The 274,731-nt window shown below is 40.6% G+C and overlaps 2 protein-coding genes across 2 annotated transcripts; one reads left to right on the top strand and one right to left on the bottom strand.

Moving 5' to 3' along the window:
• Positions 1-146,526: 146,526 nt before the first annotated feature.
• LOC126278981 (uncharacterized) lies at positions 146,527-174,728 on the bottom strand. Its single transcript, XM_049979284.1, has 2 exons — positions 174,592-174,728; positions 146,527-148,962 (listed from the first exon to the last, which is right to left on the bottom strand). Exons 1-2 carry the CDS (start codon positions 174,701-174,703, stop codon positions 148,607-148,609), a joined length of 468 nt encoding a protein of 155 aa, XP_049835241.1. The 5' UTR covers positions 174,704-174,728; the 3' UTR covers positions 146,527-148,606.
• A 210-nt stretch (positions 174,729-174,938) lies between these two features.
• On the top strand, positions 174,939-271,987 carry LOC126278980 (protein Njmu-R1-like). The gene is made up of 8 exons (XM_049979283.1): positions 174,939-175,021; positions 210,098-210,199; positions 220,097-220,222; positions 222,936-223,122; positions 242,191-242,307; positions 248,254-248,550; positions 262,348-262,418; positions 269,631-271,987. The coding sequence occupies exons 1-8, from the start codon at positions 174,945-174,947 to the stop codon at positions 269,782-269,784; spliced, it is 1,131 nt and encodes a 376-aa protein (XP_049835240.1). The 5' UTR covers positions 174,939-174,944; the 3' UTR covers positions 269,785-271,987.
• The last annotated feature ends 2,744 nt before the right edge of the window (positions 271,988-274,731 follow it).

The raw sequence follows: 274,731 nt of genomic DNA, 5'->3' as shown, positions 1-274,731 counted from the left end.
AAATTCTATTTTCTTAGCCTCTTCCCAACTTTTAGGCATGGCCTTATCAAATTGTTTTAGGGAATGTATGGGTTGTACTTCCCCATCTGGTTTAAACCTAGGGAACTGTCGGGAAAAGCCTGAATTTGATCCCCGTTGCAAATCGTTAATTATTTCTTTATTTAGAACAAGATTTTGAGACACTGTCCTCTTTTCAAGTTTCTCCTGAATAATTTTGAATTCCTTTCTTAGGTTATCTAAGTCTTTTTTAGTTTGATCTAATTTGGAGGTCATTATAGGCAAAGGAATGCCAACGCTTAATTTTTCTTCAACTTTTTGTTCTATTAGCTCATCCACCTGTTCCTCTATACCGGTTAGATTGATCAACCTAGTAGTAGTTAACTTTTCTTTGAGATTTTGTTCTACAGCTTCTAAATGTGAGCTAACTCCTAAAATTTACGCCTGAACTAATGGGAGCAATTTATCCTGTTTAGGTACATTTGTTTTAATGTTACTTAATTCCTGTTTAACCACATCAAATGTGACCTTACAGACATCTTTCAAGTATTCAAAATTTTTGTTGACTCTGGTTTCTAGGCAACTACATTTACAGTCGACACCATACTCTAATTTCTGGGCTATTTCCCGTAAATTTTTCTCCTGTCTCTCCTCTAAGCCTTTAAACAAAATATTTACTCTTTCACTTAGAGAGTCAGACAATTCTTTCTTCAAGTCTAACTTGAGGTGTTGCATTTGAGTGTTCTGCAAATCTAATTTAGACTTTAATTCTGAGTTCTATAAATCTAGTTTTGAATTTAATTCTGCCTTCAGTTCGTCTTGTCTTGTGTTCTGTGACTCAATCTGAGTTTTGATAAACTTCATTAATTCGCCCAAATCCTCCATAGCCCCAACATGCTCTTCTGATTGTTGATTATCTCCTTCCATCTTATTCTTCTAAGCCTTAAGTCAAGTCAACATTCACGGTACCCCCTAGACTGCTCAAATAACGCTCTGCGGCTTTGTGTATCTGTTTATGCTACAATCCACTACAAAATAGCATGTGTTTGAAGTGGCTGGAACACAAGTGACTCCAGACATTGGTAAAATTCTGGGTGCACTACAATACTACAAGGACAAGTTGCAAGTTTGGTGATATCCATGATCCACAGTGCACGGGAATCTCATGAAGAATGCCGCTTTATGGACATTCTGGATCGTCAAACTGCTACAGCAGTTACAACTGATGTTGGTACCACATGAAGTGAAAGCACTTGATTCTTGCTGATAGGCTGATCACGCTATTAAAGCACAGATATTGTATCAGCCAGCAAGCCACATCACAAATCGACAGGCTGCCCCACACACAGGACAGCTCTGAGTGCAGCTGAATTCCACCAAAGTTGTCCAGCACCGGACAATATAACAAAGGTTGCAACAGTCGATTCAGTGTTAGTAGCCTGCTGATACCACAACCAGTTCAGCAACACTGTTTGCAAATGGCATACCCCATGAAGTTTCCCAAAGTGCAAGTGTGAGCCATTGTAGACGTGCTGACTTGCACAACTACATCGTCACCACCAACGGTGGTGCACGGGTGCACGGGAATCTCATGAAGAATGCCGCTTTATGGACATTCTGGATCGTCAAACTGCTACAGCAGTTACAACTGATGTTGGTACCACATGAAGTGAAAGCACTTGATTCTTGCTGATAGGCTGATCACGCTATTAAAGCACAGATATTGTATCAGCCAGCAAGCCACATCACAAATCGACAGGCTGCCCCACACACAGGACAGCTCTGAGTGCAGCTGAATTCCACCAAAGTTGTCCAGCACCGGACAATATAACAAAGGTTGCAACAGTCGATTCAGTGTTAGTAGCCTGCTGATACCACAACCAGTTCAGCAACACTGTTTGCAAATGGCATACCCCATGAAGTTTCCCAAAGTGCTAGTGTGAGCCATTGTAGACGTACTGACTTGCACAACTACATCGTCACCACCAACCGCCACATGTGTCACAAATATGCTCTTCCTCACATCATCATCAAGCAGACAGGTTACACATCCTCGATCTCAACCCTGGTGAATACTTCCTCATCAACACCAGTATGGATATCAGTTCCATGCCATGAAATGACTGCTGACTGCACACAGTCACTCCAACTGCATGCAGCTGACAACTCCATGATCTGAATATTTGGATCCATGACATTTAATTTACACATCACAAGTCAACACAAACTCTCATGGACAGTCTACATCAGTGATGTTACCAGATGTATTGTGCATTAATTTTCTTTACCGTTTCCAATTCTCGCCTGACATCCAACCACCTTTACTCATACAGGGTGATACCAGATAACACATCCCAGGGCTTCTAGCACTGACTGCATCTCAACCCCTTGATTCAGCATGCATCCATACCTGGCAAATTGAAAACGATTCTGTGCACACTGACATACTCTGCAACTGTGTCACACTGGCACAGGAACTTCTCGAAAGTCGTCAGGGTTACAAGAACTTCCACACAGATAAAGTTGTGCTCTGCACACAAAATGTTTCTCTACTCCAATGCATCAATGACACTTCTGACTGCCCTCGCATTAGTGCATGAAAAGCTGCCATGTATTTTGCTCAAGCACAGCATCACATATTGTGCAGATGAATCCAGGCACATATCCACACCATCCAACTGCATTTCACTGGCGCCACCATTTAGTGCAAAGGTTAGTGCTGGATTGTCTGCTACACCTTGTGCCACCTTGCACTTTGTCTCTACTTCATTCCCCAGACCCCACATAATTTAGGCATGCATAATCTGTTTGTATGGCATAAAACACACCACCACCACCTAATTTGCATGCTACTGAAAAAGCAACTGACGAAATGCTCCCAGCTGACATTGTTCATCTGCGCGATAGCCCATGAATGTTGGCTATCAAAATAGTATCAGAGAAAGATGACAATCTTTGCCTCTGTTGCAATAACAGAGCCCTCAATAATTGTACAGTGTATGACAATTACCCAGTACCAAATATACAAGAGTTTACTCATGTAATGACAGGCACATCCACTTTTATTGTACTTGGCTGCTAAAAATCATATTTACAAATCCCTGTGCACACTGGAGATATCATGAAAATGGCAATTATCACCATCTTTGGCATGTGCGAAAACTTTTTCATGCCTTACAGGTTGCAAAATGCACAGATTTGGCAAAAATTTATTGACAATAACCTCTTCCATCTCAATCACTGTTATACATATTTTGATGACATCCTTGTTTTTTTCATCATACCTGAAGAATATGAGACACATCTCAAGCAAGATCTCAGAACCTTACAAGAGAGTGATGTGTTAGTCAAGCATGACAGAATCTCAATTATATCAAAAAGAAACCACTTTCTTTGGATACTTAGTCAGTGTCACAGGCATAAAACCAACACCAGGCAGGGCTGACACCATATGACAGTTCCCATTACCACTAACTTACAATGAACTTTGACATTTCCTCAAAAGTTTAGATTTCTGTTAATGCCATCTGCCACAGGCTGCTGCATTACAAGCACCATTCTCACGCACATTATAAATCACAATGAAAACAAAAAAAGTAGGATCGAGTAGATCTAAGACTATTAAATACTTTTGATCACACAAAAGAATGTCTCCCTAATCCAATCCCATCCTGGATGCTCAACTGACTGTTACTACTAATGCCATAGGCATGGTTCTACAACAATTGGTGAGCAGTGAAGCCCGAACTCTCTGGTTTTCCTCTCACAAACTAACAGTTTCCCAATCCAAATGGTCGGCATTTGACAGGGAACTCCTTGTCCTTTATGAGGCAGTTAATTACTTCTGTAAAGACATTGAAGAGCAGAACATCACTGAAGTCATAGACCACAAACCACTTGTTGATGCTATAAAATACCTGCAAAGGAAGTCATTTCAAGACATTTTCAACACCTGGATTTCACTTCACAGTACTCAACAGATGTATGGCTCTTATACAATGCAGACAACATCATTGCCAATTACCTAGTGAAGGTTAATACCAGCTACCTCTGACTCAAATACGACAAATAGCTGTCACCCACAAATTGACATTAGCATTGCTGATCTACAACACAGCAATGACAACAACACCAAAACTAAAAGACACACAATCCCTGGAAATGGATCATAGATACTTTCTGATGTCTCTCTCAATGAAATTTGACCAATTGTACTACCAACAATGCGACGTGAAATCTTTAACCCATAGTGCGGCCTTTCACATCTTGGCATTCATTCCAAGTCCACCTCAACACTGACCATTTCATGTGGCCTAGCAGTAAGAGGGACTGCTGCATCTGGACACAGATGTGTGAATCTTGTCAACATAGCAAAGTAGGGTGAAATACCAAACCACCACTCAGGCAATTCAAGATACACATGCTCACTTGCACCATCTTCACATTGATCTCGTGGCCCCCTTCCCTAGGTCAGAAGGTTACAATTTACTCCTTTTCATGATAGATAGAGCTTCACATTAGGTGGAAACAACACTCATTAAAGACATTACAACTGAAATAACAGCACATGCTTTTGTTGACACATGGATATCATGCTTTGTCACACCAGAAACCATCACAACAGACCAGGGCTGCCAACTTCAGTCAGCACTCTTAAACATACCCACTCCACAGACAACACCACCTGCAGAGCAACAGCCTGGTCAAGAGATGGCACAGGTCTCTTAAGGCTGCTATCATGTGTCATGGCAGATACCAGACAGAGGCTGTACTATGTGTCCTTCTTGGAGTGTGTTCAGCCTACAAAGAAGACCTACAACCATTGTTGATGGAAACCTTCTTACGGCGAATCTGTGGTCCTGCCGGCAGACTTCATACTACCAACACAAAACAACAGATATCCAACCCCACAGCACTTACAAAATGTGTCAAAGACCACATCCGATGTTCTCATGTACTGCCCCCCAACCCTCAATCTACATCTTGAGTGTTTGTACGCAAAGCCCTTTCAGACTGCAAACATGTAATTTTTTGCTGTTATAATTGCGGCCTGCATTCCAACCTCCTTATTGAGGACCATAAAAAGTCATTAGACGAAACACACACACTTTTGACATCGCTGTCAATAATAAAGTCAGTATTGCCATCATCAGTCAACTGAAACCAGTGTAGGTACTTCACGAGTACTGCTCCCCAGATAATTCCAATAGCCCTGGGTGTCACCTATCTCTAACTATGATGCAGAGGGCTACATTCAAAGCAACACTGTCTCTCATCACCCATCTCAATGTCACTGTCGTTGACCCTAATGTTGTTTTCACCAAACTCTTGGACAACAGTATAACAATAATTGCCCTAACAGTGACTCACCTCCAAATGATGCTGCACATATCTGATGACTGGAACAAGCCTGAAGATATGAATTATGTTCCCTTCTATACACCTAAGGGGTGCACAAACCTACGCGACATGCTACTTAAGAAAACAGCAATACATGAAGGGGCTTGCTGGAAGAGCCACATGAGCTGGCTCTAACATACAAATCCAAAAGCTAACAACTACAGAAGCATTCAAAATGGGAGGGTCAGGACATAGTGGGCCCTGGGTGACTTGCAACCTTTGTTCAGCAGCATCCAGTGGCATGGGAAAAACCTCTTCAGTGGTGCACTTTGTGGTAAAGAAGCGCCAAACAGCTGGGGATAGGATAGTAGTAAATTGGACTGGTAGTCTTGGTGAGCACTGCACTTCACTGCACTATTTGCACCACACTACACACAATACTCCAATTGCTTATAACAGGGTGATGAACCAGGCATCCGGCACAGGCTTTGTACTCCAGTAGCCAGCTGATTAAAAAAATAGGAGCATGGATAAGTTACTACAAACAGCATAGTGAACACATTATTGTAGCCAAGGTAGACACTAAGCCCATGCCTACCACAATAGTACAAGTATATATGCAATCTAGCTCCACAGATGATGAAGAGATTGAAGAAAAGTACGATGATATAAAAGAAATTATTCAGGTAGTGAAAGGAGACGAAAATCTTATAGTCATGACGGAAGGGAATTCGATAGTAGGAAAAGGAAGAGAAGGAAAAGCAGTAGGTGAATATGGAATGGGGGTAAGGAATAAAAGAGGAAGCCGTCTGGTAGAATTCTGCACAGAGCATAACTTAATCATAGCTAACACTTGGTTTCAGAATCATGAAAGAAGGTTGTATACGTGGAAGATGCCTGGAGACACTGGAAGGTTTCAGATAGATTATACACTCCTGGAAATGGAAAAAAGAACATATTGACACCGGTGTGTCAGACCCACCATACTTGCTCCAGACACTGCGAGAGGGCTGTACAAGCAATGATCACACGCACGGCACAGCGGACACACCAGGAACCGCGGTGTTGGCCGTCGAATGGCGCTAGCTGCGCAGCATTTGTGCACCGCCGCCGTCAGTGTCAGCCAGTTTGCCGTGGCATAGGGAGCTCCATCGCAGTCTTTAACACTGGTAGCATGCCACGACAGCATGGACGTGAACTGTATGTGCAGTTGACGGACTTTGAGCGAGGGCATATAGTGGGCATGCGGGAGGCCGGGTGGACGTACCGCCGAATTGCTCAACACGTGGGGCGTGAGGTCTCCACAGTACATTGATGTTGTCGCCAGTGGTCGGCGGAAGGTGCACGTGCCTGTCAACCTGGGACTGGACCGCAACAACGCACGGATGCACACCAAGACCATAGGATCCTACACAGTGCCGTAGGGGACCGCACCGCCACTTCCCAGCAAATTAGGGACACTGTTGCTCCTGGGGTATCGGCGAGGACCATTCGCAACCGTCTCCCTGAATCTGGGCTACGGTCCTGCACACCGTTAGGCCATCTTCCGCTCACGCCCCAACATCGTGCAGCCCGCCTCCAGTGGTGTCGCGACAGGCGTGAATGGAGGGACGAATGGACACGTGTCGTCTTCAGCGATGAGAGTCGCTTCTGCCTTGGTGCCAACGATGGTCGTATGCGTGTTTGGCGCCGTGCAGGTGAGCGCCACAATCAGGACTGCATACGACCGAGGCACACAGGGCCAACACCCGGCATCATGGTGTGGGGAGCGATCTCCTACACTGGCCGTACACCTCTGGTGATCGTCGAGGGGACACTGAATAGTGCACGGTACATCCAAACCGTCATCGAACCCATCGTTCTAACATTCCTAGACCGGCAAGGGAACTTGCTGTTCCAACAGGACAATGCAGGTCCGCATGTATCCCGTGCCACCCAACGTGCTATAGAAGGTGTAAGTCAACTACCCTGGCCAGCAAGATCTCCGGATCTGTCCCCCATTGAGCATGTTTGGGACTGGATGAAGCGTTGTCTCACGCGGTCTGCACGTCCAGCAAGAAACGCTGGTCCAACTGAGGCGCCAGGTGGAAATGGCATGGCAAGCCGTTCCACAGGACTACATCCAGCATCTCTACGGTCGTCTCCATGGGAGAATAGCAGCCTGCATTGCTGCGAAAGGTGGATATACACTGTACTAGTGCCGACATTGTGCATGCTCTGTTGCCTGTGTCTATGCGCCTGTGGTTCCGTCAGTGTGATCATGTGATGTATCTGACCCCAGGAATGTGTCAATAAAATTTCCCCTTCCTGGGACAATGAATTCACGGTGTTCTTATTTCAATTTCCAGGAGTGTATAATGGTAAGACAGAGATTTAGGAACCAGGTTTTACATTATAAGACATTTCCAGGGGCTGATGTGGACTCTGACCACAATCTATTGGCTATGAATTGCAGATTAAAACAGAAGAAACAGCAAAATGGTGGGAATTTAAAGAGATTGGGACTGGATAAAGTGAAAGAGCCACCAGTTGTAGATTATGTATTTAGCATGTGGCTAATACAGACAAATCATAAAATTAAACTACACATACATATGTACATATCGACACACTATAAACTTAAGTTCGTCTTTTCAATTGAATATCCAGTCCTTCAATCCAACGCACTGTATCTGGAGTTGCTAGAAGCAAGTCCTCTTTAGCACAATGATAGGCTCGAATCCTGCATTCACTGACAATGTGGTGAACAGTCTGGTATGGATCCCCACAGTCACAGGCTGGATTAGGTAGCTTCTTCCACTTAACGAGAGCATCCCTTCATTGGCCATGACTCTTATGGATTCTGTTGAGAGTAGTCCAGATCTTAAGTGTTAGGTCGAATCCACTTGGAAGTTTAGCACCTGAGAAGATGTTATGCAGGCACTCATCTATCACTGCTTCCCACTGACCTTTCCATTCTTCAACCAGTTTGAAATCCTTAGCAAGCATGTCAGCAGCATCGCACAGGGTTGGATGGTGTGATTTCAGCTTCTTATGATTTAAAAGTGGCAGATCGCTATGTACGGGTAGGTTAGAATTCCTGGAGACCTTGTGGAATTCTCTCACAAGGTTGTAGAGAGTTCCAGACAGAGCACTAGGGAACAACTGACAAGAACAGGGGCAAGAAATACCATAGAAGAAGAATGGGTAGCTTTGAGAGATAGTGAAGGCAAGAGAGGATCAAATGGGTAAAAAGATGAGGGCTAGCAGAAATCCTTGCATAACAGAAGATATACTGAATTTAACTGATGAAAGGAGAAAATATAAAAATGCAGTAAATGAAGCCACAAAAAGGAATATAGGTGTCTCAAAAATGGGATCAACAGGAAGTGCAAAATGGCTAAGCAGGGATGGCTAGATGACAAATGTAAGGATGTAAGGGCATATCTCACTAGGGATAAGATAGATACTGCCTACAGGAAAATTAAAAAGACCTTTGGAGAAAAGAGAACAACTTGTATGAATATCAAGAGCTCAGACAGAAAACCAGTTCTAAGCAGAGAAGGGAAAGCTGAAAGATTGAAGGAGTATATAGAGGGTCTATACAAGGGTGATGTACTTGAGAGCAATATTACGGAAATGGAAGAAGCCGTAGATGAAGATGAAATGGGAGATATGATATTGCGTGAAGAATTTGACAGAGCACTGAAAGATCTGAGTTGAAACAAGGCCCCAGTAGTAGACAACATTCCATTAGAACTACTAATAGCCTTGGGAGAGCCAGCCTTGGGCAAACTCTACCATATAGTAAGCAAGACGTGTGAGACAGGCGAAATACCCTCAGACTTCAAGAAGAATATAATAATTCCAACCCCAAAGAAAGCAGGTGCCGATAGGTGTGAAAATTACGCAACTATCAGTTTAATAAGTCATGGTTGCAAAAAGTAACATGAATCATTTACAGACAAATGGAAAAACTGGTGTTAGCTGACCTTGGGAAGATCAGTTTGGATTCTGTATAAATGTTGGAACATGTGAGGCAATACTGATCCTGTGACTTATCTTATAAGACAGGTTAAGGAAAGGCAAACCTACATTTCTAGACTTAGAGAGAAAGCTTTTGATAATGTTGACTGGAATACCATCTTTCAAATTCTGAAGGTTGCAGGGTTCAAATACAGGGAGCAAAAGGCTATTTACAATTTGTACAGAAACCAGATGGCAGTTATAAGAGTCAAGGGGCTTGAGAGGGAAGCAATTGTTGGGAAGGGAGTGAGACAGGGTTGTAGCCTGTCCCTGATGTTATTCAATCTGTATATTTAGTAAAGGAAACAAAAGAAATATTTGGAGTAGGAATTGAAATCCATGGAGAAGAAATAAAAACTTTGAGGTTTGCCAATGACATTGTAATTCTATCAGAGACGGCAAAGGACTGGAAGAGCAGCTGGATGGAATGGACAGTGTCTTGAAAGGAGGATATAAGATGAACATCAGCAAAAGTAAAATGAGGATAATGGAATGTAGCCAAAGTAAAGCAGGTGATGCTGAGGGAATTAGATTAGGAAATGAGACACTTAAAGTAGTAGATGAGTTTTGTTATCTTGGGAAGCAAAATAACTGATGATGGTCAAAGTAGAGAGGATATAAAATGTAGACTAGAAATGGCAAGGAAAGCGTTTCTGAAGAAGAGAAATTTGTTAACATTGAGCATAGATTTAAGTGTCAGGAAGTCTTTTCTGAAAGTATATGTATGGAGTGTAGCTTTTATGGAAGTGAAACATGGATGATAAATAGTTTAGACAAGAAGAGAATAGAAGCTTTTGAAATGTGGTGCTACAGATGATTGCTGAAGATTAGATGGATATTCTAACTAATAAGGAAGTACTGAAAAGAATTGGGGTGAGGACAATTTGTGGCACAACTTGACTAGAAGAGGGGATTGGTTGGTAGGACATGTTCTGAAGCATCAAGGGATCACCAATTTAGTATTGGAAGGCAGCATGGAGGGTAAAGATCATAAAGGAAGACCAAGAAATGTATACACTAAGTGGTTTCAGAAAGATGTAGGTTACAGTAGTTAGTTGGAGATGAAGAAGCTTGCACAGGATAGAGTAGCTAGCTCATCATACCAGTCTTTGGACTGAAGACTACAACAACATCATCAACATGAACTTTCTGATGAAGAAGTGTTACATCTCTTAGAGAATTCCAAAATTCAGTCGGAAATTGACGTCACTGATGAAGATAATTATGTATCTGACACAAATGAAGATGACATTGTGAACAAGGGGAGATTAGTGGAAGAGGATTCAGATGCTGATATACGCCAGTCATCACCTCTTTCACCACAGCAGGTACAGTTTGATATATCTACAAAGATGATTACGAGGGATGGAACCGTGTGGGGGATTGGAAATTATTCATCTTGTGGAAGGTGGTCAGCTATGAATTGTCTGAATGAGAGAGGAGATCCCACTGCTTATGCTTGCCAATGAGTTGACAGCTCTGTCATCAGTGCCTTCCATCTTATTTCTGATGAAGCAATGCTACATCTCATGAAGAAATACACAGAACCAAATGCTCAAAAAGTACTAAAAAACAATGACTGGTCTGTGTCACTCGAGGAACTGGAGAAACTGATAGCCATCATGTATTTTGCATAAAAGGTATGACTGTGGATGATCTCTGGTTACACTGTTGGGGGCGTACTTTTATCAAGGACATTATGCCAAGGGACAGATTTCAGGAGCTTCTTAGATTTCTCTGTTTTGATGAAAAATCAACCTGGACTGAATGCCTGGCAGCCAACAAATTCACTCTTGTATCTGAAATTTCTGCTAAAGTTCATTTAAAACAGTATTCGCACTTACCATTCTGGAGAAAATATAACCATTGATGAGCAACTGTTACCAAGCAATGCAATTTACATGCTCAATTACTCAATTTACATGCAACAAACCAGACAAATATGGTCTCAAATTCTGGTTGGCTGTTGATGTAATGACAAAAAATATATGTAATGCTTGCCCATACCTCAGCAAAGAGGACTTTCATAGAGAGAAACAACCACTTGGAGAGTACATCATTCTTCATCTCGTGGAGCAGTTTGTAAATCAAGGGAGAAATGTGACCACAAAAAACTTCTTTACATCTCTTCAATATGCTAAAAAACTCAAAGAAAAGAGGACTTCATTAGTTGGTACAATGAACAAGATCCACCATGAAATCCCTGATACACACATGTGCAGATGGATATGTGTGTGTGTGTGTGTGTGTGTGTGTGTGTGTGTGTGTGTGTGTGTGTGTGTACACCTGTCCTTTTTTTCCCCCTAAGGGAAGTCTTTCCGCTCCCGGGATTGGAATGACTCCTTACCCTCTCCCTTAAAACCCACATCCTTTCGTCTTTCCCTCTCTTTCCTGAAGAAGCAACCATCGGTTGCGAAAGCTAGTAATTCTGTGTGTGTGTTTGTGTGTTTTCTTCATTGTGCCTGTCTGCCGGCACTTTCCCGCTTGGTAAGTCTTGGAATCAGAATGAAACCTCCACATGGGAAGAACATACTAAAAACAAAGATACCAAGACCCACTAAGCAGGAAAGTGCCAGTAGACAGGCACAACAAATAAAACACACAAACACACACACAGAACCTCGAGCCCTCGCAACCGGCAGCCGCCCCGCCAGGAAAGATGAAAGGATGCGGGCTTCAAGGGAGAGGGCAAGGAGCCACCCCAGTCCCGAGAGCGGAAAGACCCACCCTAGGGGGAAAAAAGGACAGGTATACACTCGCGCGCGCGCGCGCCCACACACACACACACACACACACACACACACACACACACACACACACACACACATCCACCCATCTGTGTATGTATGGGTGGATGTGTGTGTGTGTGTGTGTGTGTGTGTGTGTGTGTGTGTGTGTGTGTGTGTGTATGTGTGCGAGTGTATACCTGTCCTTTTTATATACTCGTGCACACACACACACACACACACATATATCCATACATACATACACAAACACAAGCAGACATATTTAAAGGCAAAGAGTATGGGCAGAGATGTAAGTGGAGGTGGAAGTGTGGGGGCAAAGATGATGTTGAATGACAGGTGAGTTATGAGTGGCGGCAACTTGAAATTAGTGGAGATTCAGGGCTGGTGGATAACGAGAAGAGAGGATATATTGAAGGGAAAGTTCCCATCCCTGGAGTTCGGATAGGTTGGTGTTGGTGGGAAGTATCCAGATAACTCGGACAGTGTAACACTGTGCCAATAGGTGCTGGCCGTGCACCAAGGCATGTTTAGCCACAGGGTGATCCTCATTACCAACAAACACTGTCTGCCTGTGTCCATTCATGCAAATGGACAGTTTGTTGCTGGTCATTCCCACATAGAAAGCATCACAGTGTAGGCAGGTCAGTTGGTAAATCATGTGGGTGCTTTCACACGTTGCTCTGCCTTTGATCGTGTACACCTTCCGGGTTACAGGACTGGAGTAGGTGGTGGTGGGAGGGTGCATAGGACAGGTTTTACACCGGGGGCAGTTGCAAGGGTAGGAGCCAGAGGGTAGGGAAGGTGGTTTGGGGATTTCATAGGGATGAACTATGAGGTTACGAAGGTTAGGTGGACGGCGGAAAGACACTCTTGGTGGAGTGGGGAGGATTTCATGGAGGATGGATCTCATTTCGGGGCAGGATTTTAGGAAGTCGTATCCCTGCTGGAGAGCCACATTCAGAGTCTGATCCAGTCCCGGGAAGTATCCTGTCACAAGTGGGGCACTTTTGGGGTTCTTCTGTGAGAGGTTCTGGGTTTGATGGGATGAGGAAGTGGCTCTGGTTATCTGCTTCTGTACGAGGTCGGGAGGGTAGTTGCGGGATGCGAAAGCTGTTTTCAGGTTGTTGGTGTAATGGTCCAGGGATTCAGGACTGGAGCAGATTCGTTTGCCATGAAGGCCTAGGCTGTAGGGAAGGGAACGTCTGATACGGAATGGGTAGCAGCTGTCATAATGGAGGTACTGTTGCTTGTTGGTGGGTTTGATGTGGACGGATGTGTGAAGCTGGCCATTGGACAGATGGAGGTCAACATCAAGGAAAGTGGCATGGGATTTGGAGTAGGACCAGGTGAATCTGATGGAACCAAAGGAGTTGAGGTTGGAGAGGAAATTCTGGAGTTGTTCTTCACTGTGAGTCCAGATCATGAAGATGTCATCAATAAATCTGTACCAAACTTTGGGTTGGCAGGCTTGGGTGACCAAGAAGGCTTCCTCTAAGCGACCCATAAATAGGTTGGCATACGAGGGGGCCATCCTGGTACCCATGGCTGTTCCCTTTAATTGTTGGTATGTCTGGCCTTCAAAAGTGAAGAAATTGTGGGTCAGGATGAAGCTGGCTAAGGTGACGAGGAAAGAGGTTTTGGGTAGGGTGGCAGGTGATCGGCGTGAAAGGAAGTGCTCCATTGCAGCGAGGCGCTGGATGTAAGGGATATTTGTGTATAGTGAAGTGGCATCAATGGTTACAAGGATGGTTTCCGGGGGTAACAGACTGGGTAAGGATTCCAGGCGTTCGAGAAAGTGGTTGGTGTCTTTGATGAAGGATGGGAGACTGCATGTAATGGGTTGAAGGTGTTGATCTACGTACGCAGAGATACGTTCTGTGGGGGCTTGGTAACCAGCTACAATGGGGGGCCAGGATGTTTGGATTTGTGAATTTTAGGAAGTAGGTAGAAGGTAGGAGTGCGAGGTGTTGGTGGGGTCAGGAGTTTGATGGAGTAAGGTGAAAGGTTTTGTAGGGGGCCTAAGGTTCTGAGGATTCCTTGATGCTCTGCCTGGACATCAGGAATGGAATTACCTTGGCAAACTTTGTATATAGAGTTGTCTGAAAGCTGACGCAGTCCCTCAGCCACATACTCCCGGGTTCCACGACCATGGTACTTGATCGTCGGATGACTTGATTTGGTGACAGCCAAAGGAAATTGAATTGTTGCATGGAATTGAATAAAAGGAAATAGTTGACCATAGTAACCAGGTCAGAAGCAAGACATATTCATGTCCTTAAATGAAAACTTCTGTCACTTGAGTCAAGAAGCAGTACACCAATGATACAGAAGAATTCTGAGTGTTGATTTCAAGGCTACAACTGCAGCAGCAATCTCAAAGAGACTCACTGCGGCAACCGACTAACACAATGGCAGCACTATTTCACTTCGCAGCATGACGGCTGGTAAGCTGACTAAATAATTATTGTAAATAGTCCACACATGATACATTGGCAGCACAGAATAGCTTCCACCCCTTCAGGTGAGTTATAAAAAGCAACAAGTTGAGTTTTTTGTGATTTGTTGTGGGAAATTGTGAATATATATTTTTCTAGAGTTGTGCAGTGGTGTCGAAGCTGTGTAATGATATGTCAGTGCTATTTAGCATATATACTGTTGTTATTATTGTATACTCATAATCACCCACAAAATGGACGAGTTATTAGCTCTTGTGAAGGCTCAAGCAGAAAAGCTAAAGCAACTGGACTAATGGTCTAACAGCATTCAAGCTGCTAAACAAGAGTTATTTGATAGTATGAAAGCTAATAAAGAAGAATTAGCTACAAAAGTAGACTTTTCAAACATCAAAATTTCTAAAATAGAAGAAACCTTAGCAGAAGTACCTCAGAAGTTGTAGTCTGAATAAATAAGTGGGTCTGAGGGTACAAGTTTTCCCAGATGTTTCGTGGCCAAAGTTTTTGCAAATAAATCATTTCGTTTACTTAGGGAAAGCTCAAGCTGATTTTGAATATCAGTGAACAAGCATTGTTACCAGAAGATCTGTTCATTTGTTCATCTAGAAAAATTGTTCAGAGGTTAAAAGTTTAATTATTTTGTGGGAAGATTTGGTGTGAACAGCCACAGCAAAGAATCTTCTGCATGAAACATGACATCACAGAATACCAAAAGATTAATAATCTACATGTTGTTGTGTATACCCCAGTTTTTTTAAAGCATGGTGTTGGTCATGGTAGACTGTACCTAACTGATTAAGTTCAGATCATGTTTGTAATAAAAGGCATAACAAAAGCCTTCATACAAATCAGAGTTGTTGAGTTCTGATTTTGGATATAAATAGAATTCTGAAACAGACATAAGAAAAGTTTATCGATGAGTTGGAGGTTCACGGACTGTTCAAAGCTAAAGACCAGTAATGAGGTAATTCAAAACTAACTGAACTCTTGCATGATGTCACCCATTAATAAATCAAATGAATGAAAAGTTTACAGAGGTACATGATGAACCTAAGATGTTATACACGCAAAACTTGGATACAAGGAATGGATTGAGCTATTAAAGCCAAACAGAGATTTTAGTGAAATAGTTAATGATCCAAATACTTCAACTAGTTTGGAGGAACACCTGTAGAAAGCAGTAGAACCAAAAGTACAAAAGACTGTCAATTCTACTGCCACTAGCACGAACTCTTTCAGAGATATTGTAGTATACCAGAAGGAATTTATAAAGTTTAAATATGATGGTTCTGTACACCCAATGAAGCAATTTAAAGAAGTGTTGCTGAAGGGTTAGCCAGATACTACCAAAATCAACTTTATTGTTAAGCATTTACAACAGGAAGCAGTAGACTCGAGTTCCAAATACAGAATTAAGTTTAAGATATTAAATCTATTTGAAGTAGCATTTAAGAGAGAATTTGTTTTGTCCTAATGAGAATACTCTAGTGAGGTATGTTTCTAAGCCTGATCCTCAAAAGTATATAAAAAATAATGAATATTTAGAGGAAGAATTACACATTGAATGCTGTGTGCTGAGTACTAGTGTTGATAAGCTTATTTAAATGAGTATATGAACATAAAGATATATTTGAGCAAAGTATTAAACTATGAATGCACTTTGTGTAATGTATTAAGTCAAGTATCATCAGTTGAAAGTTTATTAGCAGTGAGCCATGTGCGAGTTCAGGGATTCTGCATCATGTACATGCACAGCATTCTTTTTTTTTTTTATAGGAGAAGTGAACTAATTAACATAAAGATGAAGCATTCTCCTCACCTTATGGGCTACCATATATCATTTGGAGGGTACTTAAAGATTATTATGGATGCAGTGTGCCTCATATTGCTAGTAACATAGCCAGGAAAAAAAATTTATTTATTTCAAAAAGTTATACTATGATAGCTACTTTAATTCCTTACCTGAGGAGAAGTTAGCCTAAATTTATTTGTTTCTTAAATTGGTTTGTAAATGATTGGAATTAGAGTGAAAAGTTTACAAACTTACATAACATTATGACTGTATTGTGTATTCATTTGTTATCATATGCTAGAACTGAAAGTCTGTTATATATAATCTGTGGATCAACAGCAGAGCATAAGCTTAATTTTGAACAAATTTCTTACATGTGTTAATGTGTTGCTGTGTATTAACTCTAACAATGGAAAATCAAGGATTGAATGTAACAATATTGTGAAAAGGAAAGTTACTATTCATCATATACCAGAGATCTTGATCGCAGATAGGCACAACAAAAACAAAACGGCCTCTGTCAAAAACAGATTACCCCCCCCCCCCCCCCACACACACACACACACATAGTAGTGCCTATCTGTGGTGACTAAGCATCTCTGGTATGTGTATTAACCCTTTCACTGCTCCAGACGTAAATATATGCTAATTGTTTCAGTGCTCCAGATGTATATATACTATTTGCTATAAAAAATATTTCCAGTGATTCTCTGCTACAGTTGTATAGTTACATATAACACCGACAATCTGACCAGCGAGTCAGAGGTAATTGTTGCGCAAGTATGCAGTTTAATAGTTGGAATACTAGGAAATACCTGAATGACTATTGAATGCTGAATTCTCTTTCTGCTGAGTTCATTCGTATCGCTATATTACCTAGTTTGTGGTCAGCCGTTTCCACATTACCGAATAAAATGACGTGACATTACCATCCGTTTACAGACGATGAGCTGCTGAGTATTCTAAACCAAAGTGACGATGACGACATCACCATGCCCAATCCACGTGAGGTGATTATGGGTGGACAGATAATGACGACGACGAGCTGGCAGATAAATCTGTCACCACAAATATAAAAAATATTTGTGAACCAACAAACGTTGAGCCAATGAATACAGATCCAGATTTTGATGTTATCGTTGATTCTTTCTCCGATTCTGAAGAAGAGCTTGAGCGTATGCCTGAAAAATCTCCTAAGACATAAAACAGTTGATTTTAGATGGAAAGACTCTGATTTGGACCCTAAAGTGTATAATTTCGATAACAGTGGTTCTGGTTGCAAAATCGTCTATTTAGATGATTTATGTACTGTATACGACTGCTTCCAAGTTTTTAGCCAAGAAATTGTGAGCTACATAGCTGAGCAATGTAATTTATATTATGAACACATTTGCAATGATGCCAGTGAAAAATCACGACTCTGACGTTGGAAAAACACAAACAGTGACGAAGTTTACCATTTCCTTGCTGTGAATTTTCTGATGGCTCAAGTGAGAAAAAATGAAATAAACAGTTATTGGACCAATGATCAGTTACTGTCTACTCCAATGTTTGCACAAATCACGCTGAGAGATAGATATCTTCTGTTACTTAGAATGTTACATTTTGCTCATAACAGTAAGGACCCTGGAGATGACAAAATCTGGAAATTACTTCGAATTGTCGATCACTTCTAGATGTGCATCTACATCCATACTCCCCAAGTCACCTGACGGTGTGTGGCGGAGGGTACCTTGAGTACCCCTATTGATTCTCCCTTCTATTCCAGTCTCGAATTGTTCGTGGAAAGAAGGATTGTCGGTATGCCTCTGTGTGGGCTGTAATTTCTCTGATTTTATCCTCATGGTCTCTTCGCGAGATATATGTAGGAGGGAGCAATATACTGCTTGACTCCTCAGTGAAGGTAGATTCTCGAAACTTCAACAAAAGCCTGTACTGAGCTACTGAGCGTCTCTCCTGCAAAGTCTTAAGAAAAGTATTTCCAGGTGCTTTCTATCCTTTTAAAAATTTGTGCATTGACTGTGGTGTCACCGCCAGACACCACACTTGCTAGGTGGTAGCCTTTAAATCGGCCGTGGTCCGGTAATATACGTCGGATCCGCGTGTTGCCACCATCAGTGATTGCAGACCGAGCGCCGCCACACGGCAGGTCTAGAGAGACTTCCTAGCACTCGCCCAATTGTACAGCTGACTTTGCTAGCGATGGTTCACTAACTTCTATGCTCTCATTTGCCGAGACAATAGTTAGCATAGCCTTCAGCTACGTTATTTGCTATGTCCTACCAAGGCGCCAGTATCCGTACTATTGATATTGTGAATCATGTACCATAAAGAGCAACATTCTCCATTAATGGATTAAACTTAAGTATTCCACCAGCTACGTCCGTTTTTCTCAATTCTAATTCCCTTTTCATGTTCCAGACCTCATGCCAGCCTGCGTGAGTTAATACGCGTGCATTTCGGCCTCCTTTACTAACACGGTTGGCTCTCCTGCCAACCACAACATTGGCGACAAGGCAAAGCCGCGTTATTATCGATATTGCCCTGATTTACTTGTGTAATGGCTTCGCCACAATCTCCAGATGTACTGTCCAAATTTTATCGCTTACAGAATCAGCAGACGCAGGGCTTACTGGATGCCCTTGGACAGCTCGTCCAGGGTCAACGTGCGAGCGATGCAAAATGATGCGGCAGCAGCCGCTTCACCGCTAACGCAGCCACAACACGTTGTTGAACCCACTTTTCGACCTTTTGATGCTGCACTGGAAAGATGGACGGAGTGGTCACGCCTATTTGGATTCCATCTCGCCGCCTACGGAATTCAAGGTAACGAGCGGCAGCCTTTTCTCCTTGCTTCCGTAGGTGTGACCACGTACCATGTGATAGTCAAATTATTTCACCGACGCGACGTTGCAACTCTGTCATACGAAGAAATTTTGTCTGTATTAGATGCATATTTCAAAGAATCAGTCAATGTAGTTGCCAAACAGTATACCTTCTTTCATACAAAACGTATGGCAGGTCAGACTAATTGGGAGTGGGTTGCAACCTTGCAAGGCCTTACTAGAGATTGTGCTTTTGAGTGTCAATGTGGACTCCCTTATTCAGATACTATGGTACGTGATGCAATTGCACAGAACGTTTCTGATGTTCGTATAAGGGAACAGATTTTGAAACTATTCAATCTCTCCCTTCAACAAGTGATGGACATATTGGATCAGCAGGACACACTTGATTTTGCTCAGGAATCATTTGAAACTTCGCCAGCAGTGTGTCAGGTTAACCGGCCCACCGGGCGAGCTGCACGGAACAGTAAACAGTCCTCGCGCCTGGCCGCGCCACCGCCGCCAGACTCTCAGCCTCGTGTGCCGCGCAGGAAGGCTAATGCAGTGATCAAATCATGCCCACGGTGTGCTACTAAACATTTGCATGAGAATTGCCCATCACGCCAAACTATTTGCTTTTATTGTAATAAAAAAGGACATGTTCAGAGTGTTTGCCAGATAAAGCTCAGATCGGAAGTTCAAAACCGTTCCAGGCCCTTTGCTTCGCGCCGGAATCGAACCAAGGATACTCAGGCTCGCAAAACTTTGCCCATGGAAATTCATGTAGTTCATTCCACTCCATGCAGTGTCACTCTCTCTAACAGTGACTGTGTTCGTCCTAAAAGTAGGGTGCGTCGACATCACCGGAACTCCCGTCGAGTCGCAAGTGATTGTGTACCAGTGTCAGTTCACGTTGCACGAGACAGTCGCTCTTGTTGTCAGCAGGACAATAAACTTTTTGTAGACTTGGACATTAACGGCAAAGTGATACCATTCCAGCTCGATACAGGAGCTGCAGTTTTCCTGATCAATCAAGACACTTACAAACTGCTGGGCACACCTCCGTTGCGTGCCGCAAATGTTAACTAGCTATTCCGGTAACAGTATCCCTGTGTTAGGACAGTGCAGCCTTCTTGTAACATACAAAGGACAAACAAAACTTGTGTCATTTTACGTCCTTCATTCTTCTTCTGCAGTGAACTTGTTTGGTTTCGATTTATTTCAGTTTAATTTGTCTATAGTAAATCAGGTCCTATCAGTGAACCAGACAGTGCCTTCAGACAGTGTTTCTCGTCTATGTGAAGAATTTGCAGACATTTTTGCACCGGGCCTTGGTTGCGCTAAGAACTATAAAGCACATTTGGAACTGAAAGTGTACGCGCAACCGAAATTATTCAGAGCATGCAATGTTCCCCATGCATTGCGTGATGAGGTCGCAAAAACATTACACGATTTGGAATCACAAGGTGTAATTGAACGTGTGCAGGATTCTCTCTGGGCATCACCCTTAGTAATTTTGCCAAAACCTTCCGGATTTGCCATACTTGGGACATGTACTCAATGCCCAAGCGATACATCTAGTCCCACGCACCTTCGTGCTATACAAGACTTGCCTTAGCCGCAGAATTTGAAGCAGCTACAGAGTGTGCTGGGAAAAATTACGTATTATAACACATACACTCCTGGAAATGGAAAAAAGAACACATTGACACCGGTGTATCAGACCCACCATACTTGCTCCGGACATTGCGAGAGGGCTGTACAAGCAATGATCACACGCATGGCACAGAGGACACACCAGGAACCGCGGTGTTGGCCGTCGAATGGCGCTAGCTGCGCAGCATTTGTGCACCGGCGCCGTCAGTGTCAGCCAGTTTGCCGTGGCATACGGAGCTCCATCGCAGTCTTTAACATTGGTAGCATACCGCGACAGCGTGGACGTGAACCGTATGTGCAGTTGACGGACATTGAGCGAGGGTGTATAGTGGGCATGCGGGAGGCCGGGTGGACGTACCGCCGAATTGCTCAACACGTGGGGCGTGAGGTCTCCACAGTACATCGATGTTGTCGCCAGTGGTCGGCGGAAGGTGCACGTGTCCGTCGACCTGGGACCGGGCCGCAGCGACGCACGGATGCACGCCAAGACCGTAGGATCCTACGCAGTGCCGTAGGGGACCGCACCGCCACTTCCCAGCAAATTAGGGACACTGTTGCTCCTGGGGTATCGGCGAGGACCATTCGCAACCGTCTCCATGAAGCTGGGCTACGGTCCCGCACACCGTTAGGCCGTCTTCCGCTCACGCGCCAACATCGTGCAGCCCGCCTCCAGTGGTGTCGCGACAGGAGTGAATGGAGGGACGAATGGAGACGTGTCGTCTTCAGCGATGAGAGTCGCTTCAGCCTTGGTGCCAATGATGGTCGTATGCGTGTTTGGCGCCGTGCAGGTGAGCGCCACAATCAGGACTGCATACGACCGAGGCACACAGGGCCAACACCCGGCATCATGGTGTATGGAGCGATCTCCTACACTGGCCGTACAACTCTGGTGATCGTCGAGGGGACACTGAATAGTGCACGGTACTTCCAAACCGTCATCGAACCCATCATTCTACCATTCCTAGACCGGCAAGGGAACTTGCTGTTCCAACAGGACAATGCACGTCCGCATGTATCCCGTGCCACCCAACGTGCTCTAGAAAGTGTAAGTCAACTACCCTTGCCAGCAAGATCTCCGGATCTGTCCCCCATTGAGCATGTTTGGGTCTGGATGAAGCGTCGTCTCACGCGGTCTGCACGTCCAGCACGAACGCTGGTCCAACTGAGGCGCCAGGTGGAAATGGCATGGCAAGCCGTTCCACAGGACTACATCCAGCATCTCTACGATCGTCTCCATGGGAGAATAGCAGCCTGCATTGCTGCGAAACGTGGATATACACTGTACTAGTGCCGACATTGTGCATGCTCTGTTGCCTGTATCTATGTGCCTGTGGTTCTGTCAGTGTGATCATGTGATGTATCTGACCCCAGGAATAGGTCAATAAAGTTTCCCCTTCCTGGGACAATGAATTCACGGTGTTCTTATTTCAATTTCCAGGAGTGTATATTCCACATGCCTCTTCCATTTCAGCTCCACTTCATCGCTTACGCCGTAAAGGTGTTCCGTTTGTCTGGACTATGGAATGCGAACACGCCTTTCACCAGTTGAAATCGGCATTGCTTTCCCATACTTGCCTTACGCCATTCGATCCCCAGAAGCCCCTTTTGTTGATGGTGGATGCATCGGATTTCGGGATCGGTGTTGTGCTTGCACACAAAGATGGATCGCACAGTCGCCCTATTGCCTTTGCGTCCAAATTGCTCTTGTCTGCGCAAAGAAATTATTCACAGATCAAGAAAGAAGCATTGGCTCTTGTATTTGGTGTTACAAAGTTTCATGATTTCTTGTATGGTCGTCACTTTACCATAATCACAGACCACAAACCTTTGACATTGCTTTTTCATCCTACCAAGCCTGTACCTCCACCTACAGCGCAGAAATTCATTCGCTGGTCTATTTTCCTCTCACAGTACCGCTACGATATCTTGTATTGGTCCACTGCTAATCACGGAAACGCCAATGCGTTGTCCCGCTTGCCTGTTGCTGACGATAGGGCATTCGATTCCTCTGAACTTGCTTGCATGTTCATTGATTCGGAAACCGATAATGTGGTCGAATCGTTTCTGATTGATTTTCGTCGTGTAGCTACAGCCATGACTTCCGACCCTGTCCTTGCTGCTGTTCTGCATTTTGTTGCTACGCAATGGCCCTTCTCAAAGTCACGGATGAGGGACCCGCTGGTTCGCCGATTTTTTGCTCACAAGGAGAGACTTTTTGTACGACGTGGTGTTTTGCTGTTGCGTTCTGATAATGATCAGTCCAGGGTCGTGGCACCATGTTCGTTACAGTCCTCTGTTTTACAGTTTCTCCACTAAGGACATTGAGGTATAGTGAGAACGAAACAACTTGCTCGTCAGCACTGTACTTGGTTCGGAATCGATGCCGCGATTACGAATATGTGCTCTTCTTGAATGGTGTGTGCCGAACAACAAGCAGCACCACCACGGAAATTCTTTCCATGGCCAAAAGCCACTTCCTCTTGGCAACACTTACACATCAATTTTGCTGGTCCCTTCTGGAATGCTCGATGGTTGGTTGTGATAGATTCATTCAGTAATTTTCCTTTTGTTGTCCGGATGTCTTCCACGACGTCATCTGCCATCATCCAAGCGTCATCCGCTATCTTTTGCATTGAAGGTCTTCCACAGACTATTGTTTCTGACAATGGCCCACAATTCAAGTCCGCAGAATTTGTCATTCTGCAAGGTGAATGGTATTAAACATCTGACTTCTGCGCCGTTTTCGGCACAGTCGAACGGTGCCGCTGAACGATTGGTCAGGACTTTCAAGTCACAGATGTTGAAGTTGAAAGAGTTGTATTCTCGGGATGATGCGTTATTGCTCTTTTTGTCCTCGTATCGCTCTGAGCCCCGAGATGGTCGCTTGCCGGCTGAGTTGCTCCACGGTCGCCCTCATCGAACCTTGAAGTCTTTGCTACATCCGCCGCTTCAGGTTCCTGTCCAGTGGCAGACACCTGCTTTTGCTCCAGGCGACGTTGTCTACTATCGCCACTTCCAAGGTTCACGGCGTTGGCTCGAAGGGCGCATTCTTCGCTGCCTCGGACACGCTATGTATCTGGTTTTGGGGGCCTCTGGTGAGATGCGTCGGCATCTCAATCAGCTGCGCCTCTGTCTTCACACGGGATCTGCCACTCGCCGTCTGCTTTCAGCGACGGTGCCGTCCGGTCAGTGCACCGGGGATCCATCTACTGGCTCGCCTCAGCCCCAGGTGTTACCGAAGCTGCCTTCCATTCTGCCCCATGGCGACGCTCCGCCGCCACCGCCACAGCCGCCTGTTCTCCAACCGGCGACGCCCGCAGTGGACGTGTCGCTGCAACCGCCTGGCGCCTCCCTGAGTCACGCACCGCTGATCACTTCCCGTGACCAGTTGTCCTCCGACGTGGAACTCTTGCCCGCTCTGGACCATATGTCGTCTTCGCCCATCAGGTGCCCCAGCCCGATGGAGGTCGACCCTTCGGCCCCTCCTGTCTCTCTACGGGCGCATACACCGTATGTTGGCGTGCACCCTGGAGCAGGTTTTCAGGCGTTTCCTAGCTCCCCGCGGTCCAAATGTCAGGGTGTGGGTGGCACAGCCTCACCTGTTGTTAGGCTCCCCACCTCGTTGTCCTCAATGTGGGGTCCTCCTCGCGGCGGGCGGAAGCCTTATCCCACAACCATACACTGATTTGCGGGGGAGGAATATGGTGTCACCGCCAGACACCACACTTGCTAGGTGGTAGCCTTTAAATCGGCCGCGGTCCGGTAATATAAGTTGGACCCGCGTGTCCCCACTATCACTGATTGCAGACCAAGCGCCGCCACACGGCAGGTCTAGAGAGACTTCCTAGCACTCGCCCAGTTGTACAGCTGACTTTGCTAGCGATGGTTCACTGACTTCTACGCTCTCATTAGCCGAGACGATAGTTGGCATAGCCTTCAGCTACGTTATTTGCTACGACCTAGCAAGGTGCCAGTATCCGTACTATTGATATTGTGAATCATGTACCATAAAGAGCGACGTTCTCCATTAATGGATTAAAGTTAAGTATTCTACCAGCTACGTCAATTTTTCTCAATTCTAATTCCCTTGTCATGTTCCCGACCTCACGCCAGCCTGCGTGAGCTAATACGCGTGCATTTTGGCCTCCTTTACTAACACGGTTGGCTCTCCTGCCAACCACAACATTGACGAAAGTTTAGTTCTCTTCAAAGGTTGTCTTCTTCAAGCAGTACATTCCTTCCAAACGCCACAGATTTGGTGCAAAATTTTTTGTATTATGTGATTGTGAAACTGGTTATATTCTTGACTTTATTATTTATGTGGGTGTAGCAACAGACATAAAACAAGAAACTGACTTTGGGTAAATATTGGAATACCTGGAAGCATTGGTCTCACTTTACTCGAACGTTACCTTGGTAAAGGTCACATATTATGTGTTGACAATTGGTACACTAGCCCAACGTTATTTTCTAATTTGCATGACAAAGTGACTAATGCCTGTGGAACTGTGAGAACAAACCACAAAGGCATGCCTGCTTTATCAAAAAAACTTAGAAAAGAGGAAATCGAGTTTATGTCAACAGATAAACTTCTTGCTCTGAAGTGGCAGGACAAGTGGGAAGTGAGGATGCTTTCAACTCTTCATACAAGCGAAATTACAGCTACTGACAAAATTGACAGAACCATGGATGAACCAAAACCAAAAACCAGCTTGCATTGTAAGCTACACTAAAAATATGGGTGCCGTCGACAGGATCGATATGATGCTAAGTTCAGTTGAATGTGTACGAAAAACTGGAAAATGGTGTAAAAAAAAGTATTTTTTATTTGGTGGATCTGTCTCTGCTCAGTGTGCATGCATTATATAAAACTCAAACGGGACGAAATATTTCAGTATTTGATTTTCAACAGAAACTTATCAAGGAGATCCTAGAGATTCACCACCAACTGCAAACAGAGGGACGTCGTGGAAGGAGATCGGCTGATGGTGACAATCCTTTACGCCTAACTGAGTGCCACTTTATCTTGCTAATCGCAGGAACTTCAAAGAAGGAGGCCACCCAGAGAAGGCATATTGTATGTGCAAAACATAACGAAGTGACACAAGATACATTTGTGTAAAATGTAATGTGCCTTTATGTTTGAATTTGTGTTTTGAGAGATATCACACTTTGAAGTATTACTAATGTAATACATTATGTATTTTTTTCTCCTAATAAAATACGTTTTTTTTAACAAAATAAGACATTCTGAACAAAGATTTTAAAAAAGGAAACGATTTCCACTGATAATACTGGATTTTTATCTCAATAATAACGGTATACTGCTACAGTCATATATATTCGCATCGGGTGAAAACAACACACATAGGGCGTGAGCCGCTGAGAGTAAATGCACAGTGAAAGGGTTAAATATGATATTCACCTTATTGGACTGAAATATTACATTAATGATATAAGAGTTGCAGTAGTTTGATAAGAAAGGTATTTTACTCTAAACTGAAAGATATAAATCAAGAAGAAACATTGTATAATACTGATATAATAAAGAAATTTAAATCCCATAAGAATTTGCACCCTTCTGCAAGTTTGGCTGAGTGCTGTCCATTGGCAGTCTGAGTTGATTGTTTCATTATTTCATATTTACTTTTACATGAAGCAATTCCTACCCCTTCAGTTTTCCTGTTGTCTGTAATCCATCATTTACTGTCCTCTCCTAAAGCATGAAAGTATCAGGGAAAGAATGTTATTTGAGCATAAAGAACCTTTTGTGATGGCTCCCAAGCCCAAGGTCTTTGGCAGTACTTTTGGGGCAGCCACCACAAATTCCATAAAGCGTGGGTAGTGACCAGGATGTAGCTATGTCTGTTGCCTGAAAAATAATTAATGACAAGAGTTGCGCCAGCTAGAATGAAGAGATAACTTATCTTTTTACAAGTCCAAGTAATATCCAAGAGTAATCCGTGTACTGAGCCTAGTCGAATACAATAGCAAATATCAGACTGCAATGGCTCCACTATAAACTCCACAAAAGGCTAGCAATAGATAATCGACAATAGACTGTCCGTCTTGGGGCCAGCACTCCTCCTTACACGCAAAAGGCAGAGGGCGCTGCGGACCCGAGCTCAGCCATGGCGCGACCTCTGCCGTCGGCGGTAATTCCCTGAGACACTGACGGCCATGACAGAACTGTGGCCAGCAATGTCACAGTCAGGGCGCGTGTGCGTGAGTTAGTTGGTTGGTTGGGTCCATGGATACAACAGAACCCACATTAGTGAATAATGATTATAAGCTTTATTTGAGTAAAACAAACATGGTTTTGTATGTATGATTTCATGCCTGTTCTTTACACTTATTAATAATGGTTGGACTTCATATATCTTCTATAGGTGACCTTAGGCAATATAAGATGTTAAGTATGTACTGTAACACATTAAGTCAGAGGTATTTTCAAATACATATGTTCACAGTCCTGAAATACTGTGAGTGACCATTGACATACAGATTGATGACTGAAAGTTTAATTACTGCTGATGGCTACACATAGGGGTGTAGTTAGGATCAATTTTCAGTGCCTGTACAGAACTGTCTGATCTGTAGGGTATAACAGCCACAATTCATCCTATAGTGTCTCAGCAAAAAACTCATGAGGAAGGTATCTTTGCACCCATGCCTTGGGGAAAAGGGGGTCCAAGGTTTTCGTCCCCTGCCCACCCACCCCCCCCCCCCCCCCCCTCCCGCAAATCCCATGGAAAAAAACGCATATTGCAGTCAGGTTTTTTTTTTCTTTCAAGAGAAAGATTGAAAAGATTGTATTCTTCAGATTTTTATCAGTCATGACTAGAACTTTTTTATGGCTACTTACAAGTTGCCATTCATCTTCCAATATATTAAAAGTACTCAAGTGCCCCCCCCCCCCCCTGTCTAACTATCATATGGGTGGGATCAGAATCTTTCTTCTTTATTTATTTTGTACTAATGCACTTATTGTTTCTATTCCTGAAACCCTTTTTTATCCATGCTTCTTCTTTCCTTTGTGTGTACTAATCCAGATGATCATTTGTATTTTGATCTGAAATACATGCTGTCAGTGCCAATTAAATGGGGATGAGGGGAGGGGTGATGGATAAAGAAAGGGAACTAATACTTTTTCCTAAAGGACATAGTGACATGCTTGCATATAAGTGAAACTAAAACAGTCTGACAAGCAAACTGTTTCGCCATTACCACAGTAGATGGAATTAGTGGATAAATTATAAGAATACAAAAGGGAGAATGAATGTGGAATGAGTAACATGAGAGAAAGAGCTTCAACACGTAATTCAATAGAGGAGTCGATAGGCTATGCAGAAATTTTGTCATTGGAAGCTATAAAGGTAAGGCTCAGTAGCTATGCATACGATTAAGATTTTTAAGATGGGGTGGACCTGATTTATGTCGGTAAGGGAGAGAGGAAGGATAGCAGCCACATGAAACAGATGGCCTAATACAGAAATTCTATCTTCTTCAAGAATTAATGGTGCTATTTAGTTTCTCAGTTTCAGTTATTGGTCACCTGAGTAGGTTACTTCAGTATCATCATGAAACTTTCTAAAACAGTATAATTATGCATTAAGAATTAGCTACAGAACAATACAAAATTTTAAAAAATACATTCTAATGTGATTAAGATCTGGTCATATCTTTTCTAGCTTCTTATTCAGTTAAATGTATGAGCAATTCAACACTCTCGTGCAGCATATAGGGCAAAATTTTGTTTGGTTTACCAATATGAATTAAGTGGAAAGGTTGTATCTTTTTCTCTGATGGAAAGGAGTTTTCAGTTACTCATTAGTTAGTTTAAAACACTTGAGACTTCAAAGTTTGAAGATAATGCTGTTCTATATCACAGGTCATCATTTTCATAAGGCAGTTGTCCTTGTCTCAGAGTTGTAAGTTTTACATGTTTTTTAATAGGCTTGTAGTGAAATGAAGACAGCCAAAAGGTTCCCATGAAAGGCACAGGCCACAATATTTTATTTGTTACAACTTCAAAAAAGACAATGAATGACAAATACATTCCAGAACCAAAACAGTTTCACAGGAGGGTCGAAACTACATGTTGCTTAAACTTAGGGTCAGTTTTACACCTCTCTCCTTGCAGCGTGGCTCAAACTCTTGCTGAAGATCATCAATTATGGATGTGAGCTTCTCGTCATGTGGAAGAGATTCCTGAATGGCGATGCTCATGCGACTCAGACCTGAAAGTTGAAAAGAATAATAATAATAAAAAAAATATTGTGTGAAGTTCAGTATTACTAGTTTACATTGTGCTACTATTATAGACACAAATTCTTGAAGTTCTCTCAGATATATTTCTCCAAACAAATAAGGTACCAATTGCTTGTTGAGAATTTCTTGCTTCTTAACCCAAGAGAGAGTGGGAAATGGCAGACTCTGCCCAGCACAGTTGACTGGAATGAGTAGAGTTGTGATGTTCAAAACCATAATTATCACCACCATACTTCGCATAATTTTGCTATTGTTTGATCTGTAATGTTGGCAATGACTGAACATGATAACATACCATTCCAGAGTCTTCCAAATTCTGCTGATTCAGAAGTATGGAAAATACCAAAGGAGAACACCCAAAGCATGAACAGAATGATTTTGGCAAGAGAAAATCCTATGACTTCGTGTTATAATACTGTTTATCAGCTGTTGCCTGTAATTCTGCTGGAACTGTGTGCTACAGAGTAATGAATAGGTTTCTGAGAAATTGATAAATAACTCCTCCCATTGCACAATTTTTTTTTTCTGCCTTGTGTCTGCTCACTCTTCATTTCTTCATTCATTCATCATGTTGTGTAGATCCCATAAATGAGGAAAACCTTCAGGCGAATGAGCTGTGATACACATTAACAGAAAGAAATCATTTATTTTAAACTTAGTCAGCAAGCTTTATTGACAATAAACTATTACTATAGAGCTTATGCTGCCTAAACATGACCTAGTAATTAGTAGAAAAGGCACTACATTGAAAAAGCTGCTTCCACAGTTACATGAAATATTTGTTGTTTATGTTCTATTGGTAACTAAATACTAACTTGAATAAATAACATGTGGCTTGGGGGCTTGATGGTAAAGCACCAGATCATAAATCCAAAGGTCTTGGCTTTGATTCCTGATCAATTGTAGGATTTTTTGTGTGTCACTTATCACTTCTTTTAGAGCCCTCAATGCTTGCTGATGTGAAGAATGTCAATTTGCACTATGGTTCAGAATCTATATAAAAATATAGGTCTCCCTATTAGTTACTGAGTAATTCAGTTCAAATGTTGGAGGGAAGCGACAGTAAACCACTTTCAACAGTACCATGCATAGTAAAACACTATGGTGTTCTGAATAATCTTCAGATTGATGACTGCTTTTACTGTTACATCTAAGATGCTTGTTTACTGTACATTGTTACTTACAAAGCTTTAATAAGAACGCTCTTGTCATGTAACTAACATAAATTGGAAGCTTTTGAATCCGGATAACCAGATAATTTGTTGAAGAATGGGATAATGAAGTATGAAGTATGTTTTAATTTTCTTTTCAGTTGGTAGGAACAGCCCATTACATGCCTTATGTTAAGCCTAGTGTGTGGCAAGACATGCCCCTACCAAGGACACAGGTGCAGAGGGTGGGGTTAGAGGGGGGCGGGAGAGGAAGAGGTGATTCAATAACTAAAAGTAAGAGATACATGAGTTCTCTTATTCCTTGTGTTCATGATGTCTGCCTGAGAAGAAGCCTTTGCCTTGGTCCATGAGTATAAATATATGCTGTTGTCTTACAGTCATTTCATTCAAGTAATAACAAAGAAACTGCCAAACAGATGATGCCTATCACTAACTTGCACTTAGTTTACATAGTTGACACCTACAAAGCTTCCTCATACCCAGAAAAGGAGTCCTTGCTGCTACTTCTCTATAATACTGTAGGATCTCAAAGATCAGCAAGTGGGTCCTCAAGCAAATATGCTATATGCCTGAAGGCTTCCAGATTTTTCTGATTTCTGCTGACTGAGGACTGGAACAAGATGTTATGATGGAAGCCAGCAAAAAAAGATGTAAGGTATAAAGTAGCAGAATGGGATGACTATTAACGAAAACTGTAATTCTGATTATATCAAAGTATCCAAAACTACATCGTGATGATTATGCGAAGTAGTATAAACACATGAGCACACTCTGTTAACACTATGAATCCAATATATTGATGTGATTAGATCACCTAGAATGTAATTCTGGTGAAATATAACAAAAATGTGACAAAATATAACTACTGTCTGAAAATATGTAAAGCAAATGTTAAAACCTGTACTTACAAAGTTCATATACAGAAATCTGACTGTAATTATTATTTAGCTAAGTGTAAAGATGTAGGACTCTTGTTAGTATCAAAATCAAACCCATATTTAAAAAGTTATTAAGATTTCTAAATCAGGTGTTAATGTAGAAAGGTATTTCAAGTACTTTGTCAGTGATCATTGTACTATTTCAGTATGTTAATTATTCTGGAAAAATAGTAACAAATTGTAGATATAAATTATGTTACTTGTTTTAGAAAACCAGTCAACTTTCAATTGCAAACTTCCAAATTACTGTTTGAAATGATGAATGCTCTCATACAAGAAAAGTATTTGCACTTGTGAATATGGACAACCATCAGCTGTATAATGGAATGATGACAATGAAAATTTGTGGGACCGGGACTTGAACCTGGATTTCCTGCTTATCGCAAGCAGTTGCCTCACCATTTGGCTGTCTGAGACAATTCATGGACAGACTCAAATTCCATATATCATCAACCATGTGTCTACAGCCTATACTCATACATCCATTATGTATATTCAGATACAGGGGAGACATTTTACTTGAAAGTCACTTGCTCAGTGTTGGCACAAATTTTCACTGTCAACATTCCCTTATATAGCTGATAGTTGTTCATATTGCCAACTGTGAATACATTTCTTGTAGTTCATAACGACTGTAGTCACCACAGTGTGTTCCTTCAACATGCATTTGTATCTGAAGGAATTTTGCACATAATAACAACAGTACTGCAGTATTGAATGCTTTTATATTTGATTGTTAAAACATATATCAGGACCAGCGGCAAGAGCTGTGGGATGACTAGTACTGTCTCAGATTTTGTAGGACCAATGTCACATCATCCTTGTGGTGCAAAAAAACAATTTTATTTAAAGCAAGTAACAATTAAGACGAGACAGTCCTGACATACGAAGGGCCCAGACTTTCATTTAGGGTTGAGGTAATTCGTAGTGAAGAGAGCCACACCTCAACTTACGAACTTCAAGAAACATTAAGCTGAATATCCAGTTCTAGTAGCCATAAGAGGTGGTTACATTTTAAGGGGAAATGAAATTTACTTGCCCCTCCAGCCATTACTTTCGCTGTTCTCAAATGTGAGTTGGTATGATCTGCAGTATAAATAAAATGAATTCAAGGATAGGCCTTCTGTGGGTGAACAACAATACTATTGGATCCCTTGTGTCTGTATACAACTAGCCTGTGTTCATCTAAGTTGAACCCTTATGTAAACAAATGTATGCTTTGTCCTGCCATTCATTGTCATCTGCATTTCCCAAGCGTGCGGTGTCATAAGACCACTGGAAGGGGTCTTTATTCATGTGCCAGGTATTTCACTCTTATTTTAGTGCAAATTCAACACTGGCACACGCTAAAACATCAACAGTTGTAAATTTCATTGCCGATCACTGGCTAAAACTTGAAGGCAAGCAATTCTTGTATCAAATATCCATTTTTAGATGGTTTTGCTATACGTGAAAGTCATACCCATGTGGATGTGTTATTCATGTGGATGAGTGGATTGTGGTAAGTTTGGTAGAGCTGCTGCAGGTTAAATGTTTTGATGATTCGTGGATTTGTTTTAGAGATTGATGGAAAACATAATTTCAGGTAACTGAGGAATCTGTTCCCAAGAATCAAAAGGAATCAATAATTCATCTGAGAAGTAGAGCATCCAGATTTTCATTTATTTATTCTTTCAACAATTCACTCACATAATTACAATGCAATTACAGTAGCTCTAAGAAAAGAATAACACACATAGAAATGGTAGATCCAGCATACCCCAAAGAGGGTGAAATGAAGGAAGAAGAAGAAAAACATTACCTGCACATTCACTTTCATTGGTCTTGAGAATTCAGGAGGATGTAAGATTAAAATCCAATGATCAGCACATACACCAAGAATATTCTTCAAATGTCTAGTGCTTCAAATTGACAATAAATTAAATTGGTCTTATGATATTCTGAATTCAACAAAAAGACTTACTTCAGCAACTTATGCACTACATACAAGGTGAGTCAAATGAAAACCTCAAATATTATTTATTGTGCAGAAGTGGTACAGAGCTGTATAACTTTTCAACATTATCTTCCCCATGCTCAATGTAAGTCCTCCAGTGCTTACAAAGTGCATAAATTCCTTTAGCAGAAAATTCTTTTGGTAGTCTGCGCAACCACTCATTCATCGTGTGGCGTACCTCTTCATCAGAACGGAACTTCTTTTCTCCCATTGCGGCTTTGAGTGGTCCAAACATATGGAAATCACTTGGGGCAAGGTCTGGTGAGTATGGTGGATGAGGAAGACACTCAAAATGCAGGTCTGTGATTGTTGCAACTGTTGCACGGGCAGTGTGGGGCCATGCATTGTCATTTTGCAGAAGGACACCTGCTGACAGCAATCCATGTAGTTTTGATTTGATTGCAGGCCGCAGATGATTTTTTAGGAGATCTGTGTATGATGCACAAGTGACAGTGGTCCCTCTAGGCATGTAATGCTCCAAAATGATGCCTATTTCATCCGAAAAGAGAGTCAGCATAACCTTCCCTGCTGATGGTTCTGTTCGAAACTGCTTTGGTTTTGGTGATGAGGAATGGCGCCATTCCTTGCTCACTCTCTTCATTTCTGGTTGGTGGAACTGTACCCAGGTTCATCCCCAGTAATTATTCTTGCAAGGAAGCTATCACCTTCTCGTTCAAAGCGCCAAAGCATCAACACGTCATTCTCTCATTTCACAAGTCAGCTGCCATGGGACCCATCTTGCAGACACTTTGTGAAACTGGAGCACATTATGCACAATATGGTGTGCTGACCCATGACTAATCTGTAAACATGCTACAATGTCATTCAGTGTCACTCGGCATCCTTCACTATGGCTTCAACTGGTGCAATATTCTGTGGAGTCACAACTCATTGTGCCTGACCTGGAGGAGGAGCATCTTCCACTGCAGTCACACCATTTGTGAACTTCCTACTCCATTTGTACTGAATCTTCATTCTTCGATGAATTTCAATAGGTTTCACACCTTCACTATGCAAAAACCGAATAACAGAACGTTGTTCTTCACTGGTGTAAGTCGCAAGTGGGGCGGCCATCTTTATACTGATACTGCAATGGTATGTGTGCATCTGCATGATGCTGCCACCTACAGGCCATTCTGCATGCTGTTTGTAGCATGCTTACCAACATACAGGATAACGGTGTGAAATTTCGATTTGTTATTACATATTTAAGGTTTTCATTTGACTCACCGTCGTATTATAGCACCAACTGTAGAAACAGATGCTGTTAAGGCTACTTATTTTGGTTATTTTCATTTATTGTTGCCCTTTGGCAATATATTTTGGGGTAACCAACCAAAGGCAAAAAAGTATTTGTTGCTCAGAAAGGAGAAATCCAGATTAGAAGCAGAGTTAGGAATCATTCGTGCAGAAATCTTTAAAAAAACATATAATATTCTTAATGACCTCACAGTATATCCTATACCTTATGTGCTTTGTAATTAAGAACCATTCCACATTCAAAACCAATAGTGCCTAATGTGATCAAACTACAAGATCAAAACACGACTTGGCTTTTGACAGTGAAAGCTTCATTCTTCTGCAAAAGGGGTTACATTAGTCAAGCACAAAGGTATTCAACACACTCTTAACTGCCGTAAAATGTCTTGCCAATGTAATGCCAGAATTTAAAATTAAATTAAAGGAATATTTACAGTAAAATTATTTTTACACTTTTGATGAATTTTTTAACATAAGGAACTCTCCACTGTAGTTTAGGGATGATACATTGTACATGTAATATTCTTTATTATCACTTTGTAAATGAATACTTAGCCTACTTCATCACTGAAATTTTTTATGCTAAGTTTGTACTTAATTTTAGCAACTTTGTAACTTAATGTGTGGAAGAACTGTACTGTATGATTTTATTGTTTTACACTTCAGTTTCAGTACAGTAAATGCTCACATTTGCAATTATTGACTCATTTTGTTCCTGTACACATGTTATGTTACTGTTTCTAATTATTAGCTTATTTAATCCACACGTATGGTTACAATATCTCAATTTTTAATTTTTTTATTTTGTTAATTACTGCATGTTCCATATACATTCAGTTCTTTTGTTCACTAGATCAACAAAACAGGAATAAATAATTACTTGTACCCATTTCTGCAGTTAAATGAATGATGTATACCTTCAAGATGTGGTGTTTTGCATGGCCCACTATACTGCCACCATCAAAATTGTGAAGCGCATTGTCAATTATATACAGTAAACTGCAGCTAATTTTCTGTTCAAAAAATTAAAGATAATATATGCAGTATTCTTAGACAAGTTAAAGATTGTATCCAAGGAATTTGGGTGGAAGTAGTTTCTAGTTAATAAATGTTATATTCACTTATGTTTCATAGGAAGACGAATTTTGTTTGGGAACATGATGGGATGAAACAAGTCTGCCATTTCAGTTCCTTATCAAAAATTATAGAGTGTTTTGTTCATTTGAAAATATTTTCAGAATATTCTATTCAACTAAATTAAGGCGTGTTATCAATCAGCTAAGAGGTCCTAAAACATGAATATTTGACACTAATATCAGCCATTTTTTAAATATGCACGTACTGCCCCCACCACTCTCCTCCACCTCCAAATAAGTGTTCTAGGACAGTCTTATCCTCATAGTGCTTCTGTTCAGAGAGTAAGTAGTCTGGCTAATATTGCTTCAAGCCTTCCAGAGGTACACAGAAGTATACATCCACAAATTCATTTTAATGAAATAACATATTACATGCTATGTGTTCTTTCTATAAGCCTCCTTTACCCAGAATGGATGGAAATGAACACAAGCGAACAAGGACTCACTGATACATTGTCAATGCTCACTGTTGACTATCATTTGCTTGACTCGACATTAAACTCTGTGCTTTCTGTGGCCACAGTTCACAACATCAGGCTATCAAGTACCTAGTGCTGCCAATAGATGTCTCTCTTAGTAAGTGATTTTTAGAGAGCCTACATATGTACCGAGCGAGGTGGCGCAGTGGTTAGCACACTGGACTCGCATTCGGGAGGACGACGGTTCAATCCCATCTCCAGCTATCCTGATTTAGGTTTTCCGTGATTTCCCTAAATCGTTTCAGGCAAATGCTGGGATGGTTCCTTTGAAAGGGCACAGCCGATTTACTTCCCCATCCTTCCCTAACCTGAGCATGCACTCCGTCTCTAATGACCTCGTTGTCGACAGGACGTTAAACACTAACCTCCTCCTCCTACATATGTAGGGAGATTGGCCAATTCTGCTGTGGCGGCAGTATTCTTGTATCCTTTGTAGTCCAATTTCTTGTCTGTGTTAATGTAGATGGGCCATGTGGAATTGTGTCTTGAATGTACTGCCTCTTCAAATACACTGTTTGATACTTCCTATGACTCTGCACACAATGTTGTTGGTTATAGGAAGCATACCCCTAGACAACAGACACCTGCTCAGTTGACACATGATGTCTCCTGGACAGAAAGCAAATCAACCACCATGACATTTCCCAGTGGCTTCCACCCATATTTCCTGGCTGCCCACAGAGATTGATGCCACTTCCTATTTCATTAGTTATTAAACATCTTCATTATTTTCATCACAACTGTTTGATTTACATTTTACCTACTCCCATTTTCACAATGAGCTTTGAAAGTTAATGGAACATTTCATACCATAGTTATACGTATCTGTTCTTGGAAATGTATCATATTTTACAGACTCTAAGATGCTATGGGCTATAAAATGCACCTTAATTTTTATGCATTTTTAAAAATAACATTTGTACCATTTTTATTACCAGACTGCAAAGCCAGAGTAAAATAAGTTCTTAGTTCATAAAACTGAACTGACCTTTAAAATCCATGAAAATCATCATCTGAACTTTCTTCTTCTTTATCTTCTTGTTCTTACTCATTGTCATCATCACTGTCCTCTCCATATATAAAATGGTCTTGACTGCCATCAAGAGAATTACTTATGCTGCACTTTTTAAAAGATTTAACAATAATGTCTTCTTTCACTCTAGCCCATGATTGTTTTATCCACTGACACACCTGTTTGATTGTAGATCATTTTGAAACTCCCTTCGGTGTAACTTGATGTTGGGTTTCATCCATCATCCATTTGTTCCATTACTCTCTTTTATATACTTACTGGATGGGATCAGAAGGAAAGACTCTTTCCTTCTCATCTCAGCTGGTAAGTCTCCCCTGACTTGGGTTTCTGCTGTTTTATGGCCATAGCTTCACAGTTATGCATTTACAACTCAAGGTTCTGGAAACATACCCCAGGCTTTGGATCAGCCAAATCTCTGTCATGTCCTTTCTTCCAGCACTGCTAGTCCCGCAAGTCACCCAAAGTGACTTGCACACCCTCCCTATCAAAAAATCCTTAATCCAGTCACATATTTTGCTTGATATACCATATGATCCTACTTCTGATAATAAGTGTAAGTGTGGTACTGAGTCAAATGATGACCGTGGATTCTGGGGGACTTTTCCAAACTCTACCTCTTTCCCTAAACCTATCCAGTCATTTTCCTTCAGCCCACTTTCTTCTCCTTCAGTCCTTCTGCTGATAGTGGAGGCACTGGTTTCAAAAGCCTGCATACGTAAAACCTTTTTTTATATATGTGTTCTCCTGCTGTCGCTTAGTAAGTAGATTTTTAATCTATCCAATTATGTAAGTTGTTTAAAGGCAGAAATGAGTAAGGATGGTAGTGACATTAAAATGAGTTTAAGAATGACATTAGTAGTCTGGGTTCAAAACTAGACCAGACTAACCAAGAAGCTGGTGTAATTAATGTTGACCTTAAAATGTGGACAGAAAGGTAGACTCAGTGAAAACATGTTTAGAAAATAATTTATAAGAAATGTAAAAAAAGTAGCATCAAAATTAAACATTTTTGGTACTGACAAGCTATTGACCAAATACATAATTGAAAACCAGTGTAATAAGATGATGGAAGTTGATGTTCTCAGTTTTTGTTGTGATGATGTAACAGAAGTAGTGAAAAAATGTTCTGTCTATGACAGTAATGAAATAATTTACAATGCAAAGCAAATTACTACTGTTAATATTGAGAAAGTGCGGGTAATTAAAGAGCATGTGAGTAATGCCTTTGCAGATACTGAAACTGAATGTTTGGAAATAAAGAATATATTATGAACAAAATTGATGATAATGTTGAAGAAAAGAATAAGAATGATGTACTTAGTAATAACATCTGGGGTGGGAAAAGAGATTTTCCAATGATGAGGATGTTCACACAGCCGTTTGCAAATGTCTCCATGACCAGAGGATGATTATTGTTATTGAGGTAGTGAATGACTGATATAAACCATTGTTTGCAAAGACTTCATGACTATGATGAAAAAGATTATCATGTATGTACGACACTTTGAAATGTAATGCAGCATTCAATGATTGTGTCTGTGCCTACCATAATAATGTGTAAGTTATGTTTTTAAGACTCCTCTTATACTGGACAGAATCAATTCCAGTGTACTGTTGCAATAAAAACCAACACATCCTGTTTCTCACTAGCTTGTCAGCACCAAAACTGTTTCATTTTGATGCTACTTCTTTTATATTCCTTTTAAATTATTTTCTAAACATGTTTTCACTGAGTCTACCTTTCTGTCCACATTTTAAGGTTAAAATTAATTACACCAGCTTCTTGGTTAGTATGGCCTAGTTTTGGACCCAGACTACTAATGTCATTCTTAAACTCCTTTTTAATGTCACTACCATCCTTACTCATTTCTGCCTTTAAACAACTTATGTAATTGAATAGATTAAAAATCTACTTACTAAGCGACAGCAGGAAAACACACACACACACACACACACACACACACACACACACACACACACACACATATATATATATATATATATATATATATATATATATAAAATAGAAAGAAACTTCCACATGGGAAAAATATATTAAAAACAAAGATTCCAAGACTTACCAAGCGGGAAAGTGCCGGCAGACAGGCACATGAACAAAACACACAAACACACACACAGAATTACGAGCTTTCGCAACTGGCAGTTGCTTCGTCAGGAAAGAGGGAAGGAGAGGGAAAACTGAAAGGATGTGAGTTTTAAGGGAGAGGGTAAGGAGTCATTCCAATCCCGGGAGTGGAAAGACTTCCCTTAGGGGAAAAAAAGGACAGGTGTACACTCGCACACGCACACACACACACACACACACACACACACACACATATCCATCCGCACATACACAGACAAAAGCAGACATATTTAAAGGCAAAGAGTAAGGGCAGAGATGTCAGTCGAGGCGGAAGTACAGAGGCAAAGAAGTTGTTGAAAGACAGGTGAGGTATGAGCGGCGGCAACTTGAAATTAGCGGAGGTTGAGGCCTGGCGGATATTGAGAAGAGAGGATATACTGAAGGGCGAGTTCCCATCTCCGGAGTTCGGATAGGTTGGTGTTGGTGGGAAGTATCCAGATAACTCGGACAGTGTAACACTGTGCCAAGATGTGCTGGCCGTGCATCAAGGCATGTTTAGCCACAGGGTGATCCTCATTACCAACAAACACTGTCTGCCTGTGTCCATTCATGCGAATGGACAGTTTGTTGCTGGTCATTCCCACATAGAAAGTGTCACAGTGCAGGCAGGTCAGTTGGTAAATCACATGGGTGCTTTCACACGTGGCTCTCCCTTTGATCGTGTATACCTTCCGGGTTACAGGACTGGAGTAGGTGGTGGTGGGAGGGTGCATAGGACAGGTTTTACACCGGGGGCGGTTGCAAGGGTAGGAGCCAGAGGGTAGGGAAGGTGGTTTGGGGATTTCATAGGGATGAACCAAGAGGTTACGAAGGTTAGGTGGACGGCGGAAAGACACTCTTGGTGGAGTGGGGAGGATTTCATGAAGGATGGATCTCATTTCGGGGCAGGATTTTAGGAAGTCGTATCCCTGCTGGAGAGCCACATTCAAGGTCTGATCCAGTCCCGGGAAGTATTCTGTCACAAGTGGGGCACTTTTGGGGTTCTTCTGTGAGAGGTTCTGGGTTTGAGGGGATGAGGAAGTGGCTCTGGTTATCTGCTTCTGTACCAGGTTGGGAGGGTAGTTGCGGGATGCGAAAGCTGTTTTCAGGTTGTTGGTGTAATGGTCGAGGGATTCAGGACTGGAGCAGACTCGTTTGCCACGAAGGCCTAGGCTGTAGGGAAGGGACCGTTTGATATGGAATGGGTGGCAGCTGTCATAATGGAGGTACTGTTGCTTGTTGGTGGGTTTGATGTGGACGGATGTGTGCAGCTGGCCATTGGACAGATGGAGGTCAATGTCTAGGAAAGTGGCATGGGATTTGGAGTAGGACCAGGTGAATCTGATGGAACCAAAGGAGTTGAGGTTGGAGAGGAAATTCTGGAGTTGTTCTTCACTGTGAGTCCAGATCATGAAGATGTCATCAATAAATCTGTACCAAACTTTGGGTTGGCAGGCTTGGGTAACCAAGAAGGCTTCGTCTAAGCGACCCATAAATAGGTTGGCATACGAGGGGGCCATCCTGGTACCCATGGCTGTTCCCTTTAATTGTTGGTATGTCTGGCCTTCAAAAGTGAAGAAATTGTGGGTCAGGATGAAGCTGGCTAAGGTGACGAGGAAAGAGGTTTTAGGTAGGGTGGCAGGTGATCGGCGTGAAAGGAAGTGCTCCATTGCAGCGAGGCCCTGGACGTGCAGGATATTCGTGTATAGGGAAGTGGCATCAACGGTTACAAGGATGGTTTCCGGGGGTAACAGACTGCGTACAGATTCCAGGCGTTCGAGAAAGTGGTTGGTGTCTTTGATAAAGGATGGGAGACTGCATGTAATGGATTGAAGGTGTTGATCTACGTACGCAGAGATACGTTCTGTGGGGGCTTGGTAACCAGCTACAATGGGGCGGCCAGGATGTTTGGGTTTGTGAATTTTAGGAAGTAGGTAGAAGGTAGGAGTGCGAGGTGTTGGTGGGGTGAGGAGTTTGATGGAGTCAGGTGAAAGGTTTTGTAGGGGGCCTAAGGTTCTGAGGATTCCTTGAAGCTCCGCCTGGACATCAGGAATGGGATTACCTTGGCAAACTTTGTATGTAGAGTTGTCTGAAAGCTGACGCAGTCCCTCAGCCACATACTCCCGACGATCAAGTACCACGGTCGGAGCTTTCCCGCTTGGTAAGTCTTGGAATCTTTGTTTTTAATATATATATATATATATATATATATGTATATATATATATAAGTCTTGGAATCTTTGTTTTTAATATATATATATATATATATATATATATATATATATATATATATATATATGGGCAGACTTACTGGATGGGATCAGAAGGAAAGACTCTTTGCTTCTCATCCCGGCTGGTAAGTCTCCCCTGACTTGGGTTTCTGCTGTTTTATGGCCACAGCTTCACAGTTATACATTTACAACTCAAGGTTCTGGAAACATACCCAAGGCTTTGGATCAGCCAAATCTCTGTCATGTCCTTTCTTCCAGCACTGCTAGTCCCGCAAGTCACCCAAAGTGACTTGCACACCCTCCCTATCAAAAAATCCTTAAGCCAGTCACATATTTTGCTTGATATCCCATATGATCCTACTTTTGATAATAGGTGTAAGTGTGGTACTGAGTCAAATGCTTTTCAGAAATCAAGAAATAGTACATATATCTAGCTACCTTGATCCAAGGCTTTTAATACATCATATGAGAAAAGTACGAGTTGTGTTTCACATGATTGATGTTTTCAGAATCCACGATGGTAGGCTCAAGGAAATATATTCAAAGGTTCTACAACAAATGGGTTTCAAGCATACTGCATGGTAGTTTGTGGGTCACTTCTGCAATCCTTCTTGTAGGTGGGTGGGCGGCTTCCTTCCAACTACTGGGCATGGCTTTTTGTTTGAGGAATAAATAGGTATAGTTAAAACAGGAGCTAACTCAGCCACAAATTCTGTATAGCATCTGGCAGAGATTCGATTGGGCTCTGGAGCTTTGTTCAAGTTTAATGATTTCAGCTGTTTCACAATGCCACTGACAATAATATCTATGACAATAATACTGACAATAATATCTGGTATCAGAATTAAATTGGGACAAGACTCCTTAGTTTTCCTTTGTAAAGGAACATTTAAAAACAAGAGTCAAGCATTTCAGCTTTTACTTTGTTACCCTCTATTTCAGTTCTTGTCTCATCCTCAAATGACTGGATGTTTACTTTACTCCCAGTAACAGCCTTTACAGTTGACCAGAATTACTTTGGGTTATGTGAAAGATTGTTTGACAGCATTCTGCTATGGTAGTCATTGAAGGTTTCACTCATTGCTCTCCTAAGAGTTAAACAGGTTTCATTTAGAATATCTCTTGTCTCTGTTTCTTTAGAAGTTTTTGTACAGTGGCTGTATACAATGGAGGATTCCTCCATCATGAACTGTCCTACTGGGTATATATCTATCCAGTTAATGGTCAACTATTCTTTTAAATTTGAACCCCTGACTTGGGTTTCTGCTGTTTTATGGCCACAGCTTCACAGTTATACATTTACAACTCAAGGTTCTGGAAACATACCCAAGGCTTTGGATCAGCCAAATCTCTGTCATGTCCTTTCTTCCAGCACTGCTAGTCCCGCAAGTCACCCAAAGTGACTTGCACACCCTCCCTATCAAAAAATCCTTAAGCCAGTCACATATTTTGCTTGATATCCCATATGATCCTACTTTTGATAATAGGTGTAAGTGTGGTACTGAGTCAAATGCTTTTCAGAAATCAAGAAATAGTACATATATCTAGCTACCTTGATCCAAGGCTTTTAATACATCATATGAGAAAAGTACGAGTTGTGTTTCACATGATTGATGTTTTCAGAATCCACGATGGTAGGCTCAAGGAAATATATTCAAAGGTTCTACAACAAATGGGTTTCAAGCATACTGCATGGTAGTTTGTGGGTCACTTCTGCAATCCTTCTTGTAGGTGGGTGGGCGGCTTCCTTCCAACTACTGGGCATGGCTTTTTGTTTGAGGAATAAATAGGTATAGTTAAAACAGGAGCTAACTCAGCCACAAATTCTGTATAGCATCTGGCAGAGATTCGATTGGGCTCTGGAGCTTTGTTCAAGTTTAATGATTTCAGCTGTTTCACAATGCCACTGACAATAATATCTATGACAATAATACTGACAATAATATCTGGTATCAGAATTAAATTGGGACAAGACTCCTTAGTTTTCCTTTGTAAAGGAACATTTAAAAACAAGAGTCAAGCATTTCAGCTTTTACTTTGTTACCCTCTATTTCAGTTCTTGTCTCATCCTCAAATGACTGGATGTTTACTTTACTCCCAGTAACAGCCTTTACAGTTGACCAGAATTACTTTGGGTTATGTGAAAGATTGTTTGACAGCATTCTGCTATGGTAGTCATTGAAGGTTTCACTCATTGCTCTCCTAAGAGTTAAACAGGTTTCATTTAGAATATCTCTTGTCTCTGTTTCTTTAGAAGTTTTTGTACAGTGGCTGTATACAATGGAGGATTCCTCCATCATGAACTGTCCTACTGGGTATATATCTATCCAGTTAATGGTCAACTATTCTTTTAAATTTGAACCACAATTCCTCTACATGCTTCTATCCTGCGCTTAAAGTTCCTATTTCCTCATTGAGATATGAATCTACTGATTTTATTTAGTTTACTGAATATATAAATCTTTCTACTTGCTTTAGTTGTCTTTGTACCTTGATAGTCATTGTTATATACAACTGCCTCATGGTCACTGATACCAATTTTAGTGTGGACATTCTCAAAAAGGTTAGGTCTGTTTGTTGCCATCAGGTCGAATATATTTCCATCATAAGTGGGGTTCTGAACTATCTGTTCCAGGTAGATTTCATAGCATTTAGTACTGTTTTATTGGATTTCTTGTCATGCTCACATCTAACAAAACTGTAATTTCTCCAATTTATTGTTGAATGACTGAAGTCTCCTCTGATGATTACAGGACAATTGGAAAACTTACATAGTAGTGAACTGACATTTTCTCTAACATTTTCAGCCATATGAAGAAGTGAGTCTGGTAGTTGATGGAAGGACCGAATTACAATTTTATGCCTATCCCTGACACTGAGTTTCTTCCAAAGAATCTTGCATGTAGCATCAATTTGTATCCCTGTGGATTTTAATTCCTTGTCTATTGTGTCAATTACACCACCTTCACTTTGCATCAGCATACTATTTTGATATACACTTAAATTTTCCCAAAAAATCTCACTCATATTTACTTCAGATATTTAAACAAGCTTTCTGTACCTAATTCAATGTGAGCTTCACTGCTTTCCGAAAACACTTCAAACTCTGGCAGTATGTTGTGAATTCTTCAGCTGTTAACTGCTACGATTTTTTATGCTGTCACCTGGGGGGAGGGGGCATTACTTTGAATCTTACTTTAATGCTTTTGGGTCTCCTACAGCAATCATTATCTGAGCTGGACAGAGAGCTGCCTAGTCTAAAAAACCTTTATGTGCATTCCACACACAGTCAGCTACCTGGTATCAGCCTGTGATGTGTAGTGCACACCTGACCCATTTACGGGGACCCTACAGTTCTCAAACCCATGGCACAAGTCTAGGAAGTTACAGCCTAGTTTGTGACAGAACTGTCAAAGTCTCTGGTTCAGTCCTTCTGCTTGAATCAGAACCAGGGGGCCATGATCAGTTTTGGGGTCAATGAAGCAAATTGTGAGCCTTGTTGAAACTCCACATGCAAGGCCACTCTTCTCGATCTGCTTGCAGTCAGTAGAATGATCCAACTATTGCGTTAAATAATGATATTGATTTGTTGCAGTGGACTGTCATTTAATAGAGTTGTTTTTTGCTTATGAAAGAAAGCAAGGATATTCCTGATTAATGATTGTATGATGATGTGGTAATGAAGCAATGGTAATGATGTAATGAACCAATGAGTATTCTATGTGAAGCAATAAAATGTAATGGAATATTTGAAGTAATTATGAGAAATATGAGAGGTATTGTGTGAAGTAGCAAGAGTTAGGGACCTTGTCTTTAAAGCAGTTTAATTTGCAAATGCACTTCTTCAGTTAAAGAAAGTATTTAATGAAGATACAGACATAAGTGAACAATAAATCTGACTATGTGAAGATAAAGATGGTTTTCATGTGGTAAGACATCTGTGTGAGCTAAAGCTATGTGTGAGCAGCACTGGCAGTTTATAGCACTCTAAAGAAGAAACTGAATGAAATATTAAAGTTCTGACCAATTGCTAACCATTTACTTCTGCGTATTTTATTTTTCATGATTCTAAAAATTTTCTATTTCTGTCTTTGGTGTTAACGATTTCAAGTAGCAATGCACTAAGAAAAGTAAGCTGCTAATTATCCACAGTCAATAAACAAACTGAATATGTGGCATTCTGACAGGATTAAAGCCTAGTAAAACTGTCATTTCAGAGACTTTCAGTAAAGTTTGGCAAATCCAGTAATTCTAATTTTTGTGCGTAGTGAAGTTGTGTATGGTATAAATGAGATAAGGCATGGTACAGTAGACTTACATTTTATTGAGTGAATATATACACAAATAAAAGATACACAAATGTTCACCATGGATACTAAGAATGAACTAAAGCCTCTGATCAAGTCATAGATATTACACTCACAACATGTCAGTGATGTTTATCACAGTGGATGTCCTCACAAAGTATAGGTTTGAAAAACACCTTCCATGCGCTTCAGACTGATTTATGCATGATAATTTAAAAACTTAAGCAAATATTTGGAATCTATATTTCATACATAGAAAGATTGGAGCCATTTTATTCCAGAGAAGTAAGTATTATTGGTTTACTTAGAGTGTGTTTCATGTATTTTTCCATATGTGTGAATACCTAGAGCTAGTGAACCAAGGTGTCTGGGATATGGATCCACAGTCTGGACCTTTAAAAGGAATAGGCAGGTCACAACAAAGCATTTGTTATGTTTTTTAAACAAAACTGTGAGTTACATAATCAAATTTTCAGAAAACGTGTAAGACAAAAAAAGAAAACTATTGCGTAAAGAACCATTTTTATTAATTTTTTTCAATGAGTGAATGTGTGCAGTTACCTATAAAATTCTACAGCATGTCTGTAATTTTTATATAATGATGATGACCACATGACGTTATCATAGGTGCAATGTCTGTAATGTTTTGGATGTCAGATGATTTAAGTTGTAATTGTTTTTATGATTGTGGAGAAATGTTTAATAATCACTCATATACCACTGAATTATCAAGTCAGCTACTTCGTAATATCTGTCTGTACAACTCTTTTTTTCTGGAGTGTAGAGGGAGGATGGGGTGGGGTGTTATGTATTTCCCAATTACTCTCATTGCACCGCTAATAATAATTAATTTTTTAATTTTACTAGTTTTTGACTTTTGAACATTTTCTAAGTAACATTCATGTGACAGGTACCTAAATATTGCAAAATCTTAAATTCGTCATTAAAGGCATTATTTTTAATGTACTGATTCCAATCCTACATGTAGGTTTACTGAAAATTCCATTAATCAAAAGTTATGACTAAGTGAACTTTTTACTACAGTTCCATTCATCTTCAAAATTTTCATATGAGCTGGTATTTATTCATGGACTTGGTGACAAAACTTATTAGAAATACTGGCATTCCAACTTTTCAGAAACATATTTCTATAAAACTAATTGAAGTTCAGGAGTAGCTTCATTTTCCATTACAGATTTTGTGTCTGTGCATTTTAGATTCTGACCTTCATTACCCTGTTTTTGCTGAACTAATTTTTATACAATGGATGGCATACTTTACCACTTGACTAAGTCATCAGTTAATATTTTTGCATAATTTACCATAATTCTCCATATGGACCTTGTATTCATAAACAGGATATTCCCAATGTAGATGTATAAAATGGTTTTATAACCTTTTCTAATTTCCTAGACCACGACATATTTCACAAACAAAATCACTGCTGACAGTCCATTCTGAGTGGCAAGATCTAACTTAGCCATTTTTGAAATGATTATGTAATTTTAGAGATCATAACATGTTCTGTCCAGTCTTTAAACATGAGGGGCATTCAACAACCACTGCAACACATTTTTTCTCAACCAGTTTCAGTTGCAAAAATTAAGAAACTTTTGTGGGACATCGTGGAGTATTCTCAATTCAGCCCCTGTAGTTTCGTGAAGTTCTGACAAGTGATGGTGCTATATGTAGCCTTCAAAATTGCATCTATAAGGAGGTCATTCCTAGCAAAGAGCAGTCATTGAGTATCGTTTGGTGGAAAACCATATCTACACATATATTCATAAGCACCTGCAGAATGTCTATGGAGACCTGGCAGTGAACAAAAGCATGGTGGGACGTAGGGCGAGGCACCAACAAGGTCGCTCAAAACTGCCCAGTCTCCCGTATGTCAGCTGGTCGCACACAGCTAAGAAATCAAAGAAATGTCTTCAGCGTGTCCATTACTACACAAATGCAAAAGATCTTCTCCTTCTCCATGCCTAAATAAGACCCCACACAAGTCTTTGCTCTCATGAGGAGCTCACAAAACTTCACTGGACTGTTCTTCCAAATGAAGGATGCACTCTGAAGGAAGTAATACATGGATGATGGGGAAGTTATTGCTGCTCCGATGTCAACAAGCAGAGTGGTACCATGCGGGCATACAGGGCTTTCTGGTAAGGCAGAATAAGGCCGTTGAATTTCATGGAGATTATGTTGAAAAATAGGATTTTGTAGCCAAAGGAGTGGGGGAATTATATTGTGTAGTAGGATCCTGAATAAAACCAACCAGCTTTCAGAAAAAAACCTGTTGTTTTACTTACTGAGCACCTCTCATAGTTAAATGCCAACCAAAATTGTGTCTGGCCTTGGACATAGCATCAGTAATATCTAAGTGCAACTAGTCTGTAAAGAGTCTGTAGCTGGGAAGTAAACTCATAACAACTGTGTGTAAATTTATTGTGGCTGTTAGAATATATGTAAGACTCATGTATCAAAATTGTAAATATCATGTCACCTCATATATTATATTTTTGGAAAGCTCTCAATTAAATTTCAATTAATGCCTAAACATTGACAGGGAAATACTTCAAAGCTATTATCTGTTTGTGATGCGTAGATGTTTCCATGTCTACAAATAATCTCTGTGTTTTACTACCTGCCATCATGCAACTTAAGATGTCAATCAACAAGTAAAAGTATACTGTTATTGTATTTGCCACTGAGGTACTGTGTTATGGAAAGTGTAGATATCTGCTTCACAAAAACATTTTATGTGAAAATGAATATGGTCACAATAGTGTTTTTGGTGGTAAAAAATGTGGGAAAATACGCCATATCATTTGGAAACCAGTATAGTGTATTTCATTTGCACAATTCCTAGAAATAAATTTACAGCTGTTTCACCAGGCTCTGATGGATTAATGGACAATGCAGATAGGCACTGTCACAACCATTAGCCCATTTAACAAGTAAACATACAACAATCATTTTTACCCATTACTGAAAAAGTGTTATACCACTCAATAACAATACCTACTCACAAACAAAAGGATATTAAATCTATTTTAAAAACTGATCAGAACTAGTAATGAGATCATGTTTACCAGCAATCATGTTACAAAGCAAAATTTTGTCAGTACTTTGTAGAAATTTACCAGACTTGTTGTCAGTTCACCCTTACTGGCGAAATGAACTTATTTCAAGAAGACCTAACATAGAGCAGATTACTCAGAATCGGCAGTGTGGTTTGAGGTGCCACGTTACTGGACTGCATGGCTCCTCCCGCCAGAGGTTCGAGTCCTCCCTCGGGCATGGGTGTGTGTGTTGTTCTTAGCATATATTAGTTTAAGTAGTGTGTAAGTCTAGGGATTAATGACCTCAGCAGTTTGTTCCCTAGAAATTCACACACATTTGAACACTTGAACTCACAATCGCATCGGACACTGCAGGCAAGCCGGCAGAGAAGTCGCAGGTACCGCCTCGGTGCCTGCCTCAGGCAACCATTGAACTCGAGGCAGGCCAGTCGAGGGAAAGAAGCCATGGCCTCTGCCAGCACACCACCCATTGCTTCTCGGTTCCGGAAGAGGTGCAGCGTCAGGCCCTCTGCACACAAAAACACATCATCTGGGATCATATCTGCTTTTCCATTACAACTTTGTAATACATCAGTGTAAGAGTATGCTTTTCCATTACAGCTTTGTAATATGTCAATGTAAGAGTATGATATCAAGTAGTATTCAATAGACGTAAAAGGTTAACGGGTGGCAGAGAAGTTATAAGAGGCGACTGAAGTCAATTTTGTAATGTACGACAGAGTAGCAGATGATATCAAAGCAACTACTGTTCATGCAGCAGCTTCTTTTAAGTGCACTTGAATGTTTTGCTGCTCTTTAATGTGAAATGTGGGCAGGGAACATTGTGACATGAGACACAGTGGTATAGTGTTCCAGCACCTCTGGCAACTTCAGGCGGGATGATTCCAATAGCCCAGTCAGAGATGAACACTGATCTTAAAATGGATATCAGTACCATGCAGACAATCATTCCAGCCAGGGCTGTGTGGTACTCACCAACATCTCTGAATGATAGGTGAAACACCAAATCGCATGGGCAGATAATATGATCCTGAGCTGCTTGAACCCTACCACCAACTCAGCTGCCTCACTGAGTGATTTCATTTCAAATCATACAGGTCATGTCAACTTGTGGTCATGAATTTCTCTGAAGAAATATATATTAGACCTCTATAACATAAGTTTTAAAAAATATAGTATTTTCATTTTATCTTAAGTTTTGTAAATGGTACGGCCCATTGAAAAATGTATATTTTGTAAATAACTCTTAGAGCAGCGGAGAACAAAAAATATAGCTAGTAAACTAAAAGTACTGGAGACCTAGCAGATGTTTTGCATTAAAGCTCCTTGTTACTATGTTGAAATTTAGTAATGGGCTTCTTTTAACTTACAAATTTAAGACAAAAATACGAGATTTAAGTCAATTGTTCCACTTTTTTTTCTAATTTGGAAAGTCACACAATGCTATCTTTTCTGTCATGTTGGCAGATACTATGATGTAACTATAAACAGTATCTCCTCTGCTCCAGCTATCTGTATCATGTAAATATTTATTACTAAAAATGTAAAAAAATTACTTTCTTATGAGTTTTATTTACTCAAAAACCCCATCTGAAAATTTTTGGGAATCACACAAAATATAGTTTGGTTAGTATGTTAGTAGTAGTGCAAACACAGTGAGCAATATTTTTCTGTGTAAAGTGTTAAAAATTTTTCAACACTTCACATATTTCACATCACTGAATTTCTAGAGTAAAATATGCATATTGGCAACACTGTTTCAGTGCTCTTCTGTTTTTAACAAACGAATGAGAACTTGTACAGAAACTATTCTGCTTCAATTTTTGTGTTTGGTTTGAAATTTTTGTTAGATTCAATGTCAGTGAGGAAATTCAATAGTGAAAGAGTAAGGTCTGTGGACTATGAAAAAAAGGCACAAGAAGGTGGTGTTCAAGAAAAGTGAAAAACAATTCATAGTTGTTGGAAATCTGTCAAGGGTATTGCACAAATATCAGTTGTTGGAAATCTGTCAAGGGTATTGCACAAATATCTTGGTCCTCAAGTAATGGTATTAGCATCACATCCATTGTGCCGGAATTGCTGCAAGAAGAAATTTAGTGACAACCTACCTGAATGATTACCATCACCTAAATGTGAAACTGCAGAAGCCAGTGCAGATATTTATATTCCTGAGTGTGCTGTAGCTCCTAATATGTCCTCCTTTAAATGTCCAGGAAAGGTAAGAAGCACAAGAAGAAAACAGTATGTAAAAATAAAAGTAGAAGAAATTGAAACAAGTTTTACACAAGCAACATCTTCATAACTTTGTGAAGTGTATAATGTAGATGCACTTGGTGCAGGACCTGAAGATAGTGATATGGGCACAAAATGTGATGTACGGTTTCAACACCTAAACACTGCTATCTCAGCAGCCACCTATACTGACACAGTTACTGACACTGATATGAGGTAGCTACTCTAAGCAGCAGATACAGACATACATACCCCACTTCCTCATATTATTTGATTTTAAAGGCTCATAAAACAAAGAGTGAGAAAGGTATTTGGACTTGCACATGTTCTTACTGTGGACATCTGTTGCAAGATGATATGTTTAATGCTGCACTGGAATATTACCTAAGTGATGACAAAAGATTGCAGCAGCAAAATCCTAACCGGGCTGGTGTTATCTGTGGTAGTGAAACTAGTGAAAAAGGTAAAAAGATATATGACAAGATCAATAAGAGAAGCATATCTCCTAATGAAAAAGGAGAACTCAAATTTAAAAATTGGTCTCATAAAATTCTACTCCTTATGATCAAAATGGGTAAAATTCCAGCCAGTGAAAGAAATAAGCACATGTATTTACTGCACTAATTTGAAACTTGTTTGTTTCACCATAAGCAGTATCACAGGAAAGAAGTAAACAGAGATAGACCCAATGCTTTTGTGTATATGTCAAGAGCTGCAAGATAAATTTTGGTTGCAGGAGTGTGCAATGTGTCCTGGTGCTAAAGTGATGACTGTTGAAGCATTAAACCCTCAGGATACTGACAGTGACATAACCTATGCATTGTGGGAGGGAGAAGAGTTGGTGAAGACAGTAGAGCCACAGAAGTTTGTTACAGAGGTTAGGCATTTGGTCATGAAAGGAATAGCTCTCCATCATATCTGGAGGGTTCAAAGATAGGCCATAGCAGAAGTAAAATCAGCCACATCGCAGAAGACTGAGGTATTAGTTCTTCATTTTCCGACTTTCCTGAGAACTGTCTGTTGCTTTGCAGAATGAAATTTGAAGTTATCACTGGCACACATCACAGGATCAATATTCACAGGTGTTGCTCACTTCCTTGAAACATCACACTGTTTTGTCAGTGATGATCTCATTCACGACAGTGCACATGCATGCTACACTGTCAGCATGATAACTGATCACATAGCATCTAGAGGCCATGCATTTCCTAAACATGTGTATGTGATAGACGAGCATCTGATTTCGAAAACTGCTATCTGCTTTATGAGCTTGGTCAACCCCGTAGTACGGGAATTAAAAAAAAAAAATGGATATTTTCAGAAACTGGTGGTAATTTCCAAGAATGATTGCCTATCAAAGTTGTGGGTTGCATATCAAATGTGCAATCGTAAATCGATCATGCGACTCTGGTGGCGGGCATTATGACTATGTTTAGGGTGGTCACTATGGCAATGACAAAAGAAGAGCATTACAAAAATACTTGTAATTACAAAGGAAACGACTTACCTTACTCATCGCTGGTGTTGTCATCATGTGAAAGTCCATGTGATGTGTATGCTACAGGGACAATTTCCTTTTTTCCATAGCCTGAGTAAATTCTGCCAATATCATGCAAGAATATGGGTGGTGTGTCATATGCGTTAACTTTTCCCTGAAAATGCAAGCTGTGGAAACAGAGGTACTGAAACAAGTATAGTTCATCTCTTTGTCCTGGACACCTTCCCTTTTAATGCTAGACTTCACAGATTTCCATAGCCACTCAGTGTTCTGTGTGTGCACACTGGGGTCATCCGAAGACATGATCCGTAGAGAGTTGTTGAAAAACTCGTGGTCGAATCCTTCTGCTCTGAGTGTCTTCTACGAATGAAACCCATCTGTAATGACTTTACTACAAGGCAGTATGAAGTGCTTTATCAGATGCACTAAAGTGACCTCGTCTCTGGACAATACTCTGACAATGAAACACCTCTGGGACTCTTGTTCTCTTTCACCGAATACCCAAATATGATCGATTTCACTCTTTGAAGGTCATGATCTCTGGTTCTTCCTTCTTGCTATGTGAGAATTGTACACTTCAACAAATTTACTTGGTCCACCAATCAGTGCACTGTCATTTGTCACTACCACATAACACACTTCTCTGCAAAACCTGAAATAGTCGCACATAGTATTAGCAGATAAGTCAGTTTCCGATGCTGTTGCTTGCAAGGTGAAGTCTCAAATCCAGCAAGATAGAAGAATTATGCTGGTCTGGATGGATAATTTGGAAGAGTCAAACCATGTATTCTCCCTGATACTAATTCATTTTCCGCACTGTGCGCAATGAAACAGCAACAGTATTTCAGCATCGAAACTCTTCTTAAGAAGTTTTACACACTTTGAACCATCACAGTCTACACTGTCCCTACTTTCCTCATCTGGTAGGACTCTATATTTGTGACAAAAAGTCAAACAAATTTCTACACTGGATAAGCATGGAATTAGATTTGTCCATGTGAGAGAATCTGCTGAAGAAATGTCAAGAACACCAGACATCCCACTCACTACTGGCATAAATCGTCTGGGTTTCCAAAGCAGCTCACAAATAATATGTTGTGGAATGTAATTTAGAGCAACTAAGGGAATGATGGAAAACATATAAAAATGATGATCGCAAATAATTGATCACAATGCCCACTACCAGATGATCAGTTTACGATCGCACGTTTGCAACCTGCGACATCGATAGGCAATCATTCTTGGAAATTGCCCAACTGGTTGTGGAAAAAGTGCCTTTTATGGGGTAGGAGGTCTCTGTAAACACTTCACAACAAGATTTAATCTCCAGCATGAAGCTGTTGATACTATAAGAGATGCTACTGGGTCTGTACATACCATATCAACATTAGTAACAATCATGAACCTTTAAATCTAAATGAAGGGAATTCCACTTAAAAAAGAGAGAAGAGTCATCTGCTATGAAGCCTGTGGTAGAAATTTAATCAAGTCACTACTCAGTTGCATCCCAAAGTGGCACACACATTGCAAGAATGGTTCACCATGAAATGCAGCCTGTTACTGTGTATGAAATGCAGAGACCACAGAACACATTAAAAGACTTTATAGTGAACCATTTCATTTCTTATGTGTATGACAATCAGTGGTGGGTGAGACAGTTAAAGGTGTCTCTCATGAGCTACAAGATATAACTGTCTCCTTTTGTCACCTCATGGTCCTGCTAATGCTTTCAAATGACCATCATCAGATCAGTGTGCAGTTCCGATTTCCCAAGTACTGCTCTTGTTGGATCATTCTTGTCTGTGTGCAAATTCAGCTCAGCTATACTAGTTCAATGAGAAACAGTTGGAAAAACAAAATGAACTCTTTTCAACAGTCCAGCATTGAGTGTTACATTGTAGGCAATTTTAATTCATGGGAAGTCATGAAGAAGTAAAATCTTGACAGAAGACAATAATAATTTGTGAATAATATCATAAAAAGAAAAATGGGTATAAATATTCCATTTTATTTATAATATGCTTTTGAACAAAATTAGGAATTGTTTTCCCACTCACTTATAATGTTGTAAAGTAATTATTTTGATTCAGAATACCAGTTCTGCATGACATTTACTTAAAATCAGTGATCAATTTAAATATTAAGAGCCCACACTTTTTTAATGTTGAGAGTAAAGCTAGGTCTAACTAAAAAATTTCTTGCATTTTGTACAGACAATTATTGCCCACTCTGATTGTACATTCCCTAAGTACAGTGACCAACTAACATACCATGAAATTTTTAGAACGTTATGATGGAGGTTTTAGAGAAAATAATTTATAAATAACCAAGAAATTTCAGATTCTTTCATCTTTATGCACAAATATTGTGACAATTTAAGAATTTCATGCATTAATGTCATAGCTGACAGTTAGCAGTCCTTCCACTTTATCATTTATCAAGACAGTTAATATCCTGTGACTATTCATATTTTCAAAACATAGTTTTGAAATTTGTAAAGTTACACATTTTCATAGTTTATTTAAAAACGAAAAAGAAAGAAAGAGAGAGAGAGAAAGCTCAGAAGTGTATATGCATTAAATCATGTTTCATAGTATTGGGAACAAAACATTTACTGAAAAAAATTCAGATCACCATCATTTACTTTTGGTTCCTTTACTACAGTTTTCCATTTTTCACAAACACTCTCATTTAGAGAGGTCTGTAGCGTTATAACAAATAATCAGAAAATCAAAATATTGTAGTTTTAGAGATGTCATGTGGAACTTCAACACATATCAGAATACCTTGAAATAGTGACTTGACACATTAACTCCTGATCAGTATGATTTGACATGAAATCACCAACTGGAATTTGAAGTCTCTACCAGAAATCCCTTGGACTATTCTAAATATTGTAACTGCACAAATCTCTGTCAGACCATAGACTCTCATTGTATGCCTCATGACAACTTGGCCAATCCACGGATCTGATTGTGAAATTGTGCAGTGACTGTATTTGTTGTACTGTGTAAATGAAGGAGTGTCTAACAGGATACAGCAATAACTTCACATGGCAACTGAAATCCCTAGGATTTAATGCTGTATTTGATCCACAATTTTAATAGGTATTTAAATCCCTGCATATTTCATGACCTGAAACTTGTCTTTTTGGGAGTATGGCATATGCATATGTCACATATGTTGTACACATATTATGTCTGATTCTGTGCTGTTTTACACCATATGACTGCAGGAAGGGTGTTAGATTTATCTACAGTGTTCAGCCATGTGGCACATTCTTAGGTTCTGAAACATGTTGTCAAAGTTACTGGCTTTCTACAGAGCTTATTCTCACAACCTGACTGACACAGTGAACAGCAGAAATAAAGACAAATTGCACTTTATACATTCAAAGTATTCCAAGGTGGAAGAAATTGCTCAAGTGTAAACCCCCCCTCCCCCATATATATGCAAAAACAGGCACAAAGAGGCATATTTAGGCCCAGGCAACTGCCTATGGTGGTGGGAATGCAAATCTAGCAATGAAATGGATATAAATAACATGGACAACAATCATCTCAAATTTCATGAATGTTCTGGTAAGGCAGTGGAAAAAGGACAGGTTTGTTTTAATACTGACATAACAGAATGGCAATGTGTCCAGTATTCACTTTATTCAGTGTCGTGTCTTATCATGTGGTATGTATTAGAAAGGCAAATCTCTTTGCTTGCAGTTAAGCTTTTTGATGGGAGATGCACTAACACTATCAGAGCAGTAACCAGTGTCAACACTCAACAATGCCCATTCAAATTCAAATAAAATAGTGCCAGTCATTCTAGCAGCCAGCGAATTGGCTGGCAGCTATATTTAATTTGAAACTGTGAACAGTGCAATGATTTAGTGTTTAGTTTGTGATTTATAATTCATTATTAATTAACATGAGTGTCAATCAGAACAGAGGACGTGTTTCCCAATACTGGGAACTTGCAAAAGATAAGGCTTTAAAGAAAGAGGAAATTGTGATAAAGAGCGCAAAAATCAATCTGCTATTTAAAAATAAAACACAGCCAGTTAGTTTCAACCTAATCTCAAGTCTAGAGATGTCAGAGCGTAATAATGTGGAAGTTGTGAACAGTATCGAAAATGAGCAGTGAGTGGTTTACCAGAGTCAGTCATTTTCCATATTTGAAATAATAATGAAAATATGGAAACAATCATTTCAGTGGACCCAAATGATGTATATAAAGTGAGCCATGATAATGAATCAGTTTCTGACGATCCTGCAAAATGGATTACAAATGAATTACTTTGTGATCATTTTGCCAAATCAGGACATGTGGCATACAATATGGATTGTGATTTCAGTAATTCATACAGGCAATATACAGCATTTCCAAGCTACTTAAATAAAGGTTTGTTTTTGAGTACCATGTGTTGAGAAACAACAAAGATTATTTTTATTTTACTCTCAAAGCAAGGATAGTGTATTTTATGTACCATGTTTGTTGTTTAATGGAACATCATAGTTTCCAAAACCTAATGAGGGATTTAATGACTGGAAAAATGGTCAGTTCCGATTAACTGTCCATTAAAATTCAGCTGATCATAGAAAATATGAGTTAACTTTAAAAGCTAGGCAAAAAAATGATGGGGAGAATAGGTAAGAAACTAACATCTCAGCTTGATATGGAACTAAAGTACATGAGGTACAAGTTAAAATGAGTCGTTGCTGTGATCAAAAACTTTGTCATACAAGGCATGGCATTCAGAAGTCACAACTATGGGGTTTGGGTCAACATACTACTGAAATTTTGAGATGGCACCACAGCTAATAGTAGAAAATGACCCTTTTCTAACTAAAATATAGAACCTTACAAAGAAAAAGGAAGTACATCATAGCTTTCATTTCAAACATGTGAAGATTTTATATTAGTTATGACATTAAATGAAACAATAAGTTTACTGTTACCAGTCACCATTTTATTTATTTCCATGACGCGTTTCAAAGGTTTAAACCTCCATCATCGGGTAGATTAACATAAGTTAGTATGACATTTGTGTGTGTTGTGTTACGATTTTTTGGAGGAACTTGTGGCACTGTCTAGTGGAGAAACAAGACACTATTTCAGAACATGGTTTTGGGTTTCTTCTGACACAAAATTAATTCCTGAGCCAATGTCGTGCAATTAAAAAGTTTGGTGTGGATTTTTACATCATGTGGGGCTTTACCCCCACGTACCCTATATCTGAAAAATATGTATGTATGTATGTATGTATGCATGTATGTATGTTCAACATCTCCTCCTAAAATGCTGTATCAATTTCAACCAAACTTGGCACACATATCACCTGTTATTTGGGAAAAAGCACTGCGGGGTAAGAACCACCTACCTTTCAAAGGGGTAGGGGTGAGGTTGACAAAGTAGTGTAACACACCACAAGAAAAGACCCAGACTATATTCATCTAGTATTTGGGAATGTGAGCACTTAGCAACTTGCAACAAAATTTACACATAATTTCAAATGATACTGAACCTTTTTTCCTGACACTTCTCACAAATGATGAAAAGAAAAGTTTATTGCTTACTATATTTTCTCTGTTCAAGCAGTAAAACTGTGACAGTTGTGACATTTTAGTTTATTACTTCTTTACTATTAACGCCATTTACAAAACATTTTTCAGACTGTACCCATATATACCACTGAATGTACTAGTTCAGGAGATATGATGTCATAAAGATTGAGATGCATGAAAAACTACCACATCCCACATTAAACTTTAATTTATTACATATTCTCTATTATTTCCATTCCCGAGACAGTTTGCATGCAGTATCCACATATAACACTGAATGTATCTGACAAATTACAACTCTGTACAACGTGTAGTACAGGAAAAACTGGGTCTTCTTAATCATCATCCTCATCATCATAATCATCATCATCATCATCGTCATCATCACTAGTGTTCTGCCCTAGGGCAGGTCTTTACATGTAGCTCTCCATCCAGTCCTGTCGTTTGCTACCCCTCTTCATTTTCTCACAATTGATTTCCATCCATATCCTATCCATCATTTGGTATCTTCTGTGTTGTCTTCTTCTTCTTGTTCTTCTTCTCCTTCCACTTCTTTCATTTACCATTCCTTCCATAGCATCCATTAGTGAAGAATCCATTCCATCCAGGGTCCAAACTTGTGTTTCCTTTTCCTACTTACCTTTAAAATTTCTCTCTACCTCCTCATTTCTCACTTTGTTTACCCATTTTATCCCATTCAGCCTCCTCCAAATTCACATCTCATCTCAAATTTTTATATTCTTCTTTCTTCCTCTTTCCTCAGTTTCCATGTCTCAGCTCCACATTATGCCATGCTTCATATAAAGCACTTCATGAGTCTTTTCCTCAGGTCCCTATCCATGACCCCATTCACATAGAAGCCTTCTATTTTTATTAAGTGCCTCCTTGACAATTGCTATACACATTTTCATCTCCTTATTGCATCTCATGTCTTCTGTAATTATGCTTCCCAGATATTTGAAAGCATTAACTTGTTCCATATCTTTCTGTCTTAACTGTATAATTGTTGACATCTTGGATATTCGGGAATCCAGACGGATGTTCGCGTCGTTCTCGCACGATATTTCAACAGCGTGCCTCGCTGTCTTCTTCAGGTGCTACTTGAGACTGGTCCTTGGGTCGATCGAGTCCAGTATTTATGCCTGGGAGGAGCTGGGCATTCCCTAATCGGTCCGCGCCGAGTCGAGTGTTCCATCTGTGGTCCGCGCCCGCCAGACTCGGCTTCAACGGACCCCTCCAGTCGCGGATGTTCCGACTGCCATCGGCGCCGGTTTTGGCCGTCCTCAATGGTTGTGGTTGTCATTTGAGCTGTGTCAGACCCGATCTGAGATGTTAGGTACTCTATCTCATGACTGTTACTGCGGTTTCCACTTCTGTTGCGTGCTGGGCGCTCCCTAATCGGTCCGCGCCGCGTCGTGTGTTCCATCTGAGGTCCGCGCCCGCCAGACGCGGCTACATTGTCCCTCTCTGGTGGCCCTTGTTCCCTCCGCCGTCCGCGCCCGGTCTGGCCATCTTCTGAAGTCGAGTTCATGACCTGGGGTGTGTCAGATCTGGTCTCTAATGTCCAACACCTTGTCTCACGGCTGTTCCCTAGGTCTCCACTTATATTTCTTGCTGAATCCTGGAGTGTCCAGCGTTGAGTTTTCACAAGCTCAAGCGCAGGATTCCAGGCAGTGCTGATTTGGTATCCCGAGTCACGGTTGATTAGATTGTCTGTGACCTTAATCTCAATTGCTTCTTTAATGACACTGTCCCAATATCTTGAGGTCTGTGTCACAATCTTGGTGTCATTGTAATCCATTGAATGACCAAGTTCCAGACAATGCTCTGCTATGGCTGATTTAGTTGCCTGCCTGAGTCTGGTATGTCTCTGGTGTTCTTTACACCTGATGTCCACAGTTCTGGTGGTCTGGCCAATGTATGACATCCCACACTGGCATGGTATGTTGTAAATACCTGGCTTGCGTAGCCCCAGGTCATCTTTTACAGTCCCCAGCATAGCCCCAATTTTTGTGGGTGGGCAAAATATGCTCCTGATGTCATATTTCTGGAGAATCCGGCTGATCTTGGTAGAGATAGGTCCGGCATATGGCAAGTATGCCATCTTCTTTGCCTCTTCTGGTTCTTCTTCTGGATCCTTTGGCCAGTTGTCAGGTTGAAGTGCCTTCTGGATATCTCTAGAGGAGTACCCATTCCTGCTGAACACTGATTGTAAGTGTTCTATTTCTGTGCCCAGACTATCAGGATCTGACAAAGTTTGTGCTCTGTGGACCAGTGTTTTGAGCACTCCATTCTTCTGTGCCGGATGGTGGCAACTGCTGGCTTGGAGGTATAAGTCAGTGTGCGTAAGTTTGCGGTACACACTGTGTCCAAATGTGCCATCTCCCTTTCTCTTCACCAGAACATCCAAGAATGGAAGTATTCCATCCTTCTCCATTTCCATTGTGAACTTAATGTTCGGATGGCAAGAGTTCAGATGTAGCAGGAACTCATCTAACTTCCTTCTACCATGGGGCCAGATGTCAAAGGTATCATCCACATACCTAAAAAAGCACTTGGGTTGATATCTGGCTGAAGAGAGTGCTTCCTCTTCAAACCTTTCCATAAATAGGTTGGCCACCACTGGTGATAGAGGGCTACCCATCGCCACCCCTTCTGTTTGTTCATAAAATTGACCCCCATATAGGAAGTATGTCGATGTCAGTACATGCCTGAACAGGTCAAGGAGAGCCCCATCGAACTTCTCTCCAATAAGCTCAAGTGACTCCTTCAGTGGTACACGTGTAAAGAGAGACACCACATCGAAACTAACCATGATGTCTGTGTCTGTGATGTGTTGCTGGCCCAGTCGATGTAGGAAATCCTCTGAGTTCCGGATGTGATGTGCACATTTACCCACATGTGGTGTCAACATCTTCTTCAGGTATTTCGCAGTAGGGTAATTTGCTGCACCAATATTGCTGACAATAGGTCGCAGTGGAACCCCATCCTTGTGAATCTTGGGGAGTCCATAAAGTCTAGGGGGTGTTGGCGCTTTGGGACGCAGCTTCTTGATGACTTGTTCAGGCAGGCCTGTCTCCTTCAACAGAGCCCTGGTCTTTTTGTCCACTTTCTCTGTAGGGTCGCTGGCTATTGACCTGTATGCAGGATCCTCCAGAAGTTGTTGCACCTTTCTGTCATATTCTGTTTTTTGTAGGATGACTGTAGAGTTCCCCTTGTCTGCGGGCAACACCACAATGCTGTCATCCTCCCGGAGTCGCCTCAGTGCCACCCTTTCATCACCTGAAATGTTGGATTTGGGTGGCTTGGTCTTGGTGAGCGCCCTGCAGGTTTCTCTTCGGATCTCTTCGGCCACACTAGAAGGAAGCGTGATGGCCACTTGCTCAACTGCACTGACAAAGGCTGTGACAGGAACGTTTCTAGGGGTCACTGCGAAATTGAGGCCCTTGCTAAGTACTTTTAAGGTGGTCTCATCGAGCTTCTTGTCAGTTAGATTGACCACTGTGCGTGTGTCCACAGTCTGTTGCACCTTGTTGTTGAGGTGCTCAAACTTGGCTAGCTGGAGTGCCATTGACTTCTTGCTGGTGCATTCTGCTAGAGACCAGGAGGCACCATCAACCTGGTCCCAGTCTTGAGTGGTTAAGAAAGCTGCTATAGTTAGGTGAAGATACAGCAGTTCCCTGGATGTCAAATCCAATCGGTGGCGCAGGTCGCGCACTCTCTCTCTAACCAGAGCGAGACTAGCTCGGTGTTTGATCCTGTTTGCCGCTTTCGAGTTAATGTGATGCTTGATCCTGGCGAAAACTGGAACTACTTCACCCTCTCGGCATCTCAGCAGGAAACTGAGAGAACACAGCATCCTCCCTTTCCTTTGTCGAAGCTTGTCCAGCTTCTTGATGTTACGGTACATCTCCTCCCCGTAGAGTCTTCTGATGTAATTCTTCATGCTTTCCCGGCGATCTGTTGACATCTTGGATATTCGGGAATCCAGCCGGATGTTCGCGTCGTTCTCGCACGATATTTCAACAGCGTGCCTCGCTGTCTTCTTCAGGTGCTACCTGAGACTGGTCCTTGGGTCGATCGAGTCCAGTATTTATGCCTGGGAGGAGCTGGGCGTTCCCTAATCGGTCCGCGCCGAGTCGAGTGTTCCATCTGTATAATTGTTCTTACTTTTCTTGCACTTATCACCAAATATTTTGTCTTTTTCTTATTAATTCTCATTCTGAATTCCTCACAGGCCTTATTTAATTCTTTTAACATTCCAATCATAGTTCACGAACTCTCTGACAATAACACCACATCATTTGCAAATCAAATACATTCTATCCTACTACCACCAAACTGGACTCCTCTTTTCCATTTCACACATTTCTGAATAACATGTTCCAAATATATGTTAAACAGTACTAGGGAGAGACAGAAGCCTTGTCTCACTATCCTGTCAATGGTGCCTCCCTTCATCATCTCATTGCCAATCTAGACTTGTATTTTCTGTTGTAGCTATAGATTCTTAATCAACCTTGTATCCCTCCAGTCAACTCCATTGTTCCTCAGACTGTCCATTAATTTATTCCACTGTAATCTATAAAAGGCTTTCTCTATGTCAATAAAAGCATGGAGTGCACATCACCCAGATTACGTTCAGCCATTGTTTGATAATGAGAGCATTTAGTGGCTTCCAACAAAATATAAACACAAGTTCAAACTTTTCCTAACTGTTTCTCACTTACAAGGTTATCATCAAATATTTACCTCATTCTGAGGTAATCACAAGTTTGAAGCTAATTTATACAGGGAGTTCAATTCCTTAAAAAATCTGGGGTTTACAAGAAACAAGCAATGGGGGAGGGGGGGGGGGGTTAAGAACCACCTACATCACATATGAATGGGAATGGAAAGGTGTTGATCTTGAAGCATAACTCAAGATACTTGGAGCAATTTCAACCATATTTGTTAGGTATTATTACATTAAAATACTGTGGGGGTAATATTCCCCACTAACACTAAGGGTGCAGGTGCATGAAAAAAAGGTGACGGCAATATGTTCAATGACATTACGGTACATTTATTTCCTGTACTGAGTTGACTTGGAAAACTTTTAGAAGTACAATTTCTCTCTTATTCATGCTGTTCAGTGTGTCAAACAGGATACAAAAAAGAACACTGAAGCGACCCAGCAATTTTGTCAATGTGTTTTGGGACCTAAGAGCAAGCCACACACTGCACACCACATGTGAATTTAAAATCTCCTCTGGGGTTGTATGGTGTAAAACAGCAGGGAATCAAACATTTCTTCCTAAGGCCCTGGATTGATTTCAACTAAGCTTGGTGCACATATTTGTTGTTATTTGGAAAGAAATAGCTCCCATTAGGGTGGGTGTGGGAGTGATAATGGGGTTATGGACAGAGAAGAGAGGGAGGAGGAATTGGATTGGGGGGGGGGGGGGGGGGGGAGATGAGCAGACAGAGAGAGTGGGGAGGAGGAAGTGGACACACAAAGTGGTGAGGAGATGGAAGGGAGAGGGGAAGATGCACAAGGGGGGGGGGGGGAGGATATGGACAGAGAGAGGGAGGGGAGGAGGCACTGAACAGAGATGGGGGATGGATAGAGAGAGAGGGAGGAGGAGATGGACCGAGAGAGGAAGGAGGAGGAGATTGACTAATAGAAGACTGGAATAAATACATACCAATGCAATGAGACAGAGAGATAGATAGATAGAGATTATTTTTTGTAAATGTGGAAGTTCATAGTTTCAGATAAAATATGCAGGCAGAGGGTACACAGGCAAGCAAGTGTCAAAAAATGGAAGAAGATGAGGTTCTAATGTCAACATCAAGGTCAGTAGAGATGGAGTATAAGCTCACAATGTTTCAAGGATGGGCAGGGAAATCAACCACTCCCTTTCAAAGGTACCATCATGGGATTGTGAATGTTAAACGCCTTTAAAAGTGGAATAATTATTACGTCGACTAATAAATTATGAGACAGAATTGCTGGTTGTTACATTCAAGAGGCTGAGAGACACATATAAAAGTAAAAGTGATGCACTACCTAGCTTTCAGAACTAATAGTTCCATCCCCAAGGAGGAAAGAGGGATTGATTGAGCAAGGTTAAAATTAAGGGCAGGTCACTGAAACTCCAGGACAGAAAGGACCCCATCAGTAGTGAGGATGAGAATAGACAAATATCCTCATCGACCCTTGTTACTCACTGAAGTCAATTTTCAAATGTTGCTTTTGTATGGAGGATCCAGCTGCAGAGATCTAGTTTAATTTTCAGACCACTGCAAAGATGAGTGATCCACATATTAAAGGCAGTGGCACTGAGACTCCACCAAACTTAATAAAATTTTACATGGTTCCAGGCCATAATCAAATACGTACATAATCTGCAGCTGAATTAGCTCCAATTTTAATCATAGTATACCTAGATCCACTGAACAAAAGTTTGCTCTTTAGTTGGAAGAAAGCAATGATCACATCCAGCTACAAGAAGTGTAACAGTAGTGATCCATAAAACTATGTAATATCCTTGACATCTGTCTAGTATAGAATTTAGAACATATTCTGAGCTCAGTCATAATGAGGTATCTTAAACAGAATGACCTGCATGTTGAACAGAATGACCTGCTCCATTTCAACCAGCACAGATATCTAAAAACATTGATAATGTGAAGACAACTTACACTTTTCTTGCATGACATGCTGAAAGACAATCAGGCATTTGCAGTATTTTTTGACATCCAAACAGCATTTGACTCAGTTCCACACCAATGTTTGTTAATGTAAGTACAGACATAAGGTATATCAAACAAAATTTTGTGACTGGACTGAAAATTTCTTGGTACGGAGGATGCAGAAAGTTATCTTGGATGTAGTCTCTCTGAGAGAAGTACAAGTACCAAGAGTCATGCATAAGAGAAGTGTTCTGTTCATGTTGTAAATTAATGACCTGCCACAGTTCAGACTTATTGCAGATGGTCACTTACCTAAGTTGGACTGTCTGAAAAAAGCTGCGGAAATATTCAGTCAGGTCGATCAGATATCAAAGTGGTGCAACTTTGTAACAATATTATGAAATCAAAAAATGAAAAATCCAGATGGAATGTAACAATATTATGAAAAGGGTAGCTGCTACTCGCCATATAGCAGAGATGCTGAGTTGCAGATAGGCACTACAAATCATACTGCGAGCAGCAGTACAAGTGCATGATGGGAGTGCAGTTGGGTGTGGGTAAGGAGGAGGCTGGGGCAGGGGAGAGAGGGGGAGGGATAGTAGGGTATGAGTGGAGACAGTGAAGTGTTGCACGTTAGATGGACGGCAGGGAAGAGGTGGGGAGGAGGGGGCTTAGCAGAAAAGAAGTAAAAAGCATTGTTACATTCCTTCCTGGATTTTTCCATTGGTTGATTAGTGCAAATATTGGAAACTTGCTTTAAACATACAGTAACACAAAGTTATTTACTTCACAAAACAAAATAAAAAAATGTAGTATACAATGACTACAATACCACTGTTTCACAATTAGAAACAGTTGACTGGTGTGAATACCCAAGTGTAAAAACTTGTAGGTAAGGCAGCCGGCAGACTTAGGTGCTTAGATAGGACATAGGGAAAATGCAGTCTGTCTACAAAGGATAAGGCTTACAAATCACTTGTACATCCCACCTTAAAGTGTTGGCAACTGTGTGGGATCCATAACAAATAGGACTAACAGGAGATATTAACATATTCAAAGAAGAGCAGCACAAATGTTCATGGATTTGACTTGTGGGACAGCATCACAGAAATGCTGAGAAACCTACATACAAACCATGAAGACAAGCTTAGTATAATTACAGCATACACAGAGGCATTTAAGCAGTCATTCTTCCAGTGTCACATACACAACTGGAATGGGAAGAAACCCTAACATGTTGTTCTATGCCACATACTCTTTGCATGTATTTCACAGCAGTTTGCAGTGAATGTTTGTAGCTGTAGCCGGAGATGCACATATAGGTTATGGTTGGCTGGTCATAAACAAATAAAGCAAATATATCAACACACAAGTGTCTGATTTATAATTATAAAAACCGACCATCTACATAATTCTTAAGACAGATATTTTTATTTTCAAACTGTTTGTGCAGTGATAATATGTTCTCACAACTATAAGTAATATACTAGTGACTTTTCACAGTCAAGGTGAAACTTTAATCACATGTATTGAATTTTCACAAAATAAAGCATTTATTGAATTTCAACAATATAGAATGTGCAATGGTTTCCTGTTCTCTGACTCAGCATTGTGATATTGCATCTCATTGCCAGGCAAGTGCCCTGTGGAGGCCAGCAATGGTTTGCATTGGAGTCATTAGGGCTATTATCTTTCAGCCTTTGGTGTTTCATGTGTAATTATTCAGATTTATGACCTGGGAGTGAGCTGGGCAGTTAAGACCCAAGATGTTCCACTGTTTCAGGAACTATCTCACCTCTAAGATCAGACATCATGATCTATAAGACTCAAGCCAAGTCTACGTGCATCAACAAAACATGTGCACAAATCATTGAAGGATACCTACGGACTACAGGCTGCTGCTGTAGGCATGGGCACTGGTGCAACTATACCTAACCCTTTCCAAAACAATGACAGCCTGCTAATGTGTCCCATGGGCACAGGTGGTGAAGGAGAGCTGGAAAGTGTGGTGCCAGAAGAACAAATGATAAGAACCACTCTCCATGTTAGGCTAGGCATCATCTGTGAATAAGGTACTAATTCTCCGTTCCTGGGTCCAGTCACAGTGAGTTAAACACTATATTCACTGAGCCATGTGATGCTTTTGTCAGAGGGGAATGCACTGCCAGGTTTATTCCAAATCCCTTAGGTTGTACTTGATAACAGGCAACATCACAGATAACAAGAACATATATTGTTTTAGTTGAAGAAAACAAATTCTAAATCACAAAACACATGATCAAGCAAAAACTACTATATACTGTTGAAAACTAAAATATCAAAATTTGTGTACACTGTGGACAGGTTTTTGAATATGCTTTCTTTCTGTGACTGTCTACCTACCATTATGGCATAAATCCATTCTAACTGACATGGAATGTATTTAAAAAATATCAGAAAGAGACATCAACAATCTTGTTTTGAAAATTTTGAAAGAACTAGCCATAAATGGGTGAAAGTATGAGCTTATGTTAAAATTAAGGAGAACTGACAATGTGATGCTTTAGTGGAGAGGCAACTTGAAAATGTTGTAATTAGGTGTGATATAATTAAGAAAATAAACATACCATAATGTGTTTGTTTTATTCAAATCTCAATATCACCTCAAACATCAAATGAAGCTCTGGATCTGCAGCTCTGGATGAAATTACATTAACACAGGTAGAGCTCAACAGAGTGGACTTTAAAAGAAGGAAGGAAGATTAGTGTTTAACACTTTATTGACAATGAGACCATCAAAGACAGAGCACAAGCCCAAATTAAGGAAGGAATGGGAAGAAAATCAGTCATGCCCTTTCAGTGGAACCATCTCAGCCTTTGTTTTAAGCAATTTAGGAAAATCACACGAAACCTAAATCTGGATGACCAGATGTGGATTTAAACCACCAATCCCCCGAAAGTGAGTCCAGTGTGCCAACCACTGTTCTACGTTGCTCAGCATAGACTTTAAAGTATTGATGAAGAGAGTTACCATGATACTGATGTCCTCTCAACCAGTCAACTCAAAGGAGACTCTAATGATACAGTAACAGAATGTACACAGTTTTAATGTGTTTGATAATTTTTCTGATGTTTCACCAGCATGAGTGGCTGGCATTGTCAAAGCTTTACCCTCCGTTGCTGGTGGTGGACTGAAGTGCAGCTTGCAGGTGCAAGTTACATGTACCTGGAACGACTACATACAAGAGCTTTTCTGTGGTCATTTCCAGTGTGGTTGTTCTCTTGCTACCTGCAACGGTTGTTGCTGCAGCACACGAATCCAGGATCCATTCACCGTGAGGCTTTCTTCTTTCTTGTAGAAGCTATTCTCATGTTTGTGTGTTTCTGTAGCTTCTCAGAATGAGTGGGTGTGATAGATCTTCTCTACAGCCAGAACTTCCATCTCAGAAAATTTTACTATGAGGTCCGTCCAGATCAAACCCACCAACAAGCAACAGTACCTCAATTATGACAGCTGCCACCCATTCCACATCAAACGGTCCCTTCCCTACAGCCTAGGTCTTCATGGCAAACGAATCTGTTCCAGTCAGGAACCCCTGAACCATTACACCAACAACCTGAAAACAGTTTTCGCATCCCGCAACTACCCTCGCGACCTGGTACAAAAGCAAATAACCAGAGCCACTTCCTCATCCCCTCAAACCCAGAACCTCCCACAGAAGAACCACAAAAGTGCCCCACTTGTGACAGGATAGTTTCCAGGACTGGATCAGACTCTGAATGTGGCTCTCCAGCAGGGATATGACTTCCTCAAATCCTGCCCTGAAATGAGGTCCATCCTTGACGAAATCCTCCCCACTCCACCAAGAGTGTCTTTCCACCATCCACCTAACCTTCGTAACCTCTTGGTTCATCCCTATGAAATCCCCAAACCACCTTCCCTACCCTCTGGCTCCTACCCTTGTAACCGCCCCCGGTGTAAAACCTGTCCCATGCACCCTCCCACCACCACCTGCTCCAGTCCTGTAACCCGGAAGGTATACACAATCAAAGGCAGAGCCACATGTGAAAGCACCCATGTGATTTTAGCAACTGACCTGTCTACACTGTGAAGCTTTCTATGTGGGAATGACCAGCAACAAACTGTCCATTCGCATGAATGGACAAAGGCAGACAGTGTTTGTTGGTAATGAGGATCACCCTGTGGCTAAACATGCCTTGGTGCACGGCCAGCACATCTTGGCACAGTGTTACACCGTCCGGGTCATCTGGATACTTCCCACTAACACCAACCTGTCAGAACTCCGGAGATGGGAACTTGCCCTTCAGTATACCCTGTCTTCTCGTTATCCGCCAGGCCTCAACCTCCGCTAATTTCAAGTTGCCGCCACTCTTGCCTCACCTGTCTTTCAACAACATCTTTGACTGTGTACTTCCACCTCGACTGACATCTCTGCCCCAACTCTTTGCCTTTACTCTTTGCCTTGTGTCTCCGTATGTGCGGATGGATATGTGTGTGTGTGTGTGCGAGTGTATACCTGTCCTTTTTTCCCCTTAAGGTAAGTCTTTCCGTTCCCAGGATTGGAACGACTCCTTACCCTCTCCCTTAAAACCCATAAGCTTTCGTCTTTCCCTCTCTTTCCCTCTTTCCTGAAGAAGCAACCGTTGGTTGTGAAAGCTTGAATTTTGTGTGTATGTTTGTGTCTGTTTGTGTATCTATTGACCTGACAGCGCTTTTGTTTGGTAAGTCACATCAACTTTGTTTTTAGATATATTTTTCCCACGTGGAATGTTTCCCTATATTCATTACTATGAGGTCAGCTTCACATAGCACTTGCTCTGTCACTGCCAATTTCTCCAACTGCCCCAACCAGCAATGCCACTTATGTTCTGTGATTCTGGTGTTGATTGATCATCCAGTCATTCCAACATAAACTTTTCCACACGTGCATGGTATGCATTATATTTCTGACATTGAAATATTGGAAATATACCGCATATTCCCAACATAGCAATGTGCTCTACCACTGCCAATTTCTCCACCTGCAATGCTGCTTATGTTCTGTGCTCCTGGTGCTAATTTATCATTCAGTGATTCCGACATAAACTTTTCCACATGTGCATGATATGTGTTATATTTCACATAGCCACAAGTTCCTCTTCAGTCCACCATGAGTAGGGTGGAGCTTTGACAATGCCAGCCACTCATGCTGGTGAAACATCAGCAAAATCATCAAACAATCATCGTCTGAAGAACCTGAGACAGAAGCCATCAGGCAGTTTGTCAACAAGTGGCCATGAAAGCCTTAACAATTTTGTACAGTTTAAATACTTAAAGACAACTACAAAATTTCTGACTGTATACATTACCCAAAAAATAATTTTAAGTGAGATGTTTCTTCTTATGACTTAATAGCATGTGATATGTACTCTCAGATTTACACAGTTGGAATAATGTTCTGAAATTGAGTTTACCTGTAGCAACTCTCTTCCTAGATTCCACAGCAATGGTGCTACTTCTGTGTTAAACACTGGCACACTCGCTGCATCTCTATGGCATGGGCAGAAAATGAAAGAAACCTTACCCAGTGAGAAATGGTACCATTTCTGCAAAAGCCGCAACACAAGGGCAGTGTGGCGGTGCTGCTGCGGACCCTTGTCAATACCAGTCGTCAGGTGAAAGCTTTTCAGTGGCATTGATCTGCTCAGGAACAGCCGCATCTGGTCATAGCAAGGGACATTGCCTGGTAATATGAAAGCAGAAGTCACTTATATATGTATGAGGCAGAGGTTCTACAGGATTAAATGAAAAAATGCACAAAATTTAGACTTTCTTATAGTTTTCTAGGATGCAAATCACTTCAAGAAATTTAAGCAGTAGACCATTACAGACATAAGTAAAGATAACACATATGCTCCCTTAACAGTATTTGTGGCTGACAATAAGTGAATTTAGGGTAAATTGTGCAAACTTATGGCCACAATACCAGAAGTAAATATAATTTCCCATATAGATAAATGACAGAGAAAAGGTATCACTTCTTATATAATTGAAGTGCTGAGTGATTGATATTCACATAAACAAGACTGAAAATATTGCTAATTTATCAGATATTATTTTCCTTCAGAACTGACTAATACAGTTACACTGTCTCAGCTGACTACATTGTACTGGCATTGCAGCTTGATTGGGATAAGGGTTGTGTTGCATGGAGTACGTGAGGAGAGGAAGGACATTAGCAGGGCAGAGGAAGAGTGGAGGGAAGAGTGGTTGATGGCTAGGAGGGAAAGGCAGCAACAGCTTGGAGAAGGAATGTGGCACCTGAGGATTGCAGGATCATAAGATGTGTTGCCCCCCCATGAACCATGGACCTTGCCTTGGGGAGGCTTGCGTGCCTCAGCGATACAGATAGCCGTACCGTAGGTGCAACCACAATGGAGTGGTATCTGTTGAGAGGCCAGACAAACGTGTGGTTCCTGAAGACGAGCAGCAGCCTTTTCAGTAGTTGCAGGGGCAACAGTCTGGATGATTGACTGATCTGACCTTGTAACAATAACCAAAACGGCCTTGCTGTGCTGGTACTGTGAATGGCTGAAAGCAAGGGGAAACTACGGCCGTAATTTTTCCCGAGGGCATGCAGCTTTACTGTATGATTAAATGATGATGGCGTCCTCTTGGGTAAAATATTCTGGAGGTAAAATAGTCCCCCATTCAGATCTCCGGGCGAGGACTACTCAAGAGGATGTCGTTATCAGGAGAAAGAAAACTGGCATTCTACGGATCGGAGCGTGGAATGTCAGTTCCCTTAATCGGGCAGGTACGTTAGAAACTTTAAAAAGGGAAATGGATAGGGTAAAGTTAGATATAATGGGAATTAGTGAAGTTCGGTGGCAGGAGAAACAAGACTTCTGGTCAGGTGACTACAGGTTTATAAACACAAAATCAAATAGGGGTAATGCAGGAGTAGGTTTAATAATGAATAGGAAAATAGGAATGCGGGTAAGCTACTACCAACAGCATAGTGAATGCATTATTGTGGCCAAGATAGACACGAAGCCCATGCCTACTACAGTAGTACAAGTTTATATGCCAACTAGCTCTGCAGATGACGAAGAAATTGAAGAAATGTATGATGAAATAAAAGAAATTTTTCAGAAAGTGAAGGGTGATGAAAATTTAATAGTCATGGGTGACTGGAGTTCGGTAGTAGGAAAAGGGAGAGAAGGAAACGTAGTAGGTGAATATGGATTGGGGGTACGAAATGAAAGAGGAAGCCACCTGGTAGAATTTTGCACAGAGCACAACTTAATTATAGCTAACACTTGGTTCAAGAATCATAAAAGAAGGCTGTATACATGGAAAAAGCCTGGAGATACTGACAGGTTTCAGATAGATTATATAATGGTAAGACAGAGATTTAGGACATGGCTAGAGGACAAATGTAAGGATGTAGAGGCTTATCTCACTATGGGTAAGATAGATACTGCCTACAGGAAAATTAAAGAGACCTTTGGAGATAAGAGAACTACTTGTATGAACATCCAGACCTCAGATGGAAACCCAGTTTTTAGCAAAGAAGGGAAAGTAGAAAGGTGGAAGGAGTATATAGAGGGTCTATACAAGGGCGACATACTTGAGGACAATATTCTGGAAATGGAAGAGAATGTAGATGAAGATGAAATGGGAGATACAATTCTGCTTGAAGAGTTTGACAGAGCACTGAAAGACCTGAGTCGAAACAAGGCCCCGGGAGTAGACAACATTCCATTAGAAATACTGACTGCCTTGGGAGAGCCAGTCCTGACAAAACTCTACCATCTGGTGAGCAAGATGTATGAGACAGGCGAAATACCCTCAGACTTCAAGAAGAATATAATAATTCCAATCCCAAAGAAAGCAGGTGTTGACAGATGTTAAAATTACCGAACTATCAGTTTAATAAGTCACAGCTGCAAAATACTAACGTGAATTCTTTACAGACGAATGGAAAAACTCGTAGAAGCCGACCTCGGCGAAGATCAGTTTGGATTCTGTAGAAATGTTGGAACACGTGAGGCAATACTGACCCTACGACTTATCTTAGAAGCTGGATTAAGGAAGGGCAAACCTATGTTTCTAGTATTTGTAGACTTAGAGAAAGCTTTCAACAATGTTGACTGGAATACTCCTTTCAAATTCTGAAGGCGGCAGGGGTAAAATACATGGAGCGAAAGGCTATTTACAATTTGTATAGAAACCAGATGGCAGTTATTAGAGTCGAGGGACATGAAAGGGAGGCAGTGGTTGGGAAGGGAGTGAGACAGGGTTGTAGTCTCTCCCCGATGTTATTCAATCTGTATATTGAGCAAGCAGTGAAGGAAACAAAAGAAAAATTCGGAGTGGGTATTAAAATCCATGAAGAAGAAATAAAAACTTTGAGGTTCGCCGAAGACATCGTAATTCTGTCAGAGACAGCAAAGGACTTGGAAAAGCAGTTGACCGGAATGGATAGTGTCTTGAAAGGAGGATATTAGATGAACATCAACAAAAGCAAAACGAGGATAATGGAATGTAGTCGAATTAAGTCAGGTGATGCTGAGAGAATTAGATTAGGAAATGAGACACTTAAAGTAGTAAAGGAGTTTTGCTATTTGGGAAGCAAAATAACTGATGATGGTCAAAGTAGAGAGGAAATAAAATGTAGACTGGCAATGGCAAGGAAAGCGTTTCTGAAGAAAAGAAATTTGTTAACATCGAGCATAGATTTAAGTGCCAGGAAGTCATTTCTGAAAGTATTTCTATGGAGTGTAGCCATGTATGGAAGCGAAACATGGACGATAAATAGTTTGGACAAGAAAAGAATAGAAGCCTTCGAAATATGGTGCTACAGAAGAATGTTGAAGATTAGATGGGTAGATCACATAACTAATGAGGAAGTATTGAATCGGATTGGGGAGAAGAGAAGTTTGTGGCACAACTTGACCAGAAGAAGGGATCGGTTGGTAGGACATGTTCTGAGGCATCAAGGTATCACCAATTTAGTATTGGAGGGCAGCGTGGAGGGTAAAAATCGTAGAGGGAGACCAAGAGATGACTACACTAAGCAGATTCAGAAGGATGTAGGTTGCAGTAGGTACTGGGAGATGAAGAAGCTTGCACAGGATAGAGTAGCATGGAGAGATGCATCAAACCAGTCTCAGGACTGAAGACCACAACAACAAGATGTGTTGTAAGACAATCATTATCCACACAGTTCAGAGAAGCTTATATTGAGGGGTGGGGTGGGGTAGGGTGGGGGTTTATCCACGTAGTTTGAGCTGTGAAGCAGTCACTGAAGTCAAGTGTATTGTGCTCAGCAGCACATTCTGCCACTGGGTAGTCAATTCTGCTCTTGGCCATTGTATAGTGGTAGCCATTTATTCGGGTGTGGGCGGAGTGGTGTGGGGTGGGGGAGGGGGCGGGGGACAGCTGTTTGGGTGTCATGCCCACATAAAATACATGCAGAAGTTAGAGTTGGTTTATGATACAACTGCTTTCACAAGTGGTCCTGCCTCTGAGAGAGCAGGATATGCTTTTGACAGGACTGGAATAGGGTGTGCAGTGGGTATATAGGTAAGGGTAATGTCTTGTACGTGGGTCTTCCACAGGTGTATGATCTATGTGTGGCAAGTTGTTGGTAGTAGTTGTGGTGTAATGATGGACTAATATATTTTGTAGACTGGGTGGGTGGTGAAAAATCAGTCTGGGAGGGATGGGAAGGGTTATGGATAGGATTTTTCTCATTTCTATGCACAATGATAAATAATCAAAACTGAGGAGAAGGATATGATTGTATCCACTTTAGGCTGATATTGGGTAAGGGGGAGGGGGACGGGGAAGAGTTGTCTTTTGCAGCTGGTTCATGATGGTGGTCAAAAGATTAGAGCATGAAAGATCTATTTGCAGATTAAGTTTGGAAGTTAATGTAGAGGCACAAGAAGGTCTTCCAGCAACCTGGGAAAGGGATCCTTCATCTGAATCTGCATCTACATCTACATGTATATCTAGAGCTACACTCTCAAAACCACTGTGAAGGGCATGGTAGAAGATACATCCCATTGTACCAGTTATCAGGGTTTCTCCCTGTTCCATTCAAGTGTGGAGTGTGGGAAAAAATGATTGATTGAATTGAATGAAAGGTACATAAGTAAATCTGTGGCATTGCCATAGACATCCAAATGGCACCCTCCTATGCCAACCTGCTTATGTGCCATCTAGAGGAAACCTTCATAGCCTCCCAAAACCTAAAACCCCTTGTCTGATTCAGGTTGGTTGACGATATCTTCATGTTCTGGATTCAGGACCAAGTCACCCGATCCTCATTCCTTCACAACCTCAACGCCTTCTCTTTCATCTTCTTAAGCCTGTCTTCTTCAATCTAGCATGCCACCTTCCCAGATACTGATCTCCTCATTTCTGATGGCTCCATCCACACTTCTGTTGAAATTTAACTCAGAAACAGTACCTGTATTTCAACAGCTGTCATCCCTTCATCCGTTCATCCCTTCCACACACACACACACACACACACACACACACACACACACACACACACACACAAAATGCTTCCCACAGAGCCTAGCCACCCAGGTTATAACATATCTGCAGTGATAAGAGCTCCCTTGCCCAGTTTTCTGAAAGCCTTCACATGTGCTATCCCTCAGACATCATCTGCAAACAAATTTCCCATGCCATACTGCCATACTTTCCCAATCCTCCCACCACCCCCAAGAACAAGCTACAAAGGAGTGTCCCTCCATCACCCAATACCATCCCAGGCTGGAACAACTGAATCACATCCTTCATCAAGACTAAAATAAGGGTCACCCCATCAAAGACACTTCCCATCACTCCTAAAGTGGTGTCCAGTTGCCCAGCAAACTGCACAGATGGGAGTTATCCTTACAACACATACTCTCCTCCTGAGATCATCCCGGTCTCAGCCTACAGTAACCTACTGTTCCCACACCCTCCACACAACAGTTTCCACCCCCTCCACCGTATCACCTTCTCCCAGTTCAAGTCCTCTCATGCGCATTTTGTACTGCTCTCTGCCACACTCGCACCAGTCTTTCCCCCTTCTCTGCTCCTCTCCTTTTCTGGTGCCTGCTTGCCGCATCGCCTCACCTCCAACCCCTATAGCCCCCAGATGCTGCATCTGCAGCAATATATTGTCACCATCTTGTCGCTACATGCTCCACCAGGCAGCACTCATTTGTCTCCCTGTCACCCCTACTCCACTACCCCTTCCCCTCCCCTGCACCTCACCTGAATTGCTGCTTTGTTTGATGCAGTTCCATTCAGGCCGGAGCAGCATGAGACAGCTACAATGTGTGCATGAGGTGTGATTGCTTCTGTGTGTGTTTCCTTTCTGATGAAGGCTTTGGTCTGAATCTCAGTTTGTAACAGTATTTTCATTTTATCTGTCTGCAGCTCAATTTGTCATCTTTCTGGTGAGTAGCAATGTATCCTTTTCAAAATAATGTTGATGTTACAGTGTGGACTTTCCATTGTTAAGTGAGGAAAATAATGAGTCGAAGAGATGGAACGCGTTGTAAATCTTAGTTCAAGCAGCAACATTTGTTGAACACAAACAACTTGTTTAACAACAACATAAATTGTCAGTTACTCTGTGAACAGTAAAAGTATTGGTGAAATATTCATCTGAGACAACACAAATAACAAAATTATTCCAAGATAACTCCAGAATAGATGAATTATCCAAGTCCACTTAGCACAATGCCAACAGCCTTGCCGCCGTGGTAACACTGTTTCCCATCAGATCACTGAAGTAGGTGACCATTCGGTGTGTTGAGCGCTGTTGGCAAGCCAAGTGCACTAAGCCCTTGTGAGGCAACCTGAGGAGTTACTTGATTGAGAAGTAGCGGCTCTGGTCTCATAAACTGACGTACAGCCAGGCGAGCAGTGGGCTGATCACATGCTCCTCCATATCCGCATCCAGTGACACCTGTGGGCTCAGGATGATACGGCGGCTGGTCAGTACCATTGGGCCTTACAAGCCCTGTTCGGATGAAGTTTAGTTTAGTTATTTTATTACTTAGCAAAATAACACATATGTGTAATCGAAGTTCCCTACATGTGAGAGTTGGTGGGAACCTCAAGTTCATAATTCATAGCACTAATACAAAGTTAATAGTCAGTGAATTGCACATTCCTCATGCAGAAATGAGTTTGGTAACCACCAGCCACCAGGCTGCTTCATATTTGGTTTGCTATGGAACCCCTCGAGTATAGATTTAAGTGTCAGAAAGTCTTTTCTGAAAGCATTTGTATGGAGTGTCACCATGTGTGAAGTGAAATATGGTCAGTAAACAGGTTAGACAAGAAAAGAACAGAAGCTTTCAAAATGTGGTGCTTCAGAAGAGTGCTGAAAATTAGATGGGTAGATCACATAACTAATGAAGAGGTCCTGAACATAATTGGGGAGAAGAGGAATTTGTGGCACAACTTGGCTAGAAGAAGGGATCGGTTGGTAAGACACATTCTGAGGCATCAAGGGATCACCAGTTTAATACTGGAGGGAAATATGAAGGGAAAAATTCATAGAGGGAGACCAAGAGATGAATATAGTAAGCAGATTCAGAAGGATGTAGGTTGCAGTTGTTATTCAGAGATGAAGAGGCTTGCACAGGATAGAGTAGCATGGAGAGCTGCATCAAACCAGTCTCTGGACTGAAGACCACAACAACAATAACAATAACATGGAACCTCATGTGACTGGCATTTGATGTCAGCCTTGTTCCTTCTGCAGGCACCCTCACCAGACAAATATGATGTTAATATGTGCTGTTACAAATACTGATACATCATTAGTCTGTATGTCCAATGGGGTTTCTAAAGAATGATTGGGCACATATTTGTCATGAGTCACTGATTGCTGTAAATTGTAATTGTAGGATGGACAGAATGAAACAGAGAAATTGTGATATGAGGATAAAAGGTGCATTACTGTTGATGTAGGATTCATCAGTTATGCTGAAATGAACGGGATGTCTGACATGTCACAGGAATGTAGAAATGCACCAAAGCAGTCTTAATGTTGAAGAACAAACAACAAAAATGCAAAACGTCCTTCCTTTATATGACTATTCTTTCTTGTTGACATTTCACACTCACAAAAGTTGTTGTATCTTTTCCTCATGTTGCATGTTTATACTTGTTCTCCCTGATGCTTTAAGTGCTTGAGACTGATATATGGATCAAGTTGCATGTTTATAATTGTTGCCTCTAAAGCTTCCAGTATTTGAGGCCATTACATGGGCCCTCTAAGAAGGCATTGCACATGAAATCACTGCTTAAACTGAAAAGGATGTGGACTCACAGATAACGATCTTGACGGTGAGCTTGGGGCAGCAGCGACAGACCTCCCTCCAGGTGGACTCTGGAATGCGGCAGCCACCCTGCAGGCCTCCCACCTCCCAGACACGCTCGCGGTCTGGAAGGTCTCTCTCCTCGCACAGCAGCTGCAGCTCACGCAGATTACCTCGTGCCACAGCCCCCACACACAGCAGTGCCACACCACATGCGTCGCTCACATGTGAATACCTCAGCGACAGCACCACCAGTCCACTCAGGCGAGATAGGGCACACAGGAAGCCTGCCTCCGATGTCATCCGTGTCCGGAAGGCACCTTTGCCTACATTTATACATTCCTCATTTTCTGTATCTCTAATTGAGAAGGAGAACCTTAAGGGATGTGAAATCAACCCACAACACAGATAATTCAAGAAAATGTTTAGCATCTGATAAACGTAACGTAATCATGATATGATAGGCAAAGTTACTCCCATCAAAGTAGTATCAAAACAGTACATTTATGAGCACCAAAAGACACAAGAAATCTGAGTACATATTGCTTGTTTTAACATGAGGTAAACTGCCCATAAAGCACATTTACAGTTACTAAGAAACTTCCCATTATTCCTAGTGTTCACACTTACTATGCAAATACTTTGTGTATGTTAGTGTTCAGAGGCATTGTTTCAGATGATATTTCCATAAGACAGAACAATGAAGGTCACTTCTAAATGCAAAATACATTGAACTGAGCTTTCTGAGTCATTTACCTGTCATTACTCTTTATTTATGGAACTTTACAAGCTCTTTTTATTTCTTTGGAAATGAATGGGTCTTTGCTGGATAGCCAGCCGTAGGACTATTTAGCTGTCATCTAAGTTAAGTCTGGTCAAAAATGATTTCTTGTTACCAGTGAGATTTTGTTTCTTTTCATTTATAAAGTATATGTCACAGTTCTCAATGATGAAGAGGCTTAAGGTCGATTTGCAATGGATGCCAAAGGAACAGCATGTAAAGGAGGGTAAAATGATGGCATGTTTGCACTATATGAAACATCAACACCAAGTCATGCTATCTACACTACCCAATAGTGAACACTGAAAGTGATGAAATGAGCATCTTTCCATCACACTAATAGTCAGAATATAATTTCAAGTACTAAGCATAAATTCACAAAAGGAGTGCAGTTAAAGTCCAGTTGACTGTCAAAGTGCTCCTCTTCCTTTTTGATGAATACTTGTAAAATAGTGTCTACAGTAAGAGAGACTCATGTACTGCAGCTCACCGCGGTACTGGAGAGGCGTCTCATCCAGGGTGAGAGGATTCTGGTCACGTCGTACGAAGTCCCACAGGAACAGACCACGCAGTGTCTGTGCAGAGCCTTCTAAGGCATCCAAAAGTGCCACAGCCTCTTGACGTTCCAGTCGTGCTCCCTCCAGGCTCACTGATACCAATTCGCATTGCTGCCTGTATACACAGCACTCATGCAAATGCTGTATGATTTTGTTTCCCTCACAACAATGTCAGTTACTTTAATGACTATATGGGACTATCAAAATCATGAGAATAGCCGAATTTGGTCACTTCATTACTGTTTCAGAATGACTCTCTTAGTCATGTATGCCAATCAGAACTTGACCCAAACCTTGTCTTTTGCAGTCAATATTTTTACTATATACGCTTGGAACTTTACCAACTTGTTTTGTGCCTCATATGTGTCATCAGTTTTCATCTTCACCAATATTTTTCCAATGATTATTAGGTGCTTTAATCAGTGAATAATGATTAAACATAACACTGCCAAGGTTACTTTTCATTTTATTTATACTCACTGCTTTTAAACACTTGATGATCAGATTGTTTCCAGTGAATTATATAAATTTAACACCACTGGTTGGTGATCTCCATAGGCTATGAATGGTCTAAAAAAAACTTCACAAGAGGCACAGACAACTAAAATAGTAACTTTTTTCTATGAGTGCTAGTTGCCAACTGACTGACGTAAAATTTTATGTATTGAATGACAGGTGGTGACTGACTGACAAGTAACTTGATATGCTGAATGATGGGTGACAGCTAACTTTGTTTGGAGCACCTATTTTAAAGACACACATAGGATAGATGTTACAAAAAATTAAAATACACAGTATTATGTTTTAGACATTAACATAAAAGACAGGAAAAGATGCACACATATTAGACAGTGAAGTAAATTTGTTTTACCATGAGCTGTATCCTCTTACATAAGTATAATTGACACTTCTATTTTATCAGGTGAAAGTTTTGGATCACATTGGAATCTACAAAAGCCCACCAGAAATTACTGGAAAATTACAGTTTCTGATTTGAATATTTCACAAAGTAGCATGTCATTTTAGTAAATGTATACATTTTTTGAATCAGAAAAAAATAGGGCTACAAGGAGATGACACTTAAATTTTAAAAGGATTGATGTTGGAACAGTCTAGAATAAGATAATTTTGAACAGGAATAACTTCTTAAATACTAAATTTTGAAAAAAGTAAAATGTTTGTTCAAAAGAGGATCATGACGAATTTCAAATAATGTAAGTCAATCTTAAAACCAACAGATTTTTGGGGGTTGAATTTTAAAGTGCTTTTTGTTTATTTGACTTAAATAGTGAATATTTCTTTAAATAAAATGTGCCCTCAAAAACTAATTACACTGTATATGTAGAATAAAAAGGTTTTGAAAATTAATGCCTAAGTAAGAACTTGGAGCTTTCACACATTAAAAGTACATATTTTATGTATGGAATAGAAAACAGAAAAGAAAAACAATATTTAAGGAATGGGATTATAGCAAATGGAGCTATCCCATCTTGCTTCATTTCACTCTGCCAGTTCATCTTAAAGCTCCCATTTGCCACTACCTGCAATATGCATTTCAGGATCTGTGAGGGACATCCTAAAGTGTGCTCTAACAGTTCAATCTGTAAGATCATAGCCTAAAAAATGCAAAGATGCAGGTTCAAATCCTGGTATGGGATTGTCATTCCTGACAAGATAAAACTGGGTTTCTGTCTTACAATCCTGATGAATGTATGTATGGATCATTCAGTACAATTAAGCACATGTCCAGCAAGATCACTAAATGGTTCACAGAAGGATAAACCTGATGGTGTTGGTCATATGGAAGAACACACATGGTGCATGTAAGAAGTGCCACTGACTGCCATGATTTCACTTTTGACTCAGTCAGTGTTTACAGCTGTTGTGACAGCACCACGACATTTAACAGTGCCTCCACGACAGTACACGCAAACGGCGATAGAGGCGCTCCGCAACTCGGCTGAGCTCGGGAGCGCCACCTAGCTACGAACGACACCTGCAGCATGGCAGTCGAATACGAGATACTGAGTTGTTATCATGTAACCAGCTATTGTTCCTAAGTGAGAGTGTTTGAATATTATTGGTGATTAAAGGTTATAACACTTTTTGGTGACGAGGTCGGATATTTTCACTGCGTTGTGGATTTGTGTGTTCGTGACGGGGCAGACATGGAACAGCTTATGCAAGTGCTCATTGAACAACAAACACAGCTGATGGCTGCTATTCAGGGATGCTATCCTATGGCTTGCTCCTGATAAAGAAGTTCGGCAACGTGCCCTACAACTGCCAAACCCATCGTTGTCGGAAGTTCTAAGCATTGCTCAATCCATTGAAGTGTCTCACATTGCTGGCACGCAAATAGACACGTGGTGTGATGTAGGCGCTATACAGTCAAGTTTCGACATGGACAAATTGCCTGTTTCACAGGAGAAAGAAGGTGTGGCGGTGGTTCACTCGCATAAACAACGTTGCTTTCACAGAAGGATAAACCTGATGGTGTTGGTCATATGGAAGAACACACATGGTGCATGTAAGAAGTGCCACTGACTGCCATGATTTCACTTTTGACTCAGTCAGTGTTTACAGGGCCGCAACGCTCGCAGCGAAAACAGCAACCACAGAAGCAGGTTCGTTCCGCACTTCCTTCTTGTCCACATTGTTTCATACAGCATGACAGGGCCGCATGTCCTAAACGTTGGGCCACATGTAATTCATGTAGGAAAAAAGGCCACATTGCTTCTGTGTGTCAGTCCCTTAAAGTTCTCGTTGACTAGGACGAGGCACTGTGTGCTTTCTCAAACAAATAAGTTATTTGTTACTGTTCGTGTTCTGGATAAAGACATCTGCATGCAAGTGGACACTGGCTCTCCAGTAACTCTCATTAATTCTCGCACGTATTTGGAGTTGGGCTCCCCTCCTTTGTCTCCAGTTACGCGAAATCTGAGAACTTATAATAAACAGAAATTTCCTATCATTGGCCAGTTTGATGCTTCCACTGCCTACAAGTCTGTTGTTAGGCCCCTCACGTTTTATGTGGTGGATCATGCGGGCACTGAAAACCTGTTCGGTTATGATGCTTTCCAGTTGTTCGGGTTCTCCATTGATGATGATGGGCACCTCATATCTGTGGATATTCCGTATCAACAGCTGGATGGATTGTGTTCTGAATTTTTGTCTGTGTTCTCTGCTGGTCTGGGTCATGCCAAGGATTTTGAAGCCCACATTAGTCTTAAACCTACAGCTCGCCCTAAGTTTTTCTGGGCACGCCATATCCCGGTGGCATTGTGTGCACCTGTCAAGGCTGAGATAGACAGGTTAACAGCTTCAGGGATTCTCCTTCCTGTTCCCTCCAGTGAATGGGCATCACCGATCGTAGTGGTTTCTAAACCAAATGGGAGTCTGCGATTGTGTGGTGATTTTAAAGCCACTGCCAACGCTCAGAGCCTCATTGACACTTATCCTCTTCCCCGTCCTGAGGAGTTATTTACCAAGCTCGCTGGGGGCCAGTTGTTTTCCAAACTTGACTTATTGGAGGTGTACCACCAGTTGCCGTTGGATGCTTCTTCCCAGGAATTTCTCGTCATCAACACTCCTTGTGGGTTGTATCAGTACCAGCAGTTACCATTTGGCGTCGCTAGTGCGCCGGCCATTTTTCAGTGGTTTTTGGAACAGCTCACGGCATCCGTTCCCAGCTTCATAAAATATATGGATGACATTGTTGTCACAGGGGCCTCCACTGAGGAGCACCTTTGCGATTTGCATTTACTGTTTCGAGTTTTGCATTCGGCTGGGTTGAGGTGCAATCTGGAGAAGTCACAGTTCTTCCAACCCTCCATTGTGTATCTTGGTTTCCACTTGTCCTCTGAGGGTGTATGTCCTCTACGTCAGCACGTTGCGGCCATTAACACTCTACCCCAGCCGTCTACGGTCAAAGACCTTCAGGCGTTTCTAGGCAAGATTGCTTATTATCACAAATTCATTCCCTCTGCGGTGGCGGTAGCTCATCCTCTGCATCAGCTGTTACGCAAAAACGTCCCTTTCTGTTGGTCCAACGAGTATGAGCAGGCTTTTGTCCGCCTGAAGGCTCATTTGCAGTCGGCGCCTTGTCTTGCCACATTCCGTCTGGGTCAGCACTTGGTTCTGGCGACTGACACATCACAGTATGGCCTTGGAGCTGTTCTCGCCCATCGGTATGAGGATGGTTTGGAACGACCCATCGCCTATTCTTCCAAGACCCTTAACGATGCGCAACGGCATTACTCTCAAATCGATAAGGAGGCACTTGCTGTCATTTATGCTCTAAAAAAGTTCAGCATTTTTTTTGTATGGTTCTAAGTTTCAACTCATCACCGACCACAAGCCACTGGTCTCTCTGTTCAGCCCATCAGCATTGCTTCCGGATAAGGCAGCTCACCGCCTGCAACGGTGGGCCTTATACTTGTCTCGTTTTCACTATGAGATTCACTATTGCCCCACGGCCCAGCACACCAACGCTGACGCATTGTCGCGATTACCGATGGGCCCTGACCCAGTTTTCGATCGTGATGAACTACTCTGTTTCCACATTAATGAGGAAGAACGTTGTGCAGTTGAGGGTTTTCCACTTACAGGTTCGCAGGTCATGTCGGCTACTGCGCGGGACCCGGTCCTGTGTCAGGTGATCAGTTTTGTTCAATGGGGTTGGCCGGACAGGACCAAGAGCCGGGCATCGGATCCCATTCGCAACTACCACGCCTTGCGCCTTCGTCTGTCTGTTCATGAGGGCATTGTTCTTCTGGCCACAGATGGCGCATCTCCATGGGTCGTGGTGCCAGCCTCTCTTCGCAAAGATGTTCTCAAACTGTTGCATGAACGCCATTGGGGTACTTCTCGGACTAAGTCCCTGGTCCGCAGGCACGGTTATTGGCCCGGTATTGATTTGGACATCGCCCACATGGTTACTGTGTGTGGTCAGTGTGCTCAACAACTGGCTGCACCACGTACAATGCCCTCTCCGTGGCCTGATTCGGCGCAGCCATGGGAACGGGTGCACACTGACTTTGCCGGCCCCTTCCTCGGTATGTATTGGCTACTGTTGATTGACACCTTCTCGAAGTTTCCGTCTGTTGTTCGATGTCCGTCGCCCACTACTGCAGCAACGACACTGGCTTTGTCCAAAATCTTTGCACTAGAAGGTCTTCCCTCCACGATCGTCACGGACAATGGCTCTCAGTTCTCTTCACAGGCCTTCCGTGATTTTTGTACTGGACAAGGGATTCATCATGTTACAGCACCACCCTTCCATCCGCAATCGAATGGGTAGGTCCAGTGCCTTGCCCGCACTTTCAAAAGCCAGATGAAAAAATTCCTTAGTGATTTTTCCACAGATGATGCTCTGCTGCTGTTTTTGAGTTCTTATCGCTTCACGCCTCTGGGTGATCGCAGATCTGCTGAACTCTTGCACGGCTGCCAACCACGCACTCTACTGCACCTGCTTCACCCTGTCAGGCCTTGTGCTGTGTCCCCTAGTGCGGGAAAATACTTGGTGGGCACTAACGTGTGGGCACGAGGGTATGGATCCCACCCTGAATGGATTCCAGGGGTGGTCAAGGCTCTTTGCGGCCGCCGGCTTTGTGAAATACGTACGGACGATGGCACGGTTGTTCGCCATTAAGACCAGATGCACCCACGAGTGGTGGCCACCTCCCCTTCCTTCGCCTCCACCAGCCAGTCCTGTCGCTGCTGCCAATCTACCATACGTGTTGATGCAGCTGACGTCGCTACTACTTCCGAGTACGCCGGAACCGGGGCTCCAGTCACGACGCCGCCTTCTCTGGGACCCATCTCGCTGGAGCACACCCCTAGGTCCACGACACCTATGGATGCTGGTCTGGAGTTTTCACCCATCATCTCTTCCAGGAGGCACGTTCCATGCACGAGCTTACGTCCTGGACATTTTCGACCATACTCTCGTGTCTCTCCATGGGATCTTTTCGGGGCCTCACAAGAGGCCATGGATATCTCCGCACTGTCCATGTCTCCAAGGAAGTGAGTTTTTTTTTTTTCAATGGGGGAAAAGTGTTGTGACAGTGCCATAACATTTAACAGTGCCGCCACGACAGTACACACAAACGGCGATAGAGGCGCTTTGCAACTCGGCTGAGTGCTGGAGCGCCACCTAGCTACGAATGGCGCCGGCCGCATATTACGGCATGGCAGTCGAATACGAGATACTGAGTTGTGATCATGTAACCAGCTATTGTTCCTAAGTGAGAGTGTTTGAATATCCACACAATTATTCGTGATTAAAGGTTATAACAACAGCAAGTTCTTATTATATCAACTGATGATGACCCTGTGTTGCTTGGATTCCCGCTGACCTGTGCTCTGGATTTTGTTATTTCTGACTAATCATGTTTGACTAACATACAGATTTGCCTGTTTACCTAATGCAGGAATGTCTTCGCTCCAACCATTGTGTTTTCAGTGAACAAACCTGTAGCACATCACTCTTACCAAGAGCATGGTAATGTCGTGACAGTGCCACGACATTTAACAGTGCCACCACGACAGTACACGCAAATGGCGATAGAGGCGCTTCGCAACTCGGCTGAGTGCGGGAATGCCACCTAGCTACGAAAGGCGCCGGCTGCATGTCATGGCACGGCAGTCAAATACGAGATACTGAGTTGTGATCATGTAACCAGCTATTGTTCCTAAGTGAGAGTGTTCGAATATCCATGCAATTATTGGTGATTAAAGGTTATAACAACAGCAAGTTCTTATTATATCAACTGATGATGACCCTGTGTTGCTTGGATTCCCGCTGACCTGTGCTCTCAATTTTGTTGTTTCTGACTAATCATGTTTGACTAACATACAGATTTGCCTGTTTGCCTGATGCAGGAATGTCTTCGCTCCAACCATTGTGTTTTCAGTGAATAAACCTGTAGCACATCACTCTTACCAAGAGCATGGTTTGTAAGTAAGTGTTTCCCAATCCAACCTACAAAAAGTGTTCTCCAGAACTGACTTGTAAGTTATTCAGTAAACATTCAGAGTACTGTACTGACCACAAGGTATCTGCCTCCAGAAGTCTTTTGTGCATTTCCAGAAGAATCTGTTATTTCATCAATGATAATGTGCATTTAATAAAATCTGTGTTGTTGAAGAAGCAGGCTTACAAAAGTCTCAAAGCCAAATCCCAATTTTCTATGGATGGCATGAAACAAATTTCATTATCTAAGAATGCCTCACAGATTGACCCAAAGCTTCAACTTATCTCTAGAATTCTCTTCATAGCCTCCAACCTCTACAGAAGTGCTGTATAAAAGACCAGGGATCCAAGTTCAAGTCTCAGTTGACACACATTTTTAACTTGTCACAAATGTTAATTGTAATATGTAGTCCACTCAAGACCCTTCCAGGGGACACCGCCTTAATGGGGCGAGAGGCTTTGCATGCTTCGATGAAGTCAAAGACTATGCTGATGGTAGCGAAGCTACCAGTAGGGTCACCCAAGTTGGACAGGCCTTGACAGAGGAGCCAGACAAAGCATGTCCCACAACATAGGGCAAGGAGGGCTCTAGAGGCATAGAGAAGCCAGCTTCCCTAGGGTAGTAAACCCTTACAAGAAAATCAAGTACGTTGGAAGGCTTTGAAGTGGAAGCCCCACTATCCAACTATACCTTCACAGCCCCTGTAATGTGGCCAGCTGAAATAAAAAGTTACTGGGAGGCTACATAGGGAAAGCCGGACAGAAAACCATACAACAAACCAGAAAAGGAAAAAGGTTAAAGATTTTGGTATAGCGGGACACGTAAACTTAATAATGTGGAACGTCAGAGGGATATCAACAAAGGAAGGAGAACTACATAAAATTTTAGAAGAGAGGAGTTGTGATACAGCATTTATCACAGAAACTAAAAAGAAAATGAAGGGAACTAAAGATATAGGAAATTATACTATGATATACAATGGAGTAGAACAGAGCAAAAGAGCACAAGCTGGCATTGCCTTAATAATAAATAAAAATGGACAAACAGACTGATAAGCTATGCATGGATAAACAAGCAGATATGCAGCATAAGATGTAAAATTTCTAGAGGCTATCTAACCCATATAGCAGTGTATGCCCCAAAGGAAGGGAGGACTAAGGAAAGCAAGACATTCTACGGAGATCTACAGAAAACACTAGACAGGATAAATAAGAATGACTATATTGTAATTGGTGGAGACTACAATGCAAGAATAGGAAGGGAAAGATAAGTTGGCTATGCTAGAGGGTCTACAGTCTCCAGCAATGGAACCATGTTAAGACCTTTTGCAGCTCTGAACAACTTCAGAATATTAAACACTTTCTTTAAACACAAATATATACGCAAACATATACACAAATACAAATATATACACAAATACAGGATTTAGAACCGTAATTGACTACTTCATAGCAAACCAAAAGACAGCTGTTCTGATTTAGGATTGCGTGTATATAGAGGGTATGACATTAACACAGAGCACTTCCTGCTACAAGCAAAAGCTGTCCTAAAGCAGAGATGGCATAAAACATAAAAAAATCCTCAGAACAACTAAGGGAGGTACATAAAGTCTTCTTACTAGAACATGAGTTAATCAAGAATCTTTATCAAAAACACTTTGACACAATAACAGGCACAGCTCCAGAAACAGAGAGTATTGAAAATAAGTGGGAACTGATTAAGATAATGTTAAGAACTGCAGCCAGTGAAGCTTTGGGTAAAACAAAACACAGGAAGAAGAAGAAAGGCCACATGATTAGGGGAAAAGAAATTGAGGAGGCTGTTGAAATAAAGAGAAAACTATATAGAAAATATCTACAACACCCAACTCAGGAGAATAACGAAGTAGACAAGAAGCACACAGGAGAAGTGAAAAAACTACACAGGAAACTCCATCAAGACAGTTGGGATAACTTTGTTACCATGATTGAAAAAGATGTCCATGGGAGACAAGCACTTGCATATAAAATGGTAAGACGCTTGAATAACAGTGAAAAGTATGTGGCAGATATCAATGTAATAAAGAACTAAGACTGGCTGCACAGTAAATGATGAAGATATTGAAACAAACCCAGATCATCTAGAATTCCAAGAATTAGAACATACTCTCAGATATAAAAAGAACCAAAAGACAGTAGGAAGTAATGGCATTAACAGCAAACTAATAAAATATTCTTCAGTAGCATTTAAAAAAAAGTTCTTCATCTTGGGTAATGAAAGATAAAATAATGTTACAAGCCAACGAAATGAAATTCCATAGGTAAATAGTAGGATATACCAAGCTAGACAACAAAAGAAATACAGATATCGGGAAGGAATTAAATATTTTCGATATAAACAGTAAGGCTCACGAATACTGACAAAAATGGATATCCCATCTGTTACGAATGGACAAATCAAGATTACCACTATATTTTTGGTGATGTACTCTGCAAGATAAAAGATGTATTGGAAGACCTGTAAAATGATGGAAGGGCCAGGTGTAGCTGCAATGGACTGAGGGAAAGCCTAATGCATGACAGAAGAAGAGGAAGAAGAAGATGAAGAAGATGAAGGATAAGAAGAAGAAGAAGAAGAAAAAGAAGAAGAAGTAGAAGAGGAAGAGTAGGAGGAGGAAGAAGTAGTCCACTCAAGAAAAGTCATCTCCGTGTTTCATCTCTTTTCTAACTTAATTGTTTTTCTTTCTATGACATTACAACAGAATTGTCCTGACCACAAGTAGATCTGAAGTCACTGTTGTGCTGGATTTATCTGTCATCATGCCAAACATTACAGGCTCCCAATATGCATGCAATCCAGGCTGTCTTCTTCTAATTTTGAAACAAAGTAGAATTTTTTTCTTGGTCTGCACAGTCATGTCAAGGTTTTCAGCGAGTTACATGGTTAAACTGAAATGTAAGTTAACTAGTAAGTTCCGTGGAACCATCTGAGGTGGTCATGTTCATTCAATGGTGCAGACATGTGTTCTTAGCTGGAGACTTCCCAAGCAAGGGCATCATCCATACCCAGGTGGAAAGGGCACATCCATACCCAGGTGCAAAGGGCACCATCCCCACACCCCCCCTTTCTCTCCGTCCCCCTCTTTTAAGCTCTCACGGAAAGAAAGTACAGTGCCGTCAGGTGTTTTACGTTCAATAATCTGATTTGAAAGTCATTAGTACACAGGTTCTTTAACAGCGCTGGAACTGGAACTTGTTATGTCTACTTACAAATCACCATTCTTCTTCCGAAATATTAAAAATACTCTATACCCCAGGATTAGCCCTGCCCCCCCCCCCCCCCTTTCCCCAATAAACTATGCTATGGGCACCCTTGTTTCCAAGCTGCCGCTGATGAGCATGTAGGGCAAATAACATGCCTCCAAGAGCTATGTCATTCAACAATGGCAAATCTGAATAGACTGAATCATTGTTATCTGTACTGCAAAACAAATTTAGAACCAGACATTTTCCTTTCATTTTCTCCCAAGAAACTGGAGCAATTTCTTTGTTATGGGTTGTACAAAATCCCATTGACTACTATGCATGATATATGTAGTCCTCAACCCCTGGAGAATTCAGTTCATACTTGTCAGTATGACTTATTCAGTAAATATGATGATGATGTTGATTGTTATTGTTATTGTTATTATTATTATTATTATTATTATTATTTGTATTTTGTTCATTCTCTACATTTGTCAAATAAATTCCACTCAGTCTTACTACTAGAGCTCACAGTTACCTTAAGGAAGTGCTATATTAAAATTTAGTAGTTACAAGGTCATGTTGTCAGTGGTTAGTAAAGAAGTGAATTGGAACTTCTTTTATGTGTATAATGTAGATCATTATCCATCTTCAGCAGCTGTAAGTGCATTTGTTGAAAATTACCAGTTGCTGATTTTTTCAACAAACCTGTAATGTACTTCGACAAATCCCTCTAGCAGTTAGTTTCACTTCACAGAAAGCACAGTGCCAGCTGCGAAAGAGTTCATGTAGAGGGAACTTCCTTTCAACCTATAAGGTTCTCTTATACATCTCTCTAGCCATAAGACTCACCTTAAAAGATCCACAGTGCCGTTTATGAATGCGCAACGTGCAGGTGCATCGGCCTTGTCCAGCTGGAAGAGTTCATTGCACCAGACAACATGTTGTATAGTATGGGGTGGACGGATAGCTTTGGCAGCACTGATTGTAGCAGCAGCAGCAACACTGACATAGCGGCGGTAGGTGGACTGAGGTACAGCACGTGCTCCGTGCGCCCACCACAGATGGCGACCCCTGGCTGATGGTAGTGCCAGTACGGGGTACGGCTGTGGCACAAGCAGCAGCTCACAGTGCCCACGTAATCGCCAATGGCACCGCACTGTGTCTTCAGACCATGGCTCTGGGCTGGATGTGAAACAAGAGAAACTTAAAAGTGATTGGCCAGCAGTGGGGAAGGTTATCAGCTGTGGACTTTGTGATAGATTAGTTTTGTTTTATTTTCTTTTTATATCTAACTAATTTAATTTAATTCTTAGTATAATTGCATAAATTTTTTCTCAAGCACCTGTAGCTGGCACAGCTATAACCAATGAAAGTAGCAACTGATAACTGAAAGTAGAGTGCTCATGTTGCAATGAGTGTGATTATAGAAGTATAGATCCCTGTTCAGTTACAGATAAACTTCAGAATGCATGGATATGAAATGAACAGATGCATTGGCATAACGAGCAATATTTGAGAGAAGAGTACAATGCAATGTTTGCAAAGGGGAAACATGTTCCAGTGAGTCATTGAGAAGGTCTACAAATAAATGGTTATGTAAATTGTGAATTAAAAACTTACTGATAACATTTAAAGTAAAATTACTGAATATTGGCAGGTTAGACAGATGGAAAATTATGTCCAGCTTCAGTCAAAGCCAGTATTCTAACTCACAATTTGGAAATTTCACACCAGTTGGTCTTGGTGTAGTTAAGCTGTCTTCCAATATACTTTAAGCTCAGCTGTCTTTTAGGAGTGTATATGTTTCAAAGTGTGTGTGTGTGTGTTTAAACATGTTCTAAACTTTTACCACAAAAAGTAATAAAAATTATATAACTTTTGTTGTTATTTCTAAATACTGTAATTGAATCTGACATAAATATTAACTCTGTATTGCTAGCTACTTACAATCTCTGATAGCTGGCTCAAATCAAACTTGCTAGTGTTGGTTTCTCAGACTGTGGCAGTTGTTCACACATGTGAATGTGTTACGGCCAACTCTAGGGCTTATAGCAGGAGGTCTTAATAAAGCCTATATCTTATTTAAAGTGCTTTCCCTGTATTCACCTACAGCAGTTTAGGTAAAACCAAGGAAAGTATAAATTTGGGACATCAGAGTATTGTAGTGCCAGTACCCAGTCTTGGAGCAAAAGTTACGTCTTTATCAAAAGTAATAAGAAGTAGTGAGAAAGCTGCTGTAGAGCATGGCATTAGCGGCCACAATCTAATACCCAAAATTGTGATGACATGTGACTCACATAAAGACACACAGAAGATTGCAAAGCAAGGATAGCTGACAGCAGTGAGCTGCACCACACAGTGGTAACCTGTAGCAACTCGGATAATGTCAGCACATCAGGGCAATTCTCTTGTTATGCGTCACATGTCTAGGTACCAGGTTTTAGTGAAACAAATGTTCCCCAGAGTCATATGAATAAGTTTGGATTTTGAGGCAGGGGGCATTTCTCATTTCCAGACACCTCACCATGATGGCAGAGCTATGTTGGGCAGCATGACTATAGGGCACCACCAGCAGCAGCCATGGGTTCAAGACTGGGCAGCAAGCTTGAGACCGGACTGTTACTGGTGCCAGCAATAAGTTCTTCATAGGACTTGGCACCACAGCCCTGCTGATCTGCCCTCCATATCTACTGCTGCTGATGCTGAGTTCCTAGTGTGACTCAATGCCACAGCACCACCAGCCATCTGACTCCTGCCAGATGGCAGTGAGTCATTCTCCACAGCCATTTTCAGGCACTGCAGTGGGGACCTGAGAAGAGTGAGGGACTAATTGAAAAAAGCAGTGCACTGCTGATGTCAATGGCCAAGGTCTCTAAAGGCTGCTGACTTACCACAAGCCTTCCACCAACATCACAGAGCAGTGGCTCAGCAGTTTGGGCAGGAAACACCACCCACACATCAGCACTGGCTAGGGACAATAGAGAAAGCAAGTTTGCCTTGCTACATCATTCATTAGAGTTAATACAAGCCAGTATCTTCCTCTCCGCACCACTATATAACAGAGGGAAACATTCCACGTGGGAAAAATGTATATAAATAACAAAGATGCTGTGACTTACCAAACAAGAAAGCGCTGGTAGATAGACACAATAAAAAACACACAAACAAACACACCCCTAAGGTAAGTCCTTCCACTCCCGGGATTGGAATGACTCCTTACCCTCTCCCTAAAACCCATATCCTTTCGTCTTTCCCGCTCCTCCCCTCTTTCCTGATGAAACAACCTTGGGTTGCGAAAGCTTGAAATTTGTGTGTGTGTGTGTGTGTGTGTGTGTGTGTGTGTGTGTGTGTGTGTGTGTGTGTGTGTGTGTGTCTATCTACCAACTACCAGGGCTTTCTTGTTGAGAGAGAGAGAGAGAGAGAGAGAGAGAGAGAGAGAGAGAGAGAGAGAGAGAGAGAGTGTGTGTGTGTGTGTGTGTGTGTGTGTGTGTGTGTGTGTGTGTGTGTGCAAACTAGAAAAAAATAGTCAATAAATTGAATGCAGACTTTGTGAATTATTTCTAGGTGAACCACTGAAATACTAAATCACTGTGCACCCCCTTTCCTCAGCAAAGTAAATCATGTGTCGTCATTCATCACTGTGTTCTGTAGGTGCCAACAAGAAGGAAAACCTTTAGGAATGTCAAACAAGTCAAGGTATACATTAGAAGTGATAAGAAAATCACTGAATCTTAATCTACATAATGTTTTAACAACAAAATACCACTACACTTCTTAATGTAGTCACAGTTATGTAACAATATAATGAAAAGGATAGTTGCTACTCACTATATAGCAGAGATGCTGAGTCGCAGAAAGGCACAACAAAAAGTCTCTCGGAAAGTTAGCTGTCGGCCAACAAGGCCGAAAGCTAAATTTCTGATGGCCTTTTTGCTGTGCCTTTCTGCAACTCAGAACCCATGCCAAGATGATTCTAAAGACAAAAAGACACTGAACAACCCACATTGTTTCTGCTTTGTTCTTGAAGTGTGTTATTTTTTGAGCATAGTGCATCAATTTTGCTTTTTCTAATAACAGGATGGAAGGTTTCACAATATCATTGGTAATGACATTTCAACTCTTGACTACATCTGACCCTCTGAATTAGATGGAACTCTTTCTTTCTGGAATAAGATTAATCCCAGGAGTTACCCATCCCTTATCCTTACTTTTGTTTGATTTTATACCTAGTTGTTTTAAAGGAAAATATCACTCAAAGAGCTATAACAATATTTTTAAGAAAGAGCTCAATTTTTCATCTACACTGTCTGCTTTTTAAATTTATCCCCAGCATTCTTCATCTATTTTATCTCTAAACACTGTAATCAAATCTTTTTGTTATGGGTCTGCAATTCAGTACTGCTCTTCTATGATCTGAATGAAACTGGAAAGTACATTCTATTGTTGCATTTCACTATCATGGTCAGATAAGGTATTGACTACTGATTTTACAGCTAAATCATTGCAAGTTATTCCACTTACGGACAACTGTCAGTGGCTTTTATACCATGTACTTCAATCCATATAGGGAACTTTAACTTCATTATGGAAAGGATGGTTACTGCTCACCATATAGCAGAGATGCCGAGTCACAGATAGGCACAATAAAAAGACTGTCGGGGAGTGAGCTTTTGGCTAAGAAGTCATTTGCCTAAAATAGACTACACACACACACACACACACACACACACACACACACACACACACACACACACACACACACACATGCAAAACCACAGTCTCTGGCAGCTAAAGCCAAGCCAGACTGTAAGCAGCAGTGCATAGTGGAGAGGCAACCGGGTGGTGGGGATAAGGACGAGGTTGGGGCAGGGAGGAGGAGGGATACCAGGATAGGGGTGGGGAGGGCGGTTAAGTGCTGCTTATAGGAGCGACCAGGTATGAGGTGTAGAGAGGGTAGGTCAGTTAGGTGCAATTGGGAGGTTAGATGGAGTGCCGGGGGCATGGGGGACAGTGGAAAAGGAAAGAAGTAAAAACACTAAGGGTGTGTTGGTGGGATAGAGAGCTGTGTAGTGCTGGAATGAGAACAGGGAATGGGCTAGATGGGTAAGAACAATGGCTAACTAAGTTTGAGGCCAGGAGAGTTACAGGAACATAGGATATATTTCAGGGACAGTTCCCACCTGCACAATTCAGAAAATCTGGTGTTAGTGGGAAGGATCCAGATGGCACAGGCTGTAAAGCAGTCATTTAAATGAAGAACATCATGCACAGCTTGTTCAACAACAGCGTGGTCCAACTGTTTCTTGGTCACAGAATGTTGGTGGCCATTCATGTGGACAGAAAGCTTGTTGGTTGTTATGCCCACGTATAGTGCTGCATAGTGGTTGCAGCTTTACATGATTGGTTTCACAGGTAGTCCTGCCTTTGATGGGATAGGCGATGTTTGTGACTGGACTGGAGTAGGTGGTAGTGTTAGGATGTGTGGGACAGGTCTTGCATCTAGGTCTATTACAGGAAAAAGAGCCATGAGGCAAGGGGTTGGGAGCAGGGGTTGTGTAGGTGGGTTGTTTGGGGAAGGAGACCAGACAGCGAGGTCATCGGTCTCATCGGATTAGGGAAGGATGGGGAAGGAAGTCGGCCATGCCCTTTCAAAGGAACCATCCCGCCATTTGCCTGGAGTGATTGAGGGAAATCACAGAAAAGCTAAATCAGGATGGCCGGACGCGGGATTGAATCGTCGTCCTCCCAAATGCGAGTCCAGTGTCTAACCACTGTGCCACCTCACTCGGTGGTTGTGTAGGGATGGACGAGGATATTATGTACGTTTGGTGGGTGGTAGAGTACCACTATGGATGGTGGGTATACCTGTGAAACTAGTCATGTGATCTGCACATTAAGCTGCATTTTATATGGGCATGACAACCAACAAGCTGCCTGTCAGCATGAATGGCTACTGACAATCTGTGGCCAAGAAACAGCTGTTGCTGAGCACACTGCCCAAATTTACGTTTTCCATTTCAATGACTGCTTTGCAGCCTGTGCCATCTGGATCCTTCTCATTAACATCAGCTTTTCAGAATTGTGGAGGTGGGACCCTGCCTGAAATATATTCTACGTTCCCGTAACACTCCTTACCTCAACATTTGTTAGTCATTGTCCTTACACATCTAGCCACTTCCCAGTTCCCATTCCAGCATTACACAGCCCTCTATTCCACCAATGCACCCAGTTTTTTTGCTTCTCTCCTTTTCCACTACCCCTGCTCTCCATAGCCCTCCATCTAACCTCCCGATTGCACCTAGCTGCCCGAGCCTCTCTCCACCTCATCCCTGCTCGCTGCCACAAGCAGCACTTCACTGTCCCCCACCCCTACCCTATTATCCCTTCTGTCCCTGCCCCAGCTTTTTTCTTTACCCCCACCACCCAGTTACCTCTCCCATCATGTGCTGTTGCTTGCAGTCTGGCTTCAGCTGGAGACACTGGTCATGTGCGTGTGAGTTGGGTTTGCATGAGAGAGAGAGAGAGAGAGAGAGAGAGAGAGAGAGAGAGAGAGAGAGAGAGAGAGAGTTTTGTCTTTAAAAAAAATGGCCTTGTTGGCCAAAAGCTCACTTTCCAACAATCTTTCTATTCTGCCTTCTTGTGGCTCAGCATATCTCCTATCCTATATGTCGAGTACCAATTATCCTTTTCGTAATACTGTTATATTCCATAGTGGATTTTCCATTGTTTGAACTTTAACTTTCATATGAAAAATAATCCAAAGCTGGACATCAACAACTCTACGTGCCCTCTATCAAAACCATCTGACATAAAGACAACATTTATATGTCTACATACAATGATAATCTAGTTCAATCTGCACAATTTCATTAAAACTGTTTCTAGCTGATTTACAATGGTTAAGATATTTGCTCCTTGTGGCCAGTAAAGTATCCGTACTTCAATGTTGAGTGTTTGCTGATTCACTATTGTCATGCATCATTGAAAGAGTTGTCCGAGATAATATTCAATAACCTGAAGGGACTGCGTACTAACTCCATTTTTCAAACAATGAAAACTCCAGGGAATATCAACAATGCAGGAAAAATTAGATTGCTACTTACCATGAAGACGACACATTAAGTTGCAGACAGGCACAATTTAAGGACACACATAAGCTTTTGGCCACAGCCTTCATCAGAAAAAGAAAGAGAAACACACACTATTCATTCTCACCTCACACTCACATGACTGCCCACTCCAGCAGCTTGGACCAAGCCAAAATCTTGTGTGTAAGTGTCTTTTGATTGCACCTGTCTGCAACTTTACATATCATCTTAATGATTAGTAGCAATATATCTTTTCCTACATTGTTACTGTTCTAACTCCATTTTTTGCATGTAAAGCCACTCCCCTTTCTTCCTATTGGTTCAACAATAATAAGATATTAGCTTCTATTCAACAAGGTGAGTACGTTCAATTTCATTGATGTTCTGACATGCATAACAAGCCTGCTGGAATCCCATAAGTTCCTCCATTTGGATGATCGGATATGAGAAGTTAACAATGTTTATTAATGAGACTTCTGGTGTTTTCAAGGAAGACACTAAATGAATTTTCTTTAATATTTATAGTTCTGTCCAGACTTTTGTATTTAGTTTCATTACTAGCTGTTTGAACCAACTATTTATCCTGTAGCTCTCACTTTCTAACAGATTTGCTATAGAAAAGGCCTAGGGAACAGACTGGAAATCACAGTGATAGGACTGAATAAAAGGTTCATGGGCTTCCAGTTCCGTCAAGTGGTTAAAATGCAATTAGCTTTTGACCAACCACTCATTGGCCATTCTTAAGTGGAATGACTGCTGATTCAGTGGTGGTATGCCCTTACATGCGCCAGCTGTTGCTGTGTTGTCACTGGTTCTCACGACATCACCATATATACATTGACTCCACCTGCTTCAACCTCATGATCACTGGATCCCAGGCCATGCTGAGCTGCAGAGCACTGTCTCTATTAAGGATGTTATTACTGACTTTTATTTCACAGTCCCACAAGCTGCTAGTGCCCCAGTTCTCTGAAAGTGCCATGTTTGAGCTATTTAAGTACACACTTCATGTTATTTTCTGTACAATGGCCAATATTATGATCAGCCAGACTGCACTGTGAAGGGAAGCATATTAGCTCCAGCTCTCACAAACTATTTTATGAAGAATTTAGAGTATTGCCTTAGATGTGGCCTAATTAAAACCAAGCTCTTTCTTATGTTGGTGATAATGTACATTATTTGGACCCACAGACATGAAAAATTTGGTGAGTTCTTCGAACATCCAACAGCATTGACAGTAATATCCCTTTCACTATGGAACTAGAAAAAGACAATTAATTGTTCTTCCTTAACATGTTTGTCTGCTGCAAATGAAATTGATGCCTTGACCAAAGCATGTACAGAAACAATAAGCACACTGGTATGTTCTTGCAACCATCAGCCTTCTTCATCATCCTGCATAGAAGCGCAATGCCCTAAAAACATTGGTACATTGTGCAAGGACAATATCAGACGCCAATGACCCACCCCATGATCTGAGCCTCCTACAAAAGGTCTTCTGGAACAACAGCTAAAATACAGAATGAAATTTTCAGTCTACAGCAGAGTGTGTGCTGATATGAAACTTCCTGGGAGGTTAAAACTGTGTGAAAGAGTGAGACTCAAACTCAAGACCTTTGCCTTTCATGGGCAATTGCTATACCAACTGAGCTACCAAAGCACAGCTCATGACCCATCCTCACAGCTTCAGTTCTGTCAGAACCTTGTCTCCTACCTTCCAAACTTCACATCAGTTCTTCTGTGAACCTTGCAGAACTAGCGCTCCTAGAAGAAAGGAGTGCTAGTTTTTTTCACCATGTGATGTGATCTTCTGCATTTACTAGTAGAGTGGATCTATGATTGCACCCAAAATCCACCATGGTAGCCTATCTGTTGTTGGGAAAGAAGATGATGGGGGTGTTGGGTGGGCGGGAGGGGGGAGGGATGGAGGGGGTCATCATGTTCCCTCATTGTGTAAACTCCCCATGTATGCTGCAGAGCAGGTACCTGTCCAACTGGGGCAGCGGGATTCCAGGCAACGGTTACTAGTTCAGGTAGCCTTTGCCTTGCTGGGGTGACACCTGTGGGGAGAGCCTCCAACAGGACTGAGTGGCATCATGATGGATGATCCACAATGAAATGGATCAAATTCAGCCATACCAATAGCTGTGTCAACATAGCCATCTCAGCAGATACAAAACCAGATGTTATCACAGAGGTTTACAACCGCATAGTGTTTCTGTCTTTGGTCATGCCATGGGATGAGTCAGGTAAGGAGAAATAGAGGTGGAGAGTTTACCCAGTTCCTAGAACCCTCTAGAACTCATAAGAGAATCACAACAATGAAGCCACTGTTTTTCATTGAAAACATTAAGTGTTGGTTCAGGGACGTCACTGGAAAAGAGAAGGTGAGAAACGGATCTTTATTGATCAAAACTTTGAATGCTAACCAATTAGTATCCAAGATATCATCTTCCATTGGGACCTAATGCTACAAACAGACAAAGAACTACATGCTAATACAGATTGGCCTAGAGTCCATTTTGTCCATCACATCCAGAAAGGACCTAAGGATAATAGGATGGCGTGTGTAGATGTCCGTGATTTTATTCCTAAAATAAGTTATAGTGAAGCCGTTAAAAATTCATGCGTAAAGTGCAAAAATGAATTCTTAAAGTGTAGTGAACGTATTGCTAGTTTACAATGTGTAATCAGCAGTCTAAGAGTCGAAATCAACAGTCTGAAGTCCAAAAATACGGAGCTGAAGTCGAAGCATAACATGGATCCATTGCTTCAAGACAGACAGAAGAACAAAAACTTTCGCCAGAACATGGATACATTGCCGCAAAATGACGCTGATAAATCATCGAAATGGAAGTTAGTACACAACAAGCGTCAATTATTCGGCGCTAAAACGTTGTCTACAACAAATGTTTCGAGGTTCGAGAATGTAAACAATTTTGATGTACTTTGTTCTAGTAATAGTCTCACAGAAAGTGAAAACAATAGTAAGAAGAGTGGACCGGTAAACCATCGGAAAAAAGTTAGGTTTGATCTTCCGAAGCCACAACGTTCAGTTAATAGCAGTGAAAGTGGCAGTAGCGTGATCCAGTCTGCTGTGAGTGAAACATCAAAAAATCGTCTTCACATTTTCGCTGATAGTCATGGCAGAGGCATGGCTGATATAGTGAAAAGCAGTTTGAATGGTGCCGATGTTTGTGGAATCGTAAAACCAGGTGCTAAACTTCAAGAAGTTGTAGCGGGGTATGATCCTGAGAAAGTAAAAAACGAGTGTGTGATCTTAATAGGTGGCTCAAACAACGTTGCCTGCAACAAAGGGAATGATGTCATACAGTCGCTCAGGAAGAAAATATCGGCGCTTCATCAGTCTAAGGTATTTGTTGTGAACATTCCAAAGAGACATGACTTAATCCCACAGTCCTGTGTAAATGAGGCTATCTCACAAACGAACTCTAAGTTAGCAAAGTTGTGTAAGCATTTTAACTATACTTGTGTTGTAGATAGAAGCAGTTTTGGACGAGAATTATTTACAAGACATGGTATGCACCTGAACAGATCAGGAAAAAAAGAATTAGGTACCCTTTTAAAAACAAAAATATTGGAAGATGTCCACAAATGTACCCCAAAGTTGGAACCAATCGCACTTAAATGGCTCCAGCCATCAAGTCAGTCTCAGTTTCAATCTCAAATATTTCAGGAAATTGTTAGTAATGAACGTACTGCTTGTGTAGCTTCAGATAATTTTTTAGGCAAAAGTTTACATCTGCATCTAACTCCAAAGCAATGACAATTTTTCACCAGAATGTGGGAAGACTTGGTAATAAAGTAAATGACATTACTGTTTTGTTAGAGGAACCACAAGGAATAAAAGATACTGATGTATTATGTTTTAGTGAGCATCATGTGAAAGATATTGAAAGGTTGCAGCTAAGCGGTTACTGTCAGGCAGTGCATTACTCTAGAACCATCATGGAAAAAGGTGGAGTGGTAATTTATGTAAAAACCAACATATCTTACAATGCATTAGATTTAAAGAGCCATTGTATAGAGCAACAAATTGAAGTATGTGGCGTTGAGATTACTGTAAATGACATCACGGTTATAGTGTTAGCACTATATAGATCTCCCTCAGGGAAATTGAATGTATTTCTTAAGCACTTAGATTCTTTATTATCCAAACTGTACTCAAAGTCCAAGAACTTAATAATTACTGGTGACTTTAATGTTGATTTCCTAAATGAGAGCAATAGTAAAGCTGATTTAGTACATTTAATGGAGTCTTATAATCTGATGGCAATTGTAGATTTCCCAACTAGGGTTACTGTTAACAGTAAAAGTCTGATAGATAATATATTTATAGATAAGTCTAAATGCAATGAGATCACTGTACATCCAGTCCTTGGCCTTCCTGATCATAGTGGTCAATTACTTAGGCTCAAATACATCAGTGTGTGCAACAGTCCTGAGCATTCCTGGAAATCTTTTAGGATAATAAATGAAGAGGGCCTTATGAAATTCAATGACAGCCTAAAAGAGATAGATTGGAGCCCAGTATATAGGGAAACAGATGTAAACAAAAAGTACAATTCATTTTTAAATGAATTTATGTCTTTATTTGAGTCCATCTTTCCCAAAAAAGTTAGAAATAGTCATACAGGCAATGCCAAGAAGTCTTGGATCACTACAGGGATAATAACATCATGTAGAACAAAGAGGATGTTATACAGTTCTCTCAGGATTTGTAATGATCCAAAGAAACGACAACACTACAAACTTTACTGTAGCATTCTCAAGAAGGTTATAAATAAATCTAAAAGTATGTGCATAAAATCAGAAATTGAAAGCTCAGAAAATAAAATTAAAACTATTTGGAATGTAATAAAGAGGGAAACTGGCAGGAAAACAGAGAACATGTCTGAGGTAGAGATTATAACAGGGGTCAGTATCATAAAGAAACCTGAGTTGGTTGCAGAAATATTTAATAACCACTTTTTGAGAGCAGCAGAGAAGACAGGCTGTAATGGTTCTATGGAAGAATCATTGTCCCTCCTACAGAAAGCCATTAGCAACAGAATCCCACAGTTATCTTTACCTCCAGTTACTGTAAGCGAAGTCATAATAGTAATCAGATCATTAAAAAATAAAGATTCTGCTGGTGTGGACAATATTTCTAGTACAATACTAAAACACTGTTATAAATTTGTCAGTCCCATCTTACGCAACATATACAATACATCCCTACAAGAAGGGATTGTCCCTGACAGACTAAAATTGGCTGTAGTAATTCCTCTCTTTAAAAAAGTTGATAAAAACGATGTAACAAACTATCGCCCAATATCCCTATTAACTACCTTCTCGAAAATTCTTGAGAAACTCATACACGGGAGGATTGTGGATCATCTCAACTTCCACAGTATCTTAAGCAAAAATCAGTTTGGTTTTCGTGCTGGTCTTTGTATTGAACAAGCAATATTCTCTTTCAGCAACCAAGTTTTGGAAGCCATTAACAAAAAAATGTCTCCAGTGGGTATTTTTTGTGATCTTATGAAAGCCTTTGAATGTGTAAACCACCAAATTCTTTTGAAAAAGGCAGAATACTATGGTTTAGGTGGTACTGTTGGCTTGTGGCTGCAATCATATCTGAAGGATTGGAAGCAGACAGTAATGCTAAATGGCTCTTCTGGAAAACCTGCCTCGTCTGAGTGGGGCACAATAACATGTGGGGTGCCTCAAGGCTCCGTTTTGGGCCCATTGCTGTTCCTCATTTTCATCAATGATCTTCCTCTTTGTTCTGAGACAAACAGCAAATTTACCCTGTTCGCTGATGATACCACAATTTTAATTGATGATTTGATAGATCACAATCTTGAACAAACTACAAATACTGTCTTTAATGACATCTTAAATTGGTTCTCCTCAAATGGTCTCTCACTCAATGCAAATAAAACTCATTATATGAGGTTCCATACATCACAAAGTAATCTCAATGAAATTAACATAAAATGTAGAGATCAACCGATACAGAAAGTTGAAGATACAAAATTCCTGGGTGCTTATATAGACAGTAAATGTAATTGGTCAGTTCACATTCTACATCTATGTAAGAAACTTAGCTCGGCAACATTTGCTTTACGGGTAATTTCTTCAGTAGCTGAAGTTGACGCCATTAAGGTTGCCTACTTTGGCTACTTCCACTCATTGATGTCATATGCTATCATGTTCTGGGGGAGCCAACCACTTGCAAAAAAAAGTTTTCACCGTCCAAAAAAAAAGCAATCAGAATAATGTGTGGGGTCCACCAAAGACACACTTCCAGGCACTTGTTTCGAAAGATAGGTATCCTAACAACTGCCTCACAGTATATTTTTTCCTTGCTGACCTTTGTGTGCAAAAATTATTCTATCTACCAAGACAACAGTAAATTCTATGGCTATATCACCAGAAACAAAAACAATCTACATGTCGAAATGAAACGTCTCACTTTGGTACAAAAAGGAGTTTACTACTCCAGCATTAAGCTGTTCAATGCTCTCCCACTACATATCAAATGTGTTCATACAGAACTGCCAAAATTTAAACAAGTTCTCAAAGATTACCTGACAGAGAGATCTTTTTATACTGTGGATGAATATTTGGAAGAAAGTGTACATCATTACTAAACTTAATGTGTCTAGAACTAGTTCAATTGATTTTATTGAGCATTTGAGCATAATCACAGTTTTTGTAACAACAAATTGGCTGTACCTGTATTTACTCATGTAGGCCTAATGTCTGATTTAACCTTGTGCTCTTATTTGTAACCTTTATTTGAAACTTTTTTCTGTTAAATAGTTGTTATGTTATTTAGCTGACATTGTATATATTACTGTATTTATAGTATGTCTTACTTAGACTATGTACACTTTGGCATTGAATTGCCCTTGTATTTATTGTAAGTTTAAATTGAAACCTGTACAATTTGACACGTTCCATATCCTTGTGATTGACTCACTAACTGGATCTACGGAACATGAAATTAATAAATAAAATAAATAAATAAATAAATCACTGGAGCTTTCATCCTTGCCTTTGATCCTCTGATGTAGAAAGGTAATGTCATGGTATACAGCTGTGATGTCAAGCTCTATTCTCCTATGAGAGCTCCATGTGAATGTGTGGTTCTTTCTTGGTATTACAAGGCTTGACCTTGGGGAGGGGGGGGGGGGGGGGGGGGACGACATGTTGTGGAAAGGGATGGGGGAGCAATCAAATGCAACAGCAGGCCAAGAATTGCTGTTTGAGACCTTGTTATCATACTATGTGCAAATTTGACGCAATGTTTGCAAAAGTTAGTCATCATATCTAGCAAGTGGAGTCATTCAGAGTTTTACTTAGGACCTTTATAAAACAGGTAGTTAGGTGTTTTATATTCCTGGATTTTCTTCTTCCTCTTGAAAACTGAACATGTCAGTGGATGAGGGGAATGGTGCTCTGGGCAGTTTACACACTTACAGGGTTGTCTACAATGGCTGCCCTCATGTATTGTCCTTCCATATACCCCACAAACAGGCTTATTAGTACAACAGGACATGTGTCCCAAGCCTGGCACCAAAAGCATCTCATAGGAGGAGTAAAATAGAGCTTGACAGCACAGCTATAAATCTCAACATTAACTTACTCAGGTAAAATATTTCCATTGACGAGTAGGATGAAAGCTCCAGTATCCACCCTATTATCTTCAGGTCCTTCCTAAATGTGATGAACAAAATGGACACCATGGCACTCTATATTAGCATGTAGTTCTTTGCATGTTTGTAATGTTAGGTCCGAATGGAAGATGATACCTTGAATCAAATTGAGTTTGTTATGAAGAGAGCTGGTTCATATCACTCGAGCTTAAGGCAGGCCTGAAAGTTTGTCACTGGTTAGCGTTCAATGTTTTGATCAACAAATATGCTTTTCTCATATTCTCTATTCCAGCAACTTCCTTGAACCAATACTCAATATTTTCAATGAAAAACAGTGGCCTCATTGTTGTGATTCTCCATCAGTTCTGGAGGACACCAAGAACTGGGTGAACTGTCCACCTCTGTTTCTCCTTAACTGACTCTCATCACATGGCATGGCAGAAGACAGGAACACTATTGAGTTGTAAACCTAATCTGGCTTCGTATCTGCTGAGAGCGTAATGTTGGCATGGCCACCAGTATCAGTGAGTTTGATCTGTTTCATTACAGATTATCCTCCCTGATGCCACTCACTACTGTCAGAGGCTCTCCCCACAGGTGCCACACTGCCATAGCAAAGGCTACCTGGCATAGTAACTGTTGCCTGGACTCCCAGTGTTTGAGACTGGACAGGTGCCTACTGCAGAGCATACACGGGGAGGTTACAGCTAAGGCATCAGTAGTACAATCCCTGCATTTTTTAATTTTTTTTTTTTTTTTTTGGGGGGGGGGGGGGGGAGGAGACTAGAACCATTGGGGCACATGATGATCCCATCCCATTCCCAACAACAGATTGGCTATCACACTGGATTTTGGGTGCAAATGTAAATCCACTTTAATAATAGTTGCAAAAGATCATAGCACATGGTGGACAGTCTACGCACGACATAAGGTGCTTTCCAGCAAACAGCCCATACATCAGTGAAATTTAGAAAAGTGCAGGTCAAACCCAACAAGAAGACTACAAGTAATTAAGCCAAAAAGGTTGAGGGGAAGATTATGAAATGACCTGAAATGGATGGGTGTCGTAAAATGACTGAGTAAGTAACATAAAAGCTCCACTAGGTGTAAGACTCCTTTTAGGTGGCTCTAAGAAGCAAGGAATACCTACAGGTCTATTCTAGCCCACCAAAACCACAGAGGCATGATGGAGTGGACAATCAGAGAATGGAGGACATCATGCTAGTACATCTGCCCCATAACAGATCCCTGTTATTTGTCAGGTGCCACTGACAAAGTAGAGTGTGATGATCCTACCTTGAGAAAGAAAGGCAGACACATCATCCACATCCTTTGCACAAAGCCCTTTTACAGTCCTAGTGCACGATCAACATCAGGGGCTTCCAATACACAAAACATAAAGATTTAGTTCCACGATGGAAGTAGCTTCATCTGAACATCGTAACCAATATGAATATGCACTATTGTTGCCATATGGAACACTGACGAGACCCAGATCCATAGAGCTTTAGTCTGCTTTGAAACAGTGGGTTGTTTCAAGAAGAAGGAGAGCTGTGTCGCATGCTGTGCATCACCCACCATAATGTAATAGATATAGTTACTGATTGGAGATGTTTGGGCCACTAGTACAGTTCTTGTCTCCCACAATTATTAATCATTTAACAAAGGATATTTCTGGAAGGTTTTGGGACTGACTTATTTGTGGAATATCAAATTTATTAGAACAATCTATGTATGTAAAAAAGGAGCAACATTTATATGTGGAAGTAGGAAGTTCAGCTCTGTATATATTTTTGTGTTCACATAATAACTGTGTTTTCGGTGTGAAGTTTTAGTTCATTTTTTATGACCCTGCTCTCATAACTGGTACTTTATTTTAGATTGTACAGCACAATATTAACGCCTGACGTCATCTGAAAGAGAACTATATGTTTTCAGAAATGAATGCATACACAACTGAAAGCAACAGGTGGAAAAACTTATCTTTTTGATCAACAGAAAGAAAAAATGTATCTGTTGCAAAATGACTATACAAAAAAAGAATGGAAATGTGATGGAGCTGTTATGCAGTGACGAACTACCAGTACTTGGAAGTTGTGGGGTTATTAGACATTTAATAAAGATAAATACAGTAAGAATGTTACCACAGTTTACAGAGATAAATGGGCTTTTTCTCTGTACTGTAACTAGACAATGACCATTACACAACATCTTTGTGTGCAGGCTCTTGGGTGGAATGAAGTCTTGAGTAAGGAATACATCCAAGTTGGTGGCCCTTAAGAAGATTTCATTTTCATGGACAGTTTGAAAAACAGGTAATTGAAACTAGTTCCTTTGTTTCAGTTTGTTCAATGCAGCTTTCCATTTATGAATTCCTGTCCTTCCACTGAAGTACATCTGTCTCTTTCCCATGGATTCCTGCAATTCATAGTTTCCATAAAAATATATTTCCTCTCTTTAACCTACAGAGCAGTGTTCTTAATGGGCTGGGTGGTTTCTCATGCAAGCAATGTGAACTGTGAGGATATAGCAATGCTAAAATGTAGATCAGTTCACCCAGTAAAACTACTGATGCATATTGGAATTCCTGTTCTGAAGGGAAATGCAGTATATAAAAGTTACTCCTGTTCATAAGTACAGTAGCCCACGAAGCTGTCACAGTTACAGGCAGGTGTCAGTACCACCTAAAGTAATTGAAGCTGCATTGAATACACAAATTGTAAACTACTTCAAATAGAACAAGATCTTCAATAATAGTTCGGTTTGAAATCAGGTATGAGTAAGTCAGAGCTACTGAGCTGTATGTAGCTTATTCCATTAAGTAACCAGAAAACAGGTCACTGGTTCAAAATAGACTTTTTGATTTATGTGAGTGCAGGCTTTGTTGGTGAATTTCATATATGGAGTCTTCACGGGTTGTCAGTCGAGTAGCATCGTCGTCTCGTAGCAACGTTTCGATGGAATGCGTCTCCATCATCTTCAGGCAAAGTGTCGGGATATCATCGGTCGCGGGCTTATATCTCTGCTGGATCACTCTCTGCTTCCCGCGGCTGGCCAATCACGTGCCCGAAGAATCGCCCAATGGGCCTGAATCGGCTGGTGGTGGTGGTGGGGGGTTCGAGACCCGGCGTCAATCTCACAACCCTTGGTGGAACGGAAAGTTCTTCTCTCATTTTCCTGATTGCAGGATCCCAGGTGTTGCTGATATGGTAGCCATTGTTGCGGTTGATTAGGTTGTCATGTGACCATATTTCTATGGACTCTTTGATTATTGAGTCCCAAAATCCATTTGTACTGCATATCTTCTTTGTGTCCTCAAAATCGAAGGTGTGCTTCTCGTCAATACTATGTTCCGCCACAGCAGATTTGTTGGTCTGACCCAAGCGTACATGCCTGATGTGTTCACTGCGGCGCTGTGAGATGCAACGCTGCATCTGTCCTGTATGTTGTATTCCACATTCGCATCTGATCTTGTACACACCTGGTGCCATCAGACCTAGTGGATCCTTGGTTGAACCAAGAAGGTCTTTGATTTTCCCTGCTGCGCAGAGAACGATCTTCAATTTATGTTTCTTGAGAATTCTCGCGATCTTGGATGTCGGAGCACCTGAGTATGGCAAGAATGCACAGCCCATTGCTTCATCTTCATCCTGTCTCTCTTCTCTCTTCTTGTGGTTGGTCTTCAGAGCTCTCCTTAATTGTGTCTCACTGCATCCATTATTCTTGAAGGTGTCCTTCAGGTGTTGCAATTCTCCTGGCAAACTTTCCTTATCACAGATGGACCTGGCCCTGTACACTAAGGTGTTGAGTATAGCATTGTGTTGCACAGGGTGGTGGCAGCTATTGGTGTTAAGATAGAGGTCCGTGTGTGCTTTCTTTCTATACACTGCGAAGAGAGACCGGATGAAGACATAGCAATGGACTGTGCGTTCTTGCCATACGCGGGTCCTCCAACGTCCAAGATCGCGAGAATTCTCAAGAAACATAAAGTGAAGACCATTTTCTGCGCAGCAGGGAAAATCAAAGACCTTCTCGGTTCAACTAAGAATCCACTATGTCTGATGGCACCAGGTGTGTACAACATCAGATGCGAATTTGGAATGCAATATATGTGACAGATGCAGCGCTGCATCTCACAGTGCCACAGTGAACACATCAGGCATGTACGCTTGGGTCAGACCAACAAATCTGCTGTGGCAGAACGCAGTATTGACGAAAAGGACACCTTCAATTTCGAGGACACAAAGAAAATATGCAGTACAAACCGATTTTGGGACTCAGTAATCAAAGAGTCCATAGAAATATGGTTACACAACAACCTAATCAACCGCGACAGTGGCTACCATCTCAGCACAGCCTGGCAGCCTGCAATCAGGAAAATCAGAGAAGAACATTCCATTCCACCAAAGGCTGTGGACGGAGCAGACAGAGATGGACACTGGGACTCGAAGACCCATGCACGCATCCCCTCCACCACTGGCCGATCCAGGCGCATCGCACGATTCCGCAGGCAGGTGATTGGACGGCCGCGGGAAGCAGAGAGCGGTCCAGCAGAGATATAAGCCCGCGAACGACGATATCCTGACACTTTGCCTGAAGATGATGGCGATGCATTCCATCAGAATGTTGCTATGAGATGATAATGCTACTCGGCTGACAACCCGTGAAGACTTCATATACTTTTTGATTTGTTAAAAGTTGTTTACAGCATGTTCCATGAGGCATTATTTAATAAACTGCAGTTCTGTGGTTTTACAGAAAATGCTTTTCATTTAGTGAAATCTTATTTAAGTAGTAGAATACAGAAAGTGATTGTCAATGGTATAGAATCTAGATACTTGCCAGTGCACATGGATATTACTTACGGTTCGTACTGGTTCATGTTTTATTTATATTAATGACCAGCCATACAACATAACACAACCATTTACATGGAGTTATTTAAATGCTGATGATCTATGAGTCTGTTTGACACCAGTGACAATAGCGATGTTGAAATATGAAATAGATGTAATTGCTGATAATGTTGAAGTGTAGTGTGAAGCAAACTGCCTTATCAAGATAAAAGTGCAAGACCTGCATATTATACTGAATCATGACACAAATTGGAACAAGAATCAAGCATTGCTAATTTCCTTGGGATAACAACAAATTTTAAACTGTCTTGGGGACAATAACATTATGAAAGAGGCATGTTGTTGTTGTTGTTGTTGTTGTTGTTGTGGTCTTGAGTCCTGAGACTGGTTTGATGCAGTTCTCCATGCTGCTCTATCCTGTGCAAGCTTCTTCATCTCCTAGTACCTACTGCAGCCTACATCCTTCTGAATCTGCTTAGTGTATTCATCTCTTGGTCTCCCTCTATGATTTTTACCCTACACAGCTGCCCTCCAGTACCAAATTGGTGATCCCTTGATGCCTCAGAACATGTCCTACCAATCGATCCCTTCTTCTAGTCAAGTTGTGCCACAAACTTTTCTTCTCACCAATTCTATTCAACACCTCATCATTAGTTATGTGATCTACCCATCTAATCTTCAGCATTCTTCTGTCGCACCACATTTTGAAAGCTTCTATTCTCTACTTGTCTAAACTAACTATCGTCCATGTTTCACTTCCATACATGGCTACACTCCATACAAATACTTTCAGAAATGACTTCCTGACACTTAAATCAATACTCAATGTTAACAATATTCTATTCTTCAGAAACGCTTTTCTTTCCATTGCCAGTCTACATTTTATATCCTCTCTACTTCGACCATCATCAGTTATTTTGCTTCCCAAATAGCAAAACTCCTTTACTACTTTAATTGTCTCATTTCCTAATCTAATTCCCTCAGCATCACCCGACTTAATTCGACTACATTCCATTGTTTTGCTTTTGTTGATGTTCATCTTTTACCCTCCTTTCAAGACACTGTCCATTCCGTTCAACTGCTCTTCCAAGTCCTTTGCTATCTCTGACAGAATTACAATGTCATTGGCGAACCTTGAAGTTTTTATATCTTCTCCATGGATTTAAATACCTACTCCGAACGTTTCTTTTGTTTCCTTTACTGCTTGCTCAATATACAGATTGAATAGCATCGGGGAGGGGCTACAACCCTGTCTCACTCCCTTCCCAACCACTGCTTCCCTTTCATGTCCCTCGACTCTTATAACTACCATCTGGTTTCTGTACTAATTGTAAATAGCCTTTTGCTCCCTGTATTTTACCCCTGCCGCCTTCAGAATTTGAAAGAGAGTATTCCAGTCAACATTGTCAAAAGCTTTCACTAGTCTACAAATGATAGAAACGTAGGTTTGCCCTTCCTTAATCTTTCTTCTAAGATAAGTCGTAGACTCAGTATTGCCTCACGTGCTCCAACATTTCTACCGAATCCAAACTGATCTTCACCGAGGTCAGCTTCTACCAGTTTTTGCATTCGTCTCTAAAGAATTCGCGTTAGTATTTTGCATCCATGACCTATTAAACTGATAGTTTGGTAATTTTCAAATCTGTCAACACCTGCTTTCTTTGGGATTGGAATTATTATATTCTTCTTGAAGTCTGAGGGAATTTTGCCTGTCTCATACATCTTGCTCACCAGATGGTAGAGTTTTGTTAGGCCTGGCTCTCCCAAGGCTGTCAGTAGTTCTAATGGAATGTTGTCTACTCCAGGGGCCTTGTTTCGACTCAGGTCTTTCAGTGCTCTGTCAAACTCTTCACGCAGTATCATAGCTCCCATTTCATCTTCATCTACATCCTCTTCCATTTCCATAATATTGTCCTCAAGTACATCGCCCTTGTATAGACCCTCTATATACTCCTTCCACCATTCTGCTTTCCCTTCTTTGCTTAGAACTGGGTTTCCATCTGAGGTCTGGATGCTCATACAAGTAGTTCTCTTATCTCCAAAGGTCTCTTTAATTTTCCTGTAGGCAGTATCTTTCTTACCCCTCATGAGATAAGCCTCTACATCCTTACATTTGCCCTCTAGCCATCTCTGCTTAGCCATTTTGCACTTCCTGTCGATCTCATTTTTGAGACGTTTGTATTGCTTTTTGCCTGCTTCACTTACTGCATTTTTGTATTTTCTCCTTTCATCAATTAAATTCAATATCTCTTCTGTTACCCAAGTATTTCTACTAGCCCTCATCTTTTTACCTACTTGATCCTCTGCTCACTTCACTACTTCATCTCTCAAAGCTACCCATTCTTCTTCTACTGTATTTCTTTCCCCCATTCCTGTCAGTTGTTCCCTTATGCTCTCCCTGAAACTCTGTACAACCTCAGGTTCTTTTAGTTTACCCATGTCTCATCTCCTTAAATTCCCACCTTTTTGCAGTTTCTTCAGTTTTAATCTACAGGTCATAACCAATAGATTGTGGTCAGAGTCCACATCTGCCCCTGGAAATGTCTTACAATTTAAAACCTGGTTCCTAAATCTCTGTCTTACCATTATATAATCTATCTGAAACCTGTCAGTATCTCCAGGGTTCTTCCATGTATACAACCTTCTTTCACGATTCTTGAACCAAGTGTTAGCTATGATTAAGTTATGCTCTGTTCAAAATTCTTTCTCTTTCATTTCTCTTCCCCAATCCATATTCACCTACTATGTTTGCTTCTCTCTCCCTTTTATTACTCTCGAATTCCAGTCACCCATGTCTATTAAATTTTTGTCTCCCTTCACTAGCTGAATAATTTCTTTTATCTCATCATACATTTCATCAATTTCTCCATCACCTGCAGGCTAGTTGGCATATAAACTTGTACTACTGTAGTAGGTGTGGTCTTCGTGTCTATCTTGGCCACAATAATGCGTTCACTATGCTGTTTGTAGTAGCTTACCCGCACTCCTATTTTTTTATTCCTTATTAAACCTACTGGAAACAAAAGAAAAATTTGGAGTAGGTATTAAAATCCATGGAGAAGAAATAAAAACTTTGAGGTTCGCCTATGACATTGTAATTCTATCAGAGACAGCAAAGGACTGGAAGAGCAGCTGGATGGAATGGACAGTGTCTTGAAAGGAGGATATAAGATGAACATCAGCAAAAGTAAAATGAGGATAATGGAATGTAGTCGAATTAAGTCAGGTGATGCTGAGAGAATTAGATTAGGAAATGAGACAATTAAAGTAGTAAAGGAGTTTTGCTATTTGGGGAGCAAAATAACTGATGATGGTCGAAGTAGAGAGGGTATAAAATGTAGACTGGCAATGGCAAGGAAAGCGTTTCTGGAGAAGAGAAATTTGTTACCATCGAGTGTAGATTTAAGTGTCAGGAAAACATTTCTGAAAGTATTTGTATGGAGTGTAGCAATGTATGGAAGTGAAATATGGACGATAAATAGTTTGGACAAGAAGAGAATAGAAGCTTTCGAAATGTGGTGCTACAGAAGAATGCTGAAGATTAGATGGGTAGATCACATAACTAATGAGGAAGTATTGAGTAGGATTGGGTAGAAGAGAAGTTTGTGGCATAACTTGACCAGAAGAAGGGATCGGTTGGTAGGACATGTTCTGAGGCATCAAGGGATCACCAATTTAGCAATGGAGGGCCACGTGGAGGGTAAAAATCGTAGAGGGGGACGAAGAGATGACTACACTAAGCAGATTTATAAGGGTGTAGGTTGCAGTGGGTACTGGGAGATGAAGAGGCTTGCACAGTATAGAGTAGCATGGAGAGCTGCATCAAACCAGTCTCAGGACAAAAGACCACAACAACAACAACAACAACAACAACAACAACATTAAACCTTCTCCTGCATTACCCCTATTTGATTTTGTATTTGTAACCCTGTATCCACCTGACCAAAAGTCTTGTTCCTCCTGCCACCAAACTTCACTAATTACCACTATATCTAACTTTAACCAATCCATTTCCCTTTTCAAATTTTCTAACCTACCTGCTCGATTAAAGAATCTGACATTCCACACTCCGATCCATGTATCGCCAGTTTTCTTTCTCTTGATAACAGCGTCCTCTTGAGTAGTCCCTGCCCAGAGATCACAAATGGTGGACTATTTTACCTCCATAATATATTACCCAAGAGGACGCCAGCATCATTTAATCATATAGTAAAGCTGCATGCCCTCGGGAAAAATTATGGCTGTAGTTTCCTCTTGCTTTCAGCCATTTGCAGTACCAGAACAGCAAGGTCGTTTTGGTTAGTGTACAGGGCCATATCAGTCAATCATCCAGAATGTTGCCCCTGCAACTACTGAAACGGTTGCTGCCCCTCTTCAGAAACCACACGTTTGTCTGGCCTCTGAACAGATACCCCTCCGTTATGGTTGCACCTACGGTATGGCTATCTGTATTGTTGAGGCACGTAAGCCTCCCCACCTATGGCAAGGTCCATGGTTCATGGGGGGAGGCTGTAATATTAGAAAAGGTATATGAGCTCTGTAGAAACAGCTCAGTATTCCAGGGCTGGAAGTTGTCTATTATTCCTTCGTACATAATAATATAAAGCATCAATATTGTGAAAAGGAAAGTTGCTACTCACCATGGAGTGGAGATGTTGAGTCACAGATAGGCACAACAAAAAGACGTCACAAATAATAGCTTTTTGTCAATAAGGCCTTCGTCAAATTATACGCCCCCCCTCCACCCCCCCCCCCCCCCCACACACACACATACACATGTGCGCGCGCGTGCATGCAGCAGCACCAGTGCATGATGGGAGTGGCGACTGGGTTGGGCAAGGAGGAGGCTGGAGCAGGAAGGGGGAGAGATAGTAGGGTAGGTGTGGTGGACAGTGGAATGCTGTTGGTGAGTACGGAGGGATGGTGTGGAAAGAGGATAGGGCAGCTAAGTGCAGTCTGTAGGTTAGATGCGGGGAGCAGAGAGATGGGGGTTAGCAGAAAAGAGAGAAGTAAAAAGACTGGGTGCAATGGAGGAATGAGGGCTACATAGTCCTGTAATGGGAACAGAGAAGGGGCTGGATGGGAGAGGACAATGACTAATGACTAACTTTGTTAGCCATTGTCCTCTCCCATCCAGCCCCTTCTCTCTCCCTAACAGCATGTCGCTGTCCACCATGCCTACCCTACTATCCCTCCCCTCCCTGCTCCATCCTCCTTCTTACCCCCACCCACACACCACTCCCATCATGCACCAGTGCTGCTGCTGCTTGCAGTGTGGCCTCTGTTGACTGAGACTGCAGTCATGTGTGTGTGAGTTGCATTTGTATGAGTATGTATATGTGTGTTTGCTGTCTAATTCTGATGAAGGCCTTACTGGCCGAAAGCTATTATTTGTGACAGTCTTATTGTTCTGCCTATCTGCAACTCAGCATCTTCACTATATGGTGAGTAGCAACTTTCCTTTACCAAATAGTATTGCACTCCATTGTTTGATAATATAATGCATGGTACTATAGTGGGCACCCATCAAAAGGAAGCAGCTGAGTATTTAAACAACAAAAGAAAGAGATGAGAATAATATGCAGTCTGGCACCCACAACTCACTGTACATCTTGCTTCAGAAAACTAAAGAATATGACTCTTCCATCATTGCATATATTTCAATGTGAAATGCATATAAAGAACTTCTGTAGACACCAATGGTATATGACTTTTGTCACAAGTACAGTACTTCAGGCAAAAATGATCTGGTATTATGCCACTATAACAAAAACAAATTATTTGTACATAAATCAACTAAACTCTACAATATTGTACCTTAATGCATCAGGGAACTACCAGATCGACAATTCCAAAGAAGGAAAAAAAATCAAAGATTTTCTACTAAAACTGAGACATTGTGAAACTGATGCATTTTTAATTGAAGACATGAAATGACCATAACATATTTATTATTGTGCTTGTAGTATTACAAAGTGATACATTAGTAACCAGTAATATAATGCACATTTATTTGTGATATATGTATCTATGCTGACACTTGTAATGCCTAATATGAGCTCTGGTGTCTCCACAATATTAAAAATTTAATTCAGTTCAGTTTGATAATGAGAGTATTTAAATAAATTATCTATAAATATATGCTGTGATTATTACTTGTTAGTTTCATTATCCTTCATATACATAAATGGAGAATCACTGAACATAAGAACTTTAATTCTGATTTGATGCCAGTGCTTATTATCAGCATGTAAAGCTATTATTGCTTTTTGTTGGGCCCACTCCATTACTATTAATGGACATAAAAAGCACGCAGTGTGGCACCCATCCACATTACTTATTTCACCATGATAGTGAAAAATCAACCACCAAACTTGCTCGTCAGAAAAATTTAGTTAATGAGGACAAATTTTATGAAAGAATACAACACAAGTTACAAGATTTTGAATTTTGCTATAAATTGTCAACATTGAGAGTCATTCATAGATTGATATGTAGTACAATGGGATGCATCCTCTGCCCTGTACTTCAAATATGTTTGTAGCATATGGGTGTAGATGTAGATGTAGACCATTTTTATGCTGCATATTCTACTATTAAATTTTCTTTGAAGGTAAAAACAGTGTATTGCATGACATCTTGCGATGGTAGGTATTCTGCTGGATATCAGCATATTTCTTGCATGATAATTTGATGATGTGACTCATAATGAAGAAGTCACACTGTCCAAATATCAAGCAAGAATGACACTGATAACTGGCAGAATACCCAACATCCCAGAATGTCAACAGGCCACTACGAAAATCTGAAGAATTACAGTATACTGCATCTTCAGGAGATCCTAATTAATAATAAGGTTAATAGTCTGTTGAGTCATATGGTGCTTCAAAAACCATACACACTAGTACATATTTAAATGGTCACAACTCTGATTTTAAATATAAAGAAAAGTATTATTGGTTCAAATGTTAATACACAGGCTAATGTCAGCTTCAGATGAGGATCTTGTGCACACTGAAGTAAAGTACTTGAACAGAGTTCAGAGTAACAGCTCTAGCCTACTTGAGTTCTGAGTGAAAGTGACTGTGAAATCTAGCTACAAACACACAGTCTGTTGGACATAGAAAGAGGAGAACTGAGGTGTTAACCTCCTCCTTTGCTATTCTATGACAGCCAATGTAGTATTCATATCAAATAAATCCTGCATCAAAGCATATTTTTATTCTCTCTTTAAATTAAGAAATACACTGCTGCAAAAGATGATTTGAACTATGGAATGCTAGATTTTTACAGCATTCCTCGCAGACATGGGTCAAAGAAAACTGGCAGTGCAGATAATTACACTGAAAACTCCCAGCACATTAACCCTTCAACTGCTCTGGACATGTTAACGTGTGCATCTTCGTACCTGTCCATGAGCGCCCTGAACGTGTTTACGCACGCCACCAGACCTTCTGCCTAGTACTCTGAACATGTCACCCGTAGAGAAGGACTGGTGGCGCGCGTAAACACATTCAGGGCACACAGGGACAGGTACAAAGGCACACGTGTTAACATGTCCAGAGAAGTTGAAGGGTTAAATACAGGGAATGGGGAAGTCTGGTCTTGTGAAGCATGCTTTCACGACAGATCATGTAGTTTGTGTGGAAGGGAGACCTGCTTGTTTGTGTTGGTGAATGGGCGTGGCAGGATCTTTCACATGTGGTTAAGTATGCCCCCAGCCTTCATCTGCAGGAGTTTTATTCACTGTCAACATTTTTTAAATCTTTCTTTAGGATGCAAAGAGTTTTCCTTTAAGTAGGCAAAACATATAATGAATCAGTTACAGATGTGACTACACACCGAGAAATTTCAGCACCACAAGACTTTTTTCACAGTTTTCTGAAGACAGGTAAAAGTTTTCCAATAAAATACTATAACATATGTACTTCTGAAACATGATTTAAATGAGACTGTCTGACCTTGTACACATGTAGCAATTACAGATGTCCTGCCAGCCATAATCTTTCAGTTCAATAAGCACTTTAATAGCTTGACCTTGATGTTTAGCATCTTCACATTCACATATGTATGGACATTCACAAACAGTTTTCAAGGAATGTACATCTGATTGTTCTGTCTGCATAATTTTCTCTAAGTGTGGGATCTTTATAAAAATTTTGAGGACTTTGCGATTTTAAACTACTAAAAAATTTGTTGTTTCATTTCCATGGAAACCAATGAAACAATGAAGGTGTCTATGGTTGTAGTTGTATCTTTATATTTGCTTTCTGTCACTTCCATTAGAGGAATGCAATAGTAAAACTGTGCTGTCTGTCTGAAAGTATGACAAGTGATGCTACTGGAACCAATGCATCACAATGCAACACATTTAGTTATTTGTGTATGGGTAAAGAAGTAGTGTCTACATCAACTCATTTGAGGAGAATTGTGTTATTATCAGGCAGGTTAAAATAGGCAAATACTGATGATGATAATATAAAATGTATAATAGAATATACAGATGGTTTTGCTACTTGGGGGCAAACTGCAAAACACAACCCTTGAGAGGATAAACAGGAATTGCAGGTAAGGGGGCCAAGTACTGGAACAGATTCTGCCCATTTGCTTTGACTGGGAATATTCTGTGTGATGTTTTGAAGTAACTAGTGTAAATTATGCTGTCTGTACCAAATACCTTATGATTTATGAGAGTGTGGCATGAACCTGAGAGCACTCCTTAAATAGTTGCTAGAGAATTGAGTAGTGACCACATTTACAATTTCAGTTCTCACAAATATTTTTTTGTTTCTTTATGTATGTGTCATGATTTATGAGGGTAAGATTAGGCAGGAACCTAAAAGTACTTTGACTGCAAGTGAAAAAGATAGTGATTACATTTATAACCTTGTTTCTCACAAACATTTTGCTGTTTTTGAATTTGACACATTTTTTGAGGGGTAGGTTAGGCAGGAAGCTAAGAGCACAGCTTTGATTGGAGTGAGTGAAATGAGTGGTGATCATATTTATAGTCTTTTTTTCTTACAAATATTTGGCTTCTTCTTTTTTTTAATGTGACATATTTGAAATTGAATGCTTTTGTAGGGGACATGTTGTTGTCCAGTTAAATCTGAGATAATGATTAGTACAGTTCTTTGTGGGTGGGGGGAGGGGGGGGGGGGGGGGGAGTGGGGTGTCTCATATCACTATCGTCATTTGAACTATATAATTCATGATGATGTAAATAAAATAGAAAGAAACTTCCACATGGGAAAAATATATTAAAAACAAAGATTCCAAGACTTACCAAGCGGGAAAGCGCCGGCAGACAGGCACAATGAACAAAACAAACAAACACACACACAGAATTACTAGCTTTCGCAACCGATGGTTGCTTCTTCAGGAAGGAGGGAAGGAGAGGGAAAGACGAAAGGATGTGGGTTTTAAGGGAGAGGGTAAGGAGTCATTCCAATCCTGGGAGCGGAAAGACTTCCCTTGGGGGGAAAAAAAGGACAGGTGTACACTCGCACACACACACACACACACACACAAAGAGATTTTCCATCCGCACATACACAGACACAAACAGACATATTTAAAGGCAAAGAGTAAGGGCAGAGATGTCAGTCGAGGCGGAAGTACAGAGGCAAAGAAGTTGTTGAAAGACAGGTGAGGTATGAGCGGAGGCAACTTGAAATTAGCGGAGGTTGAGGCCTGGCGGATATCGAGAAGAGAGGATATACTGAAGGGCGAGTTCCCATCTCCGGAGTTCGGATAGGTTGGTGTTGGTGGAAAGTATCCAGATAACTCAGACGGTGTAACACTGTTGCCAAGATGTGCTGGCCGTGCACCAAGGCATGTTTAGCCACAGGGTGATCCTCATTACCAACAAACACTGTCTGCCTGTGTCCATTCATGCGAATGGACAGTTTGTTGCTGGTCATTCCCACATAGAAAGCGTCACAGTGCAGGCAGGTCAGTTGGTAAATCACGTGGGTGCTTTCACACGTGGCTCTCCCTTTGATCGTGTACACCTTCCAGGTTATAGGACTGGAGTAAGTGGTGGTGGGAGGGTGCATAGGACAGGTTTTACACCGGGGGCAGTTGCAAGGGTAGGAGCCAGAGGGTAGGGAAGGTGGTTTGGGGATTTCTATGTGGGAATGACCAGCAACAAACTGTCCATTCGCATGAATGGACACAGGCAGACAGTGTTTGTTGGTAATGAGGATCACCCTGTGGCTAAACATGCCTTGGTGCACGGCCAGCACATCTTGGCACAGTGTTACACCGTCCGAGTTATCTGGATACTTCCCACCAACACCAACCTATCCGAACTCTGGAGATGGGAACTCGCCCTTCAGTATATCCTCTCTTCTCGATATCCGCCAGGCCTCAACCTCCGCTAATTTCAAGTTGCCGCCGCTCATACCTCACCTGTCTTTCAACAACTTCTTTGCCTCTGTACTTCCGCCTTGACTGACATCTCTGCCCTTACTCTTTGCCTTTAAATATGTCTGCTTGTGTCTGTGTATGTGCGGATGGATATGTGTTTGTGTGTGTGTGTGTGTGTGTGTGTGTGTGTGTGCGCGCGAGTGTACACCTGTCCTTTTTTTCCCCCTAAGGGAAGTCTTTCCGCTCCCGGGATTGGAATGACTCCTTACCCTCTCCCTTAAAACCCCTCATCCTTTCGTCTTTCCCTCTCCTTCCCTCCTTCCTGAAGAAGCAACCATCGGTTGCGAAAGCTAGTAATTCTGTGTGTGTGTTTGTGTGTTTTGTTCATTGTGCCTGTCTGCCGGCGCTTTCCCGCTTGGTAAGTCTTGGAATCTTTGTTTTGAACTATATAATTCATTTGAACTCAATAAGTCAAGCAAAATATTTGGTTCCAATTGTGTGTTTTTGTATTTATTTTCGTCCCGTTAGTTTCATTTCATTACGTGACTGGATATATTGAATGTTTTATTTGTTTGTGCCCATAATTGTCTATCTTGTGGTCACCATCTACCAGGATGTAAGTGACTTGTTATTAAACATTATCTGTGATTGCCTTAATAGCTGTTATGAACTATGCGGGTCAAAACAGATGGTAAAATCAGACCATTCACTACTCTGCAGATAAGTATCACCTGGAGGTACTGTGTAAGGATGACAGGTCTCACGAGGTGGTCACCAATAATTCCCACCTACACATTGAGGTTGAACCAGTAATGATGATTCACTGCCACCATACTGTAGGGATACCTTCCATAACCCACAGTTAGGTGTTGTGAAAGTTGACATTATCAAGCTTTATTAAGGTGGCCTCATATCTGAATAGTATGAATGACAGAAATCCCAGCATCATGGTGGTGTTTGCAATGAACCAGGAATAAAATTGTTAATGCAGAGACAAGTCCACAGATAATTAGGCCTGCACGCATTGGAAAAGATATGGAGAGTGGCAATTGTAATGGAGAATACTCCACATTGTCATCTGGCTTAATTCAAACTGGGAAGCCACTTGCTTCTTGATGATACCAGGGTCATAGTCTAAACCAATGGCCCTGAAAATGCTGCCTGTGGGGTTCATGCAACCCGAATATAGTATTCAGGTGGCTCATTGTTCTCATCTGTATTAATTAACAATAAGAGCTCTTAAGTGGGTAATTTTCCTGCTCATTAACAAACAAAAATACTTACACAGGCAGCAAAAATTTAGGACGTGCTTAATTTTAATTGACATTGGTGAATTCAACCAACAGATAAGTTAAATTGGCCATTTACTTCAGATGCAGAGCCTCTAAGAGATTAGAGGATGTGAAAGGGTAAGGCTGAAACATGAAGTAGAAAGCTCTGAGATGTTTAGTGGGTCATGGAACATATATCGAAAAGACAGATTAAACACCCACAGAGCAGCGGTGTTCATTGCAGCTAACAAAATTACAGGATGTGGCAATCAAACCTACATTTACTATTAGTGCACGGAAGCGGTGTAAGTATTGGGGGGCAAGTAAAGGTCACCACTGTGTTCCCAAACACAAAGCATTTCAGTAGCCAAGGAGCTATGGACTAAGCAACAATGGTCATTTGCAGTGAAAGCGTTCTACCAAAGTGGTAGCTATGTAGCCACTCAGTGCCATTTCTGGGCACATTTTCAAATTAATCACAACAGGGCAGTGCCTTCAGTTAACTCAATAAAAACTTGGGCCGAAAACTTTGAAAACATCAGTAAAACAACAAGGAAAAGAGATGGCAGAGCGAAGACAGTGCGTACTCCCAAGAATGTGGAACATGTAAGAATGTGTCTAGACAGAGTGTTGGGCTTGGAATTTCTGATGGGACTGTCCAAAGGATTTTTAGGTTAGACTTACATCACCACCCATACAAAACCCAATTGGTTAATGCTTTTAATAATAACGACTTCATGGTCCAACAGCCATTATCATTTATTAATTATTTACATTTGTATCCTATCCACAGTCTACTATGATTCAACTAGGACATTCACATCCTTGGTCAATGATTGTATAGTGCCATGTCGGTATGTTATGCTGGCGTGGCCACTCTTTTTCCTTTTCGGGCACTTCCTCCATCCTTCAGAAAACCAGACACTATTGTTGAAGGAATTACATCTGAGGCGCCCTTAAAAGGTTTTAAACGACTTGCATGGACAATAGTAGTTCGGGTGGGCAGTTGCAGTTTAAAAGTTGACTGATGACATGATCTCAATAATTTGATAAGGATCTCTGTAGTTTGTTACAAATTTCTTCGTTTTTCCTTTCGCAATGTATGTGGTTGACAGCATCACCCACTGACCGATTTTGTAATTTGGATATTTAGCTTGGGCATTACCTAATCTTTCCTATCGTTCCAAAGCCTTTGTATTAGATTTCTGAATCTTTTTCCATACATCCTTCATCATTCGACAGAAATCTTTTACTGTTTCTCCAACTTTTCTGTTTTCTGCCTGATTACATCAAAAGGGGATGGCATTTTCCTCCCATAGATCACTTCATAAGGTGACATGCCAGTTGCTTCATGCGTTTTGGCGTTGTATACCGACACGATTATTGGTAAATACGAATCCCAATTAGAATGTTGTTCGTTAATATAATCACTAAGCATCTTGCCAATTGTCCGATGAACTCTTTCTGTGCATCAGTTGCACTGAGGGTGTAACGGAGTTGTGCGTAATTTACGTATTTTTAGTAAGTGGCGTAGCTGTTTCATTAATTCAGATATAAAATTAGATCCCTGATCTGTGATAATAGCTTCAGGTACGCCAAATTTAAGAATCCAGTTGCTAACTAAAGCTTGGGCAACTGTATTTGCTTGCTGATCTGGGAGACTCACCATAGTGTGAAAAGTGATCTATAATCATAAGAACATACTTATTACCAGCAGGTGTTTTATGAAATGGTCCGTAGAGATCCATTCCACAGATTTGAAATGGGCATGAAGCCTTGGGGAGCCTCTCTAAGGGTATTTTTAAACAAGAAAGTTCAGCTCGTTGTGCGCACGCAATACAATTACGAACGTACTGCGTAACATCCTGCTTTCTGGTTTGCCACCAAAATCGCTCTGCTACATGTCTTTCGGTTGTCCGCTGTCCACCGTGTCCTGCAAGGATATGATCATGGGCCTCTGCCATTATTTCTTGTCTAAGGTGTTGGGGAACAACAATTTATGGTCCAATTTTTGTTTTATGGCATAATACCACCACCTTCAAAGCAAAATTGTTTTTGAGTTGCATATTTTTTGCATTCTGTATCCTCATCTTGTGCCTTTCTGCAGTCCTCAGTATCTCAGCCTGTTGCTTCCAAAAGTGCTTTTTTCTGACTTAGGCAATCTGCATTTGTGTGTTTTTTGCCTGGTTTATGGATAACTTCGAAATCCATTTTGGAAAGACATAGAGCCCAACGGGTGAGACGACTAGATGGATCCTTTAACCCAAGCAACCATTTTAAAGCTGTGTGGTCTGTAATAGCCTTGAATTTCCTACCATACAATTCCTTCTCCTTTGTGGAATAATTTCTTTCTGCCGTTGTTAGTTGTCTCGAAGCGTAGGCTATGGGGTGTTCTACGCCATTAATATTCTGACTCAAAACAACTCCTACTGAATGACCACTTGCGTCACAGGATAAAATAAATTTTTTATTATAATCTGGGTAGGCTGATACTGAACTGTGTGTTAACTTATATTTAAGGGTTTGAAATGCTGATTCACAATCTTCAGACCAATGAAATTTTGCACCCTTTTTCAATAATTGGTTTAAGGGTCGGGCAATTCCAGCAAACTTTTGAACATATTTTCGGTAATACAATGCGAGACCAATGAAACTATGTACATCCTTAACATGTTGTGGTGTTGGGAAGTTCTTAACTGCCGAAATTAATTGAGGATCTGTTTTAATTCCTTTTTCACTAATGATATGCCCTAGGTAGGTAACCTCTGTCAATGCAAAACTACATTTTTCTATATTTAATGTTAATTTAGCTTTTCTGAGTCTCTTAAAAACATTACACAGATGCACAGCATGTTCATTAATATCTTTGGAGAAAACAATAATATTGTCTAGATATACACAACATTGCTGAGTTCTGAGTCCTCGCAATACTCCATCGAGTAGTCTTTGAAAAGTTTCTGGTGCATTTTTCAACCTGAAAGGCATTCTTTTAAATTGCCAATGGCCTCCAGGGGTAGAAAATGCTGTTTTATGCCTGTCTTCAGGTGCAACTTCCAACTGATGATATCCACTACGTAAATCGAATGTTGAAAAGTATTTACTGTTACGCAAACTGTCAATGATATCTGTAATGTTTGGAAGAGGATAAACATCTGAGATAGTTTGTTTGTTAAGGTGTCTGTAGACACAACAAAATCTATATTGTTTCGTACCATCGGGAGACTTCTTTGGAATAATTGCAATATTTGAATTATAAGGCAAATCAGAATATTGTATAATTCCATCTTTTAGATGCTGTTCTAAAAATTCATCCAGTACTGGCTGTAAATGATGCGGAACTCTATAAGGCTTCCTATAAACTGTAGGGCTATTTCCTGTTGGGATCATATGCTGTGTGATATTTGTTGCTGGCAGTGGACCTTCTGCATTAAATAAATCTTGGAACTCAACTAAAACTGCATCTATTGTGTATTTATAATTTCCTTTCAAATGCTCAGACTTCTGGTGTAATGCAGTTTTATAGGCATCTGGTTTCTGACCATCAGTAATATCTGACCAAATGAAATCTTCTTCTTCAAATGTACTGACTGTAGCTAAGAATATTCCCATATGCAACTCTTTGTCCTCCACTCCGAAATTGTCAATATGTACTGGTACTTTTCTTTCGCCCTCAATGTCTTGAACCCGTACAAAACAATGTGATACATCTAATTCCTCATTTTCCTCTAATGACTCTATTACACACACTGTATCTGAAGGTACCTCGGGGTCATCCAGAAAAGTTTTCTTGAGCCAAATGGTATCATATCCCACGAATCAACCTTAAAGGACATTGCACGCAATGTAGTTGATTTCGCCTTCCAGTTGGGGAAATCTTGCGGCAGTGGGCCCTTTGCAGCGGTGTCACCTAGCTGAAACACTATTCCGCTAAGTTCTACAGTTTGCTGTCTGAGGTTGATTTTAACGTGATATTTATTCAGGAAATCCAGCCCTAGGATCGTGTCATACCCGTCAGTTACCTTTGTTACCACTTCTAAATCTTCTTTAAACTGTACACCGTGAATATAGAAAATCAATTATGTACATCCTAATGACTTCACTGTGCTTACTCCTACCTCATTCAATCTATGCCTTGGAGGGTCATATTTCTTTTCTCCAATGCATTCATTACTCACTATTGATACGTTTGCTCCTGTATCCACCAGTACCCTTGCCTCTTTATCCTGTATGGTGGCAGATAACCAGCATTCCGCCTTCAAATTTGCCTTAATGGCATGAAATTTGATTTGGGAATGCCTGGCGGTGGCTCCGACATTCCCGTTTGAGTTTAACTGATTTCTATTTCCAAAAACTTTCTTAGACCTGCATTTCTTGAATGTGTGACCTATTCTTTGACAATTAGTGTCCTGAGGTTGTCTGCAGTTTTTTGCTATATGTCCCTCTCGATCACACCTAAAATGTCGTACTCTTGCTGAAAATACATTTTGCTTCTCTTTGTATCTGGTGGTAATGTCTATTTCTTCGAATGGCGTATCCAGAGATACAGCTCTCGCTAAATTTTTTGGTAACTCTGCCCTGATACGACGGGACATTTCAGGAGGTAACCCACATAAAAATGTATCCAGAGCTCTATCTTCTGCCTCTTGTAAAATAACTTTATTTGCTTCATCACTAGTTGTAAACTGATAGGTGTTAATATTAGCTTTTCTAATCCTATCTACAAAGCTTTCTAACGACTCATTTTGCCTCCGAGTGATAGTGTTTAATTTTTCCCAATAAAATCTACAGCTGCTCTGTTTTTTAAAACGTTTAAGCAATCCTTTCTTCAATCCATCAAATATTGGAGCATTCCGTACTTCTTCATGGTGTAATACGTGTGCTTTAGCCTCTCCTATCAATCTTAACTTTGGCATTTGTAAGAGCTGTTCATCTGACCATGATCCTAACTTTGTAGCTGCTACTAAATCATCCAAAAAGGCTATTATGTCCTCGCTAGGTTTACCTGAAAAAGGAGTTACCAAGGCTGCTGCTAAGGAATCTAGGGTGGGAGGGATTGAACCGGGTTGCCTAATCTCACACAATTGTTTAAATAATGCATTATTATCATTTTTAAGCTGTGCTATTTGATTAACTAAGCTCTGAATAGCTTCCTCAGTAGAAACCGCTTGTGGTGCTGACTCTGACTTTGTACGATTTTGTGTCGTCATTTTACAACTATTAGTTTCACAATCTTACTACACTGAATTGAAAAGATGTTTAAATATTTTTGACAAACTCTTAAAATTATGAGAGAAAATACACTTCTAAATAAAGAAAATATTATGACTGCTATGCAAACCTCTATCCTTTCACTCATTAAACAATACTAACTGTGGACCTTTAGTGACTGTCATTCACACCTCATATTGAGCCAAGGGTTTTTTCTCTGACACCAAATGTAACTGGGTTTTCTCTTTTGATGCTAGTCAATTGTCAGGATGAGCATAACTGCAAAGGGCATTTAATTCTAAAGCATTATATAAGGGTGAAAACACTAAATAAATTACTTTTTCTTTCTTAACAACATGTGGGCAGGGTGGGTTCTTCCTTGGCTTGGGTATGAGGTAGAATGAAACAGCATTTTCACTTAAGATAACTTTTATTGAAAGTTTTGTACAACTGTTTCCTTACTCAACTGTTCTGCTGGGAGAGGGGCAGCTGTGTTGTCTGCGAAGCCTCTGCTGTGGCAGCGGCGGCGTCTGATTACGCCTGGTGGTGTGTATCTCGTGTCAATGTCTCGCCCAGTTGACTGGAGACGTACCTAGTGTGGTGGCCCGTTTAATTATTGAGAACGAAGTCATGCATCGGATGGTGATACCTTGGATGTGGCATCCCAGTGTTTCTCTTCTCTAAGAGGCCGCATGTGTTGTGCCTCGGCCAGCGGAGCGGAGTGGCAGGGGAAGGCCAGTGTCCCAGACTCAAACAACAGATTCCAGCTTGCCAGTCTTCGGCTGTCCGATCTTCATTCCAGCTCACAGGTGACTGCTGATGTGAGGCTGTCTCCTTCCCGTCCTCATGAGTCACCCAGGTACATAAAATCAGTCTTCAAATACCTTCTAACTTCTGTCTTCTGGCGGCAAGGCTGCTGCTTGCTAGTCGTTCACTGCGGCGGACTTGGTGCTTCTGTGTACGGTGTAGTCTCTTCCTGCATGATGGTCTTCAGCTCCGAAACTGAACTGAAAACTACTCTCTTGTCGGGCCTACTGCGTCTTGCGTATTTATTCACTTCAGTTTGCTGGAGGTGAATGACTTCACGGTCGTTGCTTCTTCTGACAGGTTGAAAAGCTTCTCAAAGAATCTTCTTAACGTCGGTCATTGGCTCTTGCATTGTAGGCGAGGGCCTTTGATCACATGTGACAATTGAGAAACACAGGAGCCGGTCGGGCGATGCCCTGACGGCTGAACTGACAGCTCTTCGAATGTAGACAAGGGCCTTTGATCACATGTGACAACTGAGAAACACGTGAGCTGGTCGGACGATGCCCTGACGGCTGAATCAACAGTGTCCGCTTATGTGGGGAGGACGATGGCTTCTCCTCAACGTGCTGACTTCATGGTCATTGGCTGTTCTGTCACTGCTGCTCTGCCCACTGTTTGCCAGTGTGTAATTCTTCTAAACTACACTAAGTTTTTCATTTATTTTCTAATTTCTACTTCACTTCACATTGATTTCCGTAATTTATTTACCTATCTTAAGTACCACTCAACAACAATGTTAAGGACATTCTTCTTACCTTAGCTTTGTCAATATGCACTGAATGAGGAAACCTTATTTCAACAAGACGGAGCAACAAGTCATACAGTCCGCGTGAGCATCAATGTTCTTACTAACCGAGTGATCTTCAAGAATGGAGCGATTGCCGCCGCCCCCCCCTCCCCCCATCCACCCAACCTTACAGCTTGTGATTTTTTTCTTAGGGGGCTACCTTAAGAGCAAAGTGTACAAGGAAAGACCTCATAATGTTGATGATCTCAAAGCAAGAATCTGGCTGGAAATCACTTAGGGTATGCTCCATCAAGTGATGAACAGCTTTGTAAATCGTCTGCATGAATGCCATGATCAAGAAGGATGTCATCTTGCTGATGTTATTTTCAAACAATGAAAAAATGTGTCAATGTTTCTTAAATGCTTTTTAATGTAAAATAAAATTGTATGAATAAAATTTTGATACCTGCATCTGTGTTTATTTTACACTCATTAAAAAAATGCCGGTTTGACTGCCGCACTCTGTATTCTTTCTATTGAGGTTGAAAGTGAGTTTGACAGTGAAGTTATCCAATTCTATATAACGGTCTAGGTGAAATCAAATTAACTGTTGGGACTTTTTTGCAGTCCATTCAGTTCTATTTTGACAGATGTAGTGTCATTCGAAGAAAGTCTATGGTCAGTAGTGTGTAACTACCAAGATCATACAATACTAGTTGGAGGCAACTTTAACTGCCAGTTATGGAATGGATGTCTATGGATTCACTAAAAGATGTCCAGACAGACAGTCTTGCAAATTACTTTTGAAAACATTTTCTGATAACTGTCTTGAGCAGTTAGTGTGGCAGCCCAGATGCAATGGAAATACCTCAGAGCTTGGAGCTGCAACAGGCTATACATTATCAGTGGCATCAGTACAGAGATGGAGATTAGTGATCACAATATCACGGGGTCTGTGGTTACAAATGCTAATAACTCAGTCAAAAGGATCAGAACAGTGTTTGTGCTAGAAAGAGCAGATAAGGAGCTGTTATCATCTCACTTACAAGGAACCCCTTGAGTGCGAGGTCGCAAAAGGCTCATGATGCTTAAGGCATTTGACACCCCAAATAACATCTACCGTGCAACCACAATATTGGCTGTTAATGGCAAGGGGGGGGGGGGGGGGGGGGGGGGCAGGGCATAAGATATCTAATGATGAGCACTGTCTGAGGCTACAGAGTGTAACTGAACTGCTTAGTCGATAAGTGACTTACAACAGTGCTACAATGCAAGAGGTGTTGATACAAAGTAGGTCAATTGTAATGATAAACAAAGCAAACATTGGATTATACCTACAAAAATTGCCAAAGTTGACATTCCATCAGAAAGGAACCAAAGAAATTTCACAGAGTGAGGAAGAAGTGGCAAAGGAAATATTAGTGTTCCTGCAAGATGAGTCAGTGGAATGTGTAGTGATGTATAGTCTCGACTGTGCAGACATTGTACATGAGGAAAACAATCATTATTATACATGCTTAACAAGTGAAAGTGACACTGAAACAGGCATCAAGCCTTGTAGTTCACTAGTTCCCATCTCCAGTGAAACATAGTAAAGAATAATCATCATCCTAGGAGAGGGTACTAAATGCTATTATATACAGGGTGATTATAGTTAAACTTTCAAAATGCTGTAGAAATAACACCCCTGGTCAGAATGGCATCAAATTGCAATGAAATATTATCAGAGGAGGAAAACGTATGGCACAAGAAAAAAAAATAGTGTGAAAATTGATCAATAGATGATGCTGTATGTGATAGAATACGTAAATGAAAACACCTGTCGGGCACACGACCCATTGAAGTTGGTATAAACACAACGTGTACATGGCTTTTTCTCCTTTCGCATCTGTGACGTTCGTCATGACTGTCTCAATGCACAATTGTGCTCTGCTTATAAAGCTGTATTACAAGAATGATGATGGTGACATGTCGCTCTGCACAAGTTCTGGACACTGAAGGGTTTAAAAAAAGGCATTGGTCCAACGACTGCCATGGGTCTGGAGAAAATGATTCGGAAATTTGAAAAGACGGGTTCTTTGGTGTGCAACCTCATAGAGTGAGGAAATCAATTGATTCGACGTCAGTGGAAGCAGTGGTCACAGCAATACAAGAGGAGACGGACGGTGGTGTGCAAACTTTTAGTGCACAGAGACTTGCCTGAACACTGGACATACCTGTGAGCATGGTGCATAAAATCCTAAGAAACATCCTTCTTTGCTATTCACTCAAAATTACGCACATGTGTGAGTTGCTTCCTGTTGAGCTGTCAGCAAGAGATACCCTGCTTTAGAATTTCTTGCTCGTATGGAAGTGGACAATGATTGGCTGTGGAAGATTCTGTGGACAGGCAAAGCCCACTTCCATCTGACAGGATATGTCAATACACAGAATTGTCAAATATGGGCATGGAAGAACCACACGCAAATCAACCATTACCACTTCATCTTGAAAAGGTCACTATAGTGTGGGTTTACAGCATCATTTATGAAAGGGCCATATTTTTTCAAACAGAAAGGTGTTTACAATTCTGTTACCTGTACCATCACTGGTAAGCACTACGAGTGCCTTTTGCACAACCACATCATTCCAGCTCTCCAACAGTGTGAATGGGATCATTTTTATGCAGCTGCTGAAGTGCCATTTTGGAAATGCTAGAATTATCAGCCACCATTTCCCTATATCCTGGCCACCCTGATCACCTGATCTTAATCTGTGTGACTTCTGGCTGGAGGTTAGCTGAAAAATGTTGTTTTCAGTGTTCCAACTGCATCAAAGGCATGCATTGTGCAACCCATTCTGAACATGACCCTGGAAACACTTTGATCACATGTGGAACATGCTGTTTCTCGATTTCAACTTGTTGCAGAAAAAGGTGGACACCAAGTTTTTGGCCTCGGGACAATTAAAAATCTATGTGATTGATGCCTTTTATGTGGTGTTTGGCCCCAGGACAATTAAAAACCGATGTGAGTGATGATTTTTATGCTGTTTTTGGCCCCATGACAATTAAAAACTGATTTTTCTTATCCGATGTGATATGGCCTTGCCTTGGTGGATGGTCTTACACAACTAACAGTATCACACCTGTATACCTATGCACAATGAGTAGTACAGTTTAATGTCAGACGTACATCTTAGGCATTGTTGTATGATTCATTTGTCATTTGTAGTTAACCACTATTAAACTGTTATGCTTACAGCACAATCTGTTACTACATTTTGTAACTATTTATTTTTCTTCTGCCACATATTACCTCCCCCCCCCCCTTTCTCTGATTATATTCTACTGCAATTTGAGGTCATTCTGACCAGTGGTGTTATTTCTACAGCTGTTTGAAAGTTTAACTTTATTATAATCATCCTGTATCTGGAAGATCATCCACAGCATAGTAAAGGGTGCTTGATACAATTTACAGGATGTGCATCATAGTGGCCTAATAAATTATACACATCAAAATGAGAGTGGCATAGATTACAGTGATTTCAAGGGAATCAGAGGATGCTGCATAACTTCAAACAGTGCTACAGAATTGGAAGACATAAGATACAGAAATTTCAAACAAAGCATCAAATTGATGAAACTTCCTGGCAGATTAAAACTGTGTGCCCGACCGAGACTCGAACTCGGGACCTTTGCCTTTCGCGGGCAAGTCCTCTACCATCTGAGTTACCGAAGCATGACTCACGCCCGGTACTCACAGCTTTACTTCTGCCAGTGAAGTTTGGAAGGTAGGAAATGGATACTGGCAAAAGTAAAGCTGTGAGTACCGGGCGTGAGTCGTGCTTCGGTAGCTCAGATGGTAGAGCACTTGCCCGCGAAAGGCAAAGGTCCTGAGTTCGAGTCTCGGTCGGGCACACAGTTTTAATCTGCCAGGAAGTTTCATATCAGCGCACACTCCGCTGCAAAGTGAAAATCTCATTCTGGAAACATCCCCCAGGCTGTGACCAAGCCATGTCTCCGCAATATCCTTTCTTTCAGGAGTGCTAGTTCTGCAAGGTTCGCAGGAGAGCTTCTGTAAAGTTTGGAAGGTAGGAGACGGATACTGGCAGAAGTCATGGACCAGACTGGTGCAATATGGAAAATAACAAAATGAAAAGTGAAGTTTTAAATTTCTCTTTTAAGAAATTGTTCATGCATGTGAATCTTAGGCTTGTTTCACACTGGGACACTTGTGACGGTCACCGGTGACTGTGGCGAACACTCCTGGGTCACTGGTGTCCAACACTGCAGCTGTTGCCAACTGATTAGTTGGTGAAATGAACTCGAGTGAGGAGGAACTGTTGTTAGTACTTGTAATGATGAGGAGGAGGAGGAGGAGGAGGAGGAGGAGGAGGAGGAGGAGAATGAAGACAAAATGTTCATTACACATACATCCACTGCTACGAGATTGGCCGGAGAAAGGATTGTATTACACCCTTTATGACAATCTGAGAAGTTTTTTCAGTATTTTCGAATGTCAAAAACTTCATTTGATGAACTACTAGAAAATGTGAAAGAAGCAATCACAGGAAAAGACACTATACTAAGGAGGGCTATCCCACCAGAGGGAAAACTTGCTCTTACATTAAGGTAGGTACTGTAGTATTATTTTATTTTATTGAAAGCACATTTTACAGATTTTAACTGGTATTAATATACATTACAAAATATTGTAAAACTTTCACTGATAAATTTAAGTTCATTATTTCTCTGCCTGTGCTGTTGAATAGTAGATTAAGGATTCGTCACTGTACTCGGAGGCCGCTGGCGAGCACACAGCTGGTAACTGATCGGACAACCTCGACTGTCCTCCAGTGTAGCCTTGAACTGTTCCATGATATGCACGGTTGTGATGCGGATCCCCCATAGCGTACTTTGGTACCAGCGCAAATCCTATTTGGGACGAAGAGGAAGCAGAAGCACTGGGCATTAATAATGACATTCATCAAATCTGATTTCACTTTCAATCTTGCATGACTGGGTAATTTTTTTTATCAGGTACTAAAGACTGCATAAACAAGCTATCTTCGTCGGCTTGCTGTGATGAATTGTCGTTTCTGGCATACTTTTCCTTCAAATGTTATATAGGATATCTTCTTCTTCAAGACTCTTCTTTTCACGTGGCCTTTTTTGCCGCCACTCAGCAGTTTCTTCACGTGCCACCTGCTCTAAATTTTCTCCTTCATCAAACTCATTTCTGTCTTCATCATCATCATTGTCAATACTAGAAGTAGTGTTCTGACAGTCAGTTGTTAGGAATCGCAGCTGATCGAAGTAGATATACTTCTTCTTACCAGTTGCTGCAGAACCACTCTTTTCTGTTTTTTGCCTTAATAACTCTCAAGTATAACTGGCCCTTAAGCTCTTCCATTTCCTTTGAAGGATTGTCCCTGCAACAAACAAAAACCATCACAGTATTGTAATATCTAATATATAAAAATTAATGTTTGTTTGGTTTTGTTCGTATTTTATGCACAGCCGTACCGTCCATCCGATTGTGATGAAACTTTGTCACTTGCGGGAAAGTTATAGGCATAGTACAATTATTAACATTTATTGAAATTATAATTGGCGGGTGTTTCAGCTGGTTATCTATAATGTCTACGTGTGCGTGTGTGTGTATGCTTGTGTGTAACCTGCATAATTTTGTAGTTTTGCTCCATGTGCTTTATCTTTTTTTACAGGTACTTGGGGGCCGGATCATCCATGATGGACTTACATTTTCAGTACAGAATTGGAGTATCAACTATCTCGTATATTATACAAGACGTTTTCTCTGCCATATGGCATAAAATGAAGTCAAAATGTTTTCCCGACCTCTCGAAAGATCTATGGCTTGCCTCAGCTGAAGGATTCCATAAGAGGGCCAACTTTCCTCATTGTGTGGGTGCAGTGGACGGGAAGCACATAAGAATTGTAAAACCCACTTCCAGTGGTTCACTCTACTATAATTATAAGAACTATTTTTCCATTCCATTGTTAGATGTTTGTGATTCGACGTACAAATTCTTAATCAAAATATCCACGGGTGTACTGCCGGTCTATAGTGTCCAACGGGCACAATATTTCAGCGATCAAACATGTCGCCATCATCAGGTGAACTGACGGACTGAGCTCCTGTGAACATGCCGGCACAGAGATCCGTACGCTATGGCTGCTCAGGGGGAACTGGGTTCAGTTGCGGCGGCCGCCGATTTAAATACCCTCCGCCCGCGGCGTGCTCCCTCAGCCGTCTGCGCCCTTCGCCACGGTATCGCGGCGGAACAGATTGCGACGGCGTCTGAGATGACGTTGGTGTGATGGCTCTGTCTGCCGTGGTCGTCACAACTATACGTTTGCTCGATTTACTCTTGATTAACCCAATCGCTGGTTGCCAAGCCTTGCTAAGATTATGGCCACAGTCACAGTTTATGAGGTCGTCATTGGTGTGAATTTCGATGGCCTCTCTAACAACGCTGTCCCAGTATCTCGACGTCTGTACCAGAATCCTCGTGCGGTCATACTCCATAGCGTGATTTTCCGACAAACAATGTTCAGCGACCGCCCACTTGCTCGGATACATCAGTCGAGTGTGCCTCTGGTGTTCACGGCATCGATCCTCGATGGTACGCATCGTCTGACCAATATACGACTTGCCACATTGACATGGAATCTGGGTCACGCCGGCCTTCCTCAAACCGAGGTCATCTTTGGCGCTCCCCACCAGTGCACGAGTTTTATTCGGAGGACAAAACACAGTTCCGACCCGGTGTTTCTTCAGAATGCGGGCGATTTTCCCCGAGAGTGCGCCTGTGTATGGAAAAAATGCAGTGCCTACCTCTCCCTCGTGACTTCATCCATCTCAACAGGTTGTGCTGCAGTGGTTGGGCGGAGAGCACATTGGATCTGCCACTCTGAGTACCCATTTTTTCGAAATACAGTTCTCAGATGTTCCAATTCCTGGGGTAGACTCTTTGTGTCAGAGATAGTGCGCGCCCTATGTACTAGAGTTTTAAGTACCCCATTCCTCTGTGAAGGGTGGTGGCAGCTGTCTGCGTGCAAATACAGATCAGTGTGTGTTGTCTTCCGATACACCCCACGACCTAGGGTGCCGTCAGCCCTTCTCCTGACCAAGACGTCAAGGAAAGGTAATTTACCCTCTGTTTCAGTCTCCATAGTGAATTTGATGTTGGGGTGTATGGAGTTTAGATGTGTAAGGAAGTCAAGGAGTTTATCCATACCATGTGGCCAGATGACGAACGTGTCGTCCACGTAACGGAAAAAGCAAGTAGGTTTCCATTCGGATGACAGGGCTTCCTCCTCGAAGTTCTCCATGTACAAATTCGCTACCACCGGTGAGAGTGGGCTACCCATGGCGACTCCCTCCGTTTGTTCGCAGTATTCTCCATTAAAAAGAAAATACGTGGAAGTCAAGACATGCCTAAAAAGTTCAGTGGTATTATTGTCAAACTTCTGACTAATCAATTCTAGCCACTCTCGCAGGGGTACCCTCGTAAACAAAGGAATTACGTCAAAACTCACCATGATATCTGACTCATCCAACCTGAAGCGATCAAGGCGTTTAACAAAATCCACGGAATTACGGATGTGATGAGGGCATTTACCTACATAAGGACTTAATATTCCAGTCAGGTATTTGGTCAACAAATATGTAGGTGCCTGATGTTGCTGACAAAGGGACGTAATGGTACCCCCTCTTTGTGAACCTTCGGGAGTCCATATAGTCTAGGCGGTAACGGACCTTGGGGTAACAATTTCTTAGCGTCACCCTCCGGTAAATCTGCGTTCTTGAGAAGAACCCTCTTCTTGTTCTCGACCTTCTTTGTAGGGTCAATGCTGATCTTCCGGTAGGAATCGTCATTTAGCAGGCTCTGCATCTTATCAGTGTAGTCCTTATGGGAGACAACAACTGTAGCATTGCCTTTGTCAGCCGGTAAGACAACAATTTCAGACCGTTCCCTCAGATCACGAATGGCCGCCCTCTCTTTACTGCTGATATTTGACTTCATCAGCCTGGATTTCGTCAACGCACGACAAGTTTCACGACGTATTTCCTCGGCTGATTCTGGCGGAAGTCGAGCTGCAAACTGTTCAACAGCACTAACAATTTCTGCGACCGGAGTGAACTTGGGGCTGGGAGCGAAGTTGAGACCTTTCTGCAAAACCGAGACTGCATCATCACTCAACACCATGCCACTCAAATTGATGACAGTCTTGCACGGAACCTGCAGAGATGGTTTGTCAAGGAGGAGTGAGAACTTAGCTGTTTGACGTCCTGTAGCCTTCTTATGGGCAGAATCAGCTGACACCCAGGTGACACCATCAATCCAATCCCAGGACAAAGAAGTGAACTTAGTAGCCAGTTGCAAATGTAATTTGAGTAATTCCTGTGAGATAAACTCAAGGCTCCGGCGGGTGAATTGCACTCTCTCACGTACCAATTCGAGGCTAGCACGTTTCTTGATTCTCTTAGCTGCTGCAGAATCGATGTGATGCATAACCTTAGCAAAATTTGGAACAACATTCTCGGAACGACATCTCTTTAGAAAGGCAAGAGTACTTAGCAAACAACATCTACGGTGGCGCAACTTTTCAAATTTCTTCATGCTGTGATACATCTCCTCCCCGTAAAGGTGTATGATGTGATTCTTGAGTTTCTCCCAGCGTATTTGATAATCAAAATATCCACGGGTGTACTGCCGGTCTATAGTGTCCAACAGGCACAATATTTCGGCGATCAAACATGTCGCCATCATCAGGTGAACTGACGGACTGAGCTCCTGTGAACGTGCTGGCACGGAGATCCGTACGCTATGGCTGCTCAAGGGGAACTGGGTTCGGTCGTGACGCCGCCGCGACCAAACCCAGTTCCCCCTGAGTAGCCATAGCGTACGGATCTCCGTGCCGGCACGTTCACAGGGTCTCAGTCCGTCAGTTCACCTGATGATGGCGACATGTTTGATCGCCGAAATATTGTGCCTGTTGGACACTATAGACCGGCAGTACACCCATGGATATTTTGATTATCAAATACGCCAGGAGAAACTCAAGAATCCTACAAATTCTTATTTATAGATGTTGGAGCATATGGGAAAACGTCCGACTCAACTGTGTTTTGTAATACAGTGTTAAATAATAAACTACAAGATGGTACACTAGATTTACCTGCACCAAAACAACTGTCATTATCGTATGAAAGACCTATGCCATTCATGTTAGTAGGAAATGACGGTTTCGGATTGTCAAAATTCATTTTGCGCCCTTATGGTGGAAAGTATTTAGACATTAAAAAATGTGTGTTCAACTATGGACTGTGCAGAGCTAGAAGGTACATCGAGTGCACTTTTGGAATTCTTGGAAACAAGTGGCGCATTTTCTATCGACCACTGGATGTTAAATTAGATTTGGTGGAGTCTATTGTGAAGACATGTTGCCTCCTCCATAACTTTGTGCGTGATCGTGATGGAATACAGTTTGAGGATACGTTAACTATTCAGGGATTGCAGGACATGTCACCTTGCTTGGCCCATGGAGGAAATATTGCGAACGGTATCAGAGAAGAATTCGCAAACTACTTCATCAGCCCTGAAGGCGAAGTGCTATGGCAGCTGCAAAAAATCTAAGTGCTAGAAATGTTACGTGAACATTAATGTCGTTAGGCCTAAATGTTCATTGGAATTGTATTTGAAATGTGCAGTGTTCAATTATTACCATGTTAACTGTAACAAACCATACCGTTGAGTTCACTGAACTGATTAAAACTTGCAATTAAAATTATAATTACAACGCACTTTTTTGTATTACAGTTGTGTGTACCAAATTGAACAGAACCCAAGCACAAGCACTGTTCTCATTTGGGTGTCAAAAACTTGTAAGTCAATAGTATTGTGGTAAATAAATAAAATTCATTATTATAGTAACAACATATGCGTAAATTATTGTTGTTTTGAATAATAATTTAACTGTATTTTTCGGACCATAAGGCGGAGCGCCTTATTAGACTACGAAAAGATGTACCCTTAATTTTGTTACGAAAATGTTGAAATAAAACAATTTATTTTATTTTACTTTCATTCGCCCTGTAGGGGTGAGTACATGGTTTTTTGCGCTCATCCATTTTGTCCATTCTTCTCGCATTGAGACTGCATAACAGTACACTTGCTATTGGTAATGCAAAAGAAAAGGGGCGAGGGATAGCATTCTCCTTGTTGGTTATTAACCTCCTAGCCTCGTACAGGGGTAGAAAATATATTTCGCTATTCTTGTGGTCCAAAAAATACGGTATTAAAGTAAAAAAAGAATATAGAACTTACCAATTTTGTTTCTTTCATCTATGCTCTTTTCATCGAAATCAGGCACAAACTTTGTAATAATTTCTTGCCACGCTTTCATTTTCATGACTTTATTGCTGTAGTCATCACTTTTCATACCCCAAATAACGGGACGACTTTCCACTTCACTTATAAAATCTTCTGTGTTGATGAACTCAAAACTCATGACTGCACTGTGTGGAGAACCACTGGGCTCAGCAACAGCTGCCTGTCTGTTGGCAATTCTGCACTGCTGTGTCTGTGATCGGTGTCCCAGTGTGAACACTCCAATACAAGCTAATGCCTGTCCGGCGGTGACCGCAGCGAACAGTGTTGGTGTCCGTCACATGTGGTGAGGGTGAGTCACTGCTGGGTCACCGTGACTTGGTGACTCAGTGCAGTGTCCCGGTGTGAATGCTCCAATTCAAACGAATGTATCTCAATTGGTGACTGTCACAAGTGTCCCAGTGTGAAACGAGCCTTACAACCACCATTTGATGATTGCACAGGGTCGATGTGGATGACATAGCAATAAGTATCCCTGGCATAAATAAACAAATGAAAGAATTGATACAAAATAAGTCACTACATCCAGATGGAATCCCAGTTTGGTTTAATTCGGTTTGGTACTTTACAGCATTTGCCCCTTACTTAGCTTGTGTTTATCATGAATCTCTTGCCCAGTGCAAAGTCCCAAGTGGCTGGAAAAATGCACAGGAACATATTGTGAGTTTTATTATATTAAATTTCCTCGAGACTGAAAAGCTTCTGTCCATGAATCAGCACAGGTTTAGAAAGCATCTCTAAGGTGAAACTCGCTTGACTTTTTCTCACATGATATACTGTGACCTATGGATGAAGAGAAACAGGCAGATTCCATATTTAATTTTTCCAAAAAGCGTTTGACATGATGTCCCATTGCAGACTGTTAATGTAGGTACAAACACATAGAATAGAGTCCCAGATATGTGAGTGGCTTAAAGTCTTCTCAAATGATAAAACCCAGTATGTTGTCCTTGATGGCAAGTGTTCATCAGGAGTGCCACACAGAGGTGGGACAGGATTGCTATTATTTTCTATACACACAAATGACCTGGCAGACAGGGTAGGCAGTAATACGTGGTTGTTTGCTTAGGATGCTGCGGTGCACAGGAAGATGTCAAAGTTGGGTGACTAAAGGAGGATACAAGATGACTTCAACAAAATGTATAGATGGTGTGATGAATGGCAGCTACCTCTAAATGAAGGAAAATGTATGTTAATGTGGAGGAGTAGAGAAAACAAATCCATAATGTTCAAATACAGCATTAGTAGTGTACTGCTTGACACAGTCACATTGTTTAAACATCTGGGTGTAACATTACAAAACAATATGAAATGGAAGGGCATGTGAGGATTGTGTTAGGGAAGGCAAATTGTCGACTTTGGTTTATCAGCAGAATTTTACAAAAGTGAGGTTCATCTGTAAAGGGCACTGCATATAGAATGCTAGTACAACCTATTATTGATTATTGCTCAAGTGTTTGAGATCCCCACTATGTTGGATTACATTGAAGCAATTCAAAGGTGGGAGGCAGATTTGTTACTGGTAGGTTCGAACAACACACAAATGTTGTGGAGGTGTTTCTGGAAGTGAAATGAGAATCCCTGGAGGGAAGGTGTTATTCTTTTCAGGAACGCTATTGAAAAAAACTAGTGGACCAGCATTTGTAGCTGATTGTAAACAATTCTACTGCACCAACATACAAGAGTAAGTAAAAAAATTATCCACACTTTTGACATAATTATTCTTGCCTTGTTCATTCTGACCTCTGCCTTCATTTGCTTTACTGTTATGCTGTTGTGGTCCTGCTACGCAAGTTTGATCCTAATTCCTCCATTTGTTTTCCTTTTGTCGCAGACAGATCATGGCCACTCCATTAAAAGTTTGCACCACACAATAACAAAGAGCACTGATCTGGTTTTTGTGATCAAATGGTGTATTGGGGGCTACAATCCATTAAAGACTTTTGGCACAATACAGGGACAGTTTCTTGCCACAACAGAAACAAAATGTGGATCCACAACTATGAGCCAGAGAGTAAAACAGCAGAGTATGCAATGGAAATATCCACAATTTCCAAGCAGGAAAAAGTTCAAAACCCAACCATCCACAGAAAAACTGATGCTTGCCATTTTTTTGGGATGCACAAGGCCCAGCACTGGAAAGTAACAGAAGGAAGGCATAAAAATAAACAGTGTGTGTTACCATGAGAGGCTTACTGACAGGCTAAAGCCTGGTGTTGTACAACAACGCCCATTAACATACCACTACCCACACAGTTAAAATGCTCCAGAAACTTCATTCTGAAGTAATGGTTCATCCTCCATAAAGTCTTACCTTGCCCCTTCTGACTACCACTTGTTTGGTCCCCTCAAAGGGGCATTAAGGGACTGTCAGTTCACCTTGGACCAAGAAACAAAGAACACGTTGCATCCGCGGCTCGCAGCCCATCCAAAAACTTATTTTCCAAGGGCATCAAGAAGCTTGTTCATTGATTGACCAAATTCATTGGGAAGCAAGGGGATTGTATTGATAAATGATGTTAATTTGTGTGTCCTATTTGTATCTCAATAAAAAGTTACAGCTACATTGCATATAATTTTTGGGTTACCCTCGCATATTTCATGTAAGGACCACAAATATACGATAAGAGAAATTAGGCCTCGAACTGAAACACAGAGATAGTCATTTTTCTCTCATCTATTTGCATGTGGACAAAGAAACGAAATGACTAGTAGAGGTAGAGTGTACCTTCCACCATACATGTATAGTGGCTTGTGGAGTATGTGTTTGAGATGACGTCAGCCAATAGCACGCTGACTAGGGTGTCACCATGACAGGAGAGGTCTCTACACGAAGAGAATGAAAGTGATGTGCCACCTAGCCACGGCCACACTAGAAGACTGACTAGAAGCTGGGCACTGGAGGAGCTGCACTAGACAAGTTGTGACTTATGACCATATCAATTACTTGCATGAAAATTGTATATTTCTAAGGACACTGATTATTTGCATGTCACCAATTGCTTGCAACACCACCTTGTCTGTATGCAAGTTAAGTATTGTCATTTCAATTACTGTAATAAGCTCCATTAATATGATTTTCTTGTCTGTTGTATAGCTATCTGAGAAGACAGCTTCCTGGGCACCCTACAAGGGATGAGTGGGCAGGATCCCACAGTCTGTATGTAGATGTAGATGCATATCACCCACTCACATGGACAACATAACATTTCATTACGAATTAAAGCATTACAACTTTGGGGTCACTCAGGGTGGCAGCAATCTGAAACAGAGAAGAGTTGGCAGGAAGTGTTTCACATGATAGTGAGTTTACAAATCAATACCTGGGGGTTGGCAGCCAACATATTGTGCCCAATACATACGTGGCCTGAGGTGCTGCCCAATAATGTCAGTACTGGCACTTGGGCAAAGATGTTTTATGACCACTCTTCTATAGTGATCAACAGCTGTTCCTACAAGGCCTTTGTGAGTACTAGCACACCTGCCTTTCATTGTTCCTGTTCCTGTAAATAAGTGTGTCCCACACAAACGATGAAAATGTTGCAAGCATTTCATGTGTGGTTGCTATCAGCGATTCTTTCCTCAGTACAGCTGTGCTGCTGTCAATTCATTGCCATTTAGCTGTCCATATGTACAGACAGCATTGATCTGTTCCCAGTTGGTATTTTCAGCCACAATCTCTAAGTGCTTCACAACATGACACACGGGTACACGAGAGTGAGTCAGCAGCAGCAGCAGTGAAGTGGATGCCCCTGATACCAATGAGTGAGCATGCCACCAGCTTATGGACAACATTACTATCTGCTGCTGTCTTGGACAATATTACTGTACCCTTCCTGGTGTGTTCTCAAATGTACTTTCAATTATTGAAACCTAAACTGCCATATATTTTTCTCTCTTCCTTCAAGCAAGTCAGCCCAGTTCACATAAGAAAGTATCATCAGAAATACTTGGTTACTTTTCTAAGGGCCACAGTGCATGAAAGCCAGTGGCATCTAGCATCTAAAAGAATCAGTGTATTAACACATCAGCCATCAAAAAGTAGCTAGTTGTCACAATGGCACTTCAGCCCTCTTTAACAGCTTTGTTCCATATCATGTAAGTGCAACGTCTGGCATGTGGTGTATACAAGTGGACCAATCGGTTGATCACAAAGATCACCAGATTTAACACCAGTGTAATTAGTTTCTGTGGCCACATGTGCAGAATTTGATGCATTTCAGACCTATGGAGAGAGTGGAAAATCTCATGGTTTGAATTTCAATGGATTTCAAAATTGCCTGCCAGTGTGTTTGATTATAATTAACTTTTCTCTACCAGGCACGATTTTCTTTCATTCATATTTTACACGGGGTGTTTTGGGAAGTGATTCCTATTTTCAAGTGTGTTTTCTCCTTGTACTGTGCCTTTTTTATGAAATGTTTTCAGTGTGTGAGGTCCTGCTTTATTTTGTTGACTGTACGGTAATGTATAGTAAATTCACTATTTTTTGTTAGTTATTGATGTTTATGCAGATTGTGGTGAAATTTGGAAGAACTTGTACTTACTGTTTTCTTATGGTCCATTTGTGCAGAGTCTCACACATGTTAAACACCACACACAATTTTCAGAGCACAGTGTACATTGGGAATAATTTACATAAACAAACAGATACAAAGATGTTTTTAGAAACAGTTGACAGGGATAATGTTACAGGTCTTCCACAGAGTATGATACACTTTCATACAGAGGATATTTATCTCGACAGTGTGGATCATAATTCTGTCAGTACCTCATCTTCTACCTTCCAAACTTTACGGATGCACTTGTCTGCGAAAGGCAAAGGTCCCGAGCTCAAGTCTCGGCCCAGCACACAGTTTTAATCTGCTTATAACTATTTTAGAATGGTGCTTATTTCTACATGTTAATATTTTTATTTAAGTATATTGTCAAAGCATCTGAAGAAACTGACCGATTCACCTAGAAGTTTTTCCATTTAACATTTTGTCTTCATATTTTCTGTAATATGAATGTATCTCCAGTTCTTTTAACAAATCCATTTTGTGCCCTTTATTTTTTTATATACTGCAGTACCGTCAACAAAACAAAGCAGAACCTCCCACATCGAAAACATTTATAAAAAATAGCAGGGTACAAAGAGAAAACATTTGAAAATGAGAGTAATTTCCCAAAACATGTCATGTAAAATGTGAATAAGAGAAAATCATGACTGGTAGCAGAAAAGTTATTGATAAACAAACCCACTGTTTTCACAGTCACAGGCTTTCTCAAACACCATTTACAATGGACAAAATCAGATTGTCCATCACATTTCAGATATCTTTGGTTGATTCGAACAGTACATATTCAGCAGATGTAATGCCCATTTGCTTGCTGAAGATAGAGACATTGCAAAGGAAAAGGGTATATCAAGGTATTACATCCACTGTGCAATGATGTAATCAACACAATCCTTTCAAAATTGTGTGTTTTGCCTACTTACAAGAAAACTCTATGCCTCTTAAAAAAATAAAAAAATAAAAAAAAGATTTAAAAAATAATGACAATCAATCATACTCCTGCAGATGAATGCTGACGGCATACTTAACCACACACAAGGGATCAGTCCCCTCCTCCCACCCCCATACGCCAACACAAACAAAAGAGTGTGTCTTTTCCACCCAAACCTTATGGTCACAACATCCAACCTGCCCATTCCCCTAATTTTGTGTGTTGGGAGAGTTCAGTACAATTATGTGCACTGCTTGTGCTCTTTGATCCATATTTGCAAAGAAACGCTGTAAAAGCCAGCAGTCTGTAATTCACATCGTCTTTTACAGCAGTGTATTTCTTAATTTAAGGAGAGAGTAAAAATTTAACTTGACGCAGGATTTATTTAATATGAATACTACATTGGCTGTCACTGAATACCAAAAAGACAGTTTAACACCTTGGTTTTCCTCTTCCTATTTCTAGCACACTGTGTTTTTGTAGCTAAATTTTACAGTCACTGACATTGAGAACTCACATGGGCTAGAGATGTTACTTCAAACTCTGTTCAAGTATTTTACTTCAGTCTACAGAAGATCCTCCTCTAAAGCTGACATGAGCCTGTGTACTAACATAAGAACCAATAATACTTTTCTTTTTATTTAAAATAGAAGTTGTGACCATTTAAATATATACTAGTGTGTTGGGTTTTGAAATATCATATGACTCAAAGACTATTAACCTTATTATTAATCAGGATCTCCTGAAGATACAGTATACTGCACTTCTTAAATTTTTCTAGTAGCAAGAAAAATGTTGAGTCATTACTGTTGTGGCAATGTCTTGGGAAATTTAAAAAAATAACAATAAAAATTATGAAATAATGTATATTCAAGATGCAACAGTCATTGACAATATTTAATTTTCTTCTTCCACTCTGACATTTAGGTTCCTGGGGCAAACTCACTACTTTCTTATCCAACATACTTTAGCATCATTTGAAGTTTGTGGAAGCAGTTTTGCTGTATCCTGTGTGATGAAAGAGTAATACACTCCTGGAAATGGAAAAAAGAACACATTGACACCGGTGTGTCAGACCCACCATACTTGCTCCAGACACTGTGAGAGGGCTGAACAAGCAATGATCACACGCACGGCACAGCGGACACATCAGGAACCGCGGTGTTGGCCGTCGAATGGCGCTAGCTGCACAGCATTTGTGCACCGCCGCCGTCAGTGTCAGCCAGTTTGCCGTGGCATACGGAGCACCATTGCAGTCTTTAACACTGGTAGCATGCCGCGACAGCGTGGACGTGAACCGTATGTGCAGTTGACGGACTTTGAGCGAGAGCGTATAGTGGGCATGCGGGAGGCCGGGTGGACGTACCGCCGAATTGCTCAACACGTGGGGCGTGAGGTCTCCACAGTATATCGATGTTGTCGCCAGTGGTCGGCGGCAGGTGAACGTGCCCGTCGACCTGGGACCGGACCGCAGCGACGAACGGATGCACGCCAAGACCGTAGGATCCTACGCAGTGCCGCAGGGGACCGCACCGCCACTTCCCAGCAAATTAGGGACACTGTTGCTCCTGGGGTATTGGCGAGGGCCATTTGCAACTGTCTCCATGAAGCTGGGCTACGGTCCCGCACACCGTTAGGCCGTCTTCCGCTCACGCCCCAACATCGTGCAGCCTGGCTCCAGTGGTGTCGCGACAGGCGTGAATGGAGGGACGAATGGAGACGTGTCGTCTTCAGCGATGAGAGTCGCTTCTGCCTTGGTGCCAATGATGGTCGTATGCGTGTTTGGCGCCTTGCAGGTGAGCGCCACAATCAGGACTGCATACGACCGAGGCACACAGGGCCAACACCCAGCATCATGGTGTGGGGAGCGATCTCCTACACTGGCCGTACACCTCTGATGATCGTCGAGGGGACACTGAATAGTGCACGGTACATCCAAACCGTCATCGAACCCATTGTTCTACCATTCCTAGACCGGCAGGAACTTGCTGTTCCAACAAGACAATGCACGTCCGCATGTATCCCATGCCACCCAACGTGCTCTAGAAGGTGTAGGTCAACTACCCTGGCCAGCAAGATCTCCGGATCTGTCCCCCATTGAGCATTTTTGGGACTGGATGAAGTGTCGTCTCACGCAGTCTGCACGTCCAGCACGAACGCTGGTCCAACTGAGGCGCCAGGTGGAAATGGCATGGCAAGCCGTACCACAGGACTACATCCAGCATCTCTACGATCGTCTCCATGGGAGAATAGCAGCCTGCATTGCTGCGAAAGGTGGATATACACTGTACTAGTGCCGACATTGTGCATGCTCTGTTGCCTGTGTCTATGTGCCTGTGGTTCTGTCAGTGTGATCATGTGATGTATCTGACCCCAGGAATGTGTCAATAAAGTTTCCCCTTCCTGGGACAATGAATTCACGGTGTTCTTATTTCAATTTCCAGGAGTGTATGCTAAGCAGTAAATAGTAAGAAAGTGATAGAATTGAACAAGTCAGATTTTCAGTGAAAGTAATTATTTATTCCTTCATTGTACTAAACAACAAGCAACTAGTGCTTGATAAACTTTGTACTACACACAAACAGCAACTTGGTACTTCATGTAGGATTTGCAGGAAGTAAACATATAAAATCCCACCTATTCCTCTGATACCAGCATCCCTTCTCCCCTCCTGCCACAAGAAATACCAGGTTATGGTACACACATACTTACAATAATGTAGTCATGCCTACTATGATTCTCTTTAAAATGACAATTATTTCCAAGAAGGCATCTATGCACACTACACAAATCAACATTATACACGTACAACAACACAATCTCACCATTGCCAGATCACACAGAAATTCCAGTTGAAGAGATTATAATTTTAAAGCTTTCCCTTCTAATGTCTTTCTTAATTTTCAAAGTAAGATGAATATTTGTGTGACACTTCCAAAGCTTCATAAAAGGCACTGATCTGAAGCTTCTAATTACTTTATTAAAAAGCAAGCTGTTGAAAGCAGATATTATATACATCTGTCACTGCCCCATTTTACAGTCACCAGTTTAGATTTTTATCACTGAAATTATGAAAAAATACATCATTCTCATTGCTAACTTTAAACGCTGAATAGTCTCTCCTGAACATTTTTTTTCCTTCCTTTTAATTCAGTAATCCCTGCCAACATCATATAGCAGAATTTGGCAAGAATTTTGGGGGGAAAGAGAGAACTCATCACTTAAAGTAATACAAGCTATCTCTTTGGATATGTTCTACATTTTATTAGTAGCAATTATGTAACACTTTCTAATGAATAAAAAAAAAGCCAAAAATCATTGGCTGACAATAGGCAGATTATACTTATCTTACTGCATACAATAGTTTCAGTGAGTACACAACATCATGATATAGGCACAAGGCTGAAGTCTAGTTATGGAAGATGAATAAGTATTGCAATTGACACTCATGGGAACATGGGTTCTCAGATTTTCAGCTTGGTCATCTACCTCAGAAGCTCTTAAATTCTAATTTTCTTGCATAAAACACAAGCACATGTAATTTTTCTGGTGGAGTACCTACAATTTTCATTTAGCTGTGAGTAGTGTTGGAGAAATTGCTGCGTAAACATCTTACAGGTTGGGGTCTTTAAAGACGGACTGCAAGGTTGGATTGGGAAAAGATAGGCAGAAAATTGGATGCTGATCTCTTTCAGGAAAGCATCCTGGGCTTCCTCCTGATGTGATACAGGACAACTATGGAACATCTGTATCTGCATGTCTGCACCTGCCCCCTTGATGTGTTAAGAGTGTAGCCCTTCTATACACCACAGCATTAGGAGGGAGAGAGGGATCATCGTACGAAGTACAATTAGAAAATGGTGATCATAAAAAAGTATTTGGCTGCAGACTAAATTAGTGGCAAAGGTACAACTTACAGAATAACAAACACCATTGTTCTTGTTAATTGTTATTTACCATTACCTAAAGACACACTATCTGTGTGATTTTCACATAAAGCTTGTATTACAGCTATCTCTGCATACTGTGAATACCATTAGTAGATATAACCTTCTGGTCCACAAAGACAACTAAACTAAACTATAAGACAGCTACAATGGTAATAAACGCTATACGACAGTCTCATAATTTTGTTTGTTATTGTTGTTCTCAATAATCTGCATGTCTTGTTTCTTTAGGCACAATAGCTAAAAAATATAAACTGCATAAAAGCAGCAAGTCTGTCAGAAAATCAGTATATAAAACTCTAAAAATGAAAAACAGACATTGTCTGTTGCATTCATAGTTTAGAACACTATATGCTGTACTTTTAGGTCTGCTTATTTTATGTTCTATGTTGAGAATATTAAATGAAGCTACTATTTCAGATGCTGTATAGTACATTAAATAATTTTCTTATGGCCACTGTATTAGACAGTTACATTTAAGCAAAAAATGTAAATCTCCTACATATCAACTAGTTTTTCCACACTGGCATAGAGTACCTTATACACACCAGTATTAAGCTAAGTACAGTGTTCTACTTATTACTTATTAGCCTAATCATTAGTACCCTTCACTGATACTTGTTTCTTTTTCTTATTTCCACATTGTTGGATAGTCTTCTGATAAGTAGAATCTAGCCCAGAATAATGACTACAGCAACTGATGTTCAATAGTCAAAAGTGCACGACCCTTCTTTCTTTCTCATTTTTTATATCAGTCATTAAAATGTTTAATATGTCAACAATGATGAGCACATAATAGTGCAGAAATTTAGGTTAGAGCCAAGTTCATACACCTGAACAGGAAACAGACATAACTTGTAGAGTTGCCATTTATAATTCTTGTCACAGTGGACAAATCCACTTCTAATATTTGCCAAAATTGCTTAATGTCTTGTGTGATAGACATAGGTAACATTTTCTACAAAATACAAATATTACAAATCATTCACACCTGAGACACTAAAAAATTCCCACAAAATAGGTCTATTACAGTAGCAAATGTACGTATAATGTATTGACATTACCACAGTTAATTACAGAGAACAGTAGATATTTAAGGTGCTTGCTCATTGTTGGACTTGGCCTCAGGTAACTGTTTATGATTTGGTTTTTCTTCAGCTGAACTGACACTGTTATCTCCTTCTTCAGTTTCCTCAAACAGTTTTTCAGACAACTGGTCAGCCTTTAGTAATTCAACTAGTTCTCCAAAAGTGAGAGCTTGACGTTCTGGTGCAAGACGACGGAATAGGGCATTAGAATTGTTTAGAGGTGCATCCAACAAAAGATCTTCAGCTGAATGAGTAGTCCCTTCAGATAGCAGTCTCACCATACAAGATTTGTGAGTTTCATCCAAAGACTGAACCAGGTCTTTCTTTGTTCGCTTCAACTTCAATCTAGCTAGTTTACTCTCTGAAATCAAACAAACATGTCATAAGTTCAAATATTTATGCATGTACAATACGCCACAAAGTCTTTAATAATGGTTTCCTTTTTAATTTTTGTAAATAACTTAGGTCTCCTATTGCTGAACTGTTAAATGGAAGACACAGCAAGCAACATCTATTAGTTGGTAGCAATGCCACTTCTAGCAGGTGAGCAGTGTGTCCATGCATGCAGAAGTTCCAGTTTTGACGGTAGACTGAATGACCTCATTTCTGCTCTCTTCAAAGTAAACAAATCATTCAATGTTTTTTCAAAATGGCATTTAGTGATTGAATACAGAACAAGGGAAAATTTAAGAAAATTATTATAATTATCTTTCACTGTTAGCTGGTAGAATTTGATTAACCTTGTAGCAAATTTAAGTAAATGTGCTATTAGAACTGTGTTTATGAGGGTACTGGACTAAATGTTTGTCTGCTGGCTAATGCAACAACGTTTTATAATCTTACAACACTATTGATTCTAACTTTCATTTTGTTTTTCAAGAAAGCTTCAGACACCCACTCCTCTTAGTTTTATCACCCTACTTTTATTGCTGCAGCTGTTAGAATCTAGGCAACACAGTAACAATGAAGAACTGAAAGTACCGTTGCAGCTGACAGCACTGTTTGCTGCACAATGGAAACTTGATGTTTGGAAATGTCAGATGCAAATGAATAATTGGTAAATAAGGAAGTAAGAAAGATGATTAATGTTTTAGGATGAGCAAAACCATATTACACTGCATAACACTTCTGTACTGTTTTGTTTCAGTGCAAATTACAATAGATTTGTGAACATTGTAAATACACAGCAGTGCTAAAAATATTATTACGAGAGACAGTTACACATATCAATAACAATAGTATCACAATCACAACTAGTTTAGGCATTTCATTGCATATTTAATGACTTTTACTGGATATCACTGTCAGTGGCTATAAAATGTATAGCAAGCAGGTGACTACGAACCCAGAACCAGGACTGCCTGAAAATAAATTAATAATCAGTGATAGGATTTTGCTTTCAAGGTGCTTTTATGTGTAAAAATGTTTATACTGTCATTATATGACTCTGGATTTGTAGAGTATTATTTTGTAGTTGACTCTCTTTACAACAAATGCAAACAACAATAAAAGGAGTAAGGCCTTATACATTGTCTTCACATGTGTATAAAATATATGCTCTTAATTTTAAATTTTAGCGTCTACAGGCCTTCAACATAAGGCAATAAAAATTCACTCTGTACAGTGCATCAACAAGAGCAATAATACAAACTTGACAAATGACACATTGTATTCCATCTTCGTGGTCAGCTTTGCCACATATAACACACGTTACTTGCTTCTTAGAGATAAAAGATTTTGGACCTCAAATGTTAGCATTTATAACACCACATAAAAATGCAGTTGGAAGGTTGTATATTTGATGCAGAGTCAACATGCTTTAATACATTCTGACAGTATTGACATGCTAAACACCATTAAGAATGCAGCTATTTCTTCCAGATTCTACTGTCTCATTAGTAGGTGCCACAATGCAAACCATGATGAGTAACAAAGTGTAACACTTTCGAGAAAAGTCCTTCATACAGAGTATGTCAGGTAGCCATAAATAATCAGTAGCATGTCAACACCTAATATTGCCATGTTGCCAGAGCTACTTCACGTATGTGAAGTGTCTAACTCTAACATTGATTGTCGCAAAACTCTGCTATCAGATGGAGAATTGTAGAGTGCTAATCTATAGGTATTTGTGCACTACACAAAGGAAATGGTTATTCTGGTAACATAGTACGTTTGGTGTGCACATAGGGGCTATTTAGGTTAAAAGAACCTCTCCTTAGTGTCGATACCAAATTACCTGCTAATATCAAAGATGGATTAGCCAGATTACTCTCAGAAGAGAACTTTATTCCTTGCAGATTGGGAAAAAAATGTTAATGTGGTATTAGTATACTGCAGGAGCATCCATGTTAAAGGTAAGTGAATTAATATCACTTATTAAAGGTAATGAAACCCTCATAGCGTTAGCACTGATTTGGCAGAAACCAGAAGTTAATCCTAAATTCAAAAATCCTAATTTCCAACTGGAAGTTTCTTGATTATGCTATTGTAATAGGGAAAGACTTCAACTTGCTATTTATACAATGGGAGAGTCACACAATTAAAACTGGTGCTGGAAATAGCAATTAGTGAGAAATTGTTCTGAATGTCTTGGGTGAAAATTACTTCGAGCAGAAAGAGTGCCCGCTCATGAGGGCAAAGTCTTAGACCAAACAGTATGAATCAGATGATGTAGAGAAGGGCATCAGTTGTTATACGGCTGTAATAACATAAATGACTACAGGTGTAATAAGGAATGTTAAGAGAGGTAAGGAAAATATTTTACTTTAGTAAGATGGACAGGATACAAACTGCAGAGTATTTAAGTTGTCAATAGCAAATGTTTATCTCTGAGGATGAAAATGTTTAGCACAAAGAGAAAAAGAATGAATAAATTAATTGGTTTTAAAGTACCCAACTTCAAGGGTCATTGGACCCTTCATACTGGATATGCCACAAAATTGGGACATGAATTAATAAAAAGAGACATGGGATTAAAGATAATAAGGTAAGGCAAACATCAGTCAGAAACAGCTGTAGACTCATCACACAGCTTGTCATGGGGTGGAAGATTGGGGCCCTTACTGAGGGCATGGCAAGATAGACCTCTGCAATAGCACATGCACATAGGGGGCATAAAAACTTACCTGGGGGGAAAAAGCTCAGAGAGTCCTCACACTGCTGTCATAGTGTCTTTCCTAAGGTGCAATTTTGTCATAGCAGCACAATAAAAAAAACGACTTAATCATAAGATGTCTATTGATGACACAGATTATGTGGCAACAGTGCACTTCGGCATGCTGTATTGCAGCTTACTACTTGACCACAGAAGGCTTCTGACTTGCCAGCTTCTGCCAACTGAGGACTGGAGTGAGAAAGAGACAGAATGCTTCGTTGTATCTGACTGATAAGAAAAATGGAATAAACAGATTTCACATAAATCACACCATTACACCTGACTAATTTCCTATCATGAAGCACATTAAATGTAGCTCTGTATTATTTTCAGAAATGTGCAGCTGACTTTCATGTCAAATATAGTACAGTTATTGGTACAGCAGAGCTAGTTAATGAAACAGCTTATTTCAAATTCTAGATGAAAGAGTAGCTGAAGAGCAGTGACACAGCTTCCCATTTAGATATTTCAAAGAATTTTTCCAAGTATGGGTTAAGAAACACATATGCAAACATTCAAATGGCTTTGAGGATATTTATGAGAATGCCAGTGATTGCTGTTTCAGTAAATTAAAGGTGATAAAAGACTACTTATGATCAAGTATGGTTGGAAGCAGACACTTAAATTTAGCTCTCTTGTCAGTGGAACACAACAAAGTTGGCAAATGTTGCTTCGATGACATAATCAATGAATTTGCTTCGCTCAACAAAAGAAAATACAAAGTCAAATTATAATTTTAAAAAGAAAATCCTGGAAAGGAATATTTTCTAAGCTCTTAATTTTAGGCTTTTTCTTTTATTTCTAATTAGTAACTTGTGCACTCAATTACTAACAAAATTATTTAATTAGATAGATTAAAAAATCTCTATCAAGTGGCGGCAGAGCACACAATTGAAGGACGGTTGTAATTGGCTAGTTTTCGGAACCAGTGGCTCCTTCTTCAGGCAGTGGCTCCTAGCCCTTTTCCTACACCTCTCCAGTCCTTTTCCTTCAACCCTCTTTCTTCCCCATCTGCCTGAAGAAGGAGCCACTGGCTCCAAAAACTTCCTATTACAGTCATCTTTGATGTGTGTGTTCTGCCGTCGGTTGTTAAGTAGATTTTTTCCATTTACCAAATTAAATAAAGATATATATTTTGTTTTATTTTCCATTTTTTAGAAAGTTTATACAACTTTCAGTTTATTTATACTGTAATATGTTTAATTTGTTTTTTACAGTATTTTATATTAAAACAGTTCATTTACTATATGTTATATTTTTCAACAATGTTACATTTTTATTAAACCTTACAAAATTTGTCAAATCTGTGAAGATGAAATGGATTAATGTAGTTTTATGTGGGAGGTGGGTGGCAGCTTTGGCAATTTTGACAGGAATGCAGGATCCTATTCGTAAAACTCGGCAAAAGACCAACCTCCACACCCAAACAGCTCCCCTCACCCATTGTACCTACGCAATAGAGTCAACAAGTAAGCTATCTAATATGAAGAGCACAAAACAATTTTTAGATGCAATTAAAACTCATGGCTCTATTAATGTTGAGTAGATGTGTCATGGGCCATATCAGCCTTCTAGCCTTCCACATGGGACAGCCAGTGGTCCTCCAGGGCTAAAACTGCACCAGAAAATGACGTGCCACCACTGTCTAACAGCCGGCAGAACCATAACAATGAAAGGTTCAGATGAAACTATACACTCCATTCTGGTGGATGACATTTAAAACATGACTCACCAACTCGACATTATCACACAGGATTTCAGTAAGTGACTCAGTCAGTTGTGAAACACTATGCAACAACAAAGGTGAGGCACCCAAACAGGACACAAGCGGCAACCATGGGAGTGTCTCAAGTACAACAAGGTGGGGTAGCTTGTCATGGAATAGATCAGATTGGTGTGATCAATACACAGACAACAGAGGACGGTGGACACACAGCAAGATGATCACAAGGAAAAACTGCCACAAATTCATACACTCTTTTTAGTCTATAACTCTTTGTGACCCTGAGACTCCATTCTCTGTTTCATCCTGTCAACAGTCACAGTGATATAATGTCAACTGCATGTCAGATCCTGGTATCTTTAATTCCAGAGCACCCTGCCCACTAGCTTCTTGCGGTGTGGCAGGCTTGTGGTTGGGGAGAACAATCTTCCCAGTAGTGGATACAGTAAGGCATAGAGGGCACCTCCTTGCAGTGGTCGTCTGCAGTTACCACATTCATACACTTAGAAGATAATATGGCCAAATTTAATATCTTGGAGCACCACAAGGTGAGTATTGCATAGGATTTTATGACACACAGTTTACTTTATTTGGCAATAAGGCACCCTCAGAACTCAACATAAATGCTTTGGTGTCTACTTTGCTACTTTTAGGCCCTAATTTTGGACCAGATGGATAAAATGGACACCATTTCTTTCTAAATTTGCATATATCACAATGCCTCGCCCATTTGAAGTATATATTGACCATACTTAGATTCCTTGGGGAGGCAGGGAGATGGACAAGGGGGGAGGGGGGGATTTAATTGAGACTGAGACGTCACCAAACTTGTCACAGGTTATCAAAGGGCATGACCGATCAGGGACGCTGTTTTAATGAGCATGGAGCCATCCCGTAGTTTGTTTATTAAAGTGACCTACCTGTACTTGTCCTCCATTACCTCCATAAAAACTTAGTATTTAAGAAGGGTTCACCATCTGTCCTGGTACAGACCACAAATCAAGGCACGTATCTCTCTCCTTTAATAGGTTGCTTTCTATTATGATTCTTATCTAATAAGGGAAAAATATTGAGGTTATACCTAACCCCAAGAACCATGGACTTTGCCGTTGGTTGGGAGGCTTACGTGCCTCAGCAATACAGATAGCAGTACCGTAGGTGCAACCACAACGGGAAAGGGGGGGGGGGGGTATCTGTTGAGCGGCCAGACAAACGTTTGGGTTCCTGAAGAGGGGCAGCAGCCTTTTCAGTAGTTGCAGGGGCAACAGTCTGGATGATTGACTGATCTGGCCTTGTAACACTAAACCAAAACGGCCTTGCTGTGCTGGTGCTGCGAACGGCTGTATGCAAGGGGAAACTACAGCCGTTATTTTTTTCCGAGGGCATGCAGCTTTACTGTATGGTTAAATGATGATGGCGTCCACTTGGGTAAAATATTCCGGAGGTAAAATAGTCCCCCATTTAGAACTCCGGGTGGGGACTACTCAGGAGGACATCATTATCAGGAGAAAGAAAACTGGTGTTCTACGGATTGGAGCGTGGAATGTCAGAACCCTTAATCGAGCAGGTAGGTTAGAAAATTTAAAAAGGGAAATGGATAAGTTAAAGTTAGATATAGTAGGAATTAGTGAAGTTTGCTGGCAGGAGGAACAGGACTTCTGGTCAGGCAAATACAGGGTTATAAATGCAAAATCAAATAGGGGTAATGCAGGAGTCGGTTTAATAATGAATAAAAAAATAGAAGTGCGGGTAAGCTACTACAAACAGCATAGTGAACGCATTATTGTGGCCAAGATAGACACGAAGCCCACGGCTACTACAGTAATACGAGTTTACATGCCAATTATCTCTGCAGATTACGAAGGAATTGAAGAAATGTATGATGAAATAAAAGAATGTATTCAGACAGTGAAGGGAGACGAAAATTTAATAGTCATGGGTGACTGGAATTCAGTAGTAGGAAAGGAAGAGAAGGAAACATAGTAGGTGTATATGGATTGGGGCTAAGAACTGAGAGAGGAAGCCACCTGATAGAATTTTGCACAGAGCACAACTTAATCATAGCTAACACTTAGTTCAAGAATCATACAAGAAGGTTGTATACATGGAAGAAGCCTGGAGATACTGACAGGTTTCAGATAGATTATATAATGGTAAGACAGAGATTTAGGAACAACGTTTTAAATTGTGAGACATTTCCAGGGGCAGATGTGGTCTCTGATCACAATCTATTGATTATGAACTGTAGATTAAAACTGAAGAAACTGCAAAAAGGTGGGAATTTATGGAGATGGAACCTGGATAAACTGACAGAACCAGAAGTTGTACAGAATTTCAGGGAGAGCACAAGGGAACAATTGACAGGAATGGGAGAAAGAAATACAGTAGAAGAAGAATGGGTAGCTTTGAGAGATGAAGTAGTGAAGGCAGCAGAGGATCTCGTAGGTAAAAAGAAGAGGGCTAGTAGAAATCCTTGGGTAACAGAAGAAATATTGAATTTAATTGATGAAAAGAGAAAATATAAAAATGCAGTAAGTGAAGCAGGCATAAAGCAATACAAACATCTCAAAAAAGAGACCGACAGGAAGTGCAAAATGGCTAAGCAGGGATGGCTAGAGGACAAATGTAAGGATGTAGAGGCTTATCTCACTAGGGGGTAAGATATATACTGCCTACAGGAAAATTAGAGAGACCTTTGGAGAAAGGAGAACCACTTGTATGAATATCAAGAGCTCAGATGGAAACCCAGTTCTAAGCAAAGAAGGGAAAGCAGAAAGGTGGAAGAAGTATATAGAGGGTCTATACAAGGGCGATGCACTTGAGGACAATATTATGGAAATGGAAGAGGATGTAGATGAAGATGAAATGGGAGATACGATACTGCGTGAAGAGTTTGACAGAGCACTGAAAGACCTGAGTCGAAACAAGGCCCCCAGTGTAGACGTCATTCCATTAGAACTACTGACAGCCTTGGGAGAGCCAGTCCTAACAAAACTCTACCATCTGGTGAGCAAGATGTACGAGACATGTGAAATACCCTCAAACTTCAAGAAGAATATAATAATTCCAATCCCAAAGAAAGCAGGTGTTGACAGATGTTAAAATTACCAAACTATCAGTTTAATAAGTCACAGCTGCAAAATACTAATGCGACTTCTTTACAGACGAATGGAAAAACTGGTAGAAGCTGACCTCGGGAAATATCAGTTTGGGTTCCGTAGAAATATTGGAACACGTAAGGCAATACTAACCCCACGACTTATCTTAGAAGAAAGATTAAGGAAAGACAAACCTACGTTTGTACCATTTGTAGACTTAGAGAAAGCTTTTGACAATGTTGACTGGCATACTCTCTTTCAAATTCTGAAGGTGGCAGGGGTAAAATACAGGGAGCAAAAGGCTATTTACAATTTGTACAGAAAGCAGTAGGTATTAAAATCCATGGAGAAGAAATAAAAACTTCGAGGTTCGCCAATGACATTGTAATTTTGTCAGAGACAGCAAGGGACTTGGAAGAGCAACTGAACGGAATGGACAGGTCTTGAAAGGAGGGTATAAGATGAACATCAACAAAAGCATAAAGAGAATAATGGAATGGAGTCGAATTGAGTCGGGTGATGATGAGAGAATTAGATTAGGAAATGAGACACTTAAAGTAGTAAAGGAGTTTTGCTATTTGGGGAGCAAAATAACTGATGATGGTCGAAGTAGAGAGGATGTCAAATGTAGACTGGCAATGGCAAGGAAAGCGTTTCTGAAGAAGAGAAATTTGTTAACAACGAGTATAGACTTAAGTGTCGGGAAGTCGTTTCTGAAAGTATTTGTATGGAGTGTAGCCATGTATGGAAGTGAAACATGGACGACAACTAGTTTGGACAAGAAGAGAATATAAGCTTTCAAAATGTGGTGCTACAGAAGAATGCTTAGATCATTGGATGGGTAGATCATATAACTAATGAGGAGGTACTGAATAGGATTGGAGAGAAGAGAAGTTTGTGGCACAACTTCACTAGAAGAAGGGATCAGTTGGTAGGACATGTTCTGAGGCATCAAGGGATCACCAATTTAGTATCGGAGGGCAGCGTGGAGGGTAAAAATCATAGAGGGAGACCAAGAGATGAATACATTAAGCAGATTCAGAAGGATGTAGGTTGCAGTAGATACTGGGAGATGAAGAAGCTTGCACAGGATAGAGTAGCATGGAGAGCTGCATCAAACCAGTCTCGGGACTGCAGACCATAACAACAACAACATCTATCTGTCTTAAAGTAAAAGTGTGCTCTGATGAGACTGCTGGGGAAATGCAGCCACCAGCGTGGTTCAGTTTGATTCTGTTCATTGTGACTAGTTAATTCATCACCCACCCACTCAACCAGGAACTCTCCACATAGGTGCCACTTCACATAAACAATTGGCCACTGGCACGGATGTCAGTGCCTAGATTGCTTGTGCCCCAGAAAGTTAGACACATTCTCCTGGAGTGCAGGTACCAACAGTGTATTCCCTGCATAGTCAGGAAACCACCACCATGCATATATCAGGTAGCGTACTCCTCCATCCACCTTCTACCTGGGTGTTGGAGTGACATTCCCTACATAATCTACCCTACTGAACATTTTTGAAAATAAAGTGGAAGTCTAACCCATTAACGAGCCCTTTGTAGATACTGGTAATCCGAAAGAGTTGCAGGATTTAACAGAAAGAAAAGATAACTGAGTAACTGCAAGTAGAAACTCTAGGTATGCCCGATCTGACATTAACATCACTTGTTTGTGAATCCGCAACGAAAATTCAATTTTTTGTTTTTCATCTTACACCAAAGTTTAACATGTTTTGAACTAATTGATAGGCAAAAGAACTGAATTGGACACCAGGAAGTTGTTTAAAAACCAACTTGAAAATCCCTTGGTGTGTGGCCACGCACGTTTCCGGTGCTTCCACATGTCAAATGTCGTCTTTGGACCCCCATCGGAGTTAGATATACCCTATATCTACATTTACATCTATATCTACATGGATACTCTGCAAATCAAATTTAAGTGCCTGGCACAGGGTTTATCAAACCACCTTCACAATAATTCTCTGTTATTCCTATCTCATACAGCACGCAGAAAAAGCAAACACCTTTATCTTTTGGTGCGGGCTATGATTTCCCTTATTTATTCTGGTGATCATTTCCCCCTATGTAGGCTGGCAGCAACATAATAATTTCACTTTCAGAGGAGAAAGTTGGTGATTGAAATTTCATCAGAAGATTCTGCTGCAACGAAAAACGCCTTTGTTTTAATGATGTTCACTCCAAATCCTGTATCATTTCAGTAACACTCTCTCCCCTATTTCACGATAATACAAAACATGCTGCCCTTTCTTGAGCTTTCTCAGTGTACTCCGTCAATCCTATCTGGCAAGGATCCCACACCATGCAGCATTAGTCCAAAAGAGGATGGACAAGCGTAGTGTAGGAAGTCTCTTTAGTAGATCTGTTACATTTTCTAAGTGTCTTGCCAATAAAATGCAGTCTTTGGGTAGACTTCTCCACAACATTTTCTATTTGTTCCTTCCAATTTAAGTTGTTCTTAATCATAATTCCTAGATATTTAATTGATTGATTCAGACATGTCTGCTTGTGTCTGTGTATGTGCGGATGGATGTGTGTGTGTGTGTGTGTGTGTGTGTGTGTGTGTGTGTGTGTGTGTGTGTGCGCGCGCGAGTTTACACCTGTCCTTTTTTTCCCCTAAGGGAAGTCTTTCCGCTCCCAGGATTGGAATGACTCCTTACCCTCTCCCTTAAAACCCACATCCTTTCATCTTTCCCTCTCCTTCCTGAAGAAGCAACCATCGGTTGCGAAAGCTAGTAATTCTGTGTGTGTGTTTGTGTGTTTTGTTCATGTGCCTGTCTGCGGGCGCTTTCCCGCTTGGTAAGTCTTGGAAAATATATATATATCTCTGCAAGATGGGTGCCACGACTCTTGATGCTGGACCAAAAATGCATGAGAATTGACATGGCAAAATTACACAAACTAAGGTATGAATTTTTGCCACACCTGCCTTACTCATCTGATATGGCTCCGTCAGACTTCCATCTGTTCCTAAAACTGAAAATTTTTCGTGGTGGATGAAGATTCACTTCAAACAAAGAATTGATAGCCGGAGTCAACAACTACACTCCTGGAAATGGAAAAAAGAACACATTGACACCGGTGTGTCAGACCCACCATACTTGCTCCGGACACTGCGAGAGGGCTGTACAAGCAATGATCACACGCACGGCACAGCGGACACACCAGGAACCGCGGTGTTGGCCGTCGAATGGCGCTAGCTGCGCAGCATTTGTGCACTGCCGCCGTCAGTGTCAGCCAGTTTGCCGTGGCATACGGAGCACCATCGCAGTCTTTAACACTGGTAGCATGCCGCAACAGCGTGGACGTGAACCGTATGTGCAGTTGACGGACTTTGAGCGAGAGCGTATAGTGGGCATGCGGGAGGCCGGGTGGACGTACCGCCGAATTGCTCAACACGTGGGGCGTGAGGTCTCCACAGTACATCGATGTTGTCGCCAGTGGTCGGCGGCAGGTGAACGTGCCCGTCGACCTGGGACCGGACCGCAGCGACGCATGGATGCACGCCAAGACCGTAGGACCCTACGCAGTGCCGTAGGGGACCGCACCGCCACTTCCCAGCAAATTAGGGACACTGTTGCTCCTGGGGTATCGGCGAGGACCATTCGCAACCGTCTCCATGAAGCTGGGCTACGGTCCCGCACACCGTTAGGCCATCTTCCGCTCACGCCCCAACATCGTGCAGCCCGCCTCCAGTGGTGTCGCGACAGGCATGAATGGAGGGACGAATGGAGACGTGTTGTCTTCAGTGATGAGGGTCGCTTCTGCCTTGGTGCCAATGATGGTCGTATGCGTGTTTGGTGCCGTGCAGGTGAGCGCCACAATCAGGACTGCATACGACCGAGGCACACAGGGCCAACACCCAGCATCATGGTGTGGGGAGCGATCTCCTACACTGGCCGTACACCTCTGGTGATCGTCGAGGGGACACTGAATAGTGCACGGTACATTCAAACCGTCATCGAAGCCATCGTTCTACCATTCCTAGACCGGCAAGGGAACTTGCTGTTCCAACAGGACAATGCACGTCCGCATGTATCTCGTGCCACCCAACGTGCTCTAGAAGGTGTAAGTCAACTACCCAGCAAGATCTCCGGATCTGTCCCCCACTGAGCATGTTTGGGACTGGATGAAGCGTCGTCTCACGCGTTCTCCACGTCCAGCACGAACGCTGGTCCAACTGAGGCGCCAGGTGGAAATGGCATGGCAAGCCGTTCCACAGGACTACATCCAGCGTCTCTACGATCGTCTCCATGGGAGAATAGCAGCCTGCATTGCTGCAAAAGGTGGATATACACTGTAGTAGTGCCGACATTGTGCATGCTCTGTTGCCTGTGTCTAGGTGCCTGTGGTTCTGTCAGTGTGATCATGCGATGTACCTGACCCCAGGAATGTGTCAATAAAGTTTCCCCTTCCTGGGACAATGAATTCACGGTGTTCTTATTTCAATTTCCAGGAGTGTATTTTGAAGGCCTGGAGGAAACTCATTTTCTCTACAAACAGACTACCATGAAAAATAAAAAATTTTCTACGATGTGAGTACTTTTTTTCTAAAGTGTGTAAAGAGTTTAACTACCTGGGTAGTATACTTTCATGCGATGGACAGGGCGACAGAGATGCCCAACAATGGATCAAGCAGTGAAGGGCAGCTACACAAAAATCCTGTGCTCTGGTCCTTAAAAATGAGTCTAAATATTAAAAAGCATTTACAAAAATCCATTGTGGAACCAATAACAAGCTACAGAAGTGAGTGCTGGGCAATCAGAGAAAGACATACAAAGAGCTTTTGAAATGAACCACTTATGGAAAGCACGTAGATTTTCCCAACTTGACCACATAAGAAATGAGGCAATAAGAAACAGGATGCACACTCATTACCATATTACAGACAGAACTGAAGAAAGACCACTACGATGGTTTTGGCATGTCAAAAGAATGGATGAAGACAGATGGCCCATGGAGAAGAGAAGGAAGACTACAGAAAGTGTGACTAAAGACTATCCAGGCTGGGGCGGGGAGGGGGAGCGATAGTATGGTGGGAGTGGTGGACAGTGCAGTGTTGCAGTTTAGACAGTGGGCAGGAGAGAACGAGCGGAGGGGGGAGGGGTAACTAGCAGAAAGGAGATACATAAAAATAAACTGAAAGGCTGGGTGTGACAGTGAAATGATGGCTGGAATGGGAACAAGGAGGGGCTGGATGGGTGAAGACAGTGACTCCTGAAGGTTAAGGCCATGGAATGTATGATGTATTGCAAGGAAAGTTCCCACCTGTGCAATTCAGAAAAGCTGGTGTTGGTGGGAAGGATCCATATGGCACAGGCTGTGAAGCAGTCATTGAGATGAGGGGTATCATGTTTGGCAGTGTGTTCAGCTGCAGGGTGGTCCACTTGTTTTATGGTCACAGTTTGTCCTACCCACTACCCTTCCCACCCGTCCTACTGTGGTATTCCGCTGTCCACCGAACCTACACAATATACTCGTCCATCCTTACACAACTCCTGCTCCCAGTCCCTCACCTCATGGCTCATACCCCTGTAATAGACCTAGATGCAAGACCTGTCCCATACATCTTCCTAGCACCACCTACTCCAGTCCGGTCATTAACATTACCTATCGCATCAAAGGCAGGGCTACCTGTCAAACCAGTCATGTGATCTACAAGCTAAGCTGCAACCACTGTGCTGCATTCTATGTAGGCATGACAACCAACAAGTTGTCTGTCCACATGAACGGCCACCAACAGACTGTGGCCATAAAACAAGTGGACCACCCTGTAGCTGAACACTGTGCCAAATATGATACCCCTCATCTCAATGACTGCTTCACAGCCTGTGCCATATGGATCCTTCCCACCAACACTAGCTTTTCTGAATTGCACAGGTGTAAACATTGCCTGCAATACACCCTACGTTCCCATAACCCTCCTGGTCTCAACCTTCATTAGTCACTGTCCTCACCCATCCAGCCCCCTCCCTGTTCCCATTCCAGCACTAAACAGCCGTCATTTCACTGTCACACCCAGTCTTTTAATTTCTTTGTTTTTTATTTTTATGTATCTCCTTTCTGCTACTTACCCCCTCCGCACCTTCTCTCCTACCCTCCGTCTAAACTTCAACACTTCACTGTCCGCCATTCCCACCATACTATTCCTCCCTCTCCCCACACCAGCCTCCTCCTTACCCCCACCCAGTCGCTACTCCCATCATGCACTGGAGCTGCTGCTCACAGTGTAGTTTCAGCTCTCTGAGACTGCAGATGTGTATGCAAATTGCACTGGCGTGAGTGTGTGCGCGCGAGTGCCAGTATGTGTGTGTACTCCTGACAAAGGTCTTAATGGCTGAAAGCTATGATTGAGTGAATCTTTTTATTGTGCCTATCGTGGTTCAGCATCTCTGCTATATAGTGAGTAGCAACTTTCCTTCTCTCGTATTGTTGAAGATGAAGAATGGCAAGATCAAGGATTTTGCCAAAAGAGATGCAGTATGAAGCAACAGCTGTATGTCAGTTCCTTAGTCTTATGCTGTCTACATAGTGGTGTGGATCATAAACAAAAAATTGGAAACATCGAGTATACGTGAGATTGCCTTTCTCACTGGCAGAAATGCTACTTCATGTCGTGTGGAAGTACAAACAACAGTGGATAACAGGATATTGCCCTTCTGAACAGCTGTACACTGGGTGGAGGCTTTCCAATGTGGGCACGCAGCAAAGAAATTGGTGTTATCCAGACTCCATCGCCACTTAAGGTAATATCCATTTTGCCATATGACAGTCAAAGTTTTCTGGAGTGTCACTCTGTCACTCTGTAATCTGCAACATACACTTTGGCAAAAACATCCGGGTTTGCTGCACAATACACTCTTATTCCATGGTAATGCTACAGCCCACACTGCAAACATCATCAAGAATTGTGTATAGTGGAGGAGGTGGGAAATCCTCTCTCACCCACCTTATTCACCAGACCTCAACCCATGCAACTCTTACCTCATTCCACAACTGAAGAAACCATTGGTTGGCAGGTACTTTGCAAACAGAGCAGATACCCTCACAGCATTTTGGTGACAGGTGGCACACACTGGTGGTAGTGCCAATAGCACTCAATGCCTTTCCCACTTCCCCATAGATGGCATTGTTGTGTGGGTGGACAGTGCGACTAATTTGAACGACAGTAGTTGATTCATTCTTGTTCCATCTGTATTTGTGCACAATAAATTCACATGTTGTTCCAGTGCATTTATTTCTTCTAACTCTTTGCCATGACCTACTGTACTGGAAGGCTACTGTAATCGTAAGTTGGCAGATACATTATGCGCATCACGGAATTCCCATCTTTTTGCATTAATGCATGATATAGCACAGTTGCCATGCATCATGGGCTGACCCTCATATATTGAAGGAAAAATGAATGGACTGGAAAGACACACAGCATCTGTCAGTATGGGCAATCCAGGAAATAAAGCAAAAGAATACATGCAAGAATCCATGTTGCATACACCTATGTGGACAGCAATTACTCCCTGCTATGCCTAAGAATTTAGCAATGTAATTAACTATTTCACAACCAAAAAGTGTCAGAGTTTGTAATACCTCAAGCAGAGCACTAAAATCCTATTCTCCATACATGGAGTAATCATAAAGTTTCAATTATCACCTCAAGAAACACTAGCTTCATGCATGAAACTTGGTGATGAGTTTGTCCTTCTCCAGATATTCAATCTTCAATGTGACACATTTTTTTCCCAATGATGGCTGACTTATTTCAAATGGCTCTGAGCACTATGGGACTTAACATCAGAGGCCATCAGTCCCCTAGAACTTAGAACTACTTAAACCTAACTAACCTAAAGACATCACACACATCCACGCCTGAGGCAGGATTCGAACCTGCGACCGTAGCGGTCGCCCCGGCTGACTTGGTCAAGGCTTTGGTTGGAAGTATGTGCATTTGCGTGTTCACCTCAACCGTTAGTTTAACCAGCTCATGTACATTTGCTTTAAATTTGTTTTACTTACAGGAGACATGAAAAATTTATATTACAATAATTTTTACACTAATAAATAATAATATAACAGTAAAATGATACTTCTATTAACTGCTACATATTTTAGTGGGTTATAACAGGTTGTACCTGGCTCAAATTACCAATTTGTCCAAAATGAATTCATATACTGACAGCATTTTAGTATCAGTGCCTCATTTAGCTTTCTTTTCAATGAACCTAAATTCATCTGCATTGACTTGTTCACTTTTAATTTATAATAAATTTTTGTTCCCATGTATTAAGGAGCCTGGGCATACAGTTTGAACTGGTGGGCAGCAAGCATGAAGTTTTCTTTCTTGAGTCATGTGTGAACAAAATGATTGTCGTTGTGGTCTTCAGTCCTGAGACAGGTTTGATGCAGCTCTCCATGCTACTCTATCCTGTGCAAGCTTCTTCATCTCCCAGTACCCACTGCAACCTACATCCTTCTGAATCTGCTTAGTGTAGTCATCTCTTGGTCTCCCTCTATGATTTTTACCCTCCACACCGCCCTCCAATACCAAATTGGTGATCCTTGATGCCTCAGAACATGTCCTACCAACCGATCCCTTCTTCTGGTCAAGTTGTGCCACAAGCTTCTCTTCTCCCCAATCCTATTCAATACTTCCTCATTAGTTATGTGATCTACCCATCTAATCTTCAGCATTCTTCTGTAGCACCACATTTCGAAAGCTTATATTCTCTTCTTGTTCAAACTATTTATCGCCCATGTTTCACTTCCATACGTGGCTACACTCAATACAAATATTTTCAGAAATGTCTTCCTGACACTTAAATCTATACTCGATGTTAACAAATTTCTCTTCTTCAGAAACGCTTACCTTGCCATTGCCAGTCTACATTTTATATCCTCTCTACTTAGACCATCATCAGTTATTTTGCTCCCCAAATAGCAAAACTATTTTACTACTTTAAGTGTCTCATTTCCTAATCTAATTCCCTCAGCATCACCCGACTTGATCCGACTACATTCCATTATCGTTGTTTTGCATTTGTTGATGTTCATCTAATATCCTCCTTTCAAGACACTATCCATTCCGTTCAACTGCTCTTCCAAGTCCTTTGCTGTCTCTGAGAGAATTACGATGTCATTGGCGAACCTTAAAATTTTTTATTTCTTCTCCATGGATTATAATACCTACTCCGAACTTTTCTTTTGTTTCCTTTATTGTTTCCTCAATATACAGATTGAATAACATCGGGGACAGGCTACAAGCCTGTCTCACTCCCTTCCCAACTGCTGCTTCCCTTTCGTGCCCCTCGACTCTTATAACTGCCATCTGGTTTCTGTACAAATTGTAAATAGCCTTTTGCTCACTGTATTTTACCCCTGCCACATTCAGCATTTCAAAAGCTTTCTCTAAGTCTACAAATGCTAGAAATGTAGGTTTGCCCTTCCTTAATCTAGCTTCTAAGATAAGTCGTAGGGTCAGTATTGCATCACGTGATCCAACATTTCTACGGAATCCAAACTGATCTTCCCCGAGGTCGGCTTCTACTAGTTTTTCCATTCGTCTGTAAAGAATTCGCGTTAGTATTTCGCAGCTGTGACTTATTAAACTGATAGTTTGGTAATTTTAACATCTGTCAACACCTGCTTTCTTTAGGATTGGAATAATTATGTTCTTCTTGAAGTCTGAGGGTATTTCGCCTATCTCATACATCTTGCTCACCAGATGGTAGAGTTTTGTCAGGACTGGCTCTCCCAAGGCTGTCAGTAGTTCTAATGGAATGTTGTCTACTCCGGGGGCCTTGTTTTGACTCAGGTCTTTCAGTGCTCTGTCAAACTCTTCACGCAGTATCATATCTCCCATTTCATCTTCTTCTACATCCTCTTCCATTTCCATAATATTGTCCTCAAGTACATCGCCCTTGTATAGACCCTCTATATACTCCTTCCACCTTTCTGCTTTCCCTTCTTTGCTTAGAACTGGGTTTCCATCTGAGGTCTGGATGCTCATACAAGTAGTTCTCTTATCTCCAAAGGTCTCTTTAATTTTCCTGTAGGCAGTATCTTTCTTACCCCTCATGAGATAAGCCTCTACATCCTTACATTTGCCCTCTAGCCATCTCTGCTTAGCCATTTTGCACTTCCTGTCGATCTTATTTTTGAGATGTCTGTATTCCTTTTTGCCTGCTTCATTTGCTACATTTTTATATTTTCCCCTTTCATCAATTAAATTCAATATTTCATCTGTTACCCAAGGATTTCTACTAGCCCTCGTCTTTTTACCTACGAGATCCTCTGCTGCCTTCACTACTTCATCCCTCAAAGCTACCCATTCTTCTTCTACTGTATTTCTTTCCTCCATTCCTGTCAATTGTTCCCTTATGCTCTCCCTGAAACTCTGTACAATCTCTGGTTCTTTCAGTTTATCCCGGTCACATCTCCTTAAATTCTCACCTTTTTGTAGTTTCTTCAGTTTTAATCTACAGTTCATAATCAATAGATTGTGGTCATAGTCCACATCTGCCCCTGGAAATGTCTTACAGTTTAAAACCTGGTTCCTAAATCTTTGTCTTACCATTATATAATCTATCTGAAACCTGTCAGTATCTCCAGGATTCTTCCATGTATACAACCTTCTTTTATGATTCTTGAACCAAGTGTTTGCTACGATTAACTTATGCTCTGCAGAAAATTCTACCAGGCGGCTTCCTCTTTCATTTCTCTTCCCCAATCCATAGTCACTTACTATGTTTCCTTCTCTCCCCTTTCCTACTCTCCAATTCCAGTCACCCATGACTATTAAATTTTCGTCTCCCTTCACTACCTGAATAATTTCTTTTATTTCATCGTACATTTCTTCAATTTCTTCTTCATCTGCAGAGCTAGTTGGCATATAAACTTGTACTACTGTAGTAGGCGTGGGGTTCTTGTCTATCTTGGCCACAATAATGCGTTCACTATGCTGTTTGTGGTAGCTTACCCGCATTCCTATTTTCCTACTCGTTATTAAACCTACTCCTGCATTACCCCTATTTGATTTTGTGTTTATAACCCTGTAGTCACCTGACCAGAAGTCTTGTTCCTCCTGCCACCGAACTTCACTAATTCCAACTATATCTAACTTTAACTTATCAATTTCCCTTTTTAAATTTTCTAACCTACCTGCCCGATTAAGGGATCTGACATTCCACACTCCGATCCTTAGAACGCCAGTTTTCTTTCTCCTGATAATGACATCCTCTTGAGTAGTCCCCGCCCGGAGATCTGAATGGGGGACTATTTTACCTCCGGAATATTTTACCCAAGAGGACGTCATCATCATTTAATCGTACAGTAAAGCTGCATGCCCTCAGGAAAAATTACGGCCGTAGTTTCCCCTTGCTTTCAGCTGTTCACAGTACCAGCACGGCAAGGCCGTTTTGGTTAGTGTTACAAGGCCAGATCAGTCTATCATCCAGACTGTGTTCCCTGCAACTACTAAAAAGACTGCTGCCCCTCTTCAGGAACCACACGTTTGTCTGGCCTCTCAAAAGATACCCCTCTGTTGTGGTTGAACCTACGGTATGGCTATCTGTATCACTGAGGCACGCAAGCCTCCCCACCAACAGCAAGGTCCATGGTTCATGGGGGGGGGGGGGAGGACAAACTGATTATCTTTGAATAATTCCTGTTTTGTATGCATAAAGATAATAATCTCATAAGTATATGAGGATGAGAAAATTGATTACTGTAGTTTTACAAATAATGGACAAGATGGTTCTTTATTATGTAAGTGAACATGTTCCGAAAGATTTCTTTTCTGAATCTTTAATATGCACACTAGTCAAGTTTCCACAAAAAACAATACCAGACCTAATAACAGATTAAAGGTAACCTATATATGTTGCTTTTAGTGTGCCCATGTCAATTGCAGTTGTTAATATTTGCATTGCAAATGAAAAGGTGCTCAATTTGTTAGATACGAGTTCAATGTGTGCCTGCCAGCTCAATTTTTTATTCAAATTTAATCCTAAGCTTTTAACCAAGTTAATTTCTTTTATATCTTAGTTGTTGCAAATAGTTTTATTCTGCTCACGTTTTGACTGTTTGGTCTTGAATTTCATCATATGGGTCTCAGAAATGTTTAGATTCAATCCATTTATCTTAAACAAAGCTTCTGTGGCACTGTGGGTACTGATCAGTCACACGAGAATCCGCCCTGCATCCTGATTTTCAACAAAGTAATATTACCTGCAAATATAACTGACAGGTAGCTGATATTTAAAGGTAAACATGCACATAGAACAGAAATAAGAGTGGGCCTAGTATGAATGTTTGTTTTTCGGGGGAGGGGGGGGGGGGGGGTGGAGGTACAGCCAATACTTTCCAGTCAAAATAATAATTTGACCATTTAAAGAAATGATAATTATTTCCTTTCTGTTCCATAATGTTTGTTTTGTTTGTAAATAAGGAAGGCATGGTTTACAGAACCAAAGCCTTTGTGCTGTTGCAGAAGCTTTCTGGCACCTTACTGTTTTTGGCTAATTATGTACTCATTTTCCAAGCAAAAATGGTTAGTGTATATCGAGTATTTTTCTTGGTTGAAAACCAAAGTGATTATCTAGGATAATAGAATATTTTGAAATTAAGTTTTGGATTTTGGTATCACCAACGTTTTTGAAACATTTTAGATATGACCAGTGTTATGGATGCAGCATGTTGCTTAGTTGGGAGATCATATTGCACTCACAACTTTCTGACCGCTTAGAGAGCCATTTTCTCACCTGATGGCAAAAGGCAGAACTATTTTTTTTCTGCATGCTCCACAAGCACACCGATTAATGAACAAACCTACAATGTTTCAGCATCCTGCAATGTTTACAGTATGTACTGCAGCACTCAGTACACGACCAGTTTAACTACAGATTCCAGATATATAACTAACTACCATCGTACATCCCAAGTGAAGAAATGGTCCTCTTTTCTGATAAAGCTAGTATTATAATGAAGCTTAATGGCGAAACTTCACTACTTGGAAATAAAAATATTTTCTTTACAATTAATAACCAATTTCCTGCAAATGGACTGTCAATGAACTTGGATAAATCATAATAAATATGATTCTCACTAGTGTGATGCACCTTAGAATATTTCTCAAGTGATGCGACCCGTACCAGATAGGACTATCAGGGTATATTGAATGAATACAAAGAAGGGCAGCACGAGTAGTCACAGGTTTGTTTTATCCATGGGAGAGTGTCACAGAGATAATGAAGGAACTGCATTGGAAGACTTGAAGACAAGTTTACAGAACCGGCTTTAAATGACTACTCTATGGATATACTAGAGCCCCCTACATATCACACACACAGGGATCGTGAGCATAAGATTAGAATAATTATTGCAAGCACAGGGGCATTCAAACAATTATTCTTCCCATGCTCCATATGTGAATGGAACGGAGAAACACTATTAATTGGTACAATGGGACCTACCCTCTGCCATGCACCTCCTGTTTGTTTACAGGCTATAGATGTAGCGTAAATCAATAAATGAAACAATGTTCTAAGGTCTTAGGTGTTTATGTTTATAAGAACTAGAAATGTAAGTCACACATTACAAATGCTCTTAAACATCTAAGTTCCACAATTTGCATGTTATGGGTGGTATTTAGGAGGTGAAAAAATGTCAAAAATTTGATTTACTTTTCTTATTGTCATTCACTAATGTCTTATGGCATCATATTCTACTTAATTTCCCAGTGGCGAAAAAAAAAGTCTATTGCACAAAAGTGAGTACCAAGGATAATAAGTGGTATCCACTCTAGAACCTCTTGTACACAGTTCTTTAAACACTTATGCATTTCCCTTAGGGGAAAAAAAGGACAGGTGTACACACACACACACACACACACACACACACACACACACACACACACCTATCCACACATACACAGACACAGTCTGTGTATGTGTGTGTGTGTGTGTGTGTGTGTGTGTGTGTGTGTGTGTGTGTGTGTGCGTGTGTGCGCGCGCGCGCGCGCGCGAGTGTACACCTGTCCTTTTTTTCCCCTAAGGGAAGTCTTTCCACTCCCAGGATTGGAATGACTCCTTACCCTCTCCCTTAAAACCCACATCCTTTCGTCTTTCCCTCTCCTTCCTGAAGAAGCAACCATCGGTTGTGAAAGCTAGTAATTCTGTGTGTGTGTTTGTGTGTTTTGTTCATGTGCCTGTCTGCCGGCGCTTTCCCGCTTGGTAAGTCTTGGAAACAAAATCTTAGTTGGGATGACATACTGATCTGTAGAATAGTGTGAGGTCTAAGTTGGGCTGAAAGATAACACTTTGGTTTTGAAATGGTTAAGCAGTATCAAAGAAGTCCAATTATGATCCACGGAACATGCAACTAATTAACCAACCAACCAACCATGGGTGTCTGCAGAAATGAATCCTAGAGGATCGGGCAGGGGGGACGGGGGGGGGGGGGGGGGGGGGTTCTGAAATTGGTGCTCCTGATATAACTGATTTGTTAAGTTTAAGAATTTGCAGTACCCAAGTACTAAATTTGACAAGAAGTAGATAAAACAAATAATCGATAGTTTCAAGTCAATACTGTCTGAAGGTAAGTTACTTTAATACCTAAAGAATACATATGCTTCACTACTGTATGCAAAGTAGGCCCCACCTTTTTGAATCTCAGCATGAATAGGAATGCTCCTTTCGCGATTGGAAATTACATCCCCATATGATTAAATTCAATGAACCCAAAAGGTTAGGAAATAAAACCAGACAAAATACAGAAAAGATATTTTTGTTTATATACCAGTCTGTTTTGGTTGATCCTGAAAATTAAAAATGTGGAAAATAAAACCTTCAGAAAATGCTATTGTTAGCAAAAGAAGTGGCTTGTTCAACTAATTCTTGAGTATCGTTGATCAATCTTACCAGGTTTATTTAATATAAGAGAGAGAGAGAGAGAGAGAGAGAGAGAGAGAGAGAGAGAGAGAAACTCCAACAAATATCCATGCAAATTTAGCAAGAGCAAGGGAGAGCGACAGTTAAAAACTAAGTTTTTCGTACAGGTTCATTTAGTCGGTGTGTGATCATTACAAAGGCACTCAACAGACTCCAGTAGCAGGCACTGCAAGAAAGATAGAGAACACAGTAAGGTTTACTATTGAAATTCTGAGACAGTATGCTCCAGGAGAGTTTTGTAATGAATAAAATGTCTGTAGCACAGCTTCCAGGAGGGGGCACGTGTCCTTTGTTGTCCTCCAGTGCAGACACCTATGTCACTGACACTCACAGCTTATAACTTCACTACATCCATACAAAAATGCTGCAGTAAGATAAATGAGAAAACAGCAATGTCGCAAAAAAAGAAAAGGTTTGAGACTGTTATTTGTCACCTACAGCCTAAAATATATATTCAGAACATTTGATTGATTGTTGTTCCTAATGGACAAGGGGAGAAGGGGGAGAGGGGGGGGGGGGAATTGGTTAAAGGTAATAAAAATAATGAAGAGGAGGAGATGAAAGAATAAAAATAATGTTGTATGGATTAATAGGTGCTGTGTTACACACACACACACATATATATATATATATATATATATATATATATATATATATATATATATATATATATATATATATATATATATATTAAAAACAAAGATTCCAAGACTTACCAAGCGGGAAAGCGCCGGCAGACAGGCACATGAACAAAACACACAAACAAACAAACCACACAAACCACACATGTGCCTGTCTGCCGGCGCTTTCCCGCTTGGTAAGTCTTGGAATCTTTGTTTTTAATATATTTTTCCCATGTGGAAGTTTCTTTCTGTTATATATATATATATATATATATATATATATATATATATATATATATATATATATAAGAACTGTGTGTCACCTGGGGGGAAGAGAGATTTAACAATGATGGGAAATAGTTGTTGCAAATTGATTTTGTTGTTGCAATATATTCCTGGGATGATGGACTTACTGAAATTATACCTGTAATCCTGAAGCTAAATAAGTAACTGATACGTCTGATATAAATACCATGGACTTCATTTGCATCTGGTTAGTAAAACACTATTATACCTCACTACACTGTCTACTCTCTCAATGGAGTCCGTACCTCTTAGAGATCAAGCCCCAAAGTGGTAGGTCAAAAAATGTAGCTAAAGAAGATGCATGATGAAGTCAGACAGAAAAAAATTACACAAGGAAAAGGAAACATCTCAAAATTTTTCAAATGAAATAATCAAGGCAGACATGCCTGAGAATGTCAATGCTGGAGTAGGATCAAGCAAAAAATCACACACGTCAGAGAGCAATTTCTGCGATACGTGAAGGGAAAAACCACAAAAAAAGCATAGATCAAACAAACAATTATTTCACAAATGGAAGACAGGAGGATCTATGGAGAGAAAGTGAGCAAGTTAAAAAGAAGTGCCTTTAACAAGACAGCAAGAAAACTGGACAACTTGTAAGGAATGGAAGATATATTATTCTGTATGAAAGAATAAGGAATAATTATGGCTTACAGAAAGATAAGGGACTTTACTATATAAATTTTCAGCAAAGATGAACTGAAAATGTCAAAAATTGTGAGGAAGTCTGAAAAGAAGGGAAACAGCAAGAGCCAGAATTGAAGGATACTGGGCACAAATCCAGAATTAGAATCTCTAGATGATGTGGATACAGATGACAGGGCCATCAATATTAGTACAGGATGTACAGACTGCAGTAGTTCCAATAAAGATTGGAAAAATAGTAAAACACCCTCTTAGGAGACACGACATTACCGTAGCACCGTCTATGTGGGCGAGAGGGTTTGCATGTTTGAAAGAAGTGGCGTCAGCATAGCTGATGGCAGAGTCTTCAAAGCTGGCCTCGTCTCTGCAGTCCAACCATACGAAGAGAGTCTCACAATGTCCCATGTTTCCCACTTCCAGTCTTCATGTTTACTTTCCCTGTTCTATCAGGTGTGCTGAGCTTAAAGCCCTGGGAAGATATTGTGGCTAGGGAATTACAACCTGATATATTGCCCTGTCCTTCAGGGTTGAATCAGTGGGCCAGCTCCTCAGCATCCGTAACAAATATTTTCTCAGCTTGAGATCTCTGTCAAAAACCTCAGGAAAATAGCTAGATTGGATCATCAGAGAGACAAAAATGGCTAAGGAAAAGGACTATGCATTTAACAACATGGAAAGTGTACAGTTTGGGCATGGTTTGGGTACAAAGAAAAGAGAAGTATTCCAGGAACTAGGGAGGTTGAAGGTAGATGTGGGTGTCCTCAATGAAATAAAACTCAAGGGTATGGGAAACAAAAATATAACAGATTTTCTACAGTGGCATTAAAATGGAGGAAAGGATCAAGAAAGGTAATTCAGTAGGTGTCCACACAAGGCCCAAAGAGATATCAAATGCTGTGAGGAAATAGGTGAAAGGATCATGACAGTAGAAATTTCAAAATATGGCCACAAAGTTATTATTGTCGGTGCTGATTCGCCTACATATGAAGTTCACACAAAAATCAGTTGAGTTTTACAAAAAAATTACGAAATATTAGAAACGGAGCTTACGAGCCGTTGGAGGTTTTTTAAGCGTGGACATATGCGAAAACAGAAAATCAACGATACCGGTACACAAAGGGAGAAACGTAAAAAACGAAATTGGATTAGCGTGTACCGAAAAAGACATGACAATTTAGAAAGCTTTTTAGGAAAAGTGATGGGAAAGATATGAGGCGTCACGTACCGAAGAAGACTCAGATATTGGCGATCTGATTAATGGGATTAAACAAAATCCAAGGACTTGTTCCGAGGGCATAAAAGTGATAATGTCTAGTAAACAATCACACAATACTTATGATGTCTACTAAACAACCACACAATGCTTCAAAGTCGCTGTATACACTAAACATTGTCATTCGAGTCAAAATAATTTCAGATTGTTCTTCGCATTTATGTGGCAGTTGCTATTACATTGTGCGTAGATACGGGCGAAATTACCTAGATTGGCTAAATATTCCACAGAGTCGGGCAGCTTGCCGTCAGGCTCAAAATTATCTTCGAATGTCATAGGGCTGTTCTCCTTCGACTCTACAGCTGGCCACGGATCCATAACAAGATGTTGACAAGCGGACAGGCGTACTCTTGTCAGTACGCACGTGTCACAAATTAAACATAGTGTTCTTTTATCAGTGCTACCAGTAGAAGTTTGCGATTACAGGCTGTCACAGGCGTTGAAGTGTGGAACATTTAAAATAGTTTGAAAGCAGTTAAGAGACTGTATTACTTTCAAAATACTTCGGCATCTGCATTAACCCCTTTTATCAGCAGTGTTATCCTAAATGTAGTTCGAAATGGCACTGTCAGGAACGGAGAAAAGCCACAACGCATCCGGTTCGTCATTTGCTGTTTACCTGTGTAACATTAACAGGTAACGTTATGTAAACATTTTATGTATTATTAAAAAATAAATTGGGACACAGACAATGAACTCAGGGTGTTTCTAATCATAGCGCATTGTATTTTTTAATTGATGGAAAACATTTTTTTCTTAGAATGTTGGCAGAATAGACTAGTTCTATACTGTATGTCAAACAGATTACGATACGTAAACTATTAAACTAGTCCTAACAGTTGTTGCGAATTGCGTCATTTTGCCTCCCACAGCTGTCATTTTTTCCGTTATTTGCATATGCGGTATATAAAAACGGCAATAATTGTAGAATTTCCTTCGTAGAACATTTTTGAAAATGACTTAAGTTCATAATTGTACAATATTAATCAAAAACTGAAGCTGCAGGCGGCTTCAAATCTTTCAAATGTGATGTACATGGTATGCAACTAGTACTGAACTATTTCAGTCAGTTCTTGGGATAATGATAGCGACTATAATAATGCAAGTATTTTCCACATATCGTGATGGAATACACCAGTATTCTTTCAATTCTGCCCATGTACCCTCCACGGAAGTTGTTAGCTGTTGCCTGTGATAAAAATCAAAATATGTCACACACAATATGACGAAAAATCGTATAAAAAGAGTTAAAGTGCATCTGTGTAATTTGTAATTAACCATCTTAATGTAGACTCCTATAGACACTAAATGGCAGGTGTTCAGTCCAGAATCTAATACACAGCAGATGCTTAACAAGTCATACACAGTGGATGATTACAGACAGCCATGATTTAGACAAGGTATCATCCACATAATTACCACCGCATTGAGAAAGGCATTTCTCCAGCTTCCATCCGCAAGGAGAGAAAAAAAAAAGAAAAAACAGGCATTACTTAGCATGATACAACTCAATGTGCAGTACCTTAGAAAGAAAATCAGTATCTTGCAGGTATTTGTAAATGAGCATTTACCACAAGTGTTAGTATTAATTGAACATGGTCTAAAATGTAATGAAATTAACCATTACAAAGTAGGTGGTTATGTCCTGGTAAACAGTTATTGTAGGAAACAGCTTAAGGGTCGAGGTATGGCAAATTATAGGCAAACTGGTCCCAATGACCTTATTGTACTTGGACACCTTAACGTTGATGCAAACTCCAACAACATAGCTAACATGAAACCTGTAGTTATATCAGCTTAATACAATCTTAGAAATGTAGTTACCAGAGTCTCGTGTTCTAGTTCTACCAGGATAGATATGCAATTATTAACAAAACTGCTGAAGACATTGTCAAGTATAGTAACATAGATTTTCATTACTCAGACCACCGTGCACGACAGACAGAGTATAGATAAACAATTCCTAAAATGATTACCAAATATTTTGAAAAGAAACAAGTCAGAAGCAATAGAAACATCATCTCTCTGAAAATTAAACTAGCTGAGGAGAAGTGGGATAGGTTCTAACAAGTGGAAGGATCAGATAACAAATGGGACGAGTTTTATAAAATCCTATTGAGACACTTTAATTCAGAGTAGAAGAAATAAAAAATTCGGACCTCCAGCCAGCCTTGTTAAACTCGAAGGCAAAATATTCATGACCTGTATGTCTCATACAAATGAACAAAACTGGACATTTTCAAATAAAAAATAACACAGCTAAGAAAATATTTAAAGCGAAACGTGCAAACCTTAGAAAACAATATCCATTTTTTTGATTTGCAGCTTCTTGTATTGGTCAAGTTTGCGGTTTAAATTTTTTGGTTTTGAGGTCTGCCAGTTATGCAAAACACCATTTTTCTCAGTACCCAAACATGTTTCGGCACCACTGTGCCATCATCAGTGGGTTTTCGTTTTTATTTATTCTTTACGTTTGGTGAGCATGAATTTTCTGGACCACTTTTGTGTTAATTATTACAGATAGCTTGTCATGTTCTCTGCATCATAATGAGATGCTGTGGCGCATAGGTAGCTATAACAAGTATTTTCCACAAATAATGTAGTGAAACGCTTTTCCCTACACCAGAACACAGTGTGATTCAGGTTCACCAAATGTAAAGAATAATTTTAAAAAAAACCACTGATGATCATAGTGGTGCCAAAACGTGTTTGAGTACTGAGAAAAATGGTGTTTCGCGTAACTGACAGACCTCAAATCCAAAATATTATTAGAAAACAAATCCACAGTAATGAGATCTCTCAATCTACAAATGTAAGCAAGGCATCGTGGAAACTGATAATAAGTATCGAAAAACCTCCACAACTAGGGACAACAAAACTGCATGTATTACCCAGCGTGTTAATATTATAAGAGAACCAAAAGCATGATGTAACCTTTTTAATAAACATTTCATATCACCAACAGGAACCCAAACACACCCATTAGAAATGTACTGAGAGATACTGAATCACACCCTTCAAGCAGTGAGTTTGGAATTTGATGTGTTTAAAGAAAATGATATAAGTAAGATAATCCTCGCATTAAAGAACAATACTCAGCTGGGTGGGATGATATGCTGAGTGTAGTAGTTAAAAAATGCATGAAATAAATAGTTAAAGCACTAATGTACCTCGTAACCTTTAGTAGTAGAGAAAGCACTTATCCTAGTAGTCTAAAAATAAGCATTGTTAAACTAGTGCATAAAAAGGGGACGACAAAAGAGGTTTCAAACTACTGTGCAGTATAATTGATCACTACCCTTAGAAAGGATTTTGAAATGCTTATCCTTTCTCAGTGCTCTGTTTATTTTACAAAGAACGAATTGTTAACAGAAACACTGTATGGCTTTAGGAAAGATCCATGCACAACTATTGCAATTGCTGAATTTCTCCATAAAGTATACACCCACCTAGACCAAGATATGAAGAGAGCGAACATATTCTTAGATCTTTCCAAAACCTTCAACTCAAGTCAACCACGGATTGCTCATTAAGAAACTGAAGGCTTACAACATGAAGGGCTCATCTATGCAATTACTCACTACATACCTTACAAATTGCAATCAGTGTACTAAACTTTCATGTAAAATAGATAATAAGGTAATAGATTTCCAGTCTTCTAGAGATACAGTAATCCAGGAGGCACCACAGGGATCTATCCTTGGTGCCTTTCTCATCTAGGTTTATGTCAATGACACAACAAAACCCTTCAACTCACATCTAGGAACCTACACTGATGACACCTCCCACTTACATTATGATAAAGACTTTGAGACTTTAGACTCAGCTGCAACTAAGGGTGTGACATAAGCGACCACACGTTTTCTACGTCACCAACATCAGTAAATCCAAGTTGTTGTTGTTGTTGTTGTTGTTGTTGTGGTTGTGGTCTTCAGTACAGGGACTGGTTTGATGCAGCTGTCCGTGCTATTCTATCCTGTGCTAGCTTCATCATCTCCTAGTACCTACCAACCTACAGCCTTCTGAATCTGTTTAGTATATTCATCTCTTGGTCTCCCTCTACGAATTTAACTCTCCACTCTGCCCGCCAGTACTAAATTGGTGATCCCTTGATGCCTCAGAACATGTCCTACCAACCGATCCTTTCTCTTCTCCCCAATTCTATTCAGTACCACCTCATTAGTTATGTGATCTACCCATCTGATCTTCAGCATTCATCTGTAGCACCATATTTCGAAAGCTTCTATTCTCTTCTTGTCCAAACTATTTATCGTCCATGTTTCACTTCCATACATGGCCACACTCAATACAAATACTTTCAGAAACGACTTCCTGAAACTTAAATCTATACTCAATGTTAACAAATTTCTCTTCTTCAGAAACACTTTTCTTGCCATTGCTAATCTCCATTTTATATCCTCTTTACTTTGACCATCCTCATTTATTTTGCTCACCAAATAGCGAAACTCATTTACTACTTTGTGTCTCACTTCCTAATCTAATACCCTCAGCATCACCCGATTTAATTCGACTAAATTCCATTATCTTCATTTTGCTTTTGTTGATGTTCATCTTATATCCTCCTTTCAAGACACTGTCCATTCCATTCAGCTGCTCTTACAGGTCCTTTGCTATCTCTGACAGAATTACAAGTCATCAGTGAACCTCAAAGTTTTTATTTCTTCTCCATGGATTTTAATTCCTACTCTGAATTTTTCTTTTGTTTTTTTCTGCTTGCTCAATATATAGATTGAATAACATAACTGTCTCACTCCCTTCTCAACAACTGCTTCCCTTTCATGTCCCTCGACTTTTATAACTGCCATCTGGTTTCTGTACAAACTGTAAATAGCCTTTCGCTCCCTGTATTTTACCCCTGCCACCTTCAGAATTTGAAAGAGAGTATTCCAGTCAACATTGTCAAAAGCTTTCTCTAAGTCTACAAATGGTAGAAACGTAGGTTTGTCTTTCCTTAATCTTTCTTCGAAGATAAGTCGTGGGGTCAGTATTCCCTCACGTGTTCCAACATTTCTGCGGAATCCAAACTGATATTCCCCGAGGTCAGCTTCTACCAGTTTTTCCATTCGTCTGTAAAGAATTCGTGTTAGTATTTTGCATCCGTGGCTTATTAAACTGATAGTTCGGTAATTTTCACATCTGTCAACACCTGCTTTGTTTGGGATTGGAATTATTATGTTCTTCTTTATGTCTGAGGGTATTTCGCCTGTTTCAAACATCTTGTTCATCAGATGGAAACGTTTTGTCAGGGCTGGCTCTACCAAGGCTGTCAGTAGTTCTAATGGAATGTTGTCTATTCCTGGGGCCTTGTTTCGGATTAGGTCTTTCAGTGCTTTGTCAAACTCTTCACGCAGTATCATATCTCTCATTTCATCTACATCCTCTTCCATTTCCATAATATTGCCCCAAGTACATCGACCTTGTATAGACCCTCTACATACTCCTTCCACTTTTCTGCTTTCCCTTCTTTGCTTAGAACTGGGTTTCCATCTGAGCTCTTGATATTCATACAAGTGGTTCTCCTTTCTCCAAAAGTCTCTTTAATCTTACCTCTAGTGAGATATGGCTCTACATTCTTACATTTGCCCTCTAGCCATCCCTGCTTAGCCATTTTGCACTTCCTGTTGATCTCATTTTTGAGACATTTGTATTCCTTTTTGCCTGCTTAATTTACTGCATATTTATATTTTCTCCTTTCATTAGTTACATTCAGTATATCTTGTGTTACCCAAGGATTTCTACAAGCCCTCGTCTTTTTACCAACTAGATCCGCTGTTGCCTTCACTATTTCTTCCCTCTAAGCTACCCACCCCCTCATGAACCATGGACCTTGTCGTTGGTGGGGAGCCTTGCGTGCCTCAACGATACAGATAGCCGTACCATAGGTGCAACCACAGCAGAGGGGTATCTGTTGAGAGGCCAGACAAACGTGTGGTTTCTGAAGAGGGGCAGCAGCCTTTTCAGTAGTTGCAGGGGCAACAGTCTGGATGATTGACTGATCTAACCTTGTAACACTAACCAAAATGGCCTTGCTGTTCTGGTGCTGCGAACGGCTGGAAGCAAGGGGAAACCACAGTCGTAATTTTTCCCGAGGGCATGCAGCTTTACTGTATGATTAAATGATGATAGCATCCTCTTGAGTAAAATAGTCCGAAGGTAAAATAGTCCCCCATTCGGATCTCTGGGTGGGGACTACTCAAGAGGACGCCGTTATCTGGAGAAAGAAAACTGGTGTTCTATGGATTGGAGCATGGAATGTCAGATCCCTTAATCAAGCAGGTAGGTTAGAAAATTTAAAAAGGGAAATGGATAGGTTAAAGTTAGATATAGTAGGAATTAGTGAAGTTTGCTGGCAGGAGGAACAGGACTTCTGGTGAGGCGAATACAGGGTTGTAAATACAAAATCAAGTAGCGGTAATGAAGGAGTAGGTTTAATAACGAATAAAAAAATAGGAGTATGGGTAAGCTACTACAAACAGCATAGTGAATGCATTATTGTGGCCAAGATAGACAAGAAGCCCACACCTACTACAGTAGTACACATTTATATGCCAACTAGCTCTGCAGATGATGAAGAAATTGATGAAATGTATGATGAAATAAAAGAATGTATTCAGACAGTGAAGGGAGACGAAAATTTAATAGTCATGGGTGACTGGAATTCAGTAGTAGGAAAGGAAGAGAAGGAAACATAGTAGGTGTATATGGATTGGGGCTAAGAACTGAGAGAGGAAGCCACCTGATAGAATTTTGCACAGAGCACAACTTAATCATAGCTAACACTTAGTTCAAGAATCATACAAGAAGGTTGTATACATGGAAGAAGCCTGGAGATACTGACAGGTTTCAGATAGATTATATAATGGTAAGACAGAGATTTAGGAACAACGTTTTAAATTGTGAGACATTTCCAGGGGCAGATGTGGTCTCTGATCACAATCTATTGATTATGAACTGTAGATTAAAACTGAAGAAACTGCAAAAAGGTGGGAATTTATGGAGATGGAACCTGGATAAACTGACAGAACCAGAAGTTGTACAGAATTTCAGGGAGAGCACAAGGGAACAATTGACAGGAATGGGAGAAAGAAATACAGTAGAAGAAGAATGGGTAGCTTTGAGAGATGAAGTAGTGAAGGCAGCAGAGGATCTCGTAGGTAAAAAGAAGAGGGCTAGTAGAAATCCTTGGGTAACAGAAGAAATATTGAATTTAATTGATGAAAAGAGAAAATATAAAAATGCAGTAAGTGAAGCAGGCAAAAAGCAATACAAACATCTCAAAAAAGAGACCGACAGGAAGTGCAAAATGGCTAAGCAGGGATGGCTAGAGGACAAATGTAAGGATGTAGAGGCTTATCTCACTAGGGGGTAAGATATATACTGCCTACAGGAAAATTAGAGAGACCTTTGGAGAAAGGAGAACCACTTGTATGAATATCAAGAGCTCAGATGGAAACCCAGTTCTAAGCAAAGAAGGGAAAGCAGAAAGGTGGAAGAAGTATATAGAGGGTCTATACAAGGGCGATGCACTTGAGGACAATATTATGGAAATGGAAGAGGATGTAGATGAAGATGAAATGGGAGATATGTTACTGCATGAAGAGTTTGACAGAGCACTGAAAGACCTGAGTCGAAACAAGGCCCCCAGAGTAGACATCATTCCATGAGAACTACTGACAGCCTTGGGAGAGCCAGTCCTGACAAAACTCTACCATCTGGTGAGCAAAATGTATGAGACATGTGAAATACCCTCAGACTTCAAGAAGAATATAATAATTCCAATCTCAAAGAAAGCAGGTGTTGACAGATGTTAAAATTACCGAACTATCAGTTTAATAAGTCACAGCTGCAAAATACTAATGGGAATTCTTTACAGATGAATCGAAAAACTGACCTCGGGGAAGATCAATTTGGATTCTGCAGAAATGTTGGATCACGTGAGGGAATACTGACCCTACGACTTATCTTAGAAGAAAGATCAAGGAAAGACAAACCTACGTTTGTACCATTTGTAGACTTAGAGAAAGCTTTTGACAATGTTGATTGGAATACTCTCTTTCAAATTCTGAAGGTGGCAGGGGTAAAATACAGGGAGCGAAAGGCTGTTTACAATTTGTACAGAAACCAGATGGCAGTTATAAGAGTCGAGGGGTATGAAAGGGAAGCAGTGGTTGGGAAGGAAGTGAGACAGGGTTTTAGCCTATCCCCGATGTTATTCAATCTGTATATTGACCAAGCAATAAAGGAAACAAAAGAAAAATTTGAAGTACGTATGAAAATCCATGAAGAAGAAATAAAAGCTTCGAGGTTCGCAGTACCAGCACAGAATGGCCGTTATGGTTAGTGTTACAATGCCAGATCAGTCAATTATCCAGACTTTTGCCTCTGCAGCTACTGAAAAGGCTGCTGCCTCTCTTCAGGAACCAAGCATTTGTCTGGCCTCTCAACAGATACCCCTCAGTTGTGGTTGCACGTATGGTACAGCTATCTCTACCGCTGAGGCACACAAACCTCCCCACCAACGGCAAGGTCCGTGGTTCATGGGGATAGCTACTAACATTTAAAACAACTGGTTATTACGAAACTGAAATAAACAATATTTGAGGTATTACATCAGCAGAAAAGTTTCCTGGTGTCCACCTGGACAAAACTCTCGATTGGGTAAACCACATTACATCTTTGTTATCTGAGGCTTTCGCCTGGTGTCATGTTTGAAGGGTTCTCACGTGTCCAGCCAAATACGAGCATCAAATGCCCATGTTGTTTCCACGAATAACCATTCTGCCGTCATTAGGTGGTGCTTATGCAATGGTCTGTCTGCTGCCTGCTGTTAGTATTTATGCCTCATGGGTCTAGATGCAATTCAGTGCACCAACAGCACAAGGTGTGTCCGGTGGTGGGGGAAGCAGAGGCTGTGGCAGGTGGCGTGTTTCGTGTCTGCTTGCACCGTTGCTTCTTGATAGAGCTTATTATTGGTTTCCAGGCCTCACAGAGGTAGTAACAAGGGCCCCCATTGATGAAGTCATCTGTTAAGTAAATTTCTATGGCCTCTTTGGAGATGCCATTCCAGTAGTTATTTGTGGAGGCCAGTACTTCTGTCTCGTAAGACTTAGCTGTGTGTGCAGTGTTTATGCTATGTTTTCCTTGCACATATAGGTGTAGTTGATGTAGGTGTTTGTAGTGTGGTGTTCTTTCCATCAATCTTCCACCATATGAACTGTTTGGCCAATATGTGTTTTGCCACAGCCCCATGAAATTTTCTATACGTCCGCTTTCTTGAGGCTGACATCGTCTTTTGCCATTCCTAGTAAGGCATGTGTCTCAGCTGGTGGTCAGAATACTTTGTCAGTCTTGTGTTACCTCAGTAGGCTCCCTATTTTGGATTAGATGTTGCCTGCAAAAGCTGAAACGCCAAATCTTTTTTTTCTTCTTCTGTTTGTTCCTCCTCTTGGTCCCTACTGTACTTCTGTTGTTGGAAGGCCCTTGATCACGGTGTCTCGTGTGGTCTCTGTTTCTTCTTGTGGTTTGCCAGGTAACTGTGCAAACCTAGTGATCTGCTTTGGCAAAGGTTGTATGGTGTGTTTGTCCCTGCACTTTTACAAGAAGGTGATAGAACCCAGCAGTTGCTACATATCCTCCCCTTAGAGGTTGGTAATATGTGATGTCATGTTTTACTGGTGTATATGCTGTTTGAAGGATTCTTGGGTGTCCAGATGGATACGATTGTCGAATACCCATAATATTTTTGTGAATAACCATTCTGTCATCATCAGGTGGTGCTGATGCGATGGTCTGTCAGTTCCCTGCTGCTAGTATTTGTTCCTCGCGAGTCCAGATACCATTCTGTGCACCAGCAACGTGCGTTGAGTCCTGTGGTGGAGGAAGCGGAGGCTGCAGATGTGGTGGGAGGGCCGCAGTACCTTTTTGGTGGCCGTGGCAGAATGATCTCATGTCCACTTGCACCATTGCTCCTTGATACAACTTAGTATTTATTTCCACACCTTCCTGAGCTGCAAATGAGTGTCCCTGTTGATGAGGTTGTCTGTTACGTGAATTTATGTGGCCTATTTGAAGGTGCAGTCCTAGTAATTATTTGTGGAGACCAGAACTTTTCTCTGCTTCAAATGTGTCGTCCACATATGGAAAGGATCAACTACAAATATTTCTACAATATCTAAATTCCACCTATAATAACATACAGTTCACTGTGGAAATCAAGGTAGATGCACAACTACCCTTTCTTGATGTCCTGGTTAAGACGTGTGCCTTACTAGGAATGGTGAAAGACAATGTTGAAACCAAGCCAGTACGCTCAAGCAGAACTTTGCATAAACACTGGACATACAGCGAAATATGATAGACAAAAGTACTGTCCAGAATGAGATTTTCACTCTGCAGCGGAGTGTGCGCTGATATGAAACTTCCTGGCAGATTAAAACTGTGTGCCCGACTGAGACTCGAACTCGGGACCTTCGAAGGTAGGAGACGAGATACTGGCAGAAGTAAAGCTGTGAGACCGAGTGTGAGTCGTGCTTCGGTAGCTCAGTTGGTAGAGCACTTGCCTGCGAAAGGCAAAGGTCCCGAGTTCGAGTTTTGGTCGGGCACACAGTTTTAATCTGCCAGGAAGTTTCATATCAGCGCACACTCCGCTGCAGAGTGAAAATCTCATTCTGGAAACATCCCCCAGGCTGTGGCTAAGCCATGTCTCCGCAATATCCTTTCTTTCAGGAGTGCTAGTTCTGCAAGGTTCACAGGAGAGCTTCTGTAAACTTTGGAAGGTAGGAGACAAGATATTGCCAGAAGTAAAGCTGTGAGACCGGGCGTGAGTCGTGCTTCGGTAGCTCAGTTGGTAGAGCACTTGCCTGCAAAAGGCAAAGGCCCCGAGTTCGAGTCTCGGTCGGGCACACAGTTTTAATCTGACAGGAAGTTTCAAAAGTACTGTCCTCCACAAATAACTACTACCACTGCATCTTCAAGGAGGCCATAGAAATTTTAGTGGAAAGCCTCGTCGACAGGGGCACTGGTGACCAACTCCTGGAATCCTGTACTAAGCTCTGTCAAGGATCAACAAAACGAGCAGACATGGGATCATTCCACCATGGCGGTCAAAGAGAGACAGCGGGCCCCCTCAACACCACCACCTGCCGCAGCCCCCGCATCCCCCACCACTGGACACACTGCGCACTGTCTGTGCATTGAATTACACCTGGACCCGCAAGGGGTAAATACTAGTGGTAGAGAGTGGACAGACCATGGCATCAGCACCACTTGATGATGGTGGAACAGTTATTCACTGAAATATCATGATTGTATCTGGTTGGACTCCCGAGAACCCTTCAAACACAGAAAATTAGCAGTAGCTTGTATGTGTTAAATAATTAATGGAAAATCTTATATAAAGATGTGAAACAAATACTAACAAAGAGATAGAGGGGCTGGCCAGTACTTACCTCAGCTCAATACAGCCGATAGATACTCAAAAAACAGCCGAAAATTTAAGTTCCTAGCTTTCGGAATAAATGTTCCTTCATCAGGGAGGAGAGAGGAGAAAGAAAGGGAAGAAAGGAAAGTGGATTTAGTTACTCACAACCCAGGTTATGAAGCAACAGGGAAAGGAAAACAGGGAGGGTAGCTAGGAACCTGCTACACCATATGTGCCATTTGGCTTCTCCCACCCAACACCAGTCCCTCTGAACTGCGGAGATGGGAACTTGCACTCCAACACATCCTTTCATCCCGCCATCCCCCTGGACTGAACCTGCGTTAACCAACCTCACTCCCATTTACTCTTCAGTCTTCTCCTCTTTCCCTTTCGCCATTCATGCATCTTTTCATCCTACATCTTTATACTATATACCTCTTTACTTCTGTATGCATCCTCTTTGGTTTGAAGCTGGCACAGTACCTACAGTAGAATATCTTTGGCTTCCCTCTGACAACCATGCCTCCATCCTTGCTACCCTCCGTGTTTTCCTTTCCCTGTTGCTTCATAACCTGGGTTGTGAGTAACTAAATCCACTTTCCTTTCTTCTCTTTCTTTCCCCTCTCTCCTCCCTGATGAAGGAACATTTATTCCGAAAGCTAGGAACTTAAATTTTCGGTTGTTTTTTGTGTATCTATCGGCTGTACTGAGCTGAGGTAAGTACTGGCCAGCCACCCTATCTCTTTGTTAGTATTTGTTTCACATCTTGTATGTGTTAAGTCAGCTGACAAAAATAGTCCCAAGTCAAACACTAAAAGTTTTGTTCTATGGAACAGTATATCTATTTCTTAATTATGGTACTGAACTGTGGGCTAGGCAGCAGACCTGCACCTGAATAGGATAATAGTATTGCAAAAAAGAGCCATTAGATTAATGCATGGACTAATTCCAGAGATTCCTGTTGTGAAACCTTTGTCCAACATAAACATTTAACTGTATAGTCCTTGTATTTGTATAAACTTATTATATTTATTCTGAATACTAAAAACAAAGTAAATAAGTGCAGTGATACATATAATTATGATACTAGAAGTAAGGGTAACTACTTCAGGTAGAGGACAAAATTAAAAGTAACTGACAATAGTCTTTATGTTAATGGGCAGAAATTGTTCAACAAGCTGCCACATGATTTGAAAACTGGTGAACAAAAGCTTCTCTACATGGAGTTAAAAGCCTTCTTAATAAATAAATGTTTATATTCACTCAGTGAAGTCTAATCTACTTGCCCTCTGTTTTACCATGTAATATAGTTAGAATATTAAGATGAATGTATGTACCACTATTGTATGTAAGTATTATCTGTATTAATCTACTCAGCGTGATGTTTGCAGAAGTCATCAGCTTGATGGCCTACATGCAAAAAATGTAAATAAATAAATGTAAGTTGGTTGGAACCAAAGTCATTGCACTTAGACATAGATGGATTCTTTTGTGCTGAAAATTATCCAATAAGAGCAGTTGCTTTATAGGAGTATTCTTTATGGACCAAATAATCAATTGGTAAGCTCACTACTAGTCTCTAGGAACTGATATACTAATATTTAAAGATTGTTTACACGAGCTAATGACACCGTGGATACAAGGATCCCAGCTTAACCAGAAATCAAATGTGGCTCCCAACACATGAACTTGGGATCTTACTGCAGTTAATATATAAAATCTGCATTTCATTGAAGTTTGATGGAAGTTGTTGATTTGTGAGTGGGACAATGGATGACTTCTCTAGTGATATTTGTGTACCATAAGAGTACAGAATCCCTTCAGTATTTTCAGTGGTCCTGCAGAGTGTGATATGTTATTGTATTTAGTGAGATATCATCTGGATATTGCAACATCTACATCTATACTCTGCAAACCACCATGAAGTCCATGGCAGAGGCTATGTCCCTTTGTACCACTTATTAGGATTTCTTCCCATTCCATTCACATATGGAGTGTGGGAAGAATGATTATTTGAATGCTTCTGTGCAGGCAGTAATTATTCTAATCTTATTCTCATGGTCCCAATGTGAGTGATATGTAGGTGACTGTAATATATTCGTAAAGTCATCATTTATAGCTGGTTCTTGAAACTTTGTTAATAGAATTTCTTGGGTTAGTTTATGTCTGTCTTCGAGAGTCTTCCAGTTCAGTCCCTTCAGTACCACTGTGGCAGACTTGCATGGATCAAACAAACCTGTGACCATTCTTGCTGCCCTTCTCTGTATACATTCAACATCCCCTGCAAGTCTTGTTTTTTACTTTTAGTGAAATATTTCATTCTAGAGGACACACATATAGGAAAAAGTAATGGGCACGAAATTATTTCTTGTTGTATAACAGTCGAAGGAACTGAGGTCCAATTACTTCTCTTTGAACTATATATTTCTTTTAAGACCAGATAGTATTCCATAAGGAATTCCAATCTCCTAAATTTTGCAGTAACATTAGTACTGGTACGTGAACATTAACATACGCCCATTGTCCTTTGCTTTTTCAAAAATCAGACTTTGCAGTTGGAAGTAGTTTTCTTGATTCAAGCCACCATTGCACATGCTCTTTGATAAGGAAATCTAATTTGTGAAGATAGTGAAGTTCTGGAAGTTTTGGTAAAGATTTTCAATGTGAGGTTAAGTGTAGCTTCTGGAAGATTTTATCATCATTTGGAAATTTGATCTATCTACTTGAGTGGGTTATTTGTCACTTACTGAGTGGTTTCATTAGTTCCTTGTATGTAAAAGGAATTAGAAGGGAGTGATCTCTATTCATTTACTTTGCCAGTTTAAGCCCCTTATTGTAAGTGGTCGTTGTTGAAGTTTTGTGTGTGAATTGTTCATTATCTGATGAAATCAACCTTGAGCTTATTTATTGTTCATGAGTGACTTTGTTTCACTCCATATCTAAGTTGAACTAACCAACTTATTTGGCAAAGAACAGAATTGTTTCCAGTTTCCACTCTCTTTTAGAGCTTTGATTTTTTTTCTTGCTTGAATGTTTGTTCTCAAATTTTTTTTAAAAAAAAGATCTACATTTTTATGTTTATGTATTGACTGGATTTTCCTCTCAGCTGTCCACATATGCATTTGCCACATCTCCTCCTCCCCTTCTCTGTGTCTGCCTCTTCCTTCCTCTGCCTGTCCATCTTACTCTCCCACCCCTCCCTCTGACCATATCCTCCTCCACCTCCTCTTTCCATCTCCTCCCCTCTCTTTCCATCTCTGTCTCCTCCTCTCCCTTTACCACCTGCCCACCACCCCTCTACACCTTCCACCTGCCTCATAAAGTTCCCTCTCCTCCCCTCTTTCTTACATTTCTTCCTCCATCAACCTGTCTGTAACTACCTCTATTGACATCTACATACATACATACATACTCCCCCACCATACGGTGCGTGGCGGAGGGTTACCCGGTACCACTACTAATCTTTTTCCTTCCTGTTCAACTTGCAAGTAGTGATGGAAAAGTCACTGTTTGTAGGCCTTTGTATGAGCCCAAATTTCTCGTATCTTATCTTTGTGGTCCATACACAAAATGTGTGTTGGTGACAGCAGAATCATTGTGCAGTCAGCTTCAATTAAATTTTATCAACAGAATTCCTCAAAAAGAAAATCACTTCCCCTCTAGTGGTTCCCATTCGATTCCTGAAAGCATAATCATGATACTTGCATGTTGTTCGAACCTACTGGAACAAACCTAATAGCCTGCCTCTGGATTGCTTTGACATCTTTCTTTAATCCTACGCGGTACGGATCACAAATGCGCAAACAGTGTGCAAGAATAGGAAGTATAAGTGTCCTATAAGCAGTCTCCTGTACAGGTGAACCACACTTTCCCAAAATTGTCACAAAAAACCGAAGTTGGTCATTCACCTTCCTACCATTTCGGTCCGCCTCCAGCTATACACATCAGCACTTGTAGACTCTGGAATACAATTGCAGACTGATATAATTTTTCTAAATTTTTGAGACAATGTATTCTAGAATCTTAGCAACAACAGTATTCTCAGCAAATCAGCTTGGTTCTCAGAAGGGTTGCTCAACTGAGAATGCCATTTACATGTTCACGCACCAGGTTTTACAAGCATTAAATAATGAAATAACACCGGTTGGTATGTTGTTACTATCTACACCTTTTGTCTGTGTGTATGACATTATCCTCATAGAGATATTGAGCTTTTATGGGATTGATGGTATAGGCAACCAATGGATAATGCCACATTTAACCAAAAGAATGCAAAAATTTGTTCTTAGTAATTCAACCAATAGTCGGCACATTAGCTCAGCGTGTTCAGCCAGAGGGATTGCTGCCCTCTGCAATTAAAAAAAAAAAAAAAACTGAGTTAATGGATCAATGATAACCTTGAACAAGCGTCATGAGATATCTGCCCCAAACAAATACCATGAACACCAAAAAGGAAGAAAAAATAGTCTGGGAAGATAATTCTGACTGTGGAAAAATCACAAATTCTGTTCCATAAGGTTCAGTCTTAGGTCCTATTTACCCTAATACAATTATGTAAACCATCTTCCATCTAATATGTATATTAGAATTAGTTCATTTTGCAGATGACACTAGATTGTAATCGATCTAAGCATAGATATAGAAACAGAAGAAATGGTAAACAAAGCTCTTAAAAGTATCATTGCCTGTTTTTTCTTGTGAATGATCTCGCCCTCAATTTTCAAAAGATATAACATATTCAGTTCCGCATATATAGGAGTACTACACCAGTGATAAGTGTAACACATGGTGAGGAAATGATAAAATAGGTTGGAAGCTTCAAAATTCTTAGGTGTCCATATCAGTGAGAATTTAAATTGAAAAATCACATTTTCTAACTCTAGAAACAATTTCATTCAGCCATATTTGCACCTAGAATCAATGCAAATCATGGGGAGAGACAAATCAGTAAGTTGAGATATTTTGCATATTTTCATTCTGTAATGGCATATGGAACAATGTTCTGGGGTAACTCATCTTTAAGAAAGAGAGTCTTCATTGCACAAATATGTGCTGTAAGAATAATATGTGGTGCTCGCCCTCAATCATCTTGTAGACATTTGTTTAAGGAGTTGGGCATTCTGACTTCTGCTTCACACTATATTTATTCCCTTACAAAGTTTGTTGTAAATAATCCACTACAGTTAAAAAGGAACAATTATGTACATAATAACAATACCAGACGGAAAAGTGACATTCATTACTTCATACTTAAGTATGTCTTTAGCACAAAAAAGTGTGCATAATGCTGCATCAGAAATTTTTGTCACTTACCCAGTGATATAAAATGCCTGATAGATGACAAAGTAAAATTTGAGAACAGTCTGAGAAAGATTCTCCTTGACAGCTCCTCCATTCTGTAGAACTTCTATTAATGTAATGTGTAGAAGGTTGTGGGAAGGACTTACTAACGCATAACACCTGTATATCTTTCTTCTTTGTGGAAAAAAATTATAAATTTTAAGATCAACATATAAATTAAATTACAATGTGAACATAGAATGATTCATTCTACATCATTACAATGTGTTGTGCAAAATGATCCCTAGAAGTAATTAACTGACTAATCAATACTAATCACACAGCACACCTGTCATGCAGGGCAGACTACACATCAGGGGCTTGAAAATCATTTAGTTGCCTCTGACGTATAAGCCACCATGCAAAGCAGGTCAGTAAAACAGGCTGATACTATTCCATCGCAGCACCCCTGACATGCTGAGCAGCCTATATATCGGGGCCCAGAAAACCATTTCTTGAGCCTGATGAGTTTTTTGGAAATTTGTGGTAAGGTCTTAATGGGACCAAACTGCTGAGGTCATCAGTCCCTGCTGATAAGTAGGTTGTCGTGCAAAGCAGATCGATTGGGCAGGCTGGTACTGTTCCCACACAACATACCTGTTGTGCAGAGCAGCCAGTATGCCAGGGGCTGGAAAAATGTGTTTTTGCGTGTGCCTCGCTCCTGTTAATATGAGGAGATTATAAATCCTATAGTGCTTGTACCTGTAAAGCCTACTGTTTCTGTGCCAGATTTGTTTGAACTCAATCCAGGCATATGTGAGAGTAGGTCCTGGCCATACACACAGCTTTATATATATTCATATAATAGTTTAAATGTATTTTTTTCTCTTAGCTACAGCTTGTGAGTATTAAGAATTTCATTGTATGGAGGAGGTTAATAATAACCAGATGGTTTCATTTTCCTGGACTACAGCTCCACAAATTATTGTTTTAAATTAATGCTTATTGAGTTTTTATTATATATCTGAATACCTTATTTTCTCCTGGATAACATCAGTACACAGTGTCTAGTCTGCATGTGATATCCTCGATTTGCTGCTTGGGTATTCAACATTCGTGGATTCTGTGGGCATAGCTATTGTAATTTCTGCCCCAAGATGGCCTAAGCCCAATGAACGCTAGTTAACTGACCAGTTAGTTATTTGCATGAAATCAGTCAAACACATTTTAATATGATGTTTAAAACTTTCCCGGCATTTATGGAACACATTGTGATATCATTAGTTTTTGTCTTTTATGCATACTGGTGATTATGCTTGCATTTCCATCATGCAGTACCTCTAGGTTGTAAGTATCCATGAGCGCCATCAGTATCGTCCCACCTGCATCATTTGTTGCGCAACACTAAGTCGTGTGATATGTTTGAAATTTCCACAGATGATAAATGGAAACAGTAACTCTTGACAAGTTGATGTGTTAATAGTACATCATTATTACTGGTGGTGGCTAGTAAACAGAAACAATAATAAAATTGCCTGTAAATGTAATTACTTCTATGGCTACTAGTTGATATGTCATTACTTACTATGGTGCCAACATTTTTTAATTTTCTTTTTTTTCTTTTTTTTTTGTTAAGGCCAACTGTTCAACTGTTTCTCATATTAGCACTGCAGCAGCACCTCTTCTATCAGATCTATCATCCCTAACTGCACAAAATCCTTTAAAAATTGATTTATTTCACATTCAAACCAGGTCTCCAAAAGTGGTACTACTGAAATTTTTTCAGACGTAATTACTTTGTGAAACTTTCTCATGTATTCCACTGCACTATCTGAATACTCATTGACATTCTTTTATCAGCTAATGGAGCTTCTGATTCCTATTGTGAATTGCAGGTACATTTATTCTCACAATGAGTGACTGAATGTAGATATAGGCCAAGAAGTTTTGATTACTGTTGTGAATCTATGCTGCTTATTTTGTGATGGTGGTAAATCATGTGCCTGATACAGATCTCTATTATGGTCTCCTGCCACTGCTGCATAAGACCCGCATCTTGTACATTTCTCCACTTTATTAAACAAAATACTGTGTTGTTAACTCAGTACTGTTTGAGGTATTCTGGACAGTTTTCATCCCTCCATGCATGGTTTTTCTATTGCAGTAAACACAGTGTAATACTTGACTTTTAAAGTGAATTGACTCATGACTACTTCCATACTTAAAACAATATAATGCTTGCCAAGATTATCACATCTGAGATATGAAAGCAGTGGCACAATGTTAGGTTCTATGGCAAATCACATACCATGTACACTGTCCAGTGGCTTTAATACAATCACCTGTCCAAAGACTGAATAATCCACCTTTTGTAGTGGAGACCACTGCGAGATGTGTAGCAAGAGGATAAATGAGGTTCCAGAAGGTATCAACAGGGATATGAAGCCATGCCGATTCCAGTGCCATCACCAGCTGCATTATGTTTCTGAGCTGGGGATCCATGGTGTGAACAGCCTGATCCAGGTGGTCGCAGATTTTCGTCATTGGATTTAAATCTGAGAAGGTTGATGAACAGGGGCTGTAGTGTACTTGTGCTGGTGCTCTTCAGACCCCCAAGTATGGTGCATGCATTGCCCTGCTGGTAGATGCCGTCGTGCTAAGGAAAAACAAACTGCATGTAATGGAGGACACGGTCCTCAAGGATAGATGCATCTCCATCGTGCCTTCCAGAATGATGAGATCACCCAGGAAATACCATTAAAGCTTTTCTCAACCATACTGCCCTTTCCTCTGGCCTGGCCCCTTCTTATAATCCAAGCCCATCTGTTCAGTGGAGCATAAAACGTGATTCATCTGGAAAGGCCACTCTTTGGATGTCAAATTGTGGAACTGGCATGCAAATTCCAGTCTTTCTCACTGACAAACAGCTTTCCCAGGGGGCTCGCCAATCTTTGGGGGGCTTGTGCTTGGCTACCACAGGGCCATCTTGTGCCGCATTTTTTCCCTTCCATGCTGCATGTCTATCCTCTTGCTATTCTTTTTCCCCTCCCTTGTATAACATGTCTTGGGTATTATTGGGAATGTTCTGCGTTCTGTTGCTGATGTGCAAACAGCCTCACCTTTGTTTTTGGCTCCCTTTTCTTTTCTTTGTTTCCCTTCTCCTCTCGTTCCTCCACTTTGGCGTTGAGGATCCTCTTTTTTTGCTTCCTCCCTGGGCACCCCTGAAGGCCGACCCATGCATCTGATGCATAACAGGTGACTGGGTAAAGCGTAATTCCCAGTCTCGCGTCAACAGGTAGGGTTCGCTCATACCCCCTGGTACAGGCCAGGTCCAGGGAGGGGTGATTGCCTGAGCCGATTGGTCCCTATGTCAGTTGTTCTGGAGATGTTACCTGAGGTGTGAATAATCATCTAAGGTGGCTGTGCCCCCTTGTGAAGGGGCTCAAGTTGGAAGGAGCATGCCTTCAGAGATGCTGGCAATGACGGGGGATTTCCTTGTGATGAGTCAATTATCTTCCCACTCAGTGTCTACAAAACATAAACATAATGAGGCTATTGATTCAAAGGCCCTTCCCACTTCACAACTTTTCCTTGTGGTCTCACGTACTGGAGACAGTCAGTCCTTCGCCACGGTCAATCCAATTATTATTCAGAAAGGGGTTGATGCAGTTGCTGTCCCTGTGAAATCCTGCTCTCGTTTATGGAATGACACTTTACTTTTGGAGACCACTTCTGATTCTCAGGCACAACAACTGCTTGCTGCCTTGGTTCTTGTTGGTTACCCTGTTCATGTCGAGGCCCATAGAACTTTGAATTCTTCTGGTGGTGTAGTTTACATCAGGCTGCTCGACGGTCTAACCCTTGCTGAAATTCAATCTTACCTCTCTGATCAGGGTGTCATTGCTGTCCATCATGTAATGAGAAAGGTTGATTCCTCCTTAGTGCCCATCCGCACTCTCTTTCTCATCTTTGGTAGAGTGGTGTTTCCATCCGAGATCAAAGAAGGCTATGAAATTATCACAGTCCGGCCATACACAACGAACCTGATGTGTTGCTACCAGTGTCACCATTTCAACCACACTATTACATCTTGTCAACACCCAGCCAAATGTGTCACCTGTGGTAGGGATGTGCATGAGGGTTATTTTTCAACTCCTCCTCCCCACTGTATCAACTGCCATTGCGGCCATGCCACCTCCTCTCGGGATTGTCCTATGTATCTTGACAAGCGGGCTGCTCAGCAGATTCGTGTAAAGGAAAAGGTGCCTTACACAGTCCCTCACAAATTACTGGCTAGTCGCAAACCCTGCATTCCCCCTCTGGCACCTATAGTTCTGTTATTGTTACCCCTCGCTCCATGAAGGACATGGCCACAGAGACATGTAACCTCCAATTCAGATCTGAGTTGTGAAATCGTCCAGTGTCAAGGTAGCATCACCATCCCGCCGTCCAGCTGTGGAACAAGCTGTCAACTCTCACCTCAAGGGGCGAAGCCCCCAGCTGCACAACCGTTAGGCCAGAAAAGACAGAAGGACTACTCCCGTGAAGACTTCCTCCGTCTCTCCAGCTAAACAACAACCGTGTCTCCTCTAACCGGAAGGGCTCGAAGAAATCCACCAAAGGCAAATGGTTTTCTCCTTTGCCAACTTGAAAGTCCTCTTTGACGGTGTCACCACGTGGTACCCTAGGCCGGCTGGCCTCTGTATTGCCGGCGCGCACCACCAATCGTCTTCCACCGTTGGACTCCACAGACCGACCGCACAAGTATGCCGATGCTTCTGTGGAACCCACGGATCCCCTTGTACTGTGCCTTCAGGAAACAAAATTGTGCCCTCATGACCGCTTTGAGCTTTAACATTACTTACCGGTTGGTTTTGACCTTCCCCCTGAGGTCAGCATTCTATCTTATGGGAGTGTCATGCTGCTCATATGGGTTGACATCCATAGTCAACCCATCATCAAGCTGTTGCAGTTCGCCTTTTCCTTCCCCGCCTGACTTTTTCCCTCTGTACCATTTATGTCCCTCCATCATTCGATGTCACCAGGGCAGACTTCCTTCACCTTATTGGGCAGCTACCTCCCACATTTTTGCTACTCGGTGACTTTAATGTGCATCATCCCCTTTGGGGTTCTCCCAGGACCTGTCAGAGAGGTGCCCTCTTGGCTGACCTTCTTAACCAACTTAGCCTCTTCTGCCTGTACACTGGAGCACCCACATTCCTTTCCAACTCCTCGCACATCTATTCCCATTTGCACCTATCCTTTTGCACTGCCCAGCTTGCTCATTGTCTTGAGTGGTCCATTCTTTCAGACACCTACCTGAGCGACCATTTCACATGTGCTCTCCGTTTGCTGACTCCTACCCTATCCGTGTGCATGCCCGAATGACAGCTTACTAAGGCTGACTGGCAGCTTTACTCCTCCTTGGTGACCTTCGAAGAACAAGATTTCCCCAGTTGTAATGACCAGGTGGACTATCTCACCAAAGTTATCCTTACTGTTGCAGACGTTCCATTCCTAAGACTTCCTCTTTACCACATTGTATCCCCATCCCTTGGTGGCCTGAAACATGCCATGAAGCAATTCATGCATGGAGACGTGCTCTTCGCATTTTTAACCATCATTCCATGGTGGCAAACTGCATTCGTTATAAACAGGTGCGTACAAAGTGTCGTTGCATTCTTCGGGATAGCTTTCTGGGACCAAAATCCATTCCCCATTTCCAGCTTCACAATAGCAGCTGATGTTATCGTGGACCCTATTTCTATCTGCAACAGCTTGGACCACCCTTTTGCTTAAGTTTCGATCTCTTCTCACAATCACCATCTATTCCTCTATTGGAAACAAACGGAGGAGGCTCGGGCGATACCTTTCTCTTCTCTCAATCATGAGTGTTACAATGCTGCCTTTACTATGAGGGAGCTCGATCATTCTCTCAGTTCATCCTGATCCTCTGCTCCAAGACACGGGATGCCATCCACATTCAGATGTTGCAGCATCTTCCTCTTATGGGCAAACACTTTCTGCTTAGTACATACAACCGCATTTGAGCAGAGGGCGCATTTCTCCGACATTGGTGTGAAGCCACCGTCATACCCATAACTAAGACTGGTAAGGATAAAAACCTTCCTTTGAGCTACTACCCCATCTGGCCTTACCAGCTGCATTTGCAAGGTTATGGAATGTATGATTCATGCCTGGCTGGTATGGTGGCTCAAGTCTCACAATTTACTGTGTAAATCCTAGACTGTGGCCATGTTTTCAATTTGGAGAAGGCCTACAGCACCTGCTGGAGAACTGGTGTTCTCCGTACTCTTTACACACGTGACTTACACAGCTACGTGCCCTGTTTCCTTCAGGCATTTTTAAAAGATCAAGTTTTTAGAGTGCGTGTGGGTTCTGACTTGCTTCGGCGCTCCATCCTGAGTATCGTCCTCTTTGCTATCACCATTAACGCTACCATGGCCTGGCCGGCCGTTGTGGCCGAGCGGCTCAAGGCACTTCAGTCTGGAACCGCTGAGACCGCTACGATTGCAGGTTTGATTCCTGCCTCGGGCATGGATGCGTGTGATGTCCTTATATTTGTTAGGTTTAAGTAGTTCTATGTTCTAGGGGACTGATGATCTCAGATGTTAAGTCCCATAGTGCTCAGAGCCATTTGAACCATTTTTCTATCATGGCTCGTCTCCCACTGGGAATCTCTAGCTGCCTTTTTGTAGGCGATTTTGCCATTTATTGCACTTCTCGACAGACCTGTCTCACTGAGCAGCATTTTCAGCAATGTCATGGTTGTCTTTACTCCTGGAGCTTCGACAGTGGCTTACGCTTTTCCACTGACAAAACTGTCTGTATGAATTTATGGCGACGCAAGTGATTTCTCCCACCATCTTTAAATCTTGAGCCTTCTGTTCATTGAAATTACGAAATTCCTGGGGCTCATGCTTGATAGGAAACTCTGTTAATCATCCAATGTGTCTTCCCTGGTTGCCCGCTGTAAGTGGTTCTTCAATGTCCTACATGTCCTTAATGGTACTTCCTGGGGTACCGATCGAACCACTCTCTTCCATTTGTTCCAGTTCCTTGTCCGTTCTAAACTTGACTATGTGTGCTTTTTTTATGTGTGTGCACACCCGTTGCTCTTATGCCATCTCAACACTGTCCACTATCGTAGCATCCATTTGGCAATGGGCGCCTTGTACACCAGCCCGTTTGAGAGCCTGTATGCTAAAGCTGCTGAACTACCACTGTTGTACCACTGTGACTCTCTCATCAGCAGGTATGCATGCCATTTGTGTGCCATGCGTGGCCACCCATCCTATGCCTCCTTTCGTAATGATTCTTTTGATCGTCAGTATGGGTCTCATCCTTCTCCTGTGTTACCTCCTGGAGTATGCTTTCAGCACTTGCTACAGTCGCTTAACTTCACACAATCTGCACCTTCCCCGGTGGGTGTGAACCTCTCCCCTCCTTTGCTTAGCGAAGTAGCCCATGTTGACCTTGGCCTTCATTTGCTTCCTAGGGACACTACTCCAGCCTCAGTCTATCGCCTTCAGTTTCACGACCTTCGCATGGAAATTCATGACAGTACCTTTGTACACATTGATGCCTCTCAGACTGATAGTGGGGTCAGATGTGCCTTTGTCATTAGCAACCGTGTCTTTCATTATCAGCTTCCGGCCCTCTCCTCAGTATTTATGGCCGAGCTCTTCATCTCGTATCAGGCCACGCAGTACATATGGTGACACAGCATTTTCAATTGTGCCCTCTGCTCAGAATCATACAGCGCCCTTCATAGTCTATCTGTGCTGTACACCGCCCACCCATCCCTTAGTGCAGTGGGTCCAGGAAAACTGTCACTTGCTCACTCTTGATGGAGCCAGTGTGATGTTTCTGAGAGTTCCTGGGCATGTCGGTCTGCGAGGAAACAAGGCTACTGACACTGCTGCTAAAGCTGCAGTTCTTGTACCTCAGCCCGCGGGTACCTATGTTCCCTTCAATGATCTTTGTGTTGCTGTCTGTCAGGAGGTGGTGTCCCTTTGGCATCGCCAATGGTCCTCCCTTTGCAGGAATAAGCTCCGGCTTATTAAGCCTCTTCCAGCGGCTTGGGTGACCTCCTCTCAGCCCTACCGCCAGGAGGAGGTTATTTTAACTCAGCTGCGTATTGGGCATTGCCTTTTTAGTCATTGTCATTTGATAAGTGGCACTACCCCACCACTTTGTACATATTTCGCCTAAGTTTTAACTGTCTGCCACTTCCTGATGGAATGTCCATTTTTTAACCTTTTACATTTCCATTTGGGTTTGCCGTCTGAGTTATGGGCCATTTTAGCAAATGATGCGCGAGCTGTTGATCAGGTTTTACTTTTTATGTGCCAAAACCTTATGGCACTGACCATTTAATTTTTAGTTTTGGACCTCTGTTTCTGTATGGTGTATTTTTTAGCCCTTTTCCACGTGCCTGTTTATACTGTCTTCTATATTAGGTCAATTGGAACTGATATGTAGTCATTTTTTAACTCCTCTCTGTCTTCATTTTCTATCGTTTTGACTTGAGTGTGTGTGACCCCAGTTGTTTTTGCGCCCTAAAGCATAACAGAACCAAAACCAACTGACAAACAGCAGTCAGCATGGATGGATGAACGAAGTGCCTGCTCCAGAGATCCATAGTCAGCAATGTTCACTTCGTGGTCATTGAGGAGACACTGTTGGTAGCCCATTGGTTTATCTAAGCAGCCAGTTGCATATTTATTCATCCACACACATCTCTGCAGCTACTGTTCACTCATGTCTTCTATGGGTCATGCTGCACCACAGTTGCCTTGGCACTAGTTTAGGATACTTTTACCATGGCACTATGCAAACAGTTTATAAACCTAGCCATTTTGGAAATGCCTCCACTCTTGGGCTGAATGCCAGTGATCATGCCCATTTGGAAGTCAGACAAATCGCTCCATTTGCACATTACAACAACAACTGCACTATTTTCCACATCCCCCCGATATGCTTTATATATTCTCAATAACTAGTGCTGCTTTTCTTGTCCATGAGCGGTTGTTGCATGTTGACATCAAACATAGGTGGTGGCCACATTAATGTGACTGGACTGTGTATATTTTTAGATCACTCTTTGAGAAGCATAGGACAACAGGTATTAATATCTACAATTATAAGATTCTCAGTTTGTCACAATTTGGCATATAGGTTATGGTTTGGACCCTTGATCAGTATCCTTGTCATCAGCTAACATTACAGCACATGTGCGGATGGATATGTGTGCGTGTGTGTGTGTACGCGATTGTACACCTGTCCTTTTTTTCCCCCTAAGGGAAGTCTTTCCGCTCCCGGGATTGGAATGACTCCTTACCCTCTCCCTTAAAACCCACATCCTTTCGTCTTTCCCTCTCCTTCCTGAAGAAACAACCATCGGTTGCGAAAGCTAGTAATTCTGTGTGTGTGTTTGTGTGTTTTGTTCATTGTGCCTGTCTGCCGGCGCTTTCCCGCTTGGTAAGTCTTGGAATCTTTGTTTTTAATATATTTTTCCCATGTGGAAGTTTCTTTCTATTTTATTTATATAAAAAATAATATTTATATGGCTGCATGCTGGCCATAGAAAACTTTTTTAGTGACTCATTATCTCTATCCAGTTAACCAGTACTTCTTATTGATGTGATGAATTTTTTAATCTCCTTTGCAGTTGTATATTTGAAACTAACACCTGTTGGTGATACATGCACTGTCTGCACAAATAGATCTAATACATAAATTTTTGTTTGTTTATTACTGGGTGCAGCACAAGAGCACACATGCCTGGGGCTAAGGAGGGGGGTGCCTCCCCCTCCCCGTCCCACCCTAGTTCTCTGCCAAAGGAAAAAATAAAGTATAGTAAAGTGTTTCTTCTTTTTTCGAGACAATGATTTAACAGTTGGTAATGCAAAGGTTTTTTTATGGGGTCATATCTCTAATTTTTTATATTATATATGCATAAAATTGCCATTTGTCTTCCAAAAATTAAAATCCTTCATACCTCCAGGTGTAGCATCCTCACCCCCTTACAAACTGTAACCATTCCTACCAGGGCCATTTTTTCTAGTAGCTTTTTCAACTGTTCAAGACTTGACTAGAGCAAGGCAACTGCCAGATGTGGGTACCCTGGAGTGGATAAATTTGAGGGAATGATAAAAGACAACAATGTATTGAATTTCAAAAACTGGTTGTTGTGCCAGGTTTATTCCAGATGTCTACCTCTAAGGGATACAAGTGGTGACGCTGTGGACAGTAACAGACTGAGGGACATACTGCTTGATGGAGGGAGGGAGAGAGAGGAACATCTGATCGGGCTGCTAAGGAGTGCCAAATTGCTTGTGGCTTACTGTCATCAGCCTGCTCTGCAGCTCCCACTTGACCATTCGCTCCCCTTTGATTATTGGTAGAGGGTATGTTGGAAGTGTATCTTCATCAGCGATGTCCATCTAAGCATCACATCATCAGCTTGTGCATGAGAACAAGGCATGCGTTGGTCACAATATCCAGTGGTAACCACTGCCGAACCAGCCCAAGTCTTGGCACAGATCTACATTGAAACACAGTTCCTTTGTATAGAGAACCAAACTGAGAAAAATAAAAATGTTGATTGTAAATAAAGATTTGTGCTATCATTCTGTCAGTCGACCATACACACAGCTGTAACTATATTTATAATGTAGCTCTGTCTTTCAAATGGATTTACTCCAAAGCAGTCTTAGTGAACACATTGGATATCAGTGGGATTTTTCAGACTGAATGCTTCTAGCAATTAGCAAAGCATCTAGCCTCATACCAGAAGAATTCAGATGTAAAGCATTCTGTGTATTATGCAACTGAATGAGAGATGATGCATCAGTCACATCCATGTTTAATGTTCATCCCCCCCTGAGCAATTTTCTGAGCTCTGCATTAACACATTCCACAGAGCACTTCATCCAGGCCATATTATCCTGCCCAAAGACTGACACGATCTTGACATTAATATGAGGGGCTTTCTCATGAATGTGCCTAAGGTCATCCTCACTTGTATAATTCTGCTGATGGCTCATGAACTCAACCCCATGGTTGCACTTCACAGACTTTTCAAATACTATTTGCAAGACTCATGAAATTCAGACTTAATTAATACTCTCACAATATGAATACCTGAAAAATGTCACAAACAATAGAATAAGTTAATTAATACTAGTCCACATAGGAAGTCACACAAATACTAGTCACTTGTTCACGGTAGCCTGTGAGAACAAAGACTAAACGAAATACCACATAGAAACAGAAACGGCTGCTACTCTTGGCGTGTGTGGTTGATTCTATTGCTGCAGGTCTAAACCATCAAGTTGTTGCATGGATAACTCAGAGTTACAAGCTCAAGCCCTGTCCATCAACTGTCATAGTATTTTTAGTTGGCTCATTATTCATTACTTCAAAAGTTTAGTAGTTTGCTACTACTAACACTTAATTAGCTATGTTGTTAGGGATACTTTGATTCTTGTGATACAAAAGAATTATCTCAGTTACTTAACTGAAACAATTGCATGCTGATTGTGGACTATGAATACTAATTTTCATTCAGACATCTAAATGTAAACTTATAAACTGTATTAAAAGGAGAAAATATTTGTTAACGTGAATACTGCAGAAAAAACAGAAAATGCTTTTATTGTGTGTGCTGTATATGGCATTGATGTATGAATGGTATTAATACTTGTGTATGTGATAGGTACACACTTCAATCCAGTACAAAATGTTGGAGGGAACAGATAATGAATTCTGTTTGTCAACGCAGACTATAGGCTGCATTTATTAAAAATGTGGCGGGTTAAAACTGTTATACAACTGAGTTTTGAACCCAGATTACTTCCATGGTACTCACTACTCTTTTGTGAGTAGATGCATGGTGAGCATTGGGCCCCAGGCCATTGGACTACTCCTTGCTTTTGGGTATGACAGTCATACTATTTTACTGAACCTTTTGTCTGACTTGATCTTTCAGATGGTTTCCTTGTTGACAAACTGGCATTTCTATAGGACCCTGATTGTAGTTAGTTACTTTTATTTGATCCTTGCTTCCAGATTTGATCTTAGTTCTTCCAAAATTTTAAAGTTGTGCAGGGAAGATTGTCCAACATAGTGCATATTCCACCCCTTAAGCAACTGTACCTTGAGCTCTTCATGTGTGAGTGAATTGAATTCGAACACATTTACCAGTCCATTGCAGGGGTTGTCAGGTACCTGCACACTCTAGCACCTGACAATGTGCCAAAAAAAAAAAAAAAAAAACGCATGTGTGCCAAGGGATATGTGTTAATTAAGTCTGGTGTTCAGGGACTCTGGGCAACAGTTTCCCTGCCAGGCAGTTATTATTATGGCAGGGTGCTGCACATGAGAGAGCTCTCAGTTAGATAGTCTGCAATGAAGAGAATCAAACTTTCCCATATTAGGGTCCACAAGACAGCAGTCTCACTGAAGAGAACAGACCATTTCAGTGCTGGAAAGTATGACCTCAAGACTTTTCTGTCCCAGGGCGCACCACAAGAGGAAAGTAGATACAAAAGAAATGGTAAAAAGTACTACCTCCATACATTGTTTGTTGACAGAAAAACTGTTTTTCTTTGTTGAAATATCAATCAGCAAAATGTGAAAACCCTCCATACTGGTTAAAGTTGCTAACCCTTCAGAGTAATAAGGCATTTCTTTCCTGTGAGAAGTACAGTGACCTTCTCATCACCATCATTCATCACCATCACTCGAGTCCAGGGTGTGATTTTTCCATCATGACTTCACAATGCAGAGTGCTGAAGAGCTGTGTGCAAACTTGGAACAGTGGAATGTCAATTTCAATTGCCAAATCCTGTGAGGCCCAAAAGATGACAGAGCAAGTATAGGTGCTTTTATTTTGGCTTTGAGTCTGACCATCACCACACTCTTGTGGCCCAAAGTCAATTTATTAATTTTGAAGTAATTTAATAGTTGGGGCAGCTGGTCACATTTTCACAATGCTTGGCATGCTGAGTTAGTGACACACTGCAGCGACAGGTAGCAATGGTAGAACTTATATAAACAGTTTTCATAATACTCATCTTTTATTCGTCTCCTTTATAGTAAGTTGTAGGCTCGTAGTACATTCTGAAATGCAACTTTATATAGTGATCTGGAGGACACTTAACTTCATTTTTTTTGTTTTTAAATAATAATAGGAACACTGGTGGACTAGTTGTTGTTGAACAGATATATTTTCAGTCATTTCACTTCACAGTACAAAACAGTATCAACCAACATGCTATCAAAACACACATAGCTTGTACTCCATCCTCACCCTTTAAACTCGTACTACAAACTGTCAAAGGCAAAGATTTACTTGTATCAATATGTAGCTTCAATTTGGCAATAATTTACCACTTCAATGTAAAGCTGTATGTTGAGTTGTCCTTGCTGTTTTTTACGTGTTTGGATTTTGGAATATGTCTTTATGTTGCACAAATGATGCCATCTGTGGACACTGCAGACAGCTGCTGCATGAGAACACTCTGTGCAGCCAACCACTGGTATGTATCAACTGTAGAGATCATCTTTCCCTTGGTGTTTGAATAGCTCCATTTAAAGAAGGAAATAAAAATACAGGAGTACAAAAAATTTGACTATCTTTTTTGTTTTGACACAAAGAAAGCATATGAATGCCTATATCCAGCTCAAATGGCAGCAAACTCTGCAAACATGGTGATAAGCCCCTGTCTGTTGTGAGGCTGAAGATATCCACATCCCCTGAAATTCTGGGTGCTGGTGGCTACCTGAGTACATCTCTTCGTGAAAGTCCATGATATCTTCCCCCCTATGTTCCTGCTATATCTGTATAGTTGTCTCCAGTTCAGCTCCCCCTGACTAATCAACTGACATTCCCTGCCATGTGGGACTGTCTTCCTCTGGACATACTCATCAGACTAATACTGCCTCATGGTCCTTTGTCAGCCACTGATTGGCAGAGGCACATATTATGGCCTGCAGAACAGTTCACCAGACCTTTCATACAGATTCATGGCCTGAATCCCCCCCGCATTCCCCCTGACACCTAACCAGAGATAAAGCTCATAAGGAAACCAAAAAAATAAAGAGAAGACAAGGGAAAAAAATGTAAAAGTAGATCCAGTGGGCCTAGCTGCATTGAACTTTTGCCTCCCCCTGCGCACACACACACACACACACACACACACACACACACACACACACACACAAAATATTTTCTCTCACTTCCTTCCTGCCACCCATGGGTACACTTACAGCCATCATCCAGCAAAATTGTTAAGATTATTTTGCACTGCCTACAGGAACTCAGACAACTACAATATCATTGTTTCCAGCAGTGTGCAGTGCTCTTTACCAAACTTGGATCCATGAAACATGGATCCAACCCTTTGTAATCACTATGCTTTTTTTTTTTTTTTTAAGAAGTAGTGTGACATAAAACTCCTCAGCACTTGGCCTTAGCCAAGACACAACACTGTGACGCAATATAATACACACTCAAATGCTGCAACACTGCTCCGTGGATTCCTGACAGCACGTTCTTGCAGTTGTTAACTGTGTCATTTATGGGAATGAATTCTTAACCCAGTAGACACTCCAGTCTCAAGAATATTCTGTGTCAGTTGTTTGAACAAATTGTAAATGAGAAGCTATGTATGTCTCTTGAGACAAGGCGTCTTTTGGCCAACTCCCCGTTTGGATTTCAGGAGAGCTTGCCCACAACTGACAGTTTAATTCAGCCGATGTCAGCTATAAGAAAATTTTATGCATTGCCAACACCTCATAGCTGTTTTCTTTTACTTACGAAAGACCTGTTCCACCTCACAGCATTGTCACTTCCTTACACATAATATAAGTTTAGGCTCCCTCCCAATTTTTTAACCAGAACTCACTCTCTCTCTCTCTCTCTCTCTCTCTCTCTCTCTCTCTCTCTCTCTCTCTCTCTCTCTCTCTCGCTTCACAGCCCCCCCCCCTCCCCCCCCCCCCCCCCCCCAGTATTCCAGTATTGTTCATACACAAGAGATTCTAGCTCTACAGAGGATAATGCAGTCCATTCTTTCTTTCTTTATCTTTTCCTTTTTTTAATTTTTAATTTTATTTTTGGCAATTCATAGGTTCACAGAGGCTAAGAAGTGTGTTGTCTCAATGTCCATATATGTCAATAACTTTTGTATGTACTTCAATTCTTCCACAATGAATGTTGCTGAAAACTTACAAGGTGCCATAAGGTAAGTGTAGTCTCAGGCCCTCAATCTTGGCTTCCAGTTTTCCACTGCCAAAACCTGTGTTATGCACTACAGCAAACACAGGGATGTTCATCTACATCCAGAAGTATACTTTCATAATGAACTGCTCAGTATTATAGAGTCAGCTCTCTTTTAGGGGCTTCCATTTCATGCCCGTTTGATGTGATCACCACATGTTTGCCAGCTTAAAAAAAGTCTTGGTTGAAACTTGACTCTCTCTGTTGCCCCAGTAACACCTGGTGTGCAGACAGCTCCACCCACTTGCATCCTGATGAAACCCTTGTCTTAGCTCAACCGGATTATCGGTGTCTGGCTTGTGGAACAATGGCCCCATTGGTGTTACAACTACCATAACCAGTTGTAGTGGTGACTTCTGCCACCAAATATATCAGGCTGACCAAATGTAGCAGGAAGAGTTAGAAGGCACCGTATTAAGACTCGTCTGAGCTTTTGAAATGATTTGTTTGTTTCCACTACTGTGCTCCATTCACCTCAGTACATGTCACAGGGTCCCGCAATGCTGAGGTCAGTGCCCCAGCGACCCAGTGCAATGTGCTGCTGTGCATCAGCCTTGTAGGACTGCATTGTCAGGGCTGCACCAGCAGCTGGCTCAACGGTTTTCTTCCCTGTTGACTCAGCGCTGCTCTGCTGGGAGGCACCGAGTGGCCTGCTGCTTCTTTCCTCACTGGCATAGCTGAGATCACAGCTACCACAAGCGTCGGCCTCAGAGGGTCGAACCAATGACCCGCCGTGGACTGGCACCCCGTGTGCTGGCACCCCGTCTGCTGCTGCGTGTAGCTGGTGATGTGACACGCCCCGCTGTCCAGGAGAGCTGCCACACTTGAATTGGATCTTGTTAGAAACCCGCACCTATTTATAAACGGCTTTGTGCCTCTGTTTTGCTAACGCGTCACTCCGAGTCACTTACTGACGACACCTAGGTTATGCCAGTGGACCCCTTCTGCCTGTAACTTGCACCATGCAAACTGCTGCATTTACACTTCTAGCAGTTTAACGGCCCTGTAGCCTCCATTCTACTTCGCAACCGCTGCTCAGCGTAACTTAGTGTCAACAGGCCCGTACCCCTGTGCTCAGAAATGTTGCACCGAATCTAACTTTCCTATCTTAAACTGTGGTGCCACTACACAATACACAGTGGTGAGGTATGACTTACAAGTTGTGCCTTTAGAATGAGCCCTGTGGACAGTCTCCAGACAGAGGCCAGGGGTTTCTCCTCTACAAATCAGATACTTACTTTTGAATTATGCAATATATGTCCCCACTTTCAACAACTGATTCCCCATATCTTTTTCTCTGAGAAGGGGATTCACCTCCCAAAAAGATGACCCAGGTCTGCTGTTTCAATAGTAGTTCATCTGGAGTCTCTTCCCTCTGACTTTTTGCCTTTCTCTGTTGAATCTTCGTGTCAGTTCACCTTTCTGAACTCCATGCCATGGTGCAAACATCATCGTAAGATCAACTGTGTCATACCCTCCCAAAGAAAATGGTAGAGACCTCTGCTGTTGTTTGTTCCTCGAAGTTCTTGTTGGTTGCAATATTTTTACAGCAGAATTATTGGCCATTATCGAAACCCTCCAATAGACATGCACTCTACCTCCTGAAATTTTTTTAATCTGCCGTTATTCTGTAAGCAGGCTACAGGCCATAAATCGAGGTTATCCTTGGGAGCCTTTAGTTTCAAACATACACTACCTTCTTTCTGACCTCTGTGGTACTGGGAGCTTGTTTTTGTTCTTTTGTACTCCAAGCCTCATTGGGTTTCTACGGAACAAGCTTGCCAGTTGGTTAGCAGAGGAGACTACAAAGACGATAATCTTGGAGATGGGATACTGGGATCTGAATTTTGATTGAAAGTGTCTCATCAGCTTTTAGAGGGTTGGAATGAGGAATAATGCACTGTGGCCATTTCAAGCAAGTTATAAGCAAGAAAAATGTCCATGGCCATATGGCGTTCTACAATCCACCTTTCCTGAAGTGACTCCAGTATCACCCATACCTGGGAGACTCAATGTAACGTACTCAGGTGAGAGGACACACCCCGTTGTAGCTGTCATCCTTCCTTTCATAATTAGTTGTTGTCTACATTTTTTACTGTTCTGTGACTTGAGAATTCTGCCAATCTTCTGAAGTCAGCTGGGCGCGGATGGGTGGCTGCTGGTCGACGTGGAAGTTGACCTCACGCTGCAAGATAAGCTGCTACTACTTGTGGCTGGTGCAGCTCTCCCACCTAACAGATTTGATTACTTTTTAATAGGTGTCTTTATGTCACTTCTTATTTCATCCTATACATCAGATGATACCACAGAAGATCAAATTGGCTGTCCACCCTTTCCTCATCATGGAATCCTTTATGCCTTGATTGTTAAGGGAAGAAAAGACTTGTGAATGTTCTGTTTAGGATCCCTTTAACACCCTTAATCAATTAATCAACCATATTTTCTTTATTTCTTGGCTTACCCTTGTACTTGTTTATGATGAAACTTAAAAGTCTATCATTCTAGAAACTAAAGTTTATTTCAGAAGGGGGGAAGTAATGCCTGTAAATTTTTTTATGTGAACACTCTTGAGGTTTTTTTTTTTTTAAAAAAACATTATTAACATTTTACCTCTATACTTCATTTCAACATATTTGTAGCACTCTGACACTAGCGGGCTCCAAATTATAGTTTGTAACACAGCGGTGTGTAATATAACATGCTGCGACATCTGCAAAAATCCAACACTGGGGTTCATTGTCATCGATCGTCCTCTATACAGTTCTGACTTGGCCCCATCCAATTTTCATCTGCTTCCAAACTTAAAGAATACCTTCGAGATCTTTGCTTTGCTAGTGATGAAGCAGTGCAAGCAGAGGTGGGGTTATGGCTCTGTCAACAAAGTCAAACATTCTACAGTGATAGTATCAACAAACTGGTCTTTTGTAGGGAGAAATGTGATCGTCACCATGGTCACTATCTTGAGAAATAAATATGTAGCCATGAAGAGTAAACATGTTGAAAGTTAATAACATTTGTTTTGCGTATAAAGACTTAAGAGTTTGCACATAAAAAATTTGAGGCATTACTTTTCAGCACACCCTTGTAATCTGATTTTGCAATGATAAGTAAACCATTGACATGTGCTAGAATTACAACTTTGGAGGAAGATTTTTAACTTAAATCAAGTGTAATATAAGTTTCCTTTAATTTACATCCATGGTCACAATCTTTTCTGTTTAACAGATTACCGGTTTCGGTCTTTAATGTCCATCATCAGATCTGTCTCATAAAAACAAAGTCCTAATGCACTGCAGCCATAATGGCATGGTCAACTGTTAAATGCGGAATCAGCACCAGCATCGTTAAATACATATAAATCACATCACATACATGAGTCATGTTGTCAGTGAAACATTAGGACTTTGTTTTTATGAGACAGATCTGATGATGGTCATTAAAGACCGAAACCGGTAATCTGTTAAACAGAAAAGATTGTGACCATAGACATAAATAAAGGAAACTTATTACATATACGTGTCACTGTGTCTTGTCGCAACGATGTTGCAGCTTGTGAAAGTGTACGATGTTCACAAACAAATTTTTACTCTTAATTAAGGAGCATGTAGATTTTTAAAAATGAACATCAGAAGAATATTTGTCAGTGTCTTGAACTGGAAAGTAATGACCTTATTCTTTGTTGCAGGGCAAATGCAACAACATCATTATTGTCATCATCATCATCAGCAGCAGCAGCAAATATTCAGGAAAGAACATCACAAATTAGTACAGAGGAGGAAGCTTTTGGGTATGAAAATTTGATAATTTAATAAAACTACATAAAGAAGGTTTATTCATACCTATTACCATTTTTTATCTTTCTACTATTGCTTCTCCATTTTCTAGAAACAAGTTTTAATTTCAATTACACTGTCAGCAGCAGCTTTTACCATTGGTACAAGGTCTAACGTTTGGGGTGTGAAGAGCTAGCTAAAATATAGGATTATACATGTGCATCTGTTCTCTCCCTCCCTCCCTCCCCCCCCCCCTCCCTCCCTCCCTCCCAGTTGTATGTTTCACCTTACTGATATATCACTGACATGCAGAGAACCAGTCAGCCTAGACAATGAGATCAAATGTAGCAACGGGTGTAGTGTTGTAGAAACATACAAGAGAATCACAACAGATGAGTAGGACACAACAGTAGTGTACTGAATATGCAAATAACAATAGAACTGGTGAAGTAAGAAAGTGCTGATAACCGAATAGAGATGTAGCAGAAATGATTGTCATGAATAATTTAAAAGAAAGAAATTAAATGTCATCAGCACTGTAGATATTATTTATCATATGAAAAGCATCTCCTTTGTTGCAGTGGTTAATTAAATCATTGCTGCAACTACAATGGAAGGGTATTTGTTGAGAGGCCAGACAGACATGTGGTTCCTGAAGAGAGGTAGCAACTTTTCAGTAATTGCAGGGGCAACAGTCTCAGTGATTGACAGATCTGGCCTTGTAACATCAGCCAACATGGCCTTGCTGTGTTGGTACTGTGAACGGGTGAAAGCAAGGGCAAACTACAACCATACTTTTTCCTGAGGGCATGCAGCTCTACTGAGGGCATGCAGCTCAACTGTATGATTAAATGATGATGGCTTCCTTGTGGGTAAAATATTTCACAGGTATATTAGTTCCTCATTTGCATGTCTGGGCAGGCATTACTGAGGAAGACGTCGCCATCAGGAGAAACAAAATTAGCATTCTGTTGGTCAGAGCATGGAATGTTAGAGCCCTTAATTGGGCAAGTAGGTTAGAAGATTTAAAACAGGAAAAGGATATGATGAAGTTAGGTATGGTGGGAATTAGTGAAGTTTGGTGGCAGAAGGAACAGGGCTTCCGGTCAGGTGCATACAGGGTCATAAATACAAAATCAAATAGGAATAATGCAAGAGTAGGTTTAATAATGAATAAGAAAATATGAATGCAGGTAAGCAACTATGAAGAGTATAGCCAGTCTCAAGTACCATTTTCTATTCTTGATTGTTATCTTGTACAAGGGCAGAAGAAAGTCTGCTTTACCTCCTTCTCCCACCAATTCATTGTCGCTCTTTTTTTCTTGCTGGCCCATTCATGGGTATCTTCTCTTTCTTTTTGCAGTAATACGTGCTGCATGTCCCAATCAGCTGAATACCTGTCCGATTTGACTCCATATGTACTGGACAATTATCATTTCATTTGACAATGGTGAACTTTTTTCACTATCAATGCAGTTATTGTAAGCTACTCTTCCAGCTTATTTTTAAATTACTATTGCAACAAAAAGGTCATCCTCTGATCTTAGTTTTGTTGAGTGCCCAGGATGCATAAATGTTCATACACAACAAATGGAGTAAGCAGTTCAGGAGAAGAAAAGAAACTATCAAAGAAAACGTTTAAGTTGCAGGTGAATCCTGTGTAAGCTGAAGATCCCTTCTCCCAAAGGAGGTATTCCTGGTGGAGGTCTACTTGCCCTTCCCATCAATCATTTAATGCCTGTGAACATAACCACTAGTATCTGGCCTGCACCAGCTCTAGTGATAACTTGTGCAAAATTTTGCCAGTGTGCTGCGATATAAACAAACAGATTGTGTTTCACTGTATCAACAACTTAATATTGTTGCAATGTTAGCTTTACCTTATTCACTAAGATCAAGTTTATTGTTTATCTGTTTATGATTTTGGCCATGGTTTTCCAGCAATGCTTTAATGTGTTCTAGGTCTTTCACACCTCCTTTACCACACACAACACTGACAACAGTAACTGCCACATTGCAGGACTTTGATACATCCTACGATTACTCATTCATTTTCACAATGCTCATAAACAAATGATTCTTATAAATTTCTTCCTTTCTTTCCCTTCAACAGGTCAGATATGTTTGCTAGTGGTTTTCTGTCAAATGAAAAGATTAATTTGAAATATTGAATTTATCTGAGTGTCACTGGCCAGCAGTTTTCAAAGAATTTTATTGGAGGAGTAGTCAGTGTAAGATTCGGGTCGCTAGGTTTAATATTCATAATATCACTAGAATGAGGTTGTTCTAGAATATCTTTTTCTGCCAATGTCATACAATGTTCCTCTTACATGTAGGTGTTTTTCCACTAACAAGAGAGTTGTTTGCTTCAGGCTGATGGTCATTGTGTAATTGGGTTTGGTTTAATAGAGCTGAATGCTAAAACTGTCCTAGAGGATGATCTATTGGTACTTTCAGATTCATTATTTTCAGTTTCGGAAGAGTCACTACTTTCTACTTCATCTTGCAGTGTATATTCTTCACTAGAGTTACTGGAATCCTCCAAATCATCTTCACTATTCCTATTTAGAATTGGACCTAAAGTTCCCAGCTTTTGTACCATAAAATGCCCTGCAAGAGAATACTAGTTTCAGATCAACTGATTGCATAAAGCAAAAGATTGACTGAGGCTGACAGTAAACGCCTTGTGTCTACATTACTAGCTTTCAAATATGACACCTGATTTCTACCACATTTACACTGTTTGCTTATCATCTACAATAAAAGACATAAACTTAACATCATGATTTTTCACCTAAAATAGCAAAGCTTTTTCAAAATAAAGCTTCTAACATACACTTTAGGCATTGTATAAATTACTTGAAGCATTTATTCTGAGTTCACACTGATAACAATTGAGGATTACAAAGATTAAAATCAAACACTCACCTGGCACAAATCTCTGTGCATTGTGAAACTGTAACAATCACGAGCTTCTCAGTGCTGCCATCTGCAGTCACTGAAGTAAAACGAATATGTAGCATTCACTGACCAGAAATACTGAAAGAAGGCTGTCTGTCACAGACTATCCCTTCCTACTCAAAAGTATGTCTGCATTTGTAGATGTTAGGCAATAAAGGGTAACGTGTGCAGTCCAGCACTCACTTTTCATAAATTGAGTTAGAAAACCCGTCAGTGCTTTCTCTTCTCATAGATAAGTGCCTATTAAGTTATTTTTGGTGATAGTTATTGTCTTATGAAATTTCTTTGCTTATAACTTTTTTTTTAGTTTGGAAACTGTTGCCAGAGTAGTGTTTACCCCACAGGGGACTCGCCGTTCTTTGGCGGGTTAATGCTTGCCTACCATGGGGTTCCAGCTTTTGTAGCATCTTTTCCCTTCCATGCTGCATGTCTATCCTCTTGCCATTCTTTTCCCCCTCCCTTGGGGGAACATGTCTGGGCTGTTTTTGGAAATGTATTCAGCATTTTTGGCAGTCAATATTGGAACACTCTCCACTGTTTTTTGTTCCTTTTTTTCTTTCTTTGTTCACCTTTCCGTATCCTTCCTCCTCTTTGGTGTTTGTGGTTCCTCTCTTTCTTCTTCCTCACTGTGCACTTCTGAAGGCTGGCCCTCGTGTCGGACATGTAACAGGTTACTGGGTAATGCATAATTCCCAGCAGGTAGGATTGCACTTACCCCCTGGTACAGGCCAGGCTCAAGAAGGGGTGGTTGCCTGAACTGCTACCTTCCCAAATTGCCAATTGGTCCCTCTGCCGGGTTTTGGGGAGATGTGACCTCAGGTGTGAACAATCACCTAAGGTGGGCATGCCCCCTCCTGAAGAGGGCCCCCAGTTGCAAGGAGCGTGCCGCCGGAGATACTGGGAATCTGGAGGATTTTCTCACAATGAGCCAATCACAGTCAACAGCTAGAAACATAAACAGAATGAGGCAAACAATTCAAAGACCCTCTCAGCTGCTCCATGGTCCCTCATGGTTTCACATACTGGAGGTGGTCAGTCCTGCGCTATGGTAAATCCGTTTATTATTCAGAAAGGTGTTGATGCAATTGCTGGCCCTGTGAAATCTTACTCTCGTTTGTGCAATGGCACTTTTCTTTTGGAGACTACTACTGATTCTCAAGCACAGCAACAGCTCACAACTTGACTCTTCCATGGCTATCCTGTTCATGTCTAGGCCCATCAAACACTGAATTCTTCCTGTGGCGTTATTTGTACAAAGCTACTCTATGGTCTGACCAAGGCAGAAATCTAAACATATCTCTCAGATTAGGGTGTCATTGTAGTCCATCAGGTGATGAAAAGAGTAGATGTCTCCTTAGTGCCCACACACACTCTCTTTCTCACTTTTGATAGAGTGGTTCTTCTGTTAAGATCAAAGCAGGTTATGAAATTATCACAGTCAGACCATATATTCTGAACCCAGTGTGGTGCTACCAATGTCATCTTTGCAACCCCACTTGAGAGTCCCGTCGAGGCCCAGCCAAATATGTAATCCGTGGTAGTGATGCTTATGAGGGTGATTTCCAGCCTCCTCCTCCCCACTGCATCAACAGCCGTGGTGACCATGCTGCCTCCTCCCGTGCTTGTCCAGTGTATCTCGATGGGCGGGCTGTACAAGAGATACTGGTGAAGGATAAAGTCCCTTACCTGGTTGCTTGCACATTATTGATTAGTCAGAAACCCCTTGTTTACCATCTGGCACCTAAATTACAGTTCTTTCTACATCTTGCTCCATGAAGGAAATGGCTACACAGACATGTAACCTCAAATTCAGCACCACTGTTGTGAAATCACCTAGCATCCCCATCTTCTCCTCCATCTGTGCAACACGCCACCATAGTTTTGCCACATGGTGCTAAGTCACCAGCTATGCAGTCAGCAGGTCGGAAAGGACAGAAGGAATACTCCCTGAAGTCTTCCTGCATTCCCCCAGCCACAAACATCTGAGTTTTCTTCTGTCAACCAGAAAAGCCAGTTTGGTCCCTTAGGAATTCACACACATTCACCAGAAAAGTTCCAAGAAGTTAAACAAGGGAAAACAGTCTTCTCCTTCACTGTCTCGAAGATCCTCTTCTACAGTGTTGCACATGATACCCTCACCCAACCAACAACCTTGTCGCCAGTGCGCACCACCAACCGTCTTTCTGCTCTGGGCTCCACAGGTCAATAGAAGGAGAATGCCGACACTTCTGTAGACCTCATGGAGCAGGATCCTCCTGCCTCTGTGCCCTGTAGCAGCTGCTGCTGAGGTGACACCCATTCATTTCTTCCTCATCACGACTCTCCTCCAACGGATTGTTTGCAGTCTTCAATCCAACAAAGAGGATTTATGGCTGCTCTTAGAATTGCACCATCCACTTGTTTGTTGCCTTCAAAATTGCATCCTCACGACTGCTTTGAGCTCTTGCATTTCTTCCCGATCTGTTTTGAACCCCCCCCCCCCCCCCAAGGGCGGCATTCCATCTAATGGGGGAGTAAGAAATGGCCTGGTGCAAGTCTTTCAATTTGACACCACTCCGGCGACTTGCGCGTTGATGGGCATGAAATGATAATGATTAGGACAACACAACACCCAGTCCCTGAGCAGAGAAAAACCTCTGACACAGCCAGGAATCGAACCTAGGCCCTTAGGATTGACAGTCTGTCGTGCTAACCAATCAGCTACCGGGTGCGGACATGGGGGAGTCATGCTGCTCATACGGGACGACGTTCATAGTCAATTCATCTCCCTGACTACCGATGTTCAAGCTATTACAGTTTGCCTTTTCCTTCCTCACTTGACATTGCTCTTTGTACTGTTTATATCCCTCCGTCATTTTATGTCAACGGGACAGACTTCCTCTAGCTGATTGGGCAGATAACTACCCCTTTCTGCTGCTTGGTGACTTTAATGCGCTCCATCCCCTTTGGTGTTCTTCTGGAACCTGTCCAAGAGGTGCCCTCTTGGCTGACCTTCTCAATCAACTAACCCTCTTCTGCCTTCATACAGGAGCACTCATGTTCCTTTTAGACTCCATGCACACCTATTCCCATTTAGACCTATCCTTCTGCACTGCCCAGCTTGTGCATCATCTCAAGTGGTCCATTATCTCTGACAAATACTCAAATAACCATTTCTCATGTGATATCTGTTTGCTGACTCCTAGCCCACCTGTGTGTACACCCAAATGGCAGCTTAGTAAAGTGGATTGGAGGCTTTACTCCTCACTGGTGACATTTGATGGACAACGTATCCCCAGTTCTGATGACCAGGTAAATATCTTACAGAAATTATCCTTACTGCCACAGAAAATTCCATTCCTCACACTTCCTCTTTACCACACCATGTCTCAGTCCTCTGGTGGATTGAGACATGCTGCGATACAATTCGTGCATGGAAACATGCTCTCTACATTTTTAACCATCATTGTACAAAGGCAAACTGCATCCATTATAAACAGTTGTGTGCACAGTGTCATAATGTTCTTTGGGATTGTAAAAAAGCTAGCTGGATTTCATCCAATATTTCTTTGAACAGTTCCACTCTCTTTTCTGTCGTGGGCCAACCTCTGACTTCTTGCTGGGACCAATATCCATTCCCCAATTTCCAGCCTGAGAGTAGCAGACAATGTCATTGTGGACACTATTGATATCTCCGACACCTTGGGCTGCCATTTTGTGGACATTTTGAGCTCCTCCCACTATTACCCAGCCTTCCTCCATCGGAAACAAGTAGAGGGAGCTTGGGCAATATCCATCTCTTCTCAGAATCATGAGTGCTACAATGCCACCTTTACTGTGAGGGAGCTAGATCATGCTCTCACTTCATCCCGATACTCCACCCCAGGGCCAGACGATGTTCACATTGAGATGTTGCAGCACCTTTCTCTTTCGGGCAAGCACTTTCTGCTTCCATACGTGCAACTGTATCTGGGCAGAAGGCACATTTCCCAGGCTCTGGCATGAAGCCACTGTTATACACCTAATCCTGATAAGGACAAACATCTTCCTTCTAGCTACCACCCCATTTCTCTCACCAGCTGTGTTTGCTAGGTGATGGAACGTACGATTCATGCCCAGCTGGTATAGTGGCTTGAGTCTCACAATTAACTAACCACTGAACAGTTTGGATTTCGAGTGTGCCATTCTGTAATTGGTTACTTTGTCCAACCATGTCATGAATGGTTTTTGCAGGAATCCCAGATTGTGGTCATGTTTGTTGATTTGGAGAAAGCCTACAACACCTGCTGGAGGACTGGTATCTTCCATACTCTCTACACATGGGGCCTCCATGGCCGCCTGCCATATTTCCTCAGGAATTTTTAAAAGACAGTTTTCAAGGATCATGTGGGTTCTGTCTTGTCGGACACCTTTTTCCAGAAAAACAGTGTGCCTCAGGGTTCTGTCCTCTTTGCTATCACCATTAACCCTACAATGGCCTGTCTCCCTCGGGCATCTCTGGCTCCCATTTTGTTGATGATTTTGCATGTCTTGCAGTTTTCCATGGACCTGTCTCATTGAGCAGCATCTACAGTGATGTCTCAATCATCTTTACACATGGAGCATTGACACTGACTTTCGTTTTTCCACTGACAAAACCATCTGTATGAATTTCTAGTGGTGCAGTTGGTTTCTTCAACCATCTTTATACCTTGGGTCTGTTGCTCTTCCGTTCATTGAAACTACGAAATTCTAAGGGCTCGTGCTCAATAGGAAACTTTCTTGGTCCTGCCATATGTCTTACCTGATAGCCCGCTGTATGTGGTCCTTCAATGTCCTACGTGTCCTCAGTGGAACTTCGTGGGGAGCAGGTAGAACCACCCTCCTCTATTTATACCGGTCCCTTGCCCATTTGAAATGAGACTATGGGTATTTCGTTTATGCATCCTCACTTCCATCCCTCTTACGCTGTCTCAATACTATCCACCATTGTGGCATCCATTTGGCCACTGGTGCCTTTTACAATAGCCTGGTTGAGAGTCTGTATGCTGAAGCTGCCGAACTACCACTGACCTACCACCGTGACTTGCTCCTCGGCAGAAATGCATGCCATTTGTCTGTCATGCATAGCCGCTCATGCTATGCCCCTTCTTCAATGACTCCTTTGATTACCAGTATGGGGCGTGTTCCTGTTCTCTGTTACCTTCTGGAGATCGCTTTCAGCTGTTGCTCCAGTAGCTTAACTCCACGCTGTGTGCAAAATTCCCTGTGAGTGTAAACTCTTCCCCACCTTGGCCCATGTTCATGTGGACCTTCATTCATTTCCTAAGGGCACTGCTTTAGCCTCATTCCAACATCTTCAATTTCACGACCTTCGCGTGGAAATTTGTGATAGTACCTTTGTGCACACTAACAGCTCTCAGACTGACCATGGTGTCAGGTGTGCCTTCATCATTGCCACCAACATTTTTCAGTATCAGCTTCTGGAACACTGCTCATTATTTACATTAGAGCTCTTTGCCCTTTGTCAGACCATGCAATACATCCATCAACACAGGCTTTTCAGTTGTGTCTTCTGCTCTCAAAGCCTCTGTGTGTTGTACACTGTCCATCCCTTAGTGCAATGGTCCCAGGAAAGCTGTCACTTGCTCACTCTTGATCGAGCCACTGTGATGTTTATGTGGGTTCCTGGTCATGTCAGTCTGACAGGAAATGAGTTCGCTGATGCTGCTGCAAAGGCTGCAGTCCTCATACCTCAGCCCTTTAGTTCTTAGATTCCCTCCGATGATCTCTGTGTTGCCATCTGCCAGCCAGTGGTGTCACTTTGGCATCACCACTGGTCCTCCCTTCATGGGAACAAGCTCCAGATTATTAAGCCTCTCCCAGCAGCTTGGACAACTTCCTCTCGGCCCTCTCACCATAAGGAGATCATTTTAGCTAAGTTGCGTCTCTCGCACTGTCACTTTAGCCATTGCCATTTGGTATGTGGTGCTCTCCCACTGCTTTTTCCTCATTGCACTCAACTTTTGATGGTCTGGCATTTCCTGATGAAATGCCCTTTTTTTTAATCTCTTTCGTTCTTGTTCATGTTTGCTGTCTAAGTTATTGGCGACATGCAGGCTGTTGACCGTTTAGCAGTATGACGAAGGCTGTTTAATTTTTAGTTCGTGGCCTCCGTTTGTCGGTGGCATATTTTATAGATCCTTCTCCATGTCTCTGTTTTTAACTCTCTTCTCTTTTGTCGATTGGGATTAATGTGTAGTCTTTATTTAACTCCTCTATTTGTCTTTGTATTCTACAGTTCTGATGTGGGTATATATGACCTTAGTTGTTTTTGCACCCTAAAACAAAACAAACAGACAGAGATGTGTTAACCTGTTCTGTTCACAGTTTAGTTGGAGTCCGAACAGCAAGCAACAAAATATGCATTCAACACATAATGAAGACTGCTAGGGGAGTTGTTGAAATATTGCAGAAAGAAAATGACACCATTAACTCTGCTGCAAACCCAGAAACTTTATCAATGATGGAAATTGTTTCTGTGTCTTCAAAATGAGCATTTTGCACTTGCACAAGCAACCTCTTCATTTAATCAGCTGCTCTGTATATAAGCTTCAAAATGTCTTAAAAGATATAATGAAACTTTAAAGATAAATAAACTCAAGTGTTCGTGAGCCTTCAAAAACAAGCTTAAGTACTACACACCTCTATTATTTTGCTTTCAGGAAAGAACACTAAATTGGAAGCTTCAAATGTAGAAGATTGTAAGATTTTTGCAGAAGGCAGACTTCAAGCTTTTGTTCAGCACAAGTAGTAACCAAGTACTAAGATGATTTAGCCCTGTGCTTTCTGCGTATTTTAGACATCATTTGTTTTTTATTCTTGAAATACTTTATTTGCAAATAAGATTATTTCTTGGACCGACCTTCACTTTAGCCAGTTCTCATGTAGTTTTGCATAAGGACTAAAATAAAAATAACTTTTGTTTTCAGATTGAAACTCCTCTCATCATCACTTACATCAGAGCAAGAATGTCTGCTGCAATTATTCCTGATAAGACGTCTGAAGAAAGGGGCTATATACACTGGGACAGGAAATTTTTCTGGAATGGAGTTTAGGTAAAGACTAGTGCTGCTTTTTTTCCAAAATCTGCTTTGTACACAGATTTATTTGCCAATAAACATAATATTGAGTAATAAGTGGATTGTAATGTAAATAAGAATTAAATTTTGAGAGTCATTAATTCAGTGTATGAAAAAGACATCTAAATGTTGGAAAAACTGTGACAGAGGTGTGTTTTTTTTAACATTTGCAGTCAGTTATATTCTGTTGGTGCAGCATCTATTTCAATACAAAGAAAATAAGATAAAAAAGCATGTTTTTGCGGACATACTTGTTGAAAATAGTGATTTTTTCCAAACTGGATACTAAAGTTCAAGAATATCTTGAAAAACATAAAGCTTTGTGAAGTGCAAAACACTGCTCACCTTGAAGAGTAGGTGCAAGCCAAAAGTAAAAAATGATCTTACTTTGTCATAGTGGGAACCACTGCATAAATTTATATTGCAACCACACTAAATATCGCCACCAGAAATGGAATAGTACAAAAAATAGAGACATAGAATTAGTTAACATTCTAGAAGAAGAAAAAAATTGATGTAAAAGTTTTCTTTCTATGGAAATTCCAGGTTGGAATATGAGCAATGTAAGTGAAAGATAGATTGCCACTTCCTGTAAAGATAATGTGCGTGAGGTGTGCTTACTTGTGTGTGTGTGTGTGTGTGTGTGTGTGTGTGTGTGTGTGTGTGTGTGTGTGTGTGTTTCTCTCTATATTTCTTACAAAGGCTGCAGCTGAAAGCTAATGTGTAAGTGTCTTTTGATTGTGCCTGTCTGCAACTTAATGAGTCATCTTTACAGTAAGTAGCAATCTGTCTTTTCCTTACAGTGTCAAGTTTTCTTTCTTTTATCCACACCTGTCAACAACTCAACACTTCTGCTTCTCTGTGTCCGGTCTCCTTTACTACAAAAAATTGATTTAGTTAATATAACACACTAAAAATACACTAAAGAGGCTCACAATACATGATGAATAAGATGTGGAGAAACATTTTGAGTACTTTAAAAAACAATCAACTGTACATCCCAAACTTTCTTTTTTTAGTAAATGTGACACCCATAAATACGCCTGCTAAGCAAGAACTACGATATCTGTTACTGACTACATTATAGTAAGACTAAAGCTGCAGAGCCACGTCAAAGATATAAGTGTTTTCAGAGGTTATAATATAATTTTGACCATTCTGTAGTCATAACAATGTTACCATTTTTTAGTTTACAAAATAAAAACATTACCCAAAAACCTTCAAAAGTCTACTTGATAGAAGGACAAGGACATCTTTATCAAAAGCATCAGTCAGCTAAGCTGTCAAGTTCAATGATGAAATGATGGTATGAAAGTAGAGTGGTGAAATTTGGACTATCTATTGGAAGGAGGCTGCTTAAGAAATTGTTGAAACAAAAAACTGCTGTCACAAGCAGATGTCTCTAAAAATTTGAACAGGCTACACAAGAAACTGTAGCTAGCAGCTACCAACCTTAATTGGGAAATATGCAGAAGAACAAGAAGTGAACCAAATGTGGTTGTAGATTTAGTACACCACAAGTCACAGAATAGATCCATTAATAATATTGAGAATTACATACATCACACCCTATGAAAGCATTGAACTCTGCAGATCAAGAATGAGTAAAATTGGATTGTGTCAGGGTGACTGAGGGGCTTATACATTATGGAAAGCTCTGATCTGATGGTAATGCAATAGTGTGTAGCCTCTAGGTAACTAGGTAATATTGCTACAGTGACACAACAAAAGAAAAACTACAAGTAGTCACAAGAGTAACTGAAAATCATAAAACAACATAATGTAGAACTTGTAAAGTACAGTATACCAGCATTTAAGTACAAAATTTTACTTCTTTTTACATCCAGTTAAGTTCCAAAGAACTGAAATAGGATAGTGATTTCCCTTTTTAAAAAAAGAAAATAAAATGAATACCGAAAATAAGCCTCTTAGACACTGGCTACAAATTATATAGTGTAGGTCTAAACACCAGTCTAAATGCTATAAAAACCGATTTAATTACAGAGGATGATATAGAATTTAAATTGTAAAAAGCATGCTTAGCGGCTGTTTTCACCCACACACAACTGATCAAAAGAAATAGAGTTCAATTGAAGGCTTTGATATGCCAGTAACATATCGAAAGCAAAACCATGAGCAGCAATGCAGAAGAGAGTGTGTGTTGCAGCATTTCAAAGCCACACCATAATACACCAATAACTTTAAATCTAGTTGGGCATACAACTAAAGAAATTATGACTAGTGAAAGAGTAGTCACAGTGCTTAATGTTATGCAATACAACATTGTGTACACCGTAGCTGTGCAGAGTGCAAAGCTTCATAATGCAGAGTCGTCGTCACACCCCCCCCCCCCCCCCCCCCTAAAACCACAAAAAAAACCTCTGCATTATGAAGCTTTGCACTCTGCACAGCAACAGTTATCTCATATTTCACAAAATAATAAAGGTATATATTTGTAAAACCTTTATTATTTCAAAGTGGCCCAGAAATAAAAAGTAATTTATAACATCGACACTCAAACAAACAATTAAATCATAGAAGACATTTTTATTTGACTGAGTACTGTTGTTAACTTATTGTTCATAATAATCTGTACATTCGTTCTGATATGCTATGTATTTCTGAATAATTTTTCATTATGTATATGTCGTAGATAATTATCTCATTTTCTTATGTAAATACATTCCAGCTTGACAGAGAAACCAAGCTCACCAGCTGTTTGCTACTACATCCTGTTACCCTGTGGTTCAAGGAATACACAGTCAGAGCAAGCTTTAATTTGTCTTCTTGCAGACACTGACACAAATCTGGAAGTATTCAGGCCAGAACTGACTCTATATTGTGAAGCATTAGCACAAAGGATTCCACAAAATGCAGTATGTATGTTTCAAGCATGATTGCTCTGGTAAATTATTTTTTTAGAGTTTTGGTGTTGTTTGTAGTCTCACAAAATACTGTAAGTCAAGTGTGTTCAATATTTGGTTTCTAGATAAAATATGACAAAGTCCAATTTGGACTTTGAGAAACAAACCAAATGAGTACAACTTTCAGCATTTTACACAAGTGTGCTGTACCCATACAGAAAACAGTTTGTCAATAAAGAAATCTTACATCTGAAAGCTGAAAGCAGGTGCGGCTGTTGTCTTTTCCAACTACATTCCAGTGAATTAGAAGTCATTAATACTGACAGAAGTTCAGTAGAAGATCTTTTCAGGTCTCTGATGTGACCTGCCACTTTGTGTATACACAATGACTAGGTGGCTAGCAGGGTCCCCAAGTTGCATTTAGTCGCAAGCATATAACAGTCATTTCTAAAGATGAATAGGTCTTTAATCACTGGATCCTTGCATCTGTTCACAAGTGCAGTTCACACGATTATGGGAAACCACATTAAAGTAAGGAAGTTTTTGTTTGTGACTAATCAAACTGCAAAATGAGAAGTAGATGAAAATACAACTGTCACAGAAGAAACTAGTCTGCCATGAAGAGAAGAAAAGTGCTGCAGTTTCTGGTACTCATTAGTGCAGCTCATCAGTCAAAAATTTGTAGTGCCTATTTAACTACAGAAGGCTTCAGTATTCTTCAGTACCCTGTATTGAGTACCTATAGTAGACTTTCTTTCCACAAAAAAAGGATAATGTGGTGATATTCTACAACTAAAGAGATCAATGGGGCATGGAATGACATTTTTTATTGGTTCAAAATAATAATGAGAGTCATTGAGACTATTATGGAAAAGTAAATTAATGGGGCTGTAATTTGATGCCCCTAGTACTCTTTGTACTTCTTGAATATTAGCAATCATTGAAGGCTTTGTGAAATTCATATAAGGTTTCTACTTGTGGCAGCACTAGGCTACAATGGCTGATAGACTCCTGGAACTTGGGGTTCCATCATCTGCCAAATGTTAGAAGGAAAATATGAAGTATATGAGAATATTCTGGGATTAGGCACAAAAGGTACATATTTATGATAGATGGGGAGAAATATCAGAGAAAAGCATAAGGAATGATATTGTTATTCAAAACTTTCCTCCTCCATCTCTCAGCCTGTTACTCCACGTCACATTTTTTCCAGTTCTTGTACAATTTTCTCATCAGATTCTCAAGTGTTTCCATTTGCCTTCAACCTTTCATTGTTCTTTTGCTGGATGAGGCACCCCAAATTTTTAACACTAGAGTCCGTCAGTTTTTTTTGTCTGTCCCTATCCTGAAAAATGAAAATCCACAATCACCTTGTGATTTCTGGTCAAGCAACATGTTAACCACTGCAGCCAAACCCCTGGAATATATTTTTCATGACCAAATTACTAAATACTTATGGAAATTCAATTATCATGACAAATATCAGTCCAGCTTTCATAAACTCTGTAGCACAAACACTGTGTTAATAAAGAGTAACTGATGACCTGAAATATGCCGTGGACAATCATGAGGCCCCAATATAGACAGTGCTGGACTTCAGCAAAGCATTGATACTGTTAGCTGTGACATACTGCTCAGAAAATTATACATCTAAAGAAATCAAAGTCTTGTGTGTACAAATTTTTTCCTCAAATTAGATTGTTCTTTCACTTTGTTGTCACAATTGCTGTTAACTTTACATTCCAGCCACTCCTTTGAAAATTTAAGTGCTGCATCCCTTCGTGTTCCCATACAAGTGCACTCATCTCATGGCATGTGCAAAATCTAAGAAATTTGTTTTTCACTGCAAGCCAAGAATTTTCAGTAGTTAAATATCGGTACTGTTCTTTGTTCCAACAAACAGGAAAATCTGTAGTTTCAAAATTCACCACATTTGCATAACTTTCGTCATTAGTCGCATGGATGGAACAGCTTCATCTATCTCTTCTGTGGTTGGTCTTTTCTTCAGGCAATTCATCAAACTCGTGATGACACAATAAGTACATGACATACAAGTAAAGTTATGTGACCTTTAATCAGCACATAGGCCACTTCACAAATGCACATACTAATTCCGTTTCCGTCCTCCAACGAAAATGGCCTTAATACTTATGCTAATAGTGTTGTTCCCGTGTAGCTGTAGACTGTAGTTATGGGAAAATAGACTTGCACTCAATGAATTTCATAATTGTTGATTTCAATAAAACTTGTATACATATGCTTTGGGGTAAAGATTTCCAGGAATGCCATTCTCACTCATCCTCTTTCAAATAAAGCACTATCTGTAGGGAATAAAAGTGTTGCTGGAAGCATGTTCCCTCGGGAATGTAATGGGGTTCAATTCTGGACCCACAGTTGTTCAAATGGCAATGGTATCTCACGAGTTTTGTGCTCCTCATCATTTCTATGCTGACAAACTCCATCTTCGCCTAAGTGCCAGACGTGATGACATCAATACTGTGATTATTCAAATGAACGATAATCTGTCATCATTGGTAACATGAGCACAAAATGTGGGACCAAAAATAATTACAAAAAAGTCCCAAATACTTTTTAGTATCCCATCATAAATTAATAAGTTATGAATTTAAAGAACAGTTACATCCAGTTCAAATACCATATCAAAAAATAGTGGTGCAACTTTAGATGAGCATTTCAACTGGATGTAAAATGCTGTCACCTCACGTAGGAAGACTACTTCTTGCCCCTGTGCTCTCCAGAAGTTTTGGAAGAGATTTCCACAGAATGTGAAACATGGACTTGTGCCATCATTTGTTGTACCAAACCTCCACTATTTCAATGTAATGCAACACTGGGAGCAGTGAGAACTTTAGATGGTTAGAACTAATCATGCATAAGTGTGTGCAATATATCTGCAACATCTGTCAGTTTGACCATGTCTGTGCTTCATACACCCTGTTAGGTTGGTTGCAAACCAGACACGTTACTTGTCTACCATACAATATGTTTAATTCATTGTCTTGTCAGTGTGCAAGTGCCTCAGAATCTCATGTCAAAAGTTAAGTACCTTTTATCTCATCATAATCATAACACAATGTCTGCCTTACCGAGGATGTCAGCTGCACCTGTCCATAAAACAAAAACAGTAAGAAACTCCTCCTCTGTAGCTGCTGTTGTAAAATTACAAACTATCAGAGCCACAATGAAATCAGAGATTACAGTTTTGTCTGCTTCTTTAAAATAATGACACTGAACTTTTCACAAATTTGATAAAATTGGTAGTTGCACATTGCTAAAATCTATACATATTATAAATTAAGATTCCCTGCTGTGTTTTTTCTGTCTGTATGTTTGGGCTGATCTCAAGAACTACTGTAGGGATTTGGATACAGTTTTCACTAATAGACTGATTCATGAGGAAGGTTTGTGTATATTACACTCCTGGAAATGGAAAAAAGAACACATTGACACCGGTGTGTCAGACCCACCATACTTGCTCTGGACACTGCGAGAGGGCTGTACAAGCAATGATCACACGCACGGCACAGCGGACACACCAGGAACCGCGGTGTTGGCCGTCGAATGGCGCTAGCTGCGCAGCATTTGTGCACCGCCGCCGTCAGTGTCAGCCAGTTTGCCGTGGCATACAGAGCTCCATCGCAGTCTTTAACACTGGTAGCATGCCGTGACAGCGTGGACGTGAACCGTATGTGCAGTTGACGGACTTTGAGCGAGGGCGTATAGTGGGCATGCGGGAGGCCGGGTGGACGTACCGCCGAATTGCTCAACACGTGGGGCGTGAGGTCTCCACAGTACATCGATGTTGTCGCCAGTGGTCGGCGGAAGCTGCACGTGCCCGTCGACCTGGGACCGGACCGCAGCGACGCATGGATGCATGCCAAGACCGTAGGATCCTACGCAGTGCCGTAGGGGACCGCACCGCCACTTCCCAGCAAATTAGGGACACTGTTGCTCCTGGGGTATCGGCGAGGACCATTCGCAACCGTCTCCATGAAGCTGGGCTACGGTTCCGCACACTATTAGGCCGTCTTCCGCTCACGCCCCAACATTGTGCAGCCCGCATCCAGTGGTGTCGCGACAGGCGTGAATGGAGGGACGAATGGAGACGTGTCGTCTTCAGCGATGAGAGTCGCTTCTGCCTTGGTGCCAATGACGGTCGTATGCGTGTTTGGCACCGTGCAGGTGTGCGCCACAATCAGGACTGCATACGACCGAGGCACACAGGGCCAACACCCGGCATCATGGTGTGGGGAGCGATCTCCTACACTGGCCGTACACCTCTGGTGATCGTCGAGGGGACACTGAATAGTGCACGGTACCTACAAACCGTCATCGAACCCATTCCTAGACCGGCAAGGGAACTTGCTGTTCCAACAGGACAATGCACGTCCACATGTATCCCGTGCCACCCAACGTGCTCTAGAAGGTGTAAGTTAACTACCCTGGCCAGCAAGATCTCCAGATCTGTCCCCCATTGAGCAAGTTTGGGACTGGATGAAGCATCATCTCACGCGGTCTGCACGTCCAGCACGAACGCTGGTCCAACTGAGGCGCCAGGTGGAAATGGCATGGCAAGCCATTCCACAGGACTACATCCAGCATCTCTACGATCGTCTCCATGGGAGAATAGCAGCCTGCATTGCTGCGAAAGGTTGATATACACTGTATTAATGCCGACATTGTGCATGCTCTGTTGCCTGTGTCTATGTGTCTGTGGTTCTGTCAGTGTGATCATGTGATGTATCTGACCCCAGGAATGTGTCAATAAAGTTTCGCCTTCCTGGGACAATGAATTCACGGTGTTCTTATTTCAATTTCCAGGAGTGTATTTATTAGTGATATCATATGCCAGATAATTTTTCCATCGGTAGATACCTAGTGCTATGTATGTGAAGCCAGAGCATGTCTCTAATAAAAAATAATACTCATATTGCATGTTCATCATTATGTTAACAATGGGGGTTACAATCTCTCCACTGCAGCCTCTGCCTATCTGAGTTTTTAGTATGTGGAATGTAATAGCGACATTCTAAATGGAAAACTGGTTCCTCAAATGTCATTTTTTTAGATTTCCAGAAGGCTTTTGACACCATTTCTCACAAGTGACCGCTAATCAAATTATGTGCCTACAGAGTATCATCTCAGTCATGCAACTAGAGTCATGGTTTCCTGTCAGAAAGATCACAGTTTGTAGTAAGTGACATAAAGTCATTGAGTAAAACAGAAGTAATATCTGGCATTCTCAAATGAAGTGTCATAGTCCATCTGCTGTTCCTGATCTATATAAATTATTTAGGAGACAGTCTAAGCATCCCTCTTTGATTATTTGCAGGAAATATTGTCATTTGCTGCCTTTTAAAGTTATCAGATGACCAAAACCAATTGTAAAATGATTTAGACAAGATATCTGTTTGATGTGAAAAGTGGCAGTTGCCTCCAGGTAATGAAAAGCGTGAAATCACCCACTTGAGTACTAAAAGGAATCTGCTAAATTTTGTTTATATGATAAATCACACAAATCTGGAGGCTGCGAATTCAACTACATACTTAGGGATTACAATTATGAATAACTCAATCTGGAATGATCACATGGAAAATGTCGGGGAAAGCTAACCAAAGACTATGTTTCATTGGCAAGACACTAGGAAGATGCAATAGGTCTACTAGAGAGAATGCCTACACTACACTTGTCTGCCCTCCATTAGAGTATTGCCATGTGATATTATCTCCTTACCAAGTAGGATTGATGGAGGACATTAGAAAAGTCCAAAGAAGGGCAGCTCATTTTGTATTATCACACAATAGGAGATAGAGTCACAGATATGATACAATATGATATTCAAGTTAGGGTGGCAATCATCAAAACAAAGGCTTTTTCACTGCGGCATAATCTTTTCACAAAAATTTCATTCACGAACTTTCTCCTTTGAATGGGAAAATATTTTGTTGGTGCCCACCTACATAGGGAGAAAAGACTGTAGTGATAAAATAAAAGGAATCAGTGCTCACTTGCAAATATTTAATGTTTGTTTTTGCCAAGCACCATTCAAGAGTGGAACTGCAGGAAAACAGCTTGAAGGTGGTTCGAAGAACCCTGTGCCTAGCATTTAAATGTGAATTGCAGAGTAATCATGCAGTTATAGATGTAGATGAAATTTGTGAACACAACTCTCTTAGTTTTGACTGAAATTGTCCTTTAGAAAAACTAAGTGCTTTTTCCAAACAATCTGAACAGAAACTAGATTGTACAGTGTGAAATGAGGTGTCTACATGCACTGTTGTGGGCTGATGTGTACTGGTTTGGTGGACCCAGCCACCATCTGTATCTATCTTTTTTAAAATCAAACCCCTTACACTTTTTATGATATTACAAATTTAATAATGTTATAATTACTAAAATTAATTACAAATAAAATAGGTCACACTGTGGCATATATAATAAAGTACAAAAAAACTGGCTACTTATGAGAATAAAAAGTGTAACATTTCAGTTTCACATTTACAATATTTTTTTAACAATCTCAAGTTATTAGTTCTTAATATAAAATATGCTTATTTCCTTACATTATTTGCTAATGTTCCTGGCATAATACAAGATTGGATATTTCCATTTGGTTTGCTTGTTTTTTTGGCATCTAATCGAATTTAATCTAATTGAATGAATTTGTGTGTAGCCTGATAATATAATAATGTTTACGAAGCAAACACATATAACTTTATCATAATTCATTAATAATAGCATTGTCTGTATTCAAACACAGCTTATTGACCAGAAATTAGCAGGAATAAATAAATAAAGCCATTAGTCAATATTAACAAATGTAACAAAATGTAGCTTGACTGGTATACTTTGTGTGTTATTGAATATTTCAAAATATGCTTTTGAGTCCATTACATTACACTGTCCATCTTTAAGACAAGCTACACCACACTCTGTGCACTGTTCAATGCCATGTTGCTTTTAAGGAGAAGCTGGACAATTTTCTTCTATCTACCTCATAAAATTTCTCCAAAAATTATTGTATGTGGCCAGTTTCCCCTCTCATCTCCTCCTAGTTACACTTCTTTCTCTTTACATTTCTCAGTCAATCACTCCACTTTCTTTCTCCTATCTTTGAGAGGAACAGAGACAAAGGCAAATGTACAGGCAGGTAGGTTTAAACTTCGAGCTCTAACAGCAATTCACATGACAGAAAGGGAGAGGGGGAAGGCGGCATGGACCTTGCCATTGGTATGGTGGCTTGTCTGCCTCAGCAATAGAGATAGCTGTGCCAGAGGTGCAACCACAGCTGAGTGGTATCTGTTGATCTGTTGAGAGGCCAGACAAACATGGGGTTCCTGAAGATGGGTGGTGGCCTTTTCAGTGGTTGAAGGGCAACAGTCTGGGATGATTAACTGATCTGGCCTTGTAACATCAGTCAAAGTGGCCTTGCTGTGCCATTAATCGGCAGGTGGGCTAGACAATTTAAAAATTGAAACAGATAGGTTGGAGTTAGGTGACGGGAGGAACGGGACTTCTGGCCAGGTGAGTACAGGGTTAAAAATACAAAATCAAATAGGGGTAATGCAGGAGTAGGTTTAATAATGAATAAGACTTTTAATTATATAACAACTCCCCTAATATGAAATTAATCCTGTGTTTCAAAATTATTATTCTAACCATGGTTGCTTTTCTCACATACATATTTGTCCTACTCGTGATGGCACTGGTGTGACTTACTTGCTCTTCCATGCCAAATGATCTCCACCTGCAAATCTATCCCTTCTAGGACTATGGGGCGATTCCCATCAGTGTTGCCACTGTGCTGTAGCGAAGAAGCATAGGGGCAAGTCATTCTGTCACATACAGGATAAATACTTGTAATCTTACAGGGGCCAAGTTAAAGTGTGTGATCTGCAGGTAGACAGGTGGCAGAGGCAGCAGTGAAGAAGACAAGTCACTAAAGATATGGCAATGGATGCAAAAGGGGAAAAATTAACACAGTTGTGAACTTTGCCTGATGAAAATCTCACTTGAAAAATCCATTCCCTATCTCAGTACTTATTCTGTACTTTCTTTTTCTCTCATTGGGAACTTTTGAGAACCATTTGTCAGTGCTACTTTTCATCAATAGCACTGTTCAATTTAATTTAGTTTCTTCTTCCACTAAAGAACAGTACAAAATTATTTATGCTAGAGCATTCCTATTTTCCTAAATAAAAAAGTGTGTTTTACTTTACCTCGAAGACTGATGTTTTTGGGAGAGTGGTCCTTAACAAGGCAACACTAAAGGTAATGCTCGTAAACATCACTAAATTTAATGGCAGTCAGGCACTTGTTATGACATAGTTAATGAATTGATTTTTTTCTCTTCCAGCTGACTATAACATTGTATTTGAACTTGTACAGATATATTCTGTGATCATGCTGTTCTCCACATAAATACTTGAGAATGATTCATAATGAAGCTGATTCAGCTAGTAGATAAAACTACAACATAATGAGCAACTGGAGAATTTGATTTCAATGAATTCTGTAACACTCTACATTTATTTGTTCATTTTGTTGTTTTGGTCTTCAGTCCAAAGAATGATTTGCTCCAGCTCTTCATTCTAGTCCATCCTGTGCAAGCCTTTCCATCTCTACGTAATTACTGCTTCAAACTTTGAAAATACAGCTTGGATGATAGTTGAACAAGCATACAATGGATTCACAGCTAATGGTTTAAGACTTAATCTCACAAAGACTCTTAACAAGTAGTTTCAGACAAGCTAGAAATATCCCATTTTCAATGTAGACTGCCTCTTTGTTTACGATTCAGAGTGGAGTTACATACACTGGTGCAAATATATATAGCAAGTTCCCATTTAACATAAAGCAAGAAATAGGAAACTCTACCAATCCAAAAGAAAATTAAAAACAACCTCATACAAATTATCTGATTATCTAGATTCAGGGGCTGAACATCTTTGTTTGGTGAGTGGGAAGTTGAAGTGTTCATTGTGTAGAGCTGCACGACTAATCATTGTGTATTGTAAACTGCTCTCAGTATTTGTACACTGATTGGCACAAAAAATGCAACACTTGATAAGAGATGTGTAATTTGCCTCAATGATACAGACAATGTGATAGCATAGGAGGAACCGCAATGGATGGGTATCTGTGCAGAAGCCAGACAAACATGTGGTTCCTGAAGAAAAGAAGCAGTCTTTTCGGTAGTTGCTGGGGCAGTTGTCTGGATGATTGAGTGATCTCACCTTGTAACATGCCTTCATCGCATTGCTGTGCTGGCACTGCTAATAGGTGAAAGCAAGGAAAAACTATAGCAGTTACTTTCCCTGAGGAAGTGCATCTCTGCTAGGTGGTTAAATGGTGATTGCTTCCTCTTGGGTAAAATATTCCAGAGGTAAAGCAGCCCCCCATTCAGGTCCAAGACTGTGGACTACCCAGGAGGATGTTGTCATCAGGAAAAACAAAACTGGCATTCTACAAATCAGAGCATGGAATTTTCAACCCCTTGATTCTGTAGGTTGGCTAGAAAGTTTAAGAAGGGAGGTAGATAAGTTTGGAGACAGATTTGGTAGGGATTAGTGAAGTTTGATGCTAGAATGAATAGGACTTCCGGCAGGTGGGTGCAGGGTTATAAATACAAAATCAAATAGAAGTAATGCAGGAGTAGGTCTAATCATTAACAAAATAAGAATACAGTTACACTACTATGGGCAGCATAGTGAACACATTATCATAGCCAAGACAGAAACAAAGCCAACACCCACCACAGTACTGCAAGTTTATACGCCATCTAACTCCACAGGTGGCGAAGAGATTGAAGGAATGTATCATGACATAAAAGAAATTATTGAGAATGTTTAGGGATTGAAAATTTTAATTGTGATGGAAGACTAGAATTGAGTAGTAGGAAGAGGAAAAGAGGGAAAAATAGTAGGAGAATATGGACTGAGGGAAAGGAATGAAAGGGGAAGTCCTCTAGTAAAATTTTGCATAGAGCATAATTTAATCATCACAATCAATTGGCTTAAGAATCATGAATAAAAGTAGTAAGCAGGAAAGCGCCGGCAGACAGGCACAATGAACAAAACACACAAACGCACACGCAGAATTACTAGCTTTCGCAACCGATGGTTGCTTCTTCAGGAAAGAGGGAAGGAAAGGGAAAGACGAAAGGATGTGGGTTTTAAGGGAGAGGGTAAGGAGTCATTCCAATCCCGGGAGCAGAAAGACTTCCCTTAGGGGGAAAAAAGGACAGGTGTACACTTGCGCACACACACACATATCCATCCGCACATACACAGACACAAGCAGACATATTTAAAGGCAAAGAGTAAGGGCAGAGATGTCAGTCGAGGCGGAAGTACAGAGGCAAAGAAGTTGTTGAAAGACAGGTGAGGTATGAGCGGCGGCAACTTGAAAAGTTTCCTGAAGAAGCAACCATCGGTTGCGAAAGCTAGTAATTCTGCGTGTGTGTTTGTGTGTTTTGTTCATTGTGCCTGTCTGCTGGCGCTTTCCCACTTGGTAAGTCTTGGAATCTTTGTTTTTAATATATTTTTCCCATGTGGAAGTTTCTTTCTATTTTATTTACATCATCATTAATTTGTATAAAAGTAGTGTGTGAAGAAGAGCCATGGAGACACTGTCAGGTTTCAGATTGATTATATAATGGTAAGACAGAGATTTCAGAACCATATCATGAACATTAAGACATTTTTAAGAGCTGTGAGCACTTGTTCATCTTCAATAATGTGTAACATCCCCCTTCTACCATAAGCTCTTTGGTTTCTGTGTTTTTGGAGGAGGTAGTGTGAACCAAAAGAAGAGGGAAAATTGGCAAACAAGGGCTCTAAAGTGAATTGTTTTGATCCATCTACCTCCTCCAAAGTTATGGAAACCAACTTGTAGTAGAAGAGGTGTTTCACAGTACTGAAGATGAAAAAGTACTTATAGCTCTTAAAGTAAACATTTTAGATCCCACGTTTACCAGGCATATTTCTTGAGTTTTGGTCCATACTGCCATCTCTATCATGGAGTGAGAGACCTGTTAAGAGTGAGAGAATATCTGATTATTCTTTGGAGAAGTATCTCTGACTTTTGACATGTGTAGTTCTGTGACAAGAAATAAACTTTGTTGTGAATCTAGAACACTGTTGTTACTATATTTTCACGATACAACATTTTTTGGTCCTGAAACTCAATATAAAGTGACATGAGAAGAAAAGGACAGAACTAAAAGATGAGCTGAATGACAAGAAAAGGCAAACCTTTCTCATACAATGCTGATAAGTATAACTACAAAACAGTAATACTTCTGGAGTACTAGACATGCTCTGTGGCAGTAAGAAGGTAATTTGATCCTTGGGATGTATGAGATATCTGCATACCATTTGTGTGCTTCTGTCATGTTTAAATAAAATGGTTGTCTTGCTTATAACAATAACAGACACTATTTAGAAATGCTACTGTGGAGGTGCATATGACTAGTGCTGCCACCTGGCTGTTTATTGTACTAACTAGTGCTGTATTTAGAGGGTTGTTGACTATACTACTCAGACTTGCGATCCTCAGGTAACACTGATTGAGAAACAGCTCCTTTCAAGCCGCCACTGCCATACTTTTCCAAATAACGTTACAGATGGACATGATGGATGACAGTTCGGAAGCACAATTACATGGCCTAAAGAGGAAATGCATTTTGGAACATGGAAGGCTATACTGCCCTACGACTTATCATAAAAGATAAGTAAAAGAAAGGCAAACCTACGTTTATAGCATTTGTACATTAGGAGGCAGCTTTTGACTATGTTTACTGGAACACATACTTTAAATTTTTGAAGGTAGCAGGGATGAAAGGTTATTGACAACTAGTACAGAAACCAAAAAGCATTTATAAGAGTTGAAGGGCATGAAAGATAAGCTTTGATTGATAAAGGAGTGAAGCAAGGTTGCAGCCTATCCCCAATGGTTTTCAATTTGTACTTGCGCAAGCTGTGAAGAAAAGCAAGGAGAAAATTGGGAAAGGAATTAGAAGTTCAGGGAGAAGAAATAAAAACTTTGAGGTTTGCCAATGAGATTTTCGTTCTGTCAGAGACAGCAAAGAACTTGGAAAAGCTGTTGAATAGAGTGGACAGTCACTTGTAAGGAGGCTATAAGATGAACATCAACAAAATCAAAACAAAGATAATGGAATGTAGTCAAATTAAACTGGGCAGTGCTGAGGAAATTAGATTATGAATTGAGACTCTAAAAGTAACTGACGTGTTTTGATATTTGGGCACTAAAATAACTGATGATGGCCTAACTAGAGAGGATATAAAATTTATGTTGGAAATGGCAAGAAAAGTCTGTCTGAAAAAGAGAATTTTTTTGAGCATTGGTTATACATGTTTAAGGGGTATTCCGCCATCCACCAAATCTATACAATATACTCTTCCATCCCTACACAACCCCTGCTCCCAACCCCTTACACTATGGCTCATATCCCTGTAGTAGACCTAGATGCAAGACCTGTCCTGTACATCCTCCTACCACCACCACCACCACCACCACTCCGGTCACAAACATCACCTATCCCATCAAAGGCACAACTACCTGAGAAACCACGTGTGATCAACAAACTAAGCTGCATCCACTATGCTGCAGTCTACATGGGTACAACAACCAAAAGCTGTCTGTCCGTATGGATGGCCACCAACAAACTCTGGCCAAGAAACAACTGGTCCACCATCTTACTGAGCATGCCACCCAACATTACATTCCTCATTTTAATGATTGCTTCACAGCCTGTACCACATGAATTCTTCCCATCAACACCAGCTTTTCTGAATTTCACAGATGGGAACTCGCCCTGCAATATATCCTACGTTTCTGTAACGCTCCTAGCCTCAACTTTCATTAGTCATTGTCCTTACCCACCAGCCCCTTCCCTTTCCTATTTCAGCATTACACAGCCCTCTATTCCACCTCTGTACTTTGTACTTGTCTGCTTTTCCACTACCCCCCCCCCCCCCCCTACTCCACACCCCACCTCCCCACCACTCTCTGTCTAACCTCCGAACTGCACCTAGCTGCCTTACCCTCTCTCTGCTTCATCCCTGCACTCCCCCCAACAGCACTTCATTGTCCCCAACCCCTACCCTGCTAGCCCTTCCCTTCTGTGCCTCGGCCCCATCCTTACCCTCTCCCATCATTCACTGCTAGTCCTACTCGTAGTGTGGCTTCAGCTGCCACATACTGTGGTCATGTGTGTGTGTGTGTGTGTGTGTGTGTGTGTGTGTGTGTGTGTGTGTCATCTATTTTCAGCAAAGGTCTAGTTGGCCAAAATTATTTTGTGACGGTCTTTTTGTTGTGCCTATTTGCTACACACCATCTCTGCTTTATCATGAGTAGCAGCTATCCTTTCATAATATTGTTACATTCCATTGTGGATTTTCCATTGTTTGATTTTGTCTGATGTCTTTTCTTCCATCCTAACCCAAAGCTGTTTTCCTTTGTGACTATTTTCTAATGCATTACTATATTCAATGACTGTCCTTCTTTCTCTTCTTTCCTGTGTTTCTCTTGTCACCTTACAAACTGCACTACAAGCTCTACTTATGAGCCATACTCTATACTCTATCAAGCATCTTGGCCACGCACAACAGACAGCTACAAGACCACACTGATTGTTGGTGGAGCATCTTGTGTCCCACATTACCCCCACTGATATCATTAATCCAATACCTTCAAATTGATCACTCTCCCGTATTTTCACATGTTATTTCCCACACCTCTCCGATGTCACACAATCTTGTATCTCATCCTACCAACCCCCCCCCCCCCCCTCACCCCCATGCTTCATCCACCCTATCCCAGTTCACACCTAGTAATTTCACGTCATCTAGTCACATCTGTCGTCCCCCTGTTTCACACTTATCTGTCCTCTGAACTGCAACCCACAATATATATTTTTTATTTATATCTTTTTTGGTATCTCATTTTGACTTCACACCAATTTTAGTGAGTTTTTGTATTTCACTATTCTTATACTCTCTCAGATTTCATCTTGTACCCCCCTTTTCCATTCATTCCATCCTTTTTGTAATTTTTCCCACGTATTTGGGTGTATTTTTGTCAACTTTTTCGGATGTAATTCCACATTACTTATGTAATTTTTTCCATATTTTCCTTGGTTCTTCCATCTGCATCAACACAGAAAAGTTTGCTTATCCCTAACCAGACCACAGTCCCACATATTGTTCCTGCATAGTTACTTGGGTCATGCAATCCCCCCCCCTCCAATGGCCTTACCATCAAATTACTGACCTCTGGCTGCTACCCTTCCTTCCATAAGAACCACCAACTGTTCAGATTCCACCAATTCTTAGCTCTCACCAACATAGCCCTGCAAAACTATATCAAGCAAGGCCAAACCTCCTTGCAATACCTTCTCTCCACCCATAAAATTTGGGATTGCATATCCAGAATTCCTGGATCTCATAACACACTTTGAAACTCTTGCCCTCCAGGAACTACAGCAACATGCACAATGCCACCTCAAAAAACTCTCCATCCACCTCACTTTTACTCCCACCTTGGAGTACCACTGCCCACCACCTCTATAACAACCTTCAAACTTCCTCCATGTCCCATCATAACTGACAAACCCTGTCTTGCAGACCTACTACATTTATTCCACCCTTCAAAACTCCCTCCCACCACCACACAGAATCCAGAACCTAAACAGACCCAAAACACAGTCATGAACCTTCCCTCCAAAAGCCTTAGCCCCACAGATATATCAGTCCTTACCAAAGCCCTCACCTTTTACCCTACTCCCAAATTCAATCATGCAGGACTTGTTGAAGACCTCTCCTTCTCTCGGTCCCTATAATGGAAACACTGTGTTGCCACCAACCCTACCAATCAGACTCGACCAAATACCAATGTTGAGCCCTGCCTAACTCAGTTCACTCCTCCATCCAACCATGATCCACCCCCACTGCCCCCTAATCACCCCCTTTTAACTTTCCAGAATTTCTTAACCTCGAACCTTGCCTCACCATCATTCCCCAAATCCCTCAACACAAACTAGCCTTACATCTTGTAGAGCAATACCTTTAGCCTATTACCCAGAACCTACACTCCTATATAAAAGGTACCAACCATTTCCTCCACTGAATCACCACAGTTCCTGTCCCTTTACCAGATTGTCTCATGCTTGTCACTGTTGATGCCACCTCCCTTTACACTAACTTCCCTTATGTCCATGGTCTTACCACTATTGAACACGTCCTTTCCCAACGTCTGATGGATTCCAAACCAACAACCTCCTTCCTGTTCATTACGACCAACCATATCCTCACCCACAATTACTTCTCCTTTGAAGGCACCTACAAACAAATCCAGGGTACAGCTATGGGCACCCACATGGCACCATCCTATGCCAACCTGTTCATGGGCCATTTAGAGGAATCCTTCCTAAATACCCAGAATCCTAACCCCTTACCTGGTTTAGATTCATTGATGAAACCTTTGCTATCTGGATTGAGGATGAGGATACCCTTCCACATTCCTCAAGGACCTCAACAGTTTCTCATCCATTCACTTCACTTGGTCCTACTCAACCCAACAGACCACATTCCTAGATGCTGACCTCCACCTCAAAGGTGGCTACATCACCTCTGTACGATGCCTCCACTTCGATAGCTGCCCCTCGTTCCATACCAAGAAGTCCCTTCCATACAGCCTAGCCACCTGTGCTCATCGCATCTGCAGTAACAAGCAGTCCCCCTTGAAGTATACTGACAGTCTCACTGAGGGCTTTACAGACCGTAATTATCCTTCCAACCTTATACAAAAACAAATCTCCTGTGCCGTATCTTTCCAGTCACACACTCCACCTCCCAAAGTCTCACCATATGGCCATGGAGAAGCATTTGCATCATAATCCAGGATTGGAGTAAATAATGAGGAACTACTGAACTGAATTGGGGAGAAAAGAAATTTGTAGCATAACTTGACTAAAAGAAGGGATCAGTTTATAGTGCATATTCTGATACTTCAAGGAATAGTCAATAGAGTATTGGCTGGAAGTGCAGGGGGTAAAAATTGCAGACAGAGGCCAAGAGAGGAGTACAGTAATTGGGTTCAAATGGATGTGGGTTGCAGTAGTTATTCAGAGGTGATAAGGCTTGCACAAGATTGAGTAGTATGGAGAGCTGCATCAAACCAGTCTTCGGACTAAAGACCACAACAAGAACAATAATGCTACACTCCAGACAAATAATTTTAGAAAAGACTGCCTAACATTTAAATTTATATTAGATGTTAATAGATATCTTATTTTCATACATTCTCTTCTTGCTATTGGCAGTCTGCATTTTTGTTCTCCCTTTTCAGCCACTTCATTTTTTTCCCTCTCTGAGTACGAAAACTCGTATACTATAACAATGGAAACACTCAATTTTTGACAATGTAATGTAATTGGATAGATCAAAAATCCACTCACCAACCGGCGGCAGAACACACAGATAAACGATTACAGTTAAGCAAGCTTTTGGAGTCAATGGCTTTTTCTTCAGACAGAAGGGATGAAGGAAAAGGGCTCCAGAGGTCTAGGAGAAGGGGTAAATTTCAGAAAAGTCACCCAGAACTGCGGTCAGGAGAGACTTACTACACAGGACGAGGAGGAGGGACTCTCATTCTGTCTGGTAAGACTCGTCTAACCCGTGTTTCTGGGTGACTTTTGCCAAATCAGCCCCTTTTCCCAGACCTCTCCAGTCCTTTTCCTTCAACCCTCTTTCTTCCTTTTCAACCCCTCTGCCTGGAGAAGGAGACACTGGCTCCTAAAGCTTGTCTAATTATAACTTTCTTTTATGTGTGCGTTCTGCTGTCACTTGATGAGAAAACTAATATTCTGCTTTTAGCATCTTGTTTCCTAATTCAGTATCCTTAATGTCATCTGATTTCCATTATAAGTATTTTACTTTTATCATCATCATCATTCATCATCATCATCATCATTCATCATCATCATCATCATCATCATTATCATTATCATTTAAGACTGATTATGCCTTTCAACGTTCAGTCTGGAGCATAGCCCCCTTATAAAATTCCTCCATGATCCCCTATTCAGTGCTAACATTGGTGCCTCTTCTGATGTTAAACCTATAACTTCAAAATCATTCTTAACCGAATCCAGGAACCTTCTCCTTGGTCTGCCCCGACTCCTCCTACCCTCTACTGCTGAACCCATGAGTCTCTTCAGTAATCTTGATTCTCCCATGCTTGTAACATGACCCCACCATCTAAGCCTGTTCGCCCTCACTGCTACATCTATAGAGTTCATTCCCAATTTTTCTTTGATTTCCTCATTGTGGACACCCTCCTGCCATTGTTCCCATCTACTAGTACCTGCAATCATCCTAGCTACTTTCATATCCATAACCTCAACCTTGTTGATAAAGTAACCTGAATCCACCCAGCTTTCGCTCCCATACAACAAAGTTGGTTGAAAGATTGAACGGTGCACAGGTAACTTAGTCTTGGTACTGACTTCCTTCTTGCAGAAGAGAGTAGATCGTAGCTGAGTGCTCACTGCATTAGCTTTGCTACACTTCGCTTCCAGTTCTTTCACTATGTTGCCATCCTGTGAGAATATGCATCCTAAGTACTTGAAACCGTCCACCTGTTCTAACTTTGTTCCTCCTATTTGGCACTCAATCCATTTATATTTCTTTCCCACTGACATTACTTTCGTTTTGGAGATGCTAATCTTCATATCATAGTCCTTACATTTCTGATCTAGCTCTGAAATATTACTTTGCAAACTTTCAATCGAATCTGCCATCACAACTAAGTGATCTGCATATTCAAGACTGCTTATGTTGTGTTCACATATCTTAATCTCACCCAGCCAGTCTATTGTTTTGTCATAACTGGGTCTCCCAAGGATTTTAGTAATTCTGAAGGAATGGCATCTAGTCAAGGGCCCTTGTTTCAAGTTCAATCTTTTGGTGCTATGTCAAATTCTTCATGTAGTATCACTATCCCACATCACATTTTCATTTATTTCATGTTCCCTTTCCATATTTTTGTCTTCACGTTTGTTTCCCGTCAATAGTGCTTCTATATGTTCATTCTGCCTTTCAGATTTCCTTTCTTTGCTTAGCACCAGCATGGCATCTGAGTTCTTGATAGTCTTATAGCTGCTTTTCATTTCTCCAAAATTTCCCTCAGTTTTTCTAAATGCAGTATTTATTTTTCATGAATGCTTCTACAGCTTTTCATTTCTCTTGTAGAAGTTCCTGCTATGCCATTTTGCACTCATTAGACATCCATATTCCCTTTTTCCTGTTTCATTTTCTAAATTTTTAATTTTCTTCTTTTGTCATTTATTTTAATGTCTCACATATAATCCAAGTATTTTTGTTGGGCCTAGTCTCTCTGCCTATTTGAGCCTCTGCTATTCGTTCATATGAAACATAAGCACTGCAGGAGGATTGTGAATTATACAAAATTTATCTTGTGCTCAAACCACTCATGGGAGTCTTAACCGGACTGACAGTATATGATGTTACGCTACAGAAATGTAACTGTAAAAGTCACATACAAGTTGGTGAAGAAATTGCAGAATAAATTTTAAAAAAAGTCTTATGAAACAAAGTTTATTTCCTGTAGAAAAACAGAGTCCCCCTTAAATGGAAGAGAGCTCAAGAAAGGATGATTTCAAATGTTATAAAATTGCACTGATCCATTTCAGTGATAGAGAAAATATAAGTTAAAGAAAATAAACTTAAAACTAGTAACTTACTTTTATTCATTACACATTATTTAGCTCTGTATTTTAAATTGTGGATATCAGTATGAACATGTATTTTCTATTAGATATACTTTTCATTCATAAAAGCTCTTTGTTATTTTATAGCAAAAGGTAATGCAATCTATAAATCAAACAAATTGTTAGTGAACTACAATAATAACCTTTCTGTACATAGTGTTTTTTCTCTAAATTTAGTGGTTATAATATGAATCCTAACAGTTGATTGATATGGTGAATGTGTGCTTTTTGTCTTTTGTTGCAGACAGAATTTCCCAAAGGACTGCATGCAGAATTATCGACATGGCTGGCAGACTGTGTTTATTACGTGTGCCGTGTACTTAACGCTATGGGAGAAGAAGTTGCAATTCTTCTTCAGCTGGTATATATTATTGTCTTTGGATGTCCTTTTTAATTTTGCTTAAATGCTCCATTGGACTTTATATAAAAAAAACTCTACCTTTACAAGTAATAATATATGTGTTATTCTGCAGTTCAGGATTTACATTCAGTTGGAGAAATATTTAGCACTGGAGATTGACACATGGAGAAATACGTGAGGCTATCATAGCTTTCAAAACTATTAGTTACTTTCTTAGGCGAAAGGGGGAATAGGGTGGGGTAGGTTAGAAGGAGGGGGGGTCACTCAGACATTAGGATGAGAAGGATCCACTTTTAGTGAGGATGGGGGTAAACAAAGGTAACAGAGGATGCATCAGAGAAAGTAGGTCAGAGATGGTGCATTGATAAGTACTCTGCGTGCTTCAGTTTATGTGACTTGTAAATGACATTTTATAATGAATAGTATATATGGAGAAAAAAAAAACTTTGAGAATCGATCATAATCTATCTGGTTACAAGGTATATTGATGGCGTAATATATGTTGAGTTGGGTGCAGACAGAGATGTATTTCAGATACCATCCAATTATCGGCGTGACAATAAGGGTAACCTTCAGTAGTTATGGCTTTCAAATACATCTTGTCTCCAGTTGCCATTAGACTTCACATTGGCTTGTGCCCTGAACTGGTGTAAAGCTGTGCATAGAAGCACATTGTAATTTTATCATCAGTTTGTTTGATCCCAGTATTCATGTTAGCTCTGTGGCTTCAGGTGTGGCAAACAGCTCACCCTTGATTTGTTTAACCTTCGCTGAGACAAAAGAAATAGAAAAAAAGTAGCAGAAAATTAATAAAAATAGAGCACAAAAGCACAATATAAAAATCTGAAATTGGTTACATAGAAAAATTAAGAAGCTTTATGGGAAGCAAATTCCTTAGAGAGAGAGAGAGAGAGGGGGGGGGGGGGGGTGATGCAGATAGAAAGGTATTTTTCTGGTATGGCACTCAGAACAGTAGTGAAAGGTGTATTTTGGAACAGGGTGATGGTAGCTGGAGGACAGATAGAGAAGGAATCATTGGTAGCTTTTTCACACCCTACCTTTTCTTACCTTACTTCTCAGGTGGCATGTATTGGAAGTGTTCAAGTAAACAGTATATTTGCTTCAGTAGGCCACTTTGTGGTTTTTAATAAAGGGTATCTACATCTACCACTGTCATTTCTTCTCTTTTATATCCATTTATAAACAGTGTGTAGGAAGAAAAGCGGTCGGTGAAGCTTCAAATGAACTTGAATGGTTCTGATTTTTACCATAACAACTATTTTGGGACATATATTTATGTGCAGGCAGTGAATTATTGCTTGACTGTTTCTGAAATCTGTGCTCTCAAAATTTTAGCAATTATGTTGGTGCACAAGAGCTTGGATGAGCATCTCTGTGATGTTCTTGCACTTTCTGAAAGGACATGTAACTGTAACAAAAGATACAATGTAATGACATACAGTATTCTTCTTTAGATCTTATCCATTTCTGCTATTAATCTGCACTAGTAATGGTCCTAGGCTGACAAGTAAAACTTAAGAAACCATTAAGAGAGAAGTATGTAAGATACACTATGTGATCAAAAGTATCCAGACTCCAGGCTGAAAACAACTTACAAGTTTGTGGCATCCTTCGTAGGTAATGCTGGAATTCAATATAGTGTCGGCCCACCCTTAGCCTTGATGATAGCTTCCACTCTCACAGGCACACATTCAGTCAGGTGCTGGAAGGTTTCTTGGGGGAATGGCAGCCCATTCTTCATGGAGTGCTGCACTGAGGAGAGGTATCAAAGTCGGTCAGAAAAGGCCTGCCATGAAGTCGGTGTTTCAAAATATCCCAAAGGTGTCCTATAGGATTCAGGTCAGGACTCTGTGCAGGCCAGTCCATTGCAGGGTGTTATTGTCATGTAACCACTCTGCTACAGGTCATACATTATGAACAGGTGCTCAGTTGAGTTGAAAGATGCAGTCGCAATCCCCGAATTTGTTCTTCAACAGTGGGTGGCAGGAAAGTGCTTAAAACATCAATGTAGGCCTGTGGTGTGATAGTGCCATGCAAAACAACAAGGGGTGCAAGAACCCCTCCATGAAAAACACGACCACACCATAACACCACCGCTTTCGAAATTTACTGTCGACACTACACTCGCTGGCAGATGACATTCACCAGGCATTCGCCATACCCACACTCTGCCAACAGATCGTCACATTGTGTACCATGATTCATCACTCCACACAATGTTTTTTCACTGTTCAATCATCCAATGTTTATGCTCCTTACACCAAGCAAGGTGTCGTTAGGCATTTACCGGCGTGATGTGTGGCTTATGAGCATCCGCTCGACGATGAAATCCAAGTTTTCTCACCTCCTGCCTAGCCTTATAGTACTTGCAGTGGGTCCTAATGCAGTTTGGAATCACTGTAGGATGGTCTGGATAGATATCTGCCTATAACACATTACGACCCTCTTCAACTGTTGTTGGTTTTGTCCAGTTAACAGACAAGGTCTGCCTGTACGTGTCCCTTCATGTTTCCACTTCACTATCACTTCAGAAGCAGTGGACCTAGGGATGTGTAGGAGTGTGGAAATCTCGCGTACAGACATATGACACGAGTGACAGATAATCACCTGACCATGTTTGAAGTCTGTGAGTTCTGCAGAGCACCCCACTCTACTCTCTGATGATGACTACTGAGGTCGCTGATATGGAGTATCTGGCAGTATGAGGCAGCACAATGCACCTAATATGAAAAACGTATGTTTGTGGGGGTGTCCGGATACTTTTGATCACATAGTATATCTCCATCACTGACTAATTGAATTTCCTTTCTGGATATTTAAAGATTTCCAATCATTGATCGCCAATTTTGTAATCAAACAATAATGAGTTTTTCCATTTATTTATGCATCATACAGTAAATTTGTTTATGTTGAGGGTCAACTTCCAGTCCTTGCACAAAGCATCAATCCTCTGCAAGCTTTCCTGTAATTCACTAAATATCAGAAATGCTGAGTTGCAGATAGGAACCTCACACATACAAATGCAGTCTCAGGCAGCTGAAACCACTGAGACTGCAGTCGTGTTTGAGTTGCGATAATGTGTGTGTGCGTGCATGTGTGTGTGTGTGTGGGGGGGGGGGGGGGGGGGTGCGCGCACGCTTGCGAGCTTGCGCGTGCTCGCATGTGTGTGTCTATTGTTGACAAAGGCCAGGCTGAAAGCTTTAATTGTGAATGTCTTTTTGTTGTGTATATCTGTGACTCGACATCTCCGCTACATGGTGAATGGCAACTATCCTTCTCATAATATTGTTACATTCCATCCTGGATTTCCCATTGTTTAGAATTCACTAAAATTTTCTGGGATTGCAGCTTCCCTGTATACATTGATATTAGATGTGATTACCCTCACTGAGCTTTTGATATTTAGAACAACAAACAGTAATAGTCCCCTAAAACACTGTTATAGCACATCTAAGAATTTCTGCCTGTTAAGGATGTTGTACTGAGTTGTATTTGCTAAAAAAGTCATCAATCCAATGAGAAAACTGGTCCAGTATTTGGTTTATTGTGTACCAACCTTCGCAGTCCAGTAATACAGTAGCAAAGTGCCCTACATCACAGAAAGCAGTCATAGGGGATTCAGTGTTGCTGTTGTTGAGGTCTTCAGTCCAGAGACTGGTTTGATGGAGCTCTCCATGCTACTCCATCCTGTGCAAGCTTCTTCATCTCCCAGTACCTACTGCAACCTACATCCTTCTGAATCTGCTTAGTCTATTCATCTCTTGGTCTCCCTATACGATTTTTACCCTCCATGCTGCCCTCCAATACTAAATTGGTGATTCCTTGATGCCTCAAAACATGTCCTACCAACCAATCTCTTCTTCTAGTCAAGTTATGCCACAAATTACTCCTCTCCTCAATTCTGTTCAGTACCTCCTCATTAGTTAAGCGATCTACCCATCTAATCTTCAGCATTCTTCTGTAGCACTACAATTCAAAAGATTCTATTCTATTCTCTTCATGTTCAAAATATTTATCGTTCATGTTTCACTTCCATACATGGCTACACTCCATACAAATACTTCCAGAAACAACTTCCTGATATTTAAACCTGTACTCGAGGTTAATAATTTTCTCTTCAGTAATGCTTTCCTTGTCATTGGCAGTCTACATTTTGTATCCTCTCTACTTTGGCCATCATCAGTTATTTCGCTCCCCAAATAGCAAAACTCATTTAGTACTTTATGTTTTTCATTTCCTAATCTGATTCCCTCAGCATCACCCAAGTTTTTAATTCGACTACATTCCATTATCCTCGTTTTGCTTTTGTTGATGTTCATCTTATATCCTCCTTTCAAGACACTATCCATTCTGTTCAACTGCTATTCCAGCTTCTTTGTTGTCTCTGACATAATTACAATGTCATCGGTGAACCTCAAAGTTTTTGTTTCTTCTCCATGGATTTTAATACCTACTCTGAATTTTTCTTTTGTTTCCTTTACTGCTTGCTCAATAGGAAGATTGAATAACATCAGGGATAGGCTACAACCCTGTCTTTGCTCCCTTCCCAGCCACTGCTTCTCTTTCATGCCCATCGACTCTTATAACTGCCATCTGGTTTCTGTACAAATTGTAAACAGACTTTTGCTCCCCGTATTTGACCCCTGCCACCTTCAGAATTTGAAAGAGAGTATTCCAGTCAACATTGTCAAAAGCTTTCTCTGAATCTACAAATGCTAGAAATGTAGGTTTGCCTGTCCTTAATCTATCTTCTATCATAAGTTGTAGGGTCAGTATTGCCTCACGTGTTCCAACATTTCTATGGAATCCAAAATCTTCCCCGTGGTCGGTTTCTACCAGTTTTTCCATTCGTCTGTAAAGAATTCCTGTTAGTATTTTGCAGCCATGACTTATTAAACTAATAGTTCACTAATTTTCACATCTGTTAACACCTGCTTTCTTTGGAATTGGAATTATTATATTCTTCTTGAAGTCCGAGGTTATTTTGCCTGTCTCATACATCTTGCTCACCAGATGCAAAAGTTTTGTCGGAGCTGGCTCTCCCAAGGCTATCTGTGGTTCTAATGGGTTGTTGTCTACTCTCGGGGCCTTGTTTCCACTTAGATCTTTCAGTGCTCCGTCAAACTCTTCTATGAGTTAATAAATATAAAATTGAGGAACTAAGGTCAAAACTGGAAACTGCAGTAAGAAAGTAAAATCACCCAACTTGAGAAGTGTTTGATGGTCATCATTTAGCCAATTATAACTAAAGGTGATACTGAATTTTACGGACTAATAAAAGGCACTTTTGTTTTGTGGTTCAAATAGATTAAGAAAGAAAGGAGTTGTTGCACCAAAGCAGTATGAGGGGAAAGTTAGTGAAAAACTTGATCAAAAGAGTTGAGTTTGGTATTCTCCACAGTAGATAGTGGAAGTTAAATGGTAGCACTATAATAAAGATATCCAGTTTATGTTATTTGTCTGTCCCTCACTTTGATTGTATTTTTAGTTTAATGATGCATTTCACCAACCTTTGTATTCGGAGACTGAATTGTGCTAGCACTCAACAGCCCTCATTTGTAATTTAATTGCAATAGTTGGGACAAGTTAGTGTATTCAACAAGCATTGTAGTGACATGATATTATAATTGCAGTAATTATTGTTTGATTACAATTAGGAATATGCATGTAGTAGGTCAGCTAATGAGCTTGTCATATTCTTCAGAAAAATTAGTTTTTCGTTACTATGTTTTTGTCAGCTGACATTGTCAATGCTTTGCCAGTTATATATTTGGTCAAACAGTATCAGGCAGTGTCATCTACATTACTGGCTATTCAATTTTGTGTTTCTTGAGTAAACAAGAGTCTAAATTCCATTTACATTACATGAAGCACTGTTTGTATTTAATGATTACATTTATGAGTATGTAAGTTTTTGTTGTTTAGGCACAGCAGAATAGAAAAGTAATGGGGAGTGATAATGTAGGTCCAAAAGCAGTAGCTGATGTTCGAAGATTCATCTCTTCTTGTGCTGTTGTTCAATACTTGGGCTCAATTAATAAAGCTGAATCTACTGACAATTCACCGGTCTTGTTGAAAACTGGAAGTCCTGGAGGAAAACTGATAATTGATGAAGTTAACTGTAACTCATACTGCATGGACTGGGCACAGCGTCTGTTGTCTTTGGGTGAAAACTGTGAACCTTGGAAAATCAGGAAAGTGCTGGAAGCATTCAAATTAAAGGTAATTTATGAAACATCTACTTAAAACTATCTGTTTTTTTTTTTTTTTTTTTTAATTTCAACTGGTCTGATGAGTGACTAATTGACAGTGTGTAACAAAATTAATAAAGTTAGTTTTCAGTAAGTATGTCTATTATTCAGTTACAATGTTTAGATAAATTCTTACACCCTATTATCTTTACTAAGGAACCAGATAATATGTTATTTATACTAAGAGTGATAATAGTAAGATTGCAGTAGGAATTCCACTGTTAAATTCGTGTTAGAGAGCAGAGGGGTGTGAAGAATATATTGAAGGCCTCTATGAAGTGGAGGACTTACCTGATGACATGATAGAAGGAGAAATTGGAGTCAGTGTGGAAGACAATAGGGGATCCAGTACTATCAGAATGTAAAATAGCTCTGAAAGACTTGAGATCAAATAAGGCAGAAGGGTTAGATAACATTCCTTTGGAGTTTATAAAATAATTTGAGGAAATGACAATCAAATGACTATTCGAGTTGACAATAATCTATTAGACTGGTGACATTCCATGAAACTTTCAGAAAAATATCATCCACACAATTCTGAAGATAGCAAGGGCAGATAAGTGTGACAGCTACTATACAATTAGCTTAATAGCCCATGCATTGACAAGAATAATATGCAGAAAAATGTAGAAGAAAATTGAGGATCAGTTAGATAATAATTGGTTTGGCTTTCTGGAAGGTAAAGGCTCCAGAGAGGCAGGTTTGATGTTCAATTTGATAATGGAAGAAAGACGGAAGAAAATCAAGACATGCTATAGTATTGGTCACCCTAGGAAAAGCATTCAACAATGCAAAATGGTGGCAAGTTGTTTGAAATTCTGATAACAATAAAAATGAGCTATAGAAAAAGACTGGTAACATACAATATGTACAAGAATGAAGAGGGAACAATAATATTGGAACACCAAGAACAAAGTGCTCTGATTAAAGAAGATGTAAGATATGGATGCAGTCTTTTGCCCCTGCTGTTCAGTGTCTATATCGAAGAAGCAATGATGGAAATAAAGGAAAGAGTCAAGAGTGGGATTAAAATTCAGAGTGAAAGGACATCAATTACAAGATTTATTGATGCCATTGCTATCCTCAGTGAAAGTGAAGAAGAATTGCAGGATCTGTTGAATGGAATGAACAGTCTAATTAGTGCAGGATAAGCATTGAGAGTAAACTAGAAGAAGACAAAAGTAATGAGGAGTAGTGGAATTGAGAATAACAAGAAAGTTAATACCAAAATTGGTGATCATTAAATAAATGAAGTGAGGAATCTTGCTACCTAGGAAGCAGAATAACCCATGACAAATGAAGCATGGAGGACATAAAAAGCACTGTAGCATACACAAAAAGGGCATCCCTGGCAAAAAGTAGTCTGCTGATATCAAACATATCTACATCTACATCTATATGAATACTCTGCAAAACACATTTAAGTGCCTGGTAGAGCGTTCATCGAACCACCTATACAGTTCTCTATTATTCTAATCTCGTATAGCGCGCAGAAAGAACACTGATATCTTTCCTTAAGAGCTCTGATTTCCCTTATTTTATCATGGTGATCATTTCTCCCTATGTAGGTCAGTGTCAACAAAATATTTTCACATTCGGAGGAGAAAGTTGGTGATGGAAATTTCATGAGAAGATTCCATCACAACGAAAAACGCCTTTAATGATGTCCTGCCCAAATCCAGTATCATTACAGTGACACACTCCCCCATATTTCACGATAATACAAAATGGACTGCCCCTCTTTGAACTTTTTTGATGTACTCTGTCAGTCCTATCTGGTAAGGATCCCACACCGTGCAGCAGTATTCTAAAGGAGAATGGACAAGCATAGTGTAAGCAGTCTCCTTAGTAGATCTGTTACATTTTCTAAGTGTCCTGCCAATAAAATGCAGTCTAACCAAAGTTTAACAGATTCCTTTCAGCACTCATGTGGATGACCTCACACTTTTCATTATTTAGGGTCAACTGCCAATTTTCACACCATTCAGATATCTTTTCTGAATTGTTTTGCAATTTGTTTTGATCTTCTGATGACTTTATTAGTCGATAAACAACAGTGTCATCTGCAAACAACCTAAGATGACTGCTTGGATTGTCTCCCAAATTGTTTATACAGATAAGAAACAGCAAAGGGCCTATGACTTGGGGAATGCCAGAAATCTGACTTTCCATCAGTTACTACGAACTGTGACCTCTCTGACAGGAAGTCACAAATCCAGTTACATAACTGAGATGATATTCCATAAGCACACAGTTTCACTATAAGGCATTTGTGTGACACAGTGTCAAAAGACTTCTGGAAATCCAGTAATACGGAACGATCTGAAATTTCTTGTCAATAGCACTCAACACATACAAATAAAGAACTAGTTGTGTTTCACAAGTATGATGTTTTCTAAACCCATGTTGACTGTGTGTGTCAGACTGTTTTCATAATGTTCGAACACAATATATGTTCCAGAATCCTGCTGCATATCAATGTTGTAATTAAGTGGATTACTCCTGCTACCTTTCTTGAATATTGGTGTGATCTGTGCATCTTTCCAGTCATTGGGTACAAATCATTCGTCGAGCAAATGGTTGTATATGATTGTCAAGTATGGAGCTAATGCATCAGCATACTCTGAAAGGAACTTAATTGGTATATCATCTGGAACAGAAGACTTGCTTTTATTAATTGATAAGATTGCTTCACTACTCCGAGGATATTTACTTCTACGTTACTCATGTTGGCAGCTGTTCTTGATTTGAATTCTGGAATATTTATTTCGTCTTCTTTTGTGAATGCATTTCAGATGGCTGTATTTAGTAAGTCTGCTTTGGCAGCAGTGTTTTCGATAGTACCTCCATTGCTATTGCACAGAGAAGGCCTTGATTGTTTCTTGCCGCTAACATTTTTCACATACGATCAGAATCTCTTTGGATTTTGTGCCAGGTTTTGGACAAAGTTTCATTGTGGAAACTGTTATAAGCATCTCGCATTGAAGTCTATGCTAAATTTTGAGCTTCTGTCTTGGGGATTTTGAGTCTGTTTAAATTTGGCATGTTTGTTTCGTTGTTTCTGCAACAGTGTTCTGACCCATTTTATGTACCAAGAACGATCAGCTCCGTCATTTATTTGGTATAAATCTCTCAGTTGCTGCCGATACTATTTCTCTGAATTCAAGCCACGTCTGGTATACACTTACATAACTAATTTGGAAGGAGTGGAGATTGTCTCTCAGGAAGGCGTCAAGTGAATTTTTATCTGCTTTTTTGAATAAATATATTTTTTCTTTATTTTTGGATAATTTGGGGGTTACAATATTCAATCTCGTTACAACAACTCTGTGTTCACTAATCCCTGTATCCGTTGTGATGCTCGTTATTAACTCAGGATTATTTGTTGCTAAGAGGTCAAGTGTGTTTTCACAACCATTTAATATACACATGGGCTCATGAACTAACTGCTCAAAATAATTTTCAGAGAATACATTTAGCTTAATTTTGGATGATGATGTATGCTTACCTCTGGAATTAAACACATATTTTCGCCAACATATCAATGGTAAATTAAAGTCACCACCAACTATAATTGTATGAGTTGGGTACATTGTTTCACGTTATCCATATTCCTATGCGCTTTCAGTCTAGTAAACATTTAAAAATTCACTCTAAGTATAACAACTACATGAGTACACTTCACTCAACAGTTTATCCAACTTTACACTCAAACAATAAAGTACTGTTTTACGCTCATTGAGCATTGAGTTTAGGCTGGATGTTGTTTTCTGCATCTGTGTCCTCGTGATGCATGTGAGAGCTGTCTACTCCCCACATCAGATCATCTTAGTCAAATTGTTCTCGTTGTAGCTCCTCTTAGTCTAATACATTGAGATCTTCTCTCCTTTCTTTTAACATTATGACTTTCTTACGTCTTCCCTTTTGTTGCATTTACTAATTTTCTTCATGTGATTTTTAGGCGTAGTCCAGTTTCTTGTAAGGGTTCTCTCGTCTTGTTATACTCAGTTGCTAAGGCCACAAATATCATCATCTTATCTTGTTTTCATCTCAAAATTCCTGTTTTCTTCTGTGACCTTCAAAGGTCGTCAAGTTCTGCCAGTTTGTGATGTGTTAGGCAAAAAAATAATATTTTCTTATCTTTGTGATCTGATGGTCACATATACAAATTTTAGTGTCACCATACTCATCGATTAACTATGGATTTGACTCAAAACTAAACAGAATTGTCTGCGGAACATAGATGTATGACTACCAACTAAATAACATTTATAAAAGAGTTGGTTTAATAACCATTCCTCATCTCACTATGAATCTTAATACACGACTTTTCCTTTCCAAGTCCAAAACAAGCATTAATTAACAATACTTCAACTGTTATTTTTTTTTTTTTTCACTACAACCGTCAAAGTTATAATACAGTACAGAATGCATAAACACTCCTTGTTCTTTCATTATGGCTTCCATGGCATGACTGGCAAACTCTTGTATGTGCTGTTAGACCAACACATCTGTAGTCGTCTCACGATAAACTTCAAATCACACACAGACAGGTGATGAGCAGTAAATAGGCTCTCTCACACTTATATTTAAAATATTGTATGTTCGAGATGGTAGAAGGCCAAGTGGTTCTAGAATTTACACAGAAATTCTCGAAACACTACAAACTTTGGAAACAGTATGTATTGAAAACTGATACACGCTGACTGATGTGTGCGTAAACTGTCAAATCATCACTGAAACTAGAAAAGAGGGATGATTAATGTTCTCATAATGCACACAAGATGAATGTGTCAGCCACAGTGCCTCATACACAAGATGAAACACCTGGAATACGTTCTGAGGAGCAAAGGGTACTCCATCAGTTGCATGAGAAATATCATGAAATATAACTCTTAGCGAAGTGACACATTGGAAGAAGAAATGTGGTGTAGGGGCTTTCTGCCTTACATTCCCAGGGTGATGGACAGAATTGATTATACACTGTGCAAACACGATGTAAATACTATTTACATACCAACCGAGAAAATCAAAGAGTGTCTCAGATCAACAAAGAACAAAAGGAATTCACTTTCAGTGTTGGGAATATACCACATGACTTGTACATGAGGATAAGTCAGTGTTGGAATGCCTGTATAATCAATCAACACCAGGATAAATGATATTGCAGGTTGAGACAGGTGGCAAAATCAGCCATGGTGAGCGTGCGTTGTGTGAGACAGACCACATAATAAAATTTGCTGATGCTGAAGTTGTCATTGTGGAAAAGACAAACCATTTCTCCAGGCCAAAGCTATCATCTCCTATGCAATCAATGTCTGAAAATGTGGCTCCTTACTGAACCATTCTCAAAACCCATCCATCACCTGTGTCTTGCTAATGGCCTTACTACATTGGATACAGCAGTTCTTGCCAGATTACCAAAGTTAAGCAGTGTTGGGGCTGGTCAGTACTTGGATGGATGACGACCTGGGTACACTGGGTATCACTGGCTCAGGGACATGTAAGATGCCAAAGTTGCATCCAGTTGGAAGACTTGCACAGGATCTTTGAGGCATACAGCATCATTATTGTTAATATTATTATTGTTCTTATTGTCATTATTATTATTATTATTATTATTATTATTATTATTATTATGCTTTCATTTATGGACCGACTCATTTGTCACTAAGTGTTCCTCCAAAGTGAAATCACTGGTATCTGCCATTGTCCCTAACCAAACACAGAAAGGCGAATAATGAACTGGTCAACACACAGGCTTTATTCTCTTCCTCTAGCAGTCATATGACACTTATGTTGCAATTCACAGAGGAGCACTTTAGCTGTTGTGGTGATGAGGATGAGAGGTTCAAATGTTAACTGTCTTATCAACTCCTTTCATCTTGTTGTGAAGCTGCTGAGTCACCTGCCTTTCCTGCTCCTGCCTCTCAGTATCCCACTACCCTCTTCTCACATCATGTGTACTGTTCCCTCCTCTCCCACATCCATAAGCTTATTCAAATGCATTCTAATAATCTGTGTAACCACTGTGATACCATATGGCTAGCGCTTATAGTTCAACTACCCTTCAGACAGGTAGCAGAAGTGACCTGCAATCCTTGCCTCTTCATTACACAGACTCTAACAATCAGAAGGAAACAATCCAATCCAAATGTAAATCTGCAGGACTGTTTTACTCCGAGTCTCCAGAGGTTGCCACTCATCTTGGGATCACAAGTCTTGTCACAGGTGGTGCTGCCAGTTCTGGCACTACCTCACTACTCCCAGTGCTGGTCCCAGCACCCATCCATGAACCTGCTGTAAAGGCTGCAGTGCAGCTGAGCTACAGAAATTGCACGTCAGGGCAGCTCCATGGCCAGATAGTGACCGTTCATGGTTCTTCAGTATGGAGCTCTCTTCAATAAGTGCAGCTCATCTGTAGTAACGCTATGGCCCTCTCACTACGGTTCCTCAGCTTGGAGCTCCCATTGCTGAGCGTTCCTGACTCATCTTATTGACATCTGCTCACATTCACAGTCCAAGGACCATCTCACCCGCTGTGTCCAAACTGCTAGCCGTAATTGAGTGCAGCATCTGCACCATGTCGCAGGATGTCACCACTGTCTTCATCATTAAGCTTCCAATCTCGCAGGACATTCTACTTCACTGTGATGGACACTGCACTCTCACCAAGCCAAATGCCAAAGAAGTATTGTTTTGTTATTCACAGAGAATCTAGAGACTACTGTTCAGTTTGATCTTATGCTAAATCAGCCTTTTCCCTGTGGATTCACATCCATATGCATCAACACCTATATTGGACGCACCTCCGCAAGTGGATCTGAGCACTATGGGACTTAACTGCTGAGGTCATCAGTCCCCTAGAACTTAGAACTACTTAAACCTAACTAGCCTAAGGACATCACACACATCCATGCCCGAGGCAGGATTCGAACCTGCGACTGTAGCGGCCACGTGGTTCCAGACTGTAACACATAGAACCACTCGGCCACCCTGGCCGGCACACCTCCGCTTCCCCCTCTCTGTGTCCACCTCTTCTCCCTCAGTCTGTTCATCTGCTCACATCTATTTCTCTTCACCCATTTCCCTTACATCCCCTCTCTGGCCAACACAAAACACCTGCCCTGATCTGCTGCCAATATGTCGGAACCTGGAAAACTATTTCTTGCTCTTAACGTATTGGCTGCTCTGCAAAGCAGATTGATTGGGCAGGCCAGTACTGTTCTCACAATAATATGTGTTGTGCAGGGCAGCCTATTCACTAGAGGCTGGAAGGAAAAACATTTTTGGCTAAATCTCCACTTTTGTTGAAGCTAGGAGGTTATAAACTACACAATTCTGATACTTGTAGACCTGCTGCTTCTTTGCCAAATTTGATATATCTACCAAATTTGGTTGAAATCTATCCAGGGGCTTGGGAGGAGATCCCAGACATACTCACATACACCCTGCTTTGTATACATAACTGATGAGCATTCATATTGCTTATATCTGTCTTAATGTTCATTAGAGTGTGATGTCACCGCCAGACACCACACTTGCTAGGTGGTAGCCTTTAAATCGGCCGCGGTCCGGTAGTATGCCTCGGACCCGCGTGTTGCCACTATCAGTGATTGCAGACCGAGCGCCGCCACACGGCAGGTCTAGAGGGACTACCTGGCACTCACCCCAGTTGTACATCCGACTTTGCTAGCGATGGTTCACTGACTTCTACGCTCTCATTTGCCGAGATGATAGTTAGCATAGCCTTTAGCTATGTTATTTGCTACAACCTAGCAAGGCACCAGTATCCGTACTATTGATATTGTGAATCATGTACCATAAAGAGCGACATTCTCCATTAATGGATTAAAGTTAAGTATTCCACCAGCTACGTCCGTTTTTCTCAATTCTAATTCCCTTTTCATGTTCCAGACCTCACGCCAGCCTGCGTGAGCTAAAATGCATGCATTTCGGCTTCCTTTAGCAATACGGTGTTGGCTCTCCTGCCAATCACAACATAGAGTATCATATAAAAGAATTGAAGTAAGTCGGTCAAGAAATTTTTGAGACTTCTGCTAACAGTGTTTCCCCCTTAGTATTCACATTTCGTACTTTATATTTCATATGTATTTAAAAAAACATACAGCCTACATCTGTCCAAATGTTCATTAGAGTATTGTGTAAAAGTCTGAAGTAAATCAGTCAAGTACTTTTTGAGATTTTTTTGGTAACAATGTTAAAAAAAGACTTCTCTGTATAGTAGTGTGTCTGGATTCTTCAACTGCAGTAGAGTGTGTGTGTGTGTGTGTGTGTGTGTGTGTGTGTGTCAACTGCGGTAGTGTACATTTGTCTATGTGTACGCTTTGTCTGTGTGCCACACATCAATTGGCTAAAGGTGGGTGGTTGCCTTTACTTTATTTTATGTATTGTTCCATCAAGGAATTTCCATTATTGTCACTATTTTACACTGTTACATGCATTTAGTTCAGGCGATTAGGGACTATCTAGCCACCCCAAATAGTTTTACTAAATACAATCTATAATTCCCCCCTCCCCCCCCCCAAATTAAAGTGCTCAAATCAATGTTGAAAACCAGGAAAACAACATTTGTTTACACTATGATATGCAGTTTCCTGATCTGATGACATTTCTGTTGACATATTTTATTCTGTAAATCAGTTATTATTCTTAGCTCCATTACTCAATAATTATTGTTAAATTGAAAAAAAAAAAACAATCTGAAATACATGTACATGTAATAATGTTACAGTGTATCATGATGTACAATAAAGAGACATATTGCGTATAAATACTATTTCTCAGTGTTTTCAAATACAAAAACCACGTTTTTCTACATGGTCACCCTTACTTCTCCAATATTTTGTCAACTTTGTACTGTTACTCAGAAGGGAAAAACTTTACAGTTATACTTCGAGCCACTAACACAACACTTCTTTCATAACACCATTACACAAAAAAGTTTTTATCTGCAACTGTTTTCCACAATCCAGACAAATGAAAGTCAAATTGTGTGTAATCCAAGTGGTGTTTTGGGTGTGAAGAACGTGCACTTAGGTTTATAACATTAAATACCCAAAACTGTTTCGAAAAAATTCATATTATGACAGACACTAGATCACATTAAATTCATAAACTCAGTGAGTGGGGCAAATTATTTTGTTGGAAAATGTAAACTCACAAACTGTTTCATCAAGACAGGAGCGATGTTTCTTTAAGATTCACGAGTATTTTAACACATGTGTCTGTGACTAGTGACTTCCAGTAAATTATGGGGAAAATTTTGAGCTGTTAAGTAACACTACCAGAAGTTCAGATTAATGGGTGTACACTGCAAGCTGCACCATGTGTGAAGTTCATGGGTGTCGAGATTGATAGTAAACTGTTGTGGATACATAAGCCAAAAGCTCAGTTCTGCTGGCTTTGCACCCAGGAATCTCTCACTGTGTAGACCTGGAGACAAGTTTGCTAGTGGACCTTCACTGAATTCTGTCCTGCAGTATATGGTATAAAAAACTTTCTATTCTATAGATGTTTTCAGTAAGAATATGTGTAAAGTTGATAGCTAAAAATGTCTCGAAATCTCTTCAGGGAACTTACCAGTATATATAATCTCTAATACTAGTTGTGGTTAATAACAAGAGAATGTAAATGAACTCAGCAATTCACAAGCACAATACTAGAAGTAGAAATAATTCCCTATAGACTAAGCATCCTACTCTAGGGTTCAGAATGGCTATTTTTATTCTGGTGCAAAAGTTTGTGGCAGGATACCAGTGTACATAAGATAGGAAATTGATAATGCCTAAATATTTAAAAACACAAAGTAAAAGAATACAACTTTCACACAATATATACAGCACACTGAGGTGAGAACAGTCATGGGGTACCTCCTTTTGCTCAGCACATTTTCAGCAGCTCAATGTGACATGGACTTAAATGGACTTAACACGTCGTTAGAAGTTCCCTGCAGCAATATTGAACAATGTTGCCTCAATAATTGGGAAAATGTTGCAGGTGCAAGATGTTGTGGCCAAACTGACCTCTCGATTATGTCCCGTAAATGTTCTGTAGCGTTCACGTCAGGTGGTCCAAGTGGCCAGATAATTCACTCGAATTGTCTAGACTGTTCTTCAGCTGCTCACTAACAATTGTGTCCTGGTGATATGTCATCATTGTTTATGAACATGAAGCCCAAGAATGGCTGCAAACAGTCTCCAAGTAGCCGGACATAACCGTCTTCAGTCAGTGATAGGTTCTTGTAAACACATCCCACGCCATTGTGGAGCCACCACCAGCTTGCACAGTGCCTTATTTGACTATTTGGATTGATGGCTTTGTGGGGTCTGTGCCATACTCAGAACCTACCATTAGCTCTTACTAACTGTAATTGGGACTTGTCTGACTAGACCATGATTTTCCAGTTGCCTAGGGTCCAACTGATATGAGCATGAGCACAGGAGAGGCACTGAAGATGGTGTCATTCTGTTAGCAAAGTCACTCACATCAGTCATAAGGTGCCACAGCCCATTAACACCAAATTTTGCCACACTGTCCTAACTGATAAGTTCGTTGTATGTTCCACAATGTTTTCTGGAGTTATTTCATGCAGTGTTGCTTGTCTGTTGGCACTGAAAACTCTATGCCAACATCTCTGTTCTTGGTCATTAAGAGAGAGCCTTCAACTACTGCCTTGTCCATGGTTAGAGGTAATGGCTGAATTTGGTATTCTTGGCACACTGTTGACACGGTGGATCTCAGAATATTGAATTCCCTAATGATGTCCAAAACGGAATGCTCCAACTATCATTCTGCAATAAAAGTCTGTTAATTCCTGTCATGTGGCTATAATAATGTTGGAAACCTTTTGACGTGAATCACCTGAGTACAAATGACAGCTCTGTCAAAGTGTTTCCCTTTTATACCTTGTGTATGCGATACTACTGCCATCTATATTTGTGCATATCACTGTCCTCTGACTTTAGTCACCTTAGTGTATATCTGAATATGTGAGCTCAGGAATGAGAATTCTACATGTCTCCAATAATTTATCAGACAGATCCTGATTTTACCAGTATATAAACACCTAATTGCAGTCTGGGTAAACTTTGTTTGAAGTATTGGATGATAACAGCAGCTGAGTAGTATGGAAGAGGAGCAGTGGCTGTTTTTAAAGTAACTGGTTTTCTCCTAAAATGTATACATAAGATAATCTAGAAGCATTTACCATAATTATCAGTTGAGTAAATTAGTGCTAGTCATAATTTATTGTTAGCATTCTTATAAAAGTTGCTCATAGCAATTGCTTCTGTCTGTTAACTTATAACTAAGCGTGTTCCATACCTACCTGAAGGCTGTCGTTTTTGACTGGATTGACAGAACACTATTGTTGAATGAGTGAATGAACGAAACATATATAAAATATCTCACAATAAACACCTGGAAAGGAAACAGTGCAGGGATCTCTAATAAAGTTGAGATTAGCATTAACAGTTTTCAACTAACTTATTTGTGTAATGAAGAAGAAGAAACAAACAATGTCACAGTCACCTAGACTGACAGAAAGGAGGTCAAGAGTACTGACATTTGGTGAAAAGGGAAAAACCCACCAACACTGCTAATTATAAATGTAACAAAGATCAAAACTCAAGAGCCATAGCCATAGGTACAGGACCGCCATCAATACAGCCCCAAGGAATGTCATGTACTTGTATTTGCTATGGATACATATTTCAGCAAATATTATTATGTGAACATGGCCTTTGGGTCTTGTGATAGAAATACAGCTACAGCATCACAACACCCAATGCCTCAGCATCTTGGCACTAAAATGTTCCTTGCCTGGCTTCTTGTATAAAGGATTCTGGTTAGGTCTATCACATGCATATTGAAAGAAAATGTAATTATCCTATCTCCTGTATGAATGGATGCTTTCGCTGCGATATCTGTTAATAAAACATTTTAATAAAACATTTTCGGGTTTCAAGCTGCATCAAGTGGTTTACTGCCCACAAGCTTTCCGCAGAGATCTCCTCTGCCATTGTCAAGTGGATGACAATGGCAGAGGAGATCTCTGCCGAAAGCTCATGGGCAGTAAACCACTTGATGCAGCTTGAAACCCGAGAATGTTTTATTAACCTGTTTCCTCCCTTGACATTAAGGATTTAATTGTTGATATAACAGATAATGAATCCCCAACATCTGTGCACCAAATATCGAGGTAGATGGGAATGATCAAGCCATCAGTTCATCAGATTCTTCAAGGAATGATTTCCTACCCTTATTGCTAAACCATTGTGCAGATATTGATTCCTAATTAAGTATGCTGAATGAACATGTCCATGATTGCTGACATGAAAACATTCCTCCTTTGAGTATTACAAACAGGCAAGGCAACTTTTTTCCAAGGTGAAATGTACACTTTTTAGGTATAATTTTTGATGAGCAGAAGTGTACATGGCCAGTCTTTCTAACACTGTGTGATGATAAAAGCCCAGGCAGTTACAAATGATAAATATTTTCTTTGCTCATACTGGCTAGCTGAGAAGACTGATATTTGTACCCCTTGTTTTTGCAATATGTGCTAGCAGAAATGCAGGATGACGTGCCTGAAAATCACCAATATTTAACTACAGGATGATACACTACCAACTCGCAGGGAAGATGTACGTATATTTTTAGTAGATGTATGACCAAATCAGTATATTGGGCATATATATATATATATATATATATATATATATATATATATATATATATATATATATATATATATATATAGAAAGAAACTTCCACATGGGAAAAATATATTAAAAACAAAGATTCCAAGACTTACCAAGCGGGAAAGCGCCGGCAGACAGGCACATGAACAAAACACACAAACACACACACAGAATTGCTAGCTTTCGCAATATATATATATAAAATATATATATATAAAATAGAAAGAAACTTCCACATGGGAAAATATATTAAAAACAAAGATTCCAAGACTTACCAAGCGGGAAAGCGCCGGCAGACAGGCACAATGAACAAAACAGACCAAGTTCTGAAATACTGTTTTGTTTTCTCCACTAGACAGTGTCACAACTTCCTCCAAAGAAATCGTAACACAACACAAACACACAAATGCCATATTAACTGATGTATATCCACCTGATGATGGAGGTTTAAACCTTCGAAACGCGTCGTGGAAACAAATAAACAGTGACTGGTAACAGTAAACTTATTGTTTCATTTAATGTCAATAACAGTCACGGTAAAGCCTAACCTAAAAATGTTCGCATTTAAAGTTAGTATGAATGATATTCTCCTGATGCTTTCTTCACTAATTCAAGCCTCCTGTGACAACATGAATTGATCAGCTCTGTACTCCTTTGTTACTGTCACATGTCTTCCTTCCTGCTTTGTTACCAAAGTCTCACATTGAAATTATCTTTGTAAACAAAAAACTTGTCATTAATATTTTTTATGCTGGAGAGTTCACACTCTTATTCTGGGACCGTTCATACCACTATCTATCCCACAAATACAACAGCAGTAGTATTGAAACTGTATTATAAAATGTCTCTATCTATATTATTTTGGAAATCTCAAAATCTAATTTTACCAAATTATAAAGCAAGGAATGATGGAAAAAGTAATAAGTCTCCAGTAAAATGACAGTTATGCTAATTTTGTCACCAAATATTATTTCAGCTTTTATAAGTTTGTCTTAAAATTCAGGTGTACAACCTACTTCATTGAATGTTAACTTTTTTTTCAGACAATTAAGGACATGAACACACTGAAAAGATTCCTGAAACAATCAGAAACAGATCACTATTCATTATACAGGTAAGTTAACATATGACATTTAGAATATGAATTCTAAATTACTTTCTTTCTTTGTCACTTACACACATTTTTTTACCAATCTATGTCTATGATATCAATATTTACAGTATTGATCGCCTTCTCGCGTCAACTTGTATGTGCTTTAAGTTGAAGTATATCTGTGTTATTTATTCATCATCAAATGCTGCAATAAGTTTGATGATCACACTGAATATAAGCTGTATATATTTGCTGTGTAATAATGTGAAAGAAAGATCATATAGTTTCATGATGATCACATCTGGAAAACATTTTCAGATGAAAGGTTGATATTTAAGATAACAAGAAGGTGGAGAGCATGTATTAGGTGCTGAAACCAGAACAGAATTCTCAGAAAGATACAATTAAGAATCTGTAAGCTCCTAAGGTAGGTTTCATGGAAGAAGTGTGGTAGTTATCTCTAGGGATGGCTTGTTATAGATCTGTTGCTGATCTACCCTGGATTGGTCATGGCTTAATTAATTGTCACTCTAGGCTGATGTATTCTTGCTGTAACTAATTAAATTGATATTTAATGCAATAGCAGCATCAGCTAGCCGAGACAGGAGCACCAAGAAGGAAGTAACTGATTGTGTGACTTCTACGAGTTCCTAACCAGGAGCGAATTGTATAATTTCATCTGTGCGCTTTGATAGTTTAGTTTCTTGAGTTCCTGCATGTTAATTTAATATCTAATGCACAGTTCTCGCATTATCGTTTGCGTCAGAAAGTAAACTGCTTTTGTGACATACTACAAGTTCCTAATCAGAGGGAAAGTATGTAGTCTCACATGAGTGCTTTGGTAATTCAGTTTTTGAATCTCTGCATATTAATCGAACTTATTAGACACAGTTCTTACATTTTTATCAGGGTCTACAGTAGAGTTCTCTACTCTACAAAAAAGGAGACACCACAGATGTCAATAATTACTGGCCAGTATCCTTCCTTACAACATTTTCAAAAATAGTCAAGAAAGTAATGTACTCAACAGCGGTTAGCCATCTCAACAGTAATGGGATACTTAGTAAACCACAGTTTGGATTTCAAAAATGCTGTTCCACTGAATCAGCAATATGCAGTTTCACTGCCAACATAACAGAGTCCTTAAACAGAAAAGTGGCATCAATAGGAATTTTCTGTGACTTATCCCAAGCATTTGATTGTGTGAACCATGATTTTTTGTTACAGAAATTACAATCCTGTGGTATAAATGGAACAGTGTATGAGTGATTTAAGGCATATCTACAGAACAGGAAGCAAAAAGTTTCTTTATATGCTTGAAGTGATTTAAGTAAGTTTCCAACTTCATCTAACTAAGGTGAAATTACATTTGGTGTTCCAAAGGGTTCAATCATGGGTCCCCTTCTGTTCTTGACATACGTGAATGACCTCCTTCTTATTTGGAACAAGAAGCTAAACTGACACTGTTTAGTGATGATACAAGCATCAGTATTAATCCAGTAAAAGAAATTCCAATAGAAATTTATACAAATACTGTCTTTGGAAAAGTTATTAATTGTTTTTCTGCAAATGGGCTTGCTGTGAACTTCGGAAGAAAAAAAAGTACATCCAATTTTCTACTACAAGGAGTACATTTCCTTCTATAAATATAACACAGTCAGTAGCCAGGGTAGAGCATCCTACGTTTTTGGGTGTACATACACTATAGATGAGAATCTTAATTGGAACATTCATATTGTGGATCTCCTAAAGCAACAAGGTTCAGCAACTTTTGCAATCAGAATAATTGCTAATTTTGAGGGTATAGAGATTACCAAGCTAACATAATTTGCTTACTTTCACTCTCTGATGTCATACGGAATAATATTTTGGGGTAACTCAACACTTAGGCAGAAATTATTCACTGCTCTAAAGAAAATTGTTAGAATAATGTGTGGTGCTCATAGTCGCACATCTTGTAGACATCTGTTTAAAAGGTTAGGAATTCTCATAACAACCTCACAGTTCATTTACTCAGTAATGAAATTTGTTCTCAACAACATGGACCAGTTTATAAACAAAAGTGACATTTATGATTATAGTACCAGAAGAAAGAAGGATTTACACTATCATTTACTTAACCTATCTTTAGCACAGAAAAGCTGCTGTAAAACTTTTTTATAAATTACCAGTAGAAATAAAATGTCTGACAGACATCAGTAATAGTTTTAAAAGTAAACTAAACTCATATCTCTTTGACAACTCCTCCTATAATACAGATTAATTCTTGAATAGGAATAAATAAATCTATAGGTATAAATAAATAAATCTGTAGGTATAATATATGCATTTTGTGCCATTTAAGGGAGTGGAGAAAGTAATAAAAATTTAAGCATTTATTATTATTATTTTTTAAACAAAAGAAAGAAACCTTGATTCATGTGTGCATTTCTTATGCACTTGACACGTTACCGTGAGATTGAGTGATGGAATATGTAACTAATTAACTAACTATGCTGGCAACAAGACACAATCAATAACATCTCTGCACAATAGCATTGGAAATACTATAGACGACAGTGCTGTCAAAGCAGAGTTACTAAACAGAGCCTTCTGAAATTCCTTCACCAAAGAAGACAAAGTAAATATTCCAGAATTCGGATCAATAACAGCTGCCAACACGAGTAACGTAGAAGTAAATATCCTTGGAGTAGTGAAGCAACTTAAATCACTTAATAAAAGTTAGTCTTCTGTTCCAGACTGTATACCAGTTAGGTTCCTTTCAGAGTATGCTGATACAATAGCTCCACAGTCATATACAACCATTCGCTTGACAAAAGAGCCATATCCAAAGACTGGAAAGTTGCAAATGTCACATCCATATTCAAGAAAAGTAGTAGAAGTAATCCACTAAATTACAGGTCCATATCGTTAAGATCGATATGTAGCTGGCTTTTGGAACATATATTGTGTTCAAACATTATGAATTACCTCAACAAAAAAAAGTCTATTGACACATAGTCAACATGGATTTAAAAAACATCGTCCTTGTGAAACACAACTAGCTCTTTACTCACACAATGAGTGCCAAAAGAAATCCGTTAAACTTTGGTTACATGATAAATCTGTCAGATATAAAGGCAGTAAATTCAACTAAATACCTAGGAATTACAATTACAAACAACTTAAATTGGAAGGAACACAGAAAAAGTTGTGGGGAAGGCTAACCAAAGACCGCATTTTATTGGCAGGACACATGGAAAATGTAACAGATCTACTAGAGAGACTGCCTGCACTACATTTGTCCATTCTCTTTTAGAATACTGCTGTGTAGTGTGGGATCCATACCAGATAGGCTTGAAGGAGTACATCGAGAAAGTTCAAAGGAGGGCAGCATGTTTTATATTATAGCAAAATAGGGAAGAGAGTGTCACTGAAATGATCCAAGAACATTATTAAAATGGAGGCGTTTTTCATTGCGGTGCCATGTTCTCACAACATTTCAGTTACCAACTTTCTCCTCCGAGTGTGACAATATTTTGTTGAGGCCGACCTACATGGGGAGAAATGAACACCTTAATAAAATAAGGGAAATCAGAGCATGCACCTAAAGATATAAGTGTTCATTTTTTTCCGTGTGCTGTATGAGATTGGAATAACAGAGAACTATTATGATTGTGGTTCAATGAACCATCTGCCAGGCACTTAAATGTGATTTGCAGAGTATCGATGTAGATGTAGGATATGTGTTTTGCAATGTGGCACAGTTAACTTCTAGAAGAAATACACTTGCAATGCATCAAATGGAAAATGTGTGTACTCAGTAATGATTATAATTAAAGTTGGGGCCCTTATAAAGGTAGTTGTCTAGTCAGAGATAAGTGCTGTGAAGTGGAAAAAATTTAGAGAAATAAATAAAGATTAAATGAAATTAAAAGATGTGGAAACTAGACTGAGAATAAGGAGAAAAAGGACACTGAAAAGAAATGATATGAAAAAGATCAGTTGAAGACCATGTAAAAACAGACTGATGCACGACCATTAAGATAAATAAGAAAGGAAGGAGAGACATCAACAAAGACAGAGTGGTCATACTAGAAGTAGGATGAAAGTCTTTCAAAATGAACTCATGTAAATGACAAGACATTGATGTGTATTAGAAAACATGTATATAAATGGAGACTACCTGTTGGAAGGGTAATGAGGCAAGCAGACTAACACATCGACTCATAATGTTTTGTTGACTACAACATAGAGAAGAATATTTGTAAATAGGGAATGAGTAAATAGATACACTAACAGAGGAAAAACAGTTATTTTAGTATGTACATACATGCTGTCAAGAATAATTGTTATTGTAGGTCTTGTTATAAAGTTATTGAAGGACATTGTATTTGCTGAGTGAGTGGTGTAGTTGTTAAAGTACTGGATTCACATTAGCAAGTAGAGTGTTCCAAATTTTCATTCAGCAATGAGATTTAAGATTTTTGTGGGCTCCCTAAATTAGTTAAGGTGAATAACACTATGCAATAGTAAGATCCATGAGTAATTACCTTTTCCGTCCTTCTGTGATCCAAGATTTTGCTCCATTTCTAATGTCCTTAACATTGACAGGGTATCTAATACTAGTGATCCTGCCATATTATTTACAGGATTTGTAAATAGGTACATAATTGATCAGATTAGCAGAAAGACTTCCATTGTGGAAGGATCCTCTCCTTTCCCACTAATGCTAATCAGTCAGTTTATCACTAGAACTACATTATTATATTAAAAACAAAGATTCCAAGACTTACCAAGTGGGAAAGCGCCAGTAGACAAGCACAATAAAATAACACACAAACACACACACAAAATTTCTAGCTTTCGCAACCAACGGTTGCTTCTTCAGGAAGGAGGGAAGGAGAGGGAAAGGCGAAAGGATGTGGGTTGTAAGGGAGAGGGTAAGGAGTCATTCCAATCCCGGTAGCGGAAAGACTTACCTTAGGGGGAAAAAAGGATAGGTATATACTCGCGCGCGCGCACACACACACACACACACACACACACACACACACACACACACACACACACACATATCCATCCATACATATACAGACACAAGCAGACATATTTACAGGCAAAGAGTTTGGGCAGAGATGTCAGTCAAGGCGGAAGTGCAGAGGCAAAGATGATGATGAATGACAGGTGAGGTATGAGTGGCAGCAACTGGAAATTAGCGGAGATTGAGGCCTGGTGGATAACGAGACGAGAGGATATATTGAAGGGCAAGTTCCCATCTCCGGAGTTCGGATAGGTTGGTGTTGGTGGGAAGTGTCCAGATAACCCGGATGGTGTAACACTGTGCCAAGATGTGCTGGCCGTGCACCAAGGCATGTTTACATGTTTAGCCACAGGGTGATCCTCATTACCAACAAACACTGTCTGCGAATGGACAGTTTGTTGCTGGTCATTCCCACATAGAAAGCGCCACAGTGTAGGCAGGTCAGTTGGTAAATCACGTGGGTGCTTTCACACGTGGCTCTGCCTTTGATCGTGTACACCTTCCGGATTACAGGACTGGAGTAGGTGGTGGTGGGAGGGTGCATAGGACAGGTTTTACACTGGGGGTGGTTACAAGGGTAGGAGCCAGAAGGTAGGGAAGGTGGTTTGGGGATTTCATTGAGATGAACCAAGAGGTTACGAAGGTTAGGGGGACGGCGGAAAGACACTCTTGGTGAAGTGGGGAGGATTTCATGAAGGATGGATCTCATTTCGGGGCAGGATTTTAGGAAGTCGTATCCCTGCTGGAGAGCCACATTCAGAGTCTGATCCAGTCCCGGGAAGTATCCTGTCACAAGTGGGGCACTTATATGGAGTTAATGATGCTTATTGATCAAAAGTAGTCATCTATGTGCTGTAAGAATAAAGTCATATTTTGTGATGTTTGTTATTTTTTGCACAACTGAAGAGCAAGGTTAACACCTGTTACAATATGTTCTATAGGCAGGAAATGCCAGAAAAATTTATGTCTCTGTGGTAGTTGATCAAAGAATTTGATTTTGTAATGGTTTTGGCTTCTAATAAGAATGCTTTTTCTAATATTTGCATACACCACCTTTGAACTTGGATCTCAATCAAGAAATCTATTCACATATGTAGACAGTGCTGTGGTATGTAAATGTTTTCCTAACATTGGTATTGTACCAGAATCAATCTGTCACTCTCCAGCAGAGTGTGTGCTGCTTTGAAACCACATGGCAGATTAAAAGTGCATGCTGGTCCAGAACTTGAACTCAGAATCTTGCATTTTGCAGGCAATGCCCACAGTGGCCAAGAGGCATGACACAGACTCACTTGCATAGCTTTATTTCTGCCAGTTTTTGTCTCTTACCTTCCAAATTTGGTTGTTTAATCATGTACATTTGTTCATTCGTTGTTGAACATATACAACCTTCTCTCCTTTTTGTTGTTCATTATTGCATCACAATACACTTCCTTTAGTTGAAGATAAATTTCTGCAAGTTTCATCTTATGAGTATTCAAAAATTGAATAACACTTCTGACATTAGTCTGGGCAATTTTGTATCACACAGTTCATGTTAAAAATCATATAATGCACAATAAAAATTTATTTTTATTGCCACTCATGTAACATTGAAACAAAATCTCAAGGAATCTATTTGATCTTAGATGGATAACTGATGCCTGCACAGAATTGGTCTGCGCAGTAGAAATGTGCATTAGGTTATTGTTTCTTGGATTGTCCTTATACTTCTTTTTACCAGCATAACCAGTATTGAATAGGACTGCCTGAAATGAGCTTATGATGTAGAGTGCTGTTTTCACTGTATGACCAGTACAGGCTGCAGATTTGAACTGAATCTTTTAAGTTAAACATATTGACCATATTCAAAAATTTTGGTTATTCTTTCATTTCTAATTAGCATGAGTATGAAAATGATTGTTATAAATTTATCCATATAATGAAAATTCATCTCTTACGGCATAACAGTGCGTGATGGAGGCTACATATAATGATTTTATGTTTTACTCAGCATATTATATACAGTACACAGTTTTAATCAGCTCTGTTCTATATTTTAAATAAATAATGTTAGTGTATAATTGGCATTGGTAATTCCTGTTACAGAAACATTAATTTTATGCTAGAAATGTAGTTTGTGTTAAGCAGAAAAATATGAAAGCTAATTGTTTAGCTCTGTTTTATTTTAATATTTTGTTTAATTTCTAAAATGGAAATTTGTGTTACAGAGCATATACATTCCTCCTCTCTTCGGGCAACAGTGATATTCTACTGAAGCAAGTTAAAATGGAAGGGTCTTCAGCAGGGGATGTAATAGACGTACTCGAGCAACATTTGAATGAAATGAGGCCAAGGCATACTCCTATACATACTATTACCTGAATCAAATGTACACCATGCACAAAGTATTTAGGAAGATAAGGATTACCTTAGTTTTACTTTTAACAAAAAAAATCCGATGTCACTAATACTTTCGTATTTCTTAAGAACTGCTCATTAGTAGCGTTAAAAGACAAAATGTTATATATTTTGAGGGAGAAACCTTATAGCTGTGGAAGAAGTCAAGACATACATGATACCAGGTATGTAACAAAAATTTGCTGTCAGTTGTAAACCACATAATAGTAGGAGTAGTCAGTATAATGAAACTGTAAATAATGTATAAAGTAATGTATAAATAATACAGATATAAAATATAAATATAAAAATAATGTATAAAACCAAATTTAAAATATCTAATGTAGGTTAGATTTTTTTTACAATATCTTTGGTCATTGTTGCTGTGTATTTGCATGTCCTACTTTGGTAGTTGATGTTTAATGCCAAGATCATTGTACACCATCAAGAGGATGGCAAAGATAATATGGAAACAGTAGTATTAACACCTCATTCCAGGAGTTTGTTTTATAACTTATCTGCAATACAGTGGTGATGTATCTTTACTTTTCATTTGGGCATTATCATCTCTAGAATGTTCCAGGCTGCTACTACACTCTGAGTATTTAGGTGTAACATTGACAAATGGTCACAGACATACAAATGCATTTATATTGAAGTACATGAGATGATTCATAGGCTACTGCATCAGCAAAACAGTTTACAACCCTTTTTTTATAGATTACATTACTGCAGTGAAGTCACTGAAGAGATATGTTTTATTTAACACTCACATTATTTGACACTTAGTTCTACTAAGAAACTTATCAGTGGAAAGAGAGAGTTGGCCATCAGTAAATCAAAACACAGAGAGTAGACGGTGTCTGACATGAGTTATCAAATTTTGTGGTAGACACATTATAGGCATGCAGCTGTTGCTGCAGATGAACATTCATAGTAATTTTCAAAAATGAAATAAAAATGGATTCACTAGCTACAACAAAATTTTAACAGCAATAAAACTATTTTATTTTGGTAGAGGTATTCAGAATGGAAGTAAAACATGTGAGTATTAGTACTCCCAGAACAAAGCTATTGAGTATGAGTCAACATCATTATTAGCAACAAATGCAAGTGAGCATTGAACTGAACCTGCTAGTTTTATCACTCAAGTAATGCACAAAGTATTGGTGTAACGATCATGAAGTTCAAAATTTCAGGCTTGTAGAAAACCAATATAGAAGCTTGAATAGTCCAGAAAGTTTCTAATGAATCAAATTTTTGGGAAGCTTGGCCAATAAATTTTGAATAAGTTTCTGTAGATAACATTTGCCCTTAAAATCAAGATCCTTTACAAAGGCAGTGGCTACTCCAAGTAATTTTGAAGCGTGTTCTTCCTGTTGTACACCAAAACACCATATTTCACTTATAAAATGATTCAAGAAACAACATACTGAAGCTTTATTCAGAAAATTTGTGTGTCAGATTCACTTTTCTGACAGAACAAGAGGACTAAAATCAGTATTTTAAATGCAGCTTCCTTCATCATAAATGCCCGGGATGGAATAATAAACAGCCCTTTGTGTATCAAATAGAACCTGATTTCTTTCTTTTCTTTAAGTATCAACAGGAGTTAAATTTAAAAAATGGGAAGGAAGGAAGATTATGGTTTAATATTCCATTGACAACCAGGTCATTAGAGATGGAGCACAAGCTCAGTTTGTTTTCAGGAAGGGGAATGTGACCAGCCATGTCCTTTCAAAGGTACCTTCCCATCATTTTAGAAAAATCACAGAAAACCTGAATTAGAAAAAGTGGTACTTGCTATAAAGATTATTTCAATCTGATGTATCATAAAGATTATTTCAGTTTGATAAGGATTGTGTGTAGGAACTTGTTTGAAGTCATTATAGTAAAATCAGTCATTATAGTAAAATCTGTCTTTCTGACATGTTCCACACCCATGAGAATCATCTCAGTTTTTGGGTCTAACTGAATCTAATCTAATCTAAGAATCTTGAGTGCTGTGAAGCGTTAGAAATGTTCATATACATGGAAATGTACATGGAAAATTAGACCAATTATGCCAACTGAAGTTAAAGAAATTGTATTCCATTGGTTGAATGTGCAGTATGATAATCAGAATCTCATCCCAACACTACTGATTCATTGTAATCATGTCATCTTATTAATTAATTATTTGACAAAAGCTGCACTGTGGTTTTATTTTATTTCACCAGACTTGTTTCGGATGTTGCCCATCATCCGCAGTATCTGTATTACACAAAAGCTGCAGGACACCGAACATACCCAGACATTCTTACTACTGATTCAATCTGTTCAAAAGTTTGTAGTGTTCTAATCCATTACTTCAAAACACATCAAGGATGGAGAGAGAATTTAGTATGAGCTCATTATGAGGTGGACAAATAACAGGATAAAGGAAAGGCTGTTTTATTATTATTATTATTATTATTATTATTATTATTATTATTGGTTTGAGGAACTAAACTGCATGGTTTCAGCCCCTCTGTTGCTGTGTGCTTAGCTGCTAATTATTGTGTGTGCGACAGAGACGGCAGCTTTCCATTGAGCTGAAGGTATTGTTTCCAGCATACATTAGTGCTGCAAATCAAGTATATTATGTGATAGGTGAAGGAGAATCTTAATATCTAGGGCATTATTTGAGCTTCAACATTGGTAGTCTCAGGGTAGGGGTGGAACATGGGGATGTAGTAAGGAATAGAACTTAACTGGAAGCCCTCCAAGTCAATCTCAGTGAGACCATCAGCTGCAAATAGCTGCTTGGTAATAATGTGTAAGCGTGTCATTTCCAATGTTTTTACCTTGTGAGTCATTTTTGTCAGTTGTATTTGCCTGAAACACAATAAATCATAAGATCAGTTAAATAATGGAATGTTTGGAGATGTCAAATTTAGAGGAAGGTCTTACCTCGGTTATTATGGCAGATCCCTGACTAAAGAAAATATGGACGTCTTACAAGTACCCCTGGTTCCTTTGATCATTCTTAATTTATTGGAGTTTGCCACATCATTTCCCATATCCTTACAATGAAGTGCTGTAGCTGTGCTCTTGTGTCAGTACCAGGGATTCTAGTATCTAACAGCTCTCTTGTTGTAGACTCCTTGGCCCTTTGTTTGAAGGAATTGTTTCATAGAAAACCAATGTAATTTGGTATCCTGGTAAAGGAGATCAAGATGCCAGCATTGTGAAGCTCAATGAGCAGGTTTTTTATACCTGTCTTTCCCATTCATAGCACTGATCAGTTGTTTGTAGGCAGCTCATTGCATCACAGTACACAGTAGGACTTTCTTGTTTTCTTGGATTTTGATGCATTGTATAGTTTGGGTACAGGCTATCAGCTCAGCAGTGAACGCATCGCAATCACTTGATGGGGTTTGTAATTTTTTGTGCTATAGAAGTGTGCAGCAATCATTGACTTTAGGAGTGTCAGTGTAGATTGTTGTAGAGTTGAGATACTCATGGAGGTCTGAGACAAACAATTATCAAATACTAACAAAGAGATAGCGGGGCTGGCCAGTACTTACCTCAGCTCAGTACAGCCAATAGATACACAAAAGAAAAAAAAAAAAAAAAAAAAAAAAAAAAATTACGTTCCTAGCTTTCGGAACAAATGTTCCTTCATCAGGGAGGAGAGAGGGAGAGGGAAGGGAAGAAGGGAAAGTGGATTTAGTTACTCACAACCCAGGTTATGAAGCAACAGGGAAAGGAAAAGACGAAGGGGGAGCAAGGATGGAGGCACGGTTGTCAGAGGGAAGCCAAAGATATTCTACTGTAGGTACTGTGCCAGCTTCAAACCAAAGAGGATGCATACAGAGGTAAAGAGATATATAGTATAAAGATGTAGGATGAAAAGATGCATGAATGGCTAAAGAGGAAAGGGAAAGAGGAGAAGACTGAAGAGTAAATGGGGCTGAGGTTGTTTAACGTAGGTTCAGTACAGGGGGATGGCGGGATGAAAGGATGTGTTGGAGTGCAAGTTCCCATCTCTCCAGTTCAGAGGGACTGGTGTTGGGTGGGAGAAGCCAAATGCTATGGTGTAGCAGGTTCCTAGGTCCCTAGAATTATGCTGGAGGGCATGCTCCGCTACTGGGTATTGGATATCTCCTAGGCGGACAGTTCATCTGTGTCCGTTCATGCGCTCAGCCAGTTTAGTTGTTGTATTACCAATGTAAAAGGCTGTGCAGTGCAGGCATGTCAGCTAATAAATGACGTGTGTAGTTTCACACGTGGCTCTGCCTTGAATTGTGTATGTTTTACCAGTAGCAGGGCTGGAGTAGGTGGTTGTGGGGGGATGCAAGGGGCAGGTTTTGCAGCGTGTTCGGTTACTGGGGTGGATGGTGTGGGGAGAATTTTGTCAAGGGATGATCTCATTTCAGGGGTTGACTTGAGAAAGTCATATCCCTGGCGGAGTAATTTATTGATGTATTCAAGGCCAGGATAATATTGGGTGACAAGGGGGATGCTTCTGTGTGGTCTGAGGGTAGGAACATTGTTGTTGGATGGGGAGGAATGTATTGCTCGGGTGATCTGTTTGTGGACAAGGTCTGCAGGATAGTTGCGGGAGAGGAAAGCACTGGTCAGGTTATTGGTGTAATTGTTGAGGGATTCGTCACTGGAGCAGATACGTTTGCCACGAATACCTAGGCTGTAGTGAAGGGAGTGTTTGATGTGGAATGGATGGCAGCTATCAAAGTGAAGGTACTGTTGTTTGTTTGTGGGTTTGGTATGGACATAGGTGTGGATGTGAGCTTCAACAAGATGAAGGTCAACATCCAGGAAGGTGGCTTGGGTTTTGGAGAAGGACCAGGTGAAATTCAGATTCGAAAACGAGTTGAGGTTATGGAGGAAATTAAGGAGTGTTTCTTCACCATGAGTCCAGACCACAAAGATGTCATCTATAAACCTATA

Source organism: Schistocerca gregaria, chromosome 6 (genome assembly GCF_023897955.1).
Source record: "Schistocerca gregaria isolate iqSchGreg1 chromosome 6, iqSchGreg1.2, whole genome shotgun sequence".
Taxonomy (NCBI): domain Eukaryota; kingdom Metazoa; phylum Arthropoda; class Insecta; order Orthoptera; family Acrididae; genus Schistocerca; species Schistocerca gregaria.
The sequence above is the reverse complement of the archived record's forward strand: the minus strand, read 5'-3'. Positions and strand labels throughout refer to the sequence as shown.

Bases quoted from the DNA above. Each gene is read 5' to 3' on its own strand.
- LOC126278981 (XM_049979284.1), bottom strand. From the start codon at position 174,703: ATGGATCCGTGGCCAGCTGTAGAGTCGAAGGAGAACAGCCCTATGACA. The intron at 148,963-174,591 runs GTAATTTCGCCC...GTTTGATTTCAG, and splicing joins GGAATATTTAGCCAATCTAG to AGAGTAAACTAGCTAGATTG.
- LOC126278980 (XM_049979283.1), top strand. From the start codon at position 174,945: ATGGCACTGTCAGGAACGGAGAAAAGCCACAACGCATCCGGTTCGTCA. The intron at 220,223-222,935 runs GTAAAGACTAGT...AATACATTCCAG, and splicing joins TTTTCTGGAATGGAGTTTAG to CTTGACAGAGAAACCAAGCT. The intron at 262,419-269,630 runs GTAAGTTAACAT...TTTGTGTTACAG, and splicing joins GATCACTATTCATTATACAG to AGCATATACATTCCTCCTCT.